This window comes from Sceloporus occidentalis, unplaced genomic scaffold, assembly GCF_023333645.1.
Source record: "Sceloporus occidentalis isolate IW3139 unplaced genomic scaffold, rSceOcc1.0.p SCAF_3, whole genome shotgun sequence".
Classification (NCBI taxonomy): domain Eukaryota; kingdom Metazoa; phylum Chordata; class Lepidosauria; order Squamata; family Phrynosomatidae; genus Sceloporus; species Sceloporus occidentalis.
In genome coordinates this window covers 1,979,707-2,236,155 of record NW_028316983.1, presented here as the reverse complement: position 1 = coordinate 2,236,155, position 256,449 = coordinate 1,979,707, and the positions used below count along the sequence as shown (strand labels likewise).

Sequence of the window (256,449 nt, the reverse complement as noted above, 5' to 3'; positions counted from 1 at the left end):
GGGGCCCAGAACTAGACACAGGATTATTCCAGGTGGGTTTTGACCAAAGCAGAATAGAGCGGCACTATGACTTCCCTTGATCTAGACACTATACTTCTATTGATGCAGCCTAAAATCGCATTGGTTTTGTTAGCTGCCCCATCGCACTGTTGACTCGTGTTCAACTTGTGGTCTACTTGGACTCCTAGATCCCTTTCACATGGATAAGTCTCTCCTTAAGCCAGGTGTTCCCCATGATCCTATATCTGTGCATTTCATTTTTCTGCCCTAAGTGCAGTACCTTACATTTCTGTGTTGAAATTCATTTTGTTAGCTTTGGTCAAGCTTTCTAATCTATTAATGTCATTTTGAATTTTGATCCTGTTCTCTGGGGTATTAGCTACTCTTCCTAGTTTTGGGTCAAAAAATGTCCCAGTTTCTATCTCCTTCTCCAAATGTCCTCCTTTGTCCTCAGGATGCTTCAGTTGCTGCACATTGGGTTCCAAAGTGCAAAAGTAGTTTGCACTCATAGTGCACTTTGCAGAGAGGAGAGCAGAGGAGGCTGCAGGACCTTGTCGTTCCCAGTTTGCTCAGGCAAAAGCTGCACCTTTTCCTAACTTGTGTGTTTTTCCTCAATAACTTTTGCCATCCTGGCCACACTGATGTTTCTTGGCCATGCGTGTCCCAATGTTCATCTGTGAAAGGTCGGAGAATATGATGACACACAATTCCTCCAAAATGTTATTTTCTACTCTTGGCTGCCTGTAGGAACAGCAGTTTTGAATTAAGTTCCACCCAGATTTTCCTTCCCAGTAAAACAGAAAGTGGATACCCATGCGCTTCCTGTTCCAGTTCTTTTGTTCATTTTGGAAACAACAACGACAACGATGAGAACAATATATTTAAAAGTGACACTACTTGGGGCATGCATCATTATTCAATATCTCACCGATTCCTGATTCTTGAATAGAATCCTAATTGCTGATATTCCAAAACTCCAGTTACTAACATCTGGCAGACTGTGCCTGCTGTTGTTTCCACGCTGCAGAATTAATGCAGTTAGACTCCACTTTAACTGTCATGGCTCCATCCTATGCAATCCTGGGACCTGTAGTTTGTGGTGCCACCAGAGCTTTCTGACAGATATAAATAATACACTCATCCCTCTCCCTTCGCGGACTTGGAGGACGCAGTTTTGGTCCTTCATGGACAGCAAACAAGGAGGGAAAAAATGGTGCGTGCGGAAGCATGCCACCATTATAACCAATGGGGCAAGAATATAATAATAATAATAATAATAATAATAATAAAATTTTATTTCTATACCGCTATTCCAGCGATCACAGCGGTGTACATCAAAGAGTAAGACAATTGAAACATTAGCATGACAATAATACAAAGTTAACAATTAAGAACAGTAAAAACCAACAACACCCTAAACAAGTGGCTGTGTAGAATGGAATACACAAAAACATTGCCAAGGGGAAGAGAATGACCACAAGGCTCACGGGGGAAAGCCTGGCGGAAGAAAAAAGTCTTCAAGTTCTTCTTGAAAGCATCGAGGGAGGTGGAAGTACGGAGCTCATTGGGGAGGGAGTTCCAGAGCTGAGGGGCTGAAATAGAGAAAGCCCTCTGAGCTGATACATATTGAGCGTCTGGAACTCTTAAAAGATGTCTTTCACCCGACCTGAGATATCTGTGATGTTTCCAATTTGCGGGGAGGTCCGGAACAGAGCCCCTGCGAATCAGGAGTGACAAGTGTATATCTAAATACATCTCACAAAACTACAAATCTCAGGATTTCATAGCATGGGGCCAAGGCAGTTAAAGCGGTTTCAAACTGCATTAATCCTGCAGTGCAGATGCAGCCGCAGACATCATCCCTGGGTTGCCATCAGAACGTGGCTAAAGTCAGCCTTGAGGAATTGCTGACGATTTCTGTTCTAGCATAAATCATAAGCCTAAATCTACTTGTGTCAATCCCAACTAGGGCTGCATCTGCACTGCAGCAATAATCTGGTTTGACACCACTTTAACTGCCATGGCTCAATGCTATGGAATTCTAGGAGTTGTAGTTTGCTGTGGCAACATTCTGGTACCACAACAAGCGACAACTCCCAGGATTCCATAGCACTGAGCCATGGCAGTTAAACTGATGTCAAAGTGGATTATCTCTGCAGTACGGATGCAGCCAAATAAATATACATATGTAAGAGCATAAAAGGGAATTCTAACTAAACATTAGGATTAATACAGATGCAGCCTGTGAACCCAAAATATTAATACAATGCAGTTTTTGGACTGATGGGGCATAAGTTGAGACTTGGATGCAGAAAACTGGCCTCTGAATTGTCTGAATGTGCCCACTTCTGAATTAAATAAAGAGATATTAAATACAATTGCCTCCCCAAAAAGTAAAAATTTTCAAACTCTGAACATTGCTGGAGCCGTCCGGTCACCTCTAACTTTGGCTCCAGCGAGAGATGAAGAATTGATCCCATAATGGATACAATCCTTTGCTCAATGATGGGAGAAGTTTGGTATAAAATCACTGCCCACTTGGCATTTCCCTCCATCAAAAGGTAATCGGCTGTAACACCCAAATATGTCCAAACGTCAAAAGTGCCACGCCGATTGGATTCATTCCCCCTCTTCCCTTCTCTGCGACAAAACTGCGCACAAATGCAAGGAAATCATCTGGGAACAGTTAATCTGATTTTTTCACTATACAGTAAATAACTCTTGACCTTTTGCAGCTCTGATGGATGCAATGGAAGATTTGTTTGCAACAGCCCAGGAGAGGGGCATTGCTTTTAGCAAATCCATTCTCAGCAAGCAAACATGTGTGGGGAAGACGTCTGAAAACATTCCTTCCATTTCAGGAAAACAGAAAAATCATAGAATCATAGAATCATAGAATCGTAGAGTTGGAAGAGACCACTAGGGCCATCCAGTCCAACCCCCTGCCATGCAGGAAATCCAAATCAAAGCATCCCTGACAGATGGCCATCCAGCCTCTGTTTAAAGACCTCCAAGGAAGGAGACTCTATCACCCTCCGAGGGAGTGCATTCCACTGTCGAACAGCCCTTACTGTCAGGAAGTTCCTCCTAATGTTCAGGTGGAATCTCTTTTCCTGTAGCTTGCATCCATTGTTCCGGGTCCTGTTCTCTGGAGCAGCAGAAAACAAGCTTGCTCCCTCCTCAATATGACATCCTTTCAAATATTTAAACAGGGCTATCATATCACCTCTTAACCTTCTTTTCTCCAGGCTAAACATCCCCAGCTCCCTAAGGCGTTCCTCATAGGGCATGGTCTCCAGACCCTTCACCATTTTTGTCGCCCTCCTTTGGACACGCTCCAGTTTCTCAATGTCCTTTCTGAATTGTGGTGCCCAGAACTGGACACAATATTCTAGGTGGGGCCTGACCAAAGCAGAATACAGTGGCACTATTACTTCTCTTGATCTAGACACTATACTTCTATTGATGCAGCCTAAAATAGCATTGGCCTTTTTAGCTGCCGCATCACACTGTTCACTCATGTTCAACTTGTGGTCTACTTGGATTCCTAGATCCCTTTCACACGTAGTTTCATTCAACCAGGTGTCACCCATCCTATATCTGTGCATTTTATTTTTCCGCCCTAAGTGCAATACCTTACATTTCTCTGTGTTGAATTTCATTTTGTTAGCTTTGGCCCAGCTTTCTAGTCTATTCAGGTCATTTTTAATCTTGATCCTGTCCTCTGGGGTATTAGCTATTCCCCCTAATTTGGTGTCATCTGCAAATTTGATAAGTATGCTCCCAATTCTGTCATCCAGGTCATTGATAAAGATGTTGAATAGCACTGGGCCCAGGACAGAGCCCTGTGGGACCCCACTGGTCACTTCTCTCCAGGATGAAAAGGAGCCATTGCTGACCACCCTTTGGGTTCGGCCGGTCAACCAATTACAGATCCATTTAACAGTTCCTTTGTCTAGCCCACATTTTACAAGCTTGTTTGCCAGACTGTCATGGGAAACCTTGTCAAAGGCCTTACTGAAATCAAGATATACTATATCCACAGCATTCCCTTCATCTACCAAGCTGGTAATTTTATCAAAGAAAGAGATTAGGTTTGTCTGGCATGACTTGTTTCTCTGAAACCCATGTTGACTTTTTGTGATTATGGCATTGCCTTCTAGATGTTCACAGACTCTCTGTTTAATGATCTGCTCCAGAATCTTTCCTAGAACTGATGTCAGACTAACTGGACGATAATTGTTGGGATCCTCTTTTTTCCCCTTTTTGAAGATGGGGACAACGTTTGCCCTCCTCCAGTCTGCTGGGATCTCTCCTGTTCTCCAGGAGTTTTCAAATATGATTGCCAATGGCTCCGATATTACTTTTGCCAGTTCTTTTAATACCCTTGGATGGAGTTCATCTGGTCCCGGAGACTTAAATTCATTTAGATTAACAAGGTTTTCCTCTACTATCTCTTTACTTATTCTGTGCTGAAATTCCCCTATTCTGTCCTCTGCTCCATTATCCTCCGGTTGAGCACCCTTTGCCTTTTCTGAGAAGACTGAGGCAAAGAAGGTGTTGAATAATTCTGCCTTTTCTTTGTCTTCTGTTAGCATTTTGCCATCTTCTCCACGCAGTGACCCTACCGTTTCCTTCTTCTTCCTTTTGCTGCGGACATATCCAAAAAAGCCCTTTTTATTCTTTTTACCCTCTCTAGCAAGCCTGAGTTCATTCTGCGCTTTAGCTTTTCTGACTTTACCCTACACATGCCTGCTATTTCTTTGAATTCCTTTTTCGTGTTTTCCCCCTTTTTCCATTTCTTATACATCTTCTGTTTTAAACTCATCTCGGTTGGAAGCTCCTTAGTCATCCATCCTGGTTTCTTGAGACACCTCCCGTTTTTCTTTCTCACTGGAACTGTTTGAAATTGTGCCTTCAGTATCTCCCTTTTGAGAAAGTCCCATCCGTCTTGAACTCCTTTATCTTTTAGTATTTCTGACCATGGAATCGCCCTCAATACTTCTCTAAGTTTACTGAAATCCGCTCTCCTAAAGTCTAGGATGCGTGTCTGACTATGTCTGGCTTCTCCTTTCCACTGTATTACAAACTCCAGGAGAACATGGTCACTTCCACCTAATGATCCCACCACTTCCACCCCATTAACCAAGTCATCCTTGTTGGTTAGGATCAGATCTAAAATAGCTGACCCCCTTGTTGCCTCTTCCACCTTTTGGACCATGAAATTGTCTTCCAGGCAAGTGAGGAATTTGCTAGACCTTGAGGATTTGGCTGAGTTTGACTTCCAGCAAATATCAGGATAGTTGAAGTCGCCCATCACTACTACATCTCTCTTTTCTGACTGTGTGGTCATCTGTTCTAGAAAGATATCATCCAATTCCTCAGTCTGACTTGGGGGTCTGTAGTAGACTCCCACCGTAACATCCTTGTTGTTTCCCTCCCCTTTGATTCTTATCCAGATGCTCTCCACCTGGCTTCCATGATTGATGTCCAGGATCTCTTCACTAGTGTAAATATCTCTGACATATAGTGCTATTCCTCCTCCTTTCCTGTTTGGCCTATTTCTCTTAATAAGGTTATACCCCTCTATTTCCACATTCCAATCATGAGACTCATCCCACCAGGTTTCCGTGATGCCTATTATATCATATTTGCTTTGTTGTACTAGGAGTTCGAGTTCATCTTGCTTATTTCCCATGCTCTGTGCATTAGTGTAGAGACATCGCAGACCATGGTTCCCTTTTACTTGCTGCCTGTGCAAGTTTTTTTGCCTCCCACTGTTGGGTCCTTGCACTGTTTGCCTTGTTTCCTCTATGTCAGTTTGACTATTTTCGCCATCCCTTTCGCCTTCCTTAATATTGTCTCCCTTCCCCTCGGAACTCAGTTTAAAGCTCTCCTGATCAAGTTCTTGAGACTGTTGGCAAAAACATTTCTTCCAACTGGCGTGAGATGCAACCCGTCTGTTGCAAGAAGTCCCTCCTCATGGAACCGCAGCCCATGATCGAAGAATCCAAATCCTTCTCGGCGGCACCATCTGCGAAGCCAGTTGTTCACATCTGCTATTTTCCTCTCCCTTCCTGGACCATGCCCTTCAACTGGCAGAAGAGACGAGATGACAACCTGTACATCCATTCCTTTCAGCTTCCTACCAAGCGCCTCGTAATCCCTTTTGATGTTCTGCAGGCTGTGTCTTGCAGTATCCTTGGTTCCCACGTGGACCAAAAGGAAGGGGTATTGGTCAGTAGGCTTGACCAGTCTTGTCAGCCTCTCTGTCACATCACGGATCTTTGCACCTGGAAGACAACACACCTCTCGAGACATCTTGTCAGGCCTACAAATCACTGCTTCTGTACCCCTCAGCAAGGAGTCCCCCACTACGACCACACGCCTCCTCCGAGGCTTAGCAGCGACTGTTCCCTCGGGTGGGACTCTCAGGCTCCCCTGCTCTGTCCCTGAAGTCTGTCCATGCTGCTCTTCTTCATCCTCCTTGATAAGGGAAAGAGCCTCAAATCGATTCTCTAGCTGCAAGCTCCCCGAACAATTCCTTCTTGGCTTACTTCTCTTTGTGACATTCCTCCAGCTGTCTGCCTCCTCTGTTTGGCAAGTGACCTCTTCCACCCTAGCATCTTCCTCTGCGTGGTACTCATCCAAGATGGTTAGTTCTATTGTGTCCAGGAAATCCTCTTGTTCCCTAATCTGCTGAAGTGTAGCTACTCTGGACTCCAGCTGCTGCACTTTCTCCTCCAAGAGTGCTACCAACTTGCACTTGGTGCATGTGAAGTTCTCCACTTCTGTAGGCAAGAAGAGAAACATCCCACAAGAGTTGCAGGTGACTGCGGCAGATCCCTCGTTGTCCATACTGCAAAGTCTTTAGTAATAAATATAACAGTCAATCTACTGGGAATACTTCTTTAAAGGTAAGTACTGGCTGCTATCTTACACTTAAAGGGAAGGTTCTGTTTCAATATCTGATTCTAACCTGTTGCCACTTGAGCAGAGTTGTTGAGTTAAAGAAAATGAAAATTCAGCAACGAGCACACGGTCTCGAGCACACGGTCTCAAAATGGCTGCCAAGCAGCTCCTCTCCTTCTCCTCTCTCTGGCCGGACTGATATAGTTGATATATCAAATATTGATATAGTTTTCAAATTGGGAGGGAAAAAGACCAAGTCAAGGTTGGCTGAAGAAGCTATCTTCTTGTGTGCACCTGTCCAATTTCTGAGGGATGCATTACTTTTGAACCCGCTACCCCCACAGGACTGGAAAAATGTTTTTTTGGTTTATGCACCTCATACGATGTTAAAGTGAGATCTGTTATTTCTCTTATTGTTAATTTGAGATCCACTAAGATCCCTACATCCATAATACATATACAAATACATACTGTCAACAAGCCAGGTGTCACCCATCCTGTATTTGTGCACTTCATTTTTCCAACCTAAATGTACAGTCAGCCATAGTTTTTGTGGGTTTTTTGGGTTATGTGACCATGTTCTAGAAGAGTTTGTTTCTGATATTTTGCCAGCATCTGTGGCTGGCATCTTCAGAGAATACTGGTATGGAAGAGAGCGGTGCGTGCGTGTGTGTGTGTGTGTGTGTGTGTGTATATACACATACTGTGTGACCCTGGGTTCAAAGGAGTGATTTCCAAGTCATTCTGTGCATTGTTCTGGGGCTAAAATGCTGTTTGAAAACACTGAATTTCTGGATCGTGACAACAACTATCAGGTCAGGATGCACAGGCAAACCACTGAAATCCATAAAGGCATGAATTGCTAGAAAAAACCATGGAATGCTAGGAAAGGTGGAGGGAAGTAGGAAGAGAAGAAGACCACCTGCCAGATGGACTCAGCCAGGGAGGCCACAGTCATGAACCTGCAGGACCTGAGCAAAGCAGCTGAGGAAAGGGTCTTGGAGATGTCTCATCCACAGAGTCACCACAAGTCGAAGTTGACGCATAGTATCATAGGATCCTAGAGTTGGAAGAGACTCCAAGAGCCATCTAGTCCAACCCCATTCTGCCATGCAGGAACTCCCAGTCAAAGCATCCCCATTGACAGATGGCCACTCAGCCTCTGTTTAAAGACCTCCAAAGGAGACTCCACTATAATCTCCAAGGGAGTTGCTTCCACTGTCAAACAGCTCTTACTATCAGAAAGTTTCTCCTAATGTTGAGGTGGAATCTCTTTTCCTGGAGCTTGCATCCATTGTTCCGGTTCCTGTTCTCTGGAGCAGCAGAAAAGAAGCTTACTCCCTCCTCAATGACATCCCTTCAAATACTTAAACAGGACTATCATATCACCTCTTAACCTTCTCTTCTCCAGGCTAAAGAAGGGCAGTTAACAACCACAACATTCTTACATGGCAAGCAGGTTTAGCTAGATGTCCCTTGTGGTCCCTTCCAACTCTTAAATCCTATGATTCCAAGTGCATGTATTGCCTTTTTAAGAGGCAAGCCAAAAAGGCCATCCTAATGGGAATGTACTGGAAGAAACGCTTTCACTTTTGCAGCAGCAGATTGGTCCTGTATAATAATTAATAATAATAATAATAATAATAATAATAATAATAATAATTGTTTATTTATTAACCGCTTTTCCCAGGATCAAAGCGGTGTACAGCATACCAGTAAAAACAATAACACAGGTAACATATTAAAAATACATAGTAATACAAGTTAAATCTAAAAACATTAGCTAAAAACTTACAATTGATCATTATTAAAATCCTAAATATCAGTACATCAGAATCAATAGGGGGAAAAACATTATTATACGGAATTGGGAGGGAAGGCTTGTAGGAAGAGGTGAGTTTTTAATGCCTTTTTAAAGGCTTCCACCGTTCCACTAAGGCGGATCTCTTCAGGTAAGGCGTTCCAAAGAGAAGGCGCTACTGCCGTAAAGGCCCTTTGTTGGGTAATTGCCAATCTCACCTTAGGGTGATTGAGTAACAGTTTTCCTGTAGTCCTGAGAATGCGGGGAGGATTATGCAGGGAGAGGCGTTCCCTCAAGTAACCCAGGCCCAAGCCATTTAGGGCTTTAAAGGTAATAACCAACACTTTGTACTGGGACCGGAAACGAATTGGCAGCCAGTGAAGAGATTTTAAGACAGGTGTTATATGGTTGGACATTGCTGTCCCCGTGATTAACCTGGCTGCTGCATTTTGAATCAATTGAAGTTTCTGAACCTGATACAAAGGTAGCCTCATGTAGAGCACATTGCAGAAATCCAAACAAGAGGTTACCAGTGCATGTACTACCTTTTCTAGGTCCTTTCGGTCCAGACAGGGACGTAGTTGGCGTATCAGCAGAAGCTGATATCAAGCACTCCTGGCCATCGCATCTACTTGAGATGATAAATGTAGGGATTGATCCAGGAGTACTCCCAAACTGCGGACTGTGTCCTTTAGGGGAAGTTTAACCCCATCTAAGACAGGATGACAAATTTCCGTGCCTGGACTTGGAGAACCTATCATGAGTACCTCTGTTTTCTTTGGATTCAGTCTGAGTTTGTTTTTCCTCATCCAACCCATTACTGCCCCCAGGCAGGCGTCGAGAGGAGAGATGCCATCCTTAGTCACTGTATCAGTCGGAGACATGGAGAGATAGATCTGGATGATCTGTCCCAGCAGCTTCATGTAAATGTTGAATAGCGTGGGGGACAGAATGGCGCCCTGAGGGACGCCTGATGTAAGCTCTCTTTTACGAGAGCAGCTGTCCCCCAGCCTCACCATCTGGAACCTTCCTGAGAGATAGGACCGGAACCACTGGAGCGCAGTGCCCCCGATACCCAATTCTCTCAGGCGTTCCAGAAGGATACCATGGTCGATGGTATCAAAGGCCGCTGAGATGTCCAAGAGCACCAACAGAGTTATATCTCCTCTGTCGGTGGCCAGACGGAGGTCATCGACTAAGGCGACCATGGCAGTCTCAACTCCATAACCCGCCCTGAAGCCAGTTTGAAATGGGTCAAGATAATCAGTTTCATCCAAGACCGTCTGGAGCTGAAAGGCAACTGCCCTCTCAATCACCTTGGCCAAGAATGGTAATAAGGAGACCGGCCTATAATTACTCATTAATAGGGGATCAAGAGAAGGTTTCTTCAAAAGAGGCTTTACAACTGCCTGTTTCAGCGAAGATGGAACAATACCTTCCCGAAGAGATGTATTTATTATCAGATGGAGAGCAAATTTTATAACATCTCCTCCCTGCACGGTCAACCAAGAAGGACAAGGGTCAAGGGGGCAAGTTGTCCTTTGCAGGCCAGAGGAAGCCTTGGCCAGATGGACCAGGAACCAGAGACCTTTTCCAGTTGCTGCTCTCATGCTTTTTCTTCCTAAATTTGCTTTCTCTGGATTATTTTCACCACTACAAGAATAAATAATAGCATTACTTTGGGAAGAGGTTCTGGTGTGCAATGTTGTTCTCACATAAACAAGTGTCTCCCATGTTGCAGAGCAAGGCACTCTGTGAGCGCAAGAGCGGGTGCCTGGAGTAGACATTGGCCGCACATCAGAGGAAAGAGTGCTTCTCCCTCCAACAATTGCATCCAAGGCTCTCCTCCTCGGCTCAGATGACTCCCTGGTTTATGGAAGCAAAGAAATGAGGAGAGAGGAGTTGCAAAGTCCTACAAATATCCTCCCACTCAGAGATTCCCACATCAACTGGAAACAGCTCTTAGCTCTGCAAGGGATTCTGAAAGGCTCCAAAGGTGTTTGCTGCCCAAATTCCAGGGGCCCCAGAGGATCCCCACAATTGATATTCAGTGGGGAATTTGATTAACTCAAAAGCTGCAAATCTGCGTATATAGGATGATATTATTATTATTATTATTATTATTATTATTATTGTAAACATTTAATTATACAGATCTCTAAAGTTTGCATAGCTCTTTACTTAGAACTTTATCCCATTAGTGAGATCTAGCGGGAAAACAGGATTTAAGCAAGAGTTAAATTAAATTTGAATTTAAACAGAGCCCACATATTTGGGAAGTTTATCGCACTGAATTGCTGCTAAAGTGAAATGACGCGAAGTTAAACTGAAGTTAAAGTGGAGAAAAACGCCACCTTTTTACTTTCGGAATTTCCCGAAAGTAAAAAGCTGGCATTTTCCTCTGGTTTAACTTCGGTTTAGCTTCGCATTATTTCACATTAACAGTGATGTTGTGTGATAAACTTGCAGCATTTCTGGGTTTTCTCTAATTTAAGTCTTGTTTGATCTAGTGTGATAAACTCCATATTAAGGGTCAAATAAAATAAGGGGAGGGGGGAGAATAAAAGCCTGCCAAGCGGCTTACGGTCTCTAAAACAACAACATTACATGATTAAAATAGCTCTAAAATAATACTAATTAGTATACAATGAAAACAAAGTAAGCAGCGGATTAACAACCAGTAATTTGGAATGCCTCCTGAAACAAGAGTGTCTTCAGTTCAGCCTTAAAAACGTTCTGAGAAACAGAACTCTAGACTGCCAGTTTCCTGAGGCAGGTTACAGACCGCCTCTTTGGGGCAGGCTGTACCCACCCCTTTCCCCTGTGTATCGGGGCCTCAGCTGCTAGAACGGCAGCCGCTGAGACCCCGATCCGCCGCTTTTCAGGCTGCGGGGAAGAGGCAAAACGCCGCTACCACGCAGCCTGAAAAGGGGTGTCCTTGGGGCTTCAAGCCCCAAGGACACCCCACAGCGGCGGGGAGGGGGAGAAAGGGACCGCTTAGCCCCTTTCTCCCTTGCTTCGCTGGGCGCAGCCGTCTAAAAGCTGCGCCCAGTGACGCAAAGCGGCGCCGCAAACCAGGAAGGAGCTCCGAAACGGAGCTCCTTCCTGGTCCGCAGAAAGGGCGCACTAAGCGCCCTGGCGCGGACTGACAACATCACGTCCGCGCCGCCCCATATAGAGGCGGAGCGGTCGTGACGTTGTCATGGCGGCCCCCTTGTGGAAGGGGAGCCGCCATTTTGTACGGACTCAGTCCATACTAGGGTTAGGGGGGTGCGGAAGCACCGCACCTTCCTAACCCTAGTACGGACTGACCCCATACTTTAATGGCGGTGTGTAACCTGCCAAAGTAGTTTTATTTATGAATCAAAGGGAATCACCATTCATGCAAGATACTCACTCATGCACACATTCAAGAACTAACAAAATGAAAAGTGTAGCACACAATGATTTAAGAGGTTGCAGAAGGTGATACTGTACCGATTCCAGAAGTGGAGCTCTGATCCAGGGGAAATACCATGAAATAGAAGTGGCTCAGCAAGCTGTCTGTGGATCGTGGGGCGGCCAGCAAGCAAAGGAAGCAAAATAGGGACAGTATTCTAGGTGAGGCCTGGCCAAAGCAGAACACAGTGGCTCTATTACGTTCCTTGATCTAGACCAGTGATGTCCAAACTCTGGCCCTCCACTTGTTTTGGACTTCAGCCACCATGGCCAATGGTCTGGGATGCTGGGAGCTGAAGTCCGAAACACTTGGAAAGCCAGTTTGGACATCGCTGATCAGGACACTATACTTCTATTGATTGCATTCGCCTTTTTAGCTCCCGCGTCACACTGCTGACTCATGTTCAGCTTGTGGTCTACTTGGACTCCTAGATCCCTTTCACACACCTATGTCTCTCGTTCAGCCAGGTGTCCCCCATTTTATATCTGTGCATTTCATTTTTCTGCCCTAAGGTCAGTACCTTACATTTCTCCATGTTGAATTTCATTTTGTTAGCTTTGGCCCATTTTTATAGTCTATTCAGGTCATTTTGAATTTTGATCCTGTCCTCTGGGGTATTTGCTGCTCCTCCTAATTCTGCAGATTTGATAAGCATGTTCTCTATTCTTTCATCCAAGTCATTGATAAAGATGTTGAACAGCAAACTGGGCCCAGGTTAGACCCCCCACTGGACCCCCTACTCTCCAGGATGAAGAAGAGGAGCCATTGCTGAGCCCCCTTTGTGTTTGGCTGGTCAACCAATTAAAGATCCACCTAATGGTTGTATTGTCTAGCCCACATTTCACTAGCTTGTTGCACAAATACCTTGGGGGGCCTTATCAAAGGCCTCAAGTGAACCCAAATTGGTAGTGCTTGGGGAGGCATATTTTATAGGGCAAAATCCTGGAAAAATTGCGTAATTGCCCGAAACAATTTCACATGACATTGCACAAAACCAGCCATTGAAATGGTCACAAGGAAGCATTAATGCATATCTTTTTTTCTTTTGGGATTTCAGCAACAATGCATTTCCGATATCACTTTATTTGAGCAATTACTCGCCATTTTCATTTTATTTACAGTGTGCTTTAAATGTGCTTTAATCTCTCTTTAATGCCAAAATTAGCCTCAATGTGATAAACTCTAAAGCTTGAGACTGACAGATTTTGGCTTGAATTTTAAATCTTTCTGCAAGGACCTTTGAGTCCCAGGGCTGGAAGGAAAGCAGGGTATAATCAAATATATAACAATCCTCCAAATGGGTTCAGTGCCTTACATAGCTTCTTGAAAGTTTGGACCAGGGTCCAAAGAAGATTCACTGACCCAGTGGCCATGGGACCCACTAAAACCCACCACTGCCCTGCTTCCATGCTCAAAGTTTGCACATTGCCATGGTCATCATTCCAGTTTAGAGGGAGGATACTGAGAGTTTTAAGCCAAAGAAGTAACTTTCCTAAGCAATGCCCAATTTATATTTATGTTTGTGTCTGCCAGAGAGAGGAGAACAGCAGAGAGATGATTACCAGTTCCACAGATTTGGCATTTTGGGGCAGAGACATCTTCCCTTGCTATGGAGCCCAGTTCCTGCGTGTCTGCTTTCAGAATCCATCCCTTCTTCCCCATTTTAAGACTTGCTGGACTAATGAGAAGCAGATTATCACAAGGATGGGACATGCTTTTGCTTACATGCTTCGCAGGATGGCTGTGTGCACTTTCCTCCTTCCAGACTGCTCAGAGTTTCCAGAAAAATACCCTCTTCTATCTTCCCAAATCACGCATGCAAACATGTTTTTCCTCTTTATTCGGGGCGGCGGAGCAGCCAGGCTCTGACTCTACAAAATCCATGGATCCTTTCCTGCCAAAGGACTTTATCACACGAGGCTAGAAATACAGATTTTAACAGGGTAAAAGACTCTTTGTCCTGCACTGAGAATCAAAGAATAATAGAATCACAGAGTTGGAAGAGACCCCAAGAAGGGCCATCCAGCCCAACCCTGTTCTGTCATGCAGGAATTTGCAATCAAAGCACCCCTGACAAATGGCCATCCAGCCTCTGTTTAAACTTCCACCTTGCATGCAGAAAATATCTTACTCAACAGGTTTAGACACAGAGGAAGGAGGAGTGAAAATGGAAGGCTTATCAACAATCTAAGGTATGAAGGCAACACTATCAAATAACCATCAAAGACTTGAAGCAATTACAAAAGAAAGCCAGAGAGGAAAGTGCCAAGGCAGTCTTGCTGTTGAACATTAAGTTAACTGCATCTGAGTCGATTCTGAATCATAGAACTGTGGAGCTGGAAGAGACCCCAGGACCATCCAGTCCGACCCCACTCTGCCATGCAGGAACTCACAATCAAAGCATCCTTGACAGATGGCCATCCAGTCTCTTCTTAAAGACTTCCACAGAAGGAGACTCCACTACTCTCCAAGTCAATGTCTTCCATGGTTGAAAAGCCCTTACTTCAAGAAGTTCTTCCTAATGTTGAGGTGGAATCTCTTTTCCTATAGTTTAATCCATTGCTACTTGTCCTATCCTCTGCAGCAGCAGAAAACAAGCTTGTTCCCTCCTCAATATATGACACCCCTTCAAATACTTAAAGAGGGCTGTCATATCACCTCTTCACCTTCTCTTCTCCAGGCTAAACATACCCAGCTTCCTAAGTCATACGACATTGTGTCCATCCTGCTGCCACCTTGCATCCCATCATTACTGTTGTCGTGCACCTTTTCACTGTTGGGCAAAATCCATCAAATAGGCTCTCAGTCTCATTGCTATTCCATGATTGCCTTTGTGCAACAGGTCCCTTCTGCTCTACATCTGCTTCTCAGGGAATCAAGGGGTGGGAGTGGGTTTTGATTCTGCCTTCTGCCCCCCGATTTGGATGGAATAGAAGACATGCTTATCAAATCTGCAGATGGCACCAAATTAGGAGGAGTAGCTAATACCCCAGAAGACAGGATCAAAGTTCCTTCTATTCCTTCATCCAAGTCATTGATAAAGATGTTGAATAGCCCTAGGCCCAGGACAGAGGCCCACTGGACACACCACTGGTCACTTCTCTCCAGGATGAAAAGAAACTCTCTTTGGGTTTGGCTGGTCAACCAATTACAAATCCACCTAACAATCGCATTGTCTTAATTGCAAATGCACAGTTTTCACGTGATGATCCCTGTTTAAACTTCCAATCTTCCTTGTGTGATAAATTCCTTAGTCCTGAATCCACCTGGTTAATCCCAGCCAGATTAGACCACTGTTGAATGGCAAACAACTTGTAAACAAGTCCCGTTGATTCAACAAGTCAACAAATTTCAGGCTAGCCATCTTTTCCATCTATTTGCACCAATAAATGCAGTGGCAAAAAGTGACCCAAGTGATTTCTCCACTTTGCACACTAGATGGTGCCAAATGTTGCCGAAATTGGGGCAAGTGATGCCTTGGAATCTGTAAGGGCCATGTCTATTACCTGCATGGGGCTTTTGCACCACCTGCTCGGCTGTTCTCTCCACCTTTTCCTGTAGCCCTGGACCAAAAAGCCGATGCCAGACAGCCGTGTAGCAATAATTGTTAACAGCTTGTCTGCACATCTTGGCACGGCCTCAGCCTGTGTTTTTGGCTCTTAAAAAGCAAGGCTGGGGCTGCTATATATTGTTTTCAAGGGCACATTCCACTAAAAACTGTGTTCGTAAAGGCTTGTTAAATGGAGGACTGTGAATTTCCGCCTCCAGGATGCAAGCAGCTCTTCGGCTTTTGCTAAAAAATAAAAAACACTTTCGGAAGGCTAGATATTTGGGTTCGTCTGAGAATTAGCTACTGTTCAATTTACTATTGAGCTCAGAGGCTATAACCTCCCAAACAGTGGTCCTTTGGTATCTGCTGGGGTTTAGTTTCAGGACCCACCATGGATAGCAAAATCCAGGGATGCTCAAGTCTGATTATATATAATGGTGTAATAAAATTGTTGTTGTGGTGTGCCTTCAAGCCATTTCCGACTTAAGGCAACCCTATGTTGGAAGCAATGTTCCTTTAACATGGGTATAAAAATATTTTGTATGGCTAAAGTGGCTGAAATTGTTGTCACAGCACCTGAAATGATGCAAAGGCTTACAATAGGAATTGCATCATGTTAGGTAGCACCAGGTAACAACCCTTAGTTAATATGTTCTATATAACTGCACTAAGACCCAATGCATCTGTGGCTTGGAAAGAAGAGGATGGTGTGTTGGCTGAAGAGTTTTGATGATTTGTTTGAACCAAGCAGAGGTAAATTAATGAGACTGAACATGAATCAACAATGCAATGCAGCAACTAAAAAGGCCAATGCAATTTTAGGCTCATCAATAGAAGTATAGTGTCTAGATCAAGAAAAGTAATAGTGCCACTATATACTGCTTTGGTCAGGCCTCACCTGGAATATTGTGTCCAGTTCTGGGCCCCCAATTCAAAAAGGATGTTGAGAAATTGGAGCATGTCCAGAGGTGAGCCACCAAAATGGTGAAGGGCTTGGAAATCTGCCTTATAAGGAAATACTGGGTGTGTTTAGCCTGGAGAAGAAATGGTTAAGGAGTGATATGATAGCTATGTTTAAGTATTTGAAGGGGTGTCATATAGATAGGGTTGCCATAAGTCAGGACCTCCAAACCAGGACAAATGTAGGACAACATTTTCAAATGTAGGACACATTTTTTTAGGACACAAAAAATTGATGCTTTTTTTTTTTTAAAAAAATGATCATGTTTCTTAGGCATGATCAAAATTTAGGACATTTGGGCATTATTTCTAGACAGATGGCAGAAATGTAGATCCCTTTCTGGCCAAACACCCCCAACCTCCATTCCAAAACACACACAACAGCACATTTGGGCATTGAACATGGCTTTACTTAACATGGCCTCTTGCATCAGAGGCTTATTCCATAACCAAACCCCTTGGGTTTAACACTTAGCATTGTTTAACATGGCTATGCATATTCAACATGTCAAGGTGGTTTCACAGTTCTTGCACCAAGTGTACTTCTCAGAAGTGTGTGTCAAGCGACTTTGGTTTTTCTTCACTGCGCATGAGTTTGTAAAAATCATAGCAATTTACATTGACCATGCCTCAGAACCAAAAACACACAGAAAAGGCACTTTGGAAAGTCACACTCTCTTGGCTTCTGAAACAGTGCGTGCATGCCTCTGAAGCTGACTCATATCATCATCATCATCATCATCATCATCATCATCATCATCACTACACTATCACTGTCAAAACAAGGGAGACTTGTTAGCATTAAAAGCACCCCCCCCCAAAAAAAAAACCACCTTGATGCCTCTGGCCACTCACTCACCACCTCCTCCTCCTCCTTCTCCTCCTCCTCCTCCTTCTTCTCCTCCCCCTCTAACTTTTCCTCCTCCTCCTCCTTCTTCTCCTCCCCCTCTAACTTTTCCTCCTCCTCCTCCTCCTTCTTCTCCTCCCCCCTCCTCCTCCTCCCCCCTCCTCCCCCTCTTCCATTCGCCATGTGGCCTGGGGCAGAGGGGGCGGAGGAAGAGGAGGTGGGTGGCACGGTCACGCGCAACGCAGGGAGGGTGGCGCAGCCGCGCGCAGGAGGTGCACCGCCTCCACCTTTGCCTCCTCCACGCGGCTGCGCGGCCTGGAATGGAGGGGGCGGAGGAGGAGGAGGTGGGTGGCGCGGGCGCGCAGGGAGATGGGGGAAGGTGGTGCGGCCACATGGGGAGGCGAGGAAGGTGGCACGCCCACATGCAGGAGGTGTTGCCTCCACCTTCGCCTCCTCCACTCGGCTGCATGGCCTGGGGGAGAGGGGGTGGAGGAGGAGGAGGAGGTGGGTGGTGCACCCGCAAGGGGAGGCATGGAGGGTGGCGCGGGCACGCGGGGAGGCGCTGCCTCCACCTTCGCCTCCTCTCCCCAGGCCTTGCTGCGCTCCGCTTCCTCCCCGCCTCCCCAAGGAGGAAGAGGGCAGTGAGGCCCTGCGGGTTGCAGCAACCCAGCTGCAACTGGGGTTGTCCTGGATTTTGGTGGCACCCAGGACGGGAGGGGCCCGGGGCCGCCAAAACTGGGAAAATCCCAGTTGCAGTCGGGCTATGGCAACCCTACATATAGAGGAAGGAGCAAGCTTGTTTTCTGCTGTTCCAGAGAATAGGACAAAGAGCAATGCATGCAATCTACAGGAAGAGAGATTCTACCTAAACGTTAGGAAGAACTTCCTGACAGTAAAAGATAGAAGACATTCCGTCTGAGATTTTGGTGGATTCTCCTTCCTTGGAGGTCTTTAAGCAGAGGCTGGATGGCCATCTGTCAATGGGGATGCTTTGATTGAGAGTTCCTGCATGGCAGGGGTTGGACTGGATGCCCCTTGGGGTCTCTTCCAGCTCTAAGATTCTAGGCTTTGGCTCAGCGTTATGGAATTCTATTAATTATTGGCCTCATTCCCACTTATAAATAAATCGCTTTGCAATCCAAATCGATGGATCTGTTCAGCAGCAGAGTGTGATTCTCACTGCATTTGCCCCAATTGCATTTTCTTGCTGTAAAATAAAATAAAATAAAATAGCCCACTTGTGATCCACATTGATGAATAAATCGATTCAATTTAAACTGTTTCCTGTGGGAGTCTCTCAAAACAACCCACTTGTAGTTCACATTGGCAAATAAATCAGTTCAATTTGAAGTGGTTTGGATTTTTTCCCCTCTGTCCATCACTGCAATTGTATTTATGTACGTTTGTATGAGGGTCAAAGGGTGGGTGAACGCATGTTGTTAATTTCTGCTTTCCCACCCAGCGAACCCTTATCATGTCATAGTAAATCGATTCCGATCCACATCTAGTTCACTCTGACATTGAATCGATTTGTGAATCTGATTCTTCAAGTGGATTCTTGAAATCGATTCTGATCTGCATCTGGTTCACACTTGCATGGAATCAATTTAGCCAAAAAGACGTGGTAAAAATCAGCATCAAAAAGACATGGGTTAATTGGGTCTAGCGCATGGCACCCCCCTCTCCGAATCGGGTTCAAGTGCGAACCAGGGTAATTTTAACAGCTCCAAAGAGATTTGCAAACTGGTTTAAAATGTAGTGGGAATGAGGCCACTGTTTTGTGAGACATATAGCCTTCTCTATCAGAGATCTCTGGTGCCACAGAAAACTACAAACCAGACAATTCCATAGCATTCAAACCATGGCAGTTAAAGTGGTGTCAACCTGGATGATTTCTGCAGTGCAGATGCAGCTTAAGAGGGGGGCGGAATGCATCCTCTGTGCAAGGATACAGAGGCTGCCTTTATCTGTTCCAACCACAGCCTTGTAAATCAAAACAAATGGGAATGGAAAGCTCTTTCTGAGCTTTGGGGTGGAACGTAGCAGCTGTCTGGATGAAGAAGGACCACAGAGATGGAGGGTGTTGGATGCTCTGCTGTCTTCCCAGAAGCCATGGATTTCCACCTGTCTGATTTAAATGATTTTCCGCTCTCTGCAGAATGGCCGCACATATATTCAGTCTCCCCTGAAGAGAAGATATTTCATACACAGAGAGCCAGGTGCTTCATCACCAGAAGGATGCTCCCTCAATTGTGACCCTGTCCTCTCTCGACAGCTTCCCATTAGGGCCCAATTACCTGTGACTTGCAAAGGATGGAGGGCTGCCTCCCTGGGATCATACAGATGAGGTTCGGCTCCAAACAAAGGAAGGCCTTTGTGCTGAATGGAGACTGTCTCGTCCGGGAGCATCTACACTGCAGAAACCATGCAGTTTGACACTACTTTCGGGACTATAGCTCCATCCTAAGGGATCCTGGGGTTGGTAGTTTTGTGGGACATCAGCATGCTCTTTGGCAGAGAAGGCTAAAGATTTTGCAAAACTACAAATCCAGATGTGTCACAATCTAGGTTGTGTCAACACTGTAGGAATAATGCAATTTGACGCTGCGTTAAGGGCTCTTGCTCCATTCAAAGAGATCCCAGGACCAGTAGTTTTGTGAGACACCAGCACTTAATCCATGAATTAAAGTGCATATTTTGTCCGCTTTTGTCCAAAAGTTAAAAAGATGCATGCTTTGGCCACTTCAATCACGAGTTACATTTGGGATAATGGCAACATCGGGGAACGTCGGCTGAAAACAATCCCACTTTTGTGGGATATTCCCGAATTTAATCCCTGTTTATTAATGGGATTTGAGCACTTTGATTCCCGTGTGATAAACTCCATAGAAACTGGAAATACAATGACAAGGACAGTGCTAACTTTAGTATTCATTTATACATCTTTACATTTCAGGATCTTGCCTAGTTCCTTCACAGCTGCCTTTCCAAATCCTAAATCTTCTCCTGATTTCTTGACTCCAGTCTCCATTCCAATGAATGACTGATCCAAGGCATGGAAAATCTTGAACTATTTCAATGTCTTTACCATCTACTTTAAAGTAACGCAAATCACCTGTAGTCATTATTTTTGTTTTCTTGCTGTTCAGCTGCAAACCTGCCTTTGCACTTTCCTCCTTGACTGCCTTCAGTAATCTTTCCAAGCCTTTGCCATTTTCTATTAGTAGCATGGTGTCATCTGCATATCTTAAATTGTTGATGTACCTTCCTTTTGTTTCCATACCTTCTTTCAGATCTCATCCTACTTTATGTATATTCATCCTAAAAGCTAATGTTATAAGTGACCTGTTTCCAGAAACTGGAGGTGTTACCTGTTTGAGGTAATCTACACTGCAGAATTGATGCAGTTTGATACCGAAATACCGTGACTCACTGCTATGGATTTGTAGTTTTTGAGATATTTAGCCTTTTCATTCAGAGAGTTCTGGTGCCACAACTACAGATCCCAGACTCCATAAGATGGAGCCATGGCAGTTAAAGTACTTTCAAACTGAATTAATTCTGCAATATGGCAAGGGTCTCTCTACACAAACTACAGATCTCAGGATGCCATAAGATGGAGCCATGGTTGGACTGGATGGCCCTTGGGGTCTCTTCCAACTCTATTATTCTATTCTGAATTAATTCTGCAGTGTAGCAACAGTATAAAGCCTCTCCTCAAACTATAAACCCCAGGATGCTGTAGGATGGACACGTGACAGTTAAAGCTGTATCACACTGCCTTAATTCTGCAGTGTGGCATCATCTTGGGACTACAGCTCCCAGAATCCCCCATATACTTAGGCAAAGGGCCATTTGGTTTCGGGGGCATCTTCTGTGAGCAGTTCTGCATTAAAGGAGACATTTTTCCTTCTAAGCTTGAACTATTTGTGCATCAGTTTGACCCCAGTTCTTGGGTCCAGGCCCAGATCTGTTGATTTAAAAATCAAGAACTGCCAAGAACTTTTGAGAAAGAGTTCCATTTTTTGCAGAAACCCCGATTTCGAAAGCTGAGTGGATGGAAAGGGTAGGGAAAGGACCATTTATTTTTCTCTTGGGAGGAGAGACCGGAAACGGTGGAGGACAGAGGAGACAAGGAGAGCCTCCTGCCTCTTCTGCTCTGTTCTTTGGTCCACAGAGAAAGCAAATATCCTGCGATGAACATTTCTTTCTTCCCTTGTGTGAGTTTTCCTCTGGGAACACAGCAAAGGCATCAACAAATATGGAGAAAATAAAAATAAAAATAAATGTATAGATATAGGATGGGGGAGACTTGGCTAGACAACATGTGAAAGGGATCTGGGAATGCACAAGCTGAACATGAGTCAACAGTGTGAAGCGGCAGTTAAAAAGGCTAATGCAATTGTAGGCTGCATCAGTAGAAGTATAGTGTCTAGAATAGATCAAGGGAAGTAATTGTATCTCTTTATTCTGCGTTGGCCAGGCCTCACCTGGACTACTGCATCCATTACTGGGCACCACAATTCTAAAAGGATGCTGAGAAGTTGGAGCATGTCCACAGGAAGGCAACAAAAATGGTGAAGGGTCTGGAAACCATGCCTTATGAGGAGCGACATAAGGAGCTGGGTATGTTTAGCCTGGAGAAGAGAAGGTTAAGAGGTGATATGATTGCCCTGTTTAAATATTTGAAGGGATGTCATAGTGAGGAGGGAGCAAGCTTGTTTTCTGCTGCTCCAGAGACTAGGACCCAGAGCAATGGATGCAAACTGCAGGAAAAGAGATTCCACCTCAGCATTAGGAAGAACTTTCTGACAGTAAGGGCTGTTCAACAGTGGAACAAACTCCTTCCTTGGAGATTGTGGTGGACTCTCCCTCTTTGGCACTCTTTAAACAGAGGCTAGATGGCCATCTCTTGTGGGTCCTTTGATTGTGAGTTCCTCCATGGCAGAATGGGGCTGGATTGGATGGCCCTTGAGTTCTCTTCCAGCTCCATGAAGTTTATCATATTAGGGCTAATTTCAGCATTAAGGAGAGATTAAAGCACAGTTAAAGCATCCTGTAAATAAAGCAAAAATGGTGAGTAATTGCTCAAATGATTATCACACACAATTTCACTAATAAAGTGATATCGGAAATGCATTGTCACTGAAATCCCAAAAGTAAAAAAATTTGCATTAAGGCTTCTTTGTGACCACCAGTGGCGGGTTTTGTGCAACGTTGTGTGAAATCGTTTCGCACAATTACATGATTGTTCTGGCATATTCATGGGATAATCCAAATTCATGATGGATTCAGCAGTGACTTGGAATTGATCTAGATGTCTTTTGGGGACCCTTCCACTTCGACAATTCTATGGACAATACCATCGAAAAGGCACAAAACAGCAATGCCTTTATTCGGCCAACCAAAATGCAAATAATGCATGTTTTGCACTTGGGTTGGCTGAATAAAGGTATTCCTGTTTTTGGGTTTGGGATGTTACTGTACTTTGCATGGCCGAAGTGGGTTGGACTGGATGCCCTCCGGAGGTCTCTTCTGAATCCAGGATTCTATGGATGGGAGCAGAAGTTTAAGAGACGATAGCCATCGTTTGTGGATTTGGGATGTTATTGCACTTTGCCATACGGCCAACACAGACAGCTACCCCTGGATATGTTTGCTATGTTTCTGTGGGTCACCATACAGTGTCCCCAAAAGCATAACATACATATGAGAGGCAAGGAAGCGCACACATTTCCTATTCTGATTGATCTTTCTCCAGACATGGCCAGCTGCTACCAGCTGTCTTTCTCTTGTCTTCTGAGGGCTATAAACAATATTATCAGGCTGGCCAAGGGCAGTTAAGAGTAGGAGCAAAGTAGGGACACCTGGCTTCTTTTTGTTTCCCCAGCTGCAAAGCCAGTCTCTCCCCCAAACCCTGTCCCTTGACCCCAGGGCTCTGGGTTTCTTTCTGGGGGATGGTGTCCAGGATGACTGGGATGGCTGGAAGAACCGGTGTTTGCATCCAAGGCTGCATCTGCACAGAAATAACACAGCTTGAGCTGCCATGGCACCATCGTATGGCATCCTGAGATTTGTAGTTTGGTGAGATACCTCTGGTGTCACAACCAACTGTGTTGTATGGTTCTAAGTATACATCTACACTGCAGAAATAATGCAATCATGACACCACTTTAACTGCCATGGCTCCATCCTGCAGAATCCTGGGTTTTGTTGTTTTGTGAGACACCAGCAGAGACACTCTTTTGGCAGAGAAGGCTAAAGACATTGTAAATCTACAAATCCCATGATCCCATAGGATGAAGCTACAGCACTTAAAGTGGTACCAAACTGCAGTGTAGATGCATCCGTAGTCAACTCCTGGTTACTTGACCACACAGTCTCCCTTTAGACCGATGACTGACGCAAGGCCTAGATCCGCGATTCCAAAACTTTGGACCTGCAGCTGTCTTGGACTTCAACACCCAGAAACCCCAGACAGCTTGACCAACAGCCAGGAATTCTGAGAGCCGGAGTCAAAAACATAGACTCTTGGGCCTGATACAGACAGGCCAAAATAAAGCTGCTTCGAGTCACTTTGGAGGTATGATGTTTAAAAGATACATGCATCCTAAGAGTCTGGAAGCCGCACCAAAGCCACAAACCAGTCCTAAGGACTGGAGTGCAGCTTTGTTGCATAGAATCATAGAATCATAGAGTTGGAAGAGACCACAGGGGCCATCCAGTCCAACCCCCTGCCATGCAGGAAATCACAATCAAAGCATCCAGACTCTTAGGACGCATGTATCTTTTAAACAGCATACCTCCAAAGTTTCTCGAAGCAGCTTTATTTTGGCCTGTCTGTATAGGGCCATAGAATAATATGGAAGAGACCGCAAGGGCCATCCAGTCCAACCCAATTCTTGCCATGCAGGAAATCCAAAACAAAGCATCCCCGAAAGATGGCCATCTAGCCTCTGCTTGAAGACCTCCAAGGAAGGAGACTCCACTACACTCCGAGGGAACAATGTGTTCCTCTGTCGAACAGCCCTTACTGTCAGGAAGTTCCTCCTAATGTTGAGGTGGAATCTCTCTTCCTGTAGCTTGCATCCATTGTTCCGGGTCCTGTTCTCTGGAGCAGCAGAAAACAAGCTTGCTCCCTCCTCAATATGACATCCTTTCAAATATTTAAACAGGGCTATCATATCACCTCTTAACCTTCTTTTCTCCAGGCTAAACATCCCCAGCTCCCTGAGTCGTTCCTCATAGGGCAAGGTTTCCAGACCTTTCACCATTTTAGTCGCCCTCCTTTGGACACGCTCCAGTTTCTCAATGTCCTTTTTGCATTGTGGTGCCCAGAACTGGACACAATATTCCAGGTGGGGCCTGACCAGAGCAGAATACAGTGGCACTATTACTTCCCTTGATCTAGACACTATACTTCTATTGATGCAGCCTAAAATCGCATTGGCCTTGTTAGCTGCCGCATCACACTGTTCACTCATGTTCAACTTGTAGTCTACTTGGATTCCTAGATCCCTTTCACATGTTGTCTCCTTAAGCCAGGTGTCCCCCATCCTATATCTCTGCATTTCATTTTTCCGCCCTAAGTGCAGTACCTTACATTTCTCCCTGTTGAAGTTCATTCTGTTAGCTTTGGCCCAGCTTTCTAGTCTATTCAGGTCATTTTTAATTTTGATCCTGTCCTCTGGAGTATTAGCTATTCCTCCTAATTTGGTGTCATCTGCAAATTTGATAAGTATGCTCCCAATTCTGTCATCCAGGTCATTGATAAAGATGTTGAATAGCACTGGGCCCAGGACAGAGCCCCACTGGACACCCCACTGGTCACTTCTCTCCAGGATGAAAAGGAGCCATTGTTGAGCACCCTTTGGGTTCGGCCGGTCAACCAATTACAAATCCATGTAACAGTTGCCTTGTCTAGCCCACATTTTACAAGCTTGTTTGCAAGAATGTCATGGGGAACCCTGTCAAAGGCCTTACTGAAATCAAGATATTGGATGGCCCAAGTTTGGGGATCACTGGCCTAGCTAATCTTGAACAATTCTGATGTCTCCATCCTCTTTAAAAGTCATGTAGATCTCCTATTGGGTGACCTTGGGCAAGTCACACTCTCTCAGCTTCAAAAGATGGCAATGGCAAACCCCTCTCTGAACAAATCTTCCAAAGAAAACCCCATGATAGGTTTTCCGTAGGGTTGCTATAAGTTGGAAATGACTTGAAGGCACACAACAACAGCAACAACTATTCCTGTGGTCTTTCATCTTCATATTCAATTGTCACCCTGCTTTTGTATCCTTTTGCATGGACCAGATCAAAAGTGCTCCTTTTGAGGCAATGTGAAGTGGGTCCTTGTTCAGACCGAAGGGTCTGAGTGACCCTCTCCCCATCTTGGTCCCCTTGGCATTGGGGTGGGCAGCCGGAAAAAGGCAATCCTATGCCGTCTCATCTCCAGAAATATCCCCCCAAAGCACAATTCAGAGGGCAGCCCTTTGTGAAGTCTTGGCTGGGCTTTGGGGCCATAAAGAATGCCTCACTGTTCCCCGCCATCAACCTTGGCCCCTCTCCTTTGCCCCCTTCTCAGCCTTTCCACCCAAATGATGTCTGGGATGCCCTGGAGGGAAGCTGCAGGAGACACAATGAAGACCCAGAACACTGGGTCAGGGGCTGACAATCTAAAACTGAACTATATGAGGTTGGTGACTTCAAGGAGGCTGTCTGGTCGGGGGGGAGGGCAGAAGGGTCCAGCATGGGTCTGTCAATGTGGACTCTGTGCCTCCTTCCAAGGAAGCTGAAAAGACCCACAGAGAGACCCCTCACCAGCTGCGCTGGAGGGCTGGACCAGGGGGGCCCTGCGGAAAGTAGGGAAGGGGAGAGCATGAATCATGGGCCTCATTCCCAATTACAGATAAATTGGTCTCCGATCTGAATTGAGGGATCGATTCAACGTCAGACTGTGTTCCCACTACATTTCCCCCATTTGCATTTACTGTCATGTAACTGTATCAAAATAACCCACATATGCTTCCCATTAACAAATGAATTGGTTCCTGAGGCAGATAACCCACTTGTGGTTCACACTGGGAAATGAATTGATATAAATAGCATCGGTTCCATCAATTTCTGCTTTACTGCATGTCATAATAAACCAGTTCCAATCCGCATCTGGTTCACATTTGCACTGAAGTGATTCATTTAAGACCGAATTGTGAAATCAAATCCGATTCAGTTCTGGTTCCCACTTGCGCTGATTCAATTTGGTTGAAAAGAAGCGGGGAAAATCAGTGTCAAAAAGATGCGGGTTAAACGGCTCTAGAGCATGGCCCCTCTTTCGGAATTGCTTCAGCAATTCAGATTAAGTGGGAACCATGGTCATTTAAACTGGTTCAAACCGAATCACGATCCCATTTAAAAGGTTGTGGGAATGAGGCCCTGGAATCCTAGAGATTGATGAGACCCCAAGGGCCATCCATTCCAACCCCTTTCAGCCATGCAGGAAGACACCACCCAAACCCTCCCTGGAAGAGATGGCCATCCAGCCCATGTTTAAAAACCTCCAAAGAAGGAGGCTCCACCACCCTCTGAGGCAGCAGCATCTTGCACTGTCAAATAGCCTTTTCTCAAAGCTTTTGGGCCCTGGATTACTTTTCAAATGCAAAAGTCCCTGGTTTGAACTGTTTTAACTTTTTAAGCTGTTTTCAATAGTTAATGGTTTAAAATCATGGAATCATAGAATCATGCAGTTGGAAGAGACCCCAAGGGCCATCCAGTCCAACCCCATTCTGCCATGCAGGAAATCACAATCAAAGCATCCCCAACAGATGGCCATCCAGCCTCTGCTTAAAGACCTCCAAGGAGGGAGACTCCACCACAATCTCCAAGGAAGGAGTGTGTTCCACTGTCGGACAGCCCTTACTCTCAGGAAGTTCTTCCTAATGTCGAAGTGGAGTCTCTTTTCCTGTAGTTTGCAGCCATTGTTCTGGGTCCTATTCTCTGGAGCAGCAGAAAACAAGCTTGCTCAATATGACATCCTTTCAAATATTTAAAGATGCCTATCAAGTCACCCCTCAACCTTCTCATCATGAAATCACAGAATCCTAGAGATGGAAGAGACCCCAAGGGCAGTTTTTCTTCTGCCTAAATACAAGTGAAAGTATTGATTTCAGTTAACCAAGCCATACATTTCTCTGCAAAAGGTTAACATATTACTCTCCTTCCTGAATTATATGATGTACACATTTCTGTCTTGATGAAGGGCTTGCACCTAAAAATACAGATTTTTTTAACAGTCTGTATAAAAGGAAAAGCTTTCAAAGCATCATATAGAGGATATCTCTTTAATAAGAGGAACATCCCATCCCATAAGGGACACAGTTTCTGGTCCTCAAAATAAGGGACATCCCTAATAATAAGGGATATTTGCCATCCCTAAAAGGGACAAGGTTTCTGGTCTTCAGATTAGGGGCATCCCTGATAAGAAGGGATATCATCATTTTGTGGATTTTTGATGTCATTTTACTTTGCTCCATGGCCAACACAGTAGTTGCCCCTGAATATATTGACAAGGGATGCTTGTCAGCCCTAAAACAAGCAAGTTTTCTGTTCCTCAAATAAGGAATATTCCTGATAACATGGGAAATGTGCCAGCACTAAAAGGCTCAGGTTTTCTGGTCCTCAAATAGGAGACATCCCTTGTAATAAGGGGAATATCCCAGTCCCCTAAGGGACAAGTCTCCTGGTCCTCAAATAAGGGACATCCTTGATAATAAGGGGATACTTTCCAGTCCTAAAAAGGGCAAGTTTCCTGGTCCTCAAATAAGGGACATCTCTGATAACAAAGGGATACTTGCCAGCACTAAAAGGGACAAGCTTTCTGGTCCTCAAATAAAGAATATCCCTGCTAATAAGGGACACGTTCCAGTCCTAACAAGTTTTCTGGTCCTCAAATAAGGAATATCGACAACAAGGGATACTTGCCAGCACTAAAAGGGATTAGAAATAAGAGTCATTCCTGATACCAAGGGATACTTGCCAGCCCTTGAAGGGACACATTTTCTGGTCCTCAAAGAAGGCACATCCCTGACAATAATTGATCCTTCCTAGCCTTAAAAAGGATATGGTTTCTAGTCCTCAAATAAGCGACACTTTTGATAACAAGACGTGCTTGGCAATCCTGGCTATACCAAGCTGAGAAGTGGGCCAAATGCGTGCCTTCCAGCTTCTTTTCTTCTTCCCTTCTTTCTAGAGTTTATCACATGATAGAGATTGAGAATTTATCCCATGAATATCCTGGAAAAATAATGTAATAACGCATAATGATTTCACATGACATCACACAAAACCCGCCATTAAAGTGGTCACAAAGAAGCATTAATGTGCATAGTTTTTGTGGGTTTTTCAGGCTATGTGGCCATTTTCTAGAAGAGTTTATTCCTGACATTTTGCCAGCATCTTCTCAGAAAATGCCTGCCACAGATGCAGGTGAAACATCAGGAATAAACTCTTCCAGAACATGGCCACACAGCCTAAAAAACCCACAAAAAACTATGGATGCCGGCCATGAAAGCCTTTGACTTCCCATTAACATGCACCTTTTTATTTTCAGGATTTCAGCGACAATGCTTTTCCCGATACTCGCTTTATTTGCATAGCTGCGTGTGATAATCGTTTGCACAATTACTTGCCATTTCCACTTCATTTGCAGGATGCTTTGAATGTGCTTTAATCTCTCTTTAATGTTGAAACCAGCCCCAGTGTGATGGAACCCCTCTTTTGCTTCCTTGAAGGTTTTTCCCTGAACCTTCTCCAAAGTTCCAGGAAAGGGGGGATGCCGTCACTGGTTTCCAAAAAGGAAAGCGCCATCCCCCCTCCTCCCTTTGTCATCCCTGCTGCCCCAAATGAAGCTGAAAGAGGCTCCATTGACTGGAGGCTGTTGCAGCTGGCAAAACCCTTGGAGGGCGGCAAGAAGAAAGAGAGGCCTGGGGAAGCCAGAGAGGGAGGGAGAGAACTTAGCGCATGGCCAGGAGGAGCACTGAGACCCCAGGGCTTTGCGCATGAGCCTTTGGAGGGGGAAAGGCCCCTGCTGGCCCCTGGCTGGGTTTGGCCAGCCCTCCCTCCCTCCTTTGCTCCTGAGCATGCCTGGGCACAAGGGGCTGGCTATGGTCCTCTCTCTGATGGGTCAGACAAAGAGGGCTGCTGTTTGGCTGCTCTGGCACTGTGCAATGAGCTTCTTGCAGCAGGACAGGCATGTGCAGTGTTTCTGTGTCAGAGAAGGAGGGAAGGAGGGAGGGTGGCATTTTAAAGACCAGACAGCCTCCCCTTTCCTGCTCCCCCTTTCCTTCTTTCCACTCCTCCATCCCTCCCCTTCCCAGCTTGGCTTCTCCTTTTGCAAGCCAGGCACGCAAGGCAGGAGTGCAAAGACAAGGAACTCCACTCCGGATGGACGGCTCAGGCTAAAAGTGGGCTGCTTGGCCAGCCTGGCATCTCTGGCCCTCCTTGCCTGGCACTTGGAGGGCACTGAGGATCCACCACAATACCACCACCACCATCCCTGGTGCTGGAGAGGGAAGGCAGAGAAGACCATATGGCTGGGAAGGAGCCTGGAAGGGGAGCCAGAAGCCGACAAAGCCAGCCTGATCACAAGTGATCACCCCGGGAGGAGGGAAGGGGCATTGGGGGCACCTGAACACCCCTCTGCCCCCTTCTCTGCCCTCCCAGCATCACTGCCCAGGAGCCATGGTAATCCTCCCAAACGCCTTTGCGCACCTCTTCTGCTTCTTCACCTTTGCTCTCAGTTCCTTTGCTTTATTGGGTGGCTCAGCTCTTGGCCACAAAGGAGCCCAGCTCCAGGAAGGAGACCCCCTTGACCCCCCTTTTTTTCTACTTAAATTCCCCCACTCTTCCTCTCTTTCTCTTTCTGTGCCTTCAAGTTGCCTGTTGACTTATGGGGACCCCATGAATTCTCATAGGGTTTACTTAGGGATATCATATTGAGGAAGGAAGGAGCAAGCTTGTTTTCTGCTGCTCCAGGGAACAGGACCAGGAGCAATGGATTCAAAGTACAGGAAAAGAGATTTCACCTAAACTTTAGGAGGAACTTTATGACAGTAAGGGCTGTTTGCCAGTGGAACACAATCCCTTGGAGAGTAAAGGAGTCTCCTTCCTTGGAGGTCTTTAAGCAGTGGCTGGATGGCCACCTGTCAGGTATGGTTTGATTGGGAGTTCCTGCATGGCAGAATGGGGTTGGACTGGATCAGGGCCCTTGGGGTCTCTTCCAACTCTAGGATCTATGATTCTTTTCTATAAGGAAGGATTACTTGTGGTTCACATTGATGAATGAATCGATTTAATTTAAACCATTTCCTGCGGGAGTCTCTCATAATAACTCACTTGTAGTTCACATTGGCAAATCAATCGGTTCAATGTGAAACATTTTCAGCAGGATTTTCCCCCCTCTGTCCATCACTGCAATCGCGTTTACGCACTTCCGTACAAGGTTGAAGGACGGGTGGACACAGGTTGTTAATTTCCACTTCTCCACCCGGCGACCCCTTCTCACGTCATAGAAAATCTATTCCAATCCGCATCTTGTTCACACTGAATCAATTCATGAATTCAGTTCTTCAAATCGATTCTTAAAATCAATTCCGATCTGCATCTGGTTCACACTTGTGTGGAATCAATTTATCCAAAAAGATGCAGGGAAAAATCAGCGTCAGAAAAGACGTGGGTTAAATGTGTCTAGCTCATGCCCCCCCCCCCCCCCCATCGGAATCACTTCAGCGATTCAGTTCAAGTGCGAACCAGGGTCATTTAAATCCCTTTAAACCCATTTGCAAACCAGTTTAAAATGTTGTGGGAATGAGGCCTTAGAGGTGGTTTGGTCAGTTCTTTCCTCTGAAATAGAGCCTACAGTGCCTGGCATTTGTAGGTGGTCTCCCCTCCAAGGACTAAGCAAGGTTGACCCTGCTTAGCTTCCAAGACCAGGTGGGATCTGCAGCCTTGAGGGTATTTGGGCCCTGTGTTGTATTCTGTGCATTCATGCCTTCAAGTTGCCTGGGGACTTATGGAAACCCCATTAATTTCCTAGGGTTTTCTCAGGCAAGGAAGACTCAGAGGTGATTTTACCAGTTCCTTCCTCTGCAGTAGTGCATACAGCACCTTGTATTTGTTGGTGGTCTCCCATCCAAGCCCTAACTAGGGCTGACCCTTCTGAGCATCCAAGACGAGGCAAGATCTACTGCCCCGTGTGTCTGTGTGTGTGTGTGTGCCTTCAGGTTGCCTGTGGACTTATGGGGACCCCAAGGGAATGCTTCCAGGTGGTTTTGCCAGTTCCTTCCTCTGAAATGCAGCCTCCCATCCAAGTACTGACCAGGGCTGACTTTGCTTAGCTTCCACGATCAGATGGGATTTAGTACTTTGGGGCACATTTAGGCCCTGTGCTATATTGTGTTATTGTGTTGCCTGTCAACTTATAATAACCCCATCACTTTTGTAGGGTTTTCTTGGGGAAGGAATCCTCAGAGGTGGTTTGGGAAGTTCCTTCCTCTGAAATGCAGCCTACAGCACCTGGGATTCATTGGTGGTCACTCATCCAAGGACTAACCAGGGCTGACCTTTCTTAGCTTCCATGATCAGATGGCTTCTGATGCCTTGAGGATATTTAGACATCTGTATGTGTTTTCAAGTTGGCTGTGGACTTATGGTGACCCCATGGATTTCTCAGAGGATTTTCTTAGCCAAGGAATGCTCATATGTGGTTTTGCAAGTCCCTTCCTCTGAGATATAGCCTCCAGCACCTGGCATTCATTCATGGTCTCCCATCCAAGTGCTAACCAGAGCGGACACTACTTAACTTCAAAGATCAGACAAGATCTGGTGCCTTTAGTGTATTTAGGACATGTGTTATGCAGTGTGTGTCTTCAAGCCACCTGTGGACTTATGGCAAACCCATAATTTCTCTTAGGTTTTTCTTAGGCAAGGAATCCTCAGAGGTGGCTTTGCCAGTACTTTCCTCTGAAATGGAGTATGTAACACCTGGGATTCGTTGGTGATCTCCCATCCATGGACTAGCTAGACCTGACCCTGCTTAGCTTCCAAGATCAGACAGGATCACATTCCTGCATTGTGTATATGTGCCTTCAAGTCGCCTGTTGACTTATGGGGACCCCTAGAATTTAATAGGGTTTTCTTAGGGAAGGAGTACTTACAGGTGGTTTTGCCAGTTTCTTCCTATGAAACAGAGCACACAGCACCTGGGATTTGTTGGTGATCTCCCATCCATGTCCTAACCAGGGCTGACCCTGCTTATTGTCCAAGTTCAGACTGGATCTGGTACCTTTGAGGCATTTAGGCCCTTTGCTATATTGTGTGCATATATGCCTTCAAGCCACTTATGGACATACGGTGAATTTTACAGGGTTCTCTTAGGCAGAAAAGACCCAGAAGTGGTTTTGTCAGTTGCTTCCTCTGAAACAGAACCTCCAGCTCCAGCACATAGCATTCATTGGCCATCTCCCATCAAAGTACTAGCCAGGGCTGACCCTGCTTAGCTTCAAAGTTCAGCTGGGATCTGGTAAGTTTGTGTATGTGGCTTGGGCATGGTTTGAGCATTGGACTACGGCTCTGGAGACCAGGGTTCAAATCCCCACTTGAGCATAGAATCATAGAGTCTTAGAGTTGGAAGAGACTCCAAGAAGACCATCCAGTCCAACCCCATTCTGCCATGCAGGAACTCTCAATCAATGCATCCCCATTGACAGATGGCTTTCCATAAAACCCACTAGGTGACCTTGGGTAAGTCACACTTTCTCAGCCTCAGATGATGGCAATGGCAAAACCCCTGTGAAGAAACCTGCCAAGATAAAACTATGATAGGGGTGCCATAAGTAAAAACATGACTTGGATGCACACAAGAACAAATGTGCCTTCAAGTTGCCTGTGGATTTATGGCGACCCTATGAATTTCTCATCGGGTTTTCTTAGGCAAGGAATCCGCAGGGGTGGTTTTGCCAATTACTTCCTCTGAAATATATCCTAGGGAACCTCGGACACCCTCGCGGTCTCCCATCCAAGTACTAACTAGGGCAGACCCTTCTGCTTCCAAGATCAGATGAAATCTGGTGAGCAAGAAGACTAAATAACTGACAAAACTACAAATCCTAGGATTTGGCAGCATTGAGCCATGGCAGTCAAAGTGTTGTCCAACTGCATTAATTCTGCAGTGCAGATGCAGCCACAGATTTACTGGAATAAGATTTTTCAGTTAGCTAAACACATTGACCTTTTCCTTCCCGCTTTCCTATCTCATAGGATAATTCTCTCACTTGTAAATGGTAGTAAAATGGGATTTGCACTGGTTTAAGTTTCCCCTTCCACAAGCAGCTGTGCAAGGTTGCAAGTATCGCAAGAGTGTGAAAAGATTACTATGCTTTGCAGATGCTGAACTGGGTCTTGACCTGTGCGAGGTCTGAGAGTTGTCTCTGAAGATCATGAAAGATCCAAAATACACAATTTCTCTTCAATTTATTTATTGTAATTATATAACAACAACAACAACAACAACAACATGCTTTGCAAATGCTGAACTGGATCTTGACCTGTGGGTTGTCTCTAAAGAACATGCAAGGTCCAGAATACAATATTTCTCTGCAGTTTACTTATTGCAATTTGTTGTTGTTGTTGTTGTTGTTAAATAATTGCAATACATAAATTGCAAATAAATTGTGTATTCTGCATCATGCATCTTCTTCGGAATTATTATTATTATTATTATTTCTTACCCGATTGATGCAGAGGACAACAACAACGAACGAACGAATAACATCCGTTAAACACACATCAGGTAAAACACACATCAGTTTAAAAGGACAAATAAGATGTACACACATTATTAAAACACCTAAAACTCATCATTTAAAAATTCACGATTCAAATTTGTTTATTTATCAGTTGCAATTGAATGCAGCATGGTGTGCAAATAAGGTTCACATTTCCAAAAGAACAGGCGTTGCAAAGTGTGCTGTTATTGTAGCTGGAAGGAGGAGTGTGTTTTGTTGGATTTCTAATAGCAGTCCTCCTTAAGCGCAGCTGGAAATAAAAGGGGGCAAGGGTTGGAAAGAGGCTGGAAAAGCAATGAGACCAGAGAGCTTTATGAAACCAACAAAGGACACCGCAGGGGTGTCTCTGGTGGCTTGGGATGCCTGGGAAGGGTGCTCTGTTTTTAGAAATAGAAATATGGAATTTGGTTAAAGGGTTTTGAAATTTCCCCAGGATTCTTCTTCAGGCATTCAGTAGATCCAGCGGCCTTCCTCCAGGGCTGAGAGAGTGTGACTTGCCCAAGATCACCCAATGGGTTTCTATGATTCTGTGGCTGAGCAGGGATTCGAACCCTGGTCTCCAGAGTCATAGTCCAATGCACAAACCTTTAGAGAATCCTAGAGTTGGAAGAGACCCCAAGAACCTGCCATGCAGGAACTCAAAATCAAAGCATCCCCGACTGATGTCCATCCAACCTGTGTTTAAAGACCTCCAAGGAAGGAGACTTCATATTTTAATCCCTTTGGCAAAAACAACACTTTTACAGTATTTTCTCGGACTTTTACATCCTGGGATTAAAAAAAATTGCCCTTTCATTTGCCTGACAGGTTTGTTCAATAAAGCGATAAGGCTCTCGGGGGGGGGGGGGGGGGGACGGCGCTTGATTATCTTGAGTTAAGTGGGCCTTTTTGGCAGCCCCCATGAAACTTGCTCAGATACATTCAAAACGCATGTGAGCAACAAAGATTAAACCTGGATTCTACCTGGATTATTTGCGCCATGAGGGTCATTCAGACAATGGAGTTCATCACACTGGGGCTAATTTTTGCATTAAAGAGAGATTAAAGCACATTTAAATCTTCCCACAAATAAAGTGAAAATGGTGAGTAATTTCACAAATGATTATCACACACAAGTGTGCAAATAAAGTGATATTGGAATGCTTTGTCTCTGACGTCCCGAAAGTGAAGAGATGTGTATTAATGCTTCTTTGTGACCACTTTAATGGTGGGTTTTCTGCAACGTCATGTGAAATAGTTTTGCGTAATTACATGACTTTTCTGGGATAAACTCCATTTTTTTTTCCAGTGCAGCAATTGGCAAAGGAGTAAGACAATGCTGTATTCTTTCCCCCACCTATTCAACTTATATGCAGAAGATATTGTAAGGAAAGCAGGCTTGGACACAGAAGGAGGAGGAGTGAAAATAGGAGGAAGCAATATCAACCATCTGAGATACACAGATGGCACCAAAATACTAGCAGAAAACCTCACAGACCTGGGATAACTGCTAAGGAAGATCAAGGAAGAAAGTACAAAGGCAGGCTTAATGTTGAACATAAAGAAAACAAAAATAATGACCACAGAGAACCTACACAAATTTGAATTACAAAGTGAAGAAATAGAAATAGTAAAAGAATCCTCATACCTGGGATCACACATTGATAGACATGGAGACTGCAGCCAGGAAATCAGAAGAAGATTAAGAATGGGGAGGGCAGCTATGAAAGAACTAGAGAAGATCCTGAAATGCAAGGATATAATAATAATATAATAATAATAATAATAATATTTATTTGTATACCGCCCTCTGGCAAACCAATCCGGGCGGTTAACAACAGTAAAATATAAAATATGACAATTAAAAACCCTTTATCCCTCCCCCCCTTAAGACAGTATTAAATAGTATAACATATTAAACACACAATATCAAGCATAAAAACAGCAATTAAAACTAAAAACCCTGATAGCCCTCTGTTGATCCTCAACCATCACTAAGATGGGGCCACGGGAGGAATGAGGGAATCAGGGAACCTGGGAACCTGGGCCGGGATGGTTAATCTGGAAAGGCCTGCCGGAAGAGATCCGTCTTGACCGCTTTGTTAAAGCTGTCTAATGATGTTATCTGACGGATCTCATCTGGCAGGTCGTTCCAGATTAACCATCCCGGCCCAGGTTCCCAGGTTCCCTGATTCCCTCATATACAACTGAGCACAAAAGTTAGAATTGTAGAAGCCACTGTATTCCCTATTATTGCCATGGATGGAACTGAGAGCTGGACAGTTAAGAAGGAGGATAGGAAGAAAATCAACTCATTTGAGATGATTGGGGCTGGAGAAGAATGCTGAGGATCCCATGGACAGCAGCCAAAAAGACCAGCAAATGGGTCCTTGAGCAGATCAAGCCAGAAATCTCTCTAGAAGCCAAGATGACAAAACTCAGGTTGTCGTACTTTGGACACATCATGAGAAGGCATGAATCATTGGAGAAAACAATAATGCTACAAAAGGTGGAGGGAAGCAGAAAGACAGGAAGACCACATGCAAGATGGATGGATTCTGTTTAAGAGATCACTTTGAGTCTCAGTTTGCAGGAGTTAAACAGAGCATTGGAGGACAGAGGGTTTTTTTGGAGATGCCTCATCTGCAAGGTCTCCATGGGTCCAGATCAACTCAAGGGCAGTTAACAGCAACAAGGTGAATAACCTCATCCCTGTATTCCAGGTTTGTTGTTCATACTACAGAACTACATTTCTGTGCATCTCTATGAGTTTGGTTGCTCTCATGTGCCAGGGCTCGAATAAAGAAGGAGTCGATGATACAAATGTATTTGGAGCACATTCAAGGCATGCAAAGTTTTATCCCAGTTTATCCTGGGTCTATCTCCATCAGTTACTCACACAACCAAGGATGTGAATCTTTTGGAAAAACTTGAAAAAACATCTGAGATTGATTATCCCTGGTTAAGTGGGTTTTTGGCAGCCCCCTCCTGCCCCCCAGTTTAATCGGATGCATTCAAAATTCATGTGAACAACAAAGGTTTGATCCTGATTGTACTTCCACTGTATTGTATTTTCACTGTCTGAATAACCCCCGAGTGAGGGATGGTTGGAGAGTTTCAGCCTTGTTGTGAGATCCCTCCAGTGGCCAATATGCCTGCAATAGCCCCCCAAAGCTCCCACGCAGGCTGCCTTGCAAAGCGAGCCATGTCCCCGTCTCCAGTAGAAGGAACAAAAGTTTGGCACCAAGAGCGAGGAACCCGCAGGAGGCCGGCAGGGATCATTTGCAGCTGTTTGGAAAGAGGGTGTGTGGGAACAGGAACCTCTGTGGTTCATAAAACCGCCTCACTCTCTGCTTCATTACAGACAGAAGGAGGGAGATCCAGATGGAGTCGAAGATCTCCCTCTATTCTCCTTTCCAAACACACACTCTTCACCCCTTGCCTCGAAGGTGCAACTGGAACAGCAAAAGTTGGAGCATCCAGGCAACTCTCCCTGGACCTTTCCCTCTCTGGCTGCATCTACACTGGAGAATTAATGCAGTTTGAACACTGCTTTAGGCACCATGGGTCCATCCTATGGAGGCTTCCCAGAGAAACAATTCATCTTCTTCATTTGGACAAGAAAAAAAGGACAGTCTGGGGAGGGTGGAGGGATTGACGGGTCAGAAAAACACTTTTTGGGACCATACGTTTCCACCTCTTCGTTGCCAAAAAGAAAGGAGCGTTTCATGAAAATGAGAATAACCAGACGATGTACAGCAAGCTGGAGCCAGACAAACTCACTTTGGAAGAGGCAGTCATTCCAAAGCAAAGGAGACAAAGGGTTGGAATCAAGCAAAGAGAGGAATCAGGTGGATGGAGGAAAACCAGCAGAGACACTAGCAAAGAAATGTGGTCAATTCAATAATGAAATTGCATGCAAAGGCTAGGAGGCATTGCTAGCAATCCCAGGCAAGAGGCCCGCAGCAGCATTACCACTTTGGAACACAGCAAACGGCAATATGCATAGAGAGCATGGTTTTCAGCCAAGAGATATTTAGAACAACCCTTTGGAAAACAAAGCAACCCCTGACATTAAAGGAGTGCAAGTTTTCCTAGGTTGCTAGGACAGATGTATAGGCCCAGGATTCTCCTGGTCTCTGAGGAAGTCTTTTGCAAAGCCTTTGGGTGCTAAAGATCTTCGGATCATAGCATTCTTTCACTATGCAGAGTTATAGCACTATGATTCTGTTTTAACTGCTCTGGTTGCACTAAAATCATAGAATCCTAGACTTGGAAGAGACCACAAGGGCCATCCAGCCCAGTTCCCTTCTGTCAGGCAGGAAGATGCCATCCAAGTCCAACCAAAGTTGACCATCCAACCTCTGTTTAAATACCACTAAAGAAGGAGACTCCACCACCCTCCCATGCAGCATCTTCCACTGTTGAATGGCTCTTGCTGTCAGAAAGTTCCTCCTAATGTTGAAGTGGGATCTCTTTTCCTCTAGTTTGCATTCATTGTTCCGGGTCCTGTTCTCTGGAGCAGCATAAAACAAGCTTGCTCCCTCCTCAATATGACATCCTTCAAGTATTTAAACAGAGCTATCATATCACCCCTTAACCTTCTCTTCTCCAGGCCAAACATCCCCAGCTTCCTAAGTCTTTTAAGACATGGGAGATTATCGCATATCGTTCTCAGACGTGATGAGAACGTTCCTGGAATGGATATTACCGCGTTGAGTAAACTGGAACGTGATCAGAACGTGATCGGAACGCATTTTACCGCACAGCGCTTCCTTTTTCTTGAAACCGTTCCCAGAACATTTTCCACGGAGGTCCATTCAAGCCGAGAGAAATCCATTCTCTCATTCCTCCGTCTCCTGATTGGCTGAAAGAATGACAGGCAGGGAGGCAGGCAGGCCAGCCACTGCAGTGAGGGAAGGTGTGTGTGTGTGTGTGAGAGAGAGAGGGGGGGGGGAAGAAGGAGGGAGGGAAGGGAGGGAAGTTGGGACAAGGGAGAGAAGAGGAAGAGGGAAAGAGAGAGAAAGAGAGAGGGAAAGAGGGGACCAGGAGAGAGAGCAAGAGGGAGAGGGTCTGGCTCTTTGCTATGGAATTCTGGGAGTTTGCTTGCTTTTATGTGGTGCTCCAAACAGAGGAGCTTTTGTGGGTTCCCTCTTTGAGGGGAGAAGGTCCTGGGCATCCCTGCCATCCCTGCCTCCTGCAGGCTGCCAGCACAGGAGCCCCGCTGGACATGACACCAGAGGGCCCCCCTCCACAGAAGCAGCCAGACCCTCTCCCTCTTGCTCTCTGCAAAAAGAATGACAGGCAGGGAGGCAGGCAGGTGAGGGACTGCAGTGAGGGAAGGTGTGCGTGTGCGTGTGCGTGTGTGTGTGAGGGGGGAAAGAAGGAGGGAGGGAAGGGAGGAAAGTTGGGACAAGTCAGAGAAGAGGAAAGGAGGGAAAGAGAGAGAAAGAGAGAGGGAAAGAGGGGACCAGGACAGAGAGCAAGAGGGAGAGGGTCTGGCTGCTTCTGCGGGGGGCCTCTGGTGTCATGTCCAGCGGGGCTCCTGTGCTGGCAGCCTGCAGGAGGCAGGGATGGCAGGGATGCCCAGGACCTTCTCCTCCTTCCCTCAAAGAGGGAACCCACAAAAGCTCCTCTGTTTGGAGCACCACACAAAAGCAAGCAAACTCCCAGAATTCCATAGCAAAGAGCCAGACCCTCTCCCTCTTGTTTTCTGCCCTGGTATTCTCCATGGTTTCCAGGCCCTTCACCATTTTAGTCTCCCTCCTTTGGACACATCATCGCTCCAGTTTCTCAGTGTCCCTTCTGAATTGTTTTGCCCAGAACTGGACACAATATCCCAGGTGGGGCCTGACCAAGGCAGAATACAGTGGCACTATTACTTCTCTTGATCTAGACACTATACTTTTACTGATGCAGCCTAAAATTGCATTGGCCTTTTTAGCTGCTGCATCGCACTGTTGACTCATGTTCAGCTTGTGTCTACTTGGATTCCTAGATTCCTTTCACATGAATAAGTCTCTCGTTCATCCAGGCGTTCCCTATAATCCTATATCTATGCATTTCATTTTTTTGCCCTAAGTGCAGTACCTTACATTTCTCAGTGTTGAATTTCATTTTGTTAGCTTTGGCTCAGATTTCTTTTCAGATCATTTTGAATTTTGATCTTTTCCTCTGGGGTATCAGTTTGCACATCTGCAAAAAGAATGGCACTGGAACCTCGTGAATGTAAAAATATTGTGGCAGGGCACTGGAAGTTATGCTTGGGAGGAGGTCAGCAGCTTTCCCAGTTATCAATGCTCCTCTCACTGTCTGCGCACCCGCATTCAGTCCACATACTCCAGGATTCTCCATAGTTTCTGTCCTAATGTGGAGCAAAAGAAGACCCTTTTACTTCTGGAGAATCATCCTAGAGGATGTATTGGGCCCATGTTCTGCCCATTTTGACCCCGTACGTTGTCTAAAGAAATCATTGCAGGAACAGGGCATGGATGTTTCTTTTCCTCCATGCAGACATCACCAAAGTTTCTTCTTGAAGGAAGCAACAAGCCATTTCAGCAATTTTATTCCAGGAAAAAACATGAAAACCATGCAGTTTTGCGATTCAGAATTATTCTGCACAAAATTCACATGAAACTGTTTTATTAAAGAAAACAAAAACTGTTTTCAGTGGAAATGAACCACCTGCAGATTTCATGTTGAATGTCCCCAGATGCAGTGCTTTCTGCACAGAAAATAAATGGAAATGTCATGTTTTTGCATAGAAAAGGCAGTTTTCTGTGCAGAAAATGCTGTTTTCTGTTCAAAAACAGTGACACGGGAATTTTGTGCAGAATAGGTCTCAAACAGCAAAGATTCCCATCGGTCCAGGATTCTTCTCATCAAGGTTTCTCAAAACAGGGTGAGTCAAAAAGAATGATGCAAAAGCAAAATTGTTCTTATCCAGTTTTGCACCGTCCTTTTTGAATAGATCTGTGCTTGAAAAAATTGTTTTCCCATCATTTTTCAAGAATTGGTGGATATTTTTTCCATTGCTAGCATGCTCCATAGGAAACCCTGGGGTTTGTGGTTTGTTGAGGTTTTACAAGAAGCTCTCTGGTAGCCAGTGCTAAACACCCCTCCCTAAAGTACAGATCCCACGATGCCATGATATGTTCTTGTCACAGCAGTAAAGGAGTGGGGTGAAGTGCTATAATTGTGTAATATGAGTGGGCCCCAGGAGAGGAACAGTGCGGCCCAACTCTGCTCTCAGAGTCCCCTTCTCCTCTCTTTGGAGAGGATGATTTATCTCTAATCTTTTCCAGAAAGGCTCAAAGGGTCTGAATTGCAATTGAAATCCCTCCCTGCAGCAGCAACAGCTGGGATTTCCATTTGGCTCAAGGATGAGCCTGACAGCAAAACAAGGGGACATCACAAGGCGGGCGATATAATTTCCTAGGTTGGCACCGTCTTTGGTTTTACGAGATGCTCAAATGTTTTATTGGAGAGCAACTGGTTGGAATGTAGCAGCGTCTTCCAGACAGGCTTCTTGTGATTGGGGAATGATCCCCCTTTTTGTACTGCAGATCCCAGAATCCCCCAAAGCAGCATGGTTCCAACTGGCTGGTTCAGGAAATTCTGGGAGATGTAGTACAAAAATGTTAATGCTCAACGCTTCCATTCCAATATTTTGGAATGAACATTTTCTCATGCTTTCCAGTCTGGAAGTATCACTTTATTTCCTACTGAAGCTCCCAGAATCCCCCATCTGGTGGATTCTGGGATCTGTAGTCCCCAAACGTTAATCCTTCCATTCCACATCATTTCCCCATGTTTTCTAATTTGGAGTGTCACTTAAAACTCTTACTGCAGCTTTCAGAATCCCCTGTCTGGTGGATTCTGGGAGCTACAGTCCCCAAATGTTAATCTTTCCATTCCAGATCATTTTCTTCCTTGGAAGTATTTAAACAGAGGCTGGATGGCCATCTATCAGGGATGTTTTGACTGTGAGTTCCTGCATGGCAGAATGCAGTTTCACTGGATGGTCTTTGGGGTCTCTTCCAGCTCTAGGATTCTATGATTTCCCTATGTTTTCCAGTTTGGGTCATGTGCCACTTTCTTTTTTTCTACTGCAGCTCTCAGAATCCCTTCCCCCTGGCTATTCCCCCTAGTTAATCATCCCCAGCTGGTGTATTATGGGAGCTATAGTCCCCAAATATTAATGCTTCCCTTCTATGCTCTGATGATTTTCTTATGCTTCACAGTTTGGAAATGCTACTTTTTAAACAAAGTGTAGCTCTCAGAATCCCCCCGACCATCACTGTTGATCAGGGGATGCTGGGAGCTGTAGTACAAAAATGTTAATACATCTGTTGCAAGCAGTGATGATTTTCTCACGCTTCCTTCTCATTGCCTAAGAGCCAGAAATGCTCTCTGTCTGGGAAGGCTGAGTCCTCTGGGTGGTCCCTTCAGGCTGGAAAGTGTGGGCCGCAGGGACGGAGATGAGCAAACATCTTTCATGTCGGGAAGTGGGTTTTGCAAGGGAAAAGGAGGGAGGAAAGCTGGGTTCTGTTCCTTCTGAATGAGGCCTGGAGGAGGAGGAGGAGGAGGAGGAGGAGGAGGAGGAGGAGGAGGAATAGTTTGCTTTGCTTACACTGGACAGATGTTCCAGGCACCGCCAAGAGCCTTTGCTCTGCAAGGAGGAGGCAAAGGGGGGGTCTTCCAGAGTCAGGGCTTTTCATCTTTGCAGAAACAGAGGTTGGCCTGAGGAGGCTGTTGAGATTATGGACTTATCGTTGCATTTGTTGTTGGAAACCACCCTTGATCTTGACTCATGGTGACCCTCTGGAGGAGACGTCTCCAAGGCCCCCAGTCCTCCACTGTTCTGTTCATTTCCTGCAAATTCATATCCAGGACTTCCTTCATAGAGTCCATCCATCTAGCATGGGGCCTTCCTCTCTTTCTATACCCCTCCACCTTTCCAATAACCAAAATCCACCATCACCACAGCAAAGTGTCAGTAACCACCGGCAGAGTTGTGTTCCATTTGTATTATGGTGGGCCCTACGGTGGGTATCTGCAGGGGTTTGGTTCCACGATCACCACTACCCCCTCTGTCGATACCAAAATCTATGATGATCAAGACAGTGGCACAGGAAAATTTTGTTGTGTTGTTAGCTACCCTCGTGTCAACCCCAACTCATGGCGACCCTGTGGACGAGAGATCTCCAAGACCCGCTCTCCACCACTGCTCTGCTCAGGTCCTGCAACTCCAATACTTGTGCTCTCCCTAATTGAATATAACCATCTAGCTTTCACTGCCATGGCTCCATCTGACACAATCCTGGGATTTGTAGTTTGGTGAGGCACCAGCCCTCTTGGGCAAAAGAAGACCTTGCAGAACGACCAATCTCAAGAATCCATGGGATGGACCTGCAGCACTTAACACTGGCATCAAACTGCATTATATAATTATATTGTTGTTGTTAGCTGCCCTCGAGTCCATTCCGGCTCATGGCGACCCTGTGGATGAGACATCTCTAAGAATCCCTCTCCTCCGCTGCAGTCTTGCCCAGATCCTGCAATAAGCCCTTGCCCATAATCCTCCTGATTGAATCTATCCATCTAGTTTGTGCTCTTCCTTTTATTTTATTATTATTTATTTATGGTATTTATACCCCGCCCTTCAGCCCTAAAGGCTATCAGAGCGGCTTACAATTATTATTTTTAATTAGATGGTTCCTCTCTTTCTTCTACCTTCTACCTTTCCTAGCATTATTGTTTTTTCTAGTGATCAATTTCTTCTCATGATGTGGCCAAAGTATGATAGTCTCAACTTGACCATCTTTGCTTCCAAGGAGAGCCCTGGTCTGATCTGTTCAAGAACCCATTTGTTTGACTTCTTGGCTGTCCATGGGGTCATCCTAGGTCCTCTTCTCCAGCCCCACATTTCAAAGGAGTTGGTTTTCTTTCTGTCTGCTTCCTTCAATGTCCAACATGTTAATTGGGAATACAATAGCCTAGACGATTCTGACTTTAGTGCTCAGTTGTATGTCTTGGCTCTTCAGCATCTTTTCCGTTTCATTCATAGTTGTCCTTCCCATTCCTAGTCTTCTTCTGATTTCTTGGCTGCAGTCTCCATTCTGGTCAACGTTTCAACCTAGATATGGGAATTCTCAAACTATTTCAATTTCCTCATTGTCGAGATTGAATGTGTGTATTTCTTTTGTGGTTGTTATTTTTGTTTTCTTTGTGTTCAGCATCAGACCTGCGTTTGCATATAATTGTAACTATATTCTACAAAGATGCACCCAAGGTTTTTCCGTAGCCAAGTGCAGTTTCGAACTCTGGTCTGCCAGAGTCCTTGTCCAGTCCTCTAACAATGCTGGCTCTGTATGAACCACCCTAAAATAATTTTGTGCCAGCTGCAATCTTGCCCCGCAATCCTGAGGGCTGGCTTATTATTCTAACCACCTTTTTGTCTACCCCATGATAGGACCCACAGTCTCTGGATGCCGCTGTACAGACCACACTTTTGGGACTCTTCCCTCCCTTTGAGGCCACGGCTCCGACGGTCCTCAGCCAGCTCTTCCGTGTCCTGGAGGCCAGGTACCACGGGGATGGGCTCTGCTGCCTCCTGGACTTCCTCATCCCTTCCAAGCGCCTTCTGGAGCATGTCCGCCAGGCCGCTTGTGTAAGTACAATCCAGGTGCCAAAACACCATCCTTGGGCCACATACGGACCCCGGGACTCTATTTTGCAATCCCTGGGGACCCCAGAACCCTTGAATTTGGATGCATCTCTCTGTGACTAGGGCTCCATCTGCATCTGCACTGCAGAAATGATGCACTTTGACACCACTTTAATTGCCATGGCTCCCTGCTATGGAATCCTGGGATCTGTAGCTCTGAGAGATATTTAGACCTTCACTGTTAGAGAGCTCTGTTGCCTCCACAAAGGACAGTTGGTTGTCCTTATCCACAGATTTATTTATTTTTTAAATCTGGGGATTCAAGCATCCAGGGATTGAAAATTTTCAAAACACAATTTTAAATTCCAAATAGCAAACCTTGATTTGGCCATTTCATATAAGGGAGACCATTTTGCCAAGCCATTATATTTAATGGGACTTGAGCATCCAAGGATTTTGTTATCCACAGGGGGTCCTGGAACCAAACCCCAGCAGATAACAAATCCCAGGATGCCGTGGAATGGAGTCAAGTCTAGCAGGACACCAAATTCAGAAACTCAGACTTCAGTATTAAAACTTACCAAACCTTTATTCAGGAACTATTGATTTCAGGAAGTTCTGGGGACATAACAAACTTCAGATCCCAGGATTCCATTGCATTGAGCCATGGCTGTTAAAGCAGAGTTAAACTACATTATTTATGCATGCAGATTAGACCTCATTCCTTCATCTTTCTTGCCAGAGAAATGGTGGCCTTTGGTGAGTAGGTGGCTGCATATGGCTCCAGTTCAGACTTTGCTTTCTTCTCCTCTAGTCCTTTCTCAGAGCTACCAAAGGCCGAATGAAAATGGCCACAAATAGACTGTGATAAGGACAGGCGGAAAATGTTATGTGTGGGCCAAATTCCTATTGGAAAGAAGGTCATTGCCAAAGCACCAGATCTATCTGATTTTGGAAGTTAAACACGATCAACCCTGAATAGTCCTTGGATAGTCCTTGGCCAAGATGGCTGAGTCTTCTTGGAACTGCACTTCAGAACACCAGGGCCTCATTTCCACTTACATTTAAACTGGTTTGGAATTTGCCTTCAGTCCGTGTCAATGAATCGATTCCAAAAGGTCCATTGTTCCCACTATGAAAGCGGATCTTTTCATTATCCCCTTGTAATCACTTCTTTTTTGGCACGATTGTCATCCCCACTAGTTTGCACCACTTCAAAATGCATGTCAACCATCTGTGCGCCATCAGAGACGGAAGCGGCAGCCCGGCTTGGGAACTATATATATTTAAAATAAACTGATAGAAAATTCAGTTCATTGGTTTTACAACAACTTGTGATCAGTGAGGCAAGTAGTTGCAAAACCAATGAATTGAGTCTTCTATCCATTTTTTTAAAGAATAAAATGGATAGAAGATTCGATTCATTGGTTTTGCAACTAGTGTGGGCCCTTCCCTTACATGGGGGATCTGTTCTGGACCCCTGCATAAGCAGCATTTGGTGTATGCTTGTGCCCCATTGAAAACAATGGGGCGCATGCTTGTGGTGTCACATGGTGCACGTGGCATGGGTGCACACACCATATGTTTGATTGTCACGTGGCTTCAGTGTAAGCTTGAAACCGCATATAGTGTGCCCGCGTACAGTGGCGTTGGCGCACTGTACTTGCCTCACCGATTGCAAGTAGTTGCAAAACCAATGCATCAAATCTTCTATCAATTTTGGCCATCTGTCGGGGATGCTTTGATTTGGATTTCCTGCATGGCAAGGGGTTGGACTGGATGGCCCGTGCGGTCTCTTCCAACTCATAGATTCTATGATTCTATGATTTGTTTTTTTTAAAAATCATGCACCTGTAAGTCACTCCTCAAGCAGAAAGGCAGCGCTGAGAGAGGGAGAAGATGGTGGCTCTATCAAAAACTGAGGAGGGACACTAAACATCCCTCTGCCCTTAGTCCCTTCCTTCCAGAATGATGCCATTCAGAGCCGTCCTTTCCACTTGTTGAACACATTTCGGAATCGATTCTTTACAACAGAACTGCCAAAGAGCTAGTGCCAGGAAAGAAAGGAGGGGTTTTTTGCATTTGCCTCACTTCATCACGATTGACACCAATCACAGTAGGATTGGAACTGGTTTCAAATGGGAATGACGGTCATGTAACCCGATCAGTGATTTGCTTTAAATCATAGTGGGAACGAGCCCTCGAAGGACCAGAGTTTGGGAATACCGGGTATTGTAGGTTGTGTATTTCAGAGGAAGGAACTGGCAAAACTACCCCTGAGAATTCCTTGCCTAAGAGAACCCCACGAAATCAATGGGGTTGCCATAAGCGGACAGGCAACTCAAAGGCACTTACACAAACGCACAATACTTTCATCCTCGTCCCCCATCGCTACACTCCTGTGGATGGGAGCATTATTTTGAGGAAATGTTTTCAGTTGTAACTGCGTGCCTCCAGCTGCAGTGCAGGAAAAGCATGTGTTCCTCCCATGCCGCCAGACAGCCAGGAAATAATGCTGTCAGGCCATTGGCGTGCGGCACTGATTAAAACCATTTGTTCTTCTGCTTATGTTTTTCCTACTAGGGATTCTGAGGCCTTGGAGAATTACATCTTCCGGGGATCGTTGTTCCTTGGATGCTGGTGCGTTGCAGCATTTTGCAAGTACCAGGGAGAAAGCAAAGCAAAGAGGCAGAGTTCTCCCTTCCCTAAAGATCTTGCTGGCCCCAAATCCAAAATACTCCCAGAAGATGGGACCTAAGTCAAAACAAGAAATTCATTTATGTTTTGAATACATCTTATACAAAGAGCATGAAGACAATTGTATGCACAATATTCTTAATAATTTTGGGCATGATTTTTTTTTTGGCATACACTGAATCATCAGAAAGCAAACATGTCACTATCCCAGCCACCCATCTGGACAATTTTGGATTTTGTAAATCCAAATAGATAAGTGAAAATTGTGTATTTGGATTTTGGGTAGCAAGAGAAGAGAGAACTCTGCCTCCTTTCTTTGCTTTCTTCCTAGTACTTGCAATGCTGCAACACACCAAAATTGTCCATATAGGTGGCTGGGATAGTGACACCTTTGCTTTCTAATGTTTTGATGTACACAAACTTTATTTCATGCACAAAATTATTTAAAACCTGTATAAAATTCACTTCAGGCTATAAATGAATTGCGCGTTTGGACTTAGGTCCCATCTTCTCATTGCTAGTAAGTTAAAATGATTCCTTGCTTCCTTCAGTAACAAAAGATTACATCTTTATTAAGGGTGCATCTGCACTGTAGAAATAATGCAATTTGGCACCACTTTAAATGCTGTAGCACCATCCTATGCAATCCTGGGATTTGTAGTCTTACGAGGTTTTTAGCCCTCTCTGGCAAAGCATGTTGGTAGAAAGCTGAGGAGGAGGAAACGCTGTAAATTAGTAGAAAAGGAGTTTTCTACTTTTACTTTTCAGAGTTTCGGATAAGGGAGATGCAACTTGTACTTTTAAAAGGTAGCTTCTGGAGCTCTGATCCTTGGTCTCTCTCTCCTCCCCAGGCCCCTTACGTCAGCCGTGTCTTCCTCCACGAGGGATGGCCGTTGTGTCTCCATGAGAAGGTAGTGGTCCATCTGGGGCCGTTGAACCCGCTCCTCCTGCGTCCCGGCGACTTCTACCTCCAAGCGGAGCCGTGTGGGGAGCAGTCGGCTTGCCTGGCGGTCAAATGTCTCTCCAGGGATCTGACCACCGTGGAGAAGATCCTTGTCCCCGAAGCTTCGTGCTCCTTGCTCTTCACCAAGGAATGGTTGGAGGACATCAACCAGGACTTGGACCGACCAATGCTCCACACTTGCTTGGTGGCCACCGGGAATGGGATTGTGCCTGTTGCATGGAACAAAATTGTGACTCCGGAATTCGTGCACTTGCCCAAAACAGAAGGTTTGGTGGAACAAAAAGACTATCTGGAGGCTTACTCCTTCCTGAAAGCTGGTGTTGATGGAAGCCCGAGGCCATCTCAAGGCAAGTATCCAGGCCTTATCAAGGTAGAACAAGGAACCTGGAAAAACTCCACTTTGTTCACCCTGCCAAGTCTGTGTGATATCATCAGTGAGAACCTGGAAGGGGAGTATGTGAATCTCCTGGGATTTTCAGAAGAAAAGAAACCGGATTCCCCTTCTCCTGCCAAGTCTATGGTGCCTTCAGGTCATCAACAACCATCTCAAGGAGAGGAATCACCCAGAACTGAGAAGGGACTTGTTTGTATGAAGGGAAAGAATGGATTTGTGGAGGAAAGCTGGAGTTGTGGGACGGGGCCAGACTCGGAGGAAGGTCCTTGCACCCCTTGCTTGAGGAGGAAAATGAACCAAGACCCCAAAGTCCACGAGCCAAGATGCCGCTATCGGGAATCCTATGTGGCCGCCCTGAAAAACCCAGTCAGCTTCAGCTCAGGATTGATGGAAGCTATTTTGGAAGAGATGGACACAGCCCAACATGCCTCCGAAAGCCCAGATGGAAAGCCCACCAAAGGGTCGGAAGAGATAGTTTCCAGAATCTCCTCTGAGCATCCAAACAAGGAAGGCAAAGCTGGAGAGGTCTCCAAGCAAAGGCCCATGAAACACCTGAAGTCTCCCATGGAAGGTCCTGCTGCCGGCAATAAATTTTCATTCTTGAAAGGATACCGTCATCCTCATCCTCCTCCAGCTTCCATTTGCGTTGTGGAAAAAGCCAAGAAGGGTCAGGAAGGACCTCAGAAAAGGATCATTTGCTCTCCCAAAGCAGCCCAAGCCAAGCCAGCAAACGCAGAGAAAGGTAATCCTGTGAGAATGCAATTTTAAAAAATATTTTCAAAAATTAATTTCCAAATTAAAATTCATAACAATTTTTTTGCAAGATCATTAAAAACATCATTAATTTACCCAAATATAAAAGTACTTCCCACCTTCAGAGAATTGGTTCTAACTACTATATTCTGGCTTTTGTGTCTTCCTGTTCATCTTGACTTCTGCTTCTAACTCTCATTTTATTTCCATCGGTCTACATTCCTGTTAGAAAAGAAAATTACAAAAACTACCAAAACGCTCCGCTGATCTAATGCTGTGGGAATGCAATTAAGAGTAAGTGCAAAACATGTGAACTATGAGCAGGAAGCAGCAGCTGGGATGCCATGTTTTCCAAAGGGCTTTCCAGACCTGAATCCTAATACAGGTTGAGCCTCCCTTTTCCAGGATTCTGGAATCCGAAACGCTCCCAAATTTTGGATTTATTATTAAAATTAGAACCTGTGGCTGAGATAGTGAGACCTTTGCTTTCTGACGGTTCTGATGAAACAGACTTTGTTTCATGCACAAAATGAATGAAAAAATACTGTGTAGGAAATTACCTTCAAGCTATGTATATGAGTCCCTACATTGGGGGGAAAGGTGGGATGATGATGATGATGATGATGATGATGATGATATAATAGTAGTAGTAGTGGTTATTATTATTACTATAGTGATCATAATAATGCTTGTTCTCTTCTGCCTCAGAGGGTAGGACCAAGTCTAATGGTCTGAAGTTACAGGAGAGCAGATTTCAATGAACCATTAGAAGGAATGTCTTGACAGAGGAGTTTATCACACTGGGACTAATTTTGACATTAAAGAGAGATTAAAGTACATTTAAAGCCCCCAGAAATAAAGCGAAAATGGCGAGTAATTGTGCGAATGATTATCACACGCAATAGGGCAAACAAAGTGATATCGGAAATGCATTGTCGCTGAAATGCTGAAAGTAAAAAGATGCGCGTCCATGGTTCTTTGTGACCACTTTAAGGGCGGGTTTTGTCTGCCATCGTGTGAAATCATTTACTGTAATTACATTATTTTGTATATTGTATTAACTCTGTTGTTACCCGCCTCGATCCTCAAAGTGGAAGAGGCGGGATATAAATAAATATGTATTATTATTATTATTTTCCCAGGATATTCATGGGATAAACTCCTTTCATTGTTTACTCCTGACATGTTGCTACAATTCATCATGAAAAGTATTATTTCCAAAATTCTGTACAAAGAGGGGGAGAAATGCATCTGTGGTTGCCTGGGAGGGCAGGTTTGGCTTCCTATCCCATTCCGCCACCTTTGTAACACCAGAAAAAAAACTATTGCATTGAGGTTGTTAATGGGATGAGCTGTAATCTGGCAAGCCTCCAGTTCGAATCTCGCCGGTGCCATGAACTCAGCAGGCTCTCTTAGGCAAGCCCACACTCGCTTTCATCCTCTCTCCCCTTCTCTGGTTCATGGAGAGTGTGTCTGCCAACACAGAGCTTGGGAAAAGTTCCTTTTTGGGACTACAGCTCCCAGAATCTCCCAGCAAATTGGGAAGATTCTGGCAGCTGCAGGCTAAAAAAAAGGAGCTTTTTCTGGCCTCTGTCCAAATGCTTGCACTGAAAAAGAATCCATCACCTATAAGGACAATTATTAGTAGTAGTAGTAGTAGTAGTATTATCTGCAAAGGCAATAGAGCTCTTAGCTTTAGTAAATATCTTTTAAGGTTCAGCTAAGGCTGCATCCGCTCTGCAGAAATAATCCACTTTGATACCACTTTAACTGCCCTAGCTCAATGCTTTGGAGTTATGAGAATTGTAGTTTGGGGGACATTTAGCCTTCTCTCTAGGAGAGCTCTGGTGCCACAACAAACTACAATTCCCAGAACTCCATGGTATGGAGCCATTGCAGTTAAAGTGATGTCAAATTGAAATTTCTGCAGTGCGGATGCAACCTGAGACATAGTACCTTGTGGATAGCCCTGAGGTGAGGTCAGGTTAGATAGCCTTCTGGGACATTTCCTGACTTCTCGGTTTTTCCTTCTCTCTCCAGGTCCAAATCAGTTTGATGCAGTATTTTTGGAACATCCCTCATCCAAGAGCATAGATAGCAACAGCAACCGCTTTTCTAGCGTTGATGCCGTGCTCCAAGAATTGCACCTTCCAGGATCCAACCTTTGGGAACCTGTTAGTTGGGAGTCGCTGCATCCTGAGCTTTTGTCTTCTGGAATTGTGTGTCTGCCAGGTATTGCAAGTTGCGATGAAGGTCTGGGAACCAAACCCTATCAGGAATAGTTTATAGTTGAATAGTTTAGCCGCTTGGCCAAGGACAGTTGATGGGGAAGCAAGACAGGGTCTTCTCAATGGCTGCTCCCAGACGTTTAAATTGTAAAAGGTTGGGAACCACTACAAAAAATACCACCAGGTCAGGAGGTTCCTGAAAAACAGGATGGGAAGGCTGAAAGCAGGGTTCGAATCCCCGCTTAGCCATGGAGGTCCACAGGGTAGCCTTGGCAAGTCACACTGTCTTAGCCTCAGAAGAAGGCAAATGCAAAGTCCCTTTGGACAAAGCTTGCCAAGAAAACCCTGTAATACAGTTGCCCTAATTCATGATAATAATAATAATAATAATAATAATAATAATAATAATAATAATAATAATAGATTTACACTGCTACCCCGGGTTACGAAATTAATTCGTTCCGCTATTCCTTTCGTAAGCCGAAAATTTCGTAACCCGAAACGCTTTTCCCATTGAAAATAACTAATGCGTTCCATGACCTCAGACTGAACCTGCAAGTCAAAACAAAGTCACAATAGAGGCCTATTAAGCTAAGTACCCTACAATACAATGTAATACAAAGTTGCCTGAGGCACTAAAGAGCTTAACAATGACTGGCAGGTCCATTCTAAACTTTCTAATGATCTTAACAATGACTGGCAGGTCCATTCTAAACTTTCTAAGGATCTTAACAATGACTGGCAGGTCCATTCTAAACTTTCTAATGATCTTAACAATGACTGGCAGGTCCATTCTAAACTTTCTAATGATCTTAACAATGACTGACAGGTCCATTCTAAACTTTCTAAAGGATAAAGAAAAAAAGTTTTTTTCTCTCTTTGATGGTTCTGGCATCTCAGAGTCAGGCAGGAGGAGGAGGATGAGCTCTCAAATCATCACACCCATGACCAAAGCACCCCAAATCTAAAAAAGCAACCCCATGGTCACACTCTCTGGCCCAAACTTGCAAAAGTCCCACCCCACACTCTCAAATCATCACAGCCATGGCCAAAGCACACAAGAACTCAAGCTCATAGGCCAGAAACCCAAAATCTGAAAATGCCACCCCAAAGTCACACTGTCTGGCCCACATCAAAGCAAGGCCAAACTTGCAAAAATCGATGCCCACACTTTGAAAACATCACAGCCATGACCAAACCACCCCAGAACCCAAACTCAAAGGCCAGAAACCCCAAATCTGAACATGCCACCCCATGGTCACACTCTCTGGCCCACATCAAATCAAGGCCAAACATGCAAACCTCACATCTCACACTTTGAAATCATCACACCCATGACCATGCCACCCCAGAACCCAAACTCAAAGGCCAGAAACCCCAAATCTGAACATGCCACCCCATGGTCACACTCTCTGGCCCACATCAAATCAAGGCCAAACATGCAAACCTCACATCTCACACTTTGAAATCATCACACCCATGACCATGCCACCCCAGAACCCAAACTCAAAGGCCAGAAACCCCAAATCTGAACATGCCACCCCATGGTCACACTCTCTGGCCCACATCAAATCAAGGCCAAACTTGCAAAAATCGATGCCCACACTTTGAAATCATCACACCCATGACCATGCCACCCCAGAACCCAAACTCAAAGGCCAGAAACCCCAAATCTGAACATGCCACCCCATGGTCACACTCTCTGGCCCACATCAAATCAAGGCCAAACTTGCAAAAATCGATGCCCACACTTTGAAATCATCACACCCATGACCAAACCACCCCAGAACCCAAACTCAAAGGCCAGAAACCCCAAATCTGAACATGCCACCCCATGGTCAGGCCCATTCTAAAGGATAAAGAAAAAAAGTGTTTTTCTTATCTTTGCTGGTCTTGGCATCAGAGTGAGGCAGGAGAAGGAGGAGGAGGAGCTCTCAAATCATCATAGCCATGACCAAAGCAACCCCAAATCTAAAAAAGCAACCCCATGGTCACACTCTCTGGCCCACATCAAATCAAGGCCAAACACATCTCACACTTTGAAATCATCACACCCATGACCATACAGTACAAAAGTGTTTTTCTTATCTTTGCTGGTCTTGGCATCTGGTCCTGGCATCTCGGAGTGAGGCAGGAGGAGGAGGAGGAGGAGAGGGGCAGCCCAAAAAGCCAAATTTAAACCAATTCAAGCAATTTAACCACTTCAGCCAATTCAAGCAATTTAACCACTTCAGCCAATTTATCCAATTCAAGCAATTTAACCAATTCAGCCAATGCCACCAATTTAACAAAGTTAACCATTTTTTTAAAAAGAATTTGGTGTTTTTTTTTAGGGTCACCTTTTTTTTAAGGGTCACCTTTTGCCTTCTTGGATGACGGTTCTCCCGCTCTAGGGAAGAACTGGTCCAAGGATGTCTGCTTTTGCCGGCCCTTAAGCAGGTTCTTAAAATGGCTAAGGCAGACATTATCAAAATGGGCAATGGCATGGCTGGTGAGCACCTGCTCAGGGTGGTGCTTCTCCACAAAGGAAGCCACATTGTGGAATTGCCGCAAAATGTCTTTAATTTCTGCCGTTGGCAGAGATGCCCCCGCAGCCTCCTCCTCCTGGCCCCTGTCGAAATGGAGCACGTCTTCATCCACGGCCGAGTGTTGCATCGCCGCCAAGGCCTTCAGGTCCTCTGTTGTCAGGTCCTCGTTGTGCTCCTCGATGAGTTCCTCCACGTCCTCGTTGTCCACGTCGAGTCCCAGGGACCTTGCGATGGAGACGATCTCGTGCACCTCTTCCTCTTCACCTGGCTCAGCACCCTCGGACTGTGACCCTTCCAAGGAAGAAGCATCAGGCCACAGCTTCCTCCACGCAGCAATCAGGTTGCGCCTGGTGATCGCCTGCCAGGCCAAGTCCACCATCTTTAAGCACACCACGATGTCAAAATGCTGCTTCCAGAACTCACGAAGGGTCAGCTGTGTGCTCTCGGTCACATCGAAGCAACGCTTGAAGAGGTGCTTGGTGTACAGCTTCTTGAAGTTGGCGATCACCTGCTGGTCCATGGGTTGCAAGAGGGAGGTCGTGTTGGGTGGCAGAAACTGGACCTTGATGAAGGAGAACTCCGCGAGGATGTCCTTCTCCAGGCCATGCGGGTGCGCAGGAGCATTGTCCAAGAGGAGGAGGCACTTCAGGGGCAAATCTTCTTCCTCCAGGTACCGCTTCACTGTCGGGGCGAAGACACTGTTGATCCACTCGACGAAAAGGAGGCGTGTCACCCATGCGCGGCCATTGGAGCGCCACATCACTGGCAACCTGTCCTTCTGGATGTTGTGTGCCTTGAACGCCCTGGGATTCTCGGAGTGGTACACCAACAGGGGCTTGACCTTACAGTCCCCGCTGGCATTGGCACACAACGCAAGTGTGAAGCGGTCCTTCATTGGCTTGTGGCCTGGCTGTCTCCTCTCCTCCTGGGTGATGTAGGTGCGGCGAGGCATCTTCTTCCAGAAGAGGCCCGTCTCGTCGCAGTTGAAGACTTGCTGCGGGACGTAGCCTTCCTCCTCCACCATGGCCTTGAACGCGACGACGAATGCTTCAGCGGCCTGGTGGTCTGCGCTGGACGCCTCGCCGTGACGGACGACAGAGTGGATCCCGGTCCTCCTCTTGAACCTGTCGAACCAGCCACGTGATGCTTTGAAGTCCGGGGTGGCTGGCTCCTCCTGCGAAGAAGTTCCTTCGCCTGCCTCCTTGCTGGCCAGGTCTTCGTAGATGGCGGTGGCCTTCTCGCAGATGACCGAGGTGGTCACAGTGTCCCCGACTCGCTCCTTTTCCTTGATCCAGAGGAGAAGCAGGCGCTCCATCTCCTCATGCTTCGGTGTCCTCTGCTTGGCGATGGTCGTCACGCCTTTCGCTGGAGCCACAACAGCTCTGATGGCCTCCTTCTGCTTGAGGACAGTGCCAATCGTCGATGGGTTGCGTCCATACTCCTTGGCAATGTCCACCAAGCGCACGCCCCTCTCGTGCTTGGCAATGATGTCCTTCTTGTCCTCCAAGGACAAGGGAGCCCTCTTCTTCTTCTCACCGCTTGGCTTGGGAGCCATACTGTACAGTAGCTCAAGCCTAAAAAGGACAAAAGGCACAGGCACTGAGCAAAAGCCACAATTGGAAACCACCCCCACCCCCATGGTCACACTCTCTGGCCCAAACTTGCAAAAGTCCCACCCCACACTCTCAAATCATCACAGCCATGGCCAAAGCACACAAGAACACAAGCCCATAAGGCCAAAAACCCCAAATAAGAAAATGCCACCCTATGGTGAGAGTCTCTGGCCACATGTGACCATAGCCAAAGTGTTAAAAGTCTCACACCACACTTTGAAAACAGCACAGCCATGAAGAAATCAAAGCAGCAAATGAAGCCCATCATCCCCAATTCAGAGCATGCCACCCAAACAGCAAAAACCCCCAAAAAAGCAACCCAGCAGCTCTAACCCATCATCCACACATCAGAGCATGTTACCCAAACAGCAAAAAAACCCCAAAAAAGCAACCCAGCAGCTCTAACCCATCATCCACACATCAGAGCATGTTACCCAAACAGCAAAAAAACCCCAAAAATGCAACCCAGCAGCTCTAGGCCATCATCCACACATCAGAGCATGTTACCCAAACAGCAAAAAACCCCAAAAAAGCAACCCAGCAGCTCTAACCCATCATCCACACATCAGAGCATGTTACCCAAACAGCAAAAAACCCCAAAAAAGCAACCCAGCAGCTCTAACCCATCATCCACACATCAGAGCATGTTACCCAAACAGCAAAAAACCCCAAAAAAAGCAACCCAGCAGCTCTAACCCATCATCCACACATCAGAGCATGTTACCCAAACAGCAAAAAACCCCAAAAAAGCAACCCAGCAGCTCTAACCCATCATCCACACATCAGAGCATGTTACCCAAACAGCAAAAAACCCCAAAAAAGCAACCCAGCAGCTCTAACCCATCATCCACACATCAGAGCATGTTACCCAAACAGCAAAAAACCCCAAAAAAAGCAACCCAGCAGCTCTAACCCATCATCCACACATCAGAGCATGTTACCCAAACAGCAAAAAAACCCCAAAAATGCAACCCAGCAGCTCTAGGCCATCATCCACACATCAGAGCATGTTACCCAAACAGCAAAAAACCCCAAAAAAGCAACCCAGCAGCTCTAACCCATCATCCACACATCAGAGCATGTTACCCAAACAGCAAAAAACCCCAAAAAAAGCAACCCAGCAGCTCTAACCCATCATCCACACATCAGAGCATGTTACCCAAACAGCAAAAAAACCCCAAAAAAGCAACCCAGCAGCTCTAACCCATCATCCACACATCAGAGCATGTTACCCAAACAGCAAAAAACCCCCAAAAAAGCAACCCAGCAGCTCTAGGCCATCATCCACACATCAGAGCATGTTACCCAAACAGCAAAAAACCCCAAAAAAGCAACCCAGCAGCTCTAACCCATCATCCACACATCAGAGCATGTTACCCAAACAGCAAAAAACCCCCAAAAAAGCAACCCAGCAGCTCTAACCCATCATCCACACATCAGAGCATGTTACCCAAACAGCAAAAAACCCCCAAAAATGCAACCCAGCAGCTCTAACCCATCATCCACACATCAGAGCATGTTACCCAAACAGCAAAAAACCCCAAAAAAGCAACCCAGCAGCTCTAACCCATCATCCACACATCAGAGCATGTTACCCAAACAGCAAAAAACCCCAAAAAAGCAACCCAGCAGCTCTAACCCATCATCCACACATCAGAGCATGTTACCCAAACAGCAAAAAACCCCCAAAAAAGCAACCCAGCAGCTCTAACCCATCATCCACACATCAGAGCATGTTACCCAAACAGCAAAAAACCCCCAAAAAAGCAACCCAGCAGCTCTAGGCCATCATCCACACATCAGAGCATGTTACCCAAACAGCAAAAAAACCCCAAAAATGCAACCCAGCAGCTCTAACCCATCATCCACACATCAGAGCATGTTACCCAAACAGCAAAAAAACCCAAAAAAGCAACCCAGCAGCTCTAACCCATCATCCACACATCAGAGCATGTTACCCAAACAGCAAAAAACCCCAAAAAAGCAACCCAGCAGCTCTAACCCATCATCCACACATCAGAGCATGTTACCCAAACAGCAAAAAACCCCCAAAAAAGCAACCCAGCAGCTCTAGGCCATCATCCACACATCAGAGCATGTTACCCAAACAGCAAAAAACCCCAAAAAAACAACCCAGCAGCTCTAACCCATCATCCACACATCAGAGCATGTTACCCAAACAGCAAAAAACCCCAAAAAAAGCAACCCAGCAGCTCTAACCCATCATCCACACATCAGAGCATGTTACCCAAACAGCAAAAAACCCCCAAAAATGCAACCCAGCAGCTCTAGGCCATCATCCACACATCAGAGCATGTTACCCAAACAGCAAAAAACCCCAAAAAAGCAACCCAGCAGCTCTAACCCATCATCCACACATCAGAGCATGTTACCCAAACAGCAAAAAACCCCAAAAAAAGCAACCCAGCAGCTCTAACCCATCATCCACACATCAGAGCATGTTACCCAAACAGCAAAAAAACCCCAAAAAAGCAACCCAGCAGCTCTAACCCATCATCCACACATCAGAGCATGTTACCCAAACAGCAAAAAACCCCCAAAAAAGCAACCCAGCAGCTCTAACCCATCATCCACACATCAGAGCATGTTACCCAAACAGCAAAAAACCCCCAAAAATGCAACCCAGCAGCTCTAACCCATCATCCACACATCAGAGCATGTTACCCAAACAGCAAAAAACCCCAAAAAAGCAACCCAGCAGCTCTAACCCATCATCCACACATCAGAGCATGTTACCCAAACAGCAAAAAACCCCCAAAAAAGCAACCCAGCAGCTCTAACCCATCATCCACACATCAGAGCATGTTACCCAAACAGCAAAAAACCCCAAAAAAACAACCCAGCAGCTCTAACCCATCATCCACACATCAGAGCATGTTACCCAAACAGCAAAAAACCCCCAAAAAAGCAACCCAGCAGCTCTAACCCATCATCCACACATCAGAGCATGTTACCCAAACAGCAAAAAACCCCCAAAAATGCAACCCAGCAGCTCTAGGCCATCATCCACACATCAGAGCATGTTACCCAAACAGCAAAAAACCCCAAAAAAGCAACCCAGCAGCTCTAACCCATCATCCACACATCAGAGCATGTTACCCAAACAGCAAAAAACCCCAAAAAAAGCAACCCAGCAGCTCTAACCCATCATCCACACATCAGAGCATGTTACCCAAACAGCAAAAAACCCCCAAAAAAGCAACCCAGCAGCTCTAACCCATCATCCACACATCAGAGCATGTTACCCAAACAGCAAAAAAACCCCAAAAAAGCAACCCAGCAGCTCTAGGCCATCATCCACACATCAGAGCATGTTACCCAAACAGCAAAAAACCCCAAAAAAGCAACCCAGCAGCTCTAACCCATCATCCACACATCAGAGCATGTTACCCAAACAGCAAAAAAACCCCAAAAAAGCAACCCAGCAGCTCTAACCCATCATCCACACATCAGAGCATGTTACCCAAACAGCAAAAAACCCCAAAAAAGCAACCCAGCAGCTCTAACCCATCATCCACACATCAGAGCATGTTACCCAAACAGCAAAAAAACCCCAAAAAAGCAACCCAGCAGCTCTAACCCATCATCCACACATCAGAGCATGTTACCCAAACAGCAAAAAACCCCCAAAAATGCAACCCAGCAGCTCTAGCCCATCATCCACACATCAGAGCATGTTACCCAAACAGCAAAAAAACCCCAAAAAAGCAACCCAGCAGCTCTAACCCATCATCCACACATCAGAGCATGTTACCCAAACAGCAAAAAAACCCCAAAAAAGCAACCCAGCAGCTCTAGGCCATCATCCACACATCAGAGCATGTTACCCAAACAGCAAAAAACCCCAAAAAAGCAACCCAGCAGCTCTAACCCATCATCCACACATCAGAGCATGTTACCCAAACAGCAAAAAAAACCCAAAAAAGCAACCCAGCAGCTCTAACCCATCATCCACACATCAGAGCATGTTACCCAAACAGCAAAAAAACCCCAAAAATGCAACCCAGCAGCTCTAGCCCATCATCCACAAATCTGAACATGCCAGTAGCAAAACCCACAATCCACACTTTGAAAACACCAAAAAAATAAAAATAAAAAAAATAAAAATTAAAAAAAAATTAAAAAAATTTAAAAAAAATAAACAGCACCCCAGCACCCCAGAGCAAAAGCATGGTCACACTGTCTCAGCCCACCCCACCCCACAAGAAGAAGGTAAAAATCCATCAACCTACCGGTAGAGAAATTGCTGATGGCCGGTCTTGATCCGAAGATATGGCAAAGCCAGAAAAAGTCCAAAAGTCCCAAGGCAGAAAGCTAGGAAAAGTCTGAACCGCAACCAAGACTAGAGCTCCAAAGAGACTCTTTGTCACCAGTCCGCAGGGCCAGACAAAGGGGGCAGATCAATGGAAGCCGGCTTTTATTTCTCAAGGCAAGCCACCCCCCCCCCCAATTTCGTTAGCCAATGCAATTGATTGGCTTGATTTCGCAAGCCAATCACTGCTGCTAACGAAATTCAAAAATCGCGCCAAAGCTAATCCTAACCCAGCCCCCTGGGTTAGCCGTTAGCCCTTTAAATCCCTGGAAAGCCTATCGCTGCACTTTGCATCATTTGAATTTCGCGCCGAAAAGGATTGCGTAACCCGAAGAATCTTTCGTAACCCGGGACAGGTTTTTCCAAGCCTCGTTTTTCGTATCCCGAATATTTCGTAACCCGGTCCTTTCGTATCCCGGGGTACCAGTGTACTTATATCCTGCCCAATCACAGGGAGTCCGGTCAGGTTGCAAGGCACAGAGGAAGAACCAATGTTGAGCTTTGTCACATCAAGACGTCTTATGGCCTTTTTCTTTCCTTGGGCTGCAGGGGGTATAGACAAAATGGGGAGACCCATCATCCACATCACCACCAGCAGCCGAGAGTGGCACGCCCCCTGGTGCTCAGCCATGGAACTGCTGCGACTCCTCCTCTACCTTTGCGCCTTGTCCAGGTAAGCCAAGCTCCTTCCATAGAATCATAGAATAATAAGAGTTGGAAGAGACTGCAAGGGCCATCCAATCCAACCCCCTGCCATGCAGGAAATCCAAATCAAAGCATCCCCGTTGACAGATGGCCATCCAGCCTCCGTTTGAAGACCTCCAAAGAAGGAGACTCCACTACATTCCGAGGAAGGAGTGTGTTCCACTGTCGAACAGCCCTTACTGTCAGGAAGTTCCTTCTAATGTTGAGCTGGAATCTCTCTTCCTGGAGCTTGCATCCATTGTTCCAGGTCCTGTTCTCTGGAGTAGCATAAAACAAGCTTGCTCCCTCCTTAATATGACATCCCTTCAAATATTTAAACCGGGCTATCATATCACCAACCAGATGTCGTCATAACTGCAAAGGAGGACAAGGCACTCGTTAGGAGTTTATCACACGTGGTGAAAATCAGGGGTTTAAACATGGATTATCCAGTGATATTTGTGTGATTGCAGTGAAGATTTTCACTTGCATCCTGATTAAAGATGACTTAGGCTCTGTGCAGGCTGGCTATTAAGGCCAGCCTGGGGCAAAGTCGGGGCGAGCCCCAGCTCTGGCCCCAGGGCGCTATGATGTCACATGCCGCATCACACATTTTCCATGTTACTTGATTAATTGAATAAAAATAGTGGGGAGTAGATGATGATGATGATGATGGTGGATGATGGTGGATAACCATAACAATGATTATTTGTTGCCATGTGCCTTCAAGTCATTTTTGACTTATGGTGACTCCAAGGTGACCTTATCAGGGGGTTTTCTTGGCACGATTTTTTCAGAGGAGCTTTGACATTGCCTTCCCCGAGGCTGAGAGAGTGTGACTTGCCCAAGGTCACCCAATAGGTTTCCATGGCTGAGCAGGGGTTCGAACCTTGATCTCCAGATTCGTTCTTGTGGTCTTATGCCCAAACCATAACATCATGCTAAACAGCAGCGCCAACACTATGGCTTTGCATTTGATTGTTTTGCTGGAGCCCATTAAAAGAGTCCACATTTAGAACGTTGCCTGGCTGCCAGGGACATCTGTTGAAACCATTTTGGATTACTCTTCATTTAAAACAAATATATCTGAATTTTTGGCCTGCTGTCTGTGGCTGAGTTCATCCCAGCTGTTATAAACGTCTCCCTTTTTGGTTGTTGGCATACCTGGATCTCTTCTTTGGTGGGAGCCAGTGGGTCCCAGGTCAGTGGATCGACGAATCCACTCAAGGTTTTAGTGTGAAATTTAACGGCACTATTCAAGGTGCTTGGGCATATTTTGGGGATAGGGTTCCACACCTTGAATATATCTCTTTTGAAGTTCACACTGAAACCCAGGGCTGACCCACACACAGAAGTGGAATTATGGAATGCAAGGGACAACAAGGACCCCTTAATCCAGCCAGAGCCTGAATCCATATGGAAGCCATTAAGTCAGTGGTTGACTTAGTGCATTTAACCCCCAGTGCAGATCACTTTTAACAACACCCCATTCATCTCCTCATAGAATCATAGAGTTGGAAGAGACCTCAAGGGCCCTCCAGTTCAACCCATTCTGCCATGCAGGAACTCACCATCAAAGCATCCTCATTGACCAGGGGTCGGCAACCCCCGGCCCGCGGGCCACATCTGGCCCGCCGAGGTGACAGGACTGGCCCCAGCCCAGTCCTGCCGCCAATTGCCACAGGCGTTACTGCGGCGGCGGCGCCGAGGAGGGCGGGCCACAGACAGTGCGCCGTTGCCACCGCCGCCGCCCGCCCACAGCTTCCTGTAGTCCTGCGTGCGCATGCAGGGCCGCGCACAGGGCTAAATAGGAGGAGTTTCTCCTCCTGGGGCTGGCTGGCCAATGACTGCTGCCAGGGGCGGGCTGTTGGAGCTTCAGCCTGACCCCATTGGCCAGCCAGCCTCAAGAGGAGGAGCTCCTCCTCAGGCAGGGCAGGAAGGGGCAGGGGGTCCCCCTCCCTTTCCCTCCCTTCCCACGGCTCCAAGGAGCCGCGGGGAGAGAAGGAAGGAGCGAGGGTCCCCCTCCCTTTCCCTCCCTTCCCATGGCTCCAGGCAGCCGCGGGCAGGGCAGGAAGGGGCGGGGGTCCTCCTCCTTCCCGCCCTACCTGCGGCTGCCCCTCCCACGGGGGAAGAGGAGGAGGAAGAGAAGGAGGAGGAGGGAGGGAGGAAGGAGCAGGAGGAGGAAGGAGTTGGAGGAAGAAGAAGACTCTTTCTGAAGGTGAGACAGTGTGACTTTCCAAAGTGCATTTCTCTGTATTTTCGGTGCTTTTAATGCTAAAAGGTCTGCTTTAACAATGATAGTGGTTTTGGCCAAAGGGAAGAGCCGAAGGGAATGGCCTGGGACGGGTGCCCAAGCCCTTCCTTTCGGCCTCGCTCCCCTTTGGCCAAATGGGCCCCTTGGAGCCCATTCGGCCGAAGGAAGAGACTGAGGAGGAGAGGGCAGGCACACACCTCCTCGTGGGGCTTCGGCAGACCTGAGGTGTCCTTCAGAGGACACCTCAGGCCTGGCAAAGCCCCAAGGAAAGGAGCAGGGGCTGCGTGCCTGTTGCTCCTGCCCCTCACGGGCCCTTACTGGTCCCCAGCTGTCTCTGAGAGGCAGCTGGGGGCCAAGGAAAGGCAGGAGGAGCAGGCGCACACCTGTCACCCCCTCTCCCAATCTCCCCCCCACTTCTAGCTGTCTCTCAGACAGCTGGAGGTTGGGAAAGGGAGCAGAGAAAGCCCCTCCCCCAGAGGGTGGAAGCTCCCCCCAGATTCGGCCCCCCACTTGTCTGAGTCCCAAGTCTCTGGAGCAGCAGCTCCTTCTTGAAAGGTATGGCACCCTTTCAAATATTTAAACATGTCATGTCATCTCTTAACCTTCTCTTCATAGAATCACAGAATCCCAGAGTTAGAAGAGACCCCGAGGGCTATCCAGTCCAATCCCATTCTGCAATGCAGGAAGACACAAGCAAGCTCTCCCTGGGACAGATGGCTACCCCAGCCTTTGTTTAAAGCCTCCCAAAAAAGGGGACTCCACTGCTCTCCACTGCAGCAGCGTCTTCCATGGTTGAACCACTCTTGCCATCAGGAAGTTCCTCCAAATATTTAGGTGGAATCTCTTTTCCTGTCGCTTGCATCCATTGCTCCATTGTGTCCTATCCTCTGGAGCAGCAAAAAACAAGCTTGCTCCCTCCTCCGTATGAGACCCCTTCAAATACTTAAAACAGGGCTCTCATATCACTGCAGAATGGGGTTGGATTGGATGGCCCTTGGGCTCTCTTCCAACTATGGCCTGGTACAGATGAGAAGAAAGGGATGGCCAGAGGCCATCCCTTTCTTCTCTGGATCGTTGCCATGGCTACCACACGGCCCCGGCAACGATCCACCGTAAAAAGGAGCTCCAAAATGGAGCACCTTGCTGCGACACCACTAAGACGCCATTTCCGCCATGTGGCATCGCGGTGACATAACACACATGCTGCACTGTTTGGATGTGGCATGTGTGTGATGTAATCCATATGCACTATGTGTGGACGACAACATGTAATGATGGCGCCATCCACAGAAACTAGAGCTCAGTAGTGTGTGGTTGCTGCACGCTCCCGACCCCTAGTATCACCACCACCACACCACTTCCCACCAGTATGTACTGGCCCTATGATTCTGTGATTCTCTAGCCTAAACATACCCAGCTCCCTAAGCCGCTCCTCGTATTTATTTATTAAGCATGTAAATAGCCATCCACATAGATTTAAACCTCTGGACCCACACAACATCTTCTGGAAAGACATCATACAAATGGACATGGCATCCTTGTTAACTCCTCAAAGGGCTTACTTAAGGGACCCTCCCATACAGTAATTGCTGACCAATTTCACATCCTTTAGCTTTGTTTTGTTCTGTTCTGGTTCTTGTATTGCACTATGCCAATGTTATGTAATGTTACCATGAATAGATTTTAAAATTTAATTTAAAATAAATGGGGGGGAAAGGATGCCCCGTAGAAGACCTAGGAGTCCAAGTAGACCACATGTTGAACAATGCAGTAGCTAAAAAGCCAATGTGATTCTAGGCTGCATCAATAGAAATTCTTCTTCTTCTTGGCTTTACTTCACGAACGAAGATTCAGGAAGGACGCACTTTCTACAAGTGCGTTGATGACGTTGGATGTATCCTTGAAGCCTGTGCAATGGATTTTTCTGGTGGAGCGCAGCGTGCACAGAACTGGCCTCACCCTTTAAACCAGAGGTTCAACTGCCGAGGCCTTGACAAGCATGGACGGTGGCAGCGAGGTCCTCGAGTCGTAGGTTTGATTAGAGTTTCCTTCTCTTAGATGATTGACCTTACAGGGTTAGACGACCACCATCTGCCCGGGTTTGGTATTAGAGTTTTCCTTCCAGGATGGTGGCCATAAGGCTAGAGAGCCCATCCTGCCCTTTGGTGCTCTTGGTCAGACCCTTCGGTTGTGACCTGTCTGGCATGGGAGGCCCTGCCGGTGGCTATTATACCACCGCCAGCATAGCTCACAACTACTAAAGACCTTGCAGTATGGACGACGAGGGATCTGCTGCAGTCACCTGCAACTCTTGTGGGATGTTTCTCTACTTGCCTACAGAAGTGGAGAACTTCACATGCACCAAGTGCAAGTTGGTAGCACTCTTGGAGGAGAAAGTGCAGCAGCTGGAGTCCAGAGTAGCTACACTTCAGCAGATTAGGGAACAAGAGGATTTCCTGGACACAACAGAACTAACGATCTTGGATGGATACCACGCAGAGGAAGATGCTAGGGTGGAGGAGGTCACTTGCCATACACAGGAGGCAGACAGCAGGAGGAATGTCACACAGAGAAGTAAGCCAAGAAGGAATTGTTCGGGGAGCTTGCAGCTAGAGAATCGATTCGAAGCTCTTTCCTTTATCAAGGAGGATGAAGAAGAGCAGCATGGACAGACTTCAGGGACAGAGCAGGCAAGCCTGAGAGTCCCACCCAAGGGAACAGCCGCTGCTAAACCTCATAGGAGGTGTGTGGTCGTAGTGGGGGACTCCTTGCTGAGGGGTACAGAAGCAGTGATTTGTAGGCCTGACAAGATGTCTCGAGAGGTGTGTTGTCTTCCAGGGGCAAAGATCCATGATGTGACAGAGAGGCTGACAAGACTGGTCAAGCCTACTGACCAATACCCCTTCCTTTTGGTCCACGTGGGAACCAAGGATACTGCAAGACACAGCCTTCAGGACATCAAAAGGGATTACGAGGCGCTTGGTAGGAAGCTGAAAGGAATGGATGTACAGGTTGTCATCTCATCTCTTCTGCCAGTCGAAGGGCATGGTCCAGGAAGGGAGAGGAAAATAGCAGATGTGAACAACTGGCTTCGCAGATGGTGCCGCCGAGAAGGATTTGGATTCTTCGATCATGGGCTGCGGTTCCATGAGGAGGGACTTCTTGCAACAGACGGGTTGCATCTCACGCCAGTTGGAAGAAATGTTTTTGCCAACAGTCTCAAGAATTTGATCAAGAGGGCTTTAAACTGAGCTCCGAGGGGAAGGGAGACAATATTAAGGAAGGCGAAAGGGCTGGAGAAAATAGTCAAACTGACATAGAGGAAACAAGGCAAACAGTGCAAGGACCCAACAGTGGGAGGCAAAAGAACTTGCACAGGCAACAAGTAAAGGGAACACATGGTCTTAGATGCCTCTACACTAATGCACAGAGCATGGGAAATAAGCAAGATGAACTTGAACTCCTAGTACAACAAAGCAAATATGATATAATAGGCATCACTGAAACCTGGTGGGATGAGTCTCATGATTGGAATGTGGAAATAGAGGGGTATAACCTTATTAAGAGAAATAGGCCAAACAGGAAAGGAGGAGGAATAGCACTATATGTCAGAGATATTTACACTAGTGAAGAGATCCAGGACATCAATTCTGGAAGCCAGGTGGAGAGCATCTGGATAAGAATCAAAGGGGAGGGAAACAACAAGGAAGTTACGGTGGGAGTCTACTACAGACCCCCAAGTCAGACTGAGGAATTGGATGATATCTTTCTAGAACAGATGACCACACAGTCAGAAAAGAGAGATGTAGTAGTGATGGGCGACTTCAACTATCCTGATATTTGCTGGAAGTCAAACTCAGCAAAATCCTCAAGGCCTAGCAAATTCCTCACTTGCCTGGAAGACAATTTCATGGTCCAAAAGGTGGAAGAGGCAACAAGGGGGTTAGCTATTTTGGATCCGATCCTAACCAACAAGGATGACTTGGTTAATGGGGTGCAAGTGGTGGGATCCTTAGGTGGAAGTGACCATGTTCTCCTGGAGTTTGTAATACAGTGGAAAGGAGAAGCCAGGCAGAGTCAGACACGCATCCTAGACTTTAGGAGAGCGGATTTCAGTAAACTTAGAGAAGTATTGAGGGCGATTCCATGGTCAGAAATACTAAAAGATAAAGGAGTTCAGGACGGATGGGACTTTCTCAAAAGAGAGATACTGAAGGCACAATCTCAAACAGTTCCAGTGAGAAAGAAAGATGGGAGATGTCTCAGGAAACCAGGTTGGATGACTAAGGAGCTTCCAACCGAGATGAGTTTGAAACGGAGCATGTATAAGAAATGGAAAAAGGGGGAAATCATGAAAAAGGGATTCAAAGAAATAGCAGGCATTTGTAGGGTAAAGTCAGAAAAGCTAAAGCGCAGAATGAACTCAGGCTTACTAGAGAGGTTAAAAGGAATAAAAAGGGCTTTTTTGGATATGTCCGCAGCAAAAGGAAAAAGGAGGAAATGGTAGGGCCACTGCGTGGAGAAGATGGCAAAATGCTAACAGGAGATAGAGAAAAGGCAGAATTACTCAACACCTTCTTTGCCTCAGTCTTCTCAGAAAAGGCAAAGGGTGCTCAACCTGAGGATAATGGAGCAGAGGACAGAATAGGGGAATTTCAGCACAGAATAAGTAAAGAGATAGTAGAGGAACACCTTGTTAATCTAAATGAATTTAAGTCTCCGGGACCAGATGAACTCCATCCAAGGGTATTAAAAGAACTGGCAAAAGTAATATCAGAGCCATTGGCAATCATATTTGAAAACTCCTGGAGAACAGGAGAGATCTCAGCAGACTGGAGGAGGGCAAACGTTGTCCCCATCTTCAAAAAGGGGAAAAAAGAGGATCCCAACAATTATCCTCCAGTTAGTCTGACATCAGTTCTAGGAAAGATTCTGGAGCAGATCATTAAACAGAGAGTCTGTGAACATCTATTATTATTATTATTATTATTATTATTATTATTATTATTATTAACCTTTATTTATGAAGCGCTGTAAATTTACACAGCGCTGTACATGCAATTTTTTTAGTTAGACGGTTCCCTGCCCTCAGGCTTACAATCTAAAAAGACATGACACAAAAGGAGAAGGGAGTGGTGACGGGAAAGGGTAAGAGGTCCAGCAGTTCCTCTCAACCTCCGAGGCCTGGACCAAGGCAGATGGACAGGAGGGAGGGCTTGGCTTCAAAATGGAAGGTTAATCATTATCCAGGGAAAATACATACTCACAAGTAGGATAATACTAGAAGGCAATGCCATCATCACAAAAAGTCAACATGGGTTTCAGAGAAACAAGTCATGCCAGACAAATCTAATCTCTTTCTTTGATAAAATTACCAGCTTGGTAGATGAAGGGAATGCTGTGGATATAGTATATCTTGATTTCAGTAAGGCCTTTGACAAGGTTTCCCATGACATTCTTGCAAACAAGCTTGTAAAATGTGGGCTAGACAAAGGAACTGTTACATGGATCTGTAATTGGTTGACCGGCCGAACCCAAAGGGTGGTCAGCAATGGCTCCTTTTCATCCTGGAGAGAAGTGACCAGTGGGGTCCCACAGGGCTCTGTCCTGGGCCCAGGGCTATTCAACATCTTTATCAATGACCTGGATGACAGAATTGGGAGCATACTTATCAAATTTGCAGATGACACCAAATTAGGGGGAATAGCTAATACCCCAGAGGACAGGATCAAGATTCAAAATGACCTGAATAGACTAGAAAGCTGGGCCAAAGCTAACAAAATGAAATTCAACACAGAGAAATGTAAGGTATTGCACTTAGGGTGGAAAAATAAAATGCACAGATATAGGATGGGTGACACCTGGCTGAATGAAACTACGTGTGAAAGGGATCTAGGAGTCCAAGTAGACCACAAGTTGAACATGAGTGTACAGTGTGATGCAGCAGCTAAAAAGGCCAATGCTATTTTAGGCTGCATCAATAGAAGTATAGTGTCTAGATCAAGAGAAGTAATAGTGCCACTGTATTCTGCTTTGGTCAGACCCCACCTACAATATTGTGTCCAGTTCTGGGCGCCACAATTCAAAAAGGACATTGAGAAACTGGAGCGTGTCCAAAGGAGGGCGACAAAAATCGTGAATGGTCTGGAAACCATGAAGCCCTATGAGGAACGACTCAGGGAGCTGGGGATGTTTAGCCTGGAGAAGAGAAGGTTAAGAGGTGATATGATAGCCCTGTTTAAATATTTGAAAGGATGTCATGTTGAAGAGGGAGCAAGCTTGTTTTCTGCTGCTCCAGAGAACAGGACCTGGAACAATGGATGCAAGCTACAGGAAAAGAGATTCCAGCTCAACATTAGGAGGAACTTGAGGACAGTAAGGGCTGTTCGGCAGTGGAATGCACTCCTTCCTCGGAGGGTGATAGAGTCTCCTTCCTTGGAGGTCTTTAAACAGAGGCTGGATGGCCATCTGTCGGAGATGATTTGAATTGGATTCCTGAATGGCAGAATGGGGTTGGTCTGGATGGCCCTTGCGGTCTCTTCCAACTCTATGATTCTATGATTCATTAGGGTACGCAAGCCTCTCCCACACACAGTCAGAGTGCCACTCTATTCTGCTTTGATCAGGCCTCACCTGGAATAATCCTGTGAACAGTTCTGGGCATCACAATTTAAGAAGGATATTGAGAAAATGAAGCGTGTCCAAAGGAGGGCGACTAAAATGGTGAAGGGTCTGGAAATGACCAAGGCCTTTGAGGACCAACTTAAGAAGCTGGGTATGTTTAACGTAGAGAAGGGAAGGTTAAGACGTGACATACTGAGGATGGGGCATGCGAGTTTTCTGCTGCTCCTGAGAATAGGACCTGGAGCAATGGATTAAAACTCTAGGAAAAGAAATTCCACCTAAACACTAAGAGGAAAACCATAAAAGCTGCTTGGCTGTGGAATGGGCTGCTGGGAAGGTGACTTTGGGCAATTCACATTCTCTCAGGCTCAAAGGGAGGGAAAGGAAAAACCCTAGTGAACAAATCTTGCCAAGAAAGCCTTGTGATGTTTGCATTTGTGGTGTAACATCTCTTTTTGAAACAAAGCTGGTTTTGCTGCAGCTGTATAGTATTTAATGCACTAAGACTCCTGTATTTGTCAGATCTCGTCCGCAATGGTTGGCTGGAGTTTGTGAATAAATAAATCTGACTTCTGCTGTCTTGGAGCCTTATCAGCTTGTGAGTTTGCCTTACTGCAACAGCCTTAGGGTTGCCATAAGTCGGAAATGACTTGAAAGCACACAACAACAACGGTCATTCTGCCTCTTGTGTCTCAGGGGGCCAGTTTGCACAAAGCATTTCTTTTACCTGCCCTGAAACAGTCTTTCTGTCACCCCACCAGTATGTGCACATGTGGATAAATAGAATGACTGAGATCCAACATCAGGATGGTGTCATATGAATCTGTGCACATGGAGTGATGCACTGATTGTGTCAGGCTATGCCTGGGTTAAATGGCACCATTGCACAACTGAATGTGTACCAAATGTGCACTGAGTGAGCATCATACCTGCATTCATGAACACACACAAGTGAATTCTTTGGAGGTCTTTAAACAGAGGCCGGATGGCCATCTGCTGGATATGCTTTGATTGTGATTTCCTGCATGACAGAATGGGGTTGGCCTGGATGGCCCTCTTCCAACTCTAAGGGTCTAGGATTCTATGAGGGTGATCACCTCTTGATTGTTCTTTTACAGAAAAGCAGTATAAATAAAGATTTATTTTTTGTTATATTTATTTCTTGCTCCATCCTGCAGGAAGCAGTCCAGCTCCATGGGTCTGACGGTGGTCATCGATGCCAGGAAAGATCCTCCCCAGCCTTCTCTCTCTGCAGCCCTGGGGGCCATCCAGGTAATCCCAGGTGGGGGGGGGGAAGTAAGGAGAATCCTTTACTGTTAATCTTTTCAGTTTGAATCTGTTATATGTTGGGACCTTGGCATCTGAAGTGGTTTGGTTGCAGGTTAGCTTGATTTCAGTAATGCCTTTGACAAGTTTCCCCCATGATAATCTTGCAAAAAAGATAGTAAAATGTGGGTGAGACCATTACACTGCTGGGTGGATTTGTCATTGGCTGACCGGCTGAACCCAAGGGGTGCTCAGCAATGGATCTTTTTCCTCCTGGAGAGAAGTGACCAGTGGGGTGTCCAGTGGGGTTCTGTCCTGGGCCCGGTTTGCTATTCAACATCTTTACCAATGATTTGGACAAAAGACTAGAGGGCATGCTTATCAAATTTGCAGATGACACCAAATTAGGAGGAATAGCTAACACCCCAGAGGACAGGATCAAAATTCAAAATGACTTGAATACACTAGAAAGCTGGTGCAAAGCTAACAAAATAAACTTCAACAAGGAGAAATGTAAGATACTGCACTTAGGCAGAAAAAATGTTATGTATAGCTATAGGATGGGGGACACCTGGCTTGACAACAGTACATTTGAAAGGGATCTAAGAATCCAAATAGACCACAAGTTGATCATGAGTCAATAGTGTGATGCGGCAGCTACGAAGACCAATGTGATTCCAGGCTGCATCAGTAGATGTGTAGTGTCCAGATTGATGGAAGTTATAGCGCCACTCTGTTCTACTTTGGTCAGGTCTCACCTGGAATCCTGTGTCCAGTTCTGGGCACCACAATTCAAGAAAGATATAGACAAGTTGGAGGGTGTCCAAAGGAGGGAGACCAAAATGGCAAAGGGTCTGGAAACCATGAAGCCCTTTGAGGAGAGACTTAGGGAGCTTGGTATGTTTAGCCTGGAGAAGAGAAGGTCAAGAGGGGACATGATAGCCCTGTTTTTAAGTATTTAAAGGGGTGTCATATTGAGGATGGAGCAAATTTGTCTTCTGTAGCTCTAGAGACTAGGACCTGGAGACTGGGAAGATGCTCCCACCACTTTAACTGCCATGGCTCAGTGCTATGGAATTCTGGGATTTGTAGCTTGGTGGGGCAGCATAACTCTCTGACAGGGAACAATAGTATCTCACAATACAAATTGAGATTTCCAGTCATGGCAGTTAAAGTGGTGTCAAACTGCTTTATTTCTACAGTATGGCAACAGCTGATGACTGAATAAAGGCCCATAGAGATGCTGCTCATTTCCCCATGTCTATATCCTGAGATTCCAAGACTTAAGAGTCCAAAATATTGTGTTATTTTGATTATTATTGTTATTTGCTATATATTTGCTTTACTGTTGTAACCCGCCCTGATTCTTTGTGATTGGGTGGGCTATAAATAAATCATCATCATCATTAGAGTCTTGGTGCTAACGCTGCCTGTTTGGACTTTACCATCCTTCGCTAGATGGAAGCTCAGGCATGAAGGTGATAAATTGTTGTTGTTGTTGTAACACGCTGCCCACAGAGCTCCGCTCGGCCACCTCCCTGGCTCAATTCAGAAGGGACTTAAAAACCTTCTTATTCCATGCTGCATTCCCCGATTGAAGTTCCAGCTGGCCTCCCTTCCTCCTTGTTGGCAAGAAGGTTGGCTAACGGGGGTTTTTTAATTTGTTTTATTGGTGTATTTGTATATTTGATTGTATTGATGTTATGCAATTTGTGGTATTGTTTGATTTTATTATGCTGTTCACCGCCCTGATCCTTGGAAGGGCGGTATACAAATAAAATTTTTATTTATTATTATTTATTATTATCATATTTATTGATATCCCACTTTCCCCCAAAAATTGGGATAAAAGGGGCTTTGGGACAGATACAGGTTAGCTGACAAACAGAACCCACAATCTCTTGGTCCAAAGAGGCAGAGATGGGGAAGCACACCTGTCCCACCACAATCTTTCTCTTCCTTGCAGAAGATCTTACCTGGCTCCATCCACTCTGTCTTGCTTCTGGCAGAAAAGGAAACGGCTTCCCACCTGGAAAAGTTACCTGGCGTGCCGGTGAGTTGCAGAGCTTGGGAAGATACCTTCACAAAGTAACCTATCCTCACAATTTATCGTTTAAAAGATAACGTGTGTTGCTGACAGTTTTTGTGTTCCTTTTTGTTTCCTTTTCTGGGGCATGAGGGAAAGCATTGGTTCGGCATTTTGGCTGATAATGGAAGAGGGGCTTTTGGGAGTAGACAAAATGGTAAGAAATTTGGAGACGATTTAAACATCAGATGGAGTTTGTGTTCTGTTCTGGAGCAGCTGAAAATGAGTTTGCTCCATCTTCTGCATATTGGCACTCCTTCCGATATTTAAAGATGGCTATCAAGCCACTTCTAAGTCTTCTCTCCTCCAAGCTCAACACAGACCCAGCTTCTTGAACCAAATTCATCATGAGACTTGGTTTCTAGACCTTTGGTCATTTTGGTTGCCCTTCTCCTAGCTTTCCCACCTTCCAGCTCTATAACTCTATGCTTGACCCTCCTCTTTCATGAGCTGGCACTGTTCTTGGGAGTGTTATTGGAGGGTAAAACATGGCCGCTCTCATGGACTGATGGATTTAGCATTGCCGCTCATGCATAATGACCAGCGTGGCATAGTCACCTGTACAGCCAGTGTGGCATAATGGGTTGAGTGTTGAACTACGACTATGGAAGCCAGGGTTCGATTCCCCATTTAGCCATGAAATCTCTTGTGTGACTTTGGGCATGTCACATACTCTCATTCTCAGGTGAAGGCAGTGGCAAAACCCCACTGAACAAATCTTGCCAAGAAACCCCCAAGAAAACATTAGGAAGAACGTCCTGAGAGTAAGAGATGTTTGACAGTGGAAATAGAGAGTGGTGGAGTCTCTTTCCTTGGAGGTCTCTAAACAGAGGCTGGATGGCCATCTGTCAGGGATGCTTTGTGATTTCCTGCATGGCAGAATGGGGTTGGACTGGATGGCCCTTGGGGTCTCTTCCAACTCTGTGGTTCTATGATTTTATGTTGGAAAATACAAATGCCATTCTCCCCATATCAGATAGCTTGAGATACAGTGTGCTAAAAGAAGGTGAGATAAAAACTAAAACTAAACTGGAAGACTTTCCAGTCTGGACAATTCCCGGCCATAGAAGCCAGCCTGCAATCCCTGCTCCCAAGGCCCATCGGAGGGCTTTGCTCTGCCTCCCAATTCTCATCCTCTTTGCTCTTCCTTCTCCTCTTCTTCTTCCCAGGCCAGTTCATTATGCAGATTCTGGGCCATGCATGGAGTCCCCTAATAGACTGCTGCCATTCCCTCCGGCAAAGTGAGCTCTCTCCCAATTAGAGAGCCGAGGGCCAGGCGCAGGCATTAAGATAATAATTCAGCACTTGAAAGGGTTGACTGTTCTTTTATTAATCCTGCTCGGCTTAATTAATGTAATATGAAATATTAACGAGCCTGATTAACGGCCTCGGCTGCAGATGATTAAAACGCTCGCGTTTCCCCCGATGAGAAGCCCAGATGAGGCTTTAGTTTCCACTTGGCAAGGCTGATGGATGGCAGGAGAGGCAAGCAACGAGAAAGCTCTGCATATATATATATATATATAGAGAGAGAGAGAGAGAGAGAGAGAGAGATATTTCCCACTAATACAACAGGCAAGTTGGAATCCAACCATCTGGGTGAAAATTCAAACTTTCCAGGAAAATCAAGGCTGCTTTGGAAGGCTTGAACACATTCCTGCGCCAGATTATTCCTGGACCAGCAAAGCGCAATTTCTGCAACCTGGATTATGCAAATATGGAAAGTGTGCATGGGTTTGCATAATTAGCAGAATGCATTTAGGTTTTGGTCCCTTGGAGAACATCCTTGTGGTTCCATGATATACCTAGGCCTTTTAGCAACATGTCTGTAAAAACTGGGGAAATACAAATGCCATTCACAGTTGTTTCTACCCCGGCCAAGGTGACCATACATTCTCCTTTTCCAGGACACATCCTACATTTCAACCTTCTATCCAGAAAAAATTCCAACATGTCTTCCATTTTGAGCATCACTAAGAAGCCCATTGAGTCATACCACATTTGCTGTTCCTCTTCGAGACATTCATCCCTTTGGCAGCTTGCCTTTGCTGCAAATAGAGGGACAGGATGGATCCTTCTAGAGTTCTTTTTCTCCCCTTAGGAGCAGCAGCAGATGAGATTCGTACCCAGACCTCAGGCATATTGATTTCTCTAAGGGGAAAGAGCCAGCAAATTTGATAGGCCATGGGCTGCTTGAGGATGCAATGCAAATGTTGAAAGGGTTTCCCTCCTTAATTTCAGCACAATGGACAAATGAAAGGAATCACTATAGAGAGAGATCTAAAGGGAGAAGTTGGCAGCTGACCTTCCATAGACTTTGGTCTGCTTCCTCAGATGCATTTGGTGCCACTTCCTCCTTTAAGTTACTCTCAAAGGTGCTGCAAGATCTCTCTGCATACTGATTCTACAGACTAACACCGCTATATCTTTGAATTCTACCCAAATGCAAGGGATGATTTACTTGTAGATTCAGCCAAGTGTTGGTTGCTAGTAAAGTCCATTTTAAGCATTTGTCTTGCTCAGAGTCCCAGAGTTTCAGCAAGACATTTCGATGAAGCTAAGTTCACCTGAAAAAATACAACTGAGTACGTAATAAAGTACAATCTATGTAGCATAGCTGTAAATAAACCATATCAAATGAATTGATATTAGTGTTTTTAGCTTTTATTTTCCAATGCCTGACATTTTTCTCGAATGTCCTACATTTTGGGGTGCCTTGTCCTCCTTTGGGGTTAGGGCATCTGGTCCCCCTGATCCCTGCCTGACTCTTGGTTTGCATTTTAACTTTAATGTAGTAGTTTATTTCTATTTTAATGTATCAGTTTTGTATGTTTTTAATTGTACTGTTGTTGTTGTTTTTAAATATTGTAAGTCACTTTGAACCCCGGTTTTGGGGAAAGGGCAGGATACTACTACTACTGCTACTACTACTACTACTTAATCTTTACACAAGTGCATATATTTCTTTGTGCCCCTCTGCTTCCCAAAAAGACTATTTCATCTTTTCCCTGGCAAAGTGGCCTGGAGTCGATCCTTTTCCCCGCTTGACCCTTGGGTGTCCTGTTGTGTCCCAACTGCAGGTAGAGCTGCTGACCTCTCTCAAGGCGCTGACCTGCTTCGTGGACGGAAGCCAGCTGATCCACGCCTTGGATGGCCAGTTCCCCTACAGTCACGGCGATTGGGTCCAGTACTTTCAGGTGCCTATGGCCATGGTCATTACAACCTGCGAAAGTGACGTTGCGAGACTACAACCTCCAGAATCCCCAGTCAGCATGGGCAGTGGATTCTGGGAGCTGCAATCCAAAAAGATGGTTACCATATAGTCTCAACTATAAGTTGACCTCATGTATAAGTTGAGGTCAAGTTTTGGGGCCAAAATTATGAGGTTTGCTATGACCCATGGATAAGTCAAGGGTAAAACTTAGGGGCATAAGGATCTAAAGGATGAAGCAAAGTAAAACAATGTCAAAAACGTACAAAGTTCCAGCAGACATAAGTCTATGTGCTTAGCCTTAAGGCTGGATGAATGAGAGAAAACAGGGTCAGTGCTTCCAGGACAGATTAAATAATTAAATTAAATTAAATTAAAAAATTAAATAAGACTTGATACACTATGTACATTGACCCCTGGATAAGTCGACTCAGGGCTTTGGACCTAAATTTCTAGACTCATACATGAGTATATACAGTAACTTCTGATGAGCTTTTTCTAGCCATGAAGGAGGTGTGTGTATGTGTGCATTGTAGCAAACATTACAAGGAAGAGTATGGCTTTGGTGGCCATTGGGGTTTGGTTCCAGGACCTCCCATTGTTATCCAGAAGCTGAGAAGGCACCCTCAAATAGTATTCAAATAGGGGAAATAGCAATTAGCAATAGCAAGTACATTTCTATGCCATTTACTGATGTACTGTATTACTGTATAATTACTGTAGCTCAATTAAAATTATATGTTGGCTGGGACAACATTTAGCCTAGGATCAACCCTGTGTACATCGTCTGAATAACTATTTGCAAGCCGCTCTGAGAGCCTTTAGTCAACACACACACACAAGCACACACTCAAGCATACACACAAGAACTAACAAAGCAAAGGCAGGAGAGGGTGAAAAGTAGAGGCCTTACTAATAGTGATATGGTTAGAATCATAGAATCCTAGAGTTGGAAGAGACCCCAAGGGCCCTGATCCCTTCTGCCATGCAAGAACTCACAATCAAAGCATACCCAAAACATGGCCATCCAGCCTCTGTTTAAAGACCTCCAAAGAAGGAGAGACTACCACACTCCAAGTTTGTTTATGTGCAAGTTTGCTTCATATATGTAGGAAACATTCAGCCAAGTCCCCTTCAGTGCTGCATTCTGGAGTGAAACGTTATGGGTGCAAGTTTAGTGCAGAGGGATTGCTATTGTGTGTAACTAAGGGGTACCGATTCTGAAGCGTGGTTCCAATCAAGGGGCACCTGGAACAGAGGTGACTCAATAGCCGCCTTGGCAAGTGGGGTGGATGGCTTATTGAGGAGTCTAGTAGAAGCTGAACAGAGTTGCTGTCCTGCTTCAGATTAGACCAAAATTGCTAGTGTGCAGGTGCTGGTATATATACTCAAAAGCATACTCTGAGGCAGTAATCTTGGAATGAATGGATTACCTCACTGCTAAATGGTTTTCTCAAGAGAGAAGAATGGTTGAGAGATTGAGGAAAACTTCAGACAATTGGTGTGAATATCTCAGACAAAGGTGCGTTACAGACCACCCTAAAGCGGGTGGTCTGCCGCCGCCGCCATTAGCTGCAGCGGGAAGCCCCAGCGGCCACACCGTGAGGCTTCTGGCCGCAGCGAAAAAGGAGCACCGAAATGGCGCTCCTTTTTGGCCCCCGGAAGCGGCGCCGCGAAGCGCGCACTCGCGGCATCACTTCCGGTGCGCCACGTCTGGACGCTGTGCGTCCAAGATGTAAAAATGGCAGCGCCCATGTGGATGGGCGCTGCCATTTAGGATGCACTCCACGCGTGTTGGGAACAGGGGCGGTTAGGAAGGGGCAACCCTTCCTAACCCTAGCATGCCCCTTCCTAACCCTAGGACGCGCGGAGTGTGTCCTAAATGGCGGTCTGTAACCCGCCAAAGGGAAAGTTCCTGCTACCGGAGAAGAGTCCTAAGGATCCCTGGTGGGAGAGTGGTTGCTGCCTGTACTGCAGCCCTCACTCAGAAACCACAAGGTTGTGAGTTCAGTTCCAGCCAGGGGCTCAGGGTTGACTCAGCCTGGGATCCTTCCATAGGTTGTTAGAATGAGTACCCAGCTTCTTAGGGGCAATTAGCTTACACTTTGTAAACTGCTTAGTGCATCAGACAGCAGTATAGAAATGTACTTGCTGTTGCTATTGTACATGCACAGCCACCTCTTTTGGCCAAAATCCCATCATCACCTTCCATAGATAAAAGCAGTTAGGCTGATGCCTTGGCTGATCTCATTGTGTGGGTGCCTTTGCATCTAGGAGTCCAAGTAGACCACAAGTTGAACATGAGTCAACAGTGCGATGCAACTGCTAAAAAGACCAATGTGATTCTAGGCTGCATCAAGAGAAGTATAGTCTCTAGATCAAGGGACGCCAAAGTGCCACTCTATCCTGCTTTGGCCAGGCCTCACCTGGAATAATCCTGTGTCCAGTTCTGGGCAACACAATCCATAAAGGATGTTGAAAAATTGGATCATGTCTAGAGGAGGGCGACTAAAGTGGTGAAGCGTCTGGAAACCATGAAGCCTTATGAGGAAAGATTTAGGAAGCTGGGGATGTTCAGCCTGGAGAAGAGATGGTTAAGAGGTGATATGATAGCTCTGTTTAAATATTTGAAGGGATGTCATATTGAGGAGGGAGCAAGCTTGTTTTCTGCTGCTTCAGAGAAAAGGGCCCAGAGCAGTGGATTCTGACTATAGGAAAAGAGATTCCACTTCAACATTAGGAAGAGGTTCCTGAGGGTTAGAGCTCTTCAGTAGCAGAAGACACTCAGAGGTTGGTGGAGTCTCTTCCTTTGGAGATTTTTAAACAGAGGCTGGATGGCCATCTGTCCCAAGGAGGGCTTTGATTGTGAGTTCCTGCATGGCAGAATGGAGTTGGACTGGATGGCCCTTTTGGGGTCTCCTCCATGACTTTATTATTCTATTGTCAGTTTTAGATAAAAAAAATTATATTTCAGAGTGGAAAGCTGTTAAATAGTCTGCCACAAGCTCTTGATGTTTCTCTGTGTCCTTGAGCTTCTTCTGTCTTTGCCGATGGTCCAGTGTTCTTCTTTCTTGACCTCCACCCATTAAGGATGTCAATCTTCCCTTACTTTCTTCTCGCATTCAGAGAATTAGCATGTTAATCTGGAATATCAGTCTGCAAAAGGATCTCATAACACTTTTTAGACTAATTGAACGAAATGTTCATAGACTATGCCTGCAAGATTCCTTTGCAAACTGACATTTCTTCTTGCAGGTAAGAATGAATAATTTCAGAAGTAGCACCTCACCCTTCATGAGGTTTTGGCAGTTTTGGGCTCTTTAATGATGATTTTTCACATTTTGGGACTTTTTCTAATAATAATAAAAATAATAATTTGATCTGCAATGTCTGTGTATAATAAATCATTTAGCAAAAAATGTTTTTGTGCAAAATACAGTGTTCTGTGTGCAAAATTTCACAATGTTCTGCACGAAAGCATTGCTTTGTTGGAGAAGAATATATATATTGAATGATTTTTGTTTTCTTGTTTTATGCAAAAGGTTCCAAAATGCAAAAATACTGCCCAATGGTACATAGTTTTCTCAATGGGGAGCCTCAATGTGCCAGAAGGCACTGCTTTTCCCAGCAATAAAGGACGGGGAAATGTATGAGAGCTCTTTGCAACCCTTACCACCCTTGTGCCACAATATTTCGGTGCTGGTTTTTGGATTTATTTGACCAAATGCCTCTTTCCTTCCTCCCTCCAGAAGTTGCACCACTTTGCAAATGATCTGGCTAAGGCCTCGGAGTTGCTGCGGAGCACCGTCCAAGAGCTGGAGAAGGGTGATATTCCCCAGACTTTGCAGGTGAGCCATTGGCCTCAGAGCATGTCATGGATGTGGGTCAGTGTGCTGATGCCACAAAGCAGTGCATTCTTGGGCTTTGCTTTCCATGCCATGCCTGTTTTCTCATTCTAACCTCATTACTGCCTGCTGAACGAACATCTTTGAAAACTGCAATTTTCTAGGAAGTCACACTCCCAAGACAACTTTTTCCTGTCCTTCCACTATGCAATGGCTGGTGGATTGGGAATAGAGGTGGCAACCCAGTGAGAAGGCTTGCTCATCTCCACCACCGTCTCCCACCAAGGAATGGAAAAGATATTCAAAATGTTCAGAAAATAGTGGGAAAACATGTCTTTAGAGTGTGGAGAGAGTCTGACAAGAATCATTACAGAATTCAAAGACATTGTCATGTTAGGCTGGAATATCAGTATGCAAAGTCTTTCAGGGCGTTCCAAGCCTTTCATGATCCATGCGGTCAAAAGCCTAACTCCTGCCTTTGTAAACCCTGCAGGCAGTTCAGCAGCAGAAGGAGCGCCACCGGCAGCTGATGGAGGAGGTCCTGTCTGATGCGCAGGTGGTGGGCTTGCAGAGGGACGGTGGGGCCACCTTGGCCAGGCTGCGGAAGGAGGCCGCCCGGCTCAGCTCTTCCCCTGCCGTCCGGTACGAAGCCAGAATATTGTTGCAAATAAATAAATAAAACTGGAAAGATCCTAAAATACCATCAATAGATTTTGGATATGATGGTGATAGAGAGTTGACAGCATTAATCAAAGAACAACTTGTGAATAATTGGGAAAGCCCATTGGCAACCAAAGTTATAGCTTTTGTCAAAAGAAAGGGACTGATAATGGCAAAATGATAAAATAATGATAACAACAATAAGTGTGAATGCCCCTGAGTTCACAATGAGGCACCCAGTATTCATCCCATGTTGGGGCACCTTGTTGTGATCTCAGGCTGCATCCACACTGGAGAAATAAGCTGGTTTAGTATGGCTTTAACTCTTTTCTGGCTCAAGGCTATGGAATTCTGGGAGTTGGAGTTTGTTGTGGGGTCCAGAACAAACTCCAGCTCCCAGAATTTTATAGCTTTGAGCCAGGGCAGTCAAAGCGGTGCCAAACTGCGTTATTTTTCCAGTGTTGATTCAGCCTTGCTCCGGGAGCAGCAGTGCCAGGCAATGCAATGGGGATGCATGTGTAGATGCCCACCTGGCATTGCTATGGGTTTTCTTGCCAAGTCCAGAGCAAAAAGTGAGTTTTTAAAAGCCAATTTAAGGGTGAGATTATGAAGACAAAGTCTGCACTTGACTTGTGAAGACAGGACCCCATGAAGTTGGGCAGAAACTGCTTTATCTGTCCCATGTAGACAAGCCCTTTGTGATCCATGTATGTCCCCTGTAGCAGGATCACAGTCCTTCTTGTGAAGGAGAACCATACTTCATGGACCCTTCCAGGAATGTTCATCCTTTCCTTGGTGATAATTTTTAAATTTTATGGTGGAACATCTGGGGCGGTTCACAGAATTGGGCAGGCGGGCATTTGGCACTCTATAAGCTATGTGTTGCCCCTTGCCTGGTATTCTATGGGCATGACAGAAACTTTGGACAGTTTCTGTAGCAGGACAGAAAGAGCGATGGCCATTGGGATTGCTTCCAACTCTATGGAGTTTATCACATGAAGGAGACTGGCAGTTTATCCCTGAATATCCTCGAACAATCACATAATTACGCGAAACGATTTCATATGATGTCGCACAAAACCCGCCAGTAAAGTGATCACAAAGAAGCATTAATGCGCATCTTTTTACTTTTGGGATTTCAGTGACAATACATTTCTGATATCACTTTATTTGCACAATTGCATGTGATAATCATTTGCGCAATTACTGGCTTTATTTTCAGGATGGTTTAAATGCACTTTAATCTCTCTTTAATGCCAAAATTAGCCCCACTGTGATAAACTCCTAGGGTCCTAAGTGTGTAGCTCTAAAGAAGTGGTCCTTATGGGATGATCTCAGAATTGGCGCTCCAAGGGAAACCCATGGACTTGGCATTCCTCTTTTGTTTTGTTTTCAAATCTCCCATTTGACTCCTCCAGATTTGGAAGGATCCTCATTGACTTAATTAATACCAGGAGTCCCATCTGAAGGATCTTTCTCTAAACACAGAAACATCTGTCTGTCCTCCTCAATCCCTTCTCAGCTTTCCCACACTTAGGCTGCAATTTCTTGTGACTCAGTGTAGCATAGACTTTTCTGCATTAAAAACATCCACATGTATTTTTTGACTCCGGAGACCAGGGTTCGATTCACAGCTCAGCCATGAAACCCACTGGCTGACATTGGACAAGTCACACTCACTTAGCTTCAAATAAAGGCAATGGCAAACCTCCTCTGAACACATTTGCCAAGAAAATCCCATGAAAGGTTTGCTTTAGGATCACCATAATTTGGAAACAACTTGAAGGCACACAACAAAATCAAAAAAGGCTTGAACTACACATTGCTGTTGTTGTGTGCCTTCAAGTCGTTTTTGACTTATGGTGACCCTAAAGCAAACCTTTCATGGGGTTTTCTTGGCAAGATTTGTTCAGAGGAGGTTTGCCATTGCCTTCCCATGAGGCTGAGAGAGAGTGACTTGCCCAAGGTCCCCCATTAGGTCTCCACAGCTGAGTGGGGATTTGAACCCGAGTCTCCCAGAGTTCTGGTCCTACACTCAAACCACTACACCATCCTGGCTCACAGATATACTCCACTCAGGATTAAAAATAGCATCCTGAATTTCAGAATTGGTTGCAAATGATCACACCATACCCTTCATGGCTGGGTGCAGATTCGAACCCTGCTCTCCACAGTCATTGTCCAATGCAAATGGGTATAAAAGGCAAAAATACTCAACTGAGCACGAAAATGTAGAGCTGAAACCACTACACCATGTTGGTTCAAAACTACAAATAGTCTTTTAAAAAGCTAGTTTTGGGATATTTCTTCCCAGCCAGGAGGGGAAAAGTGGTTGCATTTCTCATGCTTACCTGCAAGAACTGAATTTATGAAGATTTACTGCCATAATGTAAATGTTTCATGCTTTCTTTGTACTGCTTCCTTGCTAGGATCGGCATCGACTGGGCCCTGGCCCTGTACAGCGCAGTGGAGGACCAGGTCCACACCTTGGTCACCAAATCCAACAGCCGCTTGGAGCGCCTGGAGTTCCTCTCGAAGATTCGAGAACTGGAAGGAGAGTTCAGCAAGGTGGGTGAATCTCTGGCCTCATTCCCACTTGCATTTAAACCGGTTTGGGATTTGCCTTTGCTCCATGGTGCTAAACTGATTCCAAAAGGTCTGTCGTTCCCACTATGAAAGCGGATCTTTCAGTAGTCGCTCCTTTTTATGGCACAATTGTTGTCTCCACTAGTTTGCGCCACTTCAAAATGAATGTCAATCATCTGTGCGCCATCAGAGACGTAAGCGGCAGCGCAGGCAGCAATGCTTGGGAACTATATATATATATATATATATATATATATTATATATATACACACACACACACACATATATAAATTGATCAAAGATTTGATTCACTGCTTTTGCAACTACTTACCTTTGCAAGTAGGTGCAAAATCAATGAATCACATCATCTAGGGATTTTATTTTAAAAAAGCATGCGCCCATAGGTCGCCCCACAAGCGCAAAGGCAGCGCCGAGGGGGGAAATGGTGGATCTACCAAAAACTGAGGAGGGATGGTAAACGCCCCTCTGCCATCAGTCCCTTCCTTCCAGAATGATGCAATTCAGATCCATCGTTCCTACTGGTTGAAACGCTTAGGAGTCGATTCTTTTCAAAAGAACCACCAAAGAACTGGTGTCAGGAGAGAGTGGGGTTTTTTGCATTTGCCTTGCTTCGTCACGATTGAAACCGATCACAGTAGGATCAGAACTGGTTTCAAATGGGAACGACAGTCATATAAACCAATCGGCAATCCGCTTTAAAGCATAGTGGGAACAAGTCCCTAGAATCGTAGCTTCATAGACAAACACACACACACACACACACACACAGATATGAGGAAAATAGGTGGATTGATTCCATCAAGGAAGCCATGGCATCTGCCCTGAGTTTGCAAGACCTGAGCAGAGCTCTTGGCGTCTCTCATTCAAAGGGTGGCCATAAGTCAAAGTCAAAATGGTGGTAAATAACATGAAATAGGTTTCCCCTGGGTCTGTCCATTGCAGAAATGGGTCTGTCTCTCTGCCTTCAAAGCACCTTCAGTTGCACAAAACTGAGGATTAATATGCACAAAGCACATCTGTACTCAGGGCCTGAAATCCAATTATTAAGCGATTGTCTTCATACCTCCAACTATTCAAAATAATAGACATAATTTTCCAATTAATTGTAAAGGAATCCAAACAGCATGAAATGGGATTCCATCGAAAGCCTTGTGTCTGAAATGGCTGAGAAAGCGTCATTGGTGGCAGGTAGATGAGCAAAACGTTTTGCGGCGTTGATCTGGATGCACTTAAACTGCCATTTGTAGATGGTGAATTAAAAGCAAATGAATGAAACCAATTACAGCAACTCAGACAGGAGGGGAATGAGATGCACCTGAATCAGAAGTGCTTAGGAAGCAATGACTGCGACAAAGATGAAAGGGAGATTCAAAAAGATATTTTTACAATGGTCTGAAAACATGTTCCTTGAAACCTGATGAGAAAAACCCCGACTGATGAGAACAGTTTGGGACATCTTCTGCACAGAGTTTGTGTGCGGCACTTTAGGAAGCAGGATTTTCTGCAGACAGAATGATATTTCCTAAAGATCATCATTCTGCAGAAAACATACTATTTATGTCAAGGAATATTATTTTCTGGGCATAAATGTTTTCTCTGCATAAAATGGCACTTGGGAATTTTGTGCAGAGTCAGTCCTGAACTGCAAATAGTCTTCTAAAAGTTGCTTTGGAATTCCTTTGGAATTGAAATTAGTAGAATTACCATCTTTTGGCTAAGCTCTTGCAACAGAGGTGTGTAAAATAAGTCTGTGCATGCAGAGTTGCACATTCTGTGTGCTATCCTACATTTGTATGACCAACTGAACTTACAGACCAATAATCTCATGGCATTAAAAACAAACCTGGAAGGCAAACGGAGACAAGTGCATTTATCTTTCTGCCAAGAGGCTACTGTCAGACTAGAACAGGTCTCCTCAAACTCCAGCCTCCAGGTGTTTTGGACTTCATCTCCCAGAAGCCTCAGCCAATCACCTCCCACATGCAAATGTCCTTCCTCCCTCAGGATTCTACAGCCAATCGGAATAGGCTTCAGAGCCCCCCAAAGGCTCCTCCTTCCTCTGTGCCCCTCAGCCAATCACCGCTCACATGCAAATGTCCTTCCTCCCTCAGGATTCTACAGCCAATCGGAATAGGCTTCAGAGCCCCCCAAAGGCTCCTCCTTCCTCTTTGTCCCTCAGCCAATCACAGCCCACATGCAAATCTCCTTCCTCCCTCATGATTCTACAGCCAATCCGAATAGGCTTCAGAGCCCCCCAAAGGCTCCTCCTTCCTCTTTGCCCCTCAGCCAATCACCGCCCACATGCAAATGTCCTTCCTTCCTCAACATTCTACAGCCAATCCAAATAGGCTTCAGAGCCCCCCAAAGGCTCCTCCTTCCTCTTTGTCCCTCAGCCAATCACCGCCCACATGCAAATGTCCTTCCTTCCTCAGCATTCTACAGCCAATCCGAATAGGCTTCAGAGCCCCCCAAAGGCTCCTCCTTCCTCTTTGTCCCTCAGCCAATCACAGCCCACATGCAAATGTCCTCCCTCCCTCAGGATTCTACAGCCAATCCAAATAGGCTTCAGAGCCCCCCAAAGGCTCCTCCTTCCTCTTTGCCCCTCAGCCAATCACCGCCCACATGCAAATGTCCTTCCTTCCTCAGCATTCTACAGCCAATCCAAATAGGCTTCAGAGCCCCCCAAAGGCTCCTCCTCCCTCTTTGCTACTCAGCCAATCACCGCCCACATGCAAATGTCCTTCCTTCCTCAGCATTCTACAGCCAATCCGAATAGGCTTCAGAGCCCCCCAAAGGCTCCTCCTCCCTCTTTGCCCCTCAGCCAATCACCGCCCACATGCAAATGTCCTTCCTACCTCAGCATTCTACAGCCAATCCGAATAGGCTTCAGAGCCCCCCAAAGGCTCCTCCTTCCTCTTTGCCCCTCAGCCAATCACCGCCCACATGCAAATGTCCTTCCTTCCTCAGCATTCTACAGCCAATCCGAATAGGCTTCAGAGCCCCCCAAAGGCTCCTCCTTCCTCTTTGTCCCTCAGCCAATCACAGCCCACATGCAAATGTCCTTCCTCCCTCAGGATTCTACAGCCAATCGGAATAGGCTTCAGAGCCCCCCAAAGGCTCCTCCTTCCTCTGTGCCCCTCAGCCAATCACCGCTCACATGCAAATGTCCTTCCTCCCTCAGGATTCTACAGCCAATCCGAATAGGCTTCAGAGCCCCCCAAAGGCTCCTCCTTCCTCTTTGTCCCTCAGCCAATCACAGCCCACATGCAAATGTCCTTCCTCCCTCAGGATTCTACAGCCAATCCGAATAGGCTTCAGAGCCCCCCAAAGGCTCCTCCTTCCTCTTTGTCCCTCAGCCAATCACAGCCCACATGCAAATCTCCTTCCTCCCTCATGATTCTACAGCCAATCCGAATAGGCTTCAGAGCCCCCCAAAGGCTCCTCCTTCCTCTTTGCCCCTCAGCCAATCACCGCCCACATGCAAATGTCCTTCCTTCCTCAACATTCTACAGCCAATCCAAATAGGCTTCAGAGCCCCCCAAAGGCTCCTCCTTCCTCTTTGTCCCTCAGCCAATCACCGCCCACATGCAAATGTCCTTCCTTCCTCAGCATTCTACAGCCAATCCGAATAGGCTTCAGAGCCCCCCAAAGGCTCCTCCTTCCTCTTTGTCCCTCAGCCAATCACAGCCCACATGCAAATGTCCTCCCTCCCTCAGGATTCTACAGCCAATCCAAATAGGCTTCAGAGCCCCCCAAAGGCTCCTCCTTCCTCTTTGCCCCTCAGCCAATCACCGCCCACATGCAAATGTCCTTCCTTCCTCAGCATTCTACAGCCAATCCAAATAGGCTTCAGAGCCCCCCAAAGGCTCCTCCTCCCTCTTTGCTACTCAGCCAATCACCGCCCACATGCAAATGTCCTTCCTTCCTCAGCATTCTACAGCCAATCCGAATAGGCTTCAGAGCCCCCCAAAGGCTCCTCCTCCCTCTTTGCCCCTCAGCCAATCACCGCCCACATGCAAATGTCCTTCCTACCTCAGCATTCTACAGCCAATCCGAATAGGCTTCAGAGCCCCCCAAAGGCTCCTCCTTCCTCTTTGCCCCTCAGCCAATCACCGCCCACATGCAAATGTCCTTCCTCTCTCAGGATTCTACAGCCAATCGGAATAGGCTTCAGAGCCCCCCAAAGGCTCCTCCTTCCTCTTTGCCCCTCAGCCAATCACCGCCCACATGCAAATGTCCTTCCTCTCTCAGGATTCTACAGCCAATCGGAATAGGCTTCAGAGCCCCCCAAAGGCTCCTCCTTCCTCTTTGTCCCTCAGCCAATCACAGCCCACATGCAAATGTCCTTCCTCCCTCAGGATTCTACAGCCAATCCGAATAGGCTTCAGAGCCCCCCAAAGGCTCCTCCTTCCTCTTTGTCCCTCAGCCAATCACAGCCCACATGCAAATGTCCTTCCTCTCTCAGGATTCTACAGCCAATCGGAATAGGCTTCAGAGCCCCCCAAAGGCTCCTCCTTCCTCTTTGTCCCTCAGCCAATCACCGCCCACATGCAAATGTCCTTCCTTCCTCAGCATTCTACAGCCAATCCGAATAGGCTTCAGAGCCCCCCAAAGGCTCCTCCTTCCTCTTTGTCCCTCAGCCAATCACAGCCCACATGCAAATGTCCTTCCTCCCTCAGGATTCTACAGCCAATCCGAATAGGCTTCAGAGCCCCCCAAAGGCTCCTCCTTCCTCTTTGTCCCTCAGGCAATCACTGCCCACATGCAAATGTCCTTCCTCCCTCAGAATCCTACAGCCAATCCGAATAGGCTTCAGAGCCCCCCAAAGGCTACTCCTTCCTCTTTGTCCCTCAGCCAATCACCGCCCACATGCAAATGTCCTTCCTCCCTCAGGATTCTACAGCCAATCCGAATAGGCTTCAGAGCCCCCCAAAGGCTCCTCCGTCCTCTGTGTCCCTCAGCCAATCACCGCCCACATGCAAATGTCCTTCCTCCCTCAGGATTCTACAGCCAATCCGAATAGGCTTCAGAGCCCCCCAAAGGCTCCTCCTTCCTCTTTGTCCCTCAGCCAATCACTGCCCACATGCAAATGTCCTTCCTCCCTCAGGATTCTACAGCCAATCCGAATAGGCTTCAGAGCCCCCCAAAGGCTCCTCCTTCCTCTTTGCCCCTCAGCCAATCACAGCTCACATGCAAATGTCCTTCCTTCCTCAGCATTCTACAGCCAATCCGAATAGGCCTCAGAGCCCCCCAAAGGCTCCTCCTCCCTCTTTGCCCCTCAGCCAATCACCGCCCACATGCAAATGTCCTTCCTTCCTCAGCATTCTACAGCCAATCCGAATAGGCTTCAGAGCCCCCCAAAGGCTCCTCCTTCCTCTTTGTCCCTCAGCCAATCACCGCCCACATGCAAATGTCCTTCCTTCCTCAGCATTCTACAGCCAATCGGAATAGGCTTCAGAGCCCCCCAAAGGCTCCTCTTTCCTCTTTGTCCCTCAGCCAATCACCGCCCACATGCAAATGTCCTTCCTCCCTCAGGATTCTATAGCCAATCCGAATAGGCTTCAGAGCCCCCCAAAGGCTCCTCTTCCTCTTTGTCCCTCAGCCAATCACTGCCCACATGCAAATGTCCTTCCTCCCTCAGGATTCTACAGCCAATCCGAATAGGCTTCAGAGCCCCCCAAAGGCTCCTCCTTCCTCTTTGCCCCTCAGCCAATCACAGGCCACATGCAAATGCCCTTTCTCCCTCAGGATTCTACAGCCAATCCGAATAGGCTTCAGAGCCCCCCAAAGGCTCCTCCTTCCTCTTTGTCCCTCAGCCAATCACAGCCCACATGCAAATATCCTTCCTTCCTCAGCATTCTACAGCCAATCGGAATAGGCTTCAGCCCCCCCAAAGGCTCCTCCTTCCTATTTGTCCCTCAGCCAATCACAGCCCACATGCAAATGTCCTTCCTCAGCAATCTACAGCCAATCCAATAAGCTTCAGAGCCCCCCAAAGGCTCCTCCTTCCTCTTTGTCCCTCAGCCAATCACAGCCCACATGCAAATATCCTTCCTTCCTCAGCATTCTACAGCCAATCGGAATAGGCTTCAGCCCCTCCAAAGGCTCCTCCTTCCTATTTGTCCCTCAGCCAATCACCGCCCACATGCAAATGTCCTTCCTTCCTCAACATTCTACAGCCAATCTGAATAGGCTTCAGCCCCCCCAAAGGCTCCTCCTTCCTATTTGTCCCTCAGCCAATCACAGCCCACATGCAAATGTCCTTCCTCAGCAATCTACAGCCAATCCAATAAGCTTCAGAGCCCCCCAAAGGCTCCTCCTTCCTCTTTGTCCCTCAGCCAATCACAGCCCACATGCAAATGTCCTTCCTCCCTCATCATGCCCTTTCTCACACAGTTTGGCCAATATTTTGGGATTCTGGGGCTTGAAGTCCAAAACATCTGGAGGGCAGGAATTTGTGGACCCCTGGACTAAATCAAGAAGAATCAGATTGGTTCCCAATTGGGAAAGAGTTCGGGGAAGGGTACATTTTATGACCCCATTTTCACCTTGTTGTGGTGAATGGAAAATTGAAGTGACCTATGAGAATAGGGATGCCATAACCCGGCTGCGCCCGTGATTGTAACGGTTTTGGGGTACTGGCACAGTCACGGTCCGGTTCACTCTAAATCCCAGGTTTGGGCCGTGGCTGGCAGCCATCGTGCCTAAAAGGAAGACTTGTCCTCTTGAGGCTGGCTGGCCAATGGAAGAGCAGCTGGGGCGGAGCTGTTTCAAGCCCCACTTTGCCATTGGGCAGCCTCAAGGAGGAGGTGGACCCTTGGAGGAGGAGGAGTGAGACTGTGGAGCAGCCAGGGGGAGGGACAGCTCCCTTTCTTGGAGCATGGTGAGGAGGAGGAGGAGGAGGGGGAAACAGGAGAAGGAGGAGGAAGAAGAGGAGGAGGAGGAGGAGGGTGGTGCCCATTTTCAAAGGATCCCCCCCATGACATTAATGTATCCCTGGGGAGAGTCCCCCCCAAGCCTCTGCAATATGCAAGAGGCCATGTTAAATAAAGCCATGTCAAATGCCCAAATGTGCTTTGTGTGTGTTTTGGAATGGGTCCCGAAAGGGAAGAACATTTATTCCATCTGTCTAGGAATAATGCCAAAATGTCCTCCATTTTGATCATGCCTAAGAAGCATGCATTTATATTAACCTTTTTTATAAAGCATGGAGAAATTTTCTGTGTCCTCCATTTTACAAAATGTGTCCCACATTTGAAAATGTTGTCCTACATTTGTCCCGGTTTGGAGGTCCTGACTTATGGCAACCTTTGATGAGAAGGCAGCTGGATCTCAGCCAATATCATGAGAGCTGGGGAATGTAAACGATTCCGAATGGAAAAGCAGGAGTCAGTTGGGATTCTTGAGGGAAGTGTCAATCCAAGCCATTGCCAGGGATTTGGGTTCATAGAGTGCCTGAGGGGACTGGAAACTGGGCTTTAGAGTCTGGAGGAAAGGACTTGGGTCACCAACAGACTCTAGAGCGGAGAGTGCTGGGTTGTGTCCCTTGATGGTTGTGGACAGCCTCTGGGGCTCGAACACTGAAAGGGGAAAGTGTTTTATACACACACACACACTGCAACTGAGGAAGACAACAATAATAACAGTTTTGGAAACAAGTTTATTTATTCTATTCTGTTACTTAACAAACTTTTGGTCTCTGTTTCAAAGCTCCCTTGGCTTCTGTTGACATCAGAGACATCGATGCTACCTGCATTTTAACGTCTTTTGGTGTCCAAAGTGGAGGCTGACAAGATATAAACCTCCGTTTCCATATTCAGTGGTGGAGGCGGTGGGAGAAAGATAATGCCTCAGGACGGCCATCGTCCAAAGTCAGTGTTAAGGTGAAGGTTACCTGGAAGGTGGCCTTCACTCTTGTATGCAGAAGATATGATAGGAAGAGCAGGTTTAGAGTTAGGAGGAGGAGTGAAGATTGGAGGAAGGAACATCAATAATCTAACATACACAGATGACACCATACAGTACTACTAGCAGAAAACCCCAAAGACCTGGAACAACTACTAAGGAAGATCAAGGAAGAAAATGCAAAGGCAGGCTTAATGTTGGACATCAAGGAAACCAAAATAACAACCACTGAGGACCTTCACAAGTTCAACCTCAACAACAAAGAAACAGAAGTAGTCAATACCTGGGATCAAACATGGATAGAAACAGGGACTGCAGCCAGGAAACCAGAAGCAGAGTAAGAATGAGAAGAGCGGCTGTGAAAGAACTAGAGAAGATCCTAAAATGCAAAGATATCCAAGTGAGCACAAAAGTCAGACTCTTCAAGCCATTGCATTCCCTCTGATTGCCCTGGATGGATGTGAGAGCTGGACAGTAAAGAAAGAAGATAGGAAGGAAATCCATTCCTTTGAGATGAAGTGGGGCTGGGAAAGAGGGCTGAGCCAAAAGGAAAAGGAATGAGTTCTGGTGCAGATCAAAACAGAAACCTCCCTGAAAGAAGCCAAGATGGCAAGACTGAGGCCATCGTACTCCAGAGGCATCCTGAGAAGGAAGGACTCCTTGGAAAAGACCAGAGTAATGCTGGGAAAGATGGAGGGAAGGAGGAAGAGAGGAAGGCCCCAGACCAGAGGGAGGAGGAGGAGGAGGAGGGACTCTATGAAGGGGGTCACTTTGGGTTTTATGGGGTTGCTGGAATTAAGCAGAGCAATGAAGGACAGAAGGGGGTCTTGGAAATGTCTCTAGCATCGCCATGCGTTAAGATAGACTTGAGGACAGTTAACAACAACAACAAAGAGTCCATGATAATGGAGCAGTAACTCTGTGCTGCCTTTTAGAGCTGTGCAAGGTGCTAAATGTGTTTTGCTTGTAGTGGTAAACCCCTTTTGCATTTGGGTCAAACCTCTCCATCACATGATGGAAGCCCCCTTATCGCCCCATCCAAAAATAGCCACATAGCTTACTTCCTCGAATGCACACCTTCAGAAATAGTAAGTCTCTGCAAACCTCGTTTCGAAGGTGATAAAAGAGGCACTTTCTTTCCATGTCCTGCAGCCCTTGGGAGACTCAGGGAGAGGCCTGGCTAAACATAGGCTGAGTCTTGTTTGTTCAGAAGAGAGTTGGGGAATGGCTAAAAGTGGGACGTCGGAAAACAAGGCTGGCTTTCATGGGAACCGAGCGGCAATAAAGAGACCGGTGCGTCTAGAAGGTTCATCTGAAGAAAATACCTTCAGGCTCCTTTTTGCATATTTTGGGACCTCATTGATCAACTGCATGGTTTTTGCACATGGGATTGTGCATTTTCAAAGTGTTTGTGTGTTTTCATTTATTTATATGCCACTTTTTTACAGAAAGGCAGCACATTTAAAAATGAGAAGCAATGATAGGTAAGTTAAAAAAACAGAGCTCCTTTAGATAAGGGGTTGCTCTTGATTTTCAAACAAGAAAATAGTTTCTCTCTGTGTATCTTTGAATGACAAGCCGAGAGCAATTGTGGCTGTTTGTTACTTAATGCACAATGCTTAATGACACAATCCGAGGCCACTGTCCCTGTGGTTCTCATGTAACGTCGAGTCCTTTTTTGGCCCTATCATGCTGTTTTCTTGGCAAGTTTCTTCAGAGGAGGTTTGCAGTGCCATCCTCGGAGGCTGAGAGAGTGTGACTTGCGCATGGTTACCCAGTGGGTTTCATGGCCAAGCAGGGATTCAAACCCTGGCCTCCAGCAGGTCTCAGATTTTAGGCAGGAAACCTCAGGACCTGGGACAGTCCCAAACTGACAACTGTAGGTCTATATGTATTACCTTGATTCCTTCCAAGTCTCTTGCTACACTCTTTGCTTCTTCGCACAGGTCAGTTTGTGGTTTGAGGAAGAAGGAGAGCCACAGCTCCATAAAGTGGGATCTGCAGAAGGCAGCCGGGAGACCGTTGAAGAGGCCTATCGGAGGTTTAAGGAGTTCTTCAAAGAAGCCACGGTAGGTTAGAAAAGGAGACACCGTATATCCTTGCATACAAGTCAACCTCATGTATAAGTCGAGGAAAGGTTTCAGGGCCAAAATCCTGGATTTTGAAATGGCCCATGGATAAGTCAAAGGTAAAACGTAGGGGGCTATCAGGAAGGATGGAAAGGGGGAAATCCCACTTCCGTCCCTCCTTCTCCTTCTCTGGACCTCTCCCAACTGATTCCCAGGCGCTGGAGGAGAGGTTTTAAGATCGGATTGAGAAAGGAAGCAAGTGGATTTAAAGGGGGAGTTATTTCCATAGGAAACCAGGTCTTGCAAAATGGACTGGAAAGATGGTTTTAGATGGAGAATTGTTTCCATGGGAAGCAAGGTCTTGCAAAATGGACCAGAGAGAGAAGCAAGTGGATTCAAATGATGAATTTTTCCGATATGAAGCAAAGGTTTGCAAAACAGACCAGAGGGGGAAGGAATTGGGGTTCATTGGAGATTGGGGCATCAGGCTTGCTTGTTTTGGGACATTTCTAAGCACTACAGGTGTATTGACCCTTATATAAGTCTACCCAAAATTTTAGGGTCAATTTTGGGACATAAACTTCTCAATTTATAGTCAAGTATATACGGTACACTCCTTCTTGCAGTTAAAATGAAGTGCAGGTTGAGCCTCCCTTACCCGAAATTCCAGAATCCCAAATATTGCAAAATCCAAGGATTTGCAGAAAAGGGAGGCTGAGATAGTGACACTTTTGCTTTCTGACGGTTCACTGGAAATAGACTTTGTTTCATGCACAAACTTATGAGAAATATTGTGTAGAAATTTACCTTCTGACTATGTGTATAAATGAATTTCATGTTTAGAGTTGGGTCCCATCTCCAAGATATCTCCTTATGTATATACAGATATTCCAAAATCCTGAATTGTCCACATGAGCGGCTGAGATAATGGTACCTTGCTTTCTGATGATTCAGGGTACACAGATTTTGTTTCATGCTGAAAATTACTGTGTATAAAATTACTTTCAGGCTGTGGGTATGAGGTGTGTGCAAAACACAAATTAATTTTCTGTTTAGACTTGGCTCCCATCTCCAAAATATCTCATTATGTATATACAGATATTCCAAGCAAAATCCAAAACCCTTCTAGTCCCAAGCATTTCAAACAAGTGAGACTCGGGGGCTCTTCAGACCGGCCATTAAGGCCGGCCTGGGGATGGAGTCGGGGCGATGCGTCCACATGATGCACACCCCGACTCCACCCCCAGGGCACCGTGATGCTGCACACTGCTCCATAAAGTGCATGGCATCACAGCACTCCTTCAGCACTGCGTCCGGGCGACACGGTGCTAAAGGAGCATCATATAGCCATGGTGCTGCAGCTATCGCACCCTTTCCAGGGTGAAAAATGGAGCCACTTTTTGTGGCTCCTTTTTGTGCTCTGGAAAGGCCAGATTGAGGCTGCAGTGTGTGGCTGCCGCGGCCCCAATCCAGCTAGGAAAGGGGCAGCATCACACCATCCCTTAAGGGCTGTGTGTACATCCCCATAGTCTATATCATCGTCGTCATCATCATCATCATCATCATCATCATCATCATCATCATCATCATCACATGAGCAGCTTCCAAACTAAAACACAATACACTCCAGTTAAACCATCCAGAAGATCAACTTTAGAATGGGAATAAACAATTTAAACCACTTTGTCGCATGCAATTAAAAATCATCTTAAAAAGAAATTTTAATTTTTTGAAACAGAACGAGGGAAAGAAAGCTGGCTCTGCTGGGTAGGAAAAATTATTCATTAGGTTCATAAGGTTGAGGCTCCCTTATCTAGGATTCTGAAATCTGAAATATTCCTAAATCCAAAATTGTCTACATGAGTGTCAGAGACAGAGGCGCCTTTGCTTCTTGATGGTTCAATGTACACAAACTGTATTGCATGCACAAAATCATTAAAAATGGTATGTATACAATTACTTTCTGGTGATAAATGCCACACTCTTGTTGTACTGGGCCTTGTGAATCTAGAGTGCAGAATTAATGGATGCAGCTTGTTGTCTTCCAGCTCAGTATTGCAATACCTGTCCTTCCTTCTTGACTTCCTTAGGTCCACTACAACCATGGCCTCTCTCTGTCCAAGGAAGCGGCCAAGTTCCAAGGGTCCACCTCCCCTGAAATGGAGGCCTTTGAGGTCGCGAAGGGAGCTTTCCAGGCAAAACTGACCACCTTCTACATGGACATGGAGATGAAAGGGGCTGAGCTGGAGACTTTGCTAGATCTTCACCACTTCTGCGACAAGGTGAGTATACTAACCAACACAGACACATACAAACAGCAGCCGCAAAACTAAAACAAAACAATGAAGAGAGGATGGCTGAGCAGAAAGAGTGGTGCATGGACCAAAAGAACAGGATCTTGCAGCACCTTTGAGGCTGACTGTGCAAAAGAAATTGTAGCACAAGCTTTCATAAAAGTTTATCACACTAGGGCTAATTTCAGCATTAAAGAGAAATTAAAGCGCATTTAAAGCATCATGCAGATAAAGTGAAAATGGCGAGTTATTGCACGAATGATTATCACATGCAGTTGCGCAAATAAAGTGATATCAGAAATGCATTGTTGCATTTACAAAAGTAAAAAGATGCGTGTTAATGTTTCTTTGGTTTTGTGCGACATCATGAGAAATCGTTTCACGTAATTATGTGATTTTTCTGGGGTATTCATGGGATAAACTCCCGATCTCCTTTGTGTGATAAACTCCATAGACTTTTTCTACTTCCTCAAATGCATAGAGTGAACTGCTGCCCAGGAAGGAGCTTAATAAGCAGACAGGATGAATAGCCATGAAATGCAAAACTTGTGGGCATGGAGACAAAGCATTTCCTCCTGCATTTGTCCCTCAGTGGCCTTTGACCATTGGTAAAACTGACCCACCAGTTTTGCATTTCTATGGCCATTCATGTGTGATTACCAAGCTCCTTCCTGGGTGCCAGTTCATTCCGTTCCTCTGAGGATGTAAACCAAGGCTATATCCTCACTGGAGGAACAATGCAGCTTGACACTCTGCTTTAGAAGCCATGGCTCAGTGCTATATAATCCTGGGATTTGTAGTTTGCTGTGGCAAAAGAGCACTCTGGCAGAGACAAGGTGCTGAGATGCCATATGCACAAAGGAAGACAAGGTACCATAAAATGTAGGATGTTCAAGAAAAATGCAGGCCGTTACAAAATAAAAGCTAAAAATTCTACTAATAAATATAGATCCATGCTGTGTAGTCATGCTGAAAATAGAGGACATTTTGAAATTCCTCCTGGGCAGAAGGGTGAAATGTAGGTCATGCCCTGAAAAAGGAGGACATGTGGTCACCCTTGGCAGAGAAGGCAAAATATCTCACCAAACTACAAATCCTAGAATTCCATAGCATTAGAATCACAGAACCATGACAGTTAAAGTGGTGTCAAACTGCATTATTTCTGCAGTGCAGATGCAGCCCTTTCTATAAAAGCATAGGCTATGCCTTTTGCTGAGTTAGCCTCCAAAGTGCTACAAGATCCCTTTGCATACTGCTATTCCAGACTAACATGGCTATTTCTCTGGATTCTACTCAGAGTTGACAAGAGTTAGGGAGATACCTTAACTAAGAGGAATGAGAAAGGTTGGCGGAAATTGCAGCAGAAAATATTTGAGGTGGGAAGAAAGCCAAAAAGGAAGTATTGTCCTTGCAGTTGTAAGTAAGAACTATTTTTTTACTCTTTCCCCCAAAGGTCACTCAGTTCAACCTTGACTGCAAGCAGCGCCTGGCCCTCTCAGCATCCAAAGGGAAAGATCCCAAGAGCAAGGATGCCCAGCGAGATGCAGAAGATTCTCTCCAGCGGCTCTCGGAGGAGTTTTCGGCTGAGAAGTTCCAGCAGATGAAGATCCAGGCGTCCAGCATGTGCAATGGAAATGGCCTGGCCGTGTGGAGAGAAGCTCTGGAGAGATGTCAAGAGGCCAAGCAGATCCTTGAAGATGCGCTGGTGAGATTCAAAGAAGGCAGAGGAGACTGTGGAGAGAAGAGCGGACCTTTCGACCCAGCTCCTAAAGGTGAAGATCCTGACTTGGGTGGAGCATCAATGGAAACCAAAACCCAAGGGAAGCTGGATGAGGACAAATGCAAGATTGTGGAGGATGGATCTGAGGACACCCCTGGCGTTGGTGACAATGTGTCTGTTCCAGCACATGACAATATAGATAAGGATGTGAAGGGGAGTGAGGAGACCTATCTTGATTCTCTGGGCACCATCTTGGAATGTGGGAATCCTGAAGCTCAGGACTTGGATATAGAGGCCTCAGAAAGCTTCTGCACCCCAACTCCGAGCTTGCCCTCCACTTCTCCTGACTTCTCCTCTCATCCTACTACTAAGCAGATGCTAGGACCCTGTGGGAACTTGCCTTCCAACAAGCAACCCTCCGCATCCATGCCATCGAAAGGTCGGAGCAGCCGGAGGAAAGAAACAGCCCAATACTTCCAGCTCTCCAGACATGAGAGCTTTTCATCAGAAGATGCGGATTCCCAGAACTCTGCTGAAGACACCCTGGGATCCAGTACTACCACTTTGTCCATGGACTCTCCAAGCTCCAAAGCCTCCTGGACTCAGGAGAGGTCTTTGGGCATTCTCTATTTGGAGAACCATAATGCAAACCCCTTGCCCAATGCAGCCACACAATAAAACCTGAGGAGCCGCAGTCGCAAGTTCCACTCCACAGTTTCCCCATTGAGCTCTTTGATGGGTAGAATATTCCCACAGCTTTTGTTGCTGTGTGCCTCCAAGTCATATTTATGACTTATGGCGACCCTAAGGTGAACCTATCATAGGGTTTTCTTGGCAAGTTTCTTCAAGAGGGAGTTAGCCATTGCCATCCTCTGAGGCTGAGAGAGTGGGACTTGCCAAAGCTTTGGTGCTCTATTATCCCCCATGTTTGTTTGTTTTTAAATAGCTTTTTGGCCAAGCTCCTACACTGGTCTTGTGTGGTATTAAATTGCACCACACATAACCCTTGTGTTAGGTTAAATTGGCACCACTCACAACCCTTGTGTTCAATGGCAATGTTGCTCAGCTGAACCAGGGCACCAAAAGTGCAACTGAATGTACAACCAAATGTGCGTGTCCATCCATGCACAAATGTACAGTGGCATTACTGTGCAATACAAAGTGTGTGCCCATACACATTCCACATCCCTTCATCATTTGCATCCCATGTGCAGTGGCACCAGTTGTGCAATTCTCAACCTTGAACCGAATGTGAATGTTTGGCATTGGACATGAAAAAATGTCCAACTGCTTCTGTAGGATTTGGAAGACAGTGACAGGTTTCTAGCCCGTATTTTTCATTTTTCTTAATGAGTATTGCAGGCATATTGCTCCTTTGAGTAGGACTATCGACTCTACTGACAACGATCATCTCACTTCGCTACTTGCATGTAGTAGATGTTGTAGAAGAAAAGTGGTTCTTAGCTGGGGGATACAGTTCCTTTCCTTCATATTTTGTCTGGGAACAGAGCTTAAGGAAAGGAAGAGCATAAAACCCATGGAGCATTTCCATTTCACACATACATTCACTAGTTACTGAATGATGGTTATTATTTAAAGTTGCTTTCCTCCAAGAGATATCCACTGTCTGCTCTGCAAGAACTGGAGCATTTGGGCCCAGTTCATAAGGGGGATTTTGAACCAGAGACATTTTCACGTGCAAAGTGCCTTTTCCTCTTATTCTCTCCATAATGTGGAACAGTCCTGTGAATGATATTCCTCACCAGTGGCTTCATTGAAATCAACAGGGCTTACATTAAACATATGTCCTATTGGCTTCAATGGGACTCAGTCATAACTAAACGGCAGGATAAGATCCCTGTGTTGAAGGATATTAAGAAAACTTGCATTTTCCATCTATGTATGTTATCCCATGTGGGGTACTTCATGTCAGATGTGTGAAATCTCAGGATATTCACTGGGTGTATGCCTTGGGCAAAGATTTCTGCCTCGCTTACCTTGCAGGGTTGTTGTGGGGAAAACGTAGGATAGATTAACATGTAGCCTAAAGCTCCTTGTGCAAGCTTACATTGAGTCAGGGGAAAGGGGGCTGATAACTACTCCAGACCGGAGGGGTATTATCTCATTCTGGGTTTTCTACCCAAAAGTAAGATGTCTAAAGCACCTTCTTAGTTGTGATGGATTTTGCGATGGGCATTGACTTTCTTGATTATGTCAGAGCTCTGAGACAATCACCCTGAGGCTTATGGTTTATAAGGCCATGTTATGTGATGAATATGATGTTTCATTGTGGATGGAGGTCAGTACATAGGCCCTTGGTATCCCCTGGATTTACCAAAATCCATGGATGCTCAAGTCCCGTTGTATTCATTGGGAGTAATAAAATGGTGTCCCTTGTATAAAAATAAGGTTTCCTTTCTGGAATCATCATTATTATTATTTAATACTTTCAAGCTGTGGATGCAGACTTTGGAGAGCTGGCTGTACTTTTCTGCTCCTGCAGTTTCACATCATGCAAATTTATGACAATCTTTTCTCCCTCCTTTCTGGAGGATGAATGAGGGCTGCACAAAGAACTGTGTAGATAGTTCAACCTATCTCTTAAACCAAAGGAATGTGTGTCTGTATTTTTTAAAGGAATAGACTTGATATATAGATGACAACCAGTGTTTGGTGTATTGGCTGAGGTCATGGTGGTTTCCCCCGACTAAAGTAGCCCTGTGGAGTGCTGTAGTTGTGTATGGCATAGGGTTGGACTAGGTGGCTCTTAGGGTTCCTTCCAGCGCTACCGTTCTGCAGAATCAGTTGTCAGATGGCAAGCCAACACATAAGTCTCATTGATTTAATGGCTCTATTCTGCATGAGATTTCACAGTGGGATGCAGGCTATTATCACATTGCAAGGCATTATTCCATCTCTGGATTATTCCGTCTCTGTCTGAGATTTAAAGACGGCTGTCCTCCTTCTGTTCCATCAGTGGATAAATATCTCAGCGCTGTAATTAAGGCTGATTTGTCATCCCCTTGGTGACTTTGCCAGCCGTCTGAGAGAGACGGCTCCAGCAGGAGATGCTAATCTTTACCTCTCTGCTTTCCAGGATTGATTAACGCTCATTAATCTGGTTTGGGCATCTATGCCATTAATGGGGAGCAACAGCGGATAGCAGGCATCAGTCCCAGTGGAGAGAGATAAAGTGTCAAGGGAAGCTGGGAAGGGGGGCAAAAGCCCCTCTTGTCCTTTTGGTTGTTAGCTGCCATCTTGACTCATGGCGACCCTGAGGATGCGACATCTCTCTTGTCCTGCAAGGCTCAGGTCCATGGCCTCCCTGATAGAGTCTAACCATCTGGAATATGACAAGAAAACATGCAGGGGTAGCTGGGTTGGCCATTTAACTGTACGGCAGCCACTCACTCGCAAACCATAAGGTTGAAAGTTCAATACCAGTCCAGGAGCTCAAGCTTGATTTAGGACTGCATCCTAAAATGAGTCCCCAGCTTGTTGGGGGCACTTAGCTTATACTTTGTAAACCGCTTCAGGAGTGCTTAAGTGCACTGATAGACGGTACAATTCTAAATATACACTGGACTGACTATGTGACAAATGTTGCTGTCCTCGAGCAAGCAGGGATCACCAGCATTGAGGCCATGCTATTGAGGACGCAGCTGTGCTGGGCAGGACACGTTTCTAGGATGGAGGACCATCGCCTCCGAAAAACAGTATTCTACGGTGAACTCGCCATGGGTCAAGAGCGTAAGAGGGGCGCCCCAAAGAAGAGATACAAGGACTCCCTGAAACAACATCTCAGGCTTGGCCAGATAGATCACCAACAATGGTCCTCCCTGGCCTTGCATCGGGAGGCATGGAGACGCACTATCCATGACGCTGCAGCCTTCTTCGAAAGCTCACGCTGAACGAGCCTCGAAGAGAAACAACAACGCAGAAAGAACCACAACCCAGAAACATCACCCAAGGAGACCTTTCGCTGTGCTTTCTGCAACTGGACTTGTTTATCTCGGATTGGCCTTTTTAGTCACCAACGCGCTTGTACAAAGCGCGGGATGAGTCCTTCCTGAATCTTTGTTCGCGAAGCTAAGCCAGAGAGAGAGATGGTATAGAAATGTACTTGCTACTTACTTGCTGTTAACAAATACAAACAAAAATCCATCAGTGATACCTTTATTGGCCAGCCGAAATGCACAATACAGTCCTCCTTCCATTCTTGCAGTTTTCAGATCTGCATCCCTGCCTTATGTGCGAGGAACAAACAGAGGGAGAATGAATGGGGCGCACCTCTGCACCCCTGAGCATATATTCAACCCAATGGGTCTTGAATATAGGTGAAACTCTATTTTCGTGAGGGGGTCTGGAATGGATCCCCCGTGAAAAAGGAGGGGCGACTGTATATTTGTTGAAAGCTTTTGAAACTCCATAGTCTTCTTCATCAGGCAAGATGTTGCAAAACAATTGGAGATGTTACTCTGATGCTTGCATGTTGTTTCAGTCCTTAGTAAAGATATTATGATGGGGAGGATATCTTTTGCAGGCAGGCTCCTCTTCCTTCTATCAGCGCAGCAACAGGGAGATTTTCAAAGTCAAGGAATTTGAAGCCCATTTGCATCTCAAGAGGGACCCCTCTTTTGCAATGCAATATGTCTCCATCCCAGTGATGTGACAGGCTTCTTTGTAGGCATATGGTCTTCCTCTATTTTTACATCCCTCCACCTTTCCCAGCATTATTGTTTTGTCCAGTAATTCATGCCTTCTTGTGATGTGGCCAAAGTATGACAGCTTCAATTTAACCATCTAGGCTTCCAGGGAGACTTTCAGCTAGATCTGCTCTAGGACCCATTTGTTTGTCCTTTTGACTGTCCATAGGACCCTCAACACCCTTCTCCAGACCCACATAATCTCAAATGAATGGATTTTCTTCCTATCCACTTTCTTAACTGTCCAGCTCTCAGATCCATCCATGCTAATAATAGGGAATACAATGGCTTGTATGATTCTAACTTTTGTGCTCAATTGTGTATCTTTGCATTTTAGGATCTTTTCTAGTTCTTTTATAGCTGCTCTTCCTAGTCCATTCTGATCAATGTATGATCTAAGGATATTCTTTGACTACTTCAATTTCCTTGTTACATAGGATGGTTTTTTGCAGATCTTCTGTGGCTATTTTTGTTTTCTTGATGTTCAGGATTAATCCAGCCTTGGCACTTTCCTCCTTGAACCTCTTCCAGAATTGCTCCAGCTCTTTCCGGGTCTCTGCTAGTAATACAGTGTCATCTGCGTATCTTAGGTTGTTAATGATCCTTACCCTGATCCTCATTCCTCCTGCCTCTGAATCTAAGCCTGTATCTGCACTGCAGAAATAATGCAGTTTGACACCACTTTAACTGCCAGGGCCCAATGCTATGGGGTTCTGGGATTTGTAGTTTGGTGAGAAAGTTTAGCTTTCTCTGGCTGCATCTGCACTGCAGAATTAATGCAATTTGATACTACTTTTACGGCCATCGGTCAATGCTATGAAGTACCAGAATGTATAGTCTTGTGATGTATTTAGCCTTATCTGTCAGGGAGCTCTGAGGCCACAACAAACGACAATTCCTAGGATTCCATAGCATTGAACTATGGCAGTTAAAGGAGTGTCAAACTGCATTAATTCTGCAGTTTAGATGCATCCTGACCATTTAACACCGCTTTAATTGTCCTGGCTCCATCATAAAAGCCAAAGTGGCGTCAAATTGCATTAATTCTGCAGTGTAGACACAGCCAAAGTCTCCGCATTGTCCCCCCATCAGGTGTGGTGTTTCAAACTGCAGCTTCTGGGGCAGGCAGGAGTGTGCAAAGGAGCAAGAATAAAGATTGGTTTAAGTTGGCCTTGAAGTCAGAGTCAAAAAATGGTGTTGCTCATGTTTTGGATCACATCTAGAGAGAGATTATATCCACACTACAGCGTTATAGCAGTTTCATCCCACTTGAACTGCCATGGCTCCTCCTGGGGTGTCCTTGGATTCCTAGGTATTTAGGAATATTTTGTGAGGCATTTAGAATTCGCCGCCACATAGTTCTAGTGTCTCACCAAACTACAAATCCCAGAACCCCATAGACAGAGCCATAGCAGTTAATGTGGGATCAAACTGCTATAATTCTGCAGTGCAAATATGCCTTGATTTTGAAAATCGAACTCCCACTTGTCAGTTCAGACCTTTCTCCAACTTAATTCAAGGCACAGATTGATTTGGTGGAAAGGGAGGAAAAGCAAAGAGAAAAATCAGAATTGTTTCATCTTAGCCACAGTTTGGAACCATTGCATTAAAAACAAGTGCATGACTTTTCCATGGCTGGTGTTCATAATGGCATATGATCAAATGCATTACTCTCCATGGCATTTCCCCCAGTTTTTTAAAATCATGTAAAATGGCCCCAAATGGCCCCGATTCCCCTGACCTCCATGCCCCAAGCAATGTTTCTGCAATAATGATTACATGGTACATTGCTGTATATATGTGTGTAAAATAACTGTTATTAACTTTTTTTGACATTAAAACATTTCAAGGTAACAATCCTTTGCCTTGTTTTTGGTTTCTTTGTTTATTTCCAAAAGAAGAAGAATAAACAAGGTTTTCAGTTTGGGGTTCTGAATTAGTAACACTGGAGATCAAGGGAACAAAAGGCAAACGGATGACTTAGCAGCTTTTAAAAGAAGGGAAAGGATCCAGTTTTTCCCAAAGTTCATGGACAATCCTGATCTGGATGTTTTTCCCCTATAACTTGCATTACAAAAGTTTTAAAACAAAATCACGCAACACTAAACTGTGCATTAAATGCACTTTGTAAATGCACTCCAGTCTTTCCCTGTATCTACCTGAACCGCTCTGAATATTGTTGGACTGCAAGTCCCATCAATTTTTCAGACAGCTGAACCAGAAACAAAAAATACTGGGAAGTCAATATACTCCATACATCCCAGTTGGCAGGGCTAATCCTCTGCCCTCCCACTTTCCCAGATGCCTTGAAAGCGTCCCGGTTTCTCTCTCTTCCTCCCGCGTTGAAGGGATGCAGCAAGCTTGTTTTCTGCTTTTCTAGAGATTAGGACCTGGAGCAATGGGTTCAAGCTACAGGAAAAGAGATTTCATCTGAACATTAGGAAGAACTTCTTGAGGGTAAGAATGATAGAATCCTAGAGTTGGAAGAGACCCCAAGGGCCATCCAGTCCAACCCCCTTCTGCCATGCAGGAACTCTCAATCAAAGCATCCCCGTCCAATGGCCATCCAGCCTCTGCTTGAAGACCTCCAAAGAAGGAGACTCCACTACACTCCGAGGAAGGAATGTGTTCCACTGTCGAACAGCCCTAACTGTCAGGAAGTTCCTCCTAATGTTGAGGTGGAATCTCTTTTCCTGGAGCTTGCATCCATTGCTCTGGGTCCTAGTCTCTGGAGCAGCAGAAAACAAGCTTGCTCCCTCCTCAACATGACATCCCTTCAAATATTTAAACAGGGCTATCATATCACCTCTTAGCTTTCTCTTCTCGAGGCTAAACATCCCCAGCCCCCTAAGTCCTTCCTCATAGGGCTTCATGGTTTTCAGACCCTTCACCATTTTAGTTGCCCTCCTTTGGACACATGGCTCCAGTTTCTCAATGACCTTTTTGAATTGTGGGGCCCAGAAGTGGACTCAGTATTATTCCAGGTGGGGCCTGACCAAAGCAAAATAGAGTGGCACTATTACTTCTCTTGATCTAGACACTATACTTCTATTGATGCAACCTAAAATCGCATTGGCCTTTTTAACTGCTGCATCACACTGTTGACTCATGTTCACCTTGTGGTCTATTAGGACTCCTAGATCCTTTCCACACATATAAAGTCTCCTTAAGCCAGGTTTTCCCCATCCTATATGCATTTCATTTTCTCACCCTAAGTGCAGTACCTTACATTTCTCCCTGTTGATGTTCATATTGTTAGCTTTGACCCAGCTTTCCAATCTATTCAGGCCATTTTGAATTTTGCTCCTCTCCTCTGGAGTATTAGCTGCTCCTCCTAATTTGGTGTCATCTGCAAACTTGGCAAGAAGACTGCTGTGGAAAATAGAAGAGGCAGATCTATTAATTCCTCTCTGTTCTGGCTCTAGCTTTGCCTTGTCTTTAAGGAGGCTGAGCAAAGCAATGACTTTCGGCACCAGTTGCAGCCCCACATTCTCATTCCTAACAGCTGTGAATAATTTCGACCTTCCCCAGTTGCATTCACTCACACAAACACACTCTCTCCCCCTCTTGTCTTCTTCTCTCTGCCAAACTTTTGTTCCCTTTACTGAAGCCAAACAGGAGGAAAAGGGCTTTGCTTGCAGCCTTTGGCAAGTGAGACCATAGCAGCCACACTGGAGAAATAACCTGGTTTGGCGCTGCTTTTCAGCATCCTGGCTAAAGGCTATGGAATTCTGGGAGTTGGAGTTGTTGTGGGCCCAGAGCAGAGCTTAAGGAAGGAAGGCCCCACAACAAACTCCAACCCCCAGAATTCATAGCCTTTAGCCAGGATGCTGAAAAGCTGGACCAAACCAGGTTATTTCTTCAATGTGGATGCAGCCAGAAGATGGTCCTTTGGCCAGCTCCTCGGTGCAATTGGTTCACTTCAATGCCAACAAGTGAAACAGTCCCAAGTCTGCAAGGCCACAACCCTGGGCCCAATTATATAGCACTTTTATCTCACTTTAACCCTTGTGGCTCCATCCTAGGGAATCCTGGGATTTGTAGTTTGCCCAAGGTTCTTAGCACCTGATTTATTTATTTCATTTCATTTCTATGCCGCCTTTCTCCCCAGAAGGGACCTAAAGTGGCTCACAGGATAAAAACACTTTAAAAACAATTAAAATGAAATTCAGATTAAAATTAGTACAAAATTCAGATTGAAAACATGCAAAAGTTTCTTTAAAACGTAACATGATGAAACGCATACTCCATATAGAAGCCATCCTGCAGCACCGGAGGTCTCTGGCACTTAATGCTAAATACGCAGATGGGGTTAACAACAGGCTCCAGGCATTGTATTGTTGTTGTTGTGGGTCTGCCGTCACTTTTGACTTACGGTGATTTTAAGGTGGACTTATAGTAGTGTTTTCTAGGCATGTTACTTTAGAGGGGGTTTGCCATTGCCATCCCCTGAGGCTGAGAGAGTGTGACTTGGCCAAGGTCACCCAGTGTGTTTCATGGCCGAGCTGGGATTCGAACCCTAGTCTCCAGAGTCATAGTCCAACATTCGTACCACTAGGCCATTCAGGGAAACATATGTGGAACAAAATACATCCTTTTCTAGAAAAATATCGGTTTTGTTTTTGAAAAGAGTTGTTTGCAGCTTATTTTCCAGAGCAAATGCTTTCCCTCCCATCCCCAAATATCTTCTGAAGTGCAGTAAACATGCCCCAAAAGTTGCATCATCTCATCCAATGTGGAAAAAGATGGTCTGTTGTACTTCATCCATATCATGAAAAGACATGGCTGAGTTGAAAAGACAATAATGCTTGGAAAGGTAGAAGGCAATGGGAAAAGAGGGAGACTGCAATGCAGGTGGATGGCCTTTATCACGGAAGCCACAGCCTTGACTTTGCGAGACCTGCGTATGACAGAGTGACTTGGAGGCCTTTCATTCAATTTTCATTCAATGGAGTCATAGAGTTGACTCAAACACAGTTAACCACAAACGATTTATTCTTGTATGTAGGAATGAAATCAGTGATGTTTTATATCCCTTCTCAAAGCATGGAGTGCAGTGAAGCAACAACTGTCTTATTTTGCAAGAAGTATAACAAACAGAAAGGTCTGGGATAAAAGTGTTCACAGAGTAAAACATAAAAATAGTTTTAGTGTCTAAAATATTCTGATGATGCATTGACAAAGAATTCCCTTCAAACAAAATAAACAGTGTATAAACAGAGCAATACACTGTGCAAAAATGCATTAATGACAAGGAGCATCTAAACATCCAAAACGCATTAAAAGCAAGAAGTATCGAAACATGCAAACACGTTTTGACAGAAGTCTTCCTTGGTGGTAAAGCAAAGCTGTAAAGCAGCAAATCAGTTATCTTATTGCTAAAAATCATCCAATATACTGTATATCTAAGTAGTATAGAGCATCTGTATCCTGGATGCTTAGTTTGAAATTGCCAGACTATTGTAGATGTCTCCAAATGACACTCACTCACACACACACACACACACACACACACTTTGTGGGAATGTGCAGAATGGAGAAGAAGCCTTCTCTTTTCTCTGCTCAGCAGCTTCCTTCCAATTTCCCTGATCAAGTACTGAAACCATTGCAAAGATGAACTTTTCTCCCATCTCTTCTTCCTCTTTAAATGGAGGCAGGTTTTGAAACCCGCTCTTTGGTAGCAGAAAACAGAAGCAAAACTGCTCTTTCAGAGAGGCCATGAACTGAGGCCAAAGGGAGAGATAAGCAGGGCACAGGGACATCAGAGCCACTCGGCCAGTGACCTCAAGGGCCATTCAGTCCTCTTCATGTTAAGGTGCAATCTCTTTTCCTGGAGCTTGCATCCATTGTTCCACGTTCTAGTCTCTGGAGCAGCAGAAAACCAGCTTGCTCCCTCCTCCATATGATACTCTTCAAATACTTAAACAGGGCTATTATCATATCACCTCCTAACCTTCTCTTCTCCAGGCTAAACATCCCCAGCTCCCTAAGTCCTTCCTCATAGGGCTTTGTAGTTTCCAGATCCTTCACCATTTTAGTCACCTTCCTTCAGATACGGTCCAGTTTCTGCACATGCTTTTTGAATTGTGGTGCCCAGAAATGGACACAGGATTGTTCCAGATGAGGCCTGAGCAAAGCAGAATAGAATGGCACTATGACTTTCCTTGATCTAGACACTAGACTTCTATTGATGCAGCCTAAAATCACATTGGCTTTGTTAGCTGCCACATCCCATTGTTGACTCATGTTCAACTTATGGTCTACTTGGACTCAAGGATATTGATTCTTTCCAATCTGTTGGCCATCATTTTGTTTTCCTTACTTTACTTCATAGCTGCCACGAATTAAGGGGAAGGCTAAAGTATGATGATCGAACATGCAGTTTAAGAAATGAGGTAAAGGAATGGCTATCACCCAAGTGATATGATAACCGAACAGAGGAGTCAAGCATGGAGGAAAACATCCAAAGTCATTCAGTTGGGAAGGACCCGAGGCAAGAAGAAACAGGGAGGTGGCATGGGAAAAGAGAGAGCCAGATTTGTTTTGCTGCTGGGCAAATAAAATGAGTCTGCTAACACTGTGAAATTGTGTGTGTTTCATCTAGACACACAAAATTCATCTGAGGAAGTAGACTTTAGTCTAGGAAAGCTCATGCTGCCAATTTCTTTCTTTCATTTAGTCCCAAAGATGCTACAAGATCTCTCCACATAACCTCTATGAACTCATTTAATCCCTTTCAAATCTCCCTATGTACTCATCTAGACAATGGAAGTTTCTGGAAGTGAAAATAGGAACAACATGGCAAGTCATTAGCCAACACAAGTGGAGACATACATAGACACTGAGGAAGCATTTTCTCCCATGCATAGGCTTTTCATGTTCACCTATGGAGCCATCGCTATTATGGCATGCATTTTGAAATGGCAGAGGATGACGGTTGCAATCCCTACCCACACTACATGCTGTGCCAGGTATCCTTCCTCACTCACCCACCTCTGTTATTGAATACACAGTAGATGATGTGCAGAAACCACTTATTCGGACTTATACTTGTACGTAAAGTGTGGATTTCCACCATTGGTCTGATAGGGGATAGAATCATGCCATGGAGCAGCCCCTCTGCGCATTTGGTACAGGAAGGGATGTTTTCCATGATACTGGAACCTACCTCCATCACTACTTTCCCGATCCTCTTCCTCTGGCTCCTGAGGGGCCGGCGTGCCTACAGGCGGCAATTCTTCTTGCGGAACAGATCGGAGGGTCAACAACACCTCTGGTTCCTCTCCTTCTACACAGGAAACAAAAGATGGTCATGAAACACTACTATGGAAGTCTTTAATCCTAAGAAGAATGGACATATCTTGGTGAAGCCTTGCTTAAGGATTATTCTCGGTGATATGTCATGGCTTAAGGAAGTTTTTCACCATCTGGCTGTCCATACTAGAATGGGAAGAGTGGTTCAGGGGCACAAGTGAAGCCGTGGGGAAGGGGGGTTTTCCCTTTCAAACAGGCATTTGCAACACAGACATACCTGTAAGGATCACAGCTGCCGGAACTTCTTGTGCTTCTTCCCGGGCTGCTGCTGAACTCTTGGATGGATAGCTAGTCAGGACTTTCTGCTACTTTGCACTTATTCTTCCATGGAAGATTTGGTCCATTTCATAAAAATAAGGGCAGGTTTGCCGTCCATTCCCGCTCTGCCCATTCTGTTTGCACACAGCGCTATAATTTTGTTTTAAGCTTTTACATTTATTTCTACATTCCTGCGCTGTTCTGGAATGCCCCCTCTCTGCCAATCGGTCCGCTATCACTTCATAAATAGCAATATTACGATGGTTGCTGGAGAGCTGCCTTTGAATCTCTTCTTCGCCCCAAATACTTATTAAATCCAGTATTTGGGCATGCTCCCAGAATATTCCTCGGCCATGCTTCTGTTGGGGGGCGCTTTGGGAGCCGTTCCCCAAGTGTTCCATGTCGTTATTTGAGGATGTCAAGGAGGAATGGCTAAAGCAAAGCAGGTGAAAAAATAGCCATTAGGAAAGGTTAACGATTTATACTATTACAAATACCTAAAGGAAAGGTTGTTTATTGGTTTATAATCCAATAACATCAAATGGTCAGGGTTGATCACTTTTTACTACTCCAAATTAATTAAGAAAGGGTTGTGTATTGGTTAATAATCCAATAAGATCAAAAGGTAAGGGTTCATTACTTTTTACTAGTCAAAATAATAACAGGAAAGGTTATTTCGTGGTTGGTAAGCTAGTCAGGTAAAAGTAAAAGGCCATGCTTGATATTATTTAAGGATTAGCAATGCATTAGCAGATGATATTTCAGGGTTTTTTTTGGTAAAATTAAAAAAATGACAAGAATTATTATTGCAAAAAAATAAGGAATAATGCATTGAACAAAGGCAGAAAAATAGAAATACTGAAAAGGCCATGCTTGAATTTCTTAAAGATTAATTAATGCCACAGGAGAGCAAATTTCTGGTATGTTCAGCGACTATAAATCATTAAAAGGCCATGCTTGGATTTTTTAAAGAATTATTATTGCAAAAAAATAAGGAAAAATGCATTGAAAAAAGGCAGAAAAATAGGCAGGCAGGTTACCTCCAAATGCAGCGTGCTGCAGCACGATATCACGTGCTCTGTATGTCTCCCCTTTGAAAGGCAGTGGGCTCCCGCGATAGAACGTTCACTGCTCCGCGTGTCTTTTCCAAAGGCAGACAGAGTGCTCTTCCGCGAAATAACGTGTGGTATTTTTCCCTTTGCCGTGGTGTGAATTTTAACAAGGAAAGCAAGCGATCCAACCAACCGAACTCTACTGGCAAAGACAAATTATGGCGCTCGCTTTTCTCGCGCATGCGCACAAGCCGCCTGTAGCGCCATCTGCTGGCAAGAATAAACTTTTAGTGGGAAGTTGGGAAATTCTCACGTGAGGTCCTGTGGCTTGGGGGAACCAGGAAGGATTTGGGAAGCAGGTGTCTGTCTGCCTGGTCCCAGCCACTTGTCCCCTCTGCCAGCATGCCTAGGTCCTGGAGCATTTGGAGGGATGTTGAGGTCCAGTTCCTCTTCCAGTGCCTGGAGAGGGATGTGGACCTCAACATTGTGATGGGCTCCACCTCCCACCCAAACTGTCGAATTTACCGGCGGCTCTCTCGCCAGCTGCAGGCCCAGGGGTTTGACCGGACATGGCAGCAAGTGGCATCCAAGCTGAAGGTGCTACGCACTGCTTTTTACAGGGCGTACAGGGCGCATGGGGACAGCCCGGCTCCACAGCAAACCCCGGCATTCTTCCTCGAGATGTGGCATCTGTGGATGATTGCCGGGGGCCCGTCCATTGCAGAGAATATTGCTGCTGGTGAGTATTGTGTTTTGCAATCACCTATCAGGATTTTTTTTCTTTTCCCTGACATCTGTGGTGATTTCTTCCCCGTCTACCTCTATTCTCATCACATAGGACGTCGTGGGAGGCACATGGTTGCCGCGTTGCCCAGCCCACGGGAGGAGCCGGAGCCGGAGGATGATGGGGGCCCACCTCCTCACCAGGAAGGTCAGTGGGTGTGTGGATACATATGCATATGTACATTTGAATTGGGACTGTGTGTGCGCGCGTATACAGAAGCGTATAGCTACCTGGCAATAGATTATGTATGCACGTCAACAAACACACACATACACACATACATAGTCATATACACATGCCTATAAAGGTGTATATATATATATGGGCATATCTAGTGTTCTTGGTTTCATGGAATCCTCCAGGCCTGGAGTAGGCAGGCATGCAGGAACTCCCACTCGACACACATTCTTGACAGATGGTCATCCAGCCCATTTTAGAGACCTGAAAGGAAGGAAACTCCACTACAGTCTGAGGGAGATTAACACACACCTGTGTGGAAATTGTGCCTAATGCTGCAGTCTGCCCAAGTCTGTGGGTCAGCAGAAAACATGCTCCCTCCATGTTATCCATGCAATTATTTTAACACGGCTCTCCTGTCAGGATCCTGGAGGTTGGAAGTGTCATACAAACCGATTCGGTAGTCATATTCATTGCACTGTTTTCCTGCCCTAGATGGTGCTGGAGAAGAACTGGAGGACCACCCGCTGCACCAGCCTCAAGCCCAAGAGCCATCGCTGGCTGAGCAGGTCGCCCTACTTAGGGCCGAAGTTTCCAGCCTCAGTGGCAGGCTGGACCTAGGTTTGTTCTCACTCCTTCCCACCCAACACTCACCAGTACAACATTTAAGGAGGGGGGCGCAGGAGTAATGAAACTTCTAAACACATTCTATTCACATTGCAGTTGTGCAGCGCCTGGGTCCCCTGGAAAGGGCAGTTCAAGACCTGAGGCGGACACAAGAACAACAGCACGACTTCCTGTACCATGCCTGGGTGTGGGGGTCACCACCACGGCCCCAGGCCCCTGCAGCGCCGAGATCCCCACCCCATGATGGGGAGTGATTGCACCCTCATCCCACCACAGGCTGTGCATTAACAGCCTGTGGGTTTTTATTGAATTGTATTTTATTTAGTGTGTGTGTGTGTGTGTGTGTGTGTGTGTGTGTGTTTGGTTGGTTGGTTGGGTGGTTGTGTGTGTGTGTGTGTGTGTTTGCAGGTATTTTCTTTGATTTCCACTTCTTTTTTAAATTGGTTTCTGTGTGTGCTTGTGAGTATGGTTGCGTGCGTGCACGTCGGCCCCTGTGTGTGTGTGTGTGTGTGTGTGTGTGTGGTTGTGCGTGTGCATGCGTCCCCCCCCCGGGCAGGTTGTGATGGAACAGCCTGCAGTTATTTTCTTTTTGCCCCCTTCTTTTTTAAATTGGTTTTCTGTGTGTGCCTGTGTGTATAGTTGCGCACGTGAGAGGCGGCCTCTTCCCCTTGTAAATACTGTAGTCCAAACACCACAATCAAAATCATTTCTTTTAATATTGCTTGTCTTCCTTATTTATGTAAGCAAGTTCCAGCGCCAGAAAGGTCGTCCTCAGCATGCTGCAGGTTCTGAAAAGACAGGAAAAGAGGAAAATATGTTAACACATCCAAAAACAGTCCCCATGATAGGTGTGTGCTGGGGAAAAGTCTGTGGATGATGGGTGAGGTAGCAGGGAGAAGGGGAGGCCCTCATGGGTGCTGGGGGAAAGTCTGTGGATGATGGGTGAGGAGGTAGCAGAGAGAAGGGGAGGCCCTCATGGGCGCATGGGAAAAGTCTGTGGATGATGGGTGAGGAGGTAGCAGAGAGAAGGGGAGGCCCTCATGGGCGCTTGGGAAAAGTCTGTGGATGATGGGTGAGGAGGTAGCAGAGAGAAAGGTAGGCCCTATGGGTGGGTGCTGGGGAACAGTCTGTGGATGATGGGTGAGGTAGCAGAGAGAAGGGGGGCCCTCATGGGCGCTTGGGAAAAGTCTGTGGATGATGGGTGAGGAGGTAGCAGAGAGAAGGGTAGGCCCTATGGGTGGGTGCTGGGGAACAGTCTGTGGATGATGGGTGAGGTAGCAGAGAGAAGGGGAGGCCCTCATGGGTGCTTGAAAAAAGTCTGTGGATGATGGGTGAGGTAGCAGAGAGAAGGGTAGGCCCTCATGGGTGCTGGAGAACAGTCTGTGGATGATGGGTGAGGTAGCAGAGAGAAGGATAGGCCCTCATGGGTGCTGGGGAACAGTCTGTGGATGATGGGTGAGGTAGCAGAGAGAAGGGGGGCCCTCATGGGCGCTTGGGAAAAGTCTGTGGATGATGGGTGAGGAGGTAGCAGAGAGAAGGGTAGGCCCTATGGGTGGGTGCTGGGGAACAGTCTGTGGATGATGGGTGAGGTAGCAGAGAGAAGGGGGGCCCTCATGGGCGCTTGGGAAAAGTCTGTGGATGATGGGTGAGGAGGTAGCAGAGAGAACCCCCCCCCCCACACACACACATGCACACATCTAAATATGTAGATCTCCATGGGTTCCCCTGGGGAAAGGCACAAGCCGGCGGAAGAGCTGAACAGGAAGGGAGAAACCTCCTCCTCCCCCTCCCTCCCCCCACATAACAAGCGGCTAAATTTAAGCCCGCTTTGCAAAGAAATCTGCAAGCTTACCTTCCCTCCAAGAGCGCTCCTCCTCCCGGCTTCCCTGGAACCGGCAGCAAGAGGAAAGACCCACCGGAAGGAAAAGTGGGGCAAACTGCAACAGGGCATCATGGGAGAGTTGGAATCTGGGGGTCTTGCGACGGAATTCAGGACTGGGAAATCACACCAGACCCATTCGCACTGAGATCGAACAGAGCCCCAATCCGGATATCGCCAATCTGCTTATTTAGCACACTGGCCAACACGCTCCAAAAAGAGGAGTCAGTACGCACTCAGTTGGGAAGCTCGCGCATTCACGTGAGTGCGGATTGGGCCATTCGAATGCTGGTATGATGGTTCTTTGCGAAATAACGCGAATTCGAATCACCCAGTGCGCAAAACCCCCAGTTCTACACACGTCTGATGAGGGCTAATGTTAACGCTTGCTATTTAGTGCTACCAACAAATGTCTCTGGTATTGGACATATCATTATTAAAGAGAAGTTTGCTGAGATTTAACCACTGAATCCTGAATCTCTGAACTCAGTTAACTACTGGCCTTGACAGTATGTTTAGCTTGTGGAAGAGAAAACTAAGAGGTGACATGATATCCATCTTTAAATATCTGAGTGGAAGTCTAATTCTAAGATGTTCTGATTCTCCCGCATAAATAAAAGTTAATAATAATAATAATAATAATAATCAGTCATGTGCGCCTGCCGCTGAGGTTTAAGGTGCAGCAATTCTTTGGAGATCTGGAACTGGGTGTGCTCAATGCTAACAAAATGCTGGAATGACAACACAACAAAGCAATAAATCCTTGCCGTGAGTCACAAAAAACACACTGCCTGGAGCCGCTGTCACAGGGAAGAGAAAAGCCGCAGGGCCTTGCCAAATAAAGGGAACTGCACACAAACACACAACTCGAGGCTGATCATTGCACAACTGGGGGAAAACCCACTTGTAGAAATATAAATACTCCTTCTGGCTTCCTTTTGCTGCTCTTTCTCACTTCCTTCTCCCCTGAGCTGCAAGGAAACTGTTTCTGCTGCAGCCTCTCTGTCAGAAGAACTATCTTTTAGGGCTCCAAAGATGTCCAAGGGCAAGGCGTCCTATGTGCCTTTCCTCCTCTCTCTTTGCAATCTGGTCCTCCGCTCTGCAGGCACAAGTCCTGGGTTCGAGGGCAGGATCACCAACAAAGGCCTGGACTATGGTAGGTGCTTGGGTTGGTTTTGTCACTGCGTCACTTGCGCCTGGAAAAAGGGAGATCTTGTAGCTCTGAGACACTTGCAGAGAAAGGCAGCTGAAATGGCCAAGGGCTGGAGTCACAGGTCTGCAAGGAAGGCTTGTGAGGACTTGTTTTCTGTTGCTCCAGAGAAATAGGGCCCAGAACAATGGGTGCAAGCTGAAGGAAAAGAGATTCCTGTGGCTTCCTGGTCTGATCTTTGGTCTTTGGCCTGGCCCAACATGGTTCTGATTCCATTCTTATCCCCAGCAAGTTACCTGGTGTTTCTTTGTAGCTCTCCAGCAGCAATAAGGATACAGCAGCCCTCTATATCCACGGAGTCTTTATCCATGGACTCAAGCATCCACGGATTAAAAATATTCCTAATATATATATAAATTCCAAAAAGCAAACCTTTTTGCCATTTTATATAAGGGTTGTCTTTTTACAATGCTATTTGTATTTAATGGGATTTGAGCAACCACGGATTTTGGTTTCCATGGGGGATCCTGAAACCAAACCCCAGTGGATATAATGGACCCATTGTCATCATCATCATCATCATCATCCCCCACTGTGTATAATGGGACTTGAGCATCCACGGACTTTGGTATCCACTTGGTTCTGGAACCAAACCCCAGCAGATACCAAGGGCACACTGTAACTGCAAAACCGTGCAAATTGTGGGGAGCATTTTTGCCAAGTTTTGGTGCAACTGCAGCCCAAAAGAGGCCTTTCTGAAAACAAGAAGTGGCTTCTGGGCCACTTCCTTCTGTAGAAAAGGCTTCTTCTGCCTATGAAATGTTCCAGAGGAGCTTACTCTCTAGAGAATTCATAGTTATTTTCAATATTGGGGAGCCAACATGGCATAGTGCTTTGAGCATTGGAGTAGGAGTCTGGAGACCAGGGTCTGAATCCTAGCTCAGCCATGGAAACCCACTGAGTGACCTTGGGCAAGTCACACTCTCTCAGCCTCAGAGGAAGGCAATGGCAAACCTCCTCTGAGCAAATCCTGCCAAGAAACCCCCATGAGAGAGTCGCCTTAAAGTTGCTGTAAGTTAGACATGACTTCCACCTCCCTCCCTACGTATTATTATTATTAACCTTTATTTACTTAGTAATATAAGGTTTGGCATTTAATCATATTTATCTATCTATCTATATTTTAATATATATACACAGATATATAGATAGATAGGATTTTATCACATGGGGACATTTGGAAGTATAAATGGGGATTATCCCACGAAAATCGTGCAATTGCAATAAAGGTTTTTACACGTTGTGTTGAAAAGCAAAGTGCCATTAACCTGTGAATAACCAGGTAATGATTTTCCCATAAATGTTTTGTTGTTGTTTATTCCCTGGTTATTCCTTGTTTATTCCCAGGATAATGACCGATGTGTGTGAAAATCTTAATTGCGATTTAATAGCAATTGTGTGATTTTCATGGGATAAATCCTGTTTAAACTTCCCGGTAGATATAATTATTGAATGTATTTAGTGTACATTATACACTATACACTGAGACCTTGGTATCTGCTGGGGATACCAAAATCCATTATATATAATGGGGTATAAATGAATTTTGGGTTTAGCTTAGGTCCCATGTTCAAGATACATCATTATATGTACTCCAAAATCTGGAGAGAGAAAAATCCAAAATCCCAAACACTTCTGGTCCCAAGCATTTTGTATACCTGTTACCAAAAAGGCAAATTCCTTGCTTCTATCTTGAGATTAATGTCCATCTTGCTTTTTTTCAGCCCGTCAGGAAGGTGTTGCTGTCTTGCAAGAAGAACTGGCCAAGATCCAGCTGCCCGATTTCTCCGGGTCCTTCAGAGTCAAAGCTCTCGGGAAAGTAGATTACAGTTTCTACAGGTGAGAAAGTCCCCAGTTCATCCAGGATCTATCTGCATTGATTACTGACACAACCAATAATGGGATTTATCACACGGGGGGAAATGGGAGGAAAATCAGGGATTTAAACTGTCATTGTCCCGGGAAAGTTGCACGATCGCAGGAAGATTTTCACACACATCATGGTTAAAGAGGACTTGTCAAGGCAATAGCTAGGTAATAACCAGCAACAAATCATTCAGGGGATTTCCCCGTGAACGATTTGTTGCTGGTTATTACCTGGCTATTACCTTGATAAGTCCTCTTTAATTGCGATGTCATGTGAAAGTCTTCACTGCGATCACACGACTTTCTTGGGATAATGACAGTTTAAACCCCCGCTTTCCCCAGCTTTTGTCCGTGTGATAAAGTCCAAACAGAATATTTTAGGAAAACTTAGGGCAGGGGGGCAAGATTGATTATTCTGGATTAAGTTGGTTTTTTGGCAGCCCCTCCCCAAACATAATTGGTTGCATTCAAAATGCACATAAACAAGAAAAAACCCAACCCACATTATTTTCACCATCCGAACAACCCCTTTGAGAAAGGATCACCCACTTGAATGGCTGCTCTGAGAATCCTCCCATCCAGTGCTGGAACTCCAAAGTCACAGCTGAACAGTCTCAGCCTGAATGTCTTCCCTCCATTCATCCTCCATTTTTCTTTCTCTCTTCCCGCAGCTTGAATATTCGCAGTTTCCAGCTGCCAAGCTCAACCATTGCGCCAGTCCCAGGCGTGGGCCTCAAGGTCTCCATCAGCAACGCTTTCGCTGAATTGACGGGCGACTGGAAGGTGAAGAACCGCTGGCTGTGAGTACAGCTTTGATTCTTCTCTTTCTGAAACCTTCCCAGTGGCACGGGTCACATTGATTGATTGATTGATTGATTGATTGATTGATCGATCGCTATGATGCTATTTAACATATACATGACATTTTTGAGAGAGATCATCCATAATGTCGGGGTCCAATTCAGTCACTACGCAGATGATATCCAGCTTTGTTACTCTTTCCCACCTAAACCCAAGGAAGATGTTTTGGTGGTGCAGTGTTAAATGCCTGTACTGCAGCCACTCACTCAAAACCATAAGGTTGCGAGTTCAAGACCAGCAAAAGGGCTCAAGCTCGACTCAGGCTTGCCTCTTTCCGAGGAGGTCGCTAAAATGAGGACCCAGACTGTTGGCAGCAAATTAGCTTACAGTTGTAAACTGCTTAAACACTGCTTAGGCGGTATGAAGCGGTATATAAATGAAGCTTGTTTGTTTGTTTCTAAATTGGTGCCTGCCATCAGTCATGGACTGGATGAAGGTAAATAAATTGAAATGTAGGCTCTGTGCAGACCAGCCTCAAAGGCCAGCTTGGGGGCAGAGTTGGGGTGTAGGGTCCACATGACGCATGCCCTGACTCCGCCCCCAGGGGGCATGACACTGCGCACCACTCCACATGGTGCATGGTGTCACGGTGCTCCTCTAGCACTGTGTCTGCACAACGCAGCCCCAAAGGAGTGCCATAAAGCCACGGCTATCGTGCCCTTTGCAGGGCACAAAAAGGAGTCACTTTTTGCTGCTCCTTTTTGCACCCTGCAAAGGCCAGATTGCGGCCGCAGTGTGCAGTTGCCACAATCCGGTGACAATGGAGGCAGTTGCAGGCCACCCCTTAGAGCCCCTTAATCCAGCCCCTTAATCCAGCCAAGTCATTTGTGCTCCTGGTCAGTCAAAAGGCAGATCGGGGAATAGGGATCGACTTGTATTAGATGGGGTTATCCTCCCCATGAAGGCACAGGTTCTGAGCTTGCTGTGCTCCTGGATTTAATTAATAATAGTAATAATAATTTATTTTTATCCCGCCTCTCCCACAGGATCGAGGGGGCTTACAACATCAGTAAAATACAGTATAAAATACATCATATACTATAAAATACCCATTGTTTCCTCCCTCCCAAAACAATACCATAATAAAATACCAAATATCAAAACAATCTGCAGCAAGGAGATGGGCAATTTGGAGTGTTTTATATAATAATCCATATCCCTGGGAGACCAGGTGGTAATTCAGGGAAGACCTGTTGAAAAAGATCCGTCTTGACAGCCTTTTTAAAGCTGTCAAGACTGGTAATGTTTCGGATCTCTGCCAGCAGGCCGTTCCATAGTTTGGGAGCAGCAGATGAGAAGGTCCTCTGGGTAACTGTGGCCAACCTATTTTTTATTGGTTGCATTAGATTTCCCCCTAGAACCTAAGTGTGCAGGGTGAATTATAGGATTTAGGCCTGAGCCTGGATGCCCAGGTTTCAGATGTGGCCAGGAGTGCATTTGCACAGCTGAAACTAGTCCCCCAACTGTGGCCATTCCTTGGGGGTGGCCAGAGTGACACATGTCTTAGTTATATCCTGGTTGGATTACTATAATGTGCTCTATATATGGGACTGCCTTTGAAGAATGTTCAGAAACTTCATCTGGTTCAAAGAGTTGCAACCCAACCATATTACTATTGGCTGCTGGCTACAGGGAACATACAACTGGCTGACGGTTCATTTCTGGGTACAGTTCAAAGTGCTGGCGGTGACCTATAAAGCCCTATATGACTTGAGTCTAGGTCATTTGAAGGACTACATCCCCCTTTAAGAGTCCCTCAGATCTCTAAGATCTTCAGGAGAGACCCACCACCTTCTCAGGCTTATTTGGTGAGAACAAGGGAGAAGAGGCCTTCTTGGTGGCTGCTCCCAGACTCTGCAACTAGCTTCTGGCCTTACAGGAACATGAACTCCCACGCCACCATCATGGAAAAGTTGTGCCCTTGATGGGAACCCTTACAAGAGAGTCCCAAGTAATTGCTATTATTGTTACCATAAGCTGTTATCGCACAAATCCATTGTGCTACGCTATATCAAACATTAGTCCCTAGACATGGATTCTTTCTCCATGAACTATCCACAACTTGAAAATATTCACACCATGCATAAATTCCAAAAAGCAAACCTTTATTTTGCCATTTTATATAAGGGACACCGTTTTACCATGCCATTATATTTAATGGGATTTGAGCATCCATGGATTTTGGTATCCATAGGGAGTCCTGGGACTAAACCTCAGCGGATACCAAGGGCCCCCTGAATAGCAAATATACTTAAATATCTACCTCCTTTGTGTTTGGTGCTTTGAGGGGAAGACAATGTGTATCTCTAACACAGGCACAAGTAGGCTGTTTCTGTAGGAATACTTCATATTTATATTAAGTAGAGTGCAACATATCTGGCAATGTGAGCTTGTGGTTTAAAACAGAATAGAAAATATGCAGGATGATCTGGAATGTTTAAAAAGTAAAACTTATCTATTGTTGCATTTATTGTCCCTAATGCTGACTCTCATGTGCAAGTGTCCAGAGGCATCCTGAGGCAGAAGACTCATCACGGTCCCTTCCAGGCAAATGGCCATAAAACACTAACTCTTTTTTGGGAGAGTATAAATGGGAAGGAAGTGACCTCGGGAAGTATGAAGCAGAAAAGGCCTGTGGCACATATATTGAAAAACTTGGGCCAGCATCTGCATGACAGAATTAATGTAGCTTGACACTACTTTAACTGGGCTATGGAATTCTGGGATTTTTAGCTTTGTGAGATGTTTAGCCTTCTTCTCAGAGAGCTGTGGTACCCCAACAAGCTACAAATCCCATGATTCCATAGCACTGAGCCATGGTAGTCAAAGTGCATTAATTCTGCCATGTAGATGCAGCTAGAGAGGTGGAAGAAGGCCAACATATCCAACAATTTCAACCATTGCTCCCTCTTTCCATGCTAGAAGAAACAAGTGCAAATCTTTTACTCTTTTATGTCTATTCAGCAAGGACCATGGCTCCTTTGACCTCAAAGTGGAGGGCCTTGACATCTCTGTGGGCTTGAAGCTGGGCAGCGATGCCACCGGGAGACTGACGGCCACCACCTCAGGCTGCGGTGCCCACATTTCTGATGTCCGTGTGCACATTTCCGGACGGTTGAGGTATGTTGACTTTGTTCCCATGGCTTGACTCTATTGAGTTCTGCATAGAAGCTGTAATAACTCATTACAAGCAATGATGCCATGGATGCAGTTGGATGCTTTTGTCCCATCAGAACAGCTGTATCTATATTTTTTGCAAGGTTGTTATGGCAGAATTGGCTTTGCATTGCCATTGTGCAGGGATGTGCATTATGTGGACCCATGTCTATGAATTGCACATTGAGCATACAGACAAATATCACACATAGATGTTTACCATAGATCTTTTATGCAGAGGCACATCAGGCTACACATTTAGTTGCACAATGTCGCAATTTGCTGGGGATAGTAATTTTGTTCTAGAAAGACACAAAGACAGGTCAGCTTTCTTTCTTTCTTTCTTTCTTTCTTAGAAATTTTATTAACATCTAAAAACATACATTAACATAAATTTCAGACAAGTACCTACACAAACAGACACAACAAAAAAAATTACATCAGACATCACATACATATACATATAATATCTTCTAACCTAAGGGTAAACAAAGAGGAGAAATGCCTATGATTAAATACTATTGACTTCCAAGTGACGAATCTAAAGTTTCCTATGTTTTACAATTTTGTTCTTTCATCTACTAATCAATCTGTCTAATTCTTATGCAAAGGTACCATTTAACTAAGGATAGAAACAACAACAATGCAGGCATCTTACTAACATCTCTAATTGTTTTCCTCCTGTTTGGTGCGTAACATCTTGCCTGGCGAAGATGTTATGCTTGTGAGCTTTGAAAGCTTGCAACAAGTATATTGTGTATTTCTGTTGGCCAACAAAGGCATCACTGTTTGGTGGGTTTTTGTTTGAATTACTCAATAGCCAACCCAGCTACCTCTGGATCGTTTCTGACTGTTTGGAAGATTATTTTCTTCTCTGCAATTCATTAAGAAGCTGGTGGATCCACCACATAACCTCGCGAGCATAAATGTGCTCTCTGTCTCCTTGCCAAAGGCACTTGGCCAGTTTTGTGTGTTCTCCCATGCAATGCCACAATTGGCTTTCCTCTCCTCACATGGAGGAATGCATTCATAATGACTTCTTGCAGGGAGGATTTTCTTCTTTTCTTCTGAGATGGGAGTTCCTCCCATTTGGTAATTTCTCTTAATTTCGAATGAAAAGGAAGTGGGGCCAGAATGCATTCATGTGAATTTGCAAGTTCAGTGAATTTATGTGAATTCGAATTGTGTTCGAACTGACTTCCCATTGCCCAAAAATAGCTTGCCTTTGCCCAAATTTGTGTGTGGTAGTCTATCACGCAATAACGTTAAACCCATAATTGCGTTCGGATTGCCATTGGATTATACTTCCAATTCCCCTTGTCTGATAAACTCCATGGTAAGAGGGCTATGCAAGATTTCTTCCCTTGGAAACCACAGTCCCATGCCCCTCGAAGGAGCAGCTTCAACACCGCTTTGCTCCAGTCTAGTTTGATTCAGCCAGCAGCCGACCAATTGCTCTTAATGGGCCTTGTTTTCAAATCAAGTTAGGGAGGAAAAAATGTACCCCTCTCGCCACTTATAAGGTTTATGCTAAAAATCCTCCTCTTCCCTGCTCCTGGAGCAATAGAACAAGGAGCATAATGAGAACACAAGGCCTTCCTTTGAGTCCCATGAAAGCAGAAACATTAATGGGTTTTTCTATGGGGCATTTAATGAGACCCAAAGGACATATCCAGACAGAGTGAAAAGTCCCAGGTTTTGTTTTTTCCAATTTTATGCTGGGTTAAAATAAAAGGACCTGGAAAGCTGAAATAAAGCGTCTCTACAGGGAGGTGACAGAATAAACAAAATGGGTATGGATTGCCAACATAAAATCAGAAAGAGTAGGGACAACATCTGGGACTTTCTGGTCTTTTTAATCAGTCTGGATGTGCCCAAAGAGGGTCAGTTTTATAAACGAAGATGCCAGGTTCTTGTTCTGCCTTACTCTTCACGTTTCATTTATCACCACCATAAAGAAAGGTCCAGGGCCAAGACAAATCACCCTCCAATGAAGATAACTGGCATTCAGGCCATTTAAGGATGGTTCCTAGCCATTGGTATATATGCATACCCTCCACCGCCCCGGATTTGGCAGGGACCTCCCAAACTAATAAACTGGCATCCAACTTTTCCAGCTGCTTTTCCAATGTTCTGGTTTCCCTCTCCTCCTCCCACTTTCCCTTTTCGTTTTCACCTTATTTCCATTGCTGCCAACTGATTTCAATGTGCAAAAATAGTTTTGCATTCAATGAATTCAGTGCAAAAATGAGAAGAGGAGTTGGCCATTCCCAGGATGAACATGCAAAAGCAAACTGCTCAGCCTCTTCTAGCTTGAGTGTCCATCTCCTTCATCTTTTACTTTGGCCATCTTGACCACTTTCTGATGTTGCAACATTTTTTTTTACCTGTGAAATGTTGGATGGTCTGCATCTGCTAAGGTTAACCTTAAGGCACCAGGAAAAGCTGCAGACTTCCCACACTCTAACCCTCTATACACTTGATTACTATTACTAGTACTATTACTAAAGCATGCATCTGAAGAAGTAGACTCAAGTCTACGAAAGCTCATGCTACTAACATCTTTCTTTCAGTGAGGTTCAAAGGTGCTACAAAATCCCTTTACTATTATTGTTGTTGTTATTATCCCACTAACAGCCTACCTTTTCCCTGAAACGGAGGATGCATCCAGACTGTAGAAACAGAATCATAGGACTTTAGCACACTGGGGATAATTATGGCATTAAAGAAAGATTAAAGTGCATTTGAAGCATTCTGCAAATAAAGCAAAAATGCCAAGTAATTGCATGAATGATTACCATAGAATCATAGAATCATAGAGTTGGAAGAGACGGCAAGGACCATCCAGTCCAACCCATTCTTGCCATGCAAGAAATCCAAATCAAAGCATCCCCAACTGATGGCCATCCAGCCTCTGCTTAAAGACCTCCAAGGAGGGAGACTCCACCAAAATCTCCAGGGGAATATAGTCCACTGTCAAACAGTCCTTACTGTCAGGAAGTTCCTCCTAATGTTCAGGTGGAATCTCTTTTCCTGGAGCTTGTATCCATTGCTCTGGGTCATATTCTCTGGAGCAGCAGAAAACAAGCTTGCTCCCTCCTTAATGTGACACCCCTTCAGTTATTTAAACAGGGCTATCATATCACCTCTTAACCTTCTCTTCTCCAGGCTAAACATACCCAGCTCCCTAAGTCTCTCCTCGTAGGGCATGGTTTCCAGACCTTTCACCATTTTATTCGCCCTCCTTTGGACACATGGCTCCAGTTTCTCAATGTCCTTTTTGAATTGTGGTGCCCAGAACTGGACACAATATTATTCCAGGTGGGGCCTGACCAGAGCAGAATACAGTGGCACTATTACTTCCCTTGATCTAGACACTATACTTCTATTGATGCAGCCTCAAATCGCATTGGCCTTGTTAGCTGCCACATCGCACTGTTGACTCATGTTCAACTTACGGTCTACTTGGACTCCCAGATCCCTTTCACATGTACTTTCATTCAGCCAGGTGTCCCCCATAATCCTATATCTGTGCATTTCATTTTTCTGCCCTAAGTGCAGTACCTGACATTTCTCCGTGTTGAATTTCATTTTGTTAGCTTTGGCCCACCTTTCTAGTCTATTCAGGTCATTTTGAATTTTGATCCTGTCCTCTGGAGTATTAGCTATTCCTCCTAATTTGGTGTCATCTGCAAATTTGATGAGTATGGTCACAATTTTGTCCTCCAAGTCATTAATAAAGATGTTGAATAGCACTGGCCCCAGGACAGAGCTCCACTGGACACCCCACTGGTCACTTCTCTCCAGGATGAAAAGGAGCCATGGCTGACCACCCTTTGGGTTTGGCTGGTCAACCAATGACAAATCCATGTAACAGTTACTATGTCTAGCCCACCTTTTATAAGCTTGTTTGCAAGAATGTCATGGGGAACCTTGTCAAAGGCCTTACTGAAATCAAGATATACTATATCCACAGCATTCCCTACCACACACAACTGCGCAAATAAAGTGATATCAGAAATGTATTGTTGCTGAAATCCTGAAAGTAAAAAGATGTGTGTTGATACTTCTTTGTGACCACTTTAATGGTGGTTTTGTGGGACGTCATGTGACTTTTCTGGGGTATTCACAAGATCCCAATAAACTTGTGTGATAAACTCCATAGAGTTGGAAGGGACCACAAGGGCCATCCAGTCCAACTCCATTCTGACATGCAGGAAAACACAATCATAATGCAATTTGACACCACTTTAAGTGCAGTAGCTCCATCCATAGGAATCTTGTGATTTGCAGTTTTACAAGGTCTTTGGCCTTTTCTGCCAAAGAGTGCTGGTGCTTCACCAAACTACAAATCCCAGGATTCTGCGTGATGGAGGAGTTAAAGTGGTGTCAAACTGCATTGTCTCCAAAGTGTAGATACACCCTGAGACTCAAGGAAGCTTACAAAAGATGAAAACAAATACTGTACAGTTAAAACCATGTGCAAACACATGAATAAAATCACAGCAAAAGCTAAGTAACTTTTATTTAATTGCAGTTAAAACCACAGCAGGGAAAAACAACAGCAGTGAAACAGCACAGACTGTGAAATGTGCCCTTGCAGTCAGTTCCTAAAAGCCTAGGGCTGCTTTGAGTCCCTATGTTGGGAGAAAGGTGGGCTAGAAGAAAAGATAATAATAATAATAATAATACAGTGGATCCTTGCCTTACGCGTAAGGCAAATTCTGCCTATGCTCAAGCCCCATTGTAAACAATGGGGCTCATGCATGGCGGTGCGACGGCACGCAGGGCGCAATGGGCGCACGCGCCCATTCAATTGAATGGGATGCGCTGGCCCTTCCGCCCCGCGCGTGCCCCGCGGCTTGAGCGCGTATGCTCAAGCTGCGTAAGGCACGCCCGCGTATGACGTGGGCGTGCTGTAATAATAATAATAATAATAATAATAATAAAAAATAGTGAAATAGGAAAGTTTTTGCTTGCTCATGCAAAAACATGAAGCAGGGCCAAAACCTCAAATCGGGCAAAGACTGGCTTCTTGACATCCACACTTGATTCAGCCTTTCCAACCTACAACCCAAATTTAAAAGACCCAGACCCTTATCGCATTAACTACAATCTGGGAAGGCAAACAGAGAGAAGAACATTTATATGTCTCTGCAGAACACTGAAGCACTTTCGTTCTCTTTCATTTATAATAGTGTGGGAGAGGGTCGTAAAAGTGTCCCTTTTGCCAAGCTGGAAAAATCCATTTGGCAAAAGGGATGGTTTTAGCACCCTCTCCCATGCTTTTACAACTAGGAGAGAATGAAAGTGCTTCGACGTCATGCAGAGACAGAAAGTGAAACGGACTTCTCTCCACTTGCCAGCCTGGTTTGATTTCAATGCAATAAGGTTCTCAGCCTTTTCCCCAGGTTTTTGGTTCTCTCCACCGTGATGATGGGCGGCTGGCTGCCTTCCCTATGCAGTCCCTGTGAGCTTCCAGGGCTGTTGCTGCGGGTGCCAGTTGCTCTGGGGTCAGAATGAGGTATCCATCATTGATAACTTGGTTGGGCACCTTGTTGCAACCTCAACGGTGACAAACAGGCTACAAGTCCCATTGGAAGGCAGCAGCCAGATTGCTGCAGAAGAAAGAACAGGGAATTGGGGCGATTCAGGCCCAGAATACTCCGGGATCAGCCCGAATATTTTGGTCAGTGAAGACAAGCCCTAGGACACCTTAGCTCCATAGTGTGTAGACATGGCTATGTTGAGACAAGGGAAATGGAAGCACATGTCAACTGCACTTCCTCTCTCCTTCCTTCCTTCCTTCCTTCCTTCCTTCCTTCCTTCCTCTACTGATGCCATTTGAGTTTCTTGTGTCTCCAAGAAGGCTAGAAATGCCCTCCTTTTGACAATCACCTGCCCAAACTCTGAGACCCCTCCTGCGTTTCCCTTCCCTCCGCAGTTGGCTGTACAATCTTTTCCACAGAAATATCGAATCAGCATTCAGAAAGACCATGGAAGGCAAGGTAAGGCCATTGTGGGGCTCCTCAGTCTCTTGGGAGTAGGGTTGCCATAAGGCAGGACCTCCAAACTGGGACAAATGTAGGGCTACATTTTCAAATGTAGGACACATTTTTTAAAAATGGAGGACACATGAAAAAATTGATAATTTTTTTAAAATGTTAATATAAATGCATGTTTCTTAGGCATGCTCAAAATGGAGGACATTTTGGCATTATTCCTAGACAGAAGGCTGAAATGTACTTCTCTTTCTGGCCAAACACCCCCCCCCCCAATTCTACAAGAACATTTCCCACTCCCAAGCAGGCATAGCATTTAAAGACCACGGGCAGTCCCTTGTGCCACTGCAAACTACATTTCCCACTCCCAATCAGGCATAGCATTTGCAAGATCACAGGCAGTCCCTTGTGCCATTGAAAACTACATTTCCCACTCCCAAGCCTTCTTAGGAATTCCCCCCTTCCTCCTTTTCCTTGCCCCCTCCAAGCCCCCCAAACCCCTCACCCCCTCTTTTTCCCAGGCATGTCTCAACTTAGGAGGGATTTATGGGACAGATCCAAAGCCTTTTTTCTTTTCTAATGGGGGCAAAGCCTTGAGAAGCCCTGGACCCCTGAGAAGAAGAGGAGGGGGGCTTAGAGAGAGGAAGAAAGAGAAAAAGAAGATGAGGAGGGGGAAGAAAGGAAGAAAAAGGAGAGGAGGAAGAGAAGGGGAAGAGGAGGAGGAGAAAAAAACGGAATAACAAGAAGAAGAGAAGGAGGGGAAAGAGAAAGAGAAAGAGAAAGAGAGAAAGAGAAAGAGGGGAAGAACAAAAAGCATCTTGCCTGCAAAGCCCTCTCCGCTTGGAATTTGGAGCATCATGCCCAAAAAAGGAAGCAGAGGGCTGGCCAATAGAGGCAGGGCAGTGCAGCAGACCCCGCCCCTGCTGGTTTCAGTCCTCCTGCTGCTGCTCCAGGCATGCTTCACAGGCAGCACTCTATAGAAGGCAGGCAGCAGCCCTGGGAGCTCAGAGTTGGGCAGCCTCCCGGGAATGGGGGCGGGGGCGGGGGCGGGGCGGGACCGGGCACGCCCCCCCAGGGGCAGGAAAGTCCCGCCCACCACCGTGAAATGGCAACCCTACTTGGGAGTGGTTTGAATGTTGGGCCAGGACTACTGGATTTATGGTTGTTGTTGTTGGCCTTCATGTCATTTCCGATTTATGGCAACCCTAAGTCATGGGGCTCTATGATTCTGGTATGATTCCATGGCCAAGCTGAGATTCAGATGTTGGTTCAATGTTCATTAGAGTCTATGGTTCCAGCTCCAACATTGACAAAGCCAGCTTCAGCCTTCATGTCTCATTCCAAAAGCCCTGCAGTGTTTCTCTGGATTCAGCAGAACCACTCCTCTTTTTACAAGGGTTGGAGCTGCTTTCTGTGAGCCTGGTCTCGAAATCCGCAGCAATGACCCCAGGCCTTCAATGCTCAGAAGCAATTTGAGCTGGAAAAGATTTGGGCACTTTGCTGTTTTACTGTCCATTTATGCACACCTCTCTGTTTCAAAGGTCTTTGTGACCTTAATTTGGTGGAGCGTGTCCTTCAAAACAATGGGATTTTCTGTTCCCTCAAAGTCAACAAATAGGCAGCCCTCTGCCAAGTTTTTCCAGACAGACGGTCAGCAGTCATGGCTTCATGCCTGCCTGGCACCAGAGGCTGAACCTGAGGGCGGCAGTCAGTGGAGAAAGGGCTGGAGACAATGGCAGAGAGGGACGCCTTGGAAAGTCTGGGTGTCCTTTTTCCACCATGAGAGCCAGCGTGGCTTAGTGGTTCCAGTGTTGGACTACAACCCTGGAGTTCAATTCCCAGCTCAGCCATAAAATCTACTGGATGACCTTGGGCAAGTCACACTCTCTCAGCCTCAGGGAAGGCAATGGGTCCACCCCCAGAACAAATCTTGCCAAGAAAACTCCATAATAGGTTCACCTTAGGGGCACCACTGAAGGCACACAACAACAACAAGTGGATGGTTATGGTTCCTGGAGCAGAGTGACTGAAGCAAATCTGATAGAAACAGTATTACACTGGTTTGAAAATAGGCAATAAACTTTGGCTTCTCCATTTGGAGTTACAAAGTGTGCATGTGCACACACAACACTTTAAACCATATTCGCATCTATGTAATATGAAGCCACAGGAACCCACAGATGGAAGAGTCATTTAGGCCCAGTACAGAAGACTGGCACTTTGGGTTGACATGGGCGGAGCCACGGCGCACCATCTGCACGATGGATGCTGTGACTCTGCCTCCATTGCGCCATGATGCCATGCCCTTCTAGACGGTGCACAGCATCATGGCACGACTCCAGCGCAGCACCCAAACAGCGCAGCGCGGAAGAGGTGTCATCATGCCGCCCCTTCCAAGAAGCTAAAAAGAAGCCCCTTCTTGTGGCTTCTTTTTGTTCCCTGCGGAGGCCATGCGGAGGCATGTGCCGCGGCCCCAATCCAGGAAAAAAGGGGCAGCATCCCACTGCCCATCTGTTCAGCCCCTTAATGTCTCAGGAAGGTCTCTATGGTCTAAAACACACTGCAGGAATAATCCAGTTTCAGAGCGCTTTTGCTGCCCTGGCTCAATGCTATGGGGTTCTGAGAACTTATCTATCAGAGAGAACTCTAGTGCTGCAATAAACTACAATTCCCTGTATTGCCTAGCACTGAGCCAGGGCAGTTAAAGTGGTCTCAAACGGGATTATTTCTGTCGTGGAGATTTGAACACTGGTCTCTTAGGCCAGCACTCTGACCACCACACCAGGCGGGTTCTCTAAACTAATCATACTGAAGATCAATGTTTATCAGCTGTATGCTTCCATTGTGCGCAAACCAAGGTGGGATTGGAGCCTAGAGCTCTTCTCCATCTTACACTTTATATAACTTCCCCATAGCTCCCTTTCTGAAGCAGAAAAACAGCGGCCCAAATGCTGTTGCTAGTCTGAACTACTGTAGACCCACTGGATCAATGTGATTTATCTATATGTTGATTTGTCATTCGAGAAGAGCTTCAAAGTTTCTAGTAGGAGCTTACCAAGGGTGCAGCTACACTGTAGAGATAAAGTTGGCTCTCCTTATCTGCATATTTTTTATCCACAGATTGAAGCATCCATGGCTTGAAAATATTCCAAAAAAGTATAAATGCCAAATAGCAAACTTTGATTTTCCATTTGTCATTTGGCGGGGATGCTTTGATTGAGAGTTCCTGCATGGCAGAATGGGGTTGGAGTGGATGGCCCTTTCTGGGGGTCTCTCCCAACTCTATGATTCTATTCTATTCTGTTTTATATAAGGGGCACCATTTTACTGTGCCATTGTATTTAATGGGATTTGAGCATCCACAGATTTTGTTATCCGCAGGGGATGCTGGAACCAAACCCCAGCGGTTAAGAAGGACCCACTGTAATGCAGTTTGACATCACTTTAAGTGTTGTAGCTCCATCCTTTGGTGTCCAGGGATTCGTAGTTTTACATATTCTGTGGATTCTGTACAATTCCAAGGAGCCATGACAGGTAAAGTGGTGTCAAACTGCATTATTTCTACAGTGTAGATGCACCCAAAGAAGGATCAAATTGTCGTTGCTGTTGTTGTTATATTTGTTTATAGCCTGATTTTTCTCCTGATTTTTCTCCTGTTACCAAGATTAAAACAGAAACAGCTTTAAAAACCCACATCATGCCAAGGTAACATATATTTATATATATTTTACATAATAAGATATTAATTCAGAACATAAATGTAATTAATCCAGATATGAAAACGAGGCTCTAAATAGGAGGCACAGCTGTGAGGCTCCTTTCAGGTAGGAGTTTATTCTGCCTGTTTCAATGTCTGTCTTCTCTTGCAGATCTGTGAAGAGGTGAACAGTGCTGTCAGCTCCCAGCTGGAGCCTTTTCTGCAGACCTTACCAGGTAAAGAGAAACATCCCTGAGGACAGGTTCCCAAGGGCCCACATGTTGCCCAGCCTTGCACCAGAGCTTCTTCTGCATGCTTGCTTCTGGAAAGTCCAAAAGCATCGTTTTTCCTTTGTCAAATATCGCTTTGCCTTCTTCTTTGCTTGCTAAGTCACAGCACGAATTGACAAGATCTCCGGAATCGATTACTCTCTGGTTGAGCCTCCAGTTGCAACAAATGATTCGGTGGACCTGAAACTGAAGGTAAGATAAAGGAGGGATCCAGGAGATGAAGTGTTGCAAGTGTTGACTGGCCTCTTCTCTTAGAAACCTCTGGCAGATGTTGGCCATAGAGTCACAATGGAGAACCTAGAGATTCTTAGAGAGAACACATTAATCAAACCTGTGAATAATCAAATCCGCAAAAGTCAAATCTGAAAGTGTGGAGAGCCAATTGTAATCTGTTTCTGTTCCATGCCTCAGTTCATGGGGAGAGGCAGGTAATAATAATAATAATAATAATACAGTGTGTCCTCGCCTTACGCGGGGGATCCATTCCGGATCCCTCCGCGTAAGGCGAATTCCGCCTATGCTCGAGCCCCATTGGAAACAATGGGGCTCGTGCGCAGCGGCGCAGGCACGCGCGGGGCAGAACAGGCGTGCGCGCCCATTCAATTGAATGGGACGCACCGCCCCGCGCACGCGCCGCGGCTTCAGCACATATGCTCAAGTCCGCGTATGGCGCGCCCGCTTATGGCGCGGGCGCACTGTAATAATAATAATAATAATAATAATAATAATAATAATACAGTGGGCCCTTCCCTTACGCAGGGAATCCATTCCGGACCCCCCTCCCTCACATAATGGAACTCCTGCACACGCCATGAGCACATGCCCCATTACTTCTTTTGGGGCATGCCATGGCTTTTTCTGGTGTGGCTTACGGCGTATGCTGAAAGCCACATATGTTGTGCCCGTGTATGTTGCAGGTGCACTGTAATAATAATAATAATAATAATAATAGAAAAGTGATGAGGTCAAGCATGATCAAAATTCATGCAATATTAGCATGTGAAGGGGGGGAAAGGGGTGAAGCCAATTGGGTTGTGAGAGTGTTGGCATCTTTCATGCGTGTCTTCCTTCCTTTTCTTGTTTTGTTGTTCCCCAGGGTGAATTCTTTTCCATGGCCCATCGCTCTCCTCCTCCTTTCCCACCGCCTGCCTTGGATTTCCCCCTGGATCATGACCGCATGGTGTATTTTGGCCTCTCTACGTACTTCTTCAACACAGCTGGCGATGTCTACTACAGGGCTGGAGCGATGGACTTCACCATCACCGATGGCATGGTAAAAGAGGGGAGGGAGCCAGGGCTGGGAAGGGGCACCATCCCACATCATCCTGGCGCAATGGAGTTCTCCTTCTCTGGACTTCTCACGGGACGTAACTCATCCTGTCTTCTCAGAAAATAGTGATGTTTAACATTAAAAATGATTAGTAATCACATGAAAATAATCCTGGAGCATCTCTAGACATGCACTAGCCATCTTTCAAACCCCAATGTTCACATGTCCTAGCTTTGAAAGAATGTAAAAGAAGAAGAAACCTTGAAGAACTCATTGGAGGTCTTTTCCCTTCCTTTCATCGGTTTTTCATGTCATATGGAATCATTCCCTAGATGCCTCTTTTCCTTCTCCTTCTAGATTCCCAAGGAGTTCAAAATCCGTCTGAACACTACTTCCTTTGGAGCCTTCATTCCACAGGTGAGGAAACCTTGGCCTCCATCTACTTTCATTCGAGATTTTAGGGTCCAGATCCAAGGATTGTGGTGACTGGATGTCCTTCTTCCCCATCCTCTCCTGGGCTCTTAATGGACATTACTTGTCCTGGAGCCGGACTGATATCAGCATTCTCCTAAAGCTTTGGTATTTCAGGATATATACATATCAGGAGAAGAAGCAAGTGGCTTCATAAACTTCATAAGTTTGGTATTTCAGGATATGTTCATGTCAGAAGAAGAGGCAAGTGGCTACATCAACTTCACAAGTTTGGTATTTTAGAATAAGCAATGGGGTGCTTGCTTGCGGTGCAGTGTGGTGTGAGCGCCATGGGGCGCGCACCATTTGCTTAATTGCTGCGCGGCTTCAGTGTACACTTGAAGGCGTGTATGCCGTGGGCACACTGTATAGACTTTACATTCTTTCTCTATTAAGGCACATGATTTCTATAATGTTTTATACTTATATTGTTATAATACTCATATCATTATATGCTTGAGACCTTTATTTTTTGCCCAATACGGAGTACACCAAACATAAATATTTCCATTAAGTCAGTATAATCGTAACTATCTATTCTAAAAGGATAACTGAGATCCAGCCTGGTGTAGTGGTTTGAAAGCTGGACTATGCTTCTAGGGACCAGAGTTCGAGTTCCCAAATTCACCTTCCATCTTGCAGTGCACAACCGCTTCCAACTCTGGCTTAACCCATTTCACTCTAAACAGCTGATCTTCAGGGGCTGAAATTGCCAAAATATAGCAGGTAGTTTAATGCGTCTATGTTGTTTATTATATCCTATGTGGAGATTGCCAGATGAAGGGAGAAAAATCCTTGATGGAGACCTGGCAAGATGGAATCTGAGCAGATGCTTTCTTAGGGGAACTGGCATGTAAACTCCAAACGGCCGAAGGCTTAGGAAGGAAGAAATATTTTCAGATACCTGGCGAGCTTCTATTTTATTCATAAACAAGGATCCTTTGCCATCTGTTCCAGCAGATCATTGCATTAAGTACCAGGAAAAATGCTCTTTTGAGCAGTTTTAATTTGACCGGCTGCATATGGAGGAAATACTTGGTATTTTTCATTGGCTTGAAAATGACTCTTTGCGGTTATTATGATCAGGATGTGACTTTGAAGGATTTAGACCTGCAAATTAATTGCTAATGTCCACCTACTGTTTGTAAATTGGTTTATTTCTCTTCCTTTTTTCACTCCCCCCCTTTTCTTTTATTGTCATTTTGAAAAAAAATTAAGCACGGAGAGAAAATGGTTCCCAGAGGTCTCTAAAATTTTGGAAAGGTTAGGCTAATGGATAGACCAGGATAAGCATTTTAAAATCAAGGAAGAAATATTTCTCAGAGGGTGCATCTACACTGCAGAAATAATGCAGTTTGACCCCACTTTAGCTCCCATGGCTCCATCCTACAGAATCCTGGGATTTGTAGTTTTGTGAGGCACCAGTATTCTTGGGCCTCACAAAGGCTACAGGCTTTGTAAAACTACAAATCCCAGGATTCCCTAGGATAGAGCTACAGCATTCAAAGTGAAGTCAAACTGCATTATTTCTACAGTACCGATGCACCCATGAAGTCGGGGCTTCAAGACGATAAAGGTCCAGATCCTATTGGTTACTCCCAGCTAGTGTAGACCCATTGAATTGCATGCTGAATGCTGAATCGAGATATCTATCTATCTATCTATCTATCTATCTATCTATCTATCTATCTATCATTCATGGCTTCAATGATTCTCATCTAAATAGATGTATGAGGGATGACTTAGGGAGCTGGGTATGTTTAGCTGGGAGAAGAAAAGACTGGGAGATGGTATGATGTCCATCTTTAAATATATGAGGCATGTCATCAGTAGGGGATGGAACAAGTTTGGTTTCTGCTGCTCCAGAGATTAGAACTCAAGCCAATGGGTACAAGATTAGAGATTCCACCAGAACCTTAGGAAGAACTTTTTTTGCCATGAGAAATGTTAGACGCCTGGTGACGAACCTATGGCACCCGTGACACAAGTGGCATGCGGAGCCCTCCCTGTGGGCACCCACTCTGTGGGACTCACCTGCCTGCTTTCCGAGGGCCCAGAAAGGCAGAGAAGCCTTGCCAGGACACCAAAAGCTAATTCAGGACCTGCTGGCTGCCTCTGTCCCACATTCTCAGCAGCCACTGGTCAGTCAATGGTCAGTCAGTCCTCCTTCCCAGTTGATTGACGGCTCCCTCTGACCAGTGTCTGTCTGTCCCACCTTTTCCACATTCTCAGCAGCCACTGGTAAGAGGGAGCCGTCAATGATGATGATGATGATGATGATGATGATGATGATGATGATGATGATGATTTCAGCATCTGTTGTTGTTATGTGCCTCCAAGTCACTTCTGACTTATGGTGACCCTAAGGTGAAACTATCATGGGGTTTTCTTAGCAAGTTTCATCAGAGGGGGGTTACTATTGCTAGCCTGAAGCTGAGAAAGTGTGCCGTGGGTTTTTCCACCAGGATAGCCCCCTCGGAAGCTGGAAGACCTGCCCCTGGAAGTCTCCCCCCCCCCCAGCAGTGGGTGACACCCAGTGCAGGAATGCCACTGAGTTTGGGCACTCAGTCACATATGGTGGGGTATGTTTAGCCTGGAAAAGAGATGGTTAAGAGGAGATATGATGACCCTATTTAGGTATTTGAAGGGGTGTTACTTTGAGGATGAAGCAAGCTTGTTTTCTGCTGCTTCAGAAAATAGGATCCAGGGCAGTGGCTGCAAGCTCCAGGAAAAGAGATTCCACCTCAATATAAGGAGGAATGTCCTGACAGTAAGTGTTGTTTGACAGTGGAAGACTTTCCCTTGGAGAGTAGTAGAGTCTGCTTCTTTGGAGGTCTTTAAGCAGAGGCTGGAAGGCCATCTTCTGTTGGGGATGCTTTGATTGAGAGTTTCTGCATGGCAGAAGGGGGTTGGAGATGGGTGGCCCTTGGGGTCTCTTCCAACTCTAGGATTTTTTAAAAGGTTCACCATCACTGGAGTAGATTGTCTCAAAGGGTGGTGGACTCATCATGTTTGGCGATCTTCAAAGCAGAGGTTGGATGGGCACCTCTCAGGAGTGCTTTTGTTGTGCATTTCTGCATGGCAGGGGTTGAACCAAATGGTCTTTGCATCCCCTTCCAACTCTCAGATTCTGTGATTCTAGTAGAGCAGGGGTAGGCAACCTACGGCCTGTGGGCCGGATCCGGCCTGGCGAGGACTGCCGCCGATTGCCGCCAGGGCCTTTGGCCTCTCACGCAAGGGCATGGGACCTTTGGCCTATCAGGAGGAGGCAGGCAAGCAGTGGGCAAGGGGGGCAATTGTCTCTAGAAGCCTCAGAAACATGCATTTATATTAACATTTTTTTAAAAATCAGCAAATTTTCCTGTGTGTCCTCCATTTTTTAAAAAAAATGTCCTCAATTTGAAAATTTTGTCCTACATTTGTCCTGATATATATATATATATATATATATATATATATATATATATATATATTTAATTATTTATTTTTTGGCTTCGGCCCCCCAGTTGTCTGAGGGACAGCAACCCGGCCCCCGGGTCAAAAAGGTTGCCTACCCCTGTAGTAGAGACTAGAAATAGGATGAGGATCAGACTCATCTGGCTATGCAAACGTGTCTTCTTTGCTCTTCTTCACTCCCAGTTGGAAAAACTGTACCCCAACATGCTAATGGTCCTCAAGGTTTCCCCTTCCTCTGCCCCAGCGCTGACCATTGCACCTGAAGCCCTGTCACTGAGTCCTGAGGTTGATGTCCAGGCCTTTGCGGTTCTCCCCAACTCTACTCTGGCTCCTCTATTTGTGATCGGTGCGGTAAGTTCAGTCCATGCATCTCAGCCAAAAGTTAACAGCATTTTCAGTTTGTGATTGTAAAAGCTGTGTCTGTGTTTGCAAAACAGCTCCAATGTTTGTCTCTTTCCTTCCAGTCAACCACCGTTTCAGCCAAAGTTACTGTCAGCTCCACCAAAATCTTTGGCTCCCTGAAACTGGGAAGGTGAGTGCAGGCATGATCCACATTGGAAATGTGCTATATTCACTCACACAAAAGGAAATAAGTCTTTGCCTTCCTGATCAGAGGCACCAAATATCAATAGCTGGACATTACTGCAAAAATACACTGGGTTTCATGCTTGTTTACACAGGACCTGTGATGATGTTGATGATGATGACGATGACAATATTTATTTTTATCCCGTTGTTAATAATAATAATAATAATAATAATACATTATTTTTATTGTCCTCTCCCACAGGATCGAGGTGGCTTGCAATAAAATGCAATATAAAATATATCATGCATTATAAGATACATCCCATTATTCCCTTCCTCCCGAAATTGAGACCCAAAGCGGCTTAGGGTCTAAAAACACAGCGCAATTACAAACTTACAGAAGTGACAGTTAAAATGGAATTAAACTGTTACAATATTAAAACAGATCATTTCTTTAAAAATAGAAAACAGTTAAAAAAGATAAAGGGAAGGCAATTAGGGATGTACTTCCTCACTAATTTCTTCGTGGTGTAAGCAATGAGTAATTTTACTCATTTTCTTCCCACTATGAGGAAATCTTTCAAAAGTTTTGTGAAAGCTATTTGCAATTCAAGACGTATTCAGCACAAAATTCAGAGATAATTGTTTTGTACCGGAAACAGCATTCGCTGTACAGGAAATAATCTTTATTTCTACATCATTTTAAATGCAGAAAATGTTTCATGTTCCAACCGACTATGTCTGGATTTTGCGCTAAATAAATCCCAAACTGTGAAGATTATGGTCAGTCCAGGATTCTTCTTGTCAGGGTTTCTTGACACATGAAAAACATTTTTTGGCATATGTGTGTGTGTGTGTGTGTGTGTGTGTGTGTGTGTGTGTGAATATTTCCATCCCTACCTGTGAACTAACAGTTTTAAAACACTATAGGTTTGTTTAGTTATTATTTTCTATTGTATTTCCTCTATAAAGGACTCCAAGGCTGTCAGCCAAAGGTAGCAGAGGCAAAAATGGAGGCAAAAATACCATGATCCACTATTACATTATAGCTGTCTCAGCTTCTCTTCTACAATTGATATTTCCATATTTCCATATATATATATATATATATATATATATATGATGTACTTATTTTCTTGTAGGTTGCAGCTGTCCTTGAAGCATTCAGACGTTGGACCTTTCTCAGTAAGACCTTTTGATTATCTTGAACTGTATGATCCCAGAGGGCTAGAATTCAAAGCCATGTTGGTTTGCAATATCTGTCTGCAAAGGGATCTTGCAGCACCTTTGTGCAAAGGATTTGTTACATAAGTTTTGGTAGACTTGGTCCACTTCCTCAGATGCATGGAGCAAAGTGCTGCCCAGGAGGGACTTTCATAGACTGTAGGGATACCCATGCAAAAATACAGACATTGGGGATCTGGTGATGATGTGGCATGTTCAGTTTTATTTCTGGTCTTTGAGGAGCAAGGGCAGGAGGGAAAATGTTGCCTGGGGCCAGTTTATCACGTCTCCTTTTTGGTTCCCAGCCATGCTCCAAAACTCCAAAACAGATTGAAACAAAATACAGTTAAAAGATTAATGCCACATGACAGTAAACAATGCCTAGGACATGCAGCAATGGACGAAAGCTACGGGAAAAGAGATTCAACCTACAGATTAGGAGGAACTTCCTAACAGTAAGAAATGAAATACGCTGCCTTGGAGAGTGGTGGAGTCTCCTTCTTTGGAGGTTTTATAAAGCAAGGCTGGAGGGTCATCTGCCGGGGATGCTTTGATGGAGAGTTCCTGCATGGCAGGGGATGGGACTAGATGGTCCTTGAAGTCTCCTCCAGTTTTAGGATTCTATGGAGTTTATCACACAAAGGAGATCGGGGGTTTATCCCATGAACATCCCAGAAAAACAGCATATTTACGTGAAATTACACGAAACCTGCCATTAAAGTGGTCACAAAGAAGCATTAATGCGCATTTTTTTACTCTCAGGATTTCAGTGAAAACGCATTTCCGATATCACTGTATTTGCACAATTGTGTGTGATAATTGTTTGTGCAATTACTTGCCATTTTCACTTTATTAGCGTGATGCTTTAAATGTGCATTATTCTCTCTTTAATGCCGAAATTGGCCCAGTGGGATAAACTCCTATGATGGTTTGTAGAAAGAACTGTGGTTATGATGAAATGTGAACAAAGTCCTTCCTTGTCCTTTTTTGCCACTTGGATTTGTGAGGATGGGGTCTGAATGGGTGGTTTTTAAACGTGTCAAATTGGGACCTGAGAGACCTAAGAAATAGGTGTTATATAATGCTAGTCTTCTTGGTTTCAATGTCAATATGAGCTTGATCCACAACCAGAATTCAGAAGTCAAAGTGAAAAAACCCCATTTCGCAGCGTGAAATGATCCATTCATTTCAGAGGGAAAACAGACAGGTCCTGGTAAAAAGCCAAGAAAATACCGTATATACCCGACTATAAATCAGCCTTATATATAAGTCGAAGACATGTTTTGGGGCCAAAATTAATGGATTTTGATATGACCTGTGGATAAATCGAGGCTAAAACTTATTGACATATAATAAAGGATGTAAAGGACGGAGCAAAGGAAAACAATGCCAACGGACTTACAAAATCCCAGCAGGGATAACTATTAGTGCATATACTAAAGGCTGGATGGATGAGTGAGTAGAAGCGGTCAGTGCTTCCAGGGCAGATTAAACTCTTGCCTTTCACCAGGGGATATGTGTGTGTGTGTGTGTGTGTGTGTGTGTGTGTGTGTGTGTGTGTGTGTTAAAAGGCAGTACTTATATTGATCCATGGATAAACTGACCCAGATTATTTGGGCCAATTTTTGAACCTAAATTTCTAGACTTATACATGAGAATATACAGTAGCTGAAGACTATATGTTTGCTTTGTGTGTGTTGTGTACCTTCAAGTCATTTTTGACTTATGGTGACCCCAAGACAAAGCTATTATGGAGTTTTCTTGGCAAGATTTGTTCAGAGGAGGTTTTCCATTGCCTTCCTCTGAGGCTGAGAGAGTGTGACTTACCCGAGGTCACCCAATGGGTTTCCATGGCTGAGCTGGGATTCAAACCCTGGTCTCCCAGTATGCTATCCAACACTCAAACCATTATGCTATGCTGGCTGTCTACTTGCATGATTTTTATTCTTTTACATTCTTTTAAGTTGTTTGTATTGATTTTGCTTGTTCATCTGCCTGAGATCTTTTGATACAGTCGGTCCTCCTTATCCACAGATGTTTTTAACCCACAGATTCAAGTATCCATGGCTTGAAAATATTTTTTTAAAAGTATAAATTCCAAATAGCAAGCTTTGATTTTCCATTTTATATAAGGGACACCATTTTAGTATGCCATTGTATTTAATGGGACTTGAGCATCCATGGATTTTGTGATCCACGAAGGGTCCTGGAACCAAACCCCAGCGGAGAACAAGGACCCACTGTATTGTGTTTGATGGGAATATTTCAATAAATAAAAGGATACAAAAATGTAGGGTGAGGGGTATGAAGGATTCGTAATGCCCCTCTCAAACTTTTATTCTCATTTGCCCAATTCTCTCTCAATGCCCAGGTACAATTAATGCAAACCCTCATGAACTATTACGCTGCAAGCATCCTTCTCCCTCAGATGAACGGTAAGACTTGCAATGCAAAGCGCTTTATTAAAACCCGTATCTCCTCCCAACAGCTCTCCAAAGCACACCACTGTTTATGCTTGTTGCATAGTTTCCCAGAAGGTCTCTGGCCAAAGTATGGAGCCAAATGTCACTGCTTTAGTTATCTTTAAAAAATTAAAATCGTATATCTTGTTCTCTGTCTAATGATCTCGGAGCAGCATATAATAAAATCATCTTGCTACTTTAAAGCAGCGTAAACAATAAAGCAATTTTAAAAGGCAAAAAACCCCATATTAATTAAAACGTATAGGAGACATGACTAAGGATGCAATACAGTCTCCCCTTGGAACTCGCAGGGGATCCGTTCTGGACCCTCCCAGGAGTTCAAAATCTCCCACATAACCAAGCCCTATAGGCTTGAATGGGGTGTGTGCATGCAGTACATGTGCTGCGGGCGCACACCCCATTAAGGTTAATAGTAGTCGCCCCTTCGCAAATTTCCAAGTCCTCAGATTTCAAGTCCCCAGACTTGGAAGGGCAACTGTATATGCTCTTTGATGACAGAAGGAGATACTCCATTTGCATCTGAAAGGAAGATAGGAAGATGGCAGGAAGGAAAGGCTGAAGCAGAGGCTTTAAAGGAGAAGACAAAGAGAGGAACAGAAGAGATGCTTAATTTTTTGTGGGTTTTTCAGGCTATGTGGCCATGTTCTAGAAGAGTTTATGGATGGCATTTCTCTGAAGATGCTACACATCCCTTGCATTAAAGGGCAGTGAGGTGCAGTATAATGCACAGGTGTGTATCCAGATGCTCATCCATGTTCAATGGCTTGAGTGTCTGCCTGTGCAATGGCACTGCATGCAATCAGCTCCACGTCTGCAGCCTTGAACTGAATGCATCTGATGAACATGTCCAGCTGCTTCCATAGGCAAACTTACACCTATAGAATCATAGAATCCTGATTCTACAGGTGTAAGTTCCCTTATGGAAGCTCTATGAAAGCTTGCACCTGTGTAAGAAACCCACAAGATTCTAGCTGTACAAATTTGTTTCCTATGCATGCTATGATTAGAGTGTAGAATTTGGTCTGTCTTATTGCAGAACTTGGGCTAGAGGTTAATAAAGCCCTGGAGGGAATTAAGAAAAGTCCAGATCTGTGTTGGAAACTGTCATTTCTGACTCTGGTGCTGCTCTCCATAAATCCATTGAATTTTGCTTTCAGCACGCCTGGCCGAGGGGTTCCCCCTTCCTCTCCCGGACCACCTGCAGCTTTCCAGTCTTGTCCTCCAGCCTCACAAGGTGGGTGCGATTTCAGGGGGCACCTTTGCCCACAAAACTGCTGTTGGTCCATGAAATTTCCCTAACACTCTTGCTAAGAATAAAATGCAAGAAAATGCCCTGAAAAATCATTGCAAAACATTAAAGCATCACTACAAAGCATGCTGGGAGGAGGAGAAAGACTTCAAATGCATGTGATGAGAGTTGATGACTTAGTGCTTTGGCTTCAGTGGAAATCATGGAGCCCTTTGCGAAATCTGCAGCTGGGCAATACTTTCACGGGGGCCACTGAAAAGGCCACAAATCTGGGCAAACTGTTCAGTTCTTTAGAACTCTTCATCAGGTTAGAGGTACAAATCCTTAGCAGATCCCTACAGAATTTCCTACTCTTTGGAGCAGCCCAGAAATCAACCAGTTGTTGTAGCCATGAGATCTGTCCTTAAATTAAGGGTCACTCTAGATAGTTTGTACAAATTTATTTTAAGATGAGATGCTCCCCAAGATGTTTGTTTCTCACAGAACATGATTTTCCTCACTTACGCATCTTGTATTTAGTGTGTTTCGTTTTGTGAGCAGTAGGGTGAGCATTAATGCAAGATGTCAACTGATAAATGTTAACAAACCCATAATTTTATTAACATGAATGTTAATGAGCAAGAAGGAGTTTGATTTTCTTCCCTTGGGCACATCTACACTGTAGAAATAATGCAGTTAGTGAATCAGAAACAGAAGGTGCGCAACCACCCATCCCAAATCACCAACAACAACCCCCAAGGAAAATAAAACAGACTTAGGGTGCCTCTACACTGTAGAAATAATATAGCTTCATCCTATGGAATCCTGGGATTTGTGGTTTTACAAGGCCTTTAGCTTTCTTTGCCAAAGAGTGCTGGTGCCTCACCAAACTACAAATCCCAGGATTTGTATGGAGCCATGGCAGTTAAAGTGGTGTCGATCTACATTATTTTTACAGTGTAGATGTACCCCTTGTTGCCAATGGAGATGTATCTAACCTTTTGCCTTTCACATTATCCCTACAGGACTTCCTACTCTTTGGAGCAGATGTTCAGTATAGCTAGCATCAAAGATGGAGAAGACTGAAAGAGAGAATGGCCAAATGAGAAAGAATGAAGAATGCCACTCTCCACTCCTTCTTTGGAGGCTTTTGAAAAGAAGGAAGGGACCTTTACCTGGTGATTTGGGGTGCATCTACACTGTAGAAATAATGCAGTTTAGCATCTATATAAGTGCTGCAGCTCCATCCTATGGGTTGCTGGGATTTGTAGTTTTATAAGGTCTTTAGCCTTCTCTGCCAAAGAGTGCTGGCACCTCACAAAACTACGAATCCCAGGATTCCATAGGATGGAGCCATGGCAGTTAAAGTGCATTATTTCTACAGTGCACCCATGGTCTTCTTCTTGTCTGCCCTTTCTCTTGAAATCCGCTGCTCACTTGAATGTGTCTTCCATGATTTCTGGGTATGACCAGAAGCCCTGCAGAACTGGCCATGCAAATGGTTTTGCTACTGACAGCTCAAGGGGGAACGGTTGTGACTAATATGTTGCACCGTATTATCAATACATCCTTCAGGGATGGACAGTTTCCATCAACTTTGAAGACGGCCATTGTTAAACCTTTGTTGAAAAAGCCTTCCCTTGACCCCCTAATTCGGAACAATTATCGACCTGTCTCGCTGCTGCCATTTTTAGGGAAGGTGATCGAGAGGGCAGTTGCCTTTCAGCTTCAAGGGATCTTGGATGAGACGGATTATCCGGACCCATTTCAAACTGGCTTCCGGGCGGGCTATGGAGTTGAGACTGCCATGGTCGCATTAGTCGATGATCTCCGTCTGGGCATGGACAGGGTTAGCGTGTCCCTGTTAGTGCTCTTGGACATCTCAGCGGCCTTCAATACCATCGACCATGGTATCCTTCTGGATCGCCTGAGGGAATTGGGTATCAGGGGCACTGCTTTGCAGTGGTTCCATTTCTACCTCTTGGGTAGATTCCAGATGGTGGAGCTGGGAGACTGTTGCTCCGATAGGAGGGCCCTTACATCTGGGGTCCCTCAAGGAGCAATTTTATCCCCTATGCTATTTAACATTTACATGAAGCCGCTGGGAGAGATCATCCGGAGACACGGGGTGCAGTGTTATCAGTACACTGATGACACCCAAATATGTTTCTCTGTGTCTCCGACTGATGCAGTAACTAGGGATGGCATCTCTCCTCTTAATGCTTGCTTGGAGTCGGTAATGGGCTGGATGAGGGAAAACAGACTCAATTTGAATCCAGAGAAAACGGAAGTACAGTGGTACCCTGGGATACGAAAGCACCGCCTTACGAAATTCCCGGGATACGAAAAAATTCCAAAGAAAAAAACTGTTCCGGGTTACGGTTTTTTTTTTCGGGTTACGAAAAAAATTTTTGGTGCTTTTCGGCGCGATTTCACACGAAATCGCGGCTTTCGCTATTAGCGCCTATGGGCTATTCGGCTAGCGAAAGTTTCCGGGTTACGAAAGCGGCAGCGGAACCAATTAATTTCGTAACCTGGGGTACCACTGTACTGGTGATTGGCTCTCCTGGCCCGGGGAAGGAAATTTTTCCACCTGTCCTAAATGGGGACATGCTCCCTGTGAAGGACTCTGTGCACAGTCTGGGGGTGCTCCTGGACTCGTCGCTTCACCTTACTGCTCAGGTGGATGCAACGGTCAGGAGCACCTGTTATCAGCTTCTGCTGATACGCCAACTGCGACCCTTCCTTGGCCGGGGGGACCTTGAAACCGTGGTACACGCTCTGGTAACCTCTCAATTAGATTTCTGTAATGCGCTTTACATGGGGCAACCCTTGTACCAAACCCGGAAGCTTCAATTAGTGCAGAATATGGCTGCTCGGCTGGTTACTGGATGTTCCAGGGCCAGCCACATAACACCAGTCCTAAAAGATCTCCATTGGCTGCCTATTCGCTTCCGGGCCGAATACAAGGTGTTGGTTATCACCTATAAAGCCCTAAATGGCTTGGGCCCAGGGTACTTGGAGGACCGCCTCTCCCCATACAATCCGCCCCGCACTCTCAGGTCGGGTGAAAGACATCTTTTAAGAGTTCCAGACGCTCGATATGTATCAGCTCAGAGGGCTTTCTCTATTTCAGCCCCTCAGCTCTGGAACTCCCTCCCCAATGAGCTCCGTACTTCCACCTCCCTCGATGCTTTCAAGAAGAACTTGAAGACTTTTTTGTTCCGCCAGGCTTTCCCCCCGTGAGCCTTGTGGTCATTCTCTTCCCCGTGGCAATGTTTTTGTGTATTCCATTCTACACAGCCACTTGTATAGGGTGTTGTTGGTTTTGACTGTTCTTAATTGTTAACTTTGTATTATTGTCATGCTAATGTTTCAATTGTCTTACTCTTTGATGTACACCGCTGTGATCGCTGGAATAGCGGTATAGAAATAAAATTATTATTATTATTATTATTATTATTATTATTATTATTATTACTGACTGTGTCTGTTGTAACTGACATCCGAACTGGAGAAGGTGGAAGCAGGCCTGTTGGCATCTTGGACCTTCCACCATTTTAAGACTTTATCACACGGGGAAAATTGGAAGGTTTGACCAGAGGGTAATCTGGGGTCATCCGAGGTATTTCATGTAATTTCGCAAAAGATTTTCAAACAACGTCACATGCAAACGGAAGGCAATCCAAACGCAATTGGGAGACATCCCAGGAATAGCAGAATTTGGAACAATATTGAATTTATAAATCCTTTTCCACTGCGAATTCTCAGTCAATTTGCATTTGTGTTAGTATGAAATGTAGCTCCTGTTTGGCCATGGGATTCGTTTTGGCCATGGGATCCTGTCCTCCCAGCGCATGTGCAAAGATGCCAATTTGAAATCTAGAAGCCGGTGAGTACATACTCATGTGATAAGTTCATTCGCATTTGCACTGCTTTCTTTTTCGGATGGACTCTGTGTTCGTTTGTGCGTGTGATAAACTACAATGTAATTTCTTGCATTTTCGGATCCCCCCATTTGTTCTTCTTTTGGAACGGTGATACATTCCTCTGTATGAAGAAGTCCTTAGATTCAGGGTTGCAAAGAATATGATCAACAGAGCAAACTTTTAGAGGTTGGTTAACCCAGGTTCCTGCTGGAGCTCCCAGCTCTACAACCTGGTCTCTGCTCTTAAGGAAGGTCATTATATATTTGCCGCTTACTTTATATACTTGAATATAAGTCGACCTCATGTATAAGTTGATGGCATGATTTGGGGCCAAAATTATGGATTTTGATATGACCCAAATATAAGTCGAGGGTAAAATTTAGGGACATGTAACAAAGAATATAAAGGACGAGGCAAAGGAAAACAACGCCAGAGAATGTACAAAATTCCATGTGGCATAACTATTTGGAATGGATGAGGAGCAAAGTGGGGCCGGTGCTTCCAGGACAGATTAGACACTTGCCTGGTTCCTTTTTATTAAGAGTTAAAGTACAGGACTTACATTGACCCATGGATAAGTCGACTCAGGTTTTTTGGGTCACCTTTTTGACTGAAATTTCTAGACCTATACATGAGTATATACAGTACTTCAGAGGGGCCTGGTCTCTGAAACCAACGTTTACTCTCCTTTCAACACTACTCAGGCCAGAAGTTGGAAAAGTTATATATATATTTTTACTTTGACTCCCAGAATCCCCAGGCAGCATGGGCAAAAGGGGGTCTCAAGGAGCTACAGTCTGAAAAAGGAATCTTTCCAAGCTCTGGAGCAGAGCCAAATGCCGTGAAGACCACCAGATGGCTAAGACTGTCCAGGTCACAAGCTGGAAATGTCACTGTTTTTTTCCTTCTCAAATCCTCCTTGTGACAATCCCTGGGGTCCAAGCAGCCAAACAGCCTCCCTGTTCTTGGCCCTTAGCCCCAGCGGATCCCTTTATTTCCCCTAGAGTCTCCTGGGCCTGTGTTGAGCTGAATGAGATCGCTTGAGATCCTCCAGTCAAGCTGCCACCACCCAGTGAATCTCCCATGAACTCCCCTTGGCACACACTGGGACTTGCTAAGGACTTAAGTTCCTTCCCTTGCTACCCTGAGCAAGCATAACTGAGTTAAGACACAAGTCCAGGAGCAGAGACAGCAGATACTTTTAAAGAAAGTATTGATTCTAAGTAGACAGACTAGAGCAATAAGGTATCATCCATGCAAGAAGGCCTCCTTGCCTTGCAGGTACAGAATGCATAGTTACACGATGTTCATTTCAGGCAAGCCAAAAATAAACATAACAAAAGCCTAGACCAGTGGGTCTAACACATTTCCTAAGCTACTCACACAGAGATGGGATGTGCAGTCCTTGATGGGTTTTTGGCTGCAAGTAGCTCAAACTGCATCCCTTAAGGCTGCCTTTTGGCACAGGCTCAGCAGCTGGGCTCCCAAAACAAAAGAGGACCAAAGGGCCACATGGCCTCAGAAGGGGGAAAGGCCTTTTAAAGAGCTCCTCCGGTAAAAGGTTCTTGGAACTCCTGGTCTTGCTCAACCAATTGGCCAGTTTGGCCTTGGGAAGGTCTCTGCCCACCCTTCTTCCCCTTGACAGCGGCTCTTTAGACCCTGCTCCCACCTCATTTCTGTGAGGGCCCCAAGATACGTCTCTAAAGGTCAGTAGCGTGGTTTGATTTCAAAACACAGGCCAAGTGGATATTCCAACAAGAATAAACGCTTATTTTAAAACAGAATGGGAAAAGGTAACTTGGACATGAAGCTGTTACTGTGTCTTTCTTGGTTACATATAGACAGGTTTGTTCTTAAACCCCAAGGAATAACTCAGCCACACAGGCTATAATATCCCTCAGGAAACCATGTCAGCAAAAGCCCTCTTTCAGAGTCTGGCTACACTGAGTCTCTAGACTCCCAAACTAACTCTGGACCTCTCCGATCAACACCCCACTCTAGCCAACTGCTCTTCCAAATCCTCCTCACTCACTACAACCAGCTGACTCTTCAAACTCCTCAGCCAGCACCTGATTGGCTAGTGGATCTCTGGCTTCTGATTGGCTGGTTGGTGAGTCAGTCCATCAAAGGTCACTTATGATGTAAACTCTCATTAGCATGTACCTCCCCTGAGCTTAACCCTTTGTGGTTTGAGAGAAGTCTTCAAACAACTGGTGGCCCAGTCATTACACTCCTATTATTATGGCCAGGATCTGTAGTCTAAAGCAGGTTTTCCAAGGTCAGGTCCAGAACCAGAAGTGCTGATAGTCCACAGCTCAAATGGCTTCTGCTCCAAAAGGATGTCTAGCAATAGCTCTTAGCTAGGAACAAAGACAAGGAAACAGCCGTGGCCTCAGAACATAAATCCTCCATGATTGCATCCTTGTCTGGGGCAGACCAGAGCAGGGAAGGAGTCATTAGGGGGCTTTTGTCCCTGCTGTGGGAGAAAATGAGAACTCCTCTGCAATAGGCAAAGGGATCTTTTAGCACCTTTGAAACTAACTGAGCAAAAGATGTTGTAGCATAAGCTTTGATAGACTTGGGGGCTGTACAATCCCTGATCTGGCCTTTCCAGGGTGTGATAGCCACTGGCTACGCAGCGCTTCTTCAGTGCTGCATTGTCTGGATGCAGCACCACAGGAGGGCCGTGTGCCATGTGGAGCCGCACACGGTGTCACAGCACCCTGGGGTCAGCGTCGTGGTGTGCGTCATGTGGACACAACACCCCAACTCCGCTCCCATGCCAGCCTTAATGGCCAGTCTGAAGAGCCCCTTGGTCTCCATCCTCAGATGCATGGACTGAACTAGTACCCAGGGAGAACCTTAATGATGGCCATTGAGAGACAAAGGCAGGAAGAAGGATGTTGCCTAAGTCCAGGGTGGGTGCATGAACATATGAATGGTGGAGGGAGTTTGGGACTGTGATGTGTGCAGGCTGGGAACAAGAAAGAAGATGTCACAAACTGGCTAAACTGGCTAACTGGCCAGTTTAGTCACCATTCTCTGGATACTTGCCATTTTGACTTCTGTGTGGCAATCTAGACTCCTTCCTTCCTTCCTTCCTTTTTTTAGAGATTAGTTTTTACTAGTTTTTGGGATGAACAGTATGTTTTACAATCCAAATAATAAACAATCAAAGATAAAGAAACAGAAGAAGGAAAAGAAGAGAGAAAACAAGACATATAAGTAATTCACAGTGAGGCTCCGATGCCCACCGATCCTGAATGTAATGAAAAGAAAAATTATAAAGAGAGAAATTGGTCTTTCTTCCATTACAGTGTAATTAATCCTACTAAAATTACTAATAACCATAGTCACAGATTCTTACATTGTTAGATTACTTATTGCCCTCGAAATCCACACTCTCCAGTCTTTCAAAACGTTTTCAAATGGCTTATCCTTAGAAGCCATGCCATTTTGGCTCTTTAGGCTCATTCTGCAAACTTAATCCATTCTTCCATCGTCGGTGCTTCTCTCCGTTTCCAGGTCTGAGCAAACAATATCCTTGTTGTTGTTGTCATATATCAAAGAAGTAATCCATGTTTCCTCTTGAGTCCTTTATCCATAATGCCAACTAAACTGTTTCTGGTAACTTTGCAAAATCCACCTTTAGAATGTTTAGGATTAAAAGATAAATCTTAGACCGATAACTTTCCACCTTCTTACAAGTCCAGCACTTATGAAGAAAGGAGCAAGGAATATTTATTTGCTTATTTTGCAAATCCCGCTCCGCTGGCATCCGATCCTTGGCTGAATATTACTGGATGAAAAAATCAGTATTGGCACCGGAGGCAAGCTAAAGCAGACTGACTTCATCTAGTCTGGGCTTCTCCCAGAATTAAGCCAGACTAGATTTCATTGATCGAGGAAATTGGCAACCGGCTGCATTCTGCCGGAGGACCCTATCAGTATTGTGTTACACTTTTAAAAAGCGGTGTTGCCTGAGTTTCATGGAATGAGGACTTACTTGCTGAGAATGCTGTTGCTGCCAAGTGAGTTTGTGCCATTGAAGGCTGGATCCTTTGTGCATTGAGTGAAGATAACATGATTAAATTGTGGTTTGAGTATGAGAAGGAAGATGGAAGTACAATAACCTTATTCAGAAATGGAACTCGATAATTACCAGAACAGTAAGAATCATAATTCCCCTCGATAACTATGCTTTATTAGATGCACTGAAAACAGCAAATGTTGACAGAAGAGAAGGGGATGTTGCTAATTATTATTAACAGGGGATATGAGCTTACACTGTCAGTTTAGCATGTTGTATATCTTTCCATTTGCCCCTTTCGTCTTCGCTTGCATTTGTTGCAACGCTGTCTTGGGTGGCCGAGAGCATGGCCTCTTGGAACAAGATGCACTTACTACAGATCTCTATTGCGGAGTTCAAAAGCAGCATGGGGAGAGTTTAATATTATGCTTCAGATAAGAGATGTCATGCTGCACATTGTTCACCTTGGCTAGGCATGTTAATAGATAAGAAGGCATGAGATTATGAATTTCCTATGAGAAACTGGGCAGGGAACATTTGTCTTCTCCCGTAGTACCTCTGGAAGAGTAAATGTAGTTCTTCTTTCTCTGGCCATATCTTTGTTGCTTGTTATTAGCTGCCTTTGAGTTGATCTTGACTCATGGCAACCTGTCAATGAGATGTTTCCAAGACCTTCTGTCCTCTACCTTCTGTTCAGGTCTTGAAGGCTCGGGTCTGTGGCCTCCTTGACTCGGTCCATCCATTGGCATGCGGTCTTCCTCTCTTTCTACTACCTTCTACCTTTCTTAGGATTATCATATTTTCCACTGATTCATGCTTTCTCATGATGTGGTCAAAGTACAACAGCTTCAGTTTGTAGAGAGATCTTGTAGCACCTTTGAGACTAACTGAAAGAAAGAAGGTGGGTGCATGAACTTTCCTAGACTTCAGTCCACTTCTTCAGATGCCAAATCTACTTCCTCAGATGCCTCCACCAAATGCATCTGAGGAAGTAGACTGAAGTCTACAAAAGCTCATGATGCCAACTTTTTCCATCAGCCAGTGCTCCATTTTTGTGGGTGATCCATTCCAGCCCCCCACCTGTACGAAAATGGAAATTCAGGCCCCATAGGCTTGAATGGGGTGCATATGCCGTGGGGGCATGCCCCATTGAAAATGGTGGAAGTCAACCCTCCATGAATACTCAAGGCCAGGGACCTCAAGTCCATGAGAAAGGAGGGGTGACTGTAGTTAGTCTCAAAGGGGCTACAAGATCTCTCCACATACTGATTCTACAGACTAACCCAACTATATCTGCATTATAGCCTCAGTTTGATCATCTTGGCTTCCAGGGAGATTTCAGGGTTGATTTGTTCTAGGACCCATTTGTTTTTTTGGCTGCCCACAGTCTTCTCAGCACTCTTCTCCAGCACCAGATCTCTAATAAGTTGGTTTTCTTCCTCGCTGCTTTCTTCCAGCTCTCACATCCGAACATGGGGATGGACACAACTATGTCTCAGAGGAGCCTAACTTTAGGGTTCAGCTGTATATCTTTAAACTTTTTGTCTAGTAATTTCATGGCTGCCCTTCCCATTCCTAAACTTCTGGCTTCTTGTCTGCAGTCTCCATTCTGATTAATGTTTTATTCATGGAGAAAAGGAAATATGTATATAATGATGATGTACCGCTTTGCCAGGAGGAGGAGGAGGAGGTGCCGTCTTGCATAGATATACCTCCAAGAAACGCCAGAAACTCGCCGAGAAAAGGCAAGCCTGTGACTAACCTTGTCATTTTGTTTTATTTTTTTCTCCCATATGATTTTTAGCCCCTTCACCTGATGAAGAAACCTGGGGAGCTTTGAAAGCTTGCATTTTGGTTGGCCAATAAAGGTATCACTGTTTTGAGAGTTTGGGATGTTATTCTACTTTGCTATATGGCCAACACAGCCAGCCCTGGATATGTTTCCTTTGGTCACCATCAAGTAGGTCCGACATGGCCCTGATCCTTACAAAATATTATATATCATTATGGAAGGGGTTTTTCCCACTCAGGTTTTCTTTTTCTCCTTGTTTGAGATCCTAATCCTGACATATAGATCCAGGGGAGGGACAGAATGAAACGGAGGAGGAAGGAGAGACGAGAGAAGGGAGGGAAAGGGAGCATTAAAAAAGAGGCGATATTCCTCAACAAGAGTTACATTGTCAGGAAATAAAGTCCTCCTGTTCTGAATTGCTCTTAAGGGATTTACTGTCCTCTGGTTAAAATAAGCAATAGGCTCAAGTGTGGCTTTTTAGTTGCTGCTGCCTTATTTTTATGCCGCCATAAATAAAACAATATAACTGTCCTTTTTGCAAGAAGAGAAGAGGCAGGAGGTTGGACCTGGTGGAATAAGCCACAACCACCTTCTTATTGTCCAGCTCTAGAAATTGCAGCAATAGACAATTTGGTAAAGAGGGACTTTCCTTCTTCTGGTCACTGCTTAGAATCATAGAATCGTAGAATTGGAAGAGACCCCCAGAAGGGCCATCCAGTCCAACCCCCTTCTGCCATGCAGGAACTCTCAATCAAAGCATCCCCAATGACAGATGGCCATGCAGCCTCTGCTTAAAGACCTCCAAGGAAGGAGACTTCCACCACCCTCCAAGGCAGCATCTTCCATGGTTGCATAGCCCTTACTTTCAGGAAGTTCCTCCTAATGTTGAGCTGGAATCTCTTTTCCTGGATCTTGCATCCATTGTTCCATGTCCTAATCTCTGCTTTGCTCCATCCTCAATGTGTCACCCCTTCAAATATTTAAACAGGGCTGTCATATCACCTGAAGGTAATTGAATACACAATATTTTTTAACAATTTTGTGTATGAAACAAAGTTTGTGTACACTGAACCACCAGAAGGCGAAGCTGTCTCTATCTCAGCTCCTGATGAAAAAAGTTTTGATTTTTGGAATTCCATTTAAGGGAGGCTTAACCGGTAGACATCTGCCTGGCAACAGGATACAGCAGCACATACCAAATCGTAGGAAATATATTAGCCAATTGTTATTTAGTCATAAGGTAAAATACTAAGCAAGTACAAAGTGTAACTTGATGATGTTCTGCATTTGTGGATAATCACTTGAAAGTTGGCCTGGGATTTTTTTATGGTCAAGCAGTTTGGGGTTTGTGTCTGTAGATGAATTTCAAAGGCTGAAAAAGTTGTGGGAAAGGGACTGGTTTTCCTATCTTTGGAATAAATAGGTTCCTAATCCTGGAAAAACTGATCACTTTCACTAGTATAAATCATTAATTTCATGGTGGCCATAGACCAATGCACACAAGTGTGAAAGAAAGTCGTGATGTTTGAGCCCCACCAAGAAGTAAAATTTAAAATGTAAGGAAGGAAAAAGGAGGTGAAACCTAGGGCCTCTTTCCCACTTACAAATAAATCGGTTTGCGATCTGAATCGGATCGATTCAACAGTGAAGCGTTGTTCACTTTGCATTTGCCCCAATCACATTTTCTAGTTTTAAAAATAACCCACTTCTCATTCTCATTGACCAATGATTCAATTCCAAAGGGACCCTCTTCAGCGAACGATCTTCTGATCACGTCATTAAAAAAAATCAATTCCAATCCGTATCCTGTTCACACTTGCGCTGAATCGATTTATTGCAAAAGATGTGGAAAAATGAGCATAAAAAAGAAGTCCATTAAATGGGTTTAGCGCATGGCTCCCCTCTCCAAACTGCTCCAGCAATTCGGCTCAAGTGTGAACAAGGGTCATTTAAACCGCTTCAAAATGGTTTGCAAACCAGTATAAAATGTAGTGGGACTGAGGCCTAGGAAATCCACATTTACCGAATAGCAAAGGCCTCTCTGGATTAAAAAAATCAACCAGAAAAAATGGATCAAGGTACAACAGAAACTCCCCAAAGAAGTAATGAATGATTCCTCGGAGCGGTGGAAAGAGACTGTTGAAGGCTTAGCAGAGGGGAAAGCCTCCCTAATTCAAAATTATTCAGAGCAAAAGTAAATGAATCTGAAAACATGGAGGTCATTCCCCCCAAAAAAAATCAGAGATACGTTTCATCACAAGGAAGACATTAAGGAGGGAAATACCTGCTTATAAGGAGGAAAAGGTGAGCTGAAGTGAAGAGGAACTGCAGTTCCTCTCCAAGAGGAAGCAAGTCCCAAAGGCCCTGGAATACACAAAGACCAGGAAACAAAACTCAAGTTGAGAGGAAAATAAAATTAAGGGATAGAGCGTAGGGTCATTGATATTCAACGCTTTCTTCCTCGCAAGTGAGAACTAATCATTTCCACAGTTTTCTCCCGGCTGCGGAGGAAATGAATGTTCCTGTGCCATCCGCCCGCCCCGGTATTCATTCACACATTGTGTTTCCAGCAATTATTCTGCGCAGAAACAGATACATTTTGTATGAGGCGTGAGCAGCTTTGTGCAAAAATGACTGTTTTCAGACAACTGTGCGTGTTTTTATAATCTTTGTGTTCAACAGTGTTGATGCAAAACTGATGCAAGGCACCGAATGTGGAACTGAATGCACAAAGAAGTTGTTTTTGCACACCTCCCCCAAACACACAAAAGCCCACACATGGCTGTCTGCAACCGGAATCAAATGTACAGGGCACTTTTCCCTTACGCGGGGGATCCATTCTGGACCCCCGCCTAAGGGAAATTCCATGGATGCTCAAGCCCCATTTAAAACAATGGAGCTTGTGCACATGGCGCGATATGGCATGCATGCCATGGGCACATGCGCCATTGCTTTTTAGTGCAAGCAGCTTTCAGTGTAAGCTGAAGCCATGTAAAGCACTCCCATGTATGACGCAGGTGCACCGTATATGCACATCCCTATTCAATGTCCAACATCCATCTGCATGTACAACTTTACTTCTGCAATCTTGAACTGCATGTGGATGATGATGATGATGATGATGATGATGATGTTTATTTATATCCCAACTTCCTCCCAGGACAGGTGCTCAAAGCGGCTTACAAATCTAAAACAGTCCAAGTTAAAACACCATAAAACATTCAAAATATGAGTTTAAAAAACAATTAAACAATTACAACAATTAAAAACATTACATTATTAAAATTTAACATTTAAACTTAAAGTTTAACACAAGACATCAGACAAAAGTGTTCAGCTGCCTCCATGAGGAACATATATAAGACACCAGTAGGATTCTGACCATAGTAAGCAAAACAGAAACCTGGTTGAATTAAGAAAATCAATGGGATACAGTCTTATCTGGATACAAGATCCATAGAAGTGACAAACAGCTGGGAGCAGGCTGTTGTCAGAAGTTCTTGAAGTGTCAAGATATGTCAGTGAATACTAGAGTTAGGGTGGTCCATGCCATTGTATTTCCTATTTCTATTTGTGGTTGTGAACGTCAGACAGTGAAGAAGGATGATAGGGGGAGAATTAACTCATTTGGGATGTGCTGCTGAAGAAAATGTTCTGTGGATACCATGGACTGCTAAAATGACAGTCCTAGAGCAAGTCAAGCCCGGACTCTTCATAAAAGCTAAGATAACTAAACTGAGACTGAAAACATGGAGGGGTAGCTGTGTTGGCCATTTAACAAATACAGACAAAAATCCATCATTGGATTTTATTGGCCAACCGAAATGCATCTCCAGTTATTTGGTTCACCCACCCCCCTTTGGTTTGTAACCTCTTGCCTGATGAAGAAGTCCATGGATCTTCACAAGCTTGCAACAAGGATATTGTGCAATTTGGTTGCCCAATAAAGGTATCACTGATGGATTTTTGTAGGTAAACTGAGACTGTCCTACTTTAGACATGTCACGAGAAGAAGAAAAATCTTAGAAGAGGCAATAATGCTGGGGCATGAGAAAGGTACAGTAGCTGGAAAGAGAGGGGCTGCATTAAAGCCATGGCTGCCCTAAGATTGCAAGACCTGAGCTGAGCAGTTCATAACAGAGCATCTTGAAGGCCCCTCATTCCTAGGTTCACCGGACATCACAGCGGACTTGACAGTACATAACGCAGTACAGCATGCAGATATAAAGGAACAGTCTTCAAATTCCTAGCATAGGTGTGAAGAATAGGTTTAGTATATGCCAGCAATACTGGTGCTGTACTCATACAACATGCATACTTGTAATATTATATTATTTGCTAATAAAGAACAAGGGGACTCCGTTTGTTGACGATGGAGCAGGACCGTATCTCCTTTAAGTGCCATTGGGGTCCCTGACTTACTAGAGGGAAGTTCATGAGAACTTTCCAACAAACCTGCATTGGAGTGTGCCAACAATTTAAGTCACCTTGGGAATGTCATAGTTCTCTTTGGTGTCAATGGAATTGTGAAGGAGAGTTGCATAGAGGATTCTGGAGCAAAGCTGTATTTACAGCATGAGAACTCTTTGGCCTCTGTCACACTGGATCTTCCGCCTTCGCATGATGCTTTCAAGCCTTGCACATGGGCTTTGGAGCACTGGCTGTTGGTGGAAACAGGGATTTGATCACATGAGCCTGCTGTCCCACCACAATTGCACTAGTCCAAGAGTAGGAGCATACTGGTTTGGCATTGTTTTTTATCACACTTTCCCCCATGATAGCACTCTGCCAATCAACAGTTGCATGATCTGCTATCCACACTGCCAAACATTGCTTTTCAGGAGGAAGGGTGAGAATGAGAGATTGAGACCACTAAACACCTCCCAAGCTTTGTGAATGTGGACATAGCAGCCGGCTTCAGGAAGGTGTTGGCAGCCATGATTGCTGCAATGAGGAGAGGAGCCGAATCATGGCTACTCACACCATGTGAATGCATGAGAAGCGGAAATGCAGCAGAAGGGACCTATTGCACAAAGGCAGTCATGGGATAACAGTGAGATTGAGAGCCCATGGACAGGTTTGTCCATCAGTGAAAAGGTGCACTATAGCAACAAATGGAAGGCAAGGGAGCAGCAGGATGGGCACAATGTTGTGTGATACGTACCGATCAAAGATGCTTTTATCCTGTTAAAATTCCACTTTTAGCATTTTATAGTAAAATCCTATGCTACATCATCCAACATGAGCTGTAATCCTGCAGAGGACTCTTTGAGAGAGAAACATCTTTTCTTCACCTTTTACAAGGCAAGAGGAAAGAAAAATGAGAGATCTGAGTAATCCTCTCCTCCGGCTGCTGAGAAAACGTTGCACCAATTTCCCCGTTTCCCTTTTCAAGATAAATGTGACGTATTTATGGAGGACAAGGCACCGTCTTCAAGGGGAAGTGCTGCGTGCCGAATGGATCCAGAAGAGGGAGACGTGAGACCAATAAACTGTCCTTCAGCTAATTCTGGTTGTAGTATTCAAGTGAGAAGTTAACTCCCTGAGTAAAAGCAAACACATCACCGCCTCTTTTTAATAGAATACATACAGTGTGTTTAGTCTCCTACAGAAACTGACCTGAGTAGTTTTGATGAAGCCATCTTACAAAGAATAGTACAGAGCTGAGACACCTACACAAGGTAAGGCAGTCAGCATCATCCCAAGCATGATAAACATTTTCCTTCTAAGAAAAACCTACCTAAGTTCCCTGAAGGCATCAGATCCCTCCTGATCTGGGAAGCTGACAGATTTGAATTAGAAAGGCAGCAGCTACTGGTCATTAAACTGTCAGTGAAATGGAATTGCATTAAAGCTTTGGAGATTATCAGACTGGGGCCGAAACATCCTTGTCCCGGCCTTTTCCCATTCTTATAGTGCCATCGCGTGAAGATTTTCATACAACGGACATTATCCTGTCTGGAAAGTGTGATTGACCGCGATCGTGCAAAAGATTTTCAATCGGCGTTGCACAGATCCCATCATTGTCTCGTCATTAGCCTGTCATTGAAGCCGCATTGTCTAGCATTTTGCATTAACAGGAGTTTGTGTTAATGTAAAGATGGGACAATAGCACTGCGATCTGAAAGCCTTTCATGGGATCTCAGTCAAAGACGGGATAAGGATGGGGGAGCATGGCAAGATTCATTCAGAGGGAGTTTTCCATTGCCTTCCTCTGAGGCTGAGAGAGTGTGATTTGCTCAAGGTCCCCTTCCATGGGGCTTCCATGATGGAGCAAGGATTTGGACCCTGCTGCCCTGAAATCCTGTGAGCCTATGAGTGTGGAGTAGTAGTTTCAGCACTGGACTAGGACTCTGGAGACCTGAGTTTGAATCCCGGTTCAGCAATGGAAACCCATTGGGTGACCTTGTGCAAGTCATACTCAGCCTCAGAGGATGGCAGTGGTAAACCCCTAGAAGAAACTTGCCAAGAAAACCCCATGATAGGGTTACTTTAGGGTCGCCATAAGTTGGAAATGACTTGAAGGTACACAGCAAAAACAACAACAACAACAACAACAACAACAACAACAACAAGCAATGACATTCTTGTCCAACATTCAAAATGCTATGCCATGCTGGCTCTAATACACAAATGTATGTCTCCTTTTTTGGTTTTTGGGGAGGCTGGTATTCTTGCCCATCATCCACAACACCCAAAGCCACACACCATTTTTATGGAGAAGAGAAGGTTAAGAGGTGATATGATAGCCCTGTTTAAACATTTGAAGGGATGTCATAATGAGGAGAGAACAAGCTTGTTTTCTGCTGCTCCAGAGAATAGGACCTGGAGCAATGGATGCAAACTGCAGAAGAGATTCCCCATATGTCCAGTTTCCTTCCCATCTTTACAGCCACACAATCTCAGTTTCCAAACTACACTCTTTGCATCCATCTGCACACCGCACAAAGCCTCCTGCAAAGATGGCCACAGCAGTCAAGTTACTTGAGTTGTTTATAATGAACGGGGTTTGGCCATTTCACTCTCTGCATGAAAGAAATCCAAGTCTGAGATTCCGTTTGCTTACTTTCACACCTAAATGCAGAATGCTAAGCATTCGGTCTCAGGTGCCAGAGATTAGTCGGCACACCTTTGGTCGCTCCAAAAGCTGACTTCATAATTTCACACATTTAGTCTCATATTAGGAGGTGAAATGCAAGAAAAGTCTCTCTCACGTCCTCCCCTCTCTTGGGGTTTAAAGCCTCATCTCAAGGGGATGTCGGGGGGGTTGGAAAAAATAATTTCAACGAGTTTGAACGCAAAGCAAAAACTCCCAACTCCCAACCTTCTTTTCTTTCTTCTTGTAGTGAACTATTTGGGAAATAGCAACCAAGAGGCCAAAGTCTAAAGATCAAAGACAAAAGTGCAAAGGCAGGTCTGATGCTGAATATAAAGGAAACAAAAATAATGACCACAGAAGAAATACGCAAATTCAATCTAGACAATGAGGACATTGAAATAGTTACAGAATTCCCATCTCTAGGATCAAACACTGACCAGAATGGAGACTGCAGTCAAGAAATAAGAAGAAGTCTAGGAATGGGAAGGGCAGCTATGAATGAAATGGAAAAGATGCTGAAGACCAAAGACATACAACTGAGCACTAAAGTCAGAATGTCCAGGCCCTTGTCTTCCCCATCATCCCCATTTACGGATGTGAGAGCTGGACAGCGAAGGAAGCAGACAGAAAGAAAACCAACTCCTTTGAAATGTGGGGCTGGAGAAGAGGACTTAGGATGATCCCATGGAAAGCCAAGAAGACAACAAATGGGTTCTTGAACAAATCAGACTAGAGCTCTCTTTGGAAGCTAAAATGATCCAGTTGAGACTATCCTACTTTGGCCACATCATAAGAAGAAATGGATCACTAGAAAAAACAATAATGCTGGGAAAGGGGGAGGGTAGACAAAAGAGAGGAAGACCACATACCAGATGGATAGACTTGATCGGGGGTTATAGGCAGGGGCCTCCAGGGCCTGGGCAAGACTGCAGCGGAGGAGAGGGATTCTTGGAGATGTCTCATCCATTGGCATCACTTGGGGGTTCAGGGGGTGCGGAGTGCACCAGGTGCCACCCAAACAAGGGAGAGTGACCCCGCTGATCCTCAAACACCTACGTTTTGGGAGAAATGGTCTGTGGTATTCCTCTTCTTCCCTTTAAAATGCTTTAAAAGACGGTGGGAGTGAAGCTCAGTGAGAGGAGAAAGGAGAGGACCCAGAATTTTTTAGAATACAAATTTCAAAATTTTAAATTATTTTTAAATTTTTCTTTAAAAACAAAACATATTAACCAAATCTTCCCTATGCGTATGTAAATACGTTCAGATTGTGCGCATATGATATTCTAATTTGAATTTGTAATTTAAAGGTATCATTTTAATTTTGCTAGTTGTTTATGTCACAACTGTTAGCATGATGTTCAGTGGTATATGGGAATTACAATTTACAAGTGACATTAGTGCAAAAAAGCATTGCTAAGGATATGGAGGAGGTCAATGGGAGGGGTGACACCATGAGTGACCGCATAGTGACACGAACCCTAGCAATGCCACAGGGTCACTATGCATCCGAGTTGACTCAAGGACAGCCAACAACAGCAACAAAATGCAGTGAGATGGAAGAGTTGCTCAAAGGAGGGAAAGTGTTTTACATTCTGAAACATTTCTGGATGAAGTCCTGAGTCGAGTTTTGTCAGTGCGACATTTATTGCCAAGTTGAGTCTGAGTCACATCATTGAAGCAACCTGAGTCTGAGTCAATCAACTCGAGTCTACATCACTGGTGCGCATGTGTATTTATTCAAATGAATGACAACCTGTGCATAACAACTGTGGCTTTTGATGCATAATGCTGCTTTTTTTTTGGTAATGAAAAATTTTATTGATCAAAACATAAAAACATTTTACAAAATTTGCAAAAGAACATTCCAACATACAAACACTTGACAACACATACAAATATGGACTTCATTCCCACTACCTTTTAAATTGGATCGCAAATCGGTTTGGACCGGTTTAAATGACCCTGGTTCACACTTGAACCAAATCGCTAAAGCAATTCAGAGAGGGGAGGCATGCGCTAGACCCATTTAACCCACGTCTTTTTGACGCTGATTTTTTCCATGTCTTTTTGGATTAATTGATTTTATGCAAGTGTGAACCAGATGCGGATCAGAATCGATTTAAATTTGCCCTTAGGCCAGCTGGAGCGGGTCCATTTTGAATCGATTCATTCATCAATGTGAACCACAAGGGGGGCATTTTACTTTATTCTGCAGCAAGAAAATACGATCGGGACAAATGTAGTGTGAACCCACTCTCTGCTGCCGAATCGATCCATCCATTCAGATCGCAAAGCAATTGATTTGTTCTCCATGCAACACATCCCATTTTAAAAAAAAAACCTCACCCCTAACTTCCCACTTTCTGTCTTTTGGACTAGTCTACCCGTTTTTAACATTTTCATTTAATTTACATTCTGATTATAATATACCTCTACTCCTTCATAATCCAAAAGCATAATGGCATAACCCAAGTCCATCCCTAGTACGGTCATGGTTTGGCCTGGAAACCTCAGGGCCTGGGACAATCCTGAGCTGGCAAACCTAGTCTTTAATGGCCAGAAGAAACATGGAGACTTCCACGCCAGGCACACACATGTTTGCATCATGCAACCTCTCCTTCTCCTTCTTCTCCTCCTCCTCCTCCATCCTGCATCAAAAAGCTGCCGAAACTCCCGCCAGCTCCATTATGCAGCTTGGATGCTCATCCAAGCGGCCATCATCCCAAAGCTTCCCTGCTCATTTAGAGGTGGCTGGCGCTGCCAAGGCTTGCTCTGTGCGATGCCAGCAGCAGCATTGGCATTTCGGGATGCTACTTATCAGGGAACAAGAGAGATCCAGGCCTCCTGGCAAGCCTCAAGCCCTGATGTTGGGCCAAGGCTACTTTTGCATCCAATTATCCGGTTAACCCACTGCCTCCTCAAATGCTCTGGGGCAAGGCCTGAGTGCCTCACCGCCCAACCAGACACATGGCACGCTTCCAGGAGAGTCAAGTGGTTGGCTGATACCCCATATTCCCCTCTGCAAGGGCAGCAGATGGTTGCAGATGTTCTGGACCACAGAATTATTGGCTGCCTCTGCACAGTGAAATAGGCTAGCATCCTGGCAAAGCCTCACTTGCAGTGTACTCCTGCTTGTATTTTCCTGTTTGGTGCACATGCGTGTAATGCATGTACATTGAGTCAACTATCAACTTATGGTGACACATAAAATTTCCTAGGGTTTTCTGAAGCAAGGAATCCTCAGAGGTGATCTTGCCAGTTTTGTCCTCTGAAATGTAGCCTACAGCACCTAGGGATTGTCGGTGGTCTCCCATACAAATACTAACCAGGGCTGACCCTACTTAGCTTCCAGGTATCAGATCAAATCTGGTACCTTTGGGGAATTTAGGCCCTGTGTTGTATTGTGTGCATTTGTACCTTTGTGTTGCCTGTCAACTTATGGTGACCCCATGAATTTCATGGACAGGAAGAAATGTTTGGGTGGTTACCTGTGGTCCACAACTCACACCTTGCAAATCTATTTTTAGTAGCTCTTACAAGGAAGAGCCAAATGGGAATGAATCAAGTACTACACCATGCATCCCCAGCCCTGTGTAGTTGTGGGCACAGTGTGTTTGTGAGTGTGCAAAAGAGAGAGTGAGAGCTCCAAACTGCAAGGCCCTGTTCTAATCACAGCTATTTTGTCCACAGGAAAGTGACCAAGATGGCCAAAGGTATGGAAGCCAAAACTATGAGGAATGGGCCAGCAGTGTGATGCTGCAGCAAAGAAGGCAAAAGCTAACTTAGCCTGCATTGCTAGAAGCATAGTTTTCAAATCAAGGGAAGTTATAATCTCACTACCTTCTGAACTGGTCAGGTCTAATCTGTAGCCCTGTATTCTGGGCATCTCATTTTAAGAATGATACAGACAAGTTGGAGAAGGTTCAGAGAAGGGCACTGAGGATCAAAAGAGGTATGGAGAACAAGACATATGAGGCTGAAGGAGCTGGGCATGTTCAGCCTGGTGAAAATAAGATTGAAGGGTGACATAGTTGCCTCCAGGGCTGCCCAAGAGAGGAAGGGGCAGGTTGGTTCTCTGCTGCCCCAGAGGGGAGGACAAGGTCTAATGGCTTGAAGTTACAGGAGGGTAGATTTCAATGGGACATTAGAAGGAGCTTCTTGATGGTGAAAGGGAGTCAGCAATTGCCTGGAAAGATGGTGGGGTCTCCTCCTCCAGACATCTTCCAAAAGAGTCTGGAGCTCCCTGCTTCTGGGGATGCTCTAGCTGGAGATCCTGCACTGAGCAGAGAGTTGGATTGGATGGCTTCTGGAGGAATCTTCCAACTCTATGATCCTAAGTTCTGGGTCCAGTTCCAGAAGATGGTACTGCAGAAGGCAAGAAACATGTTGGCAACACCACTGAAAGCTGCCTTCTCCCTGGGAAGAGGAAAGACCATCTGTGAAGCAGAGGGCTAAGGCTAAAAGCATCAGTCAGAAAGCTGGGCCAAAACTAACAAATGAGTTTATCACACGGAGGTTTTTGCAGCTTTTTGCAGCTCAGATCCAACGTGAGTGCGGGTCCAACAATGCGAATTCACACTAAAACATGATGTGTTATCACACATGATTCCTTTCTATGAGGACTCCTTCCATGGCGCTTCTGCAATGAATCCAAAGTGACTCCTCATTTTGGTGAATTCGGTAACAAGTGAATTTACAGAATTTGCTTTCAAGCTCCCTTCGATTTCACTCCGAATTGGTCTGGTGCGGAAGGCAACTTTGCTTCTGCTCTGGTTTACCACTGAAAACCCCTGGGCTGCAAATTTCCCATGATGCAATTTCCCCCCATTTCCTTTCAGTGGTCCTTTCACTTTCAGGGCAACTCATTTTTTGGGAATATATACATGTATATATGTGCGTGGATGTGAATATACAGATATGTCTGTCTGTCTGTCTGTCTGTCTGTCTGTCTATCTATCTATCTATCTATCTATCTATCTAGTGTGTGTTGAAATTGCTGAAATGGAAGGGAAAATAAAAAAAAGAGGATGAAAAAGACATAGAAATATTCATGAGGCAAATATTCACGCAATTACGCAATTACGCAAACAGGGAACAATAAGCCCCTTTTCACCCCGGAAAAGTACAAAGTCATGATGCATTCAGACCCCCCACTGCGCATGCGCAGGGGTGCCGATTTGAATCATTGAATCTCACTGGTGTGGTAATACAATTTGCACTCACTCTGCTTTGCATGAATCCACATCACGTGACTTGCCTTGGATTCGATTCCCCCTCGATTCGGAAGGGCAACGGAAGGGCATCCAATCCAAAGTTCATTTTGGCCCTTATCACACGGAGGTTTTTGCAGCTCAGATCCAAGGTGACTCCTGGTTCAGCTATGCAAATTCATGTTGTAACGTATTACGACATGAATTTGCATAGCTGAACCAGGAGTCACCTTGGATCTGAGCTGCAAAAACCTCCGTGTGATAAGGGCCAAAATGAACTTCAACAGGGAGAAATGTACGATGCTGCATTTAGGACAAAAAAATGAAATGCATAGATATAGGATGGGGGACACTTGGCTTAAGGACACTTATACGTGTGAAAGGGACTTAGGAGTCCTAGTAGACCTCAAGTTGAACATGAGTCAATATTGTGATGCAGCAGCTAAAAAGGCCAATGCAATTTTAGGCTGCATCAATAGAAATATAGTGTCTAGAGTCTAGACCAAGGGAAGGAATAGTGCCACTGTGTTCTGCTTTGGTCAGGCCCCACCTGGAATAATCCTCTGTCCGGTTCTGGGCAAAACAATTCAAAAAAGGATGCTGAGAAATTGGAGCCATGTGTCCAAAGGAGGGTCACCAAAATGTTGAAGGGTCTGGAAACCGTGAAGCCCTCTGAGGAGAGACTTAGGGAGCTGGGGATGTTTAGCCTGGAGAAGAGAAGGTTAAGAAGTGATATGATAGCTCTGTTTAAATATTTAAAGGGATGTCATATTGAGGATGGAGCAAGCTTGTTTTCTGCTACTCCAGAGAACAGGACCCGGAACAATGGATGCAAGCTCCAGGAAAAGAGATCCTCCCTCAACAGTAGGAGGACCTTCCTGAGAGTAAGGGCTGTTTGACAGTGGAACACCCTCCTTCCTGAGAGATTGTGGTGGAGCCTCCCTCTTTGGAGGTCTTTAAACAGAGTCTGGATGGCCATCTGTCAGGGATGCTTTGACTGAGATTTCCTGCATGGCAGAAGAGGGTTGGACTGGATCAGGGCCTTTGAGGTCTCTTCTATGATTCTATGACATCTTAAGCCTGGTGAGGGCTAAAGCCAGGGCAACGTTCAATGGTTGGCTCATCTCTTTCTTCCTGGGAGGCCTGTTAAGAGCATCATCAAGAGTTTTGCTTCTTTTACTACGCAGCTTGCCTTCTTTAGTACCGACTTTCTCTCAGTTGCGGAGGTCAAGATAATCACCGTGAAGACGTTTGAAAAATATGTCCCCCTGATGTTCCTGTCAGATTTAAAGGAAGTTCTTTTGGGGCAACATGCCTGCATTCGCCTCAGGTATGCTCTTTTTATTGTTATAATTGGTGCTTTAATGCATCCTGTAAGATATATATATATATATATATATATATATATATATGGATGCCCTCTTCTGAAAAACAAAGTATTTTATCATGTATGATTCATTTATTCAGTTCCTATCCCACCTTTCTCTCCTGCATGGGACCCAAAGAAGCTCATGGTATAATTTAAAACAAAATACGCTTAAAATGACAGATAATGTGGAAGTTAAATAAATGATATTAATTAAAAACTTTAATTTAAAACAGTAAAAAGGGGAACTTATTCCTGGTGGAACTGTACATGGGACGCTCGGTTGCCTGAAAAACTATCGGACGATAGAAGAAGAACAAGAGGAGATACAAACCAAGACGTCTTTATTGAAAGATGGTTCTCATCTCTTGATTTTGTGAATGCAGATACTGTCAGGATCAGCGGACTCAGTTCCCAAAAACCATTTTAGTGCGATTTAAGCAAAAGATTTAATTCTAGGCATCGAGACAGAGGTTCCTCTGTCCAGGGCTTGTGTTGAAAAGTTCCCCCCGAATCTTACTGAAAGGGCTCCCATCATCCACTCCTCTCTCCGGCTACGATCCCAAGCCTTTGATCCGGATCAAAGTGACACTTCATGTTTCCCCTTTTCTTTGCTGCATTATCATTCAGTCACACTTAAGGAAGGAGAGCATCCCTGGTTTACAGCCCTGATCCGCTTGCAGGAACAACAGGGCCATAAAGCCACAAATCCCTCTCGCCTGGGCCATTTGCCCCCTCCTCCCATTGTTCCCCAAGCTTGGATTCCCAAAGGATTCCCATTCCCTTCGCAATAAACCAGCATTTATCCTTTATCACCATGTCATCCTACCATCATATCATCATGACAGAACCATGCCTATGTATCTGACAGAGACGTATTTGAGAGGACCACCAGAATACCACCAAGATCTTTGGAAAGATGTTATATTCTCAAACATTTGATGGAGGCATAGGAGATTTTCAGACGGGGAAGAAATCCAGGAGTAAAAGGCATAAACCTGGCATATTCGCGCAATTGCGCTGAAGATTTTCGGACAACATCGCACTCATCCAGGGCTTCTCCTGTGAAAAAACCGACATGCTCTGGCAACAAACCATTCATGGGGAATGGCTTCTCAAAAGCATGAATGAAGTGTGATTGCGAGGGTGCAAAAGTTAATTGCGCTTCAGTTGCGCTGTTGGGGAAGCAACTAAAGACATTTACCCAAACGGCATTTCAGTGGAGGCAAACTGTTCTCATTGCCAGGATCGGTTTTGCAGTGGATTTCAGTCTTCTTTTGAGATATGGGGCACAATTTGTTTAGACTGGGTTGAAAGAATGTGGTGAAGTAATACATTTCATTTTAGTGTATTTTATTCTGTGCGGGACGGGAACATAATTTGCAGACATGCGCTGTAGTGCCAAAACAGCGCATGCACACAATGATCAATGCCAATGTATTAATGATTCATTCGTGGATGTGTGCAGAAGGCGATCTTGATATTATTTGGCATTTATGTCGCAATTATTGCACAACTACTGTTGCATTAGCTTTCACTATCGCAATTATTGCTTCATCAGCAATAAGTAAATAAATAAATAAATTCGGCCCTGGTTTGATAATCTCTATTATTAGAAACTCCACAACCAGTATTCAAAACCAGGAGATGTAATATCCATGAGATGTATTTATTATTATTGTTGTTGTTGTTGTTGTTGTTGTTGTTGTATTCAATGTATATAATCCATACGTAAAAATCAGTAATAAAAGAAAATAAGAGATTGGTATATAAAGTAGCTAAGAGACACAAAAGAGAAATCTTTTGTCCGTCATTATATAATTATAAAAAGTATCGGTATTACCATTTAATAAAGCAAAATTAGAAGTGCTAAATTAAATAATATCAGTAAGTAATAGTAATATCCACAAGATGTTTGAGAAAGGAATAGCCTCAATAATCCCATCTTGATTGGACTGGTTCTCTCTAGTATCAAGTTCATATTTTGTTCCTTGTTTGGTTGTTCTGAACCATTTTGCTTGTTTACCTTTAATCCGAGGGGGATTTTAATTTTAATAAAAATAAAAAAGAGGGAGAACTTAAAACATCTTCGTGACGATGAAAAATATAAAAGGTAGGTTTTAGAAAGACCTCCGAGGGACGCAAATGACGCAGGATGCCGTTGTTCAGTCTTCAGAGCCACTCTTTACGTTTGAACATTTGTAAGCCAGCCTTATAGATGGCCGATTTATTTATGAATATGTGTACTAGCCGAGCTCTTGCGTTAATAGCCTAACTTTCCAATAGTAGAGTCAGTTGGAGCAGAACGTCTGAAAAGGTGGAAATCCCCGTTTAAATCGAGTCAAATCTCCCGGACCTGATCAGCGCTTCCTTGGAAATGCGGCTGTAATTGCTGCTAAATTCCAAACAGAGTCATGAACTCTGTCCAAGATCAACATTAATGAACAATGAGGAAGTTCAAGTGAATTTCTTCAAGGCTTTTGCTTTTGCTAACATTTTCCTCCTTCCTTGAAAGCTTAAAGAAATGATGAGCGGGAGGCTCTTTGCTTCATTTCAGACAACAACAGCCTACGCTTCTTTGCTCTCAGGAAGAGAACTTGTGCCAAGATAAATCCTGCCCCAAATCTCCCTCTCAACATGCGTCTCCCCAAAAGTGCCTCCTTTTTGCTTGTCATTCAAAGCCTTTTGCCGGCAGGTCTTGTCCCCAGGCAACAGAAAACAAATTTGTTCCATAATCTGCATGACAGTTCTTCAAATATTTGGCTGTCTTGTCATCTTTTAATCATCCCTTCCGGCTGAACAAATCCAACAGTCTAGATGCCCCACCAAGGCAGGAGCGGCCGTCTCTTCTCACTCGCAACCATCATGGCTGCTTCTTTGCCAGTCCTGGGGGCAAGACAGAATCCCCAGGACCTCCTGGCTATCTAGACCCCAAAGGGTCCTCAGCCATGGCTCCTCTTCTTCTTCCTCCTGGGGAGAGGTGACCGGTGGGGTCTCCAGTGGGCTCCTGTCCTGGGCCCAGTCTGCTATTCAGCATCTTTATCAATGACTTGGATGAAGGAATAGAAGGCATACTTATCAAATTTACAGATGACACCAAAACAGGAGGAGTAGCAAATACCCCAGAGGACAGGATCAAGATTCAAAATGACTTAAATACACTAGAAAGGTGGGCCAAAGCTAACAAAATGAAATTCATCACGGAGAAATGTAAGGTACTGCACTTGGGGCGGAAAAATGAAATGCACAGATATAGGATCATGGGGGACACCTGGCTGAACAAGAGACTTATTTGTGTGAAAGGGATCTAGGAGTCCCTACCCAGCTCTCTAAAGACGTTCCTCATAGGGCTTCATGGTTTCCAGACCCTTCGCCATTTTGGTTTCCCTCCTTTGGACACATGGCTCCAGTTTCTCAATGTCCTTTTTGAATTGTGGTGCCCAGAACTGGACACAATATTCCAGGTGGGGCCTGACCAAAGCAGAATAGAGTGGCACTATTACTTCCCTTGATCTAGACACTATACTTCTATTGATGCAGCCTAGAATTGCATTGGCCTTTTTAGCTGCCGCATCGCACTATTGACTCATGTTCAACTTGTGGTCTACTTGGACTCCTAAGAAGACATATAAGTCTCCTTAAGTCAGATGAACCCCATCTATGCATTTCATTTTTTTCTACCTAAGTGCAGAACCTTTCATTTCTCAATGTTGGAATTCATTTTCTTAGCTTTGGCCCAGCTTTGGAATCTATTCAGGTCATCTTGAATTTTGATCCTCTAAGTATTGGCTACTCCTCCTAATTTGGTGTCATCTGCAAATTTGATGAGCATGCCCTCTATTCTTTCATCCAAGTCATTGATAAAGATGTTGAATAGCACTGGGCCCATGAAAGAACCCCACTGGACACCCCACTGGTCACTCCTCTCCAGGATGTAGAAGGGGAGCCATGGCTGAGGACCCTTTGGGTTCAGCCGGTCAACCAATCAAACAATATACATATAGTTACATTTTTAGTTGCTCAGATCTTGCATACTGAAGGCAGCTGTGGTTTCCTTGAGGGAGTCAGCCTCCGTGTGCCTCCTCCTTTTCCTCCTGCCTCCCACTTTATGGAGCATTATCGTCATTTCCAGTGACTCATGTCATCTCCTGATAGTACAATAGGTTCTGTTTCGTCATTTGGGCTGCTAGGGAGTGTTCAGACTTGACTTCTTCTAAGACCCGTTTCTTTGTCTTTCTGGCACTCTCCTCCAGAATCACATCTCAAATGAGTTGATATTTCTCCTCCTCTATCATCTTTCGCCACTGTTTAGCTGTAATATCCACAAAACAAACAAACAAACACACACACACACACACACACACACACACATAACAGGAATGATCCTCATTTTGGTTTTTAATGATAAATCTTTATGCTGATCCTGTGTTTTTGCTGATTTCTACAAGGCTCCCATTCCAAGTGTTAGGTCTAATCTGCAATGCAGAAATAATGCAGTTATAATTGTCATGCTACCTCCTATGGAATCCTGGGATTGGTAGTTTATTGAGGCACTGCAGCCCTTCAGGTCTCTTCCAGCTCTAGCATTTCGTGATTCTATAATTCCATGAAGGCTAAATATCTTACAGAATGACAAATCCCAGAAATTCTGTAGCATTGAGTCGTGGCAGTTAAAGCAGCGTCAAATTGGATTATTTTTGCAGTGCAGATGAAGCCTTTACCCCATTGACTGCCATGTGCCTAATCCCTCATTGTCTATTTTAACTGGATTATTCTATTTTTAGATTATTTAAATATTTCATTGTTTAATTCTGTGTTAGGGGAGGGATGGAAGGGGATATTGGGATTTTGTATGAAGTTTTAATATGTAAGCCGCCTCAATTATCCTTAATAGAGAGGTGGGATACAAATAATTATTTCTTCTTCTTCTTGTTGTTGTTGTCGTTGTCGTCTTCTGACTTTTTGACTACAGTCTCCATTGTGATTAATGAAACAAGCAAGGCTCCATACTGCACCACTCCAGGAGTGCTAGTCTGTTTGGTTTCTGTTGGTGTTACATACTGTCATTGTTATTGTTGTTGTCGTTGTTGTGGGCCTTCAAATTGTTCCTGACTTATGGTAAGGTGATAGGTGAGGTGCCAAGACTGGTTCGATAGGAGTTTGCCATTGCCTTCCCCTGAGGCTGAGAGAGTGTGACCTGCCCAAGGTCACCAGGTGGGTTTCCATGGTGGAGCATGGATTCAAATCCTGGTCTCCTGAGTCCCAGTCCAATGCTCGGACCCCCGCACCACGCTGGGCTGGTCTCTATCATTCTCTTTAGTTATACTCCAGCTTTCTCTAAACTGGGAAGTGTTCCCAAATTGGACCAAAATAAACCACAGGTCCAGACTTTGATATTTGAGAGAGTGACTCACTGAGGGTCACTGGGTGGGTTTCGTGGCCGAGATGGGATTCGAACCCTGGTCTCCAGAATCGTAGCTCAGGACCCAAACCATGACTCCTCCTTTCGTCCAAAGGTCGAAAGCTGCCTCTCACTCATTCTTCCTTCCTATTCTTTTCACCTGTTCCTTCCTCCAGTGGCGTTTTTAAAAGAAGTTGGACGGCCATCTCTCTGCAGTTCCTGCCCTGTTGAAAGCAATTTGGATTGAATCGTCTTTGGAGTCCTTCCAACTTTATGGTTCTTTGCAGCCTTCCTGCATGATGGTGATGATGATGATGATGGTGATGGATGATGCTGGGGACATGCCAAGAATGGGATTCTTGCTGGAGGAGAGCAGTGGCCATGGCCAGCTGGGTACCAGCCAGGAACCAGAGATCACAGGAGGACAGATCCTGATGGTTTCCAGGGGAGCAGAAAACACTCCAGGTGCCAGAGGTCTATGGAGGTAAAAGAGATTAGCGCCCAGGAATGCCCACTCCCTGAGAGGATGCCACCATTTTTGAGTTGGACGCATGGCACACACAGAGAGACAGAAGAACCTTTCAGGGAAAGAGAGCAAACTGCGTCCAATAGCAACACATAACCCTTGGCTGGGTCTTTTTGTTGCTTGTGCTGCCTAGCAGAAAGGGAGAGAAACTTACCTGTTTTCCTGTTTTGTAAAATCCCAACGGAGTTTATCACACAAAGGAGATCGGAGCTTTATCCCATGAATATCCTGGGGAAATCGCGTAATTATGCGAAACAATTTCACACGGCGTCGCTCAAAACCTTTGTGGTCTCTTCCAGAGCTATGATTCTAAACCCCGCCATTGAAGTGGTCACAAAGAAGCATTGTGCATCTTTTTACGTTCGGGATTTCAGCAACAATGCATTTCCGATATCACTTTATTTGCCCAATTGCATATGATAATCATTTGCACAATTACTCACCATTTTTGCTTTATTTGCAGGATGCTTTTAATGCACTTTAATCTCTCTTTAATGCCAAAATCAGCCCCAGTGTGATAAACTCCTATGTCACTTTTGCATCCCCAAAGGACATCCTACTGTGCATAGAAACAGTATAACTGGACAACAGGGAAATTAGAAAAGGAAACAGAAGGAATGAATCCAGCAGCAGCTTTAACACTGACTTGTTTATTTTAGCCAGAGCTTTTGTGGATTTGAGTCCATTTCACGGACTCAAATCCACAGAGAAACTCAGGCTAAAACAAATCTGTCTGCCTTAAATATGCCACTGGATTCCTTCCCTTTCCTTCCTACAATGGAATGGACTCACAGGGCTCTTGCTTTGAAAACCGCTGCAAAAGAAGATTAGAGACACAGACGTTGTTTTGAACGGCTTTATTGCTGCACAATTGCATTTTAGCTTTTGGTGTGGTTTGATGTAGTATGTCTACATTATTGTTGTTGTTGTATTTATTTGTATCCCACTCTTTCCCCAGAACTGGGACACAGAGCGGCTTCACAACATTAAAAAACAGTACAATTAAAAACATAGAAAAAAGTACATTAAAAAGGAATGAAATTATTACAATATTAAAACAGATAGATATTAAAAGAATAAAACACATTTTTAAAAGAAAACTAGAATAGAACTGTATCAAGTTTTTAAAAAGGTACAACGTCCCATCCTGAAATGCCCTAAAGGCATGAGATCCCAGTTGTTCTTGGAAGCTCAGCAGGGTCATCCCTGATTAGTCCTTGGAGGGGAGACCGCCAATGAATCCCAGGTGCTCCAGGCTCTGTTTCAGAAGAAGGAAATAGCAAAACCACCTCTGAGGATCTCTTTCCTAAGAAAGCCTGATGAAATTAATGGGGCTCCCATAAGACGACAGGCAATTTGAAGGCATACGCATGCCCAATATGTCATGAAACCCACTGGATGGCCCTAGGAAAGTCACACTCTCTCAGCCTCAGGGGGAGGAAAGGGCAAACCTCCTCTGAACAAATCTTTCCATGAAAACCCCATGATAGGTTTGCCTTAGGGTTGCCACAAGTTGGAAATTACTTGAAGGCACACAACAGTTACAACAAAGTACATAGATCCCATCTGATCTTGGAAACAAAACAGGGTCCACCTTGGTTAGTGATTGGATGGGAGACTGCCAAGATAACGCAGACAGAACAAATTTAAGATTTCTAGAGAAGGAACTTGCAAAGCCACCTCTGTGTGCTCCTTTCCTAAGAAAACCCCATGAAATAAATTTATATGGGGTCACCAAAAATCAACAGGCAATTGGAAGGCACACACAGACAGACACATCTTCTTGAGTCCCATCCAACATTGGCAGCAAGAGCAGGTCGTCCAGTGGGCCTTTGGCATCCACTGGGGTTTGGTTCCAGGAAACTCCCCCCCCCCCCCCCCACATGAATAACAAAATCCATGGATGCTTAAGCTCCATTCAATAGCTTATATAAAATGAAAAATCATAGACTCATAGAGGGTTGGAAGACACCACAAGGGCCCTGATCCAGTCCAAGCCCATTCTGCCATGCAGGAACTCACAGTCAAAGCATCCCCATTGACAGATGGCCATCCAGCCATTGTTTGAAGACCTCCCATGAAGGAGACTTCACCACAATCTCCAAGAGAATATGTTCTTAGTCTTACTGTCAGGAAGTTCCTCCTAATGTTGAGGTGGAATCTCTTTTCCTGCAGCTTGAATCCATTGCTCCATGTTCTATTTTATGCAGCAGCAGAAAACAAGCTTACTCCCTCCTCCATATGGCATCCCTTCAAACACTTAAACAGGGCTATCACATCACCTCTTAACCTTCTCTTCTCCAGGCTAAACATCTCCAACTCCCCCAGGGGCTCTACAGACTGCCCCTTTTTGCGTCGGATCAAGGTCATGGCAACCTCACACCATGGCCTTGATCCAGCTTTTCAAGAGCTCAAAAAGGAGCTTCAAAAATTGGCTCCTTTTTGTGCCCTCGAAAGCATGCCATAGCCTCTTTGCTGCAACTATGCAGTGCCCCTTCAGCACTGTGTCATATGAATGGAGCGCCAGAGGAGTGCCATGATGTTGCATGACTTGTGAAGTGGCATGTGGGTGGCATCAGGGTGCCCTGGGGGGGCGGAGTTGGGCATGCATTGTGAGGATGCTACGTCCTGACTCTGCCGCCAGAGTCGTGTACAGGGCCTAAGTCTCTCCTCAAAAGGCTTCATGATTTCCAGACCCTTTACCATTTTGGTGGCCCACCTTTGGATACATTCCAGTTTCTCAACATCCTTTTAAAATGGTGGCACCCAGAACGGGACACAATATTCCAGGTGGGTCCTGGAATTTTGCTATTTGGATTTTCTGCTTTTTCTGAATATTTTCAAGCCATGGATGCTTGAATCTGTGGATAAAAAAGATCCGTGGAAAAGGAGGGCCGACTGTACGCATCCAGCCAAGGAAGGTCCACCATGGAGAAAGCAAGGAGGCAACAGATGGAAAGAAAGCTGCCAGTCAGCAGCTTCTTGAGACCTGCAGCTCCCTCGCCTTGTTGACATGCGTGCAAGTATTTTAAAACTGTGACATGCTGTTCCTTCCATGTTTGTACAGCTTTCGGAGCCAAAACCCGGTCCAGCTTTCTTCCCTCTCGGCTGGGAGCTGCTCTGTTTTGCTCGCTTTGCCTTTGGCCAGTGGCTCCTGGTGGCTGAGGTCATGGAGAGGAGCTGCTCCAAAGCCTGGCCTGGAGGGGAAACATCTTGGCAAGCGGAGGCCACGGGGGCCTGGCCGTGGCACGAGGCAGAGGCCAAAACAAGCCCAGGTGCCAGGTCTCACTGTGACTGAAACAAAGCAGCCTGGAGCAGAGGGAAAAGGGAAATTCTCCATTTTTGAGCATTTCATGGTTTGATTCATTAAGGAAGAGACTCCAAATACTGGTGTTGTGGCTGTGTGCCTTCAAGTCATTTCTGAGTTATGACAACCCCAAGGTGAAGCTATCGCAGGGTTTTCTTGGCACATTTCTTCAGAGGGGGGTTGCTATTGCCATCCTCTGAGGCTGAGAGAGTGTGACTTGCCCAAGATCACCCAGTGCTGATCAGGGATTCGAACTCTGGTCTCCAGAGTCATCATTCAATGCTCAAACCGCACTACATCATGCTGGGTTGGACTCTATCATTCACATTAGCTGTATTCGGATTTTTTGCAAACCTGGAGATGTTCCAAAATTGGCACAAGTGAAACCACAGCTTCGGATTTCAATACTTGAGGGATCATCCTCAAGTATTACCGCGAGCAAGGGCCATTACTTCTTTAACCAGCTTCAAAACAGAGTTGAAGACCATCCTGTTCAGAGAAGCGTTCCCAGGCATTGCATAATTGTCGCTTGCTATTTGATGTTCTTTTGATGCCTGTTTTATCAAACCATTTCCTGTATTGCTATGTACTTTATATGTATTAGCCTACTAGCCCCACCACCAGCGCTTTATAAATAAAGGTTAATAATAATAATAATAAACATCTCATCCTACATATTCCTGGCCCATAATCTCCAAAGGTCCTAATCTGGCAGGGACATCCCCAATTAATCCTCTGCCCTCCCACTTTTCCAGCTGCTATTAAAACATCTCAGTTTCTCTCTTTCCTCCTCCCGCTTTCCCTCTTTTGTCCTCAGTTTATTCCATTTGCCGCAAGCTGATTTCAAAGCAGAAAAGTAGTCTTCACTCAGGAGATTATCAGATGGGGAAAAGCCAGGAATAAGCAGCATAATCACGCGATCGCGCTGAAGATTTTCATACACAATGCGCTTATCTAGGATTAATCCCGTGCAGATCCAGGAATGCTCCAGCAACTAACCATCCCCAGGACTTCCCTATGAATGTTCCTTAATGTTCATGGGATAAGTCCTGGATGAGCACAATGTCATCTGAAAATCTTCAGCACCAGCGCCCCATTATTCCGGGAGTATGCCTTTTAGTCCTCTCTCTCCCCCCCCCCCCCCCCCCGCTTCTGATAATCTCCTCAATTAAATTGGTGAAGGGGCCAAGAGGAGAGGAGTGAGCAAAATCTTGTCGTTTCCAGGAGGCTCCAGAAAAAGCAATCTGTTGCATCTTCTCCTACCTTGTGTGTTTGTCTGCATTAATAACCTATCCCATCTAGAAGGCATTCTGATGTGGGCCAACTGATGTTTCTGAGCACTTTTGAAAGACAGCCACATGTAGAGAAACCTATACGCTTGTTCTACAAATCTTCTGCATTTCAAAGAGGTGGTTACAGATCACTGTGCCTTCGGTAAGCAGTGGATATATCAACAGGAATGCAAAAGCAGGAGAAACATTTCACAGATCTATTGGCAAAACTCATTAGAATCATAGAATCATGGAGTGGGAAGAGACCCCAAAGGCTCTGATCCAGTCCAACCCCATTCTGCCATGCAGGAACTCTCAAACAAAGCATCCCCATTGACAGATGTCCATCCAGTCTCTGTTTAAAGACCGCCAAAGAAGGAGACTCCACCATTTTCAAAGTGAGTGTGTTCCACTGTCAAACAGCTCTTACTGTCAGGAAGTTCCTGGAGCTTGCATCCATTGTTCCATTGTGTCCTATTCTCTGGAGCAGCAGAAAACAAGCTTACTCCCTCCTCAATGTGACACCCTTTCAAATATTGAAGCATGGCTATCGTATTACCTCTTAACTTTCTCTTCTCCAAGCTAAACATACCCAGATCCCTAAGTCGCTATTCACAGGACTTCATGGTTTCCAGACCTTCCACTATTTTAGTTGCCCTCCTCTGCACTCACTCCAGCTTCTCAACATCCTTATTTTTATGTGGTGCCCAGAACTGGACAGTATTATTTTAGATGAGACCTGACTAAAGCAGAATAGAGTGATACTATTCCTTCCTTCAGTCTAGATCAGTGGTTCCCAAACTTTGGTCCTCCAGATGTTTTAGGCTTCAAGTCCCAGAATTTCTGACTGCTGAGCAAAGTGGCTAGGGCTTTGAGAGTTGAAGTCCAAAACAGCTGGTGGAGCAACGTTTTGGAATCTCTGATCTAGATGCTACACTCCTATGGATGCAGCCTAGAATTGCATTGGTTTCATACTCCACTAAGAGTCCATGGCACTATGATTTAAAGCAAATTGTTGATCAGGTTATAAGACCATCATTCCCATTTGAAACTGGTTCCGATCCTACTTTGATTGATTTCTGTTACGATAATGCGAGGCAAACGCAAATTTTTTTTTCCCCAGACACTGGTAGTGCAGCGGTTAAATGCTTTTCCTGCAGCCACTCACTCAAAACCACAAGGTTGCGAGTTCAAGACCAGCAAAAGGGCTCAAGCTTGACTCAGGCTTGCATCCTTCCAAGGAGGTTGCTAAAATGAGCACCCAGACTGTTGGGAGCAATTAGCTTACAGTTGTAAACCACTTAGACACTGCTTAGGCGGTATGAAGCGGTATATAAATGAAGCTTGTTTGTTTGTTTCTGAATCGTGTCATTCTGGAGGGGAGGGACTGATGGCAGAGGGGGTCTTTGCCTTCCGTCCTCAGATTTTGATAGATCCACCATCCCCCCTCCCCACAGCGCTATCTATTCTATCCCTATCAGCACATGATTTTTAAAATAATAATAATAATAATAGTACATTTGATTCACTGATTTTGGAAACACTTGCAATCAGTGAGGCAAGTAGTTGCAAAACTACTTTATAGAAAATTCAATTCATTGGTTTTGCAACTACTTGCAATTACCGGGCGATCTGACGGCAAGCTCATAGTGAGGCAAGTAGTGCAAAACCAATGAAGTGAATTTTCTATCAATTTATTTTATATATACATATATATATATATATATAGAGAGAGAGAGAGAGAGAGAGAGAGAGAGAGATTGAGAGAGAGAGAGTTCCCAAGCCAGGCTGCCGCTTACGTCACTGATGACGTACAGATGACTGACATGCATTTCGAAGCGGTGCAAACTATTGGGGACAACAATTGTGCCAAAAAAAGAAGCGATTACAAGGGGATAATGACAAGATCCGCTTTCATAGTGGGGACGCCGGACCTTTTGGATTCGATTTACCAACACAGAGTGAAGGCGAATTGCAAACCTGTTTAAATGTAAGTGGGAATGAGTCCCTAGATCACATGTACTGCCATCAAGCCAGGTATTCCTAGGCTTGCTATTTCACGGCTGCAGCCGTGACCTTCCTGGTTTCTTGACCTTGGGGAAGGTCTTTCCCAGCTTCTGCATTCTGTCACCCAGGACAGCTGGACGCCTGATCTATCTTCCCTTCCAAAGCAGCCTCCATCCATTTGTGCTGGAGAGGCTGCAGCCAGGCTTCCAGCTCCTGCATGATCCCTATTGGCCCGGCAGGGAGGAGGAGGAGGAGGAGGGGGGGGGAGCTTTTCATTCAGCCTTTGCAAGGCCCAGTAGGCTTCTCTGGAATGGGAGCACAGGGGAAGGAAGGATGGGTTTCCCCAGGGCTTTGCAAAGATTTCTTCAGAGAGGGATTGCCATTGTGTTGGAAAATCATTGCATTCTCTCTCCCCCTCCTCAGATAGATAGGATTTTCCTACATGCATCTCTACTGTCTTCTATCTCTCTTTGCATGCCATTTGGTCCTGCTAAATTCCAGGGGCAATGAATACCTTTGTAAGTTGGTAAACAGATCATGGGATCTAACTAACTTGCTTAGGAAGTTCTCTCCCACAATAGATCTCTCCTGCTTTCCCTTCGGTCTCTCATGCTTTGCTCTCTCAGCTTTCCTGCAAACGATGGTGAGATACAAACTCCTTCTTTCACCTGAACTATTCACTGGATAGGTGAAGAAGTAGCTTCCATGGATATGTAGATTTAAGCCATTAGTAAAGTTTTGTTTTTTAAACTACAAGCAATTTGTGTCAGCCTCAGTCCTTATGGAAGCATCTTAAGACAAAAGACCCTTTCTGCTGCTCTGCTGATTTACAAGCAAGACCCTCACAGCCTTGGCTTTGATAGTTTGGATATTTTGGTTGCCTTCCCAAGGGCTGAAGCCTTAGGAAACTTGAATTCCCCTCCACATTGCCATGCCCTGAGGCTGAGAGAGTGTGATTTAGCCCAAGTATGTTTATGTCCAAGCAACAGATCGAACCCTGGTCCTTCTCTACCACTGCCTCCTAATGTCCCTTAATTCCTTTATTATTATTATTATTAACTGAAAGAGTCTGCTTCCTCAGATGCATTTAGTTTCAGAGGTGCAACAAGATCTCTATGATAGGATTTATATTAATGTGTTTTAATATATATATATATATATATACACACACACACACACACACACACACACATATATGTTTTTTACTTAGTTGGTTGTGTCCTCCATTGTTTGAATGTCCTCCATTTTGTGTTGAACCCAAGGGGTTTGGTTATGGAATAAGCCTCTGAAATATGCAAGAGGCCATGTGCAGTAAAGCCATGTTCAATGCCCCAATGTGCTTAGTGTGTGTTTTGGAATAGAGGGGAGGGGGTTTGGGCAGAAAGGGAAGTCCATTTCTGCCATCTGTTTAGGAATAATGCCAAAGTGTCCTCCATTTTGAGCATGCCCAAGAAACATGCATTTATATTAACATTTTTAAAAAAACATCCAGTTTTTTCGAGTGTCCTCCACTTTTAAAAAATGTGTCCTCCATTTGAAAATGTTGTCCTACATTTGCCCTACATTTGTCCCGGTTTGGAGGTCCTGACTTATGGCAACCCTAGGTATTCCCCTCCTATATATGTGCATTTCTGCCTAAGTGTAGTACCTTACCTGCTTCTCCCTTTGTCCCAGCGTGGTTTGCATTCATAGTTCTGAGATTATCTTGATGTCGAGATTCTTGGCTTTGCCCAACATTTTGAATCAAGAATTATAATGGGTCACAGGACCTCCCAGCCCAGGGGACCCTGGCCAGCTCCTCTGCTCTTGGTCTTACTGGGTTACAACTGGGCTGATGGGCGTTGTGTGGCACAATACCTCCCTTGTGCCTTGCCAGAGAGCCAAGGGTTGCACCCAGCAGAGTACATGAACATGATTCAGGAGGCTGACTAAGAGGAAGCCCAGTCGGAGCAGACCTGGGATGGGATGAGCCTGGAAAGAAGGTGTGACCTGGATGAGTGGTCATCCTCTGAATGTGAAATGGTCACAGTTGGTTCACAGATGTCTTAATGTTATTTGTAATCGTACAATATATGCAATTGTTATGCAATTATTAAGTTACGCAAGCTTAACCAAGTATGCATAAAGAAGGGTGCAGTTGCACTGCAGAATTAAAGCAGTTTGACACCACTTTAGCTGCCATGACTCTTTCCTATGAAATCCCGGGATTTGTAGTCTGGTGAGATATTCAGCCTGGTCTGGAGGTCTTGTAAAAGGCACAGCTGGGGAACACAGGTTTTGTTGTTGTTTGGTTTGGGTTTTAGGAAAGAAGTGATAACAGGGTCAGGAAACTCAAAAACGGTTGCTTTCCTGGGAAACCTGGCATCAGCGCAAATGACGTGTTTCTGCAAAGTACAAAATCTAAACTCAGACCCTGCATGAGGCCAGGCAGGGAGCATTGGGCAGAGAAAGCAAAGGTCCAGCAGACAGGCATTCAAGTCCAAAGTATCACCTTGAGAGTGCATCCTTAAACTGGGAGAGAGGTGTATGTGTTTTTCAAAAGGACTTATCTAGAAAAATCAATACCTTGTTTTCCAATGAAAAACCTTTTCAGAGCAGTTTAGGGCCTCATTCCCACTACCTTTTAAACCGGATCGCAAATAAGTTTGAAGCAGTTTAAATGACCCCGGTTTGCACTTGAACCGAACTGTTGAAGCCATTTGGAGAGGGGGGACATGGACTAGATCCATTTAACCCGCATCTTTTTGAAGCTGATTTCCCCCCCCCCCACATCTTTTTGATAAATCAATTCCATGCAAGTGTGAACCAGATGCAGATCAGAATCGATTTAAATTTGCCCTTTGGCCGGCTGGAGCGGGTCCACTTTGAATCAATTAATTCAACAAGTGGGTTGTTTTATTTTATTTTGCAGCAGGAAAATGCGATCCAGGCAAATATCATGTGAACCATGCTCTGCTGCCAAACCGATCCATCGATTCGGATTGCAAAGCAATTTATTTGTAAGTGGGAATGAGGCCTACATATAGTGTTTGGAAAGACTCAGAAATGTTCCCTTTTAGACTACAATTCCCATTATCCCCCAAGTACTATGACCATGCTGGATGGAGGATTCGAGGTACTGTAGCCCTATAACTATTCCAAGATGCTGTGCTTTGCTGGTTTGTAACAACAATTCAACTGTTTGCAAATTGAGCCGGTGTGGTTTGAATGTTGGACTATGGACTTTATCACATGGAGGCAAATTGGTAAAATCCTGTGCAGAAACGGGATTTTAAAATTCGCTTTTGTGGGTTGATTTTTAGATGCATTGGCGTCAATGAGAAATAACGCGACATTAATCCAAATGCAAAGTCAACAAAACACACTCCTTTTTACTCTTGGGAAGTTCCCAAAAGTAAAAAGGAATAGAATTTGTTGACTTTGCCTTCGGATTAATGTTGCATTATTTCTAATTAATAATTGTAAGCAGCTCTGATAGCCTTTAGGGCTGAAGAGCGGTGTATAAGTACTCTAAACAAACAAACAAACAAACAAATAAATGTCATCTGAAAAACGACCTGCTTTTGTGGGTTATTTCTAATTTCTGTTCTGGTTAACCCTGAAGTTGTGTGAAAAACATCCTGCTTTTGCCGTTTTTTTCACTTTAATTCAAGTTTCTGCATGGAATCCTTCCCGCGTGATAAACTCCTATGGCTCTGGAGATCTAAACCCACTGGGGACCTCAAGCAAGTCACACTCTCTCAGCCTCAGAGGATGGCAATGGAAAACCTCTGAAGAAACCTGCCAAGAAATCCCCATGATAGGTTTCCCTTACGGGTGCCGTAAATCGGAAAAGATACAACAAACAAACACACAAACAAACAAATCAATAATCAGGGTGGAAATCATGTAGCTTTCCAGATTTGGTTCAACTGCAACTCCCAGCAGAACCCTAGTCAGTCTAACTAATGGCAAAGAATGCTGGGAGTTACACTCCAACAACTCCAGCGACATCTGCTTCCCTGCCATAAGGTCTGTCAGCTCTGGGTTTTAGCCTGCCCTTTAAAAGAGAAATCCAGGGTCCTGAACCCTCTCGCCAAAATAAATCTAGTGCCTTGGATAGTAGTTCCCTGACAGTTCTGACATCAACCCCAGTGTGGATTTATTGCTCTCATGGAACCTGGAGTCACCAATATCTTGCATTGTGTCCAGTTTCAGCAACACATTTTCACACTTAAAGCATTGTGCATTGATGCCTGTATACAATGCACCTCCAACTGCTTGCAATGCACGTTGTGTACCACTTGCAGGACTGCGCTTCTACCCCTGAAATGTAAGTTACTTCTGTTGCACAGGGGTGCAACATTTAAGTCTGCCAGTGCAAGGCAATTGATCCCTGCACATGTCACTAGCAGGATGCCAGTCCTTGCTTTGGGAGACTATAACTCCCTAGATTAAAATAATCTTCGGGCAAATATGTTAGTCCTTGAATTACTTCACTGGATTTTATGAATTTTGGGTTGAACTGCTGCTTCTCCAAGGCCTCCTCTGATGCTGCTATCTGAGGATACAGACTTTGGAAGGGACAACCTTTCCTTTTTGATTTTTCTATTGATCCTTTGTGCTGATCAAAAGCATTTGTTGCAGCTTTCATGTGACACAGAGCCAGATGTCATTTGTAATGTGTATTATTTTTACTTAAACAATTTTTACTAGCTTTTATAAGGGGTGTGAGTTTTAGAAGCTTATCGCACCCATTTCCTCCCGTTATGGGAACAGGAAGAGGACACTCATCACCGAGAAAAAATGGATTTTACCACCTACCAAAGTGTCCTCAAAGTGGTCCCATTCTGTTCCCCGGCCCCAAGCCGTCCCCATTCAGTGCTGAGGGGCATTAAATGTTCGGGTCAGAAGTCTTCCGGACGAGCAAAATGGCGCACCTCAGCACTGAATGGAGATGGCTTGGGGCCAGGGAACAGAACGGGACCATTCTGAGGAGACTTTGGTGTGCGATAGAATCCATTTTTTCTCAGTGACACGCGGCCCTGACTGTCCCCTTCCCATTCCCACAACGGGGGGAAATGGCTGTGATAAGCTTCTTAGTTATGTTTTTAACTTTTGTATGTTTTTGTAACTGTATACATTTGTATACATTTTGTAATTGTATACTATTTTTCAGCTAATTGGTTTTAATTTAAATTTTTATTGTAAAGTTTTTAATTGTTTCTCTTGTGAGCCACTTTGGACCCGTTTCTGGGAGAAAGGCAGCAAACAAATACATACATACATACACAATACTTTGACAAGTAAGAGCATTCATATAAACAATTGCAATAACAGTCAGCTCCAGCATTTCATAGGTCTGGCTCTAGTTTTAAACTCCAACCTGACCAGCGGCATTAAGCATCCACAACCAGCAAGTGAGTTTCAAAAAGCCCAGAGGACTCTTGGATCTCCATCAGACTCCTCCAAACTTTCTTTGTTGCATTAACAAAAGAAGAAAAAGAAGCAGAGCTGCATTGTTTGGAACACTTTTATAACCATCCCTCAAAAGGAACATCATGATTTTCTGAACTGAACTTTCCACCATCACTGACAAAGAGATGGGAATCTTTTTCTCTCTTCTGAGAAGCTGTGGCTGCTAAAATAGAAGATAATGAGAAAGGTCTGCAGCCTGCCCTCTCCTTGAGATGCATTTTCTCCTCTGAGCCATAGGGATTCCCTGGTATCTTCCACTTGGAAATGCTGAGGACACGATCTGGGGAGAAAAGGGGATAGGAAACCTTTGTTTCTTCCAAATAAATAGCTATATTTTGTTCAGATAATATTTATATTCCACCTGGCAAAGCTGCTTCTCTCTAAAAGAGTGTCTTCCAACCAGGTGGGTCAGCGTGAAGCTGACTTGGCCAACCTGAACGTATTCACTGGGAACAAAGCAAAGATGGCTGGGATGGAGGTGTTTTGGGATTAGTCTTCCTGGCTGGAAGTTTTGGGGAGTCGAGGAACAATATGAAGATGAACCTCGGATTCTAAAAAGCGAAGTAGAATCTGCCATAAAAGAAACTGGAAAAAATAAATCACCAGGAAGAGATGCTATCCCAATTGCTGCAATGCACACAGACAAAAGCAACACCAGTGTTAACTAAAATAAGCCGACAAATATGGAAAACAAAGACAAGGCCAACAGACTGGAAATGATCAACACACACACACACACACACACACACACTGTCTCCCAATCCACAAGAAAGGAGATATGAAAGACTGCAAGAACTATAGGACCATGACATTAAATCTGCATGCAATCCTGCTGGAGAAGCAGAGTAAAAATAGATTATTATTATTATTATTATTATTATTATTATTATTATTTAATGCCCCAAATTCTGCAACACAGACTCCAACAACATATGGAGAGAGAAATCCCAGAGGTATAAGTGAGATTCAGAAAAGGAAGAGGCACTAGGGGCCACATTGCAAACACATGATGGTCAATGAATCATACCAAGGCATTCAAGAATAATATATAATAATATAATAATAAAATTTATTTATATCCCGCCTCTGAACAAAATGCAATCAAGGCTGAAGAAAATCAGCATGTGATTTATGGACTATAGTAAAGCCTTTGACTATATAGATCTTGAAAAGCTATGGAACGCACTCAAAGACATGGGAGTCCCACTACATTTGATAGTCCTGATGACAAATCTGTGCCAGGGACAAGAGGCCACCATCAGAACAGAATTTGGACAAACAGAATAGCGCTGCATCCTTTCACCCTATTTGTTCAATTTATATGCTGGTAGCATCACAAGAAAGTCAGATCCAGGAGGAGGAACAGTGAAGATAGGAGGAAGGAACATCAACAAGCCATGTACGCGGATGACACCGTAATATTTGTGGAGGACATCACAGACTTGGAACAGTTAATAAGGAAGGTCAAAGATGAAAACAGAAAGGCAGGATTAATGCTGAACATAAAGAAAAAAATAATGACCACAGAAGAAATACATAAATTCAGTCTAGACAATGAAGAAAGGGAAATAGTCAAAGAATTCCTGCTCTTAGGATCAAACATTGACCAGAATGGAGACTGCAGTCAAGAAATAAGAAGAAGACCAGGGATGGGAAAGGCAGCTATGAAAGAACTAGAAAAGATCTTGAAGATATACAACTAAGCACTAAAGTTAGAATCATCCAGGCCATTGCATTCCCCATCATCCCCAGGTTTATATAAATAAAATTTTTATTATTATTATTATTACCATCCCCAGGTACGGATTGAGAGCTGGACAGTGAGAAAAGCGGATAAGAGGGAAATCCATTCATGTGGCCAAAGATACAAACAAATGGGGCCTTGAACAGATCAAACCAGAGCTCTTCTCAGAAGCAAAATGATCAAGTTGAGGCTGTCGTACTTTAGCCACATCATGGGAAGGCATGGATTGCTAGGAAAAACAATAATGCTAGGAAAGGTAGAACTCCATCCAGGGGGTTATGGGTTTGCAGAGCCTAAGCAGAGCAGTGGAGCACAGGGAGTCGTGGAGATGTCCCATCCACAAGACTGCCATGAGTTGGGATCGACTCAAAGACGATTAACAACACCAACGTCCCAAAAGGCAACTCTCCCAAGCTGTGATCTCCACCATCACCATGCAAGCCAGTTTCTCTCTAGAAGAAGAACACTGTGGTCTAATCCGCACTGCAGAATTAATGCAGCTGGGTCAACATGTGTGGATTTGCACTTCCAGGGGACTTTGGAGTTTATCACACGGGAGGAATTTCTCTTTATTTCGAATGAAAAGAAAGTGGGGCCAGAACGCATTCATGTGAATTCGCTAGTTCAGCGAATTTACATGAATTCAATTTGCGTTCGAACTGGCTTCCCATTGCCTGAAAATAGCTTACCATTACCCAAAATTGTGTGTGGTAGTCTATCATGCAATAACATGAAACCCCAGGATTGCGTTCGGATTGCCATTGGATTATACTTCCAATTTCCCTTGTCTGATAACATCCTCTGCGCCTGCAGAAATAAATGCAGTTTGGTACCGCTTTAACGGGCATGGATCAATGCTGTGGAATCCTGGGATTTGTAGTTTGTTGTGGCACTGGAGCTCTCCAATAAAGCTACAAATCCTTGAGCCACAGCAGTTAAAGCAGTGTTTTACTGCATTCGTTTTGCAGTGTAGACACAGCCTGAGATATTACTCTGTTGTCATTTAAGATGATATTAAGGGAGGCCGTTCCCTTTCTTGGCCATGTGAGGACTAGGGACAAAGGGCAATAAAAGACAGGAGAGTAGTAGTTAGAGTGCTGGACCTGGGTTTGACCTGGCTAAGTCATCAAACCTACTGGGTGACCTTGCAAGTCACACTCTCTCAGCCTCAGGAGAAGGCAATGGCAAAACCCCTCTGAAGAAATTTGCCAAGAAAACCCCATGATAGGTTGCTTTAGGGTTGCCATAAGTTGGAAGTGACTTGAAGGCATGCAACAAGAACAATACAATTTCAACTCCATTTGCAAAGAGAGGTATCCTTTGTGAAAGTGTGAAAGATTGTCAGTGTCTCTCTATCTCTCTGCAGTGCTGGAAATTTGGGGACAGTAATCTAGTATGGTGTAGTGCAGTGATGGCAAACCTACGGCACGCGTGCCAGAGGTGGCACTCAGAGCCCTCTCTTTGGGCACACATGCTGTCGCCCTAGCACAGAGTTTGCCAGAGTTTCTTACTAGAAAGCCAGAGGGACGTGGCACTTTGCAATAAATAAGTGGGGTCTGGGTTGCAGTTTGGGCACTCGGTCGATAAAAGGTTCACCATCACTGGTGTAGTGGTTTGAGTCTTGGACTGCAACTCTGGAGACCAAGGTTCAAATCCCTGTTCAGCCATGGAGACCCATTGGGTGGCCTTGAGAACGTCACACTCTCAGCCTCAGAGGAAGGCAATGGCAAACCTCCTCCAAACAAACTTTCCCAAGAAAACCCCATGATGGGTTCGCTTTAGCATTGCCATAAGTCGGAAATGACTTGAGGGCACACAACAGTGCAGGAATCCATCACTAGAGCACCCCTGGAGATGTGTGCATCCAGCCTCTGGGTAAGAAGTGTCAAGTGAGAAGTGAGTCTTCTCAGAAAAGGCAAAGGGTGCTCAACCTGAGGATAATGGAGCAGAGGACAGAATAGGGGAATTTCAGCACAGAATAAGTAAAGAGATAGTAGAGGATCACCTTATTAATCTAAATGAATTTAAGTCTCCGGGACCAGATGAACTCCATCCAAGGGTACTAAAAGAACTGGCAAATGTAATATCGGAGCCATTGGCAATAATCTTTGAAAACTCCTGGAGAACAGGAGAGATCCCAGCAGACTGGAGGAGGGCAAACGTTGTCCCCATCTTCAAAAAGGGGAAAAAAGAGGATCCCAACAATTATCGTCCAGTTAGTCTGACATCAATGCCAGGAAAGATTCTGGAGCAGATCATTAAACAGAGAGTCTGTGAACATCTAGAAGGCAATGCCATAATCACAAAAAGTCAACATGGGTTTCAGAGAAAGAACTCATGCCAGACAAACCTAATCTCTTTCTTTGATAAAATTACCAGCTTGGTAGATGAAGGGAATGCTGTGGATATAGTATATCTTGATTTCAGTAAGGCCTTTGACAAGGTTTCCCATGACATTCTTGCAAACAAGCTTGTAAAATGTGGGCTAGACAAAGGAACTGTTAAATGGATCTGTAATTGGTTGACCGGCCGAACCCAAACAGTGCTCAACAATGGCTCCTTTTCATCCTGGAGAGAAGTGACCAGTGGGGTCCCACAGGGTTATGTCCTGGGCCCAGTGCTATTCAACATCTTTATCAATGACCTGGATGACAGAATTGGGAGCATACTTATCAAATTTGCAGATGACACCAAATTAGGGGGAATAGCTAATACCCCAGAGGACAGGATCAAGATTCAAAATGACCTGAATAGACTAGAAAGCTGGGCCAAAGCTAACAAAATGAAATTCAACACAGAGAAATGTAAGGTACTGCACTTAGGGCGGAAAAATAAAATGCACAGATATAGGATGGGTGACACCTGGCTGAATGAAACTACGTGTGAAAGGGATCTAGGAGTCCAAGTAGACCACAAGTTGAACATGAGTGAACAGTGTGATGCGGCAGCTAAAAAGGCCAATGCTATTTTAGGCTGCATCAATAGAAGTATAGTGTCTAGATCAAGAGAAGTAATAGTGCCACTGTATTCTGCTTTGGTCAGGCCCCACCTGGAATATTGTGTCCAGTTCTGGGCACCACAATTCAGAAAGGACATTGAGAAACTGGAGCGTGTCCAAAGGAGGGCGACAAAAATGGTGAAGGGTCTGGAAACCATGCCCTATGAGGAACGACTCAGGGAGCTGGGGATGTTTAGCCTGGAGAAAAGAAGGTTAAGAGGTGATATGATAGCCCTGTTTAAATATTTGAAAGGATGTCATATTGAGGAGGGAGCAAGCTTGTTTTCTGCTGCTCCAGAGAACAGGACCCGGAACAATGGATGCAAGCTACAGGAAAAGAGATTCCACCTGAACATTAGGAGGAACTTCCTGACAGTAAGGGCTGTTCGACAGTGGAATGCACTCCCTAGGAGGGTGATAGAGTCTCCTTCCTTGGAGGTCTTTAAACAGAGGCTGGATGGCCATCTGTCAGGGATGCTTTGATTTGGATTTCCTGCATGGCAGAATGGGGTTGGACTGGATGGCCCTTGTGGTCTCTTCCAACTCTACGATTCTATGATTCTATGATTCTATGATTCTAAGCCTTGTTGCAGAGGAGAACAGATGTTGTGCATGTGTCTGTGTGTCAGCCTGAGAGAGGAGAGACTTTCAGACAAAAGAGACCATGAAGGTCACACAAGCCAGGATGGGATGATGGAAAACAAGGTGTGTGAGAGAAAGAAGGGGTTTGATGGAGAGGGTCGTTCCTTTTATAGCTCTTCCACAGACCATTTCATTGCAACCAAAGTGCTTTTGTGGCTAGATTTGTCCCTCCTCCTTCCACTCCTCCAAGTGGAGAGAGAAGCTCAGGAAATTATCTTGATGTAAAAAAAACCCTGAAAGAAAGCAGAAATGCCTGCATTAGCATCCTCCCTCCTGATGAGATTAAGGAGATCCGGGAGAGTAATTGCTTGGCACAACCTGCCACCTGGAGATAAGGCCGCTCTCCGTGGTCAGGTTCATTTGTAGGATGGAAAGAGGCCAAAGGAAGGAGGGAGGCAGCCACTCAGGTGGTTCATGAAAACATTGAGTTGGAAGGGACCCCAAGGGCCATCCAGTCCAACCCCATTCGTTCATGTAGGAAGACCCCACCAAAGCCCTCCCTGTGACAGAAGGCCACCCAGACTCTGTTGGAAAACCTCCAAAGGAGGAAACTTTGCCATTCTCCAAGGCAGAGTTCTTACCGTCAGGAAGTTCTTCCTAATGTTGAGCTGGAATTTCTTTTCCTGTAGCTTCCATCCATTGCTCTGTGACCTACTCTCTGGAGCTGGAGAAAACAAGCTTGCTCCAGTCCCTCCTCAATATGACATCCCTTCAAATACTTAAACAGGGCTATTATCATATGACCTCTTAACCTTCTCTTCTCCAGGCTAAACATCCCCAGCAATTCCCTAAGTCGTTCCTCATAGGGCTTCTTGGTTTCCAGACCCTTCACCATTTTAGTCGCCCTTCTTTGGACACACTTCAGCTTCTCAACATCCTTTTTGAATTGTGGTGAAGAAAATCACCTCATTTGAAATCTAGTGCTGCAGGAGAGCACTATGGACTGCCCCCCTCCTCCCCAAAACCCCCAATGAATTAGGTCTGAGAGCAAATCAAGACTGGCTTTTCTTAGAAGGCAAGATGATTAAATGGAGGCTATTGTCCTTTGGACATATCATTGAATCTCAGAGCCCTCCTTCCCAGCAAGGCCTAGCATGACAGCTAGGCCTTGCATTAACTAAGAGGGAGGAGGCGGTGACCAGGAGTTCCAGGACAGCTGCCATACCCAGGATGGGATGTTCCAGACGGTTGAAAAACCGTGAATGTCCCGCCCGGAACTGGGATATGGCAAGCCTAACCATGCAAGAATATACAACTAAAGCACTCTTGAATCCTGAAAGATGTCTATCCAATCTCTGCTTAAAAACCCTCATGAGATGACATGACTCATTAGAAAAGACAATAATGCTGGAAAACCCTGGGACAGGTTCACATAGGGTTGCCATAAGTTAGAAACAACTTGAAGGCACACAACATATCACACACACACACACACACACACACACACACACACACGGAAGACATTAGGGAAAGAGAAACAATCCGTGAAAGGTGGGTGGACTCCATCAATTTGCAAGAAGTTTTCTTGGAGGTGTCTCATTCAGAAGGTCACCATAAGTCAAAGTCAACTAGACAACAGATAATAACAGCAACCACTGTCACTGTCAGCCCTTTGCAGACTATTTTTATCCACAAATTCAGCCATCAACATTGTGAAAATATTCAAAACATACATAAATTCCAAAAAAGCAACCTTTGAATTTGCCATTTTATATAAGGGACACAGGTTTCCTATGCCATTGCATTTAATGGGACATGAGCATCTACAAATGTTGGTATCCAATGGGTTCCTGGAAGCAAACCCCAGCAGATACCAAGGGCCCGCTGTATTTATGTACTTTTCCTAACCTACTAATTTATCTACGTATTTCCCCACCAACTGAAGCACATTCATGTGTATTTTTCCAAAACGGTACTTGTTTTCAACCGTTTATATTTTTAAATATGTACACAAACAGATGCAAGCCTTACCGATGTGCAAATTTCTCAGACACACTGGAAGCTCTGTCTTGCAACAAGTTTCAGGTTGTTGGGATGCTAAGAAATGGATCATTCAGGGGAGGCTCTCAAAGCCACCAACATTCTTCTCTTTCCCCGTTCCAGGCATAAATTTGCTTTTGGGTCTGGGTCAAAAATAGAACAGCCATAGAAGAGGACTGGGACTTTTCCCCTGCGGATGCCATGCGTGGCGTGGGCACTATGGCTGAAACCTGCTGGTGTGTTGCCCTCCTGCAAGCCCCCCTCCGCATGTGGGTTTGCTTTGCTCCAATTCACAGACCTTAAGCAGAGTTCTTCATCCATAAAGCTGTAAGCAATTTAGATGTCAAGGTTTTGATGTGGGTTTTCATACATTTTAATATTTTTAAAGTGCAATATTTTTTAGGTTTTTAAATTGCTATTTTAAAAAAGTTATGTTTCCATTTCAACGCTTTTGTATTGTTTTTAACTTCTACTGTTTTACATTTGTTGTTAGCCAGCTTGACTCTCAATATTGGGAGGAAGGAGAGATAATGATATTAATATTACTGTATAGACTCATGTATAAGTCTAGAAAATTTAGTCAAAAATTTGACCCAAAACACCTGAGTCGAGTTATCCAAGGGTCAATGTAAGTACTGTACTTTAACATTTATTTATGTATTTATTATTTTATTACAATTTTGTATTATATAAGTTACAGGTTCTTTACAGTTTTATATTATATAAGATCGATGTTCTTTACTTTGCTTCCGTTTTCTTCTTGTTGATGTCTGCTTAACGTCACTGAAGACCTCCTTTCCTCACTCTTCCAAGTCTGAGTATCTTCCTTTTCGTTTTCTTCACTTCTTCTTTTAAGTATCATTTTATAACAAAAATAAAAGCATTTGCAGTTCTATTACTCATTATAATTAACAGTTGTTCTCTACCTATATTCTTCAGCTATTAATATGAAAATAATGCTCAGACATTCTGAACAAAACTCCTTCCTTTTCTCTTATTATTAACTTGTATACAATGTTTTCCCTTAAACTCTTTATTTTATATCCTTATCCCATAGTTGAACTTTTAAACAAGGAAAAGGAATCTGTCCTGGAAGCACTGACCCACCTCTACTAGATAATCCATCCATCCTGTAGTATGGGTGTGATGTCCAGCCAGGACTGTTTGAATCTCCCCCTGCATTTTCTTTCCTATTAGTTCAGGCCATAGTATGTTTCAGTGTAGGAAATGTTCATTGTATTACTTCTGGGAGGAGCTGTAGGATCCCCTGCATTTTTCCAGGTTTGCTTTGCCCCTTCCCAGCAAGCTCTGTTTTAGCTGGAGGCTTTTAGTTTGGGGCAGTCTTGGCTGTGAGCTGGCAGAGAGCTGTCTTTTGGTGGCAAACAGGCCCAGGCAGCTGGAAAGGGCATTTCTTACACGTTCGCCAATTTAGTTACCAAGAACGTTAGCCGATTTAGTTACCAAGAACAAGTCAGCGAAATTAGTTACCTACATCAAGTCAAAGAAATCAGGAGCTGAAAGACCCTGCACCAGCTCCATTGAGTGAGGAGATCAAACCAAGATCAAACCCAGAGAGATGACACCCTGAAGATTGCTGAAACTCAAACTGTAAAGTATCTTTTATCTAGAGCTGGGGAGGAGAAAACGCTTTACTTTTGTTCTTCAGATTAAACTTCCCCCTTTTTGAACTTTGCATTCAGCATCAGAGCCTTTTTGGGTAAAAGAGTTTGATCTCACCAGGGTGCCGCCGGCGTTGCACACCCAAACCTGCCACCACCTTTAGTTGGGTGTCTCTTCACAATGGGCATAAATCGGTATGCCTTCAGCACTGTTTTCCTTTGCACTCTCCTTGAGATCCTTTGCTACAAGGGCCTAAATTTTACCCTTGACTTATACACAAAATCCATACTTTTGGCCCCAAACCTGGTCTTGTCTTATACATGAGGTTGACCTATAGTTGAGTATATACAGTAATACTGATAATACAGAAAAGAGCCAGCATGATGTAGCTTTGAGCGTTGGACTATGAGTCTGGAGACCAGGGTTCAGCCATACAAACCCACTGGGAGGCCAGGGTTCGATTCCCACTTCTCCCATAGAAACCCACTGGGTGACTTTGGGCAAGTCACACTCTCTCAGCCTCAGGGGAAGGCAATGACAAATATCCTCTGAACAAATCTTTCCAAGAAACTCCATGACAGGTTTTCTTTAGGGTTGCCATAAGCTAGAAAAACTTGAAAGCACACAACAAGAACAATAATAGTGGCACATGCTGTTCCTTTTGTTATGTGCCTTCAAGTCACCTCTGACTTATGGCTACCCTAGTCTCATTGCACCACCACATTGGCCAGGTTTACTCAGAGGAGACTTGCCATGGCCTTCTTCCGAGGCTGAGAGAGTGTCACTTGTTCAAGGTCACCCAATGGGTTTCCATGGCAGAGCAGGGATTTGAACCCTGGTCTCCCTGAGTCCTCAGACCACTACACCACATTGTTTCTCCTGGATAGTGTGTAACACTCCATTAGTGCCTTTAGTGTTCCCTTTAATTCACAGAGATGGAAGAAAAGCTGTTTTCTCTGCAAAAGAACCATGTGCAAATTTGGTGCAGAGCAAGTCCTGAGCTGTGGATAGGCTTTGAAGACTGTGTGGTTTCCAAAGTCCTTCTTAAAGCAGGAAGAAAATTTGCTAAAATTACTTATTGCTTCCTTGAAGTTGAAAATTAGTGATGAATTGCATCCTATTGAATTATCTCCCTATTGTGCAGTGCAGCCACTGTATGTATAGATATGGATCACACAAGGTGAGAGCTTTTATATGAAGTTGTGCTCCTGGTTTAGTCTACATTGCCATCTTGCAACTCCCAGAATTCCATGGGCATCTTCCTTTGGCTGGGTGGCAATGGTGCTTTGTGGCCCAGGAAGAAAGGCTTCCTGCTCAAAACATTCCTCTTCTGCTCAGACCAGAAGGAACACATCTCGTTGTCATCTCATCTGTCATTCTTGTCATCAATTGCTATCAAGTTGACCTCAGCCAGTGGTGACTGCATGAAAGGAAGGCCTCCAAGTCATCCTGTCTTCAGCCCTCCTGCTCAGGTCTTTCAGGCTCAGGGAAGCCATGGATATCCTTCATAGAGTCCATCCACCTGGAATGAAGACTTCCTCTGTTCCTATTGTAATTTCCTGCATGTAATTTAGGGCTACTCTATGTCTTCCTTTTCCAGGACATGCCAAGTTAAAGCACCACAAAGGATACCCCCAGAGCAGCCAGCCTCAAGCTTCCAGATGGGTCGGGGCCACATTTTTGTTGTCATCACTGGGACCATCATCTTCCTCCCTCCTGAAGAAAAAGCCCACCGAGGAGGAAGATGGTGGAGAGAAGAAAGGAACCACCTCGTGATCGCCAGGAGGAATAGCTAATACCCCAGAGGACAGGATCAAAATTCAAAAGGACCTGAATAGACTAGAATGCTGGGCCAAAGATAACAAAATGAAATTCAACATGGAGAAATGTAAGGTACTACACTTAGGTAGAAAAAAATGAAATGCACAGATATAGGATGGAGGACACCTGGCTTAAGGAGACTTATACATTTGAAAGGGATCTTGGAGTCCAAGTAGACCTCAAGTTGAACGTGAGCCAACAGTGCGATGTGGCAGCTAACAAGGCCAATGCAATTCTAGGCTGCATCAATAAAAGTATAGTGTCTAGATGAAGGGAAGTAATAGTGCCACTGTACTCTGCTCTGGTCAGGCCCCACCTGGAATACTGTGTCCAGTTCTGGGCACCAGAATTCAAAAAGGATGCTGAGAAACTGGAGCATGTCCAAAGGAGGGTGACCAAAATGAAGCCCTATGAGGAAGGACTTAGGGAGCTGGGTATGTTTAGCCTGGAGAAGAGATGGTTAAGAGTTGATATGATAGCCCTTTGTAAGTATTTGAAGGGATGTAATGTTGAGGAGGGAGCAAGCTTGTTTTCTGTTGCTCCAGGGAATAGGACACAATGGAACAATGGATTCAAACAACAGGAAAAGAGATTCCACCCAAACATTAGGAGGAACTTCCTGACAGTAAGAGATGATATGATAGCCCTGTTTAAGTATTTGGAGGGGTGTCATATTGAGGATGGAGTAAGCTTGTTTTCTGCTGCTGCAGAGAATAGGACTCAAATGGATGGAAACTACAGGAAAAGAGATTCCACTTAAATTCCACTTTAAGATTAACTTATTAACTTCCTGACAGTAAGGGCTGTTTGACAGTGGAAGACTTTGGTGGCATTTCCTTCCTTGGAGATCTTTAAATAGAGCCTGGATGGTCATCTGTCGGGGCGGGGGTGCTTAGACTGAGAGTTCCTGCATGGCAGAATGCCATTGGGCTGGATGGCTGTTGGGGGTCTCTTCCAACTCTACAACTCTACGATTCTATGAAAAGTTTTGAAAGGTTTGAGTCCTTATTGTAAAATGGTAATTTGATGGCTATAAACTGTATAAGGTTGTCATGGAGAAACTGTACCTTGTCTCAAGTAGATTCTGTGATCCTGCTCAGAAGAACAGGGCTAGTCTGGATGACCCCTTGGGGTCCCTTCCAACTCTAGGCTTCGATGGTCGCATGATTCCAGCCAGAGGGGGCTCTATCCCCACCCAAAACTGTACAGCTCCATGCCTCTTAACATAACCGCCCTGACCCTGTAAATTATTAATTGTCAATGTTTTTTTTAAAAAGTGCAGACTTAACTTTTCCTGGAAAGGCTTTGGTGTTTCTCTTTTTCCTCCTCCTCCTCCTCCTCCTCCTCGCTCCACCCGCCTGCCTTTCATTCTTCTGATGACTGCCTGATTCCCACCCAGCGGAGGGGAGTGTGCTCTGGATGACTATATAAATGGACATGAGGCTCAGGAGGTAAATTTCCAGCTCCCTGAACCCAGCTGGACTGGCAGAAGAAGGTGACAGCAAAGCAAAGCAGAGGACAGAGAGGACTCCTGACTGTCCACCCAGCAAGAGCATGGCTGAAGGTAAACATGGGCAACTCCAAGGAACACTTTGCAGGCATGCTTTGGCTAACCTGACTTTGCCCTATAGTCCTTCTCTCTCTGCATGCAAATGTGGGCATCATCTCCGAATGCCTGGTTGTAACACGATCATTGCAATGCGATACTCACAAGATGTATATGTGTATGTGCACAATGTGCGTGTGTTCATTCCTCTCTGCACATGAAACCCAAATGTCTTCCATTAACTCGCTCCCTTGACTCTATAAATGGCAAAGTTCCTTCTGAAAGGAGCTTGTGGACATACGCTCGATTCCTTTAACCTAAGCGGTCCAAGATGTTATTAATATTGTTTTAAAATAAAAAGAAGAGGAGAAACTCTTCCAATTTAGGAGGAAAGGGAAATCCAAATTCCGACAAGGGTAATATTATGGGAAGGTGTCTTTGGTTCCAGAATGGACTGCAATAGTTTTTAAAGGAAGGGAAAATATGACAGCAGTAAGGAAACTTTGGAGCAAACAATTGGAGCATTCAGCCAGAAGCCCAAAGGCAGTGGCTCAGCATACATTGAAGTATATGTGTATTTTTGGAATTCTTGCCATGCCTTGGTTTATAGAAACACAGTCCAAAGACAACTTTGCCGCATGTTGTTGTCCTTGCTGAGCGCCTTCGAGCCTATCATGGGGTTTCTTTGGCAAGTTTCTTTAGAGGGGGTTCGCCATTGCTTTCCCTTGAGGCTGAGAGAGTGTGACTTGCTCAGTGGCTGAGCTGGGATTCAACGGTTTCCAGAGTCTGAGTCCAATCCTCAAACCACTACATCACTCTGGTGCTGCATCCACACTGGAGAAATAACCCAGATTGGCACGGCTTTACCTGCCCTGGCTCAAAGCTATGGAATTCTGGGAGTTGGAGTTTGTTGTGGGGCCTTCCTTCCTTAAGCTCTGCTCTGCTCTGGGCCCACAACAAACTCCAACTCCCAGAATTCCATAGCCTTGAGCCAGGGCAGGTAAAGCCGTGCCAATCTGGGTTATTTCTCCGGCCATTGTCTCTGTTTAAACAGCATCTTTTCTGTTTCCAGCATTGTTCAAGGCCACAAATGCACTTTCTCTCTTTCTAGCCAAGGGTTTCATATTTGAAAAGGCATCCTCCTCTTCTATGCAGTCTCAGGGTCAATACCAGGCAGAGTCAATGCAAAGAGGTAAATTGTCCAGGAGAAAGAAATAGGACTTCTTCTGCTGCCCTTTCCTTTCCTCCATCCTTTTATCCCCTCCATCGCTCTCCTTGAGATGAGACATTCATTGCAAATTCCTAACTTGTCTATATCCTTGTGAACAAGAAGGGCATGGCTGGCTTTATCAGGGACCTAACTCAGCACCCGCCTGCATGCTTCATGTTGCCATCTCTTCCCTTTGTGTTTCTTCAAACTAGTATTTATCTCCATTTGAGGTCCCCTTAAAACATCGTCTTGCCATGAATGCAACATGACCCTTGCAAGACCCCCGCTCCTTTCCAAGCAATTTAAGACACAATTTACCAAACCCACGGTGCTGGATTTAAAGCTCTGAGCCAAAAGTCTCCCAAAGCTGTGTCCTTGCAAAGTTTCCTTTCTTTCCCAGCAATATAAGCAAGAGAGGGGTTTGTTTGTTTGTTTGTTTGTTTGCTTGCTTGCTTACATGGAGAATAAAAGGTGAATGGGAGGGATATAATAAGGTTTGTGAAAATCTTGCAGAGAGTTGTGTGATATTCCAGGAACTGTCCATTGCAACTGGCCATTGGTGCATGAAGGGCTGGCAAGAGAAAGGACTTGATGCGACACACACTTGCCTTATTAATACTATTCTTATTGTCAGTTTTATTTATACCCTGACTTTTCCCTAAAGCCAGGCCTCAAAGTGGCTTTAAATCCAGTCCAGTTCCAGTGTAAGCCCAATGAATCAATGAGGTTTACATAAATGTTGACTTGTCTGTGCCTTCAGGTCTCCTGCTGACTTACGGCAACCCCATGAATTTTGTAAGGTTTTCTTAGGCAGGGGATACTCAGAGGTGGTTTTGTTACAGGATTTATTGTTCGGCAGTTGATTCAGTCACTCTGCTGGGATTAGGCTAAAACATAAAGCACTGGACTCAAATCACAAGAAAAGAGGTTCTGCCTAAACTTTATGGTAGAAGCTGTTCAGAAACAATAGAACTGACTGCCTCAGAGGATGGTGAGCTCTCTTGCATTGGAGATCAGGAAACAGAGGTTGGATGGACATCTGTCAGGAGTTGTTTACTTGTGTACTCCTGTTTCACAGGGGTTGGAATACAAAACTTAATCTATCCCTCCTGTTCACCTTTTATCTTCCATGTAAGCAAAGAAACAAACACACCTCTCTCTTGCTTATATTGCTGGGAAAGAAGACCAACTTTGCAAGGACGCAGCTCTGGGAGACTTTGGCTGACAGCTTTAAATCCAGCACTGTGGGCTTCGTCAGTTGTGTCTTAAATGGCTTGCAAAGGAATCAAGGTCTTGCAAGGGCCATGCTGCATTCATGGCAAGACAATGTTTTAAGAATGGAGATAAAAACTAGTTTGAAGAAACTCAAGGCCAAGACATGGCAGTCTGAAGCAAGCAGAAGGCTGCTGGATCAAAATGGTAAAAGGCCTGGAATCCATCAAGCCCTATGAGGATGATCCCAAGGGGCATCCAGTCCAAGCCTCCTCTGCCATCCAAGAAGAGGCCGCCCAAGTCCTCCCTGAGACAGATGGCCACCCAGCCTCTGCTTAAAGACCTCCAAGGAAGGAGACTCCACTACACTCCGAGGAAGGAGTGTGTTACACTGTTGAACAGCCCTTACTCTCAGGAAGTTCCTCCTAGCGTTTAGGTGGAATCTCTTTTCCTGCAGCTTGCATCCATTGTTCTGGGTTCTGTTCTTTGGAGCAGCAGAAAACAAGCTTGCTCCCTCCTCAATGTGACATCCCTTTGCAGTTAAACAAGGCTCTCAACAGTGCTTGGGTGTGATCTGAGGAAGGGAGACAAACATGTACAGAGAGCAGACCTGTGGCTTTGAACGCTGAAAAATCCTTGTCCTACAACTCCCTGAATAGAGCAGCCATCATAGGAGAGAGATTCTAGGAGTTGTAGGTGATATATATAGAATAAATTGAGTCTGGTGGATGAATCTAGTTCTAAATAATAATAATAATAATAATAATAATAATAATAATAATAATAATAATAATAAACAATTCATAATAATAATAATAATTTATATCCTGCCTCTTCCCATAGGATTGAAGTGGCTTACAACACAATAAAAATACAAGACAATAATACAGTAATAAAAACCAAAACACACATAAAATACAATACAACTCTAATACAATACAATACAATATAAATAATCCCCTCTTCTCCCCTCCTTGCATATATAACAATGATATAAAATAAATATAAAATAAATCATTAAAACCATTAGTTAAAACAATCAAGACAGGAAGAAGCGGAGATGTGAGATAACCAGCCGGGAGTGATCAAAACGATCTCAGATCTCAGCGGGGTGACATACGAGTCTATTATTCAAGGAAGGCCTGGAAGCTTTCCTCTTCTCTGGTCTGCTCCATTCATCTTTTTTCCTGCGTGAAATAATTGCATTTAGGTTTACTGTTGCCGGTTGTTTCTGGTTCATTGGAAACACACAGCATTGAAGCAACCCATCAGGCTGTCCAGTGTGCAAGAACAATTGTGAATGTGAACCTAAGGCTGGGGGCACCTCCCTTGGCACGAGTCACACTTCCATCCATGGACATGCCAGGGATATCTACAAACAAGAGGACCACTGTGCAGATGTTCTGCTGGTCCACATTTCCTGACTCCAAGCTCCCAATGCAGAAGAAACAGTAGTGCCTCAAAGGACCACCATATCATCCTGAGGCCCACTTATGAACTGACAGGAGATGTTCAAGAAGCTATAGCTATGAAGACAGCTATAATTCCATAGCTATAGCTCCATATAGCTATGGAGATATAGCCTCCATAGTGATATCTATTGGGGGGGGGGCAGAATGAAGGCAAGGCCCCTGAGTCAAGAATCTTTTGCCTTCAAGTCGACTTTGACCCATGGTGACCCTATGAAGGAAAGACCTCCAAGTCCCTCTCTCCTGGAGATTCATGGCCATGGTTTCTTTAATTGAATCAATCCTTTTGGAATGGAGACTTCCTCTTTTCCCGTTGTCCTCAGCTTTGCCGAGCATTATAGTCTTCTCTAGTGGTGATGTGGCCAAAATATGACAACCTTAGTTTACTCCCTTTGCTTCTAGGGAGAATTCAGGCTTGATCTGTGCAAAGACCTATTGATTTATCTCTTAGCAATCTGTGGTTTCTGCAGACCTCTCCACCAGCCCCACATCTCCAATGAGTTGATTTTCTTCCTATCCACTTTCTTCACTGTCCAGCTTTCACAGTCACACATAGAAACTGGAAATACAATGGCATGGGCAATCTTGACTTTTGGTATTCAGTAATATGTCTTGGCACTTGAGGATCTTGTCTAGTTCTCTCATAGCTGCCCTTTCCAAGTCCTCTTCTTCTGATTTCTTGTTATCCGCTTGGGTTTGGTTCCAAGATCCCCCGTGGATAACAAAACCCATGGATGCTCAAGTCCCATTAAATATAATGACATGGCAAAAGGGTGTCCCTTATAAAAAATGGAAAATCAAGGTTTGGTGTTTGAAATGTATACATTTTTGGAACATTTTCAAACTGCGGATGCTTGAATCCATGTATAAAAAATTTGTGTATAAGAAGGGACGACTGTAAGAATCTTACACTCCGCCAAAGAAATATTTCTTTGTTCCGCAAAGTTCTAGATTTTTTGAGATTGAGACATTTAAAATTATTTACATCTAGAACTCTTCTGTTTGCTGTGTTTGCTTTCCCATATCACTTTGTTGCCCCTTTTCCATGGAAAAATTCTATTTCTAGATGCAAAGGGATCTTGTAGCACCTTTGAGACGGAGAGAAAGAAGTTGTAGCATAAGCTTTCGTAAATTGAGGCTGCATCCGCACTGTAGAAATAATGCACACAATGCACATAAAATCTACTGCATCTGAGGAAGTAGACAGAGCTGCAGAACTACATATTTTATTATGTAATGTTAATGTGTATTTAGTTAAATTATTTTAGTAGAATGTATGTCTTAGGCAGGTTTGTTTTATATTATTCTATTCTATTTTTAACTGATTGTATGTACAGCACTGTGTAAATTTACAACGCTCTATAAATAAATAAATAAATAAATAAATAAATAAATAAAGAAAGAAAGAAAGAAAGAAAGAAAGAAAGAAAGAAAGCAGTTTGCCATGGCTCAAAGCTATGGAATCCAGGGATTTGTAGTTTGTTGTGGCACCCAAGGTCTCTGACAGAGAAGGCTAAATGTCTCACAAAACTACACTTCCCAGAATTTCCTCACATGGAGCCATGGCAGTTAAAGTGCTGTTAACGTGCATTATTTCTGCAGCCTCTGTCTACTTCCACAGATGCAGCAGACTTTATGCGCATCATGGGTGTGTATTTTGCAATGTGTTATGACATATTTGAAGGCTCAACAACCTGCAGGTGATCCTCCCTGCCGCTTGGATTTAGAAGCAGAGATCTGAAGAGAAGGTTAAGAGGTGACATGAGAGCCCTGTTTAAATATCTGAAGAGGCGTCACACTGAGGATGGAGCAAGCTTGTTTTCTGCTGCTCCAGAGAATAGGACACAATGGAGCAATGGATGCAAACTTACAGGGAAAGGGATTCCAGCTCAACGTTACAAAGCATTTCCTGATGGTAAGAGCTGTTCAATAGTGGAAGACATTCCCTCCAGAGTGGTGGACTCTCCTTCTTTGGGGGTCTTTAAGCAGAGACTAGATGGCTGTCGGTCCCAGGAATGCTTTGATTGGGAGTTCCTGCATGGCAGAAGGGGGTTGGACTGGATCAGGGCCCTTGGGGTCTCTTCCAGCTCTAGGTTTCTATAAAGGACTGCCTGCTTGGATTATGCTGGCAGGGGGATTCTGGGAGTTGCAGTATGAAATTTTGTACTTTTCAGTTCTGCTCTCCTGCACATCCAGACAGTGTGAGAACTGAGTTTGGCAGGGAAGCATGAGAGGGCCTTTTATGGCGATGCTGCCAGAACTGAGGCATTCCCTGCCTTGCCAGCTCTTGGATGCCATTCCACACGGATGACAAAAACCTTTCCTTTTAGCTTATCAGCTGGCAGGTTTTAATTAGCCGCTCTTAATCACTGCTGCCTGTAGATTAAGGCCACCGTTGCACCAGGCTTTCCCCTGGAAGAGAAGAACTACGTTGCTGAAATCTATTAAGTTATGAATTAAGTTGGACCATTTCTAACAAAACAGGGATCACTTAATTAAATTATTTTTAAAAAAACTACAGTGATGGACCTGGAGTTTCAGCATTAGCTTAATCCCAGATTAATCAGGTTATTCATTAATTAAATGAGAGACAGTGCTAAAGAGCGAAAGGATTATGATAGTTTAGCTAGTTCCAAAGACAAAAGGTTTTGAACCACTGAGTCATAAGGGCAGTGGCTTCCTTTGCATCGGGATGCTCTGTGTTTTGCAACAGAGGGCCCATTCACACTACATTTTAAACTGGTTTGCAAACCGGCTTAATTTGGGGTCATTCACACTTTTAAAATCTACTTTAAATCCCGTTTCTGAGCATCTAGTATGATAAGGTCCTAAGACCCATCATGATGGCTATATGGGACCTCAATGCAGGGAAACAGCAGAGCCCAGCATCCCAGTTGCTGGAAACCAATGCTGGGAAAAGGAGGTTGATGGATCCCATGTCCCAATTCGGCTGGGCCTCCCAGAGCTGGCCATTGGGCAGAGAAGGATCTCCAAGATGGGGGCCATGATAGGACACTACACCTTCATAGCACTATTGCTGCACTTTAACTGCGGTGGTTCCATCCTATGGAATTGGCAGTTAAGGGAAGAGAAATTGGAATGATTAGCCAGTTTAGGGAGCTATAGTGCCCCCCTAAATTACACATCCCAGGATTTCTTAGTATAGAACCATGGCAGTTAAAGTGAAATAAACAGTGCAATCGTTGTGTAGTGTCAATGGGCCCTTCGTCTGATCCCTCTGGGCTCTTCTTTTTGGCAATGGTTTTTTCTTTGAGGCTACAACTCCCAATGACCACTGGTCATGGATTATGGGAATTGTAGTCCAAAAATGAATGTCTTAAGTTCTACTTTGCATTCATAGCCCATTGCCCTGATGTTCTGTGCTTGTTATCATTTAGAAGCATTACTTAGAATAACTGCAATCCCCAGAATCCCCAGCCGGCCTGGCCAGGGCTTGTGCTGACTGGAGGATTCTGGGAGGTATAGCCTCCCAAAGTGATGTTTCCAAGCTCTAGTTTCAATAGTTTTCTGTTTCCGTTCTCCCCTTCCTCTGGTGCTTTTACATTTTCGTCATAGCTTAGTAACATTATTTCTTTGGACTGCAACTCCCAGAATCCCCAGGCAGAATTTCCATTAGGGTTGGAGGGTTGCAAGATATCTTTCCCAAAAATAACACTTCCAAGTTCTGTATTCCTTCATTTAAAAAAAACAAAAAGACTTGAGAATTGGGTAATTAAAATTGCAAAATGTCCCAGCTGTTGGAAAATTGTGCAAAGAGGCCTCAGCGCAAGGATGTTCCAGGTGCTTGGAAACATGAGCCAAGTGGAGAGAGCTATTAAACTTTGCTTTGTTTCTTTTCCCAAAGGAAGGTGAAGAGGTAACCAGAGTGTGCTTCATGTTAGAAACCAAACACGTAGCAGAGGAATAACAATACCGGTGATTAATGTTTGGAAGCAGCTTCCAAAAGGAGTGGGGTGGGTTCCTTTTCGGAAGGGTTCCTCTTGTCCTTGGATGCTGCCAAGTGGACTAGTTCTAAGAGGCTTGGACTTAATAATGAGTGAAAATTCCCTGGCCAAAGAGTTTGATGCCTAGAAACATAGAATCTAAGGCTGCATCCACACTGGAGAAATAACCCAGTTTTGCACTTGTTTTCTGGCTCAAAGGCTGTGAAATTTTGGAAGTTGGAATTTGTTGTTCTGCTCTGCTCTGGGCCCACAACAAACTCCAACTCCCAGAATTCCATAGCCTTGAGCCAGGGCAGTTAAAGCGGTGCCAAACTGGGTTATTTCTCCAGTGTGGATGCAGCCCTAGAGTTGGAAGGGACCCCCAAGGGCCATCCAACCCAACCCCATTCTGCCATGAAGGAGGACACAGTCCAAGCCCTCCTTGTGGCAGATGGCCATCCAGCCTTTCTTTAAAATCCTCCAAAGAAGGAGAGTCCAACACCCTCCAAGGGAGCATCGTCTACTATCGAATAGCTCTTGCCATCATGAAGTTAATAGGGTTTTTGGTGGGTTTTTCGTGCTATGAGTCCGTGTTCTGTAAGATTTTATTCCTGACGTTTCACCAGCATCTGTGGCTGGCATCTTCAGAGAATGTTGGCATAGAAGTGAGTGGGGTATATATACTGTTGGTTGAGGGGAAGTGATTTCCATGTTAATCTGTGTGTTGGTTTCTTGTTGAATGGCAAGGTCTCAAGGGGTCTATTTACTTAATGATCCATTGTCGGCTGGGAAACCCCCTGACCCTGGCTGGTTTTCATTTGCCTTTGCTGGGTCTTGGTTTTGTTGTTTTTCAGGACTGGGAACCAAACTTTGTTCTCTTTAAGGGTTTCTTCTTTCCTCTTGAAGTTGTCCAGGTGTTTGTGGATTTCAGTGGCTTCCCTGTGAATCTGACCTAATAATTGTTGGCATGGCCCAGAATTTCAGTGTTTTGAAACAGCATTTTATGCCCAAGATGGTTTATAAAGTGTTGTGCTACGGCTGATTTTTCTGGCTGACCCAGTCTGCAGGGTCTCTCATGTTCCGTGATTCATGTTTGAACACTGCGTTTGGTGGTCCTTTGTCCGCAGCTGCACCGTATGCGGTCAATTTCTGCAGCTGTGAGAAGGTATCTCCTGTCCTGCTTCTTTTTTGTCCTGGGTGATGTTTGGAGTTCTTGTGTAGGTATCTGTCTTTGCGTGCAAGTTTTCTGTATGCCGTGTGTCCCAGTCATTGGTTCGGTTTGTGGCTGACCAGGACATCCAAGAATGGCAATGTTCCTTCCTTTTCTTTTTCCATTATGAATTAGATGTTTGGGTAGATGTTGCTCAGATGATTCAAAAACACGGTCAGATCTTCTCTCCGTAGCTCCAAATGGTGACGTTATTCCTCATATTTAGGTGGAAACTCTTTGCATCCATTGTTCTATGTCCCATTCTCTGGAGCAGCAGAAAACAAGCTTGCTCTTCCTCCTCAATATGGCATCCCTTCAAATATTTAAACAGGGCTATCATCATATCCCCTCTTAACCTTCTCTTCTTCAGGCTAAACATCTCCAGCTCCCTGAGTCTTTCCTCAGAGAGCTTTATGGTTTCCAGACCTTTCACCACTTTGGTCTCCCTCCTCTGGATACACTCCAGTTTGTCAACATCCTTCCTTAATTGCGGTGCCCAGAAGTGGACACAGTATTATTCCAGGTGAAGCCTGACAAAAACACTATTACTTCCCTTGATCTAGATACTATACTTCTTTTGATGCAGCCTGGAAACTAATGCCCTTCTGAGAGATGCCCATCCAACCTCTCTTTTAAAAACCCCAATGATGGAGAATCCACCGTCCTCTGAAGCACTCTATTCCACCTTCAAAGAGATCTTACTGCCAAGAAGTTCTTGCCAATGTTTAGATGGAAATGGAATTTCTTTTCTTGCAGTTTGAATCCCACTCCCATATCCCCATATGATGTATTGCCCCATTGATGGGACATGGAAGGGGGCCCATCCAGCAGATCTCGCTTCTTAGGCTGGCCTAGAAAGAGAGAAAGAGAGATGTTCTGTCAAGAAAAGAATAAGAAGCCCTCTGAACTCCCGACAGCACTCTTGATGCCAAGTTGTCTTGTTAGAATTGGCTTTGAACATGAGCCCTTGCAAAGCAGATGGTCTCACTCCGGGAAGAGAGGTTTGGTCCAAAGCAAGCATATCCTTCCTAACAGAGAGCATGAGAGTAGGATCACGCAACCTGCGTGCAACAACTTTGCAGGAACAGCTGGAGGAGAGCTGCTCTCCCCTTGCATTTCTATGGGCATGACCTTTGCCTAAAAATTACATACTGGGGAGAGAGGTTAGAATGTAAACTTATTTTCCCCTGAATTTAATAAATTAATTCCCCATTCTCTGTGTGGGAATGTATACCCCCCCCCCCCTTTTCCATTCCAGGAGAAAGGCAGGGTGTTGTCGTTGTTGTGTGCCTTTAAGTCATTTTTTACTTATGACACCCTAAGATGGGGTTTTCCTGGCATGTTTCTTCACAGGAGGTTTGCCATTGCCATCCATCCTCTGAGGCTGAGACAGTGTGACTTGCCCAAGGTCACCAAGTGGGTTTACATGGCTGAGCTGGGATTTGAACCCCAGTCTTCAGAGTCCTAGTCCAATGCTTAAACCAATGGCTACATTCAATCAACCAATGAACCATATGAGACTTGTTTGAAACCCTCAATCAATTTTGGTTGCTTTCATAGCATTGGAAGTCCCCTTCTTTCCAGCATACATTGTTCATGGACATAGAACCATATTGCTATCAGGAAACCCAAGGACCATCCCCTGCTATCCAGGAAGGCACTGCTAAAGTACATGGGCCCCCAAAATGTGGGTAAAACCTACAGATGTGGCCACTATTGCATTGTCACAGTGCTTTGATAACATCCTAAGTTGGACGGGTGGAAAACTCCCAACAGCTGTAAAAGAAGTTCACCCCAAATCTGGGAGGACTCACAAGGGGAAGAGGTGGCTTTCAAAATATCCTGGCTGCAAACTGATTCGGGTTTTGCAGGTCAAAGCCAATGCCTGGAATGGAGCGCAAGCAGCAAATTCGAAATGAAGAGTGCCATGTGACTTGCCCATAGTCACCCAGTGTCAGAATCCACCTTCAGTTAAGTATTCAGGGTGTCTTCTGCCAGATAGATAGATAGATAGATAGATAGATAGATAGATAGATGGCCAGATAGAGAGTGACATGGATAGATAAATGACGAGATAGATAGATAGAGGGATAGATAGATTGATAGACAAATAGACAGATAGATAGATAGATAGATAGATAGATAGATAGATAGATAGATAGATAGATAGATAGATAGATGAATAGACAAACCGACAGACAGTCAGACAAGCAGACAAACAGACAGACAGATAGATGGATAGAAGAATAGACCGATGAATAGATAGATAGATAGATAGATAGATTGATAGATAGATAGATAGATAGATAGATAGATAGATAGATAGATAGATAGATAGTGGGTTTCCATGGCTGAGCAGGGATTTGAACCCTGATCTCTAGAGTTCTAGTCCAACACTCAAACCACTATCCAGTGATTCCCAAACTTTGGTCTTCCAGATGTTTTGGACTTCAGCTCCCAGAATTCTTGACTGTTGATCAAGGTGACTGGGAGCTGGAGTCCAAAAGGCTTGGAGGACCAAAGTCTGGGAATCCCTACATTATGCTGGCTTTTAAGATTCTATGTATTTTAGCAATCACATTCTGTATTTTTTAAGTAGGCCTCATTGCCACTACCTTTTCAACCAGATTGCAAATTGGTTTGAAATGGTTTAAATGACCCTGGTTCACACTTGATCCGAATCGCTGAAACCATTCGGAAAGGGGGGCCATGCGCAAGACCCATTTGACCCACGCCTTTTTGACACTGATTTTTTCCACATCTTTTTGGATAAATCAATTCTGCGCAAGTGTGAACAAGATGCGGATTGAAATCGATTTAAATGTGCCCTTTGGCTGGCTGGAGTGGATCCATTTTGAATTGATTCATTCATCAGTGTGAACCACAAGCGGTTATTTTATTTTATTTTGCAGCAAGAAAATGCGATCGGGGCAAATGTAGTGTGAACCCAGGCTCCGCTGCCAAAATGATCCATCGATTCGTATCACGAAGCAATTTATTTGTAAGTGGGAATGCGGCCCTTAGGCGCTTTTATTTTTGGTTGTTTGAATTTTGGTAAGCCCTCTTGAGTGGCTGGGGACATGGAAGTGTATATATGAAATGCTGATGCTGATAATATCTCTGTTCTCCTGATGATCCAAATATGTTGAAGGCAGAGGCACTCCTCCTTTTTGGTGAGGACTTTGTGAACTCTTTCTTCTGTCATCGGGAACTGGATTTTCTAGCTCTGACATTGTCCATCTGTACAAAGCCTTTCTCTCAATTGGCTCTCTTGTCTTGGCAGCGCTGCAGTTGGAGACATGGGACCTGGAATGTGAGCACAACAATCTGGACCACAGGACCTCTGAGGCCGGATGCCAGCAGCTCATTGTGCGCCGCGGCCAGTCTTTCATTGTTACCCTGCACTTCGCCGGAAGGCCCTACGATGAAGCGGTGGACAAGCTCACCTTCAACGTTGAGACAGGTGAGTCTTCCTTTGGCCTTCCTCTGAGTGTGTGTTTCACACACTCATCTATTCTCCTCACCTCTGGCTAGTTTCCTCTGTTCTTGTCCACCAACCATTGCTAAAACTGGACTTGCCATTTCATTTCCATACACAAAGGATTTGTAATTTGAATTGACATCCTCACATACCAATGGCATATATAGGTCTATCCCTGGTTTCCGCTCCACCAAATGGATTTGAGGAAGTAGACTTCAGTCTAGGAAAGCTCATGTTGCCAACTTCTTTCTTTCAGTTATTCTCAAAGGTGTGGTAAGATTTCTTTACCTACTTTGGCCTCAGGGTTTTTGGGTGCATGTCTGTCCAACTGAACATGAAGGCCAGAATCATGTTGGTGTCTTATGCACATATAAGTGACTCTGCGGAAGACGTTGGACACTTCTGCCCAATATGGAATAGCCCCATTTAGTTCAAGGTTGTGGAAGTGGAGATGAGCATGCAATGCCCTTGTGTATGTGGATGACTTTGAGGTGCACATGTAATGTGCATGAATGTGAGGGGTAAATTTGATTGCATTTTTAGGTGTCCATTCACTTGTGCAGTGTCATTATTCAATACAAGGGCTGTATAACACAACCAAGGCTTAACTCCGTATTCAGAAACATCGAAGCATAGTATTAAAGCTGGAAAGGACCTCAAGGAATTTTCAGTCTGCCTTGAGCCGCTATGTTGGGAGAAAGGTGGGATATAAGTAAATAAAATAATAATAATAATAATAATAATAATAATATACTACTACTAATAATAATAATAGCCCAATCCATGCCATGCAATCCTGAAAGATGCCCATCTAACCTCTCTGTTTAAAAACCTCCAAAGAAGATCTTTATAGATATCTATACTACACAACCCTGATGCTGGATCTTGGTACAAATGAGCAAATGGGGAAGGGAATGTGAAGTCTGAAAATTGTCAATGGGCAATTGGAAACATGGAAGAGAGTTTGGTATGTTTAGCTTGGAGAGAAGAATACAGTGGCTTGGATGATTCTAACTTTAGTGCTGCTCAGTTGTATTCTTTACTCTTTGGGATCTTTTCTAGGTCTTTTATAGCTTCCCTTCCCATTCATCGTCTTCTTCTTATTTCTTGCCTGCAGTCTCTGTTCTGCTCAATGTTTGATCCTAGGTATGGAAAGGCACATCTTGGTAATGGAATTTGTGAATAATTAGCAGCTTTGCTTCCTAGTCTTCCTTTGCAATTTCCTTGTTCAAGGACCGCAACCTGTAAATCCCTCGCTGTGTGTCCAAGAAGGTTTTTCTTCCCTAGTCTGCAGAGAGGGCCCTTTGCTCTCACATTTCTCAGAGGACTGCTCCACCTGAAGGCCCTGCTAAGACTAAATAGCATTGCACACTGAGAGCATTCTCCCTCTCAGTTTTTGCAGAAATGTTTCCTCCCTCCACAAGCAGCGTTTTCTTTGTTTTCGCACCTCTTCGCCAGGCCCAAACGTCCTTCCAGGGCCTTGCTGTGAAATTCCAGACGGACGGACGGACGGCTCCCCACCAGGAGCTCCTCCTGAGTCCCGACATCAAAGCAAGGAGCCCACTCCGGCAAAGGGTCCGACTGAGTCACCTGCGTTTTCCTTTCCCCCCATTGTCTAAGGAAGAACAATGTGAATGGGAACAGAAATTTGGCATGAAAAGCATTCTAAAAAGTAGAAGAATATTAAGATGTTGCTGGTTGTTTTTTTTACTAAAATGAAAGAGCAGCTGGCACATTTGAAGCAGGGCGAAAAGCGGTTTGGAAAAATAGCTGGTGATGGAGAGATCACTGCCAGTTCCTTTGAGTTCACTCCTTTTGTCAAATACTGTATAGACTCATATATAGGTCTAGAAATTTTAGTGAAAAATTTGACCCCAAAAACCTGAGTCGACTTATCCAAGGGTCAGTGCAAGTACTGTACTTTAATTTTTATTTAAACAAGGAACCATCCACCGGTGAAAGGCAAAAGCGTAGTCTGTCCTGGAAGCACTGTCCCATCTCTACTATTTAATCCATCCATCCTGTAGTATGGGCACAGTTCGGTATGCCTTTGGCACAGTTTTCCTTTGCTCCCTCCTTGAGATCCTTCATTACAAGAGCCTAAATTTTACCCTTGACTCATACACAGGTCATATCAAAATCCATAATTTTGGCCTCTAAACCTGGCCTCTACTTATTATATATGAGGTCGAATATATATGGTAGGTTGAGGCCAAGGGGATAGAATCATAGCATCATGGAATGACAGAGGCTCCCAAGGGCTGCCCAGTCCAAACCCCTTCTGCCATGCAGGAGGACACTATCCAAGCCCTCCTTGTGACAGATGGCCACCCAGCCTCTGTTTGAAAACCTCCAAAGAAGGAGACTCCACAACCCTCCAAGGCAGCAGCATCTTCCAGTCAAACAGCTCTTGCCATCAAGAAATTCTTCCTAATGTTTAGGTGGAATCTTTTCCCCTGAAGTTTGAACCGATGGCTGTGTGTCAGAAAACAAGGTTGCTCCATTGTGTCACCCCTTCAGATATTTAAGCAGGGCTGTCATGTCTACTCTGAATCTTCTTTTAGAATCATAGAGTTGGAAGAGACCCCAAGGGCCTTCCAGTCCAACCCCCTTCTTCTGCCATGCAGGAACTCACAATCAGAGCATCCCAAAAAGATGGCCATCCAGCCTCTGTTTAAAGACCTCCAAGGAAGGAGACTCCACTAAAATCTCCGAGGAAGGAGTGTGTTCCACTGTCGAACAACCCTTACTCTCAGGAAGTTCCTCCTAATGTTTAGGTGGAATCTCTTTTCCTGTAGTTTGAATACATTGTTCTGTGTTCTATTCTCTGTAGCAGCAGAAAACAAGCTTGCTCTCTCCTCAACATGACATCCCTTCAAATACTTAAACAGGGCTATCCTATCACCTCTTAATCATCTCTTCTCCAGGCTAAACATCTCCTCCTCTCTAAGCCACTCCTCATAGCTACACCAAGGACAACAACATGGCATTGCCAACCCACCTCCGGAAATAAGAATTCTCTGATGGTGATTGTGTGCGTTCACAGAATTACTGACTTATGCCAACCCTAAGGTGAACCTATCATGGGGCTGTTGTTGTTGTTGTTGTTGTTGTTGGGTAGAATTTGTTCAAAGGGAGTTTGCCTTCCTCTGAAGCTGAGAGAGTGTGACCTGACCAAGTTCCCACAATGGATTTACATGGCTGAGTGGGGATCTGAACCCTGGTCTCTTGATGTCCTAGTCCAATGTTCAAACTACTGCACCATACTGCCTTTCAAGAACTTTGAGCCCACCACCTCAATGAAACTAAAAAAACCCTAAAACCCACATATATACACATGCACATGCATATACAGTATACGTATATAACCTTACATCACATTTATGCAATTACACTAAATAAAAACAGACTTCCAAATGTCTAATCACAAATGATATTTTCCAAACAATTTGACTCCTATATATCTATGTATTTTGTGCTTTTTAGTAGGCCACCAAAAATTGCATCCCTGTGTTGTGAATTTTGTTGTAATTTGTTACTTGGCCCTGAATATGTTTCCAAGGAAGGAAAATCTACTCTTTTGGAGGACTCTAACTCCTCCATCTTCTAACTGGAAGATTCTGGGAACTGATGTCCATATATATATATATATATATATCCATGCCCTGAGTAGCATCATGCCTGAGCTTTGGCACATTCTCCAACAGTATCAAGAGAACACTGTTTGCCACGTCTTTCCGTCGGTAAAGCTAGAAGCAGAGGTAGGAAAGGTTACATTTTTGGACTGCACCTCCCAGTATCCCCAGTGGGATTCTGGTAGCTTTCCCAAGCTCTGAGTAGGAGCTGCCCAGGGCAATATGCCCCGCAGTCTGTTTTGGGATAAGGGAAGAGGCGGAAGCGCTGGGGGCTTCCCAAAACGCCTGGCTCTTGCTTTATCTCTCAGCTTCAGACTGTTAGTGGTGAACCAGGCGAAAGAAAAAGGACATGGAAGGAAACAAAGGGAGGAAACTCCCCAATTGGTCTTTCCCACAACATGGAACCATGTGGCCTTTTGCAAGGAAAGAGGCCGCCCAGTTTGCCTCCTCTTTGGGCCCTTGCCAAAGGAAAGAAAGGGCCCAAAGGGACAGGCCAAAATAAAGCTGCTTCTTATCACTTTGGAGGTATGCTGTTTAAATGACGCATGCGTCCTAAGAGGCCAGAAGCCATGCTCCACTCCTAAGGACTGGAGCACAGCTTTGGCACAACTTCTACCTCTTAAGATAAAATAATAATAATAATAATAATAATAATAATAATAATAATAATAATTGTTTATATCTCACCCCTCTACAAAATGCAATCAGGGCGGCTTACAAAGATTAAAATATACTATCCCTAACCCTCAATTCCCCCCCTTAAAATACTATTAAACAATGTAAGAATTAAAACATACTTAAAATTTTTACAATGAACAATAGGCCGTGACTAAGGTGAAGTCAGAGTTCAGCAATTAGATTTCTTCTATGGCCGGGGAACTATTCAGGAAAGGCCTGCCAGAAGAGATACGTCTTTATAGCTTTTTAAAAGCTATATAGGGTGGTAATATGCCGGATCTTGTCCAGCAGGCCGTTCCACAATCAGGGCTCAATAGCTGCAAAGGTCCTCTGGGAGGTTGAGGACAGCCTTGTTTTATAAGGCTATAACAAATTTCTCCCCGAGGATCTAAGATGCGTGTGTCATTTAAACAGCATACCTCCAAAGTGACCTGAAGCAGCTTTGTTTTGGCCTGTCTGTTCAGGCCCAAAGATAGCGGACTGGTTCATAGTCCTGCTCCGGCTGTTGGCCTTTTCTGTACAAGGCCTAGGGTTTGGGTGAGAATTGTGACGCACCCTGGGTGTCACTGGACTGCAGCTCCCAGCAACCCCCTGGGTCAGCATAGACCTCAGAGAGGGATGCTGAGAGCTGCAGTCCAAGAGTACCCTATTATGGCATTTAATTCAGAGGTAGGTTCATCTTAGGGCTGGCCTAAGTCACAAATGACTTGAAGGCACACAACAACACAACAGTAAGGCGATGCTAGTATGGAGTAGTGGTCTGAGCATTGGATTATAACTCTGGAGATCAGGGCTGAGCCTTGGAAACCCACTTGGGCGAGTCACACATTCTCAGCCCCAGAAAACCCCAAAAAAGTTGGCCTGAGGGTCACCACAAGTCGGAAACAACTTGAAGGCGCAGAACAACAACAACAGCAACAACACGACTACTGCAGAGTGGCCACGAGCCAATTCTGACCCCAGTGGTCCTCACTGGCACTTCTTGTCACAATGCAGTTGTGGCATGTGCATATTTGTGGCAGGTACATGTGGAAGTCTCATTACACACTCAGGGTGAATTATTTGCCATAGCGGAATGGACTTGCTCTGCTCTCTTCACATCCCTCATGGACAACTGGGGATGTGTCAGTTCAGTGGGGCAGTGACTCTGCTCTAGGCCTTGGATAAAGGAGCTGTCCAAAGCGTTGGACCTCTTTGGAGATCCAGTGCCTTGGAGAACTCCTTTGAGGCGCAAACAGAGACAGAGATGCAAACTCTGCTCTTCCCTTATTGCCTTATAGGACCAATGGGGTGCGTGTGTCTTATTCCCTACTGACCTCAGTGGCTCCCATTCAGGGGACAGTGACTCCACTTCAGGTTTTAGTTCAAGCATTTCTTGCCCTGATAGGGGTGGGATGGGGAAAACATCCTGATTTTCTATAGGTCCTCTATACTGAGCACTTGGCCTAGGAGCAAATCCAAACAGCTGGGGAGCAGGGAATAGGGGAGATGGCAAATGAAAGGAAACCATGGGTGGCCATAAGGAAAGGAGAGGCAAGCTTTGGCCTCAGTCCCATTTGTGTTTTAGGGGAGATCCAAGGGGAGATCATTAGCATTAGAAATTCACCTGGTCTTTTGCAACAACAACAAAAGAGGACTATTAAAGTCTGCACCATTTTTCCCCTGTTTCGACCCTCCCTCCTTGAAGCAGGGAGCAGCAAGCATGATGGTTATTGTTACTAGCGTCATTATCTTCTTAGGGATGCCAGATCTCAGCGCATAGCCCTTAGTCTGTTTATCCTCACACTAAAGGCTGGCTGGATGAAAGAATAGTGAGCTCAATGTTTTCAGGACAGATTACTCTCTTGCCTTTCACCAGGGGATGGTTATGTTTTTAAATAAGAGTTAAAGTACAGTACTTACACTGACCCATGGAAAAGGCGACTCAAAGTTTTGGAGTTAATTTTTGACTAAAAATTTTAGACTTATACATGAGTATATATAGTTCAGTGAGAAGGAATCACCCCCTGTTCCACCTTGAACTGGGAACAGCCCCTTTAGCAAAGATTTTGTCTTAATTTCCAAACAAGAACGTTAACTCTGTGTGTGAATGACAAACTGTGAGCGACTGTGGCTGGTACTTAATGCATAACACTTTGTGACAACAGTAGGCACCATTCCCTAGATCGCAGATTTTGGCTTGGAAACCTCAGGGCCTGGGATGATCCTGAGTGGGCAACCACTGGGGCTCCACAGACTGCCCCTTTGGAGAGGCCCACAGCCGCCCCTTTCCTCACTGGATTGGGGATGCTGCAGATTGGCTGACCCCAATCTGGCCTTTCCATGGCGCAAAAAAGAGCCTCAAAAAGCAGCTTTTTTGGCACTACGAAATGTGTGCCATAGCCACCACAGTGGTGGCTTTTCTCTGCTTCTTCAGTACAGAACATGTAAATGCTGCGCCAAAGATGTGGTGTGATGCCACCTGCCTTCTGGTCAGGAGGGTGGTGTGGGGGCAGTTTAGGGTGGAGTTGGGGTTGGGCCAGCATATGTACACCACGCCCCCTTGCCACCCACATGCGGGCATATAATGCCAGTCTGTCGAGCCCCTTAGTCTTTATTTATGTTCCACCTTTCCCCCCCTCCAACCTGGATGATGCTCCATTTAGCTCTGTAGATGAATGAGCTTCTGTCTCTCACAATTTGCAAAGCCTTGAGTTCCAGGAGGTCCTGGTCACATCAGGCTGACCTGAGCCCCTCTCCATCCTCATGCCCACAGGCTGGACTGCCCTCTTGCTCCCCTCCTGGCTGGACAAAGAGGAGGCTTTATTAATAAGGAACAGGGTTGGGACAAACATCTCCTGTGGGGTTCGTCCAGCCGAGGCGGAGCAAGCCTCCCATTCACCCACCCTGGAATCTTTTTGCAAGACAGAATTAGCAGCTGTCTGGGGGAGTCGAGGAACTCGGTGACCCTGTTTGGGAACAAGTGGGAAGAAACAGTGACTCCTGTTCCCATCCCCCTTGGGACTGAGTCATGGGTGTGGGGCAAGGAAGATGGGGCCAGGGACAGGAGTTGTATGTGTGTGTGTGTGTGTGTGTTTGTGTCCCACCCGGGCTCCAGGCACACACTCCTCCTGCACACTGTGTTCCAAGAGAAAGGACCCCCCCTTAAACACCCACAACTGCATGCCCCCAAGAGGCCCCACGGTGGTTGTCTTTGGAGGGAGGAAGACCAGAAACAAGGCCCTTTCTCTCCGCCAAGGTCTGAGCTCATGTGTATTTTTGTTCTCAGAGTCTGCCTTCACAACCTGGGTGGGGCAACCAAGGAGCAAAGCCCTGGCATGAGTTTTGCACAGACAGTGTGCATTAGTTACTCAGCGTGAAAGATGCCAGTCATCCCCATGGCAAGGTCGAGCGTGACTCTGCTCTTCTCCCTGGGTTGTGTGTATAGCTCTTTCTTTCTGGGGAAATCTCCGGAGGGTGTTGCCTCTTTGAATGCCAGACCTACCCAAGGCCTCTGTTGGCTTGTGGGTTTCATCCCAGCCAAAAGAGCTGTGAGGGGAAAGGTGAAAGGAGGGCTCTGTCTCGCCCACAGTTAGGAAGACCTGCCTGCAAGCGAAGGGTTTGTCATGTTCTCATCACGGACCAGTGGAAGTTTACCAAAGCGTGGGGTGAGGGAAAGTACTTTTTTGGACTCCCAGAATAAAAGACTTCTGTTCCAAGATTGGAAACAAAAACATTCACTGTCACTGGTCAGAGGACCTTATGGTTTTCACTAGGTGTGAATATATATTTCATACACAGTAGCCTCAAACCTGCATCCGCAGGAATTGTGCAGTTCTGCAGTGTCCATATCTAGTAGAAGGCTGCTGTTGTGTTACTATGCCCAATGCACATTGGTGAGCAATGCACAAGAGGCCCAGTGCACAATAGGACTCATATGCATAGGTCCTGATGTGGATCACAACGGTCCTGGTGTGCATTGGGCAGCAATAAACACTGAGCACTCTTCCACCTAAACATTAGGTGTACAATAGGACTCATGGGCATGGTAAAAGCTGTTGGACAGTGGAAGATGCTGCTGCCTCTGAGGGTGATGGAGTCTCCTTCTGTGGAGGCTGGATGGCCCTCTGCCACAGGATGGGCTTGGATGGTGTCTTCCTCCAAGGCAGACTGGATTTGGACTGGATGGGCCTTGAGGTCTCTTCCAACTCTATGGCTCCATTCCCACTGGGCTATAAAGCGAATCAAGAATCGGATTATAAGGACATTGTTCCCATTTGAATTCGCGTTTGGTCCTAGTTTAAGGGAAATCGTTCCCATTTGAATTCGTGTCTGATCCAACTTTGATTGATTTCTCTGTCAAAAACCTGAATCAGCGTTGGATAACCCGGGTTATCCTGACACCACTTTTCAAGCGGTTCTTTTTGCAGCTGCTGCGTCAGATCTGCAACAAATTAATGGGAACGACAGGTGTCTGAATCGGTATTTTAGGAGGGGAGGAGCAATGTTCAAGGGGCTGTCCCGGGGGTGTCACCAGTTTTGTTCTCTTTCCTGCATTCCCGGCGCCATTTCCCCCCATTCGCGTAGCCTTTCCTCGGTGGAGCGGGAAGCAGGGCAAGGCGATCGCGTGTGTAGACAAATTTATTTCGTTTTAAAAAATTAAGCTTTTGATGGCCTAAGCACTCTGCCAGATGTCTGAACAGAGCAAACTGCTACATTGACCTCCAAATGTGGGAAGCACATTACGCCCCCTGCAAACCCCCCCCCCCGCTCCACATAGATAGACATGTGAGGAGACCCATTGCACACCATTTTTAACTATTAAATTTCCTTTTACCTTTTTGGTTTTTTCTTTTTGCCTGAGTGCCTAAGCGCCAAAGAGATCGATTGAGTGCTTAAAAAAAAACCCCAGAAAAACAGGTTTGAAAGACACAAATGGGAACAGGGAACAAAAATAGCCCACGTCAAAATGCATCAAATAAATTGGTGTCACTGTGACGTCTAATCGCCTAAGCGCTTGATTGACAGCTTTAAAAAACGGTTCCAGAAAGGCAAGGCGAACAGGGAACAAAAAAGTCCACGTCAAAATACAACGGAGAAATATCAATGGGAACGAGAATATGGGTCAAGAAAAACCGAGTCTGTTTGCCCTCTTTTGTAATGGGAACGATGGACGTGATGCAAATACGACTCAGATAATCGATCCGAGCCAGACTCTCAGCGAGATTCATCGATTTATATGCCCAGTGGGAGTGGGGCCTATGATTCCTATTTTGCCTTACGATTTTGGTATCCAGGGTTTAAGGAGAGTCACCTTGGACAGAGGAGGTCCTCCACTCTATTGAGACACCCAGGGCCTATGGAGGCCAACAAGAATCGTGAGGGAGGGATGGAGGTATTATTATTATGTTATTTATTTATATCCTGCCTTCCTCTTGGTATAGGATGGCATTCCCATACCTTGGAACAAACATGGATAGAAATGGGAACTGCAGTCAGGAAATCAGAAGAAGATTAAGAATGGGGAGGACAGCCAGGAAAAAACTAGAAAAGATCTTAAAATGCAAAGATATACAACTCAGCACAAAAGCTAGAATCATGCAAGCCATTGTATTCCTTATTACCATGTACACATGTGAGAGCTGGGCAGTTAAGAAAGAAGATAGGAAGAAAATCCATTCCTTTGAGATTCTGTGGGGCTGGAGAAAAATGCTGAGGATCCCATGAAGAGCCAGAAGGACAAACCAATGGGTCCTGGAGCAGATCAAGCCAGAAACATCCATAGAAGTCAAGATGACAAGACTTAGACTGTCATACTTTGGACACATCATGAAAAGGAAGGACTCTGGAAAAGACAATAATGCTGGGAAAGGTAGAGGGAAGAAGGAAAAGAGGAAGGCCACAGGCCAAATGGAGGGTGGACTCTATCAAGGGGGTTACTATGGGTTTTATGGGATTGCAGGAATTAAGCAGAGCAGGGGAGGACAGAATAATTGAATCGTTGAGTTGGAAGAGACCGCAAGAGCCATCCAGTCCAACCCCCTTCTGCCATGCAGGAACTCTCAATCAAAGCATCCACATTGACAGATGGCCATCCAGCCTCTGTTTAAAGACCTCCAAGGAAGGAGACTCCACCACCGTCTCCGAGGAAGGAGTGTGCTCCACTGTCGAATAGCCCTTACTCTCAGGAAGTTCCTCCTAATGTTGAGTTGGGATCTCTTTTCCTGGAGCTTGCATCCATTGCTCTGGGTCCTGTTCTCTGGAGCAGCAGAAAACAAGCTTCCTCCCTCCTCACTGTGACATCTTTTCAAGTATTTAAACAGGGCTATCATGTCTCCTCTTAACCTTCTCTTCTCCAGGCTAAACATCCCCAGCAGTTCCCTAAGTCTTTCCTCATAAGGCTTTATGGTTTCCAGGCCCGTCACCATTTTGTTCGCCCTCCTTTGGACATGTCCAGTTTCTCAACATCCTTTTTGAATTGTGGGGCCCAGAACTGGACACAATATTCCAGGTGAGGCCTGACCAAAGCAGAATAGAATGGCACTATTACTTCTCTTTATTCTGCTTTGGGGTCTTGGAGATGTCTCATCCATACTGTCGCTATGAGTCGAGATAGACTTGAGGGCAGTTAACAACAACAAAAATAGGGTGGCACACACATCCCTCTCTGCCCCTCTTGTATAGAGGACATTGGCCATGATACATTCAAGTTGTTCAGTGTGAATGTCCTAATTCTGAGTTATGCATTGATTACATTGTGCAACTCTTATGTTGAATGGCAGTTTACCCAATGAATGTGCACCTGAATGTGCAACCAAATGCACATATGGGCATCTGCCTGTGTGCACAACATCTCAATGCACATGTTGTCATTGACCAGCTTGGCTTCATTTCAATTGAAGGAGTGAGATTGCCCAAAAAGTATGTGTGCAGTCCTTTGCCTCTCCCCACCACAAACTCTTCCATTGCCATCAGGTGGATGTCTTTATTTGTTCATCTGTTCCGACCAATGCAACCCCCAGCATTTCCACATTAATCCCCAGTGGGATCCCACTGTTTTGTACCTGTAGTTCTGATTTAAAAAAACACTCATTTCTCCCACCCCACGCCAACCCCAGTTGACTTGTGGTTTTACTACCCAAATGACTGGTTTGTACTTACAAAGAAGAGGCAGAAGAAGAGGTGAAGGTCTGAGTTGCAAAGCACCTTAGATGGCAATGCATATCCATCCTTATTCTAAGAGAGTACATAGGTGGAGCATGCCAAAATGCTTGCCAGCGCACGCCCTTGGTCTCCCGAGAGGTGCCTACGATGCATTTTATTTATTGACATGAACATGTTTGTCCTCCTCTCGGTGCCTTGGCACCACTGAAAGGAAGCCAAAGAAGGGACTGATGATGGACAAAGCAATGCTTTGACAAACTGGATCCCCAGAGCATCCTGCCTCTTTGGCTAGCTCTGCCCTGGTTCCTTGATGCCCTTCTTCTTGCTAGCAGTGGGCTTTTGGCAGGGATAGAAAAACACTGACTAAATTCTTTTTTGTTCTTCCCGCAGGGCCTTGCCCCATTGAGACATCAGGGACCAGGTCTTCTTTCTCTCTCACTTGCTCCCTGGAAGAAACAACATGGAGCTCAGCAGTGGAAGGCCAAGATGGATCCTCCGTGACAATGTTCATCTTCTCTCCTCCGGACGCCCGAATTGGCCGGTACCACCTCACCATGGAGGCCTCCACAGAAGGCCAAGGCTCCAGCTATGACTTGGGGGACTTCATCCTGCTCTTTAATCCTTGGTGTCCAGGTAGGTCTCTTTGACAGGGCCTTTGGAACAGCCATTAGGAAGCTGCATTGTAGATTTGGGGTCTGCTTGGTGGCAGATGGAAGTTCAAGTTGGTGGTGGTGGTGGTGGATCAGTTCAGAGCTTAAAGCTTTAAAGGAGTTAAGAGAGCCAGCATGGCATAGTGGTTTGAGCAGCAGACTATGACTTCGGAGACCAGGGTTCAGTTCCCAGCTTGGCCATGAAAACCGGTGGGAGATATTGATCAAGTCACATACTTTCAGCCTCAGGGGAAGGCAATGGCAGACCTCCTCTGAAGATCTAGCCAAGAAAACTCCCTGATAGGTTTGCCTTAGGGTTGCCATAATTCGGAACAATAACAACATATGTGTAAGGTGTATATATGAAACATGCATGAATTTTGTGTTTAGACGTGGGTCCCGTCTATCACATAGCATCACAGAATCATGCCCTACTTTGGGGAAAGATAAGTTACATTATTCTTAAGAATGTGGAACTTCTATAGTTCTTGGATGTTGTTCTTGAATGCTTCCAGAAGAGGCAGTTCTCCCTTTTCTGACAATATTTCTTCCAGCTGGTGGGATCCAGCGGATGCAAACGCTGCCTTGGAGAGCCCACATGATTCCCACCATTGAGCTAAACTGCCTGACAATAGTAGCTCTCCAAAGAAGGGTCTATTCCCAACCTTTACCTGGAGATGCCACAGTCTTGAACCTGGGACCTTCTACATTCCCCATCACAGGGCATGCATTTTGTCTGCAAAAGATCTCAGATTCAATCCTTGGAAAAGACAGGTTTAGAAAGTCCAAGATAGCAGGGCTGACATCAGCCACCGGGAGAGATTGGGCTAAATGCTATTGCTAGTCCTAGTAAAACAGAATTAAATGCATTTGGTGGCTAAAAGAAAAGACATCCCAGCCTTTCCCAAACCCTGGTTAGCCTTGTCTTGAAAAGTAATAATGAAACTTATGGGATCTTTAAGACCAACAGGTTTCTTTTACCAGGAACTAAAGATGCACCTCTTCAAATGCATAAAGGAAAAGAGATTTAAAAAAGACATCTCCCCACCGCTTCCTTCTCTCAGCTCACACAAAAAGGCATTGCAGATGCAGACTTGCAAAAGATGTTCACAGGGCCCTTCCAGACATAAAGCTTAGTGTGTCTGGAAGCTTGTCTTAGCAACGTTGTGCCTCACAACATAAAACTGCTTAGCTATTGCTGTGGGAAAACCAGACAATCTTTTGCATTGCTGTTACAATTTGCTGGAGGGAATTGCGTTCCTTCCTTGCAAACTGCTAACAAAAATGGTCCAGTGGTCTCTGAGGGATTTTATATTCTAAAATAAAACTGACCCAAGGGACACAAAATAGAAAGAGTGGGTGGATGAGGAACGGAGAAGGGAGGGATGTGGAAAATTATACTGGTTTCAGCTGATGTGAAAAAAGAAATCAACACATGACATCTACATTTTTGTCATGTTGCTAAGGCAATGCTGTCTGAACATTCCTTCCCTCAAAAATTGTAAAAGGTCCCTGGGGCAGATTTTTTTTTGTACTTTGCAGCTACTTGCTGTGTCAAAGCCTTTTTGGTTTCACCAGGGTTTGGGAAAGTAACTTTACCAAGCTCTGGGTTTTTCCCAGTTGCAAAATGGGTCAAATACTCCAGGATGCTCAAACTAGGGACAGAACACCAAGACCTTTCCTGCAGAGAATTCAGATTTGACAGTGGAGAGGGAAGGCTGACCTTGCCCACCTAGCACTCTCTCTATTTGGACTGCAAGTCCCCCCAACCAGCTGGCTGCAAAGGAGCATTGTAGTCCAATATATTCTAGAGGATGCCCAACTGGGATAAAGATAGGGTTGCCATAATTCTGGACCTCCACACTGGGACAAATGTAGGACAAAAGTAGGACAACATTTTCAAATGTAGGACACGTTTTTTTTAAAATGGAGGACATGCAAAAAAATGATGATTTTAAAAAAATGTTAATATAAATGCATGTTTCTTAGGCATGATCAAAATGGAGGGCATTTTGGCATTGTTCCTGACAGATGGCAGAAATGTACTTCCCTTTCTGGCTAACCTCCCCCCCCCCATTCCAAACAGCATATTTGGGCATTGAAGAGGAGGAAGAGTGGAAAAGGCAGAGGAGGAGGAAGAGGAGAAGAAGAGGAGGAGGAGGAAGAAGGGGAGGAAGAGGAGGAGGAGAAGAACAGATGGAGAAGAAGAGGAGGAGAAAGAAGATGAAGAAGAGGAGGAAAAGGAGGAAGAAGGAAGAGGAAGAAGGGGAGGAAGAGGAGGAGGAAGAGGAGGAGGAGAAGAAGAGATGGAGAAGAACAGGAAGAGGAAGAAGATGAAGAAGAGGAGGAAAAGGAGGAAGAAGGAAGAGGAAGAAGGGGAGGAAGAGGAGGAGGAGGAGGAGAGGAGGAAGAGGAAGAGGAGGAAAAAGATGAAGAAGAAGGGGAGGAAGAGGAGGAGAAAGAAGAAGAAGAGGAGGAGGAAGAAGGGGAGGAAGAAAAGGAGGCAGAAGAAGAGGAGGAGGAGAAAGAGGAAAGGCTCTTTCCCCTGCCTGGCTGCCTCCGTCGCCAACGGAGGAAGCCAGGCAAGGGAATGGGGCCTCGCTGAAGCCAAGCCCCAAACCCCTGCCTGGCTGCCTCCGTCGCCGTTTTGCCCCCACCCCCGGGATTCCCCCCCCCCCCAGAGACGGAGGCAGCCAGGCAGAGGTTTGGGGCTTGGCTTCAGCCGTCCTCCAAGCCCCAGCCAAGCCTGCAGGACTCGCTGGGGGGGGAGTCCCGGGGGCGGGGCCAAACCGGGGCGGGACCGTGCGGACCCGCCCCAAATCGGGAAAGTCCCGCCCCCAGGCGGGATATGGGAAGCCTAGATAAAGAAAGCAAAGGAAGGAGAGGCTCAAGATGTCCAAGGAAAAACCCTGGGAGCTGGGGGAGAGGGGTGAATCTGCTCTGGGCCTTATCCAAACAAGGAGCTATTTAAGGGATGGAAGAAAAATAGGTTCCACAACTTGGGCCACTTCTTTGAAATAACATTTCAAACGTCACACAACCCAGGGAATCATGCCCTTTCCTTGGCACTATGAGCAGTGTTTTCCAGTCACTTTTAAAAGCTGCATTTGAAGGCATTTCTGGAAGCTCTGTGATAGGACTGTCATAGGATTAATGAATCTTTTAGGCCCCATTCACACTACAGAAATATCCCAGTGTGAAACGCTGCAAGGAGGAAGGCAGTGGCATGGGGGTCTTGCAAACGTTGGTTGACTCTTCATGCCCACATGCCACTTGCTTGAGGCACCCACCAGTTGGCCTGGAAGGAAGGCTTCTGCTGAATGCCATTTATTTTGAGTCTGTTAATTAAATACAGATGAAGGGGGGGATGCTATGGGGACTGCAGGATGCAGAAGAGAGGAGCATCTCTTCCCTCCATCAGTGGCAACACATTTTCTGAGCTTCATCTGGAGAGATGGAGGATGGTTATTGTCCTGCTGCAGCTGGAAAGGCGAAGGGGAAATGAAGGGTAAACAGTCCCTCCCCGCGTGCTCATGTCCCAATTTGCAATCCCTTCCACCAGATCTGGAATTAATTAGGGAGAAAGCAAAGTTGGGGGTGCATGATGGGCATTCAAAGGAATGCAGTGAGGAGGAGAGTATGGTGGGTCCAAGGGCTGGTTTTGCATCCCTTGTACCTACCGAGGGCTTGACAGACTGGGGGCCCCAACCCCCCAAACAGAAGAGGAGGTAGCTGGCAATCCACTTCTAGTTTTGAAAAACAGGTAATCATAGAGTTGGAAGTCTCAGAGACCCCAAAGACAGTCCAATCCAGCGCCCTTCTGCCATGCAGGAAGACACCATCTGAGTGCTCCCAGTGATGGATGGCCATCCAGCCTCTGTTTAAAACCTTCCAAAGAAGGAGACTCTACCACAATCTCTGAGGGAATGTCTTCCACTGTGGAACAGCTCTTACTGTCAGGATGTTCCTCCCAATGTTTAGGAGGAATCACTTTTCCTGAAGTTTGCATCCATTGCTCCATGCCCCACTCTCTGGAGCAGCATAAAGCAAGTTTGCTGCATCCTCAATAGAACATCCCTTCATAAGCATGGCTATCATGCCCCCTCTTAACCATCTCTTCCCCAGTCTAAGCATACCCAGCTCCCCATGTTTCTTCTTATAGTGCTTGTTGCTTGGCTTCATATAGGGCTTGTTGGTATATACAGTAAATGCTTTGATGCAGGAATTTCGTTTAAAATAGGAAAGTTATTTAGTGGTGCGGAGCTAATATTCAGCTGGTCTAGTTTTAATTTTAAAAGAACTCTAGGAGAGAAAAAGGGCAAGAAAAGAGGGAAAGTTTCCTAAAAGTGTTCTTTTCCTCTGTGCCCAGATGATTCCGTCTTCATGGAAAGCGAAGAGGCCCGTGTCGAGTATGTGTTGACTCAGCATGGCCACATCTACCAGGGGTCCAAGGACTACATCTATTCCATTCCCTGGAACTTTGGGCAGGTGAGTTTTGCCCACTCTTCACAGTTAAAGTGGGATCAAACTGCTATAGTTGTGTAGACTCATCCCAAATGCACTCTCCTGAGCTGGAGCAGAGGAAATCCAAGCCCTACTCCCAAATCCCATGTTCTGTAGGATGGAGCAACGGCAGTTAAGGCTCAGTGTGCTGCAACTGTGCTTATATATTAGTTTATTTAATGCGTTGGCTTTCTCCTCATATAGAACTCAAGGTAAATTACAGTATGGGTCAAAAATAAAGTACAAGTACAGTCAGCCCTCTGTATCCACAGATTTGAAGCCAAAGGCTTTCATGGCTGGCATCCATAGTTTTTGGTGGGTTTTTCGGGTTATGAGGCCATGTTCTAGAAGAGTTTATTCCTGATGTTTTGCCAGCATCTGTGGCTGGCATCTTCAGAGAATGCTGCCATGGAAGAGAGTTGGCTGTATGTATGTATGTATGTATGTATATGTATATGTATACACACCCACACCCCACTCACTTCCATGGCAGCATTCTCTGAAGATGCCAGCCACAGATGCTGGTGAAACGTCTTCTAGAACATGGCCTCTTAGCCCGAAAAACCCACAAAAAACCATATCCACAGATTCTTTTTCCACAGATTCAATCATCCGTTGCTTGAAAATGTTTTCAAAATACAGTGGGTCCTTGATATTGTCTGTGGTTTGATTCCAGGCTTCGCTGTGGATACCAAAATCCCTGTCCCATTATAAATTGTACATTTTAAACGATGAATTTTAAACGTAGATTGTTTCAATGCGTATCTGTCTTGTTTGTTTTTGAAACTGCTGTATGTTTTAAGTGATGTTGTGTTCTTAAATGATGCATTTTTGTCGGTCTGTTGTTGTTCTCCACCTCAATCCATGGAGAAAGGTGGGTAAGAAATAATTATTATTAGAAACTTGCCAAGAGTCACTCCAAAAAGTTTTTCACATGGAGACAATTGGAAGTGTAAATGGGGTTTATCCCGTGAAAACCATGCATTCGCAATTAAGATTTTCACATGACATTATGATTAAAGTACCATTATCCCAGGAATATCCTGTGAAAATCATGCAATTGCATGCATTTTTGATAAAGGTTTTCACATGATGTTGCGATCAAAAGCGATTAAAGTGATATTCACCCAGGAATAACCATGCAATAAACAGCAACAAATCATTCATAGGAAAATCCCATGAAAGATTTGTTGCTGTTTATTCCCTGGTTATTCCCAGGATAATGACCACTGTGTGTGAAAATCGTAATCACACTTTAATAGAAATTGCACGATTTTCACGGGGGAACCCCCTTTAAACTTCCAATTTTCTCCCATGTGATAAACTCCTTAGTCACCATAAGTCAGAAACACAACAACAACAGCAAAATAATAATAATAATGATAATGATATCCAATGCCATAGTAAAATGGTGTCCCTTATGTAAAATGGCAAAGTGAAGGTTTACTATTTTCAAGCCGTGGATGGTTGAATCCATGGGTTCAGAATCCGTGGATATGGAGGGCCAACTGTATATAACTTCCAAAATGCAAACTTTGATTGCATGGCTGCAACCCACGAAGGAAGGAAAATAACAGATTTCAAAATGGCTCGGTTTTATCCTCTTCTGGTGTTCCCCAAAACTGTTTCTTTCTATGCATTCATTCATGGATTACTTTGGTTCCTGTGATGAATATGAGCATTAGAACAAGAATGAGCAGAAATTATTTCATTGATAGCAACATCAGAACTTAATGTAAAGTTTAAATATATATAGCCTATCCATCCCACCATCTTTGAATGGGTAAAAGGTTAAGAAGCTTTTCTGAAACAAGAATTAAACTTGCAAGGTTTACAAAAAGGGAAAAGGGAACTGGATTCATTATCATGGCTTATTGCAAATTAGGATGTCTCTGTTGTCTTTTTAAGCAGTTTAAAGTAACAGGAAAAGTAACGCTCCTTATTGTGTTCTGTTGTTCAGATGTATTGATTTTGGTGAATCTGATGATGATTATAAGATGTATTTTTAAAATCTCATGAAAAGAACCACACTGAACTTCATCTCAGGGAAACAAAAAGCAGAAGTCTATCTGCTTCAATTGACTTTTTGTGATCAAATAGATCATTCCACAAAGGAAGCTCTGGATATTACTTCTTAAAAACTAATTTCTCGATATGAAAATGCTGATTCTGGAATTTACTGGACTGAGTTAGGAGAAAGGAGGAAACTCAAATCTGAGTTGAGAGCTTGGTTTACAGAGACCGAGTGGATTTTGGACCCATCAGCAAACAGGCAATAAACCACTGGACCCAAGGAAACTCTGTATCCCTTGGATAGCCCTCTTGCTGGAGTCCAAATTTTGTTATCTGTTGGCCGGGTCCACAGAAAATCCAATGCACTTGGAATGCACTTGGAGATATCTAAGCCAAATTTGGATAGTCAGAGGCTGTGGTTAAAACATGGACATTTTTAACATTAAAAGGTAGCAAAACTATCAAATAACACTACAATCATGCTGGGATAAGAAATGATCTTAGCCTGCCAGGAGAAGGAGAGAAAGAAGGGGCCGATCTCGCCTCCTGCAGAAGTGCAAAACTATGGGGTTCTACGCAGCAGTTCTGTAGACTCTTCATATCTGAAGACTTTGGGGCTCCTCAGACCGGCCACCCTTGGGGCAGAGTCATGGCATTGTGTCCACATGACGGACGCCCCAACTCTGCCCCCCATGGCGCAATGACACCGTGTGCCGCTCCACGTGGCATGCGGCATCATGACACTCCTCCAGTGCTACGTCTGTGCAATGCAGCGCCAAAGAAGTGCCATATAACCATGGTGCCATGGCTATCATTTTCCAAGGTGCAAAAAGCTCCTTTTTGTGCCCTGGCAAGGCTGGGTCAGGCTAGGAAAGGGGTGGCATTGTGACGTCCCTTAGGGGCTGTCTGTACAGCCCCCTAATCACATGAGGCCACAGAAGCAGAATTTTAATGGGATAAAAGCATCTTTTGCTGGTACGTATTGCATGTTGTTGTGTCTGTCTTTCTGCTGCTTTGCATCCCAATCATTACCTTACTGCATCTTTTCATTGACAGGCAAAACCTGTCAATGGGCTCTCACTCTGGCTGCTCTTCCATGACTGCCTTTGTGTGATAGGTCCCTTCCGATGCAGTTCTTAGGCAGCCACATGGTGTGAACAGATGTGATTCTGATCCTCTTCTTCTCTTCCACTCACAGTGATTGTGGTTGCCAACACCTTCCCAAAGCCAGCTGCTGTGTCCACATTCACACAGCAGCCAGCTTTGACAGTGGAACACACACCCTTGGAGTGTAGTGCAGTCTCCTTCTTTGGAGGTCTTTAAGCAGAGGCTGGATGGCCATCTGTCAATGGAGATGCTTTGACTGAGATTTCCTGCATGGCAGAAGGAGGTTGGACTGGATTAGGGCCATTGGGGTCTCTTCCAACTCTATGATTCTGTGAGTTTTCATCCCATGTTGTGCTGATCTATTTCTCAAAATAAACCTGGCACCTTGAATGGCTTCCTTAAAGTTTGGATTGAAACGCAGAATGGAGTCACTGCCAAGGGAGGCATCAGCCTCTGCTGGATCTAGTGACATTGCAAGACAGGGTGCAGGTCTTTCAACTCATATTGAGCAGGGAGCAAGCTTGTTTTCTGCTGCTCCAGAGACTAGAACAATGGATGCAAGCTCCAGGAAAAGAGATTCCACCTAAACATTAGGAGGAACTTCCTGAGAGTAAAGGCTGTTTGACAGTCGAACGCACTCCCTGTGAGTCTTTTGGAGCCTCCTTCTCTGGAGGTCTTTAAGCAGAGGCTGGATGGCCATCTGTCGGGGATGCTTTGATTGAGAGTTCCTGCATGGCAGAATGGGGTTGGACTGGATGGCCCTTGAGGCTCTAGGATTCTATGATCCTCTGCTTTGGCCTTTCTCTGGGGGTGGATGGTCCATGGAGAGCTTCTTTGTGCTTATCCCAGCCTTGTCCTCTGAATATCTCTAATCTCTGCTGCACAAACAGGGCTGAAGCAGTGCCTAGGCTGCCTGCCAGGTTCCCTGACCCTTCCTGGGCTTTCAGATAAGAGAAATGCTTCAGTTGGCTCCTGCTGCCAAGGCAGAACAAAGGCACAGAGGCTGTTCTCCATGGATTGGAAAATTTTACAAGCAAATGTGTTGAAAACATAGCTGAAGTTCACAGGCCTCTGGTCTTGGATCTCTCTTTTCCAGTTCCCACCATGAAGGGAGGAATCTTAGGGTAAGAGCACCACCTTGAAAAAGTCTATCCATCCATCCAACTATCTAATGCTAAGATCCTAGAATCCTAGAACTGGAAGAGACTCCCATCCAGTCCAACTCCATTCTGCCATGCAGGAAGACACCTTCAAAGCACTCCTGACCCAAACACAGTCCAAAAAGGCTAATTGCTATACAGCTGATAGCTGGCAACTAATGAGCAAGCAAAGCCATGGAGCAGCTTACAGTTCAGCACTTACTTTACTGTAGTATATACATGTCTTACATCCCAAACAAATTCAACAATATCCGAGTCAGGTACACAACACCCAGAGTCAACAAACACAGTCCAGGTCAAGAACAGAGTTCAGGAACACGACGAGGAGGCAAGCAGGGCAGAGAATCTCCTGCAACTCCTGGAGGATAGGGCTGGGCATTTACAGATCATGCAGCTGCTGCTTAATTAATTGCTGCTACTGCTGAGACCCCCTGAAGCCCTCCCTTCATTGTCTCCGCTCAGCAAAGATAGGTAAGGGTAAGGGGTCTTCTGTATCTGAATGGACAGGGCTCTCTGCCGGAGCTGGTCCTGCCCTTTGGTCTGAGATGTGTGGCTCTGGAACCTCCTCCTGCTGTGGTTTAGCAGCAGGTCCATTCTTCTGTCTCTGAGTTAGAGTGTATGGAGATGATCAGACAGGGATGAAAGCAGTAAAAGATATACTCCTGGCAAAGTAGTGCGATCGCACTGAAGATTTTCAGACACATCACATTTATCCAGGACTTAACCCATGAAGAACCAGCAATGCTCCAGCACCAAACCATTCATGGGGAAGTTTCATGGATGGTTTGTTGCTGAATCTTAAATTAGTTAAGTCCTGGATAAGTGCAACGTTGTCTGAAAATCTTCAGCACAGTTGCGTGACTTTGCCAAGAATATGCCTCCCCCCTAATTTCCCCCCATCTGAAAATCTCCTTTGTCCATATTCTGGAAGCAGGGCATGATACCTCCTGAGAGATGAGTCTGCTTAAAAACCTCCAAAGAAAAGCCTCCACCACACTGAGCATCTTCCACTGCGGAATACCTCTTTCCATCAGAATGTTTTGGCAGAGGAGGTGGCATGGATGAAGCCTTTACCTGCGATCTTCATCATCTCCACCCTGCTCCCCTTTCTTACAGTGGCTGGTGTAAGAAAGAGAGATGCCCATCCCATGGTTGTGTTAGGGGTTATTTTTCCTTCAGTCCCTTATCCCTTTTGGCTTTTGGAGGACAAGCTGGGGCTTTGCTTATCTTTCCTTCTGTCTTTTCCTCTTCTATCACTAGTTTGAAGAAGGGATTGTGGACATCTGTCTGCAGCTGCTGGACACCAACCCCAAGTTCCTCCGTAACCAAGACAAGGACTGCTCCCGCCGCAACAGCCCCGTCTACGTCAGCAGAGTAGTGAGCGCCATGGTGAGTAGCCACCAGAAAACCCACGAAATACTGGGTGGCAGTCATGGCCAGTGGCTTCCAGAGCCACCAGATTTTAGTCTCAGCTTCAAAGGAGTTGTCCAGGGTATCAAATCCTATGTCTTTACAAAGGGTTGAGCATCCATTAAATTTCAGAGTAAACCCTGGAATGGATCTGCTGCCCCACTGGCCTAGAAACCACCAGACAAAGCAAATGGTCTTCTTATGAAGTGGCTCTTCTAGCCACCATCCAAAAAGGACTCTCATTCTTCCACCCAGACCCTGAAAAAGTTATTCCTGGGGACTACAGCTCCCAGAATCTCTGCAGCCAGTATAGCCACTGTGATTGTGGGATTTGCAGCTTAACAAGTCCCTTTACTTGTTTATTTCTTAGTAAACAAATAAGTAAGTCAGTAATTTTCCCAAACTTCGGTGCAGCCATCGCTGTCACAAGTCTACCCAGTTGGGGCTCTGCACTGAGAACTAAAAATGAAATCCTGTGCCAACGACACTTAAACTCTAAAGCCTGTATAAAGTATGCAGGCTGAGAGTCAACGGCTGTCTTGTTTCTCTTTTTGCATAGTTGTGTCTGCACTATGTCAACATGGCATATAAAATTAATTGGTTTGGGATCTGAAAAGTTCAAACGTGAAATTGTTGACTCGGAATGGTTTACGATCTGGAATTCTGCAGCGTCCACCGGCTTTGAGCAAACTCTGCTTTTGTGACGCTGGTCTGCTCTGCTTCTCACAGGTGAACTGCAATGATGACCAAGGCATCCTCTTTGGACGATGGGACAACCAGTATGACGACGGGGTGAGCCCCATGGCCTGGGCCGGAAGTGTGGACATCCTGCAGAGGTGGCAGAAGTTTGGATGCCAACCCGTCCGTTACGGACAATGCTGGGTCTTTGCAGCCGTGGCTTGCTCAGGTGAGGAACCAGCAAGAGACAGAGACCACCATATTTTCTTCCTCCCTCCTTTTACACTTCTCTCCCCAGAGCTTGGCTTCCCCCCACCCCCCGCTTTTTTTTTTACTGTAGCTCCCAGAATCTCTCAGTCCTGGAAATCCACTAGGTGACCCTGGGCCTGTGCCACTCTCTCAGCCTCATAGGAAGGCAGTGGCAAACCTCCTTGGTATAAATCTGGCTGTGAAAACCCCAGCAGAAGGTGGCCATATGTCTGAGAATCAGCATAATACAGTGGTTTGAATGGAAACTCATTGGATGAACCTGAGTAAGTCACATTCTCTCAGCCTCAGAGCAAGGCAAGGGTAAGATTCAAAATAACTGGCCAAGAAAACCCTAGCATAGGTCACCACAAATCTGAGTTGACTTGAAGGCACATAACAGTGGAGACAGCATGGTGCAGTGGTTAGAGCATTGGAGTCAGACTCTGAAAGACCACGGTTCAAATCTTCATTGAGAAACACACTGGATGATCTTGGTAAGTCATACTCTCCCAGCCTAAGAGGAAGGCAATGTTGGCATACCTCCTCTGAAGAACTCCTGCCAAGGAAGCCCCATAATATTGTTGCCATAAGTCAGAGTTGACTCGAACACAGGCCACAACAAGAAGGAAAAAGGTTAAGTATGCCACTAGGCCTCCCACTGCTTCTCTTTCCTGCTTGGCTCCTGCCAGACCTCCAAGTCAACCCTGACATCATTCCTTTTGCTCTCTTCATTTTCCAGCATTGCTTCCACTCAGCAGAGGCTTGGGATTTCCTGCAGTCTGTGCAAATACACAGATTCCTACACAAAACACCCAATGTACATTTATACATATTGTGCATAAATAGATTGTGTGGATTACACAAAACCCATATTTTCTTCAGCAGAACATGCTTTCAGCACAGGAAACCACATCTATTTTTGCATAAATGAATTTTCCATAATGATCTCCCGAAGCTTAAGAACCTTGTGCTTGACTTCTTTTGCATCCCCCTTTCACTGTTGAGACACCCTTTGGCTTTCAAAGAGGTGAATATTAATTAATTTCCTCCATGTCTTTATCAAGGGGTAGAATTCCAAGATGTAGCCGTGTTAGTCTAGAAAATCAGTATGCAAAGTGATTTTGTAGCACCTTTGAGACTCACTGAAAGAAAGACGTTGGGAGCAGGAGATTTCATAGAGTCCAGAGCACACTCTGATGGTCACTAACTGGTCATAGACACAGGAAGGTGATGTTAGCCTCTCTTCCCATTGTTGCTGCTGCTGTTGTGGGCCTTCATGTCATGATCTCACTGGGTTTTCTTGACCAGCTTTCTTCAGAGGAGGTTTGCCATTTTTTTCTTCTGAGGCTGAGAGAGAAGTGTGACTTGCCCAAGGTCACCCAATTGATTTCTCTGGCCGAGTCGGGATTCGAACCCTGGTCAGAATCCTAGTCCACAGGTGGCAAACCTATGGCTCATGCGCCAGAGGGGGCGCTCAGAGCCTTTTCTGTGGGCATGCGTGCCATTGCCCCAGCACAGAGTTCTCAGAGTTCATTACTAAAAAGCCAGAGGGAGACGGCACTTTGCGATAAAAAGTGGGTTTTGGGTTGCAGTTTGGACACTCAGTCCCTAAATGGTTCTCCGTCACTGTCTAGTCCAATGTGTATCCAAAGGAGGGCCACCAAAATGGTGAAGGACCTGGACAACCATGCCTTATGAAGAAAGACTTAGGGAGCTGGGTCTGTTTAGCCTGGAGAAGAGAAGGTTAAGAGATGATATGACAGTCCTGTTTAAACATCTGAAGCGGTGTCACATTGGGGATGGAGCAAGCTTGTTTTGTGATGCAGAGACTAGAACATGTAACAATAGATGCTCAAGGAAAAGAGATTCCACCTCAACCTTAGGAGGAACTTCCTGACAGTAAAAGCTGTTCAACAGTTGAACACATTCCTTCGGAGAGTGTTGGAGTCTCTTTCTTTGGAGGTTTTTAAAGAGAGGCTGGATGGCCATCTGTTGGGGATGCTTTGATTGTGAGTTCCTGCATGGCAGAATGGGGATGGCCTGGATGCCCTTTGGGGCCTCTTCCAACTCTAGAATTGTATGATTCTAAGCCAGAGGGAGAAGGCACTTTGCGATGAATAAGTGGATTTTGGGTTGCAGTTTGGGCACTCGGTCCCTAAACTGTCCTAGTACAGTTGTAGCCAAGGGTCCGTTTAGGGGAATTTTATTATTGTTGTTATTAGCTCAAATATTGCAAGAGGAGGGCCTGCTACGACGGCCCTTGCAGAATCGTCTCCCGATGTGTATACGGAGTAGACCAGGGGATTCCAATAAATAGAGCTGAGACAGACTTTAATAACTAGATGTCTAATTTATTGAAATAGGGGAAACACATTCGCTGCGCATACACACACACATGCATTCAAGGCTCAGGAAAAGCAGGAGTTAGCATGGAATAGGATTTTAGGCATCACTGGGGTGATACATACCAGAATGTAGACTCCCTCCAGGAATCCAAATGGAATATGATGAGGATGGCAAGAGGCTCAGCCATGGAATATCTGGCCAGGAGTCAGGAGCCAGGTGCTTGCCATTGTCTTTTGAGACTGAGAGAGTGTGACTTGCCCAAGGCCATCCAGTGGGTTTCATGCAGGGAATTGAATCCTGGCCTCCAGAGTTATAGTCCAACTCTTAAACCACTACACCATACTGTCTCTCCTTACTAAGCCTTATTCTCTTTTCTAAGGAGTCCTGCCTTCTCTTGCTTTGCCCAAAGTACATCAGTCCCAGTTTAGTGATCTCAGATGATGGAGACATTATGAAGGGCATACACACACCAATTGTGAGAGCCAAGATGATGTAGTGGTTTGAATGTTGGGTTGCAATTCTAAGAGACCAGGGTTCAAATCCCCTCTTGGCCATGGGAATCCACTGGGTGATCTTGAGCAAGTCACACTCTCTCAGCCTCAGGGGATGGCAAAGGCAAGCCTCTTCTGAACAAACCTTTCTAAAGAGTTTATCACACAGGGGAAATCCCATGCAAAAACAGGGGTTTGCATTGGGAAAAGCCCGCAAAAGTGGGTTGATTTTTCACATGACATCGTTGTTAAACTAATGTTAACCCAAACGGAAAGTGGAGGGAAAGTAGACAAAAGCTGCTCCTTTTTACTTTTGGGAAGTCATGAAAATAAAAAGGAGTGGCTTTTGTTTACTTTCCGTTTTGCTTAACACAAGTTTAACAACAATGTGTGTGAGAGTCCACCCGCTTTTGCAGGTTTTTTCCATCTTTTAAATCCCATTTTTGAACTGGATTTCCCCCATGTGATAATAAATAATAATAAATAAAACTTTTATTTGTATCCCGCTTTTCTGTGATGAGACAATCAAAGCGGCTCACAACATATTAAAATCCACATTTACAAATTTATGTCCCAAATTCCGCCCCCCCCTTAAAACAGGATTAAACAAGTTACAATTAAAACATCTATTAAAAACACAATGAAATACAGCAAGGACAGAGCAGGGGCTGATCCATGATGCGGGGGGCAGTCATTCTGCGGCCAGGCACTTTATTCAGGAAAGGCCTGCCAGAAGAGATCCGTCTTGACAGCGTCTTTAAAGCTGTCTAAGCTGGCAATGTGACGAATCTCGTCCGTCTGTCCGTCCGTTCCATAGTTTGGGAGCCATTGCAGGGAAGGCCCTCTGGGAGGGAGCAGTTAGTCTGGTCTTTAAAGGCTGCAATGGATTCCTCCCAGAGGACCTGAGTGTATGAGGCGGATTATATGGAAGCAGGCGATCCCGCAAATAGGTTGGACCCAAGCCATGTAGGGCTTTAAAGGTTATAGCCAACACCTTGTTCTGTGCCTGGAAACTAATAGGCAGCCAGTGAAGAGATTTTAAGATGGGTGTTATTCGTTTTACTTTTGGGATTTCAGCAATAATGCGTTTCTGATATCACTTTATTTGTGCAATTGTGTGTGATGTTCATTTGAATAATTCCTCGCCATTTTCACTTTATTTGCAGGATGCTTTAAACGTGCTTTAACCTCTCTTTAATGCCGAAATTAGCCCCAGTGTGATAAAATACCCCAATAGGTTTGCTTTGGGGTCACCATAAGTCAGAACCAACTTGTAGGGTCATAAGATAACCAGTCCCAATTTTTGGGGCTTCGTCTCATTTGTCTGAGTCCTCCAAACTACGTCTATTTCTGTTGCAGAATGATTTACCCAGCCACTGCAGGCAATGCAAATACTGGGTGAAAAGGGTGGAAATATTTGTTCCCTCCCATAGCAGGGATAAAACTGTGGAAATCAGTCCTCTTTGCGCGCAAGGACGCAATAACTGAAGGCTTGCATGGCTGGTCTGGAGGCAGCCTCTCACCTCTGATCTTCTTTTCACTAAGGATTTATCCTACCACCCCCATCCTCAGAGCAATTAGGTTAATGAAGAGAAGTGCTTACACACAGGTTTGGAAGCATCCCTGCCACACATCACTTTACGATTTAGATTATATCTTATCTTTGTTATAGTTAGGTATTCTGTTATAAATGTAAAGGGGGGAAGGAGGGAATTATTTGTACTGTATTGTATTGCATTAGGGTTATATTGTATTTTATATATGTATTGGCTTTATTCTTGTATTATTGCATCGTATTTTATGTATTTGCTTTAGCACTGTTGTAAACCACCTTGATCTTTGGAAAGACAGTATATAAATAACATTTATTATTATTGTTGTTGTTGTTATGATTATTCTCCTTTCTCCTTCCCTAGTGCTCAGGGCCCTGGGCATCCCCAGCCGAGTGATCACCAACTACAACTCTGCCCACGACACCAACGGCAACCTGATCATAGAGCAGTATCTGGACCAGAACGGAAAACTGCAGCAGGGGAACCGGGAACTCATCTGGTGAGTGGAGGACCGAGCCGGACCCCCCTTGTTTGCAAATGCAGGCTCTCGCTGTAATATCGCCTGCTGGGATTAATTCTAAAATATTCTAGCAAGTAGTGGGATCAAGTCACTTTTAAGAAGTCGCTTTCCAAGCACTGCTTGTAATTCAGTGGTAACTATGATGGGAAATGCGGTCTAACAATGCCGACAGCTTCAGGTTCCCTACCTGCCAGATCTCAATGTAGGGGCTGACACTGAGTTTTGCTGGACCTGTAGTACGCAAGTCTCCATCAACAATAAAAAAGGCTATTGTACCTAACCGGGTGTATGCAGGAAAAAAGAAAGAAGTTAGGTAATGGTAAAAGTAATAAATGCTATAACAAGGATAGTGTTAGAATCCTAGGGTATTCTATCAGGTGTATGGTGGGTGTGGATGATGGGGGATGGGATGTGCTTTTGCTAGGCTGGTAGAGATAGAGCATGTAGTTGTTAGTGGAGCCAGGTGGTGCTTATCTAGTGGCCTTGAAGGTCTTGCTCTGGGAAGCTTGGTATGCAGCTTTCAGTTATGGGAGAAGAGGAGCTGAGGGGGGAGTGATGGAGGATGGGAACCAGTAAGGAAAAGGAGGGGTTTTCTGCATGGGCTTTTGGCTGGGGAGGAGTGATCCAGCTGGGGGGATTTAGCTATTGGTTTGGCTGGGAGGGGTCAGTCTCAGCTATGAAGCTGAGTGATGTAGAATTGCTGATTCTGGAGCTATCAATCAAGTGCTGTTGATTTATCAATCAAGCTGACTGGTTGATTGTCCAGGATTCTGGTCTCGCACTCTGACAGATATCAACAATGTTTGTTAGATGTTCAGTTTTCATTAAATGCAAAGGTATGTCATGCAAACTTTGTTTGACATAAAGGATCTAAAACACACACTTTGAGGATGCAATTTCAGTGTGCCTTAAAAATGATAATCAGTTTTTGTTATTATCCAAGCCCTGAATCTGCTCATCCCAATGCCTGGGAAGGAGATACAATGGATGAGTCCCTAAAGATAGGAAAGGTGAAGCTTAGAAGAAGGAAAGCAATTGAAGGTCTGTCCTGGCTCCTAACTTTGTCTCTGGCTTCCTTTCCATGCTTTCTACAGGAATTATCACTGCTGGGTTGAATCTTGGATGGGCCGCCCAGATCTTCCGGAAGGATATGATGGATGGCAGGTTTTGGACCCAACGCCCCAAGAGAAAAGTGAAGGTAACTATGTCCAAGTGCTGAAGCCTGGAAGAAGTCCTTGGGAAGTCCTGATGTTCTCCTGGGAGTCCCTCCACACACTTTATCAGAATCTGATTTTTTAAACTTAATTGTATATATTATCTGCCTCTCTTCCAGCCTGGAATTCAAGGAGGCTTACAGCCATTTAAAAACACAATACACTGGGCTCTTGGTATCTCTTGGGTTTTGTTCCTGGACCTCCCATGGATATCAAAATCCAAGGATGCTCCAGTCTCATTATATACAGGCCTCATTCCCATTACCTTTTAAACTGGATCGCAATTCGGTTTGAACTGGTTCAAATGACCCTGGTTCCCACTGAAATAGAATCGCTGAAGCAATTCAGCAATGGGGGCCATGCACTTGACGCATTTAACCTGCGTCTTTTTGATGCTGATGTTTTCCGCAGATAAATCGATTCTGCGCAAGTGTGAGCCAGATGCGGACTGGAATCAATTTAAATTTGCTCTTTGGCCGGCTGGAGCGGAGCCATTTGAAACCGATTCATTTATGAATGGGAAGCACAAGTGGGTTATTTTACAGGGAAAACGTGCAATTGAGCCAAATGTAGTGGGAACCACACTCTGCTGTCAAATTAATCAATTAATTTGGATCGCAAACCGTGTTTTTTGTAAGTGAGAATGAGGCCACAAAGGGGCAGCAGAATGATTTCCTTTATATAAAATGTCAAAATCAAGGTTTGCTTTTTGGAATTATTATTTGAGCATCCATGGATTTTATTATCCACAGGGGATCCTGGAACCAAAACCCAGCAGATAACAAGGACCCACTGTATAACTAAAAACCACACTGTTAATACAAAAGTTAAACCGCAATTGAATCTTTGTTCTGTTTTTTTAAAGACCAGTTAAAAACACAAGTTTGTACATTTAAACCATAATAAAATAGAAACACACCCCACCCGACTCCATTAAAAGCTCCATCTGCCACAACATATTAAAATCCAGATGCATCCCTAAGTAAAACGTCTGTCAAAAAAGGCTGGTGGAAAGACAGTGGGGAAGGAGCCAACCAGTCCTCCCTGGGAAGGAGGAAAGCCATGTGGTCCCATGACCCACAAGTTGAACATGAGTCAACAGTGCGATGCGGTAGCTAAAAAGGCCAATGTGATTTAAGGCTGCATGAATAGAAATATAGGCCCAGTACAGACGGGCCCTTTGTGTCGCGCCCATGATGTGCTAGGGTTGCTCGGGGGCGGGGCGTACACATGCCCTGCAACCCTAGCACTCCATGGGTGCACCACAGCTGAGCAACGCCAACCAGACGGGGCACAGCTGCGCCGCTTCCAAATGGGGTGGCGCAGCTGTGACATCACCACACCATCTCTGGTGCTTTGCTGCGTTGCAGCAGCGCCTGAAAATGGAGCCGCTTCTGGGTGCTGCTTTTTTGCTGCACAGCAGCACCACACAATTAGTTTGCTGCGGCGCTCCTGCAGAGCAAAGAGAGGCGCCGGGGAGGCGCCTCTTTTTGGTGCTCTGTACCACCCCAAAGATCAAGGAAAGTCATAGTGCCACTCTATTCTGCTTTGGTCACCAGAATTAAAAAAGGATGTTGACAAACAGAATTCCTTGATTGAGAGTTCCTGCATGGCAGAATGGGGTTGGACTGGGTGGCCCTTGTGGTCTCTTCCAACTCTATGATTCTATGATTCTATGAACGTTGGTCCTAAACTCTAGTCAATAGTATCTGCTGGACTGTGAAATGGAATAACAATAATTGCCTCCATCATCTCCAGCCATCATGGAGTTGTAGTAATCCAGCACATCTAGAGGTTGCCAGTTTTGGTGAGACTGCTCCAGGTCCATACTTTGGATGTAGAAAGTTCCAGCTCTGTTTCCAGCTAAAAGGAACTTGGGGATGCTCTGGCCAGCACAAGATCAATAGCCAGATAGAGGAAAGCATATCTGCCATGATGGTCCAGCAGTCTTCTTGGCTTAAGGCAGCTTTGCTCCTTGCCAAAGCACCATCTGCGGAGGCAGGCTATGCAGATGTACATGAGGTTATTTTTGGCCTCTGTGTTGGAGGTTGGATTAAATGCCTCTTACACTCCTGCATTCCTTCCTTGCATATGGTTTCATGCTCACACTAAATGTTGACAGCCCCCTTCTTCACCTGGCAGGTGTTTACTGCTGCGGCCCTTCACCTGTCAAAGCCGTCAAGGAGGGAGACCTGCAGCTCAAGTACGACGTCCGGTTTGTCTTTGCCGAGGTCAACGCGGATGTGGCATATCTGATGCTCCAGAGCGACATGTCCCGCAGAAAGACCACGTACGCCACCGTCGTGGGCAAGAACATCAGCACCAAGAGCGTGGGCAGGGACACCAAAGAGGACATCACCCACCACTACAAGTACCAGGAAGGTGGGCAGAGCAACTTCACCAGGTGCCATGAAGGGTGTGCGTTTGTGTGTGTTGGGGAATACAAGATCCCAGGACATCCAGGTTGTGTATGTGTGTCTTCAAGTTGCCTGACAACTTATAGTGACCCCATGAATTTCATAGGGTTTTCTTAGGTAAGGAATCCTCAGAGATAGTTTGCCAGTTCCTTCCTACAGCACCTGGTTTTCATTGGTGGTCTCCCATCCAAGTCCTAACCAGGCTTGACCTCACTAAGCTTCCAAGATCAGATAAGATCTGGCGCTTTCAGAGTATTTAGGACCTGTATTCTATTGTGTGTGTGTTTGTGCCTTCAAGTTGCTTGTCGATTTATGGTGACCCCATGAATTTTTCAGAGGGTTTTCTTGGCCAAGGAATCCTCAGAGGTGGTTTGCCAGTTCTCTCCTCTGAAATACTACCTACAGCACCTGGTATCCATTGGTGGTCTCCTATTCAAGCATGTTGACCCTGCTTAGCTTCCATGATCAGAGAGGAGCTAGTGTATTTAGGGCATTTAGGCCAGATTTTTTAATGTACAGTGGTGCCTCGGGTTACGAAAGTAATTCGTTCCGCGGCCGCTTTCGTAACCCGAAAGGCTTCGTAAGCCGAAAAACCCATAGGCGCTAATGGGGAAAAGCCGCGATTTGGTGCGAAAAAGCCGAAAAAAGCACCAAAAGTTTTTTCGTAACCCGAAAAAACATTCGTAACCCGGAACAATAATTCCCTATGGGATTTTTTCATATCCCGAAAATTTCGTAACCTGGGTATTTCGTATGAGAGTAACTATATAGAATCACAACTCGAGATAATTTGTCTAGCAAAATTATAGATGAAACATATGCAGTAAATGTTTAGAGGCTAAGCAACAGACTGCCCTGGCCTTCCTTCCCAAGAGGGTCTAACCAGGTATTCAACCCCTTGGTGCTTTCACCTGGTGCCATCCATACTACCCGCAAGCCCCTACTGATGCTCCTGGCATTTAGTAGCACATACTCTTGAGAGACCTGGGTTTCTGTGTGCAAGGAGTCCTGTTATGTTCCTGGTTCTGAGCACCAAACTGGTGCTGATAGAGAGTGACCACAGGCATTGCCATTTCCCTTAACAGACTCAGAGGAAGAAAGAGCCGTGTTCGAAAAGGCCCAGCTCCAAAAGAGCCCGCCTCCAGCAGAGGAAGGCCTGAAAGTCAAAATCAAAGCATCGGAAGGCATGGACAACGGCTGTGACTTTGACGTCTTTGCTCTCCTGATCAACAACACGCCAGAGGAACACCGCTGTCGCCTGATGTTTGGCGCACGAACGATCAGCTACAACGGGGCGCTGGGACCCGAGTGCGGATCCAAAGACCTTCTGAATGTCATCCTGGAGCCATATGCAGGTAAGGACTGAGACCAAAGCTCTGGGACTTATTTATTTTTTAATCAAAAAAGTTCTGGTCTCCAAAGCTAACTTTTCCAAGGCTTGCTTTGGACAGAAGACTGCTTCATGTCAGAGCCACTGCAAAGAGATTTTGAGCCAAAGGAACATACTTTTCAAGCAAGATTCAAGCCTAGAATGTTCTGCCAGGAGAATGGCAACCATGGGGAGCAAATTTCTTTAGGAAGGCTGATGCTTTATTATTTAGACTACCTTCTCCCTACCATGGCCAGACTGCTGCCACACTGCAGAATTAATGCAGTTTGACACCACTTTAACCACCATGGCTCAATGCTATGCAATCCTGGGGTTTATAGTTTGTGGTAACTCCAGAACGCTCTGACAGAGAAGGCTAAATATCTCACAAAACTACAAATTCCAAGATTCCATAGTGTAGAGCAATAACAGTTAAAGCAGTGTCAAACTGGATTCTTTCTGTGGTGCAGATGCAGCCTAGGACTCAAGACAAATACAAACAAAAGAACATAAAAAGATTAAATTAAAATCATACCAAGGCCTGAATCTTACTAGTTAGTCTCAGCTATAGCAGATGGATAAAGCAATTGCTGAATTGATTCAGTTGGATAATTCCTGTTCTTTCCATGGGTTGTCTTTAGTTGGGATGAACAATAGAACTCAATAGGTTCAGGGGTTAATGTTAAAATGCAGTTAAACTATCTTTACAATTAAAACCATTTCAAATAACTCCATTAAAAGGGGGGCAAGATTTTTTTAAAAGAAATCTCAATAGAACAGCACATTATTAAAAGCCCTGAAGTCAGTCCTTAGAACCTTGTTCAAATATAAAACTCCTATTTATTTCATTAGGTAGTTAGTTATCCCCCGCAACCTCTTAACTGAAACCTTGGCAATGGCACACCGAGGCTCGAATTCGCATCTTGACCCAGAATGCAGAGGGAGTGAACAATTTCCTGTCCTTTGCTGCTCCAAGTGAACAATTTCCTGTCCTTTGCTGCTCCGAAGCGTCATCTGCTATTTCACCCAGTATTATTGTTATTATTATTATATAAGAGCACAGAGCATGGCGGGGGTTGGACTGGATGGCCCTTGTGGTCTCTTCCAACTCTACGATTCTATGATTCTATGACAATGGGGTTGCATTATATGAGTCTGGCAGAGGAAGAGTCTTCTCAGATTCCATGCCGCAGCGGAGGTGGCGATGGAGGAGGCCGTTGCTGGAGGCAAAACCACAAGCATGTTCCTTCTGGCCTGCCTTGAAGGTGGGAAGCTTAATGGAAGCATTGTTCCCCAGCCTCAGACAGGGGCTGTTTGCTTTGGTCTGTTTCCAAGACTATCGCTCCTTGTTCCTGCAGAGCCCAGGTGTGCCAAGGCAAGGGCTTAGAGGGCATGAGTCTAGGCACTGCAAGATGGGGAAAGGCTGAAAGCCAGATCTGCACTCAGATGCATGGAGCAGGGCAGGTGGAAAATCTTCATTGATATGCAACTATGGAGAGGAATGGACAGCCAGGCCAAGACTAACAAAATGAATTTCAACAGGGATAAATGGAAGGCACTCTGTTTAGGCAGGGAAACTGAGATGTACAAATATGAGACGGATGACATTTGGCTGGAAAGTAGTTCATGGGGAAAGGGTCTAGGGGTCTTAGGAGGGCACAAGCTAAACTGGTATGGGAGGAGTTCAATGCTGAGGCGGGGGTAATACCATGAGTTACTGCACCGGGTGGTGCTACGGTGGAGATTATCACACAGAGGAGCAAAGCGGATTGCTCCCTTCCTTAACCCATAGTATTCGTGTGATTGGGGGGAAAGTTATCACAGTGGAACACACTTCTTCCTCAGAGTGTAGGGGAGTGTCCTTCCTTAGAGGTCTTTAAACAGAGGCTGGATGGCCATCGGATGGGGATGCTTTGATTGAGAGTTCCTGCATGGCAGAATGGGGTTGGACTCGATGGCCCTTGCAGTCTCTTCCAACTCTAGGATTCTATGATTCTACACCCTGCACTTGTCCTGTTCTTCTCCTGTCCATAAAGAGTAATGGACCCATCATTTGGTATTAATGGGGTTCCGTTCATACCAAATGACAGGTCCATTACCCTTTATGGACAGGAGAAGAATGGGATAAGCATGTGGGGGTGTGATAATTTGTCAACATCCTTTTTGAATTTTGGTGCCCAGAACTGGACACAGTATTATTCCAGGTGACTCCTGACCAAAGCAGAATACAATGGCACACTTACTTCCCTTGATTTAGACACTATACTTCTCTTGATGCCAAGGTCATGGGACTGCTGAACTGACTTTGAGCTGGATGAATGGCTCTTCCCTTTGTCCATATGACATGGAGAGAAGGAGAGGCCTGGCAAGTGAAAATGGCCTGAGCATGTGGAGTCAAAGAGACCTTTAGGAGAGGAATGCCAAAACACACCAAGCCAAACCACAGTGGGCTGTGGTTTAGCATCTTTTGAGAAGAGGGTGGGAAATTCCAGCTGCCCAGAAATGACTGAGGCAGGAATGTAGCTGTCTGGCAAGGGAAGAAGCTCATTCCAGAGTCCAGTCTAGGACTGTTTAATAATGAGCGGCGGTTTGCATGCCTACAGAGTTCACCCGGAGGTCTGCTTGGCCACCCCAGGCCCAGGGAAGAAGCTGGATCTTGCTAGAAATGTCCATGCCGTCAGAACCTGGCCTGATGGACCCCTTCCAATGAGGACTCACAAAAGAAACCCCAAGGGCCATCCAGTCCAACCCCATTCTGCCATGCAGGAACACACAGTCCAAGCCCTCCCCGGGACAGATGGCCATCCAGCCTCTCTTTAAAACCTCCAAAGAAGAAGACCACCATCCTCCGAGGCAGCAGCATCTTCCACTGTCAAACAGCCCTTACTCTCAGGAAGTTTTTCCTAATATTTAGGTGGAATCTCTTTAATAATAATAATAATAATAATAATAAGTTTTATTTATGTTTTCCTGCCTCTCCCGATGGATCGAAGCGGGATTACAGTCAAAATATATAATACAATAAGATAATACAACAATACAATAATTCAAATAACAATTATATAAAATCAGAGTATAAAACAACGAACTATCTAATAACATGCTGTGTGCCGATCCCAATTAACGTCCCAATTAATGTCCTGAGGTAGCCTTCTGTTTGAGAGTGATATTCTTTATAAAGAGTCAGGGGGGTATGCTAATCGGAAGAGGTGAGTTTTCAACACCTTCTTGAAGGCATCCAGAGTAGAGATAAGTCGGATCTCTTCTGGGAGATTGTTCCAGTGCAAAGGGACCATGGCCATAAGTGCTCTTTGCTGAGTGGTTGTTAGACTCACCTTGGGATGCTCAAGTAAATACTTCCCAGTTGTTCTGAGAATGCAGGGCGGATTGTGTAGGAAGAGGCATTCCCTCAAGTAACTCCGGCCCAAGCCATGTAGGGCTTTTCCTGTAGTTTGCATCCATTGCTCCATGTCCTAGTCTTTGGAGCAGCGGAAAACCAACTTTCTCCATCCGCAACATGACACCTCTTCAGATATTTAAACATGTCTGTCTCTTAACCATCTCTTTTCCAGGATAGACATAACCAGCCCCTAAGCTGATCCTCAGAGGGCTTGGTAGTTTCCAGACCTTTCACCATGTTTCGGCCTCTGGCTTCTGGAGACCTCAGCTTCTTCTGAGCAGCTTCTTCTGAGGTGAAACATCAGTTAGCAGAGTCATCCAGGTCCAATCTGGGAACACAAGGAGGAGACTGGAACAATTGATCAGCCTTTTTAGAAACTGAATAAACTTTATTATCAAATCAATTTACAAAAAAAGTCAAACAAAACACTTATAAAATAAATAAAATTAATTTGACTACAAGTATAATGAATATACATGCCTACATGGACCCCTTATCCCTTTCCCAGCCTCATTGTCTTCCTGCACTACTCTGTCAATGGTCTCCAACTTTAACAGCCATTTATGCCTCTATAGCTAATCCATCTTTTACAAACCAGCCTTTCTACATTTTATAACTTAATTAACCATAACAATAATTATATAATCAACATTCCTCTATGTAGAAATGATTTCCTATCTAACAATCAATACCTACCATCACATTATCACCAGTTCTTTTTTCCAAACGATTAACAAAAGGTTGCCATGTTTTCAAATCTGTCTGCGTTGGGTATCCTTTCAACCGATTGGCCAATTCAGCTGATGTAGCCGGCTCCCATATTTTTTCTTCTCAATACTCAGGATATCCTTCTGTGTCCAATATTTAGCATGTAATATTCTTGCTGCTGTAATCATAGAACAAATTAATATACAGTCGGCCCTTCTTATACGCTGATTTTTTATACACGGATTCAAGCATACACAGTTTGAAAATGTTAAAAAATTAATATCAAACCTTGATTTTCCATGTTTTATAAGGGACACCCTTTTGCCATGTCATTATATTTAATGGGACTTAAGCATCCACAGGTTTTGTTATACACGGCGGATCTTGGAAGCAAACCCCAGCGGAGAACAAGGTCCACTGTACTGTGTTCAGTCTCTAATTTCTTACTAAGACTGATCAGCTTTGACCTCATCTAGAAATGGCTGACAACAGGCTGCAGGTGGGTCAGACTGGTTGCCTTTAGCCCTGTGGGTCAGAGAGATCTCACTGTCTACCGTTTTTCCTATTAAGCCTCCGCTGTTGCCGGATTGTGTCTCAGGAGCATTGTTCGTTTGGCTTTGTCTTGTTTTTCCAGCTGGTCCTCTTTTGTTCCTTTGCTAGGAGATCTCAGCATCTGCTGGCCCCAGAAGTGGTCACTTGTCCATCAAAGTTGGCTATTTCTTTTTGCTCCTCTTGCAGGGTTTGTGATGTGACAGGAGCACCACATAGAATCACAGAATCATAGAGTTGGAAGAGACGGCAAGGGCCATCCAGTCCAACCCCATTCTGCCATGCAGGAATTCTCAATCAAAGCCTCTGCTTAAAGACTTCTAAGGAAGGAGACTCCACTACACTCTGAGGGATTCCTTCTCTATGGATGTATGGAACGGAACTGGGGAAAGTGGTTGCTTATAGGGAACATACATAACTCCCTTGGTGAAACAGCTCCACTGGATGCCAGGAAAAGAGATTCCACCTAAACATTAGGAGGATCTTCTTGACAGCAAGAGCTGATCAAGAATGGAACACACTCCCTTGGAGATTTTGGTGGAGCCTTCTTCCTTGGAGGTCTTTAGGCGGAGGCTGGATGGCCATCTGTCAATGGGGGTGCTTTGACTGAGAGTTCCTGCATGGCAGAATGGGGTTGGACTGGATCAGGGCCCTTGGGGTCTCTTCCAACTTTACAATTCTATGATTCTATGAATCCAAGAGTTGGAAGAGATCCGAAGGTTATCCAGCCCAATCCCCTGCCATGTAGGAAGACCCTTGGGGTCTCTTCCAACTCTGTGAGAACTCTATGAGTCATGGGTCTAATCCTCACTGCAGAAACAATGCAGTTTATCGCTTGTTTAGGGGATACAGATGGACCATGAAAGTTCTCCATGTACCAGGAAACATCCACTGGGATCGATGGGTCATAACCAACACTTTATTTTGTGCCCAGATACAGACCAGCAGCTAGTAAAGCTGTTGCAAAAAGGGCTTTGTGTGATCTCTGTAGTCAGTAATCTCTGACTTGGGAAGCCAAAGCCAGCTTCAATTGTGCTCTTGCCCCCCAACCTCATGTTGCTTTTCTTTCCTTCCCAGAGAAGACGGTCCCCTTGCGCCTCCTCTATGAGAATTACGGTCACTGCCTGACACAGGACAACATGATCAAGGTGATGGCCCTCCTTATGGACCATGACACCCAAGAGATTGTCGTTGGCGTCCGGAACATCTACGTCAAGAACCCGGATATCAAAGTCAGGGTAAGGATGAACTTGGAGTTTCTGGGGAAGGGGTTGATCCTATCCAACTTGTGCAAGGTCCTGATAGAAAAGCTAAAAGATGTCACATTTTGTGATCAGATAGGACTGTTTAACAAATTGTCCTTTGGCATGAAGAAAAGAGGTCCACCAGGCCATTGTTGTTTGTTGTTGTCTGCCTTCAAGTCATTTCCAACTTATGGTGCCCCAAGGCAAACCTGTCATTGCGAGTTCAATGGCAGCAAAAGGGCTCAAGCTCGACTCAGGCTTGCATCCTTCCGAGGAGGTCGCTAAAATGAGGACCCAGACTGTTGGGGGCAAATTAGCTTACACTTTGTAAATCGCGTAGACACTGTTAGTTCAGTATGAAGCAGTATATAAATGAAGCTGTTTTTATCGCGGATATTCAAGTCCCATTGGTTATAATGGCAGTGCACCCGCCACATGCACCATTTTGTCCCTCCTCACTTGCTGTCTGCGAAGGACCAAAACCATGGACTCCAAGTCCACAACAGGGAGGGACGAGTGTGTGTGTGTGTGTGTGTGTGTGTGTGTGTGTGTGTGTATACATACACACACACACAGTCCATTATTAGTTGCTCTATTTCTATTTTTTATTTAGACCGGCCTTTGGATTTTAAATATAGAGCAGTAGTCAAGTGGTATGTTGCATTTTTTTTAATTTAAATTTTTTTTATTGGAAATTATCTTTTAAATATGTTTCACCTGTTTCTAATCATTTTAAAATAATGTCATTATTTAATATCTGTTTTAACTTCTGTAAACTAATGTTTTAGCGTAATCTTTGTTTTTTGTTTTTTTAAAAATATTGTGTACCACCATGAATTCTTTCTTGGGAGAAAAGTGGGATGTAAATTGTAGGACTGGAGGGTAAGTTCTTGCAGTCCTTGTCCCTCGCAACCAGATCTCCTTCTTCCTTGCAAATGCAGATCCTGGGGGAGCCCATGCAGAAGCGGAAGATGGTGGCTGAGCTGACGCTGACCAACCCGCTCCCGGTCCCACTGAGCGGCTGCGTCTTCACCATGGAAGGAGCCGGACTCACGGATGGACAGAAGATCCAGGAGCTGTAGGTCCCTTTCCCTCTTAACAGTTCTTCCAGAATCCACAAGGATAGCAGTTTAATGGCCATGGATCCATCCTATATGGAAGCATGGGATGACTAGTTTTGGAAGCTATTTAGGATTCTCTGTAGTTTGCAGCGCTGGTTGGTTTAAACCAAGATAGTGTAAAACATAGTTTAAGTCAGGTGGTGTAAACCATACTTTAAACCAGGTTGGTGTAAACCAGTGGTCCCCATACTGTGCCCTTTAAGAGATGAAGACTTCAGCTCCCAGAAGCCTCGGCCATGTTAGCCAATACTCTGGGATTCTAGGAGATGAACTCCAAAATCTCTTAAAAGGTACAGTTTGGGGACCACTGGTGTAAACCATAGTTTAAACCAGGTTTGTTTTAACCAGTGGTTCCCAAACTTTGGTCCTCTGGGTATTTTGGACTTCAGCCAGGGACGTAGCTAGGATTTTAGGAAGGGGGGGGTCCAGACTAAGTGCCACCATTATAATGGGGCTTGGGTATGGCGGCGCAGCAGCACACACCATTCATTTTTCTAATGGAAGGGGGGGTCCGGACCCCAAGAACCCCCCCCTTGGCTACGTCCCTGCTTCAGCTCCCAGAAGCCCCAGCCATCTTGGTCAAAAGTCAGGAATTCTGGGAACTGAAGTCCAAAACATCAGGAGGACCAAAGTTTAGCAATCACAGATTTAAACCATAGTTTAAACCAGGTTGGTTTCAGCCATAGTTCAGACTGGGTTGGTGTAGCTTAAACCAGAATGATGTGAACCACAGAATCATAGAACCATAGATTTGGAGAAGACCCCAAGGGCCATCCAGTCCAACCCCATTCTGCCATGCAGGAACTCACAATCAAAGCATTCCCCTTGACAGATGGCTATCCAGCCTCTGCTTAAACACCTTCAAGGAAGGAGACTCCACCAAAATCTCCAAGGAAGGAGTTTGTTCCACTGTTGAAGAGCCCTTACTCTCAGGAGGTTCCTCCTAATGTTGAGCTGGAATCTCTTTTCCTGGAGCTTGCATCCATTGCTCCACTGTGTCCTAGTCTTTGGAGCAGCAGAAAACAAGCTTGCTCTATCCTCAGTGTGACATCCCTTGAAATACTTAAACAGGGCTATCATATCACCTCTTAACTGTCTCTTTTCCAGGCTAAACATGCCCAGATCCCTAAGTCTTACCCCATAAGGCATGGTTGCATAGTCTGCAAGACCTGAGCAGGGTTGCTGTTGACAGGTTGACTTGGAGGTCTCTCATCCATAGCATCAAAATAAGTTGACGTTGCCTTGACACCAGTTAACAACAACAAAGAGGCAGCTGTGCCACACTGTTGATCTTTGCTCTCATCATGTCTCTCCCCAGTGAATCCCCCATCGGTCCAGGAGAGGAGGCCAAAGCCCGGGTGGACTTTGCACCTCGACAGTCCGGTCTGCGGAAGCTGGTGGTGGACTTTGAAAGCGACAACCTGAAGGGGGTGAAGGGCTACCGGAACGTCATCATTGCCCCTCTGCCCAAGTGAAGCCAATGACCATGAAGGGAAGAGGGCTCCTTCTTCATTTGCCCCACCTGAATCCTTTGCAATGAGCCTCGCATTCAGCAAAAGGGGAAGATCCCAGGAGCAAAGGAGACCTGGAAGAAGCGCTTAAGACATGGACGCTTGAAGCCCAAACCAGTATGGGTAACATTGCAAGCCACCAATCTCCTCCGCTGTGAAATTCTTATTCTTTCTGGTGTTCACTTAGAAGCGGAAGCCGGTGGCTGCTTTGTAGGGTCTTCCAAAATTTCTTTCTCATAGACGAAACAAAAACCACATTTGTCTCCCCTCTGCAAGAAACTCCTGAAATACGGCACAGTTTTCAAGGACTGTTTGGCATGAAAAATGTGCCTTTGTGCACAGAAAATTGTGTTTTCTCTACAGAAAAGCATGAAAAATTGCTTTCTGCACAAGAAAGGCTTTTTTTCCTGCACAAAAATGCCCAAATGCATAATTTCATGTTGCATAGGTCCTGAATGTGACAGTTTTCAGCCAACCATGATTCTTCTTGTCAAGATTTCCCCAACACTCAGGAAAACAATTTTTCGTCTGTTGTTCAAATACTTTTGCAAATTCTTCCAGTCCCTATTAGATTGTATGTAACGGCCTTTATTTAGACCTGCAGAAATGAGGCAAAATCTAGGACTATTCCAAACTACAAGAGGGTTGGAGGACATGTGATTTTCAAGTGCTCCTCCAGGTCTTTGCTATTTTAACCCTACAAGTTCCACCTTCCCTTCTCCGGTGTTAGTTTTCTGTTTTCAGGGAAATGGTTTGCATGGGAAATGTATGTATTTGTGAAATATTTTCCCTGTGTCCAAATTTCCCAAAGTATTCTAGTAGATTATATTTTTCTGTGCAGAAAAACACATGGCTTTCATTTGGGGGCAAATTCCTGGGCGGAAAGAAATGTTTCCTGCACCGGAAAAGACAAAAAGACAAAACACCGTTTCCTGCTGCGTTTTCTATGCATAAAATGTGGTTTCTGCATGAAAAATAAATAAAACGAAATTAGTGTTTCTCTGCCTGGAAAAATTCTCCAGAACATTCAGATACAGGTTGAGTCTCCCTTTTCCAAAATGCTTGAGACCAGAAGTGCTTCAGATTTTGGCTTTTGGGGGGATTTTCTAATATATGCCTCTCCATAAGGAGAAATCTTGGAGATGGGATCCAAGGCTAAACACAAAATTCATTTATGTTTTGTTTGCACCTTATGCATCCAAGACAAAACTCAACATTCATTTTATGTTTCCTCTACACATTCTAGACGTAGACTGAAGGTAATTTATTACACAATTTTCAAAAATAATGTTGTGCATGAAACAAAGTTTGTGTTCACTGAACCATCAGGAAGCAAAGGTGCCATTTGTGCGAACAGTGTGGGATTTGGGAATATTTCAGATGTTGGTATTCTGGATAAGGGAGACTCAACTTGTGATGGGAGAGAACTGTGCAAATGCCTTGCTGGTTTATTATTATTCCTGGTGGGATTTCAGTTTAGGAAATGAAATGAGCAATAACCCATATGCTTTCTCTCCCCAGCTTAGCATGCCATTTCCCCCCCAACTCAGCATGCAAAAATCACCACAAACCGTGCATTTGGGAGACCACACTCACCTTAAAGCAGCCATGGGAATTGTGCAGCCCTCCAGATGTATTTGGACTGCAACTCCCAGCATTCTGCACCATTGGCTTTGCAACAGTAACAGTGGCTGCTCCATACAAACTGGACTTTTGGAAGGACACTGAACTTGCCATGCCATCCAGCTTATGCTCTTCAAGAAGCAGATTCAGGTGGATGAATCCGTTCCGGGTTGTAATCAGAACTTTAAGAGAGCTGCCCTCTTTTGCTGTCCATTTCTATTTTTATTGTGTATTAAAGGTGCTTCCTTCTTGTTGTTGTTGTTGTTGCTGTTGACTGCCTTCAAGTCGTTTTGACTTATGGCCATAAGTCTTGTCACAAAGTTTTCTTGGCAGGTTTCTTCAGAGGGGTTCTGCCATTGCCATCCTCTGTTTTATATTGCTTTATACTGTTTTAACTTTGTGTTTTTAAATGGATTTTTTAAAACAGAAAACAACTTTTGTATTAATAAGGGCTTTTTTAAAAATAGCTGTCCTGTCTTTTAATGCCTCGTGAGCCTCCTTCCGGTGGGAGAAAGGCACAATAGAAGGGAATGAAATACGCCATGAATAATTGCCCAGGCTGCTGAACTCTCCTTGTTGGGAGGATGGGGGGATAAAAAGCAATAGATAAATAACAAGTAAAATCAAATAATGAGTAAATCTGATCCCCAAGAGATGTAGCTCAGCACCATGCCTAGTTCTCTTTAAAGTTCGGACTGTAACCCAAAGTGGCCAACATGGAAGCCAACCACCAGCCCTGGTCTTGTTACTGTGAAGTGTAAAGACCTTCAGCCTTGGTTTGTCTCTGGTTCATGTCGCTTCAATGTAGTGTTGCCAAGTTTTCAAAATATGCAGGATTATCGCTCTGAACAAATTTGTGTTCCGCCTTAACACTGAATGAAAGTGTTGCTTTCAGTTAACCTTGTTGTTGCATGCCTTCAAGTCATTTCCGACTTATGGCAACCCTAAGGCAAACCTATTGTGGGGTTTTCTTGCCAAGATTTGTCCAGAGTGGGTTCACCTTTGCCTTCCCCTGAGGCTGAGAGAGTGTGACTTGTTCATGGCCATTCACTGGACCTCCATGGCCAGCAGAGACCCCAAGGTTAATCTGGTCCAACCCCATTCTGCCATGCAGGAAGACACAGTCAAAGCCCTTCTTTGTGACAGATGACCATCAAGCCTCTGTTCGGAAGCAGGCTCCAAAGAAGGCAACTCCATCGCTGTCCAAGGCAAAGAATTCCACTGTCAAACAGCTCCAAGGCAGTGATGTATACAACTGTAAACCACTGTTGAACTGCTCTTGTATTCAGGAATTTCTTCCTAATGTTGAGCTGGAATCTCTTTTCCTGGAGCTTGCATCCATTGTTCTGGGTCCTATTCTCTGGAGCAGAAGAAAACAAGCTTGCTCCCTCCTCAATATAACATCCCTTCAAGTATTTAAACAGGACTATCATATCCCCTCTTAACCTTCTCTTCTCCAGGCTAAACATCCCCAGTTCCCTAAGTCTCTCCTCATAGGGCTTCATGGTTTCCAGGCCCTTCACCATTTTAGTTGCCCTCCTTTGGACACATGGCTCCAGTTTCTCAACATCCTTTTTGAACTGTGGAGCCCAGAGCTGGACACAGAATTATTCCAGGGGAGGCCTGACCAGAGCAGAATACAGGGGCACTATGACTTCCCTTGGTTCAAATCCCTGCTTGGCTATGGAAACCTATTGGGTGACCTGGGACAAGTCACACTCGCTCAGCTTCAGGATGGCAATGGCAAATCCCCTATGAGCTAATCTTACCCCCACCACCACCCTCCAAAACACCATAATAGCTTCACCTCAGGACCACTATAGGTTGGCAATGACTTGAAGGCACACAACAACAACAACAACAACAGAGTAGATGCATGCAATCAGTCGTTCAGCAGTGAGTCAACACACAGGTAAATCCCACAAATCCTATCTACTTGGAACTAGAACAACATGTAGGCCCTGAGATGCATCTACACCATAGAAATATTGTAATCTGACACCACTTTAACTGCCACAACTCCTTCTTGTGGAATCCTGAGATCTGTAGTTTGGTGAGGAACCAGTACCCCTTGGTAAAAGCTAAAGACATACAGATCCTAGGATTGCATAGGATAGAGCTCGAGCACTTAAAGTAGTGTCAAACTGCATTATTTCTACAGTGCAGATGCACCTCTGGATAGGTTTTCTTCCTTGGTACTGGGCTGAGCCACAATATTGACTTTGGCTGTCCTTCCATACAAACCAGGGACAAGCGACTCATCTTTCCAACTGTCCCAATGTGGCAGGGAGATTCCCAATTAATTGTTTGCCATCCCACTTTTCCAGCTGCTTTTAAAATGTCCAGTTTCCCTTTCCACCTCCCGCCTTCCCTCTTTATCTTCAGCTTACAGTAGGACCTTTTTCTCCGCTGGTTCCAGGACCCTCCAGGGATAACAAAATCCATGGATGCTCAAGTCCCATTAAATGCAATGGCAGAGCAAAATGGTGTTCCTTGTATAAGATGGAAAATCAAGGTTTGCTATTTGAAATTTATACCATTTTGGGGGGGGAGGGTATTTTCAAGCCATGGAAGCTTTTATCTGAGGATAAAAAATCTGTGGATAAGATGGACTGACTGTACTTTACTTGCTGCAGACTTGCCTTCCCTTTAGGCTCAAGCAAGAGCAAACTGCTGCAGACTCTGTTGTCTCTTCTTCCATATTAATATTTGCTATCATGACCATGTCTCTCTGTTTTCATCTGTGAAATATCGGAGGGTATGTGGTTCTAACGGTGGTCCATATCTCCTTAGCAACTCTCCTAGATCATTCTCTTGCAAACTTCCAAAAAGGTTTCCTTATTATTATTATCGTTTTATTATTATTACTTGTAGAATTAAATAATGTGAGCTCTATTAATATGTGTGACGATGTCTACAATGAAATTGTATATAATATATATTACGCCGTGATATTTGTGCCTAATCTTGAATGCGCAGAGAGAGCGGTTTATGTGCTTCGCTAACGTCTTTTGCAAAGACTGTTTTTCCCTAAAGACGGATGTTACTTTGATGGGAATTAACTATGCAAACACTGAATAAAGAGTTTATTTTTCACTGTCAAGATCAATGCGTGGCTTTTCTTTAGCCAGATTTCAGGCCGCAAAGGACTCTTCCAATGCTACTGATGGCATGGACCAAGTCTTTGGCTGTTGTTTTGTATTGCATTGCATTGTATTCCAGGGTTACACACCTGAGCATGGCACCAGATATGTCTCTTCCACAGCTGGCACCTGCAGCTGGCATGGATGCCAGGACCTTTACTGTAAAGTATATGTTGGGCAAGCCATTGATGCAGTGTTTAAAAAACTGCACTACAGCTCCCAGAATCCCCAGCCAGAAGAAGTCCAAAAATTAATTTCCCCAGTCTTTGTATCACGCATCAGAAGACTAGGCTGCCAAGAAAGCTTTGCGGTACAATTGCTGGGTTTCTTATTTAGCTAATTGGTTTGGGTTTAGATTTTGGACTAGAGTTCCCATTATCCCCAACCCAGCAAAAGGTTTCTTTAAAAAACTTTCCCAAGCTTTGGTTTACTTCGGGTGTGTATACACAGACACACACAGACACAGACACAACATGGGGTTAAATTTTGACTATTATCCTATTATTATATATCATAGAAACATTATTATTATTGTTGTTGTTGTTGTTATTATTTCTTACCCGTGGATTGAGGGGAAGAACAACAAAAATTAACAGACGAACGACATCCATTAAAACACACATCAATTTAAAGTACCAATAAGATGTACTCATATTAAAACAATCCCCATTTAAAATCCGTCATTTAAAATTCATAGTTTAAAAATCTTGCTGGAATTGGAGGGTTTTGTGAGACACCAGCATTCTTGAGAAGGCTCCAGACCTTGTAAAACTACAAATCCCAGGATTCCATAGCATGGATCTACAGGACTTGATGGCAGTAGAATTCAAAGATATAGCTGTGTTAGTCCGTAGAAGCAGTCTGTAGAGAGATCTTGTAGCGCATTTGAGACTAACTGAAATACGAAAGCTCCTGCTGCCAACTTCAAAACAGATGAAAATGCCCTTTTTAAAAATCTCAGCAAGGGAAAATGTGGGGTTCATGCATTTGCTTCTGCTTGGAGCAGAGTTGGAGGGCATGGCATTTCATAACCAGCTGGCACTGCCAAGAATGCCTTCTTCCTTTAGATTATCTTCCTACCTCTTTAAGAAGAATCAAAGGGCATTTGGGCCCTTTGAACATTTGGGCCCAAGGCAAGAACCGGTGTCTTTGGGTGAGCCAAAATCCGTCCTGTTTATGACAACTGTATCCGTCACTATTGAGAGCATTGATGCAGCTTGTCACTGCCGTAACTGCCATGGCTCCATCCACAATATAGAATTTTAGGATTTCTAGTTTGTGGTGGTACCAGAGATCTCTGACAGAACGGCTAAATGTCTCACAAAATTACCAATCCCACAGCATTGCACCATGGCAATTAAGGCAGAGTAAAACTGCATTAATTCTGCAGTGTGGATGCAGTCTCAGTTTGGGCGACTGCAACTGGAATCTGTTCAGGATATTAATCATCCTAATTTGAACATTAGTTCTCAG

General features: G+C 44.9%; 3 protein-coding genes across 3 annotated transcripts; all 3 read left to right on the top strand.

Annotated features, from left to right (window-relative positions):
- Positions 1 to 30,181: 30,181 nt before the first annotated feature.
- LOC149315416 (uncharacterized protein KIAA1755-like) lies at positions 30,182 to 104,280 on the top strand. Its single transcript, XM_089513424.1, has 14 exons — positions 30,182 to 30,247; positions 44,801 to 44,998; positions 48,544 to 49,792; positions 51,844 to 52,035; positions 61,055 to 61,178; positions 71,246 to 71,339; positions 73,300 to 73,386; positions 76,500 to 76,616; positions 80,380 to 80,478; positions 80,969 to 81,117; positions 83,565 to 83,703; positions 93,594 to 93,716; positions 95,807 to 95,998; positions 97,464 to 104,280. Exons 1-14 carry the CDS (start codon positions 30,245 to 30,247, stop codon positions 98,406 to 98,408), a joined length of 3,711 nt encoding a protein of 1,236 aa, XP_089369550.1. The 5' UTR covers positions 30,182 to 30,244; the 3' UTR covers positions 98,409 to 104,280.
- An 11,202-nt stretch (positions 104,281 to 115,482) lies between these two features.
- LOC149315415 (bactericidal permeability-increasing protein-like) lies at positions 115,483 to 143,380 on the top strand. Its single transcript, XM_089513423.1, has 15 exons — positions 115,483 to 115,683; positions 117,462 to 117,576; positions 118,275 to 118,403; positions 121,429 to 121,584; positions 127,565 to 127,628; positions 131,492 to 131,555; positions 131,710 to 131,801; positions 132,706 to 132,882; positions 133,237 to 133,296; positions 136,990 to 137,157; positions 137,271 to 137,338; positions 138,477 to 138,519; positions 140,930 to 140,993; positions 142,199 to 142,275; positions 143,295 to 143,380. The coding sequence occupies exons 1-15, from the start codon at positions 115,563 to 115,565 to the stop codon at positions 143,331 to 143,333; spliced, it is 1,437 nt and encodes a 478-aa protein (XP_089369549.1). The 5' UTR covers positions 115,483 to 115,562; the 3' UTR covers positions 143,334 to 143,380.
- A 52,571-nt stretch (positions 143,381 to 195,951) lies between these two features.
- On the top strand, positions 195,952 to 254,936 carry LOC149315414 (protein-glutamine gamma-glutamyltransferase 2-like). The gene is made up of 13 exons (XM_089513422.1): positions 195,952 to 196,033; positions 208,344 to 208,523; positions 220,388 to 220,630; positions 225,017 to 225,135; positions 230,691 to 230,819; positions 231,570 to 231,747; positions 236,521 to 236,656; positions 237,772 to 237,875; positions 240,034 to 240,273; positions 241,394 to 241,663; positions 247,412 to 247,572; positions 248,520 to 248,656; positions 250,018 to 254,936. The coding sequence occupies exons 1-13, from the start codon at positions 196,024 to 196,026 to the stop codon at positions 250,172 to 250,174; spliced, it is 2,064 nt and encodes a 687-aa protein (XP_089369548.1). The 5' UTR covers positions 195,952 to 196,023; the 3' UTR covers positions 250,175 to 254,936.
- Positions 254,937 to 256,449: the final 1,513 nt, after the last annotated feature.

What these genes read in the sequence shown, in the direction of transcription:
- LOC149315414 (XM_089513422.1), top strand. An exon ending in TTCCCTGGAACTTTGGGCAG is followed by an intron (nt 225,136 to 230,690) that starts GTGAGTTTTGCC and finishes TTCTATCACTAG; the next exon opens with TTTGAAGAAGGGATTGTGGA. An exon ending in TGCAGCCGTGGCTTGCTCAG is followed by an intron (nt 231,748 to 236,520) that starts GTGAGGAACCAG and finishes CTCCTTCCCTAG; the next exon opens with TGCTCAGGGCCCTGGGCATC.
- LOC149315415 (XM_089513423.1), top strand. Translation starts at nt 115,563, where the DNA reads ATGTCCAAGGGCAAGGCGTCCTATGTGCCTTTCCTCCTCTCTCTTTGC. An exon ending in TCACCATCACCGATGGCATG is followed by an intron (nt 132,883 to 133,236) that starts GTAAAAGAGGGG and finishes TTCTCCTTCTAG; the next exon opens with ATTCCCAAGGAGTTCAAAAT. An exon ending in CAGACGTTGGACCTTTCTCA is followed by an intron (nt 138,520 to 140,929) that starts GTAAGACCTTTT and finishes CTCAATGCCCAG; the next exon opens with GTACAATTAATGCAAACCCT.
- LOC149315416 (XM_089513424.1), top strand. An exon ending in TGGAATTGTGTGTCTGCCAG is followed by an intron (nt 52,036 to 61,054) that starts GTATTGCAAGTT and finishes CTTGGGCTGCAG; the next exon opens with GGGGTATAGACAAAATGGGG. An exon ending in AGCTCTTCCCCTGCCGTCCG is followed by an intron (nt 81,118 to 83,564) that starts GTACGAAGCCAG and finishes CTTCCTTGCTAG; the next exon opens with GATCGGCATCGACTGGGCCC.